Below are 288,358 nucleotides of genomic sequence, written 5' to 3' on the forward strand. Positions count from 1 at the left end.
TTTAGCTGCCGTCCTCAAGGGCCTGGGTTCGATAGGCCTAGGTGTTCGGTAACCATCTTATTTAAAAGCCCTTATGTTTTAAAGACAAAACATCACATTTGCGATGAAGGTGGATCACGTTAACATAAAACATTATTTTGGTAGTGGAGGCATATATCATTTTGCGTCAACACAACGAGATTATCATCTCCACCAACAAATTTTCGCGCTGTTCGGGCTACCCTGGGTTACTGGGGCTACCCCACTTCTTCAAATGCCGCGCTAATCTGCATTTCGCAGCTGCATTGTATCGGCCGCCAGAGTGCAGGAAATTAAATGGCGGTTAAATGCAACTTGATTGTCAAAAATGATTAGCCTATTGCGTAATGCAATTTATTCCGTAATGATACTCCGCCCATTTTAAAAGATAATTTACTCTGTTTCAAAAAACCGCAGATCATTATGAACCTAATTGACATTATGTTCATATTTTCCCTATTAAATTACGTCAACATTACTGTTCGACTAAAATCATAAAAACATCTTTCTTGCATCCTCTTTGATTTGATTTTTATGATAACGGGAGTTAGTATGCACTTCTCTGTTATTGTAAAATGTTACTTAGAAATCTATCCGTTAGATATGCTTAGATGGTGTTGCGCCTGTTATTTATGAGAGTAAATCTTGTTTTCGTACCTCTACTCCAGTCTGTGGCCAACATAGGGAACATAACGCTAAAGAAACCCGACAGAATGAGTCGCCCGAAAAGATATTTTATAAATACGCTAAAAGACTATCACAATGAGGATTTTGGTGTTCAAGCTGATCAGTGGAAAATGCGTGTATTTCAAACCGTTAATACAATTGCAGATCGTCAGCCTCCGACTGTTCGAGATTCAGAAGGTGGATTGTATGTGGGAATTGGAGGCATAGGTTATATGTTTTATTATATCAGTCAGTCGCCACTGTTTAAAGACGAAAAAGGTGAATTCTTAAAACAGAGTTTAAATTACATGAAATCTGCTCTTACGTATGCAGAGAATCTTAAAGGCGACCGTTCCCAGGCGTCTGCATTTCTTCTTGGAAATGCTGGCATATACGCAGTTGCTGCTGTTGCTTATCATGCCGCAGGTATGAAATCATTTCACATTTCTCTTGCGAGTCGTTTTTCGCGTTGAATAGTATATTAAACAAACCTCTTGGTTATGACTGCGATAGCAGGGTATATGCGCACAAAAACTTATCAGTATAACCTGAGATTAAATTTTATCTTTCCTCATTGTGCCGCTATTGTAGGCCCTACAAACAGTTCTCGTCCTTTTCTTTCTGATTCAGTCCATCGCTGTTCAAATTTACTCATATATTCTGTGAAAAGGCTGACGATGTCAGGGTAAACTGTTCATTTCCCTTGTAGGCCCTAAATATTTTGGAGAGTTCTGTTAATTATAGTAAATTGTAGATAATTCTTCCTCTGGAGCAAATGGCTCTTAATTGTAGGGAAATTAATAATAATAAGATTTTTATTGCAGCCAATGGCCATATAAGAAATAAATATCTTTCCACTTATTGTCACCAAGTTTGTTTGCACTTTAATTGTTATGTCTATTATTCATTGGCAAGCTGGGTGATCGTTTGTTGCCTACACTTGCACTGTAAGGCATGATATTTCTCGCAGTGTTGGTCACAGAGTCTGCACACGCAATCCGGGCCTGGTTCATGGTAATTCAAGGTCTGGCATACTTTATGATGAAACCCATGTATGGCAAACCTCGTAACTGTATGCTGTAAGTCATATCCTGTGCGTGTCCATTCAGGGTTGATCATGGGCGTCTGTCCCGTAGAAATCCATCCCAATATCTGTTCTCTTTCCTTTCATTTCTTGTAAGAGTTCCTGATAACTTGTGGATGGTAGCAGTAGGTGAAGTCTTACATCCTCCACTAAAAACGTTTCCCTCGCCAGTACATAGACTAGTCGAGACACTTAGACACTTAGAACTCGCTTGAGGAACCTCGCTTTCAGACTTTCCAATTCTAGTAATTGTTTCTTCGAGAGGAACTCCCATATTAACTCCAGATCATATGTAGCTATAGGCATAACCTTTATTACAAAAAGTCGCATGGCTGTCTCCAGGGACGGGCGTGGTAGCTGCTTGATGTCGTTGATGTTCCCAATTGCTGCGGCTATTCTTTCCCTCAGGTGTATCGAGAAAGACGTTCCAGTTACTTGGATTGTAATTCTGAGGTATTTGTAGGCGTTGCTATTCCTGAGCCTCTGTCCTTAGCACTGTATAAAGTCCTGTTTTGCTAATTTACCACCTTTCCTGAATACTACTAAGTTTTGTTTATATTTAGCGCCATTTCATTCTCATCTGCCCATTCTGTGATGAGATCCATTGCAGTCTGCAATTCATCTCTATTCTCTGAGGCCAACGCCATATCATCGGCATATATGAGGCGCCTAATATCAAACATGGACAAAAGCCATTTTGTTAATTTTTCAGTAGAGCCACATATTTGTTTCTCTATGTTAAACCCCCGTTACATGTGTGAAAATTTTTGTGTGTCATATTGCCAGCCCTATGAACAAGAAAATCATGGTCGACACTTGTCAGTCTAAGTCAATGTAAAACACTTTCAAATATGACGATGTCCATATCTGAAACCGAAATTGGCTTTTGTCCATTTTTGATACAAACATCCACGTAATTGTCCACTTTTGAAACTAACTATCCCAATATTTCGAAAAAAAAGTTGCAGGATGACACGATAGCAAACTTCCATTTTAAAAGAAATATAATTAAAATATGAAAGAAATAAGGTTATTCTTATACTTTGTTAACATTTTTAACAATCATTCCAGTTCTTGCTTCACTGTATTTCTGGGCAAATAACCTCTGGTTCATCACAAGGGTCTTCAAAACAATCACTTTCATAAATAATCATTAACAGCTTGTTCATTTTTACTACAAATGTTCTTATTGATGACTTCGACATACCACTTAAGAAAGGCATTAATTTCCGATCTTTTCCAAAGTAACTTGTCAACATCTTTAAGTTTCTGTGGACTTACATTCATGTCAATATCAGTAGGTAAAGGATTCGTTAACACTAGACTTACCTGTCATGCTTTCGTGATCTTACGCTCAATACGTGTTTCCAAATAGTAGCCTACCTCAGCTTCAAGTACAACATTGCCTCTTCTCGTGCTCCTGAGTACAATTCTTTTACACTGTGAAATCTTGAAATGAAGTTGACTAGCAGATTTCAGATAAATCTCTGCTTGTTCTTTCCAATTCAGTGGTTCCAATTTGTCCAATCACTTTCACTGTGCCGTACATTTTGAACACCTCAAGATATTCATCAAAACTTACTATGGTCGTCATCTTCTTGAGGTCTTTCTCAATGAGTCCAAAAGTCCTATCTGGAGGCAAATATGAGTGTCTAGTTACTGGAAATACCAGTTCTAATTTGTCAACAGAGGATGGAGCATACGTTGTAAGCCACTTTGCACACATCGCCAACATTAATGTTTTTATTTTGGCCGGCGCAGCCATCAGCAATCAACTTGACTGAAGTGAAGCCTTGTAACTCAGTGACAACCACTGATGCTATTTCATTTGATGATTTCTTTCCCTCATTCTCCAGCCACATATAAACAGACACATTGTCAGGGTGCAGTTTGCTTTGAGATGTGCCTATTACAACAGACAGCTTGTAACAGTAGAGTTGTCTGGAATAATAAGCCGACTGATTACTTAATTTTGGCAAAACGAGTTTCTTTTGGCAATCATTGGACATTAAAAAAACAGTCCTCCTCTTTTTTCCTTAGGATGTCTATACAAATTCTCTGGTCGCCATGACAGTTTGATGTTACCTGTAGCAATATGATTGGATGAAATGGTCATGTCCGTTTTTGATATAAATTACCTTTGGAGGTGTCCGATTATGAAAGAAACTGCATATTTCTTGTGTTAAAAATAACTTACAGATATTTGTTTATGAAAGACACGGACCACTAATTCAGAGAAAGCATTAAAAATACTATAAGGATCAATCCTTAACTCAATTTTGATATAGGTGGCGCATATCCATGTTTGATATTAGGCACCTCATATGTATGCTGTCTCATCTTGGCTGTCACATCATGCTTTAGGACATTGAATAGTAATGGACTCAGTGGGTTGCCCTAAAGCACTCCAATAGTTTGGCTGATCCATTTGGATGTGCAAAGGTTGTCATTTATTTGTATGAAATTTTCTGTTAATATATTTCCTGCTAATCTTGTCAGCCATGTTCTGCCAATTAAAGCTTCCAGCTTCTTCAGCATCTTTGTCCTGTTTACTCTGTCAAAGGCCTTGAAATAGTCAATAACAACTACATACATCTTCCCTCGTTGTTCGGCAATTGCTCGGTGGATGTCTTGAAGTAGATTTCCAGCTGCCATCAAAGTTGATCTGCCTGATCTAAAGCCATACTGTTCTTCCGGTAAAAGCGAATCTACTGTTGTGCCTATGTGTTGGGTCAGCAATCTTGTAAGCAGTTTGAAACCTACTTGTTCCAGTGCAATTCCTCTGTAGGACTCAGGTCTATTCACCTCTCCTTCTCCTTTATAGAGCATCTTTATGGTTGACATCCTCCAAGATGATGGAATCTTCCCTGTCTCTAGACATTTGTTCAGTAGCTCTATCCATACTAGCACTAGGTATGGTGCTGAGGCTTTCAGATGTTCATTAAAAATTCCATCCGTACCTGCAGCTCTATGGTTTTCGTGGTCTCAATAACCTTCTTTACTTCAGCTATTGAGAAGGGCATGCACTGTTCTCTTTCATCATCTGTAATAGGTGTTTTGTTATTGTAGCATAGTGTTTGTTCCCTATATACTGGTCTGTGTTTTGATGGATTTTTCTTTAAAATGCAGAATAAGTTTATAAGAAAAAGGCCTATTTCTCACAAGGTCCAATTGGTAATGGTGTAAAACTCTCGGAACAGTAAGTATAGTACGCGAACCTTTTCTTGAGTCCTAATTCCCATTCAGCACTATGGAGCTCAGGGCTCAAGAAAAGGCTTGCGTACTATAAAGTAGCATTGGTGTTCTGACTATTAGCTACCCATCTCAACCAACCTGAATGAAGTCTAATCTCTTTTGTTGAGTGACTGTTGACAAATTTATAGCCTACACACACCCAACTGAAGTCGAACTCTGAATGCTGCGAACAGATCAATGGTGGTAAATTATTCTCTCTTCTATAATATACTGAAAGGAGGCCAATAATTTCACATTAATGCACCATCACAGTTTTGAAGCACTCATCGTGACACTAAGTTGGCATCACTGTCTGGGAGTTTTATCGGTGCTGCCTCCTGTCATTTTACAACAACCGAAACAAGTTGAATAAGTTAATTTTGTCTATTCACATGGGTACCTTGACTTTGCTTGCAGAGGTATACACATGTAAACTCTTGGATTACATGCTGTAATTAGCGCAGTTGTTAAAATAAGTTTGAAATCAACTTTTTTTTTCCTGCAACATTCACTTCTCACATAAAGGCAGAAAAATCTGAAAAATTGTATGTACAGGGCATAGTTTCAACATAATTTACTTGTTTTCATATTTGCAGAAAAAATTCCCTTCATATTTTACCACTTTGAATCTTGCTTATTGGGTGATGGGTAGCCTATAGGCCTACTAAATGGATATCACCATAACGAAAGTTTGACTGTATTTACAATGATATTCAGAATGGATTTACAAAGGTTACTACATCAGAGTCGAGTGTTATTATTTACAACAGCGACAACAAATCATCAATGAACTGCATTTAGGGCTGTCGCCCAAGTGGCAGATTTCCTATCAGTTGTTTACCTAGACTTTTGTTAAACAGTATTAAAGAATTTGGAAATTAATCGAACATCTTCCATGGTAAAATATTCCAATCACTAATTCCTCTTCCTATAAACGAACATTTGCCCCAATGTCCTCACGAATTCCTACTTTATCTTCATATATCTTTCCTACATTTAAAAGTACCAAGCTCGATAGCTGCAGTCCCTTAAGTGCGGCCAGTATCCAATATTCGGGAGGTAGCGGGTTTGAACCCCACTGTCGGCAGCCCTGAAAATGGTTTTCTGTGGTTTCCCATTTTCACACCAGGCAAATGCTGGGGCTGTACCTTAATTAAGGCCATGGTCGCTTCCTTCCCACTCCTATCCCTTTCCTGTCCCATCGTCGCCGTAAGACCTATCTGAGTTGGTACGGTGTAAAGCAACTTGTAACCGGGCGAGTTGACCATGCGGTTAGGAGCGCGCAGCTGTGAGCTTGCATCCAGGAGATAGTGGGTTCGAACCCCACTATCGGCAGCCCTGAAGATGGTTTTCTGTTTTTTCCCATTTTCACACCAGGCAAATGCTGGGGCTGTACCTTAATTAAGGCCACGGCCACTTCCTTTCCATTCCCAAACCTTTCCTATCCCATCGTAGCCATAAGACCTATCTGTGTCGGTGCGACGTGAAACAAAAAAATTGCATAAACAGAGCCACTTGTAAAATAAAGAAGTTTCAAAGCTCCACTTAAGCTTATTTGACCGAGCGAGTACATCATGCTGTTAGGGTCGTGTATCTGTGAACTTGCATTCGGGAGATGGTTCGATTTAATCCCACCATTGGCAACTCTAAAGATGGTTTTGTGTGGTTTTCCTTTTTCACACCAGGCAAATGCTGGGGCTGTACCTCAGTTAAGGCCATGGCCTCCACCTTCCCAATTAGCCCTATCCCATCCTTCCGTTGTCAAAAACCTGTGATGTGTAAGTACGACGTTAAAAAAAAAAACTTATTCATCAATTAGTGTCATTGCATACCATCTCTCCAATGACAGCTTGGAACCATACCCCTTATTACATGTTATAAACTTCGTATTGGTCCATAATGGAATTTTAGTATGTAAAAATCTCAACTAACAAGTTAATAAATTCCACGATTTTTTTAAAAGTCCTTTTACATACATACCTCTTATTTGAGCAGCTTGTCTTCTTATTCCCAAGTCTTATTTACTGGTCTATACAGCATGACATCATCTGTAAAAAACATTTTCTGTGATTGCAGTTCTTTACTCAAGGACCGAGCTCGATAGCTGCAGTCGCTTAAATGCGCCCAGTATCTAGTATTGGGCAGCCCTAAAGGCAAATGCTGGGGATGTACCTTAATTGAGGCCACGGGCGCTTCCTTCCCACTCCTAGCCTCTTCCTGTCCCATTGTCACCTTAAGACCTATCTGTGTCTGTGTGATGTAAAGGAACTTGTTTAAAAAAAAAAGCATAAAGCTCCAATAATACTGCCTTAGATAATGCTTCACCTACTTCAAATTTTCAGAGTTCAGTTTTCTAGAAATTTAGCCACACATTGTCTAATCCAATTTTCATCAGCAGACTCCCATGATCTACCCTTTCAAAAGTCTTTGATATATCAGTGGCATGTCAGTCCCATTTGACATATTGAATGAATTATCTGGTATATCTTGCTGGAACCGGGCGAGTTGGCCGTGCGGTTAGGAGCGCGCAGCTGTGAGCTCGCATCCGGGAGATAGTGGGTTTGAATCCCACTGTCGGCAGCCCTGAAGATGGTTTTCCGTGGTTTCCCATTTTCACACCAGGCAAATGCTGGAGCTGTACCTTAATTAAGGCCACGGCCGCTTCCTTCCCATTCCTAGGCCTTTCCCGTCCCATCGTCGCCAGAAGACCTATCTGTGTCGGTGCGACGTAAAGCAAAAAAAATCTTGCTGGAGCTGTACAAGTTGAGGCTCACTGAAACAACCTTTCTGAAACCCAAACTGTTTTCTGGCATACTGGTACCACGTAGTAATTTTGCAAACACATCTTACATGAACAGAAAGTATGCTTTTCCAGAACTTACATGAAGCATGTGTCAAGCTGACTGGCTTAATTATCTGCTTTATTTTTTATCGCCCCTTCCTTTGTACACTGTGGCTACTCGATAGCATCTCTCTGTTCATTTCATATAGCTCCTTCATGCAGACAGTAATCATATAAACATTTCAGGTACAGCACTATATCCTAGCCTAGTGCCTTCAGTATATCCCCAGAAATCTTATCAATCCCAACTGCTTTTCTAGCTTTCAAATTTTGTATCATTTTACAATATTTTTATCATCATATGTAAATTTCAGTACTTTGCCAGTATAAGTCACCTCCTCAACCTGGACAATATCCTTATATCCAACTAGCTTTACATACTGCTGACTGAATACCGTACGCGCACCTTTTAGCGATACATGGACACCCTATTGCTGAATAGGTCGACCTCGGGTATCTTCGAGATTCGTATTGATAACCATTGAAACACAAACTATGAATCGCTTGTGCATCGCTGTGCGATATCTGGCATACACTTTACGCACTAGTACTGTTGTTTACACAGCAAAGCCAATGTATAGAATTTATACTGGGAACAAGATTCGCATCGAGAAATGTTATATAATGTGTATATGACACAGTTGTGGTTGTAAGATAATAAAGGTTTGGAAAATTCGTATCGATCGATCATATTATCAATTCAATTCAGATTTCATTTCCATTCAGTTGGCAGTATTACCGGAACCGGGAGTGCTCCCTCCTTACTCCTCACCCCGTACAAAGAAATATCGCTAAAAGGTGCGCAGACTGTACTTCTGCCTTCTGTAAGTCTTCACATATATTGTACACTATCATTGTTCATTAATGATCCCTGGAATTTCCTTCGTGGCTCATGTTTTCACCTTAAAGTACCTATACATACTATACATTTATATTACTGCCAATTATATTTGCCATCATGTTATCCTTACCTGACCTTTTTGCTAAATTCAATTTCCTAGTAAGTTTCTTCAATTTCTCCTCCTTGGCCATGATTCAACTCCTATTACAATATCTGGTAAATACCTATGTACAGGTATTCAAAATAAAATTAATTAAAGACAGCTTTGTTGAGTCTGTCTGCTGGACAATTTTGCTTCAATTTTTTTAAAGTTCTCTCCGGGTTTACCTGCGTGAGCCATCAAGCATTGATAGGTTTCCAAGTTCATTCAACTTCAAGTAATCCTAAAATCAAATATTGCCTATTTGTACTTCGTATGGAAGTAATGTAACCCTTAATTTAAGGTTGAAAGTCAATGGTAGGTTATGTACAGGATCTTTGTTTATGCTTGGCAAGGACTTTCTCGCTCGACCTTGGCCGCCGATGGCAGGCCGCTATTGGGCGCGCACGGTTTCCGGCACTTCTGCAGTTGCTGACAGCTGAGCTCAGAGATAGTAGGGTGTTCAATGAAGCTACTGTGTACTGTATGTCGTATTGTATAGTGTTTTATTGTGATTGTGTATAGTGCTGTAATGTATGTGAAATATTCGTTACGTGAACGTGTATATCTGCACAATACTTACATTAAGTGCAGAAAATCGTGCACTAGGACAAGACAACATTTCGAGCGAAATTTCCAGGGAGACCCGTTCCTATCAATCGGACAATAAAACAACTGGCCAAGAGATTCAAACATACAGGTTGAGTAAACAATAAAAATAGACGTAAAGGTCGTTATCTCCTTACTGAAGTATGTTTGGTACGAGGATCATAAGTAAAAATCTGTGGCCCCCTCGCAGCCCAGATTTACCAGCATGTGATTTTTATTTGTGAGGAATGTTAAAAAATGTAGTTTATGGGAACAACCCTCACACACTAGATGAACTAGATAATATAAGAGCTGCAATTGCATCTATCAGTGCAGAAGAACTTGGTAGAATAACCGAAAACTTCATTAGGAGATACCAATTATGTTTGGGAGCGTATGGGGAACATTTTCAGCATAAACTGTAAAAATGGAGAGTAAAATGCATGATAATGCATGATAATGATTTTGAGCATAAACTGTAAACTATCGGCAGCCCTGAAAATGGTTTTCCGTGGTTTCCCATTTTCACACCAGGCAAATGCTGGGGCTGTACCTTAATTAAGGCCACGGCCGCTTCCTTCCAACTCCTAGGCCTTTCCTATCCCATCGTCGCCATAAGACCTATCTGTGTCGGTGCGACGTAAAGCCCCTAGCAAAAAAAAAAAAAAAAAAAAAAAAACTGTAAACTTGGTGAATAAAATGCATGATAATGATTTTGAGCACTGTATTCTGCCGTACATACGCACGCGCGGTAGCCGGCAACTGAACCGTCACTGGCGGCCAAGGTCGAGCGAGAAAATCCTTCCCAAGCATAAATAAAGACCCTGTATATGTTGGTAAAAATTAATTTAATATTCAGGAAGAGGCTTGTAATTTTATTGTCTTTAACTACTTACTGCAAAGAAAAACAATAATTTGGCCCGCGCTCCACAGCTTCCTTGATCATTTCCGATAATATAAAGCAGTGATATGTATTGTTCCCTGAAAATGAAATCAGTCTTCTTCTTCTTCTTCTTCGGAAACTGTCTCCCTATGAAGTTTGGTGATCCAATTGATTATGATTACTTGTGAAACATCGGCTCGAAAGATTTCATTAGAAGTTCGTCCATACCAGCGACACAAGTTTGTAATCCCAATATAAATGGTCCATTATTGGACATTATAAATTTTCCAGCTAACTCATTCCTGTTTGTCAGCGTTTCGCCCCCGTGTGCTAGGCTGGGCTCATCAGTTGGTACCTAGCACACCTACCAAGACGCTGGCTAGTGCATACCGTGGAAGCCACTGCGTAGGCTAATTGTAGCCACCGGCAGTGCCAATGCACTATGAGAGACTTTGTCTCCTTATCAAAAATTGATACCTGCTTGGCCATCAGATGATATAGATGTTGATTCCCATAGGGAATCTGAAATATTTGTTCCGAATGAGTAAATTTATAATACCAATATAAATGGTCCGTTATTGGATATTATAAATTTTCCAGCTAACTCATTCCTGTTTGCCAGCGTTTCGCCCCCGTGTGCTAGGCTAGCACACCTACCAAGACACTGGCTAGTGCATACCGTGGTACCAACTGATGAGCCCAGCCTAGCATACGGGGGTGAAACGCTGGCAAACAGGAATGAGTTAGCTGGAAAATTTATAATGTCCAATAACGGACCATTTATATTGGTATTATAAATTTACTCATTCGGAACAAATATTTCAGATTCCCTATGGGAATCAACATCTATATCATCTGATGGCCAAGCAGGCATCAATTTTTGATAAGGAGACAAAGTTTCTCATAGTGCATTGCCACTGCCGGTGGCTACAATTAGCCTACGCAGTGGCCTCCACGGTATGCACTAGCCAGCGTCTTGGTAGGTGTGCTAGGTACCAACTGATGAGCCCAGCCTAGCACACGGGGGCGTAACGTTGGCAAACAGGAATGAGTTAGCTGGAAAATTTATAATGTCCAATAACGGACCATTTATATTGGTATTATAAATTTACTCATTCGGAACAAATATTTCAGATTCCCTATGGGAATCAACATCTATATCACAAGTTTGTAAGCCAGAAATTTCTCCGTCTCCCCACATATCGTTGTCCTTCAATTTTCCCCTCGATGATGACTTGGAGAAGTTCATATTTTTCACCTCTCATGATGTGCCCGATGTACCTGAACTTTCACTCCTTGATGGATGTTGATGCTCTATTTTCTTATTTAACAAGTTGATGCCTTTCTCATTGGTCTTCCTTTTTTGCCCAGTATAGGTAAAGCATTCTTTTACAAGTACTTTAAAGTTTCATCATAATTGGTTGTAAAATATTATAGTATTGACTAGGAAGATATCAACATAATTTTGTACAATTTTGTGAGAAGGTTCTTGGGTTCTCAGTGCTCATTCACTATAGTCCCAAGATTTTTGAAGGATGACACTTGCTGAACAATTTTGTGTATGTGAAGGGAGGCCTGCTTAGATGTTTTCGAAAATATAATCAGCTTGGTCTTTTCAGTATTCATGAACAGACCAAATACTGCATTGATCCTTACAATGTTATTAATAATAATAATTTGAAGATCAGTAAGGTTACTGGCTAACACAACCCTATCATCAGCAAAGTGGATGTTATTAATGACGTCGCCATGTATTCTGTTGCCTAAGTTATAATCCTCGAGAGCTTCTCTGAACACAGCCTCAGAGTAGGTGTTAAAAAGGAGAGGGGCAGGATACAGCCCTATTGCACACCTCTATGTATAGCTATGTCCTTAGTTTATCTCCCTCTATTTTGACATCTGCTGTTTGGTTCCAGTAGAGTTGAATGATGATACTTAGATCACCAGCATGAACAGTAGTAGTTTTAAAACTCTCAGCAAGTTTTGCTTGAGATACGCAATCAAAAGCTTTTCGATAGTCGATGCGCACATGTTGACATTTATATACAGGTATGTGTGAATCAAAACATTTAAGGAGAAAAGAGCTTCGCTAGTTCCTATTCCATTTCTAAAACCAATGGCATTCGCATTTCGCATAGATACAGGTGTGGATGATACATAAGAATACCTTCAAAACAAGGGACATTAGGTTAATCATCACAATCTATGGTATGGTATGGTAACAAAAGTTGATCTTAACCCCAAAACTGGCAACTGTTGAATATTCGACACTTCGGTCCGTGCTCTGACACATCCCACTCTGAAGAGTCTAGTGTCAGACCTAAGACGAAACGCTGGTTAATAGAGCAAACGCCGGAAAAGCCATCCATCTAATTTTTGATCTGATTCTGTAATGGCACTGTCGAATATTCAACATATTCATATTTATTCTCGTAATTTCCTCATTTCTTCAACAAATGTTATGGTGTTATGTCTACTTCTTGTCATTCCCGATGTCCACAGGAGCCCAAGTTCAGTTTCATTTATATTTACAACCTCTTTGGGTGCAATTTTACAGAAATAAATTAGTGCATTTTCCAATGATCTGTTTGAGCACCATTTCTGTAAACAAATCTTCACGGCCTCTGCTGTGCTATTCTATTTAATTTATTTTCATAGTTTTCTGTACCGGGCGAGTTGGCCGTGTGCGTAGAGGCGCGTGGCTGTGAGCTTGCATCCGGGAGATAGTAGGTTCGAATCCCACTATCGGCAGCCCCCTAAGATGGTTTTCCGTGGTTTCCCATTTTCACACCAGGCAAATGCTGGGGCTGTACCTTAATTAAGGCCACGGCCGCTTCCTTCCAACTCCTAGGCCTTTCCTATCCCGTCGTCGCCATAAGACCTATCTGTGTCGGTGCGAAGTAAAGCCCCTAGAAAAAAAAAAAAAAAAGGTAGTTTCTGTTTGGTACAAAGTATTTACCTCTGTATATATCTTGTTATATGATTGATTATATGCATTTTTAGTACAGTGTGTGTCTAAATATGGCATCTTCACTTCATAATGGAAAATTAATAATGAAGTAGTGCAAAATTTGTTGGAAAATGAAAGGTACGGATCTGACTTCGAGGTTATTGAGAATGAAGCGAGAGATTCAGAGTCAGATTTGGAATATTTATCAGCTATTTCTTCGCATCAAATATCAGAAAGTGATAACGAACCTCTCCTACGGCAAACTATCATGACAACGTGGTCTAAGGGCACGCTTCCAATATTTTCAAGAATATACTTCTCAGAGTGTAGTGCATTACAGATACATTATTGACTATCTATATATCTCAGTTTGTTTGTGATGTGTTCAAGTTTTGTGTACATGTGATTGAAAGTTTTATTAATATTTTGAATTTTGGAACTACACCTTCTGAACAGATTGCACATTTTTCTAGTCAAAACATTTATCCAATTTCGTGTCACCACAACCATCCTCAGTGTATTAGTTGTACGTAGATGTATAAAACTTTGTAGACTTATTTCATATCTTGTGGATATTTTGTATTTTATTTACACAAGTAAAAACTGCCAAATATGGCTGCCACCACAAGATTTAACATTGCTAGTTCTAGGGTTAACCAGTCATTTCAAATTCTTCCAGCCTTATATATTGCATTAAATAGGGCAGTTAGCAGGTTTAGGCCTGTACCCTCTCCTTGGGCAATGACCTTGTGAGTTTTGGTTTGAATCTTGTCCAAACCCACAGCTTTACGTTTCTTATGAAGCTTGATTGCATACTGTTACGGGGCCACCCGTGGACCAGCAGAGGTGAAAGAAGGTGCCAGGGTGAATGGGTCTAACTACTATGTCAAGAAAGAATTTAAACTGAAATGGAAGGTTATATTTAAAAAAACAAAAACAAAACAAAAAAACAAGTTAGCAAAATTCTCACTTAGTGAGATAAAAATGATATATCAGGTACCATGACAAAGTTTAGGCAAAGCAAGAAAAGCCAAACTTTAGTGACTGTTTAGTAACCAGGGCTTCCAGCTCCTCACTTTACATTTCCTGAGCTCTCAGCTCAACTTTACAAAAGATTACAATTTTACACAAGGGCAGAAATCCCCTAATACATGGAGCACTGGCTCCCAACTCACAATATCAAGCCTTTGAAAGGCATTCAGTAATCTTACTTTGAAAAGAGCTAATGGGCTCTCAGTTTTCAAGCCAATTCAAGACAACACCAAAAATATCTTACACCTTTTTGACCTTCCATGGCCCAGCTTATAAACTGAAACAGGGGTATCTCATACCCAACCTATAGGGCCTTCGTGAAAAAGAAATAACAGTTAAAGAAATGACCCGAACACAAAATGAAAGGAGGCGAATACTTGCACTCCTAGATGAGAATTCTAAAACCTAAAGGGCACTAGGCCGATGAAACAGGGGCTATTCCCAAACTATGGAGGTGACTCGTATAAGAAAGAATTTAAGACATTACCGAAAGGAAGAAAACCAGTTAGAAAACGTAATCACTTCAAAGCAATATGAAGGTGAGCTTGAGAGGGTACTTCACTCTCTATCCCCAATTTACAGTTAAAGGTTGATGAAATATTACATTAGCTGGCAGAACTTACATTTTAGAGAAGTTGGTTACATAGTGAAGTTTTCGGACCTTTTCCTCAGGTTAAACTGCGATGCTAGCAAAGAAATAAAGATGTTAACTGGCCATTACCTTGCTGAAGACGTGCTGCCTGATGAGAGGCGCCTCCCGCCCCCTGCTTGACACACACCAAGTTAGATGATGATCAAAAAGTGGCCAAGAGACGTGAAAATCCGCAGTTTATAAACCGTCGGGGAAGGTTCAAGACCTTTCGTGAATAATCAAGACACACCCACAGAATTTTATTGGTTACATTCAAAAGTTAAGCTACACTCAAAGTCGAAGAAGAAATACGGGATTGGTTGAAAATTACAGAAATTCTTGATTGGTTGGATTCAAAACAGATGAAAAGAAAAGGTAAATATTGCCAATCCAAAAATAAATGAGAATCATTTAGTAAAAAAAACTTATGAATACAAAACTCTTCAAAAAAGGTTCCTTCACTTCACACCAGAGTGCATGATCATAGATTTTTAGCGGTGACATCTATGAGAGAATGTCCAAACTTCTTGATGAATGGAAAACAAAACCAGTAGAAATTCACACAGTTCTGGAAACTTCACAATAACAAAATTACCCCAATTTTTAGTGGTGCCATCTTCAGAGAAAATTTATAAGTTAGTCCAGTTTCAAGTTCACTGTTTCTCCTGTAGAGGAGTTCTTTAAGGCGCAAGATTTAAATGTGCGGTGTAGAGGTGTACCTCCCGGTACAGACCTCCCTCCCCCCCCCAAATGTCCTTCCAAGTGGTTACACAGAAGAATTTGGAAAATATTATTATTTTACTTTGAATAAAGAAAAAAATTTCTAAGTTTCTTTTGAAGTAGACAGGTGGAAGGTAGATTAACTCCAGCTTTAGTGTGTCTTTGTTGCCTTAGAATGTGGAATACAAGTCGATACTTTTGACGGCAAGTACTGCCGCTGCTGCCAATATCCAGTTGAGGTCGCCCGGACCCCTCAAGTACCCTCAGATACACTTCTCCCACTACTATGAGAGGGGTAGTCGTGGTGAAGGACGCTGCAGATCAGAAGTGTATGTACAGTCCCCAGATGAATTGGTGGTGGGGGCGCCGCACTTCAGCCTTTGCCGGGAGATGGACACCTACGCGCCGTACACAGGTAGATATCACGGGAGTGGAGTGGGCCTGTACCCCACCTCAGTGGTACAGCGACGAACGGCTGCGGGGGGACTGAAACGGTAAGATCTCGGCGACAGACGTGTTGTTGGTGACTTGAGAAAATAGGGTACGGTCTTTATTGGTGATGCTGAGGACCGGGCGACGTGGAAGGCTTTTCATGCCACGGTGTGGATATGCAGGAGGCGGGGGCTTGGTAATGGCCACTCAGGAATTGACAGCAGAAAAACCAGAGGGGAAGATCGTCCATGCAATATACATAGCTAACAAAATACAGAAATTTGGGGCAGAAGGCCTCTCAAAAAATATAACCTTCAACCAGCTGCTAAACGTTGATGGCTGTTAACAATGACGTTACACAGGTTTTATTTGCGAGATGTGGACTCTAAAGATCCTCTCTGTGGCTGGATTGCTTACTAATAAGGTAACCGGAGTCAGGAAATCTAAAATTATGCACGGTCATGAAATCTGGGGGCAAGCTTGCCCGTGGGAACAAAGTTTTTAACCATGACTTGATATCCTACTTTTAAATTGGTGGGCCTCCGCCCACGATCATATCTTTCCCTAACCTTTTTATGAGAAACCTTAAGATTGGCCTTAGCCTTCTTCCATAGATATCTAATATTATCGTGATCTATTGTCTCTGGTAGAATATCATTGAGTGACCAAAGGTTAGAGAGCGGCGTGTTAGGCACAAATTTAACATCAAAGAAGCTGGAGTGAACTTGCGAGATTCATGAAACGCCGAATTCAAAGCGGAGGCCAACCAATGCAGGGATGTATCCCACCTGGAATGATCATCATGATGAAATGCAATGAGCGCCGATCTCAGATTACGATTGACCCACTTTGCCAGAGATGGTTGAGGATAATACGCCAAACTAATTACATGAGAGATGGACAGATCAAAACAGAATTTACGGAAGAGATTAGAAATAAAGGCTTTAGCATTATCAGAAACCAAATATTGACACGGACCAAAAGAAGCAAAGATGGAATTTAAACAAGAAATGGTGGACTGAGTGGTAGCCAGCTTAGTCTGAAATAACCAGGAAAATCTTTTGAAACCATCTACACACACAAGAATGAATTTGTTGGCGTTCCCCTTTGATTGGGAAAAGGGTCCTACGTAGTTGATGTAGAGGCATTCTATGGGGCGCGACGCTTAATGAAAATATAATAGACCTTGCTTAGTGGACAAGGTGGGCTTACTAAGCCAGCAGGATTTACAAGCTTTTACTAATTCTCAAATTTCACCGTCCACACCTTTCCAGATAAACATCTCTCGAATCTTTTCTAGAGTTTTGAAGATGCCTAAATGCCCCCCTAATGGGGTCTCATGGTAGTACTTGAAGATCATAGGTACAAGAACAGTTGGAACCATAACTTTCATCTTTTGATCATGCCTCGATGGGCAACATAAAACCCCATTCCTCAACACGTAAAGGACGACATGTTCCCCAGAAGAAAGGGTTTCCATAATAGGGGCCAGCACAGGCTCTTCACGTTGATATTTTTCAATATCTTTAAACAACATGGGGGCATCAGTTAGAATGGCATTTACACCAGGAGGTATGGGCTCGGGAAGAGAAGGACTATCTTCCAATTCGGAGGTCTCCACATCATGAGCGAACCTGCGGCTTAGTCCATTCGCAACAACATTTTCAGATCCTCTTATATGCGTAACGTCACACTGGAAGGCAGAAATCCTAATGGCCCATCGGGCTATATGACCCATACAGCACGGCTTAGCTAAGACCCAACTCAAGGCTTGGTTATCTGTTTCCAGGTCAAACTTGACGTGTTCCAGGTAGAGTCGGAACTTCTCTAATGCAAATAAGACTGCCAAACCCTCAAGTTTATAGATGGAATACTTGGCTTCTTGAGCCAATAGTGTCCTAGATGCATAGGCGATGGGTCGCCTTCCGAGTTCAGTCTCTTGAAGAAGCACAGCAGCCACCGACGCGTCGGTTTGAACGACGAATTTCTTCTAGAAATCAGGCATAGCAAGAACAGGGGCATTACAAAGAGCTAATTTCAGGTCTTCGAAAGCGGCTTGTTGAGAGGGCCCCCATTCAAATTTGACGCCTTTCCTACAAAGTAAGTTCAAGGGCGCCGCTCTGTTAGCGAAGTTAGGAATAAATTTCCTAAAGAAATTCACCATGCCTATGAATCTGGCGATACCTTTGATGTCCTTATGAGGTTTGAAATCATGGATGGCCTGTGTTCTAGAATGATCAATGGAAACACCATCGGGCAACACAATATGCCCTAGAAATGACATGGAAGGCTTAGCAAAGGCTACCTTAGATAACTTCACAGTTAACCCTGCCTTACGAAGGCGATTAAGGACCTCTTTTAGATGATCAAGGTGTTCTTCAAAATTCTCAGGAAATACGACGACATCATCAAGATAATGGTATAATTATTCAAACTTGATGTCGGAGAAGACTCTGTCTAGCAGTCTCGTTAACACAGCTGCCCCCGTGGGGAGCCCGAAAGGCACGCAGTTGTACTCATACAAGTTCCAATCCGTGGCAAAAGCTGTGAGATATTTGGATTCTTTGGCTAGAGGGATTTGATTATACGCCTGATTAAGGTCTAATATGGTGAAGAACTTAGCTTTCCGAAACCATGAGAAACAAGAATGAAGGTCGGGAAGAGGCTCTGATTGTAACACCACCTTCCGATTTAATGCCTTATAGTCAATCACAGGCCTAAAGCCACCCTGGGGTTTCGGAACCAGAAAAATGGGTGATGAATACGCTGACTTAGAAGGTCGAATAATACCATCTTTTAGCATGTAATCTATGATCTCCTTGAGAGCCTTCATTTTAGGAGGAGATAACCTACAAGGTGGAAACCTAACGGGGATCGAATCCGTAACCTCAATCTTGTATTCAATAAGGTCAGTAACTCCAGAAAAGACATCAGGAAACGACTGACATAACTTACGAATACTATCAGCCTGCTCCTCAGGTAGATGTCTAAGGTCTAACATCTCATCGTGGGTAGGCGAAACAGATGAACATGACGCAGAACTACACTTAAGCAAAGGAGTTGTACAATTACTAGCAATTTCGAAGGTGCACGACTGGCTCTGAATGTCGAGCACTAGACAGTGTTGAGCCACAAACAGTTTTACTTTCCAAGTGAATTTCGAAATATGAATTTTGGCATATAGGAAACCTATAATTTCTAATGGAGAAGAATTAGCCGAAACGCATTGAACAGAAGACAAACAATAATTAGCAAATTTACAAATAGACTTTAATTTGGAATACCGCTTAGCCAAAATAATGGAACAAACAATCCCTGAGTCTACTAGAGCAGTAATCGGTTCATTATTCAACTCAATTTTGAGAAAAGGTACAAGTGCGGGGGTCTCTGCATCAATCCTAAGACATTCTTTGGAGCATTCAAATACTGGGTTTGAAGAACTGCTATCCTGTTCTGAGCTTTCGGTGGTTTTAACCGGGGCTGAGCCATGTGAAGATGAATTGGTGGACTCAGCCGATGCCACTAGTCACTTTCGATCATTCGAGTTGGTGGATGTTGCACCAGAAGTTGAACAGGAGGGGGTGCTATTGGCATTAGGGCAGTTCTTGGCGAGGTGATTAAATGAGCCACACTTGAAACATCCTTGTGATGGCCCTGCTCCATTCTTTGTCCCATTGGATTTAATCAAAGGGCACTTATTACGCAGATGATCTGCCGATCCACAAGCATAACATTTGCGGGTGGTGGAAGCTCGGCGAGGTGAAGGCCGAAAACTAATGGAAGATGGAAGGGGTTCCTTAGCGACTCTTAAAGTGTCGGCATACCTAACTCCTTCGGCTGAGTCAGCCATCGCCTCCAATTCAGCAAAGGTTTGAGGACGCGACGCGAAACACAGATATGACCTGTAGAGTGGGGAAATGCCTTCCACAATGGCCTGCATGATTTGATCTTCTGGGAAATGAAGAGCGAATACCCTAGTGTAGAACTTAATGTCCTGGATGAAGTCGGCAAGATTTTCATCCAGTCGCTGTATTCTATAATAGTATCTTTGAATTAGTGATGACATAGCTCGAGCCAGAATGAAATTAGCTAGCAGATGGGGGTGGAAGTCTTCTATAGATGATTGTTCAGCTATGGCTCTGACTATTTTGTCTGATAGGACACCCTTGGAATAAGGGTAAATAATCTGAAGAATTTGAGAAGGGGAAAGAGAAAACACTAGAGCGTGATCTTGAAATTCAACTAAAAACCTTAAAAATGAAATAACCTCGTTAGTGGAATTAATAGAAAATTTAGAAATTCCCCTAAGCAACATAGCCAAAGGATGAGGCAAACTACTAAAGCCGGGTGACATACAGGTAACGGCCTAGGGGGTGAAGAAGAACATTATTTAAAAAGAAAGGTGGAATGGATGTACGACGCTCAGGTTCCTTTCCTAATGGGGCAGAAGTTTGTTGAGTTGCCACAGATTTTCTGCTTTCAACGTTCTTGGAGAAGTCCTCACATACGATGTTTACAACAGTGGCTTGGTCGGTTTTGGGAGTAGCAGACCCAGTTAACAATTGACTAACTTTACTGGACATTTTAGAAAGGTGTTCAACAAGTGTACTATCCTCCTTCCCCTGAACTTCGTTTAAGTTAAGAGACAATAGATTGCTAACTCTATTGTAAAAGTGAAACAGTCTAGCTTGTACTCATTTAAGTTGATTGGGAGATGGATCACTTACTTCAAAAAACTAACTACAGATGCTAGCTCAGTAGTGTTGTCCGTGATAGTGGAGAGATCCTCATCAATGTCCTTCTCTCCCAAAGTTGGGATACAAATGGGTAATTCTAATGACTCTCTAAGGTTGATGGTATCTGCCGCAACCGTGCCTCCAGATTGAACATTTCTAATAGCTAATTCATAAATCAATTCCTCCTTGCGCAAGCAGCCAGGATGGAGGACTTCGCGAGGGCTGGACATGATGACAAAAGTTTACAAATTTATAAAATAGGAAAAGAAAATACCAGCGACTGAGAAAATTGTTAGAGTACAAATCGAATCCAATGTTTAGCCGTCAAAAGGGGCTTAATTGAGACCCATTCAACCACGCTCTGCTACCACTTGTTACAGGGCTACCCGTGGACCAGCAGAGGTGAAAGAACGTGCCGGGGTGAATGGGTCTAACTACTATGTCAAGAAAGAATTTAAACTGAAATGGAAGGTTATATTTAAAAAAAAAAAAAAAAAAAAGTTAACAAAATTCTCACTTAGTGAGATAAAAATGATATATCAGGTACCATGACAAAGTTTAGACAAAGCAAGAAAACCCAAACTTTAGTGACTGTTTAGTAACCAGGGCTTCCAGCCCCTCGCTTTACATTTCCTGAGCTCTCAGCTCAACTTTACAAAAGATTACAATTTTACACAAGCGCAGAAATCCCCTAATACATGGAGCGCTGGCTCCCAACTCACAATATCAAGCCTTTGAAAGGCATTCAGTAATCTTACTTTGAAAAGAGCTAACGGGCTCTCAGTTTTCAAGCCAATTCAAGACAACACCAAAAATATCTTACACCTTTTTGGCCTTCCATGGCCTAGCTTACAAACTGAAACAAGGGTATCTCGTACCCAACCTATAGGGCCTTTGTGAAAAAGAAATAACAGTTAAATAAATGGCCCGAACACAAAATGAAAGGAGGCGAATACTTGCACTCCTAGATGAGAATTCTAAAACCTAAAGGGCACTAGGCCAATGAAACAGGGGCTATTCCCAAACTATGGAGGTGACTCGTATAAGAAAGAATTTAAGACATTACGGAAAGGAAGAAAACCAGTTAGAAAACGTAATCACTTCAAAGCAATATGAAGGGGAGCTTGAGAGGGTACTTCACTCTCTATCCCCAATTTACAGTTAAAGGTTGATGAAATATTACATTAGCTGGCAGAACTTACATTTTAGAGAAGTTGGTTACATAGTGAACGTTTCGCACCTTTCCCTCGGTTAAACTGCGGAGCTACAAAGAAATAAAGATGTTAACTGGCCATTACCTTGCTGAAGACCTGCTGCCTGATGAGAGGCGCCTCCCGCCCCCTGCTTGACACACACACACACACACACTAAGTTAGATGACGATCAAAAAGTGGCTAAGAGACGTGAAAATCCGCAGTTTATAAACCCTCGGGGAAGGTTCGAGACCTTTCATGAGTAATCAAGACACACCCACAGAATTTTATTGGTTACATTCAAAAGTTACACTCAAAGTCGAAGAAGAAATACGGGATTGGTTGAAAATTACAGAAATTCTTGATTGGTTGGATTCAAAACAGGTGGAAAGAAAAGGTAAATATTGCCAACCCATAAATAAATGAGAATCATTTAGTAAAAAAAACTTATGAATACAAAACTTCTTCAAAAAGGTTCCTTCACTTTGCACCAGGGTGCATGACCATAGTTTTTTAGTGGTGACATCTATGAGAGAATGTCCAAACTTCTTGATGAATGGAAAACAAAACAAGTAGAAATTCACACAGTTCTGGAAACTTCATAATAACAAAATTATGCCAATTTTTAGTGGTGCCATCTTCAGAGAAAATTTATAAGTTGGTCCAGTTTCAAGTTCACTGTTTCTCCTGTAGAGGAGTTCTTTAAGTCGCAAGATTTAAATGTGCGGGGTAGAGGTGTACCTCCCGGTGCACATACAATACTTCCTCTTTTGTTATGTCAGGACTTGCATTATTGCATTTTTCAATACAGGGTGGTTTGTCTGACCACACATTGTTAAATAGTTTCTCAACATACTGCTTCGAGCACTTCAGCTTTTCTACAGCCCGCACCAAGATAATGCTATTAGCTTCGTTCTGTATAGCTTAATACCGCTTGCGATATTTCACTGTAAATTCCTTGATTTTCATCTGAAGTTTGAAGAAGTATGTTTCTTCTGGAGATATTCCGTTTCTTTGCGGCTTTCCACCAGCCAAAGTTCTTTAGCCTCCCTGAATTTTCTCCACACTGCCTTGTCCAGCTTTTCATATTGATCTTTATCCCTGTGCTTCAGTTTCCATTTTGGAAAGATAGCGCAGTAGGACCTCCATTTCCTGTCTTCACCACAGTGTGGGAACCATACAGGGTGTTACAGAGGCACTTCCCATGTACACGTCATATTTATGATACCTGGTGGGAGGGTGTCCCAATATTATTAAGCCCCCAGGAATTGGACAGCCTGTTGGTATGCAGGTCCATTTCCAGGGTGTCTGTGGGCCCCCAATCTGCCACCAGGGGAAATGCCCTCTAGGGGTTAACGAGCTGCCCTGAGGGGAAATTAGTCTGCACAATATTTTGTATTCAGGAAGAGGCTTATAATTTTATTGTCTTTTACTGTTTACTGCAAACAACAACTCGGCCCATGCTCCACAGCCTCCTTAATCATTTCCAATAATATAAAGCAGTGATATGTATCATTAATATCAGTTGTTATCCAGATCTCTATGTGTCAACATCACTATGGGATACACAAATTTTAAAGTGATTAAAATTATTAGTGATGGCAACTATTTAATCGCAGTGTTATTATTTATATGAAATGAACATGAACGTTATGAAACTTCTTTAATTATGTTAGCATTGTGATCAAGAATTGGCATCTATATAAAGATTTTATTGTTGGTAATGAATCTTATGGATGACATTGGCCTATCAAGAGGACTGTTGAGTATAGATGTATAATGGCAGTCGATGGTGAATATGCTGAACTTAGTGGGATTAGTGATTTGTTTCCTCATTGTGTGTTCAGAGCATCACAAAAGTAATTATATGACTGTTGATTATGGCTTCAGCAGTGTTGTCCATAATTTATTATTCTCAGAGAATTTAGACATTGGGCATTACTCTGTCTTGAAGAATGGTGTACATATGCCTGTAGTTTCAAAGAAGGGCAAATAAAATGCGGCAATGACAGGTCATCGCAAAAAAAATATGAAAAATTTCATTGTGACGACTCATTCCCTGTATTGGATGAAGATGACGTAACTGATACTCTTGGTGAAAATTGTAGGCCTAAACAAAAGGATCCTTTGACGAGTCATCGCAAAAATAACAGTGAAAAGAGACAACTCTCCTCCTTCTGATGAAGATGATGTACCTATTCTATTTAATTTTATTTCATAGTTTTCCATTTGGTACGAGTTATTTACCTCTGTGTATGTCTTGTTATATGATTGATTATATGCATTTTTAGTACAGTGTGTGTTTAAATATGGCAACTTCGCTTCATCATGGAAAATTAGCGTATTCTGGCTCGGTGAGGAAAGCAACGGGAAACCACCTTGCTCCTCATTTCCCTAGAACGCCTCTTCAGTGATGCCTAGGCCATGTATGACAGTTGATAGTGGAGCTGTTGAGGATCCAACCAGCCTTGGGGCTGACAACTGAACATACATACAGTAATGAAGTAGTGCGAAATTTGTTAGAAAATGAAAGTGACGGATCTGACTTTCAGGTTATTGAGAATGAACCGAGAGATTCAGTGTCAGATTTGGAATATTTATCAACAATTTCTTCGCATCAAATGTCAGAAAGTGCAAAATTTGTTGGAAAATGAAAGTGACGGATCTTATTTCAATGTTATTGAGAATGAACCGAGAAATTGAGTCAGATTTGTAAATTTATCAGCTATTCGCTGTTTTCAAAGTTGAAAAAATAAACTTCCAAAGATGTACTGCCAACTACAAATCCTCACCAAATACTTTAATACACCAATACCGGACAGCTCTATCTCAACAGCATTGAGTGGAGTGCGAACAGCAACGGTGACAACATCTAGCATGTTGGTGTGAAGAATTGAGAGAAAGAAGAAGAGCTGCTCGACTAAGTGGTATGTTGCAGGTTATAAACTTCATTTTCCTTGTCCGTATTGAAGATCTACTTGTGATAAAATTCCTTTAGTTTTGCCAATTGCCACCTTTTCAATACAATAAAAATATAGTATAAACTTACATATTTATTATGATATTTATATGGTACATGTTTCGCTCCTTTTCGTGAGCATCATCAGCCAAACTATCATTAATCTAAGATTGTATAAGATCATAAAACAATTCTTTTGGTTCAAGATTGCTCCTATAAAACTAATTGATAATCTTATAATATTTTAAAAGTCACACAACAATAAAACTATGTCTTAAGCTAACACTTTTTGTCTAAAATCTTCTTCAGTCTAACATTTTATTGCCGAAACTCATCTGGTGAACATCTTTTAAAATTGTTTAAAAATGAGAATAAAATAAAAATAAAAAACCTTTGAGATCTGGCTAGTTGTGTTGATTCCTGTTGCTTAACTTGTATAATTGTCATTAAAACTTCATAACAGTATTGAATATTTTCTGCAGCTGATAATTGTCATTATGGTCGATAGACTTGTTCTCGTTGCTGGAGTAACATTTATAAAATGTATTGGTATTAATTTATATTATCAATGGGGTAAAATTGTTCTTGAACAAACTTGTTGATGAAATACTTTCTGATGTGATATTGGATTTAAAATGTTCTCGAATGTTCCATAATGGTTTGTTGGTATATCTGTAATGAAAGATAAAAATGATATGTTTATGGTTTTGATTGTATTTCTGTATAACATCTTATTGGAAGAATTGTCACTTACTTTCCTTTCTGCTGCGTAATTGTATGATGTTACTCCTAGCCTCTTGAGAACTACTTGTTGTCCTGTTTGCACTTCTTGTGTTGTATGAGTGAGTGTGGATGAGTTTACGTTTTGGTGGGGAGGGGGAAGGGGAAGTTAAGGTAGGCGGCGTATTGATAGCTGCAGTAGACTGTGGAGGGGATAGTCTAGGAGAAGTGAGGGGAGGAGTTGATTTTGTTTGTGTCAATAAGCCATTAACTTTTATCGGATTAAAATGTTTATAGAATTTATTTATATCTGATTTGAGTATTTGTATTAGTTCCGGTAATGGTAATAAGATGGGATTCTTTATTTCTATTTCGTCATTTAGGTTTTTATTTTTATTGTATTGTTGATCTAAATGAATGTATATGTTTTCCAATTCCGTCATTTCTTTTCCTTTTTCTACTCTTCTTAAGATTTTTAAATCCCTTTCAATAGTTGTAAAACTGTGTCCAGTTTCTTGCATGTGTGTACTCATTGCAGAATGTTTCCTATGTTTGGCTGCATTTACATGTTCGAGATATCTTATTATAAAGCTTCGGCCAGTCTGGCCAATTTTTCATACGTTGGGGATTTACCGGTTACCTCCATCGGGCGCGTCCCATTAGAATTGGGGAAGCTCGCTGGCTCTGCCGCCAGCAGAGTCAGAGGGTAGTAGGGAAATAAAATACCACCGTGAAAAAAAAAACCTGGTCCCTTGCCAGGGTTAGGCGAAGACTGGTAAATGACCAGAAGCCAGAAAACATCTTGAGGCAACCTCTAGGGCTAACAACCCTAGTTGTAAAAGGATGGGTACCCGTCCAAAGCAAAGTCAAGTCAAAACGCATGATGGCACAACATTTCAAGAAACATACCCCTAGGGGGTAAATCTTCGGATAAATCCCTCGTCGTGAACGCCACGGCGCACGAGTCTCGATCGGATTCTGGGGGAGACTCGACATCATGCAAGAGACGAGTCGGGGCGTCTCGGTATACCCCGAAGAGTCAAAAACTCAGGCCAAAATTTAAAACCTTTCTAGCAACTTTCAACATAAATTCACTTACACAAACTGGCAAGCTGAAAACCCTCACCAAAGCTCTTCACGAAAATCAGATATCCATAATGGCCCTACAGGAAACAAGGTACCCAGATGAAGAGATTTTTTAATCCGAAGGCTACCGATTTTTCAAGAGCAAAGCGCAAAGAGGAATTCTCAATGGAACTGTGATGCTTGGAACCGCGTTTGCTGTTAGAACCAAGATCCTTAAATCGGTTGCAAATTTCGAACCTGTGAATGACAGATTGTCTATACTCACAATTAGATGCGTGAACAAAACCTACGCCCTAGTTAACGCACATGCTCCTACAAACGATAAGAACAAGTCTGATCCAGACAAAGTTGATAATTTCTGGGACCTACTGGATGAAAAATTAAACAAAATCCCCAAACACCATGTCAAGCTTCTTTTGGGTGACTTCAATGCCCAACTAGGTCGTGAACAGAAGTACAAGAAAGTTATAGGAAATTACCCTGCTCACAAAAGAACCAATCCCAACGGCAAAAGACTGGTGTCCATTTGCGAAAATCACAACCTGCAGGTCATGTCGACCCACTTTCGCCATCTATCCAGAAAGCAAATGACTTGGCGTTCTCCCGTCCAAGCTCTCGGAGAGTTCCAAATTGATCATGTTGCAATCTCCAGGAGAAACAGCCCTGAGATTATGAATGTCAAGGTAAAGAAAGGCATCATTGTGGCCTCAGATCATTATATGTCTCTTATCGAATTCAAACCAATTCCCGCAAACATAAGGAAGACAACCAAACAGATCACACGCTTCGACAATGATAAACTTCGGCAAAGGGTCGAGGAGTTCCAGGAGAAGGCTAGACCAAATGACTGTGACTTTAACAAGGCCAAAAGTCTCCTTGTTGAGGCCGCCAAAGACGTTGCAGAAATCAAGAGAAGCAAAAAGCATGCCTGGTGGAATGGTACCTGCGAATCAGTCCTCCAAGAAAGACTCAATGCATGGAAACAGTACTACTCTACGAAATCAGAAAATGATTGGGAAACCTACAAAACCCAATGTGCCCAAGCAGCTAGGGTGTTCAGAACTGAGAAACGTAAATACGAAAAATCTCTCATTGAAAAGATAAAACAAAACTTTAGGAAGAATGAAAGCAGAGAGTACTACAGAGCCTTCAAATGCAAACTCACTGGCTATAAACCACCATCTCTATGCTTTGAGCGAAATGACGGCATACTGGCAACGTCAAATGAAGAAAATTGCAGCATTCTGGCAGATTACTCCAAGAATTTACTTAATTGCTCTAAACCGCAAAGCGCCATTGAGACCAAGGAACCCTTACTCAGGTACCCAGATTCCAGACCACCCGACAGAGATGAAATCAAGCGCCACATTGCCCGTCTCAAAAATAACAAAGCGCCGGGGGAAGACTCATTAGTAGCAGAACTATGGAAATATGCCCCAGAGGAATCACTTGATATCTTGCAAAAGCAAATAGAAGAAATTTGGAACAAGGAGACCCTACCCAAAGATTGGAAAATAGCTTTGATCTATCCATTACACAAAAAAGGCAGCATGAAGAACATCAACAACTACAGAGGAATATCTTTGCTACCCTTGACTTACAAAATTCTATCACTTGCCATCCTGGAGCGTTTGGAAGCACAAGTCGAACATCAAATAGGTGAATACCAAGGAGGGTTCAGAAAAGGTCGCTCAACAGCTGAACATATCCAAAATCTGAAAACGATCATCAGATATTGTACACTAAGGTCCAAGCAGTATGTGTCTGTCTTTGTGGACTTTAAGAAAGCGTGTGACTCCATTGACCGGGAAGTCCTGCTAAACATCTTAAATGAATTTGGAGTTGATTTGAAACTGCTGGCATTAATTAGAGCCACCCTGACCAATACAAAATCCAAGTGAAGTTCCACGGATGTCTCTCGCACTCCTTTGACATAAAAACAGGAGTCCGACAAGGTGATGGGCTATCCCCGATACTCTTCAACTGTGTTCTTGAAAAGATCATCAGAACCTTTTAAAATAATAAACTTCATGGTAGGGCTCCGTATTGAGTTAAGACTTAACTTAAAAATGGGTACAACTTTATTAATCCACCTTCTCAATACTTAAAATCATTTAACGTTTGTTAAAACATTATAGGTACTAGTTTCGGTCCGTTTTTTGGACCATTATCAGCCTAGCCAAGAATACAAGCAAAGACATAATCTAAAATAAAATGATGTGGATGAAAAGGGGGGATGGGATGGTAATGGAATGACATATAAAAGTAAAAACCTTATACAATGTTATAATAAATGTGGCCAGAACAAATTAAAATTAACAGATGTATAAAAGCATTGTGATGTCATTTAAAGTCACTTGATGACAAAGTCGTGGATAAACGGTTGAACATTGTGTTGCACACTTAAAATCAAGTGAAATCTTATGTGATTTCTTGTGTTTCTGGAAGGTTCTAGAAGCAAGTTCCACAGTGGCGCAGAGGGAATAATCCAAAATGACCAGTATAGAATTGGCGAATTGAGAAGGCTGGATGAGTTGGATTTTGCCATAGTGTGTTCGTGTTCCGCATACATATGCTGATTATGCGCATTGCCTGATTGAGTTGTACATCAATCTTCTTAGTGTGAACACTATTGATCCAGGAGGGGTAACAGAATATGATAATGCTGTTGATCTTGGAACATGAGTATTGTCTCCCCATGATGTACCAGCAAGTTTATGAAGAACATTATTTCTAGTTTTAACTTTAGCAGCTACATTTAAGCAGTGGCATGCAGTTAACTTATTCATTACCCCAGCTGCAAAGTTTTTAAATATAAACAATCGTAGCCCCAGTACACTCTCTAAAGTCAACAATACCATTTCATAAGGCTGTGTTTTTCGTAGAAAGGTCTACCTGAGAAAGTTCTTTCACGATGTATAACACACGTTCTATTCATGAAGAATGCCACAGAACTTGCAAAACCTTCACCTATAATCCAAGAGGAACACTACAAAAATTCACTATATACCATCATCACAGACAACCAAATACAAAATTCTTTTACTTAGCGCTTAACTCTGTGTTCATGCTGGACAACCTAAATATTTTTCTGTGGCTATCGAAACACATACTCTACACGTGCCATCAATGAATTGCTCGAAAAAACTGTATACATGCCGAAAGCAAAGACTAAAATATATTCTTCTATATTACAATGGATTTCATATACTGGCTCTATTTTTATTAGCTAGAGGATGTGCAAGTGGCTATACTGTTAAGATGTTGATATTTTTCTTGCAGTCTCTAGTGTGTAGCCCTGAAGACTTCGAGTGTCAAGCTAGCTGGCCTATCGCCGTAAATTGCTGTCGGGGGAGGGGCTACAGCTCTGACCAGCTCCCAGGTCAAGGAAGCTTCAAGTGCATGCATCATCCATGTGACCTTAAATTTTGCTGGGGTAGCTGTCTTGTGCGCCGCCAAAGAAACCCAGCTTGCTGGAGAAGCTGAACTGCGGTAGTGCGAGCAGATTTGACCTTTGATGAAGAAAACAAAAATAATAGCCATACTGAAACCAAATAAAGATCCATCTAAAGCGGAAAGCTACCGTCCAATAGCACTTCTAAGCGTCACATGTAAACTCCTTGAGCGAGTGATCTACAATAGAATTTATGAAAAAATCAACAGCTACATTCCCATAGAGCAAGCAGGATTTATACCTGGAAGAAGTTGTAATGATCATGTACTGTCTCTCACAACGTATATTGAAAATGGACATGAGAGAAAATTAGTAGACTTGGCTGCCTTTCTGGATCTATCAGCTGCCTATGATGCTGTCTGGCGAGAAGGACTCCTTCTAAAACTTTTGAGTGTTATCTCATGTCGTAAAATTATGGCCTTACTTAGCAATATGCTTAGTAATAGGTACTTCAGATCTACGCTGATAATGACAGAAGTAGACTGTTTAAATTAAATGATGGTTTACCTCAAGGATCAGTCCTGGCTCCCCTTCTTTTTCTGCCTGTACATATACGACTTCCCAGGCACATCAAAGGTGGGATGTTTCCAGTTTGCAGAGTATTAGTGAAGAAGTTGGTTAACCATTTTATTGTGGCTGGACTGCAGTGAGCCAAAAATTCAGGATAAATTCCATCAAATCCAGCAGCTTTTCTTTGCTTCCTACTTTTGATTGCAGCTTTAGTTTCCTCTTTTTTGAATGGAAAAGAGAATTCAGATGACTGCGGCGCTGCTCTTTTCTTGATGTTCAACTTTAATTTGATATCCTTTTTGGTTCGTACCTTTTGTGTTTTTGGAAACTGATATTAGATGTTTAGCAAAATCATTCAGATTGATGGTTGTTTTTGATCTTTTAGTTGCAGGGTTTGAAGAGTCCAATTTCTGAATTATAGATCAAGCCTTCCTGCTAGAATATGTGTAATCTAGGGATTCTACTGTTTCATGCCCGATACTTCTTCGACTCTCATCCAAGGATTGGAGGAGACCAGCTGCATTGTCGGAATTAGGACGTTCTTCATATTCTCTTAGTAATTCCTCACTCAGCCAGGGATATACTCCTTCCCTACTTCCTTCACCCTATCAGCATGAATTCTATCCTGGTAGGTCAACTATCACAAACCTATCAAATCTAGATCAAGATGTGGCTAATGCTTCAAACAGTCATAAATCCGTTGATGCGATTTATATGGACTTCGAGAAAGAGTTTGACAAGATTGATCACAGTGTGCTTAAAAAACTATTGGGATTTGGATTTAACAGTTTTATGCTAAAACTTATCTCCTGCTATTTACATAACAGATATCAGTTTGTCACCTATCATCAGACCAAATATTTTGTGTTCAATGTTAATAAAAGTGTATCTCAAGGTTCAAATTTAGGACCATTCTTGTTTATTATTTATAAATGATTTGCAGATGTTGTAAATTCCAAATGTCTCATGTTTGCTGATGATCTTAAGTTGTTCAAGGAGGTATCACATGGTAGTGACTGAATTTCTCTAAGCAGGGACATTGAGAATATCTACATGTGGAGCATCAAGAATAAAATCACATTTAATATCAGCAAATGCTTCGAGATGACTTATTCTACGGTGAATGATCCTTTTCAGTATGAATACTTCATGAATGGACAGAATCTAAAATGAGTCAAGTCCGTAAATGGCTTAGGAGTTACAATGAGTAGTTACTTATCATTCAGTGCACATATTGAAATAATAGTAAATACAGCACTCAGACAACTAGGTTTTATCGTACGAAACGGGAAGGACATAAATAACATTAAAACTTTGTGTTTTCTCTATAACTCATTCATGAGGTCAAAATCAGAATATGCATCTGTTATAAGGATGCCAAATTACAAATCGTATATACTGTAAAGAAATAAAATTGAAATGGTTCAAAAGTGATTCTTACAGTTTATTTATTACAAGAAACATAATAAGTCAGCATAAAGGTTGAGAATTTCATATAGTCACTTATTAGAAGAATTTAGCTACAATTGATTAAGCGCTCACTGAGAATTATATCAACAACTGTTTCTACACAAAATTCTAAGTGGTAGAGATAGTGGTGATCTACTAGCCAGAATACATTTTATCGTAAACAAATCAAACTTGCGTAACTGGACATACTTTTACAATATCTTATCCAGCATATTAATTCATAAAAATTCGCCATTAATAAGGATGTGTAGTACGTTTAATGATTTATTCAAAAACTACGACATAGATCTCTCAATGTCCCTAACAGACTTCAAAAAGTGTCTAGTGATTTTCTTTAGTGAATATACTTAAACAGTCTTCACAAATAGCATCTCATAAAAATAACATAGAATTCATTACACTACCTCTTTGTCAATAATCCAAATGTAATTCAATTGTCTATAAACTTCAAGATATTATTTTTACACTGTTAATCATGCACCTGACCTGTTCGCATATGTGTGTGCTTGCATATGAAGTTTTAGTTCCTCCTACTTATGTACTCAGGAGCCAGTAATTGCAGCACTATCTAATCCTGATCTGTATATAACCTGTTGTTGTTTTTGTCATTTTTCTTCTAAATTTGTTTATTATAATTTTTCAAAATCTGTAGTTAATTTTTCATGATCTTTTTCTGTTTTGCAATATAGGTATATCATTGTACTGTATTTTGTAATGTCTGTTGTAATTGGAGTGCAACTCTGTTATAGACATGTGTCATAAATAAATAAATCTGCAGTAGTTGTTGTATGTTGGTTTGATCCATCTTATATTGGAGTCTGTTTGCTTTGCAAATTCAGTTCAGTTGACTTTCTTGAAGTTCTACCTCGGTTTAGGATGTGATCGAACAAAAGGTATAGACATCCCAACCTCCAGTAGAACAGGCCTCTGTTGACTATGTGGGAAATCGTTAAGCTCTGTACGTCGAACTTGATTGTGTGAATTATGAATCCCATTTGTGAAACAAAGATCTGGGGTGTAGCCTCGAGACCAGCGAGCTGATTGAAAGGTAGGCAGGTCCTTAGCATCAAAAATCAGATTCAAATTTTCAGTTTCCATCCAGTCCACAAGAACTTAACCATTAGGGTCATCCTTGTTATATCCCCAAAGATGAGGATGAATGTTGAAACCACCAAGATATATATAGTAGGATACTGCAGAGAAGGTATAGGGAGATTAGGCCAAGTAATATCTGGTGGCTTGTACACATGAACTATTGTCAGTCCGGCCCCGCAGTGTAAGGGGCAACGCATCCGCCTGTCACCTGGCGGCCCCAGGTTTGATTCCCGGCCGGGTCAGGGGTTTTTAATAGTAAATTATTAATATCCCTAGCCTGGGGACTGGGTGTTTGTGTTGTCCTTAATGTTCCTTTCCTCACATTCAACACTCTACACTTCTGCAATTCCAGTTATATGCAGGTTCATGTCATATGGTGCAAGTAGTTGCAAAAGATCCACAGTGGTTGATGCCACAAACAAATATCGTTAAAAAAAAAACTATTGTCAAGTTTTCAATCTTAGCTGTATTAGTAAAAATGTCATTTTCAGAGTTTACTGATAGTAATTGGTAATTTGTTATATAATTCCTGACACAGTTGGAATTGAGGAAAAGTTCAACCTATTCAATACTAAGTATGTGTATAAGATGTTTACAACATGTTATTTATTAGTTTAAAGTACCGGTTTCGACGCATAGTAGCGTCATCTTCAGCTTGAAGTTACAAGATGGGCAAGATACATAACATATTACTGTGTACAATATACATGCAATGCAAAGTACAAGTGGTTACAATTTTATATTTAGGACTAAATAAACAATGGATAAAATATGATGGAGTGAAGTAATGCACTACAGGCATTATAGTCTAGTATGGTACATTGGTGTTGTTTATTAAAAGTTGGTGAGTGACAGTAAAAATCTTGATGTATGATGATGAAATAAAATTAATGTCCACACTTCTGTTAATATCAGTGGAGAGATAAGTCAAGGTCCAGTAAAATGTATGGTTGGTAAGGCTATCTTATATTTGTTTTTAGCTGGTACACCTTAAGTTGGGTGGTTGAATGAGGTTGAATTTAAATTAAGGTTGTCTCGGCTCAATATAGAAATAAAATACCTCTCGCGGACCAAACACACTACCCCCTGCGGGTGGGGGACGCTCATGCAGAATACACCCGCGGTATCCCCTGGCTGTCGTAAGAGGCGACTAACAGGGGCCCAAGGGGCTGTCAACTTGGGAGTGTGGATTGGCGACCACGGGGCCCTTAGCTGAGTTTTGGCATTGCTTCCACTTACTTGTGCCAGGCTCCTCACTTTCGTCTATCCTGTCCGATCTTCCTTAGTCAACTCTTGTTCTTTTCCGACCCCGACGGTATTAGAGCATTCGAGGCCTAGGGAGTCTTTCAATTCACGCCCTTCGTGGCTCTTGCCTTTCTTCGTCCGTTACTTCATCTTTCGAAGTGACGAATCCCTTCTTTCTTCTTTTCTCTCTCTCTCTCCTTACCCCCTGTGGGTGGGGGACGCAGGCGAATAATACACCCACGGTATCCCCTGCCTGTCGTGAGAGGCGACTAAAAGGGGCGACCAAGGGATGATTGAATTAGAACCATGAAACCACTTTTGACTCATACCATCACGCGGGGAACACCATGGGTTGCCTGTACTTTTTTTTTTTTTTTTTTTTTGCTAGGGGCTTTACGTCGCACCGACACAGATAGGTCTTATGGCGACGATGGGATAGGAAAGGCCTAGGAGTTGGAAGGAAGCGGCCGTGGCCTTAATTAAGGTACAGCCCCAGCATTTGCCTGGTGTGAAAATGGGAAACCACGGAAAACCATTTTCAGGGCTGCCGATAGTGGGATTCGAACCTACTATCTCCCGGATGCAAAGGTTGCCTGTACTTGCGAGTTGTACCACTATATTCGGTACGAAATGGGTTTGTGATTAGCAGCAGCCTGGCCGAGGGGTTTCCAGTACCTGCGCGTCGTACCCATGTGAGCAACACCACGGGTCTGGGCGTTGCCTGTGAGTTGTACCACTATATGAGCGACACCGTGAGTCTGCATTGCCTGTGATTAGTATCCACTATGTGAGGAAAACCACGGGGCCCGTAGGACTGGCACCCGTGACTAGTACACATAGGTGAGGAAACTCATCTGTTTGCGTTGGCTCTGTAAGTGGCGCCATTATGTGAGAAACACCATAGGTCTACGTTACCTGTACGAAGTACAATACTTGTGAGTAGTTCCATCTTGTGTGGAACACCGTGAGTTTTGCCACTTTTGATTAGTACCCCAACATGACAAATACCATGGTTCTACTTTACTCGTGACATGTACCATTCTGTGGGGCCTTAAACATGGATTTTGCACCCCTTTAGTCATCAAGCATCATTGTGCTTTATGAGTGCTTGGTCAGTAATTCTATTATTTACGATCTTTTTTTTGAGTCTGATCCACTGTTTTTTTTGTTTTTTGGTTTTTTTTTGTTGGGTTCATGTCCATCCATTATTTCTTCATGACATTTTTTATTTTATTTTGGTCAGTGGATGAATTTGACATTTTTGTTCTTTCATTTCGTACCATTAGGGGCCGATGACCTCGATGTTAGGCCCCTTTAAACAACAAGCATCATCACCGACAGTTCAGTCTCATCACTGTTGCTTCCTTAGCACCACCCGGAGGACACGTGTAGCGCAATGTGTTGTGGTTAAACTTACGGACAGGGCCAATGACCTAGATGTTAGGCCCCTTTAAACAACAAGCATCAAACGTACGGACATGAAGCAACGTAGACCCCCTTTGAATCGGTGCAGCTGGCAGAAGAGGTAACCCTTGCTTCGTGGGGGGTCATTTCAGGAGAAAATCAGTTTAATCATAGGTAAACCCATTAAGGCATGTCAGCAACACCTTATGTAGGCGATGCCTGGTGGAAGAACATGTCATTGGCTGGCTGTCCCAGTGCGGTGAGCGGAGTTTCCTGCTGGAACAATGGTCAGTGCACAAAGCCCCAAAAATGGGTTATTGCTAGTGAGGAAGGCAAGGGGAACCCACCTCACTATATTCCCAATGAGTAAGCAAATGAAGATAGTTCCTGGCATTTTCGGAGACCGAGAAAAATTTGTAGTCAGGTCCGGCAGGGAAAGATGTAAGGCTTTTCAGGTCGTCAACAAGCATAAACATTGCTACGTGAAATGTGCACACAATGCTAAGTCCCTTGAAGTTCAAAAATATCAAGTTAGAAGCAAAGAGATACAACTTTAGCATTCTTGGTCTGTGTGAGATAAGATGGCCAGAAAGGGTGAATTTTAGCATGAGAAATACAGAGTGGTGCATTTGGAAAACATAAGAGGTTAAGGAGGGCTAGCCATACTACTGGATAGGAAGGCTGCATCGACTCTTCAAGATGTGAGAGAAATTACATGATAATGGCCATTTGACTATGCTCAGCTCCTGTTAACATTGTTATCATCCAGATATACATCCCAACATCAAACAGGAATGACGGTGAGATTGAAGATATGTATGAAGTTCTGGAGAATTTCCTTGTTGACCACACTAGACAAAGATAATGTTATCATAATAGGTGACTGGAATGCTGTGGTGGGAGAAGGTGCCTCAAGTACCAGTAAGTTACTGGACAACATAGTCTTGGGGTAGGAAATGAGAGGATTTTTGTGGAGCAGCAAGGTTATATTGTAATTAACACCTTATTTCAATCTCCTAAATGATGGCCCTGTACATAGATCAGTCCTAGAGATCATCATCGATAGTGAATAGATTTCATTGTAATGAAACAAAGGTCCAGAAATCAGCCTGGTGCAGATGCCAATATGGATTACAATCTTTTGTAAATGAGAACATTGTCGAGATGGTCATTGCCAAAGAAGTCCACCAGAGGACCAAGATAGAATTTGTCTGCACTGAAAAATGAGACTAAACAAGAGAAGTTTGGTGTAGTCCACAGGAAGATAGCTGAACAGGAAGTGACAGTAACACTACACAATGTAGACATAGGGTGGTTAACAATCAAAACTACTCCAACTCAGGCTGCCAGCGAGGTGATCAGTTAACTATTACTATACAACCTTGAATTACATAGAACTTGCTATCTAAATTTAAGGAAAGAAGGAAATGGAAGAATGCCAGTACAGACGAAGGGTGTCAGAAGTCCAGACAACTTCAAAACTAAATTAATCATGAATGCAGGAAAGCTTAAGAACCATGGCTAACTGATAAATGTGAAGAAATAGAAAGTCTCTTAAGACAGAGAAAGACCTCTCTAGCTATCAACTGTGTTAAGAAAATCTGCTGCATCCCAAAAATGAGTTTAACAACTGCTCTCCGTGATAATGATAACTTTCTGATTGTTGAAGAAGACAAGATTGAAAAACATTAGGAAAATATTCTCACATCAACAATAAGAACAATCTGTTAGCTGTGATTAAAGAGGAATTCAATGAGGCACTGACATCATTACCCAATGGGAGAGCTCTGGATATTGACAATTTTTGCAATTGAATTTCTTAAAGCAGCAGGTGATGAGTTTAAAGATCTACTCTAAGATCTCATCCAAACAATTTACCAGGATGGTATCTGACCCTGTGAATTTCATAAATAGGTCATAATACCAATTCCGCAGAAAGTAAATGCAACTAAATGTGAAGTGTTCGGAACTGTCAGCCTGATCCTATTGAAAATCATAAAGAATAGATTGGATGGAAAAGTAAATGACTACCGTAATGAAACTCTGTTTGGTTTCCATCGGGGTGTGGGCACGAGAGATGCTATAGACTGTTTAGCAGTGATAGCAAAATGCGTGATTGACAGAAAAACAACCTTGTACATTTGTTTAGTTGATTATGAAAAGGCCTTCGATAGAGTATCCTTGAATAAACTGTTCCCTCTACTCCACAAGATAGATATGGAAGATCAGCTTATCTCTCTCAATTGGGATTTGCATTTTTTTTTTTTTGCTAGTTGCTTTACGTCGCACCGACACAGATAGGTCTTATGGCGACGATGGGACAGGGAAGGGCTAGGAGTGGGAAGGAAGCGGCCGTGGCCTTAATTAAGGTACAGCCCCAGCATTTGCCTGGTGTGAAAATGGGAAACCACGGAAAACCATTTTCAGGGCTGCCGACAGTGGGGTTCGAACCTACTATCTCCCGAATACTGGATACTGGCCGCACTTAAGCGACTGCAGCTATCGAGCTCGGTCAATTGGGATTTGTACCATGATCAAAAACTCTAGTATCCCTAAACTATGGCCATTCGAACCCAGTACCCATCAGGAAGGGTGTAAGGCAGGGATGTCCTCTCTCACCAGTATTGTTCGACGCTTTTGGAGAACTGATGATGAAGAAGCAGTAGAAGGATCAAATATGAGTGTAAATGTAACATTGGTCAGGATAATAAAATTTACATGTGACCAGGCCTTACTAGCAGGTAGTGGATCTTCATTACAATCAGTGATTTATAGAATTGCATCTACTGTGGAAAGGTATGGAATGAAAACACCTTGAAGAAAATGCATGGCCATATCACAATTGCCAAAACATCTCTACTTAATGATCCACAAAGACAAGATCAGTGTGGTGTCTGTATGATCATTTAAGTTTCGTTGATAGGAAAGGTGACAAATACCATTGTACTGCACAGAGTAAATCAGAAGAGATATCTGATAGAAGTGATTAGTAAGAGTCTTTATTGGTGGGGCCACAACTTAGCTGATGGCAATTATTGTGGAAGGATCCATCAATGGAAAGAGAGGGACCATGTGGAAGACCAAGATATACATATCTCAAGTAAATCCAGGAAGATACCAGAAAGGGAAACTATGTAGCAATGAAAAGGGCTGCAAATAACCGTCTGGCTTGGCATCATTTTGTGACAGCAGACCAGTCTGTGGACCGAATACTCAATTATCTATATTCATACGAAACAGTGCATCAAAAGGTTGCAGAAAATTGCCCACAAATAAATTTTGTTATAATGTTCTACCATGAAGTATCTGCAGATCAGCAGTGTTTCAACGAATGCAGATGGAACCCCCTCCTTCTCATAAAGTATTACAATTTATGAGAACGAAGGTGCCTTTCAAGACCTCGATTATGATAGTATGCTCTGTGACCCAGTGTGTTACGCCTTAATTTGGCCATGTGGTGTAACAGGTTGGCATATTGACATGTCAGTTCAAAGCGAATGTCAAATCAAAGCCCGACAGACTGTGATTAATACCAATATAGTTGGTCCGTTATTGGACATTATAAATTTTCCAGATAACTCATTCTGGTTGCCAGTGTTTCGCCCCAGTGTGCTAATTTGGACTCATCAGTAGGTAAATAGCACACCTACCAAGACGCATGGCTAGTGCATACCGTGGAGGCCACTGTGTGTATTGGTGTTATAAATTTACTCATTCAGGACAAATATTTCAGGTTCCGTATGGGAATCAACATCTGTATCAGACTGTGACTATGCGAGAGTATATTTTGTATGGATTCATCGGCAGTTACTCATTTCTGAGTTTACAGATTTCCTGGCTAATAGCTCACTTCAATTCATAGCAGTTTGTGTTTAAACTTCCAGTGACTGTACAGGCCAATTCTTGCGTAGAACATACATCCACACATCGCACAGATGACGGACAGGGGAGATCTTGGATGGGCTTGGCGAAGCTTGCGTTCTTGTCGCTTAATATCCTTATGTCTGTGGCGTTCTTGTTTGAAGTGTTGAACTGAGGCACAGACACTTTGCCGTCAAAGTAAACAGTCCTTGACAAGTGTTTCCCAGGTTTGTGGGTTTATTTCTGCCATCTTTAAGGTTTGTTTCAGTTGGTCTCAGGGGGCACCCCGTGGTCTTGAACCGGAGCCAATTTCACCGTAGAGGATCTGGCGCGGTAGTCTGGTGTCATTCATACAGCGCACATGTCCTGCCCATCTGAGGTGATGGCAACGATCAATGCTTCTACACTCTTAGCACATGCTTTCTCGAGAACTTCAACATTAAAGACGTCGTTTTCCCACTTGATGTTCATGATGGAGCGTAGTTTTTGCTGGTGAAAGCGCTCCAGCTTTTTGATGCCACGGCGGTGTAAGGTCCACATTTCACAGCCATAAAAAAGTGTAGAGATGACCACAGCCTGGTACACCATTAGTTTTGTGCTAATTGTAAGGTTTTTATTGCTGAAGACTGTGTGATAGTTGGCCAAAGGCCACATGGGCAACACGAAGCCTGTTTTCCACATCCTGTTCTGAAGTACAGCTCTTTGACAAGATACTCCCAAGGTAAGTGAAGTGGTCTGCTTGTTCTAGTTTGGTATTTAAGATGGTAATGTTAAATTCTAGGATGTTAGTCCCTGGTGCAGGCTGAGCAAGTACCTTGGTTATATTGGCGTTGATGGTGGGGCCAAAAAGGTCATATGTACACTGAAGAAAATGGAAATTGCAACACCCAGAAGGAGTGGTGTTACATTGCTGCAATTGAACATGCAGGACGAGTGTTCAGTTGTGATTCGATGATTACACTTTCAGGTCCCTCTGACCACAAGTTTGGACAACAATCAATACAGGATGTGCTCACCACGAGCTGCAGTACATTGATGAATTCGTCGAGACATGGAGTCAATAAGGCCCTGGATCGCTTCCTGAGGAATTGTGGCCCATGCTTGCTGCACTGCATGGGTCAGTTGTTCCAGAGTTGTGGGTGGCTGAGGACGGTTGGCCAGTTGTCGACCCATCATGTCCCACACATGCTCAATAGGACTGAGGTCCGGGGATTTGGCGGGCCATTCTAAGGTTGTGATGTCGTGGAGAGCTTCTCTGGAGATGCGTGTAGTGTGAACCTGGGCATTGTCCTGCTGAAACATCCCATTAGCAATGTTCGCCATCATAGGGACAACCACTGGATTGAGTACCCTATCAACGTACTATCCAGCAGTCATAGTGCCCTCAACAAGCATTAATTGTGATTTCACATTAAAGCCAATAGCTCCCCAGACCATAATGCTTGGTTTTGGCCCTGTGTGCCTCTCGACAATAAGTTCTGGACGGCCCCTCTCCCCGGTACGTCGGCGCACACGATTCCGGCAATCACTGCGGGCAAGACAGAAGCGCGATTCATCACTAAAGACGACCCTATGCCATTCGTTGACCCACGTCTATCTTTCTCGACACCAGGCCAGCCTTACACGTCGTTGTTGTGGGGTCAATGGAACACCTTCTGCAGGGACCCACGCTCATAAGCCAGCTGCACGCAGGCGATTACCAACTGTTTGTTGTGTAACGTGGGGTGCCACAGCTGCTCAAATTTGTGCTGCTGTTGCATGGGTTTCCATCCGGGCCATCCGAATGATGTGGCGATCCTCTCTCACAGTTGTCTGTCGCGCTGGGCCTGTGCCAGGTCTACGAGTGTGGGTACATTTGACCACTGCTGCCATACACGTTGTACCGTAGATGCCTGTCGGCCAACACGTGCAGCGACAGTCCTTAGCGATAATCCAGCCTCACACAGCCCAATTATCCGAGCCCTCTCAAATGGCGACAGTTGTTGATAGCGTGCTCTTCTCTGTCGTCGAGGCATGTTTGATGGGGAACACTTCACTGCACAGACTGCAAGTCAACTACGCTACACCAGAGTCCGTATACTGGAGTTAATTCCTCCGCGACCAATCACGTGGGGAGACCTGTAGCAACAATCCAATGGGTCTGAAACTTTGATCGTTTACATACCTACATGGCATCGTTCCATATCTTGAAAATCAACAAAAACGACCAATGCCTTCATGGTGTTGCAATTTTCATTTTCTTAAGTGTATCTGTTCCGACCTCATTCGGACAGGTCGTTGAGAACATGTGGTGCTAGGAACCACATGCTGGTTCATACACATAGAAAGATGAAATGTATTTAATTATACATATACTAGGTTTATTACACCATATACACATCGTGATACATTTGTTTATCCTGTCGCTTATACTATGGTTTAGATATTTACAGAACTTGTCCGCATAGCACATTTCGCCTTAGTCCAGCAGCCATGCTGCTTTCTAATCTACTCACTCACTCACCTGAATGCACGCGGATGTGTCCGACCACTCCCGATATAAACAACCCCAGGAAGTGACGCAGCGCCAATGCAGTGGCGCTCGGATCAATCACAAACAGCATCCTTGAAACTGTTGACTGAATGTTGCAGTTCTTCAGGTGTAAGAGCCGGTGATGAGATATCATCAGCTTACTGCATTTCAGTTACTTTTTTTTTTTTTTTGCTAGTGGCTTTACGTTGCACCGACACAGATAGGTTTTATGGCGACAATGGAATAGGAAAGGCCTAGGAGTTGGAAGGAAGCAGCTATGACCTTAATTAGGGTACAGCCCCAGCATTTGCCTGGTGTGAAAATGGAAAACCATGGAACACCATCTTCAGGGCTGCCGACAGTGGGATTCGAACCCACTATCTCCCGGATGCAAGCCAGTTACTCTAGTAGGCTAACACTGGTATGTCTTCGTGTGTTAATTCTGGCCAAGTTGAAGAGGCCACCATCAATCTAATTTCAGTGATTTACATTCAATGTAATGAAATTTGTAACAACAATCCAAATATGACAAACCTTGAGGCAATTGTATAGGCTGATGATGCTTGTGAATAAAAGCGAAACATGTCCCGGTAAATTAGTGTTGTAACATTACAACTTAGCAACACAAACTGTAATTTGTATTGAAAAAGTGGATCAAAACAACCAACAAATTGTTGGTATAGCATAGCATAGTTCAATACGGGTCTAATAATGAGATTAGTTACATGTAATCTAATCTTTGTACCAAGGTTGTCTGTTATTTCATAAAGCATGGCCACCAGATACAAGGCAAACAAGAGTTGAAGCAAGTACGCAACCCTGCTTCAATCCATGTGTGATTGGGAATTGTTTGGAGAAGTTGTTTTGATGGAGAATCTGTCCTGTCATACCATCATGAAGTACTTGCACCAAGCCCACAAAATGCTCAGGACAGCCAAAGCATTTCGGAACTGCCCATGTAGTGAGTGTTGGAACACTAGTGAAGGCCTTTTCCAGGTCATAAAACACAAAATAGAGAGGCTTGTGTTGTTCTCTGCATTTCTCTTGCAGTTGCCTTGCTCAAAAAAATCATGTCAACAGTACCTCTGGAGGCTCGGAAACCACCTTGACACTCTGGTAGAATCCTCTCGGAGATGACTTGCAGGCGGCTAAGCAGGATCCTTGCAAGAATTTTACCTACAATGGATAACAGAGAAATGCCATGATAGTTGTAATATATACTATGGTCACCTTTCCTGAAAATAATGATGATATTGGCATTTTTGAGATCGCCGGGTACTTTTTGGGTTTCCTAAATTGAGAGGATGAGGGTGAAAAGCCTCGTTTTTAGGGGTAAGCTTCCACCTTGAAACAGTTCCAGGGGGATGTTGTCTGGTCCAGGTGCTTACCTAGGTTTCAGCCTATCAAGTGCCACACAGAATTTCTGATAAGTTGGTGGCATCGCCATCCATGATTGAGGGGGGAAGTTGTGGCATGTCGCGTTAGAAAGTCGTCGGCAACAGTGGAGCTTCAGTTTAAAAGAGTGAAGAAGTGTTTCTTCCAGCACTCCAGGATGTCTCTACCGTTGGTAAGGATGGTTTCTGATGGACAGATATTCTGAGTCGACAGACCAGAAGTTTGTGATCTATCCAACAATCATCAATACTCCTTGCAGTCTTAGTGATGAGAACATCTTTCTTGTCACATTGTCGGGTGATGACGTAGTCGAGGATGTGCCAATGCTTAGACTGTGGGTGCATTCATGTGGTCTTGTAACGTTTAGGTAGGCAAAACTGAGTGTTAGTGATGAACAGCTCGTGTTCTGCACACAGGCCGAGAAATAGCAGACCATTGACATTGCAATTAGCGATACCATGTTTGCCCATTACACTTCCCAACAACCGATTATCCCTTTCCACTCTGGCATTGAAGTCTCCAAGCAGTAGCAGTTTGTCTGACAGTGCTATCTTGGTGATGATGGAGTTCAGGCAGTGGTAGAAATGATTCTTAGTTTGTTCATCAGCTTTCAGGGTGGGGGCATATTCAGAGACGAGTGTGATGAACCTATCTCCTGAGAATGGTATATTGAGTGACATGAGCCTTTCACGGAATGCAGTGGGTTGGGGCTGATGATCGTTTACCAGTTTAGTCTTAACTGCGAATCCAACCCCATGAATACGGTTCTCTCCATCCTCCTTCCCTTTCCAAAATATGGTATAGCCCGATCCAGACTCAACAATCTTCCCTTCATCTGATAGTCTAGTTTTGCTCAGTGCAGTGACATCTATGTTTAGTCTATCGAGCTCATGGGTGATGAGAGCTGTTCTTTCTGCTCTGTTACTGTTGTCATTATCAAGCAATGTTGTTACATTTCAGGATCCAATTATAATTTTTTGTTCATCTGCAATATTTTGACCGCATGTGGTGTTACCCACTGGGTGCGGCTGCCCAGCCAGGTGAAAGGGTGACTTCCAATGTTTAGCGCACATTTTCTAGGGCCTTCCCCATTTGGGGTGGTCAGTGGTGGTCCTAAATAGGCCTGCCCAGACACAGACACAGGACTGAATTCTTCAGTAGCCACCGGGTCTCATGAAGATGACCATCACACATCTGCCGCCAACGTTGAGGTCCGGACTAGAGGCTCCCAGTTTACCCAAAACCTGCCTCCACCATCCTTGTGCCATCGCTGTTGGACTTGATTGAAGTGAAGAAAGTAGCAGGAAAAGTGCCAATGGCGTGGATTTGTTTAAGGAGGATCCCGACTTGCCAGGAAGTGACCCTCACACTGTGGTCTCGAAGCCATATCTTGTGGCACATGCAAGATGAGACGTGCCTGGTTATGCACTGAGATTGCAACGGACTGCCACAGACTCCAGTTATGAATGAGTAGTGTCTGGCATGACCTCATCCGCCTCCACAACTGTTGGGAACCAAAGTGAGAGGTTCCTCCTTTGCTTATTTGCTGTTGGGTCATCAAGCGATGAATTCCAGTGTCATTTCCTCCAAGGGAGCTCATCCACCTGAAGCCGTTGGCCCATTTAGGGAGTCAGGTTATTTACTGCCGCCCAACTCTCAGCCATTGTCCGGTCCCAAGTCCGGAATGAGAAAGGAGGGTTGGCTGGCCTGGCACCTAGCTGTAAAAGTGTATGGATTACAGTACAAGGTAATGGTCCCTTAGGCATTTTTAATTCAGTCATCAATGCTGAGAAACTGATGCAGCAGATTTTTGTAGATTATTATTGTTGCACTGAAGGAGACATTGAAGTTTATCAGGAAGAAACAAATCAAATTACGTGTAGAAACATATGTAGATTTATCAAATGCATTACGTGTCAGGGCAGAACAAGTTGTGCTGGACATATTGTCATTCTACCCTCTTCCTTCATTAGCAGTCTCAACCAAGATGTCATGGCAGTAGTTAGGAAGTTGGAACACCTGACTTTTCCATTACTTTTACCTGTAATGCTGGATGCCCAGAAATTGTAGTATCATCCTTGGGAAATAGGTAATAATTGACCAGATATTGTTGTGCGAGTTTTCGTATACCATAGTTAAAGAACTACTATGACTAATTCATAAAGTACAAATCTTTGGTACGGTCAGGGCATTTTTGTATACAGTGAAATTCCAAAAACGTGGCCTACCCCATATTCATTTGCTAATGGTGTTGATTGTAAATTTCAAAATCCTGATGACAGTTATAAGGTTGTGCCAGTTTGTCACATCCTTTGAACAAAGAACTCTGTAAGCTGTTAACAACTCATATGGTTCCAAGGTCCATGTGGTCATCTAAATCCCTCTTGCATTTGTATGGAAGATGGCAAATGTAAGAAAGAATTTCCAAAGTCATTTATTGAGGAAATAAAAGAAAATGTAAATAGTTATCGATTATACCAGATGGTCCACCCACCACCTGCATTCTAGTTTTATGCAACCTGCTGCGTTTACTAAAATTCTGATCGGTCCGTCTTCCTAAACCGGGGTAATATAATGAGATGTCTTGTTATGGGCTAGAAGACAACAGGAATCGTGAGCACAACTATTAATTCATAAGGTACCTCAAATGAACCGATAAAACGAGCGCATATATGAAGAATACGTACTCTACAACAGGAGGTGCACATGCAGACCAGCAACAGGCATTTTATAGGCTGGGAACTGTTTGCAGCATGTCAAGCCTCGTTATTGCTCACTGGACAGGGACATGGTTGGAGATCTGATAGTGGACAGTGCATAAGGGTACGGAGGTTCGAACCCTGCAAAATGTTGCCCCACCCCCCATCAATTGCCGGGGATGTGGCAAGGTTGCGTACTTAATAGTTTCCACAAATTGATTTGTTTATTTGGCCCTGAAAAAGGCCGTTGGTATTGTGGCATATGGTACGGAGCTGGGTTGGACAAGGATGAGGGGATGATGGTTTGTGTCTAGGACAAAGGCAGCCAGTTAGCTACTTCGTATGTGTTCCAAGCCTGCTATTCAGTACACAATTCAAACTTCTGTGAGACGGTCAAATGTTCAAAAATCATACATGTTTCAGACCCTTATTTGGCGGACATCTTCATTGAATTTTTAGCTTAAAAGTACAAGTGTTTCACTTAATATTGTACTTAATTAAAGGTTTTGGAGACAGTATATCACTAGCTAAGGACTTTTAATACTTTCCAATCCTAGCCCTTTCCCATCCTTCTGTTGCCAAAAACCTTTATTGTGTTAGCGCGACAGTAAACAAGTATGTTTAACGTTGCACTGACACATTGAAGTAGTAGGCATGTAACTCGCAAACTTCCCACCTTCGAGGCAAGCCACAACACAAAGCTTTTTCACTGCCTTGTAATGTTTTCCAGCGATGAGTATGCGGATATGTTACTAATCTGGAGAACGTAAACAGAATACACACCAGGCACAATGCCTGTATCAAGAACACTATCTGGATAGATAACAACCAACAGGCATGACATTTCTGAGTGTGGAAAGATGTCTGCAGGCTACTGTGTCCTTGGGAGGGAATGGCCTGTTTGAGATCATCCCATGACATTTGTTCACAAAGAAGAGGTTGTGTTGGATGCTATCTAGCATAACCCTCTCACTACCACACGAGCCATTGCAAGGAGATGAACTTCAGTTGAACATCTTTTGTGCAGAAATTGCATATCCAATGGTTTCACCTGTACCATCTGCAGTTGCACCAGGAGCTCCATGGTTATGATTTCAAAATCTGTGATCCTAATGCATGTGGACATTGATCTTGTCTTTTTATTGACCATCTTATTTACGGATGAAGTGCGGTTCTACAGCACCATAATATGCACTACTGGAGTGTGGATAATCCCCATTGGGTATGACAGGCAGCTTTTCGGGTACAGTGTGGCGTGAACGTATGGTGTGGCATTGTGGCTGATCACCTCATTGGTCCCCATTTCTTTGAGGGACATCTGACGGGAGAATACTATCTGCGGTTTCTCCCAGATGTACTACCACCATTGTTGTGCCACTCCTTAACCACTACAGGATGTAGTTTCAACATGGCGGAGTTCCAATATCAAACACATCACTCAAAATGAAACCGGATCCTATACCCCCAAAATAACACTGAATTTAAACCCTAGGTTGCGGCCTAGACTGCACGGATGTGGTCTGAACCCCACAACCTTAACACAATGCAGACCGGTCCCAAGAAAACTCGTGTTTGCCTGGCCGAGCGTTGCGGACCGGTCCCGAGTTATCTCGTGTTAGCAGCAGACCCAGCAGACTGAAGTTTAGTGCTATCTTTTGAGATATACCGGAACTATTTGGAGGTCAAGGGTGATGGAATTCTGTTATGTATGGTTCTACACAATCGATAGTCGCATTTCTTTTTGATTATTCTTCATATCATAGATTTTCTTTGCATTTTCTTACAACATGTTTACAAAGTTCAAAGAGCCATGCAAGATGGCAGCGCCCAGGGATAACGTGTTTAGACAAGGATGATATTATTCGCGAATTATATGCTGATACGGGCTCTGAATATCCAAGTGATGCTGAATATTTAGTGTTCGATGATGAAATATCTTCTAACGGAAATGTTTTAAGTGATCAAGAATCTTTATTTGCCATTGATCATATACAATGAAATAGGCTTCATCAACTGATAATATAGTACTTAATATTACTAAGGCTAAATGAACATACACCTTTTATTAAAACTTAATACTAACATTATGCACTTCTAAGAATTCAGAGGTATTATAAAATGGATTTTCTATTAACCAATCATACATTTTTCTTTTAAAATTACTTAAAGGAGTGGACTGTGCAGAATGTGGTAATTCATTAAATAAACTTAAACAACTGATTTTATGTGAGTGAGCAGTTTTTGACAGCCTGTGAATTGGTATGTCAATGTCTGCTTTACCCCGAGTATCATGAAGGTGAATGTTTTCCCTAGTACTGAATTCATTTATGTTGTTTTTAACATATGTCAAAGATATATAAATATACAAATTTATAATTGTCAGTATTTTAACTCATTGCGGACCGTGGACGGCGTAAGACGTTTAAGCTTGCTCCTATGCTGCGGGCCATGGACGGCGTAAGACGTTTAATGTTCCGCGCGAAGCAATGCTGTTTATATTCGTCATCATGCATTCTTACACCTTAGTCAGCGTTACTGGTTGTAGCAGGAAGTTGGTTGACCTTTTTGAGATAACCCTCGCATTGAGTGGGCTCATGTTTATCTTAGCTGTTTTAGCAGGAATATCTCAGCACTTCCTCGCGCCTCAAGACGGTACTTGAGATATCAATGCCGTGCGTGTCGTTCTTACCGAGTGTAGTATAATGGCTTATAAAACAAAGTTTCTTACGGAAGATTAATTATTAGATATTGTTCACAATGATTATTCTAGTGATGAACTTATTCCTGAAATAGACTCAGATAGTGAAAGTGAGAGTGACGAAGAAATTCCGATTCCCGAATCCGATAGGCCTATAGATCATCCTAGTTATTGTCCACCCGTTCCACCATTTACAGAGAATTCAGGTATAAACGTTCAAATAGAAAATAAGCAGGATATTTTGAGTTATGTGAGTATTTTCATGAATGATGAATTTTATCAGTATGTGTGTGAGCAGACCAATCTATACGCGAGTCAAGTGATAAGTGCGGTGCCCCGGCCTATCACAGAGAATTCGATCATGCAATCGTGGAAACCAATTAGTATAAAATCCTGATATGAAAATGTACTGGACCAAAGACCCTGTTTTTCATACTCCGATATTTTCTAATACAATGTTCCGAATACGCTTCCTTCATATTCTTTCATGTCTTCACTTTGGTTACAGTAATCATTATGCCGAAAATACAGATAGGCGGTATAAAATTAGACGTATTTTGAAACCTTTGACACCAGATATCACACCCTAAATATTTACTAGAGGTAAGCACAAAGTATCATTTTTCTAACATTTATAGTTTAGGAGTAATTGTAAATTGTATTAAGTGATGCACGTCAAGAGGGCCGGGCATGAAAATGGCTGGTCCAGGCATTTAAGTGTCCCGCTCAGAAGCAGGTACTGAACGTGTTAAGCTTAATAAAGAGAGGTCGACAATGGTCAGTTGCACCAGCCCTACACATTGTTCGGACAACCTTTTTCTGTATTAGAAGAATATTATATACTTAAGATGAGGATATAGCCTTATCTTCATGCTGTGGATCTCACGTTGCACAGAACGAGTCTGATAATTGTATTACGGTTGTAAATATTCTAAATATTTTAAATAATGTAGTGTTTTCTGACAACTGGGTTATGGAAAACATGCAATCGTGGAAACCGATTAGTATAAAATCCTGATATGAAAATGTACTGGACTAGAGGCTAGAGGATTTTGAAGGTGCTCCTGGTATAAAGGTATGGCCTAATGAATCTGGAAACATAGGACAAGTAGCAGGACTTATGTTCGGTGATTAATTTTTTCAGTATGTAGCTGAGCAGATAAACTTATATTATGAGCAGAATTCACATTCTCATAACATATCCCCTAAAACACTAAAGTGGACTAACGTCACTAGCAGGGAAATTTTAAAAAAATATCGCTTTGTGTGTATTTATAGGGCAGGTGAAGCAATCATGTCTGAAAGATTACTGGGCAACCGATCCCCTAATAGAAAACCCTACATTTCCGAAAACCATGAGCCGAAATAGATTTTAACAAATACTTACCTACCTGCATTTCAACAACTATTCAGAAAGGCCCCCAGAAAGAAACACAGTAGTCCAAAACCTAGTGAAGTTCTGACAGTTTATTTGAATGCATGAACTCCAGCTTGGAGGTAGTTAGAAAGTGGCCGGGAACAGGGCTGTGCATGGGGTGAAGGGCACCCGGTCTGCAGTGTGTTAAATTAGCACATCGCACTATTAACCCTTTAGTGATTGACATAATCGCCACACAAAAGAGAAAACTGTCCCTGAAAACAAAACACATACATTAATCTTGATGTAACTAACTTGGGGCTTGAACTTCTGTGCATTCAGCTTCTCCAATGGTCGGCAGTTTATCTTATCCACACTGACATGCAGCATAAGCATCAATTGTTCCAAATAACGGGAACTACAATCAGCTGGCATGACACACCCCTTAATTATGCAGTACTACTGCTGGCTACTGGGCCGCTGCTACCATTCGAACACAGGCCTGAAGGGGTTACCCAGGCCTCAGTTCCTATCTGCCATGCATCTGGCGGCCGATTTCCCTTTCTATGTTCGCCAAGCCCCTTACTTGAGATCGCTTTCATTTCTCTACAAACAAGTCAACTCGGGCTAAATACCATCCACTCTCAAAGGCAGGCATAAAATTGTATTCCATATCCACGTCTGCGATTCATTCTGTCAAATGGAAATTCTAAATTCCCATGGAGGGAATTTGATATTTTTCCACCAATAGAGCATATAAAAAAATCAGATCAAAAATTAGATGTATGGCTTTTCAGGCATTTGCTCTATTCACCAGCATTTCGTCTTAGGTCTGACACTAGACTCGTCAGAGTGGGATGTCCACGTTGGAGAACAAGAAGAGAAAAATATACAGGAGGTTCTTACAATTCTGCTTCCTCCTAGTTTTCTCTTCTTCTTCTTCTTCTTCTTCTTCTTCTTCTTCTTCTTCTTCTTCTTCCTTTTCTTCTCCTGCTTATGATGATTATTATTCCTTAACGTCTTCTCAGGAAAGATTGGAAAAGAAGAAGAGAAAACATACAGGATGGTCTTTTAAATGGTCCTTCCTCTTCCTCTTCTTCTACTTTCCTTCTGCTCCTTCGTTATCTTCTTTTCTTTTCTCCTTAAGGAAGACTGAAGAACAAGAAGAGAATGCTATACAGGAGGGTCATTAATTCTCCTTCCTCCTCCTCTCTTACCCCTCTTCTTCTTATTTCTTATCTACACCTACTTCTTAAGGAAGATTAAAGAATAAGAAGGAATTAGCGGGTCTTAAAATTCCCTTCTCCTTGTTCTCTTCGTTTTTTCTTATAATTCCTCCTAGCATGTATCCCGCGAGCGTGCAGTTTCCGCATTGCAGAGATAGTATTTACAGTGTTGATGGCGATTCGTATGGTGATGACGATGATAATGGCAAAAATGCTCTATTTTTTGTTCGTTACCTTATTAAGTAAAGCGAGAATATAAAACATTCTCAAATTTTAATAAATTTACTTGATCCTAATAAGTCGGTTCGCCAGCCCCCCCCCACCTTCGACCCAATGCGCATCTCCCCAATCTGCTCCATGGAAATCACAGGACAACTAAAACAAAATAATAATCATAATAATAAAGATAATTCCGACGCACAATTCACGGCGAAGGATTCTCTTTTAAATTTGTATAAAACTAAGTTTTAAAAAATTTCTTCTCGAGTAAATACATTCAGATAAATTTTATAACCTGTAATTATGAAATAAACATTAAACATGAGAATGTCACATTAACTAAAGTATTTGTTGCCATGCACAACACTGAAAATATCTCCCCATGCAATAAATCTTGGCTACTAATAATGAATCATTCACTCACTCACCCTAGCTGGCAGCATTTCAGCCGATCACGTTGCCGACGACGGAAGCTATACTTGCTCGGCCAGCGCGGCTCTCCTCCCGGCCAGCAGCCTCGTGGAGCATGTCAGCCCAACCATTCCAGCCATCAGCTTATCCGCGATGGCAGCTGCCGTGACCGTCAGAGCTGCCCGACCGGCGCGGAAGCTTCTCGACGTCGTTCCATGTAATGACAGTCACCCAAGACTCGGTCTGCGACCACAAACACTATTATTAATAAATTATTCATGTCCACTCTGACGAGTCTAGTGTCAGACCTAAGATGAAATGCTGGTGAATAGAGCAAACGCCTGAAAAGCCATACATCTAATTTTTTATATGCTCTATTGGTAGAAAAATATCTGATTCCCTCCATGGGAATTTAGAATTTCCATTTGGAATTGCTAGGCGGGCATTAATTCCATTGTGGAGTTTTATCTCCCGTATGCAGTTATCAGACTGTGCCTCATAAAAGGCTTCTGATAAGTTCACCTGCATATACCCCAGCATCAGTGGGTAGGGTCTGACACATCTCACTCTGACGAGTCCAGTGTGACCTAAGACGAAATGCTGGTGAATAGAGCAAATGCCTGAAAAGCCATACATCATTCTGTCAGACGCTAATAATCTCATTAGTAAGGCCTTCTATCTTTTTTTTATTTCCCAGGCTCCATCCTTGAGATACATGCTCGATCCTAGAATAGATCCATGAGCTGTGTGCTTTCTTTGAAGATGCTACCTAGTTTCAACGCTGGGGAGTGTACAATCTGTCTGCTGCTTATCACCACTGCTGTAATACCATGCACTATAGAAAATAATAAGTCATGCATGTACTTACTCTACTTTAAATGAATGCCTCCTAGACTCTTCAGTCTCTGGTTCAACCTCTACATGGGTGCTACCATCCCTTCACATCAGATGAGTACATTTACGGATCAAAAATCTTAAATTACGGACAACTAAAACAGGGTGATCTAATATTTCTATGCGACCCTGATATAACTATACCCTACAAGGCATTCTACAAACAAATACAAAGCTATACATTCAAGAACATGCATTCCGGTCCATTCAAGTTGAATTATACTATAGAAAGATCTAGCCCTAAGTGGCATTGATGAATACACTATGCACAAATAGACTGTGAACACTACTTTCACTTATTACATTTAGTTTAACTTATCTGCCTTCCATCTCGTGCATCTGTTCAGTCCCTTGAGGCCTCCCATAGGGATTTAGCTCGCCATAGAGCAAACGATGACTATAGAGGTTCTCAGTTCCATCTAGGTGCTGCCAATCATCTTGTGATACCGTCTGCTTGAAGATTGGTGTTGATGTCCTCTGGAGATGCTCACATAAACACATTAATGGTCGTCTGTTGACACTTGATTTGTACACTTGCGCCATATGATATCGTGATCTAGAACTGGGAACCTTTTGACTGGTCCCATTCTAGGAACTCTAGTTAGTTTCCTGAAGCTTCTAACACGATCATCTCTGATATGTGTCTTGCGGCCTGCACTATTGGAATCATTGAAGCACCATAACTAACACGAGAAGTGTAGTTTGTTTCCCTAATAGCTGTTTAAATTACTGTTATCACTACTGGTACTTAGTCTCTTAACTTAATTTCTAGCTCACTCGAACACAATTTCTGACTGTCCCTTTGTTCACTCAGATCTGATTATGGCATAATCTGACGCGTACTCGGCAACTCGTAACATTCAAAAGCGGGGGTGAGGCCTCTGTCCCCTTCTATTTAAAGGGTCACCTCTTCCAGTGTGCTTGTGTGATTCCCTGGCAAACATCGAACCTTCTTTGTATCATGACCCACTTTCTTTTCAACAGACATTCAAATATTCCTTATTTCACTGATACAGCACAATTACTACACATTATGTGCCCTAGGTACTCGATAAATCTAATACAAATTTTTCTTTGTTTTATTAATTCCAAATGGCCCAATAATAGAAATTGGAGCATTTTCTGAGAAGATTCCAGTCCTGTCTTCCCTCATATTCTTCTCGCTCCGGTTGGTAGTTGGGGACTCCCCAGACAAAATCAGAAATCTCCGCCTCTTACAACGGTTATTGTAGACAATTGAGGTAATCCACCATATCAAAACAGTATAAAATTAGTACTTCAGTTTATTTTAATCATGGTACTAGTTTTGCGGTATTGATATTAGGCCATCATCAACATATTTTATTTTATTTTATTTTTTATTCTTTTTGCTGTTTGTTCAGGGTGTCAACCCATGTGGATCTTTTGCCCTTACTGGCACCATATTGTATGAACCTGTGTGTAATTGGAATGGCGGTAGTCTGGAATGTTGTGTGTGAGGAAAGGAAGATTAAGGACGTCACAAACACCCAGTCCCCAGGCCAGAGATATTAATCATTACAATCAAAAAACCCTGACTCGGCCGGGAATTGAACCTGGGGCCGCCGGGTGACAGGCAGATGTGTTGCCCTCTACACAGCGTTGCCGGACGCCATAAGATCTTAAAACACTTAAAAGAACTAATTGGTCACATATATAACAAAACTAGATAGCATAATATTTGAAAATAGTTCTGATCTAATATTCAGTATCCACTAAAATAAGTCGCTGTCTTGAGGATATAACAAAACACTTGAAAGTTCTTATGATAGCTGGTATACTTCAACATCACTGTCTTGAAGATCTAAAAATAATTTGTTGAACACTTGTATAAAATTAAAAGCAGTTGGTGAAAAATTGATAGAATAGATTGATGTTAAATTAGATTTGAGAACTATTTTCTTGTATTATGCTATCTATTTGAAATTAGAACACCTGGAAAGGCTATGTTGGTTTTGATCCGATGATGGCATATGCCACCTGAGGGACAGTAGATGTACTGATAATGGTTTGAACATCATCCACCAGCAGATAGCGTAGTGGTATAGCTATCAGGGAGCCATCTGTATCTACCCCTTAAAAGGGAATGCTCACGGTCATAAGACTCAGTGTGGTTGGTGGAAACATGTAAAGCAAGCAAGCACAATGCTACAGAGATGCACTCGTGCTGCCTACAGCGAACTGAGCAAGTTTGAAAGGGATCATAATTGTGGCATTCCAAGTGGCGGGAGGGTCCTTTTAGAAAATTGCTACGTCAATTTGCAGCAATTTACAGTGGACACGTGAACATTCTCACACTTGTACATGAGGTTCTGGACGTCCACGCATCAGAGACACCTGCCAAGATTATCGTATTGTAAGGGCAGCAGTGGCAGATCGTACAGCTACCACAGCACAGATAAGAGTAAATGTGAGCCCAGAAGTGTCAACATGAACTGTTGCAAACTGGTTACGAGCAGTGGAACTACGGATGTGCACAACTCTAAACCATTTTGCACTTATGCCACAGCAACGACGTGCACAGCTCAACTGGTGCCATCAGGGAATCACTTGGAGGATGGAATGGTGTGCCAAGGTCTTCAGCGATGAAAGCAGATTCTGCCTGCATGCAAGCGATGGTCGTTTGCGCATACGACATAGACCTCACAAGCACTGTCTCTTCAAGTACATTCGTACAAGACACACTGGCCCCAACCCAGGCTTCATGGTCTTGGTGCGATAAGCTACAACTCTCATTTACCTTTGGTGTTGATGGAGGAAACACTGACCAGCCCTTGGTACATGCAGAATGTTGTTAGACCCGTTCTTTTGCTGTTCTTGCAACAAGGTGATGTGCTGTTCCAACAGGATAATGCTCGCCCACACACTGACCGTGAAACTCAACGTGCTCTGCAAGACATGCAACAACTTCCTTGGCCAGCTTGATCTTTGGACTTGTCTCCAATTGAGCATATGTGGGACATAAATTCTAAACGGCTGAAAAGCCTTACATCTGATATGTTTTTGACATTTTGACAGGCTCTATTGGTGAAAAATATCTAATTCCCTCCATGGGAATTTAGAATTTTCCAATATCCACTGTGCCGATATGAACCGTGTGTGTGTTGTGCCTCACTGAGCCGTGATGCATACGATTCTTTCAGTGTGACATGGCTCTGTATGTCTCGCCCACAGTGGAAGTTTGGCTTCCCGCCAATGTCAAGTATGCCAGTAATGAACCGCGTGTTTGTTGTGTCTCACTGATCCTTGAGTGAGCCACTCAGCACTTTCTGCTGCGAGTCAACTGAATCTCGTGTGCCGTGAGCTCGCCGTTCCTGTGAATCGATTCACTCACACACTTGAATGAATCGATGCACTGCTTCGAATCATACACTCAGTAGTCAGCACTATTTTTTTAAGTATTGGAGAGGTAAGAATGTACCTCATCTAGCACTGGTGAAGTTACTGGTTCTGCTGAAGTAGAACTAGGGAAGTAACGTTCATCGTAACCTCATTTTTCCCATATGGATTACTAGAATGAAACATTTACAATTCTATTTCAACAAGTAAATTACGAGTAAAAATTACATTTGGTAGAAAATAACTATTACCTGTCAAAATGACTAAACAAATATTTGTTACAACTAAGTCAATTTCTTCTACTCAATTGCTTCCTAACTCTGCTTATATCCAACAATCTTTACATACTGCTGACTGAATAATTCTGCCTTCTGAAAATCCTCACTTTCCTTCTTCATTTATGATTTTTGGAATGTCCTTCTTGGAACCTGTTTCTGCATTAAAGTATCTATACATACCCTTCAATTTTTCACTAAAATTCATATGATTGCCAGTTATGCTTGCCATTTTGTTGACTTCTTAGCTAGATTTAATTTCCTAGTAAGTATCTTCATTTTCTCCTTACTTCCACAACAATCCCTAACTCTATTTCTTTCCAACCTCTACCTCCCTTTTAGTCTCTTTATTTCTCTGTTATAATAGAGTGGGTCTTTACCAACAATCTAGAATATAATACATAGAGTGGCTATCACGCTGCCATCTTTGAAGAAAATTGAACTGGCAGCCACCGTGTCTCAAATGTACCTCAGTAGGTGGAGCGCTGTGTAAACGAGTGTGGAACAAAGTGGGAAACATTTTCACACTTCTTTATTCATTAGGTATATCAGTTGGAGATTATTTGAATTGATGAAAATATCGGATAGAAAGCGTAACTATTTGATGCGTATAAGTTTTTGTTATACAGAGGTTCCTTACAGAATCGCAATGTACTTCAACATAAAATAGAAGAAACAAAATACGTAACAATTTATTTTTTCTTGAAACGATATATTGTTGAAAAGATTAAATCAATAATTGTTTTATCTCAAAGATGTGGAGTTATCCACACATCTCCAATTTATCAACATGCAGAAGAGTGTATGCCTACGGTACAAGATTATCGATTAGGAGGCGTATCTAAACAGCCAAGGTCTCCGAAATCCGTAAAAGTAGTGCAACACCCCCTAACAATGGTAATTAATGATGTGCATCATAGGGACGTGTGCACATAAGACAAATATTAAAAGAACAATAATTCATAATAAATCAGATAATAACACAACAAAACAAGTAAGAAAGGAAGCAAGGAAGAGTGCAAGGGCCTACCCACAAACTAATAAATTAGAGGAGGGGATCAAGGAACTACGAGGCAATACAGTCCAAAATGACACCAAAATTTTCATAAAATAAAATAAAAATATAATTAATAAATAATGGTTACAACTATACACCAAATTTAAAAAACAGTAACACTGAGGAATAATTAAAGTTGCAAAAAAACAAACACTACATTAAGGAGTAAAATGAATATTCATTAAATAAATGACAAATAAAATAATTTCCCTAATAAATAGTACCTTTCTATCCCCAAAAATATATATATACTGATGCATAATCTTAGCTTAACAATTACCCATGATAAACACATGTTTGAAGTATATTAATATTAAATGGATTTAAAATTTAACACAGAAAAAGGAAGTGTATGGATTGAAAATCGAGGGCTTTTGACAGCACCCCAATGGAAGCTAAAATCCCACCAAACCACATATTAATGAAGAAACCCAACATATCACCATTAACACAGAACATAGCAAATACCGACCATAATGTCCCCACAGCAGACACGCCCAGAAAATAAAAATACAATCCGGATAAAACCAAAATTTAAGACCACAAGGTCATGTTATGGACAGACAATAAATAAAACACCGAAGCATAATTTACAGGATAGATCCAGTTCACATAATATCACCGAGACCAAAAAACAAACACACAGATTCAGAAGGAAACAAGTCTTAATAGCATTCACGGAGCAATCCACAAGATGCTCTTATTGCGCCCACGACAATTCACAATATATCCCCAATAATAAAGTTACGTAACCGTCAGGCACGAAGAGATAAAACAACAATCAGGATCGATAAGATAAGTACAGGCTCCATATCTTTCGCCCTATGGATGTCTAAGCCCTCGATTAAATGAACACGTTACAATGGCGTTGACAAACGTTAACATAAATGCGGGTTTACAAAAAATTAGAACAAGGATCTCATTAAAAGCCCGGAATAGGGATGAAAATAAACTAACTAGATCTAAATAAATATTCCCAGAGAGAGAGAAAAAAGTTTTTAATTAATGAAAATAATAATAATAATAATAATGTAAATTTAAAAAAATTAGAGTCAAGTGTAAGTGTAGTGTTAGGTCAATTACGGGCACACGACAGCCAAAACACACGACAAGAAGCACGAATCACACCCAAGAGAGTAACCACAAAAATGAACATGAATATGAGCCCACAATGCATCAACGATAGAAGAGACAAATAATATAATAAATTTCAAAGGATAACGGCACACGCATAAAGACATAGCATAGAACATCACCAGCAAATACGCAATAAAGGACAGACTAAGAGAACGATAAATTTTTAAAACAAGGCAACGGAGAATTTTGAGGATTATCTAAGCACAATAATGGCCATCCGTTACATATGACATACACACTTGAAGCCAGAACTCCGTATCACCATACTGAGATATCCATCACGTACTAACACCAAATAGAATATAAATCAAACACCAGTAAAATAATTTTAACAGAAATAATTCATTAAACGTATTTACAAGAAGCCATATGCCTAGATAACTCACCTCGTATTTGACCCAACACTATCACTTCACAAGTACCAAAATAAAACAAAACTATACATCTACATATTTACACTAAAAGAACTATAGTACAAAATATACGTTCAAAAAAATAATTTCCCAGGTGGGAAGGTTTTAGGGCAATCGCCCTATACCAGTCTGCGAACGCATTGTATTTGCAGCGGTAACGTAAGCCGTGTTCGAGACAGCGTCTGCTTTCCAAACCTTCAACCGTAGAATGACCCCTAGGAGCGACACGGAATAGACCTGATACTCGCCCTGGTGGGCGCTGTCTAAACACACACTGTAGTAGCAATGTAGTCTCATAGATGGCGTAGAAGTTTGTAGTAGCAATGTAGTCTCATAGATGGCGTAGAAGTTTGTGTGGCCGTCCACCATACGATAATACCATTTAGAGGTAATAACACACAGTATAACTATGTGACGAAAGGTCCACTTCGCCACATATAAACAGAGTAGATGACCAGTAGGTAACAGTTCAAAGTGCTCCTGCACTAAATTATCAGAGTCCAGCAGATACAAGGTTTTCTTCATCCAATACTTCAAATATAGTAGAATTCCAGTCTCATATAATCGTGGAAATATAACAGTTCTGTACAGACACTAGGCTGCGAATACAAGGTCCATAGCAGAATGCAATTATTCACCAAAATTACAAGTGCCGATGAGAAACACAATTTAAATATATGTCGTGTAGACAGTTGATTGTCCAAAGTATATGACATAACTAGCGTATTTAGTTAAATAGCGCTTCAGTAGTTAGTGGGACGTAAAGCCAATAACATTATTACTAAACAGCCAAGAAAATTAAACACACTTTGAAGAATTGTCATACATTTCAAACACAACCTTTCTATGTAACATTTTTTAACATAGATTGGAAATAAAATTTACTCTAAAGATATTGAATTTTATATTCATCCATTAATGTTACATTTCTCAATTCAAAACAGCTCTCTCATTCATATGAACCGATATGTATTTTCTAGCTCTTGATTCACTGTCCCATGAAAAGTATTAATTTTGTGTACATCTGCCATATGGTTGGTTACTCCTTTCAATTCTTACATAGCTGTGTACCTGTGGTGCAGTCTAATTTAAAATGCTGCTTTAGAGAAATTTTGTAATGCTGCTGTAATGGGTTTCCTCACTGAACTCGATAAGAGTAAATAAATTATCGTTAATGTAACTGCCCTGCAACTGACAAGAGAACTTCAGTCACCTTTTAACATAAGGTTTATGTTACATCTTCGCGATGTGACTTTTTGCTGAACATTTTTTTAGCCACGTGACAATTTCACATCATGAGCTGAGTAAAGAGGCTATATATCTTTCTAGGCAATAAGTACTTTCTTCTCCGGAATGCTGAGGAAACATTACCTTCAGACAGTTGTGGCTTTTCATTTTCTTTGTCACTCCATGGATGACATTTCCTGCTATATACTCAACATCATTTTCAGAGTACTTGGTGAATGACTTGTAATTTGTAGCACAGCAGTCATGATTAGTAGAGGTGCTGTCATTAAAAAGAACCATAGTACATAGATAAGAGAAGCATCCCTTTCTGTCACTGGGTCAATCTGCATCAGTAAACACTTCCTGTATACTGACCTGAATTGCTCTGCATTGGGATTATTTCAGTTTCTCCTCTATTACGTATGGATAGGAAGAGCAATTCTAAATTGTCGGTAATGCCCTGGGTAGCTAAAGTTTCCTATCATTAACTAAACACCCATAGAGAAACGGGACGAGGGTTGGACACACATATATAATGCTCTTTAATGTTCTGAACAGAGGGTACTTTGCTGCTTGGGATACCACTTCTCTCTCTTCATGTTATTCACCCACTGCGTAGTCAGCTATTTGTCTTCTAGTGAGAACTTGTGACAAGAATTTGTGCTTTACAGTGGCAAAAATTAAGATGATCTTTAAATATACCTACGTAGCCTTCTTTAGAAAAGAACTTACCTGAAGTAAGATACACTGTTTTTCTCGAACAAAGCATGTGAAATAGAATGTAGGCATATTCACAGTACAATAAATAAAGCCAAACTACAAAATAATTTCTATTAACAATGAACTTGACACACATGTGAGATTACTCAGATAGCTCCAGACAGCTGTTGTTGTTACCTGGTACAGTTATATCATGGTGGCTGTAGTATTGCTTTCCTCCGCCCGGAGCGCTAATCGAGCTGTTATAGCCACTCTCTTGTATTATATTCTAGCTCGTTGGTCTTTATCATTCCTTACTACCTTTTCGTCAGAGGGTCCCGGGTTCGATTCCCGGCCGGGTCGGGGATTTTAACCTTCATTGGTTAATTCCAGTGGCTCGGGGGCTGGGTGTTAGTGCTGTCCCCAACATCCCTGCAACTCACACACCACACATAACACTATCCTCCACCACAATAACACGCAGTTACCTACACATGGCAGATGCCGCCCACCCTCATCGGAGGGTCTGCCTTACAAGGGCTGCACCCGGCTAGAAATAGCCACACGAATTGAACTACCTTTTCGCATTCCTCAATATTATGTATTTTTTGCTATTTGCTTTACGTCACGCTGATACAGATAGGGCTTAGGAATGGGAAGGAAACGGCCGTAGCCTTAATTAAGGTACGGCCACAGCATTTGCCTGGTGTGAAAATGGGAAAACCACGGAAAACCATCTTCAGGGCTGCCGACAGTGGGGTCAAAACCTACTATCTCCCGGATGCAAGCTCACAGCTGCGCGTCCCTAACCCCATGGCCAACTCGCCTCAATAATTGTTCTTTACATTTGCTGTTTACACTTTTATTTACCCTTTTCCTTTCATTCATTTCCGTGTCCGGTCAGCATTTCCAAAAAACTGCAGCTGCAGTGGCCTTGTTGTTTCCTCTAAAAACATCTTGTGATGTGCATTGGTTGTCCAGGAGGGGATAGGTAAGTAAGTGCTTGGGTCTTGCTCAGCACCACATTCACGTGAGGTGTCTGCATTTTCTGGAAGGATCCCCCACTTCCTCATGTTGGTCTTGCATCGAGGGATGCCCGTTCTTAAGTGGTTGAGGAACTTCCATACAGGGTAAGGTAGGTCAGCACGTGGAGCTAGTTCTTCCTTTGGTGACATGTCTGTGGGCAGTGAGCTTTTCCATCTGTTAAGACGAGTTGTCTCTGGTGTTCCCTCCAGCGGCAGAGTCTTAGCGAGGAAGCTCTTGCGGGGTATGATATGAGACCTTGCAGCTTGGTGACCATTGAGTGGATGCTGTTGGCTATTCTCCTGCTTTGTTCTCTCGGCGTCTGCAGCAGTGGCCCTCCGAATGTGTTTGATGGGGCTATTCCAACAATTGGGCACAGTTTCTGCACTGGCATTGGTTTTAGGCATCCCAAGATTGTCCTTGCAGTATCGTTGACTGCAGTATTAACCTGCTTAGCATGTACTGAAGCGTTCTATACATAGCAGCTGAACACACAGCGCAAGTGCAGAAGTCCTCAGGATGTGCGGGCTGGCTCCCCAGATACTGGCGATCAGCTTCTTAAGTATCCCATTGCGAGCACTAATCTTCAGCTTCGTGTTCAGACATTGCTGCCCGTACATTAGTTTCTAGTATGACACCTAGATAAACTGGTGTTGGGCAGTGTTTCAATCGTTCCGCTCGCCATGTGATGTTTAGCTGTCGCCGCGTTTCCTTGTTTTGTAAATGAAACGCACACCCTTGTGTTTTACTGGAGTTCGGCTTCAATTGGTTGGCATCATGGTACTTGGAGAGTCCATCCATCGCTGAAGTCAGATTTCCTTCTACTTCTTCAAAGGATGATCCCTGAACAGCTACCGCTGTGTCATCAGCATAGATGAAGAGCCTGGTGCATGCTGGAATTGGTTGATCATTTGTGTAGATGTTGTACAGTGCTGGAGCTAGCATGTTGCCTTGGGAGAGACTGTTCTTCTGGGTTTGCCATGTACTCCTCTTATCCTGTAGTGAGACTTGGAATCTTCTGTTCTGAAAGGGATGTTAGTTGGTGGTCCTTGGGAATATCATACACTTTCTTCAACAGCTTCCTATGATTCACAGTGTCTTATGGAGCTGTTAAGTCAACAAAGGTGACTCCAGTTATCTTACCACGCTCAAAACAATCCTCTATGTGCTGGATGAGATTCAAGATCTGGCTACACCATGATTTGCCAGCACAAAAGCCTGCTTGTTGTGCGATGAACTTCTCTTCGAGGATGATACTGATTTGGTTAAGTACCAGACGTTCCAGTATCTTGAAGGTATGGCGTTACAGGGAAATCGGTCAAAAATTTTTTGGGTCATTTGGTTCTTTTCCAGGCTTGAATAGTGCGGTGACTCGAGATTTCCATCACACTTTAGGGATGTGTAACTTAGCGACACATGTGTTCATTAGGCTTAGTAATCACTCTATAATATTTTACGGCTGAAGTTCTTTATCTGTTCAACTCGTAGGTCATCGGTACCAGCAGCCTTGTACATCTTCAAGCTAGAGATGGCAGCTTCATGTTCAACCATAGAGAAGGGATCTCGAAGGAAGTGATTCTCTGTTTCCAAATCACGCTGAAGAGTTTCTTTGGTCGCCCTCCCAATTGTTTTACCATTCATCAGGAGCTGGGTCGCCACCTGATTATGAGTCACTCTGGTAAATTTCTCCTATGGTTTTACAGGGTCGCCGCTTTTTTTAAGCAGTTTCCAGGCCTGTCAACTAATCAACTTCATGTTGAGAAGTTTCTTTTCCACTTAATTTGTTCAGAGGATGATTACCTAGTTGTACTTTCTCTTAAAACAAAAACCACCACCACCACCACCGCCGCTGCCGCAACCACATTGCTCCATTTGGCCTTACGAGTTGCTGTAATGGTTTGTGACAGTGCTAGTTTCTTCAGCAAATGATTCCTCTTCATAAAGGGTCTGATATCTTTCTAATAGCAGTCTATCATCACCAGACAAGCCTGGAATATATTGCGTTCTGCATCCTCCCAGAATAGTTTTCCTTGAAACTTGCTGGGTGCATACTATATAGGTGTCAAACATTTCTGGTTGTGGTGAAATATTTATTATCTCCACGTCAAGCTCTTTGTTAAACCTCGTCCAGTCAGCCTCCTTGAAGTTAAACCTCCTCTTGAATGGTACCTCTTCGGGCATCACCACGGAATTTATGGTGCAGATTACAGGCCTATGTTGAGTTCAAGGGATAGGCTCTCCCATAGTCTTCACACATTGCCCAGCTACTGTTGAAGACATGAAGATATTGTCTGGATTGTATCCTTTTTTCCACCTACCACCATTGAAGGAAGATTTTCTATCAATCATAATTACTTTTTGAAAACACCCTCATGTCTGTCTTATCAACAACATGGTACTGCCTAATATTCCCAGTTTTTTCAACATTCCCTTCTATCATATATATTTTTATCAATGACAAAAACAGCTTTATGATCATTTATACCCTCTGTCTCTTCAGTTTTTCAATTGAGCTCTCTTTTTTTTTTTTTTTTTACCAGCACCATGTCCAGAATTCTTCCCTCTAGTTGGTTCCATCACTTTCTGATTCAGCTGTCCTTCCCACAGGTGTAAATTGAGATCGCCCGTTACAATCACATTCCTTTCTGTGTCATTTCGCACACAGATGATCATCTTTATGCATAATTATTAGCACCACCCTTTCCAGGTCTGTACATCCTAAAAACATTGAGTTTAAAGATGAGCCTTACACTTAGAATTTCAGGTTTCTCATCCTTAACTTTTTTATAGCTTACAAATTCTTCTTTCACATGTATGAAAATTCCCCCCCCTCCTACCATACCTAATCTGTCCATATGATAAACACTCCAGATCCATGAGAAAATTTCCACATCCATAATATCACTTCTCAGCCATGATTCAACTCCTATTACAATATCTGGTGAATATCATCATCCTCATTCACCTTATCCAGCTCCTGGCAGGTCAGGGCATTTATGGCACTTCTCCACCTCATCTCTTCTTCCACCATTCCTCGTTCATCATTTTGTCCCAAGCCAGGTTTCTTTTTCGTGCACACCTCTTTATTAAATCGATCCACCTTGTTCTAGGTCTCCCTCTTGCTCTCTTTCCCTCAAACTTCATCTCCATCATTTGTTTTGATATTCTTTTCTCCTCCATCCTCTTAACATGTCGCCGGGCTGAGTGGCTCAGACGGTTAAGGCGCTGGCCTTCTAACCCCAACTTGGCAGGTTCGATCCTGGCTCAGTCCGGTGGTATTTGAAGGTGCTCAAATACGACAGCCCCGTGTCGGTAGATTTACTGGCACGTAAAAGAACTCCTGCGGGACTAAATTCCGGCACCTCGGCGTCTCCGAAGACCTTAAAAAGTACTTAGTGGGACGTAAAACAAATAACATTATTATTATTATTCTTAACATGTCCAGACCATTTTATTTTATTCCTGTCAGTTCTCATTTAGGTTTTCTATTCTGACTTCCTTTCTAACATCTTTGTTTATCACTCTGTCTTTCCTTGTCTTTCGTATCATACTTCTTAGGTATTTCATTTCACTGGCTTGAATTCTACTCTCCTCCCTACTTGTCATTGTCCAGGTCTCAGCCGCATAAGTCGATATGGGTGCATAATACATTTTGTACATTATCTCTTGACGCTTCCTTGGTACTTACTCCAGACAAGGTTTCTTACACTCTATAAAATGCATTGCCCCATTGCACCCTCTTGCTAATCTCCATGTCCAGTCTTATATTCTGCATTAATTCACTCTCTAGGCATTTGAAACTGTCCACAATTTCAAGGATTTGACCACCAATTTCCACAAGACCTTTCCCTTGTCTTTCTCCTCTTAATATCACTATGGTCTTGCTTTTCTCTGCAATTACAGTACTTTCATACCACACTTTTCAGTTTTCTCATTCAGTGCATCATGTTGTTCTTGTACTTCTTTGCTGTTCATTGCCCAGACCACAATATCATCTGCAGATAGTAATAACTTCAACTCCCTATTCCCATATGCTTCCTTTCTCTCCTTTACAGTTTCATCCGTAACCATTAGAAACAAAAGAGATGGCAGCATACTCCCCTGTCTTAGTTCAGTTTGATTTCTAAACCATTCCATCTTTCCTACCAAAGTTTGTATGCTGCTGACACAGTTGTTATGCATAGCTAACACCATTTTTCCAGTTTGTGTACCCAGTCTCTTTTAGACGATGGTTGCCCAAACCTTCTTGGTGGGAACACTATCATATGCCTTTGTTAGTACTATGAATGCCATATGGTAAATATATATCTATTACTTAATCCTGTTCCTTTCTTTACAGTACTGCTACAGTAGTTTAACACCAATGACTTTGTCATCCTTACTTGACTTCCAGCTCCCTGTACTCTTATCACTGCTCCCTAGTCCAGCCCATTTCACTGAATGTACCTCCCTGTAATCCTTCTAAGCAAACCTCCTGACTTATACTTTACGAGTCTTAATAAAGAAATCTTGTAAGCATAAGTGCACAAGCAGTGAGCTCAATGATGGATGATTCTTTTATGTATTTGAGAGTTAAGCATTAGAAGCATCAGTCTTCTAGATAATATTTCCAGAAGCCTCAAAAACATCACACTAACTGGAAATGTAGCTTTCATCACGGTGTAATTAATCATGTACTTTAATATAGGAGCATTGAATCGATTAAGGAAAAGCAGGTAAAGGTTGATGATACTGTTAAAGTTTTGAAGGTTAATATCAATGTTGTTGAGCAAAACTCACTCATGAAAGCATTTGGAAATTGTTGTCTCTCAAATTGGAATTGTAAATTGGTGACAACTGGACCCCTAGTTGAGCCAGGCAGGTTCCTTACATTTATCTTTCCTATCCGACTTCCCTTGGTAGGTTGTACTTCTCTTCCTCCTATCATTATTAGGTCTGCGATACCTAGGGAGTCTTTCCTTTGTCAATACTGTCATTCTTTGGAGGGTTGAACCCCTTACTGAATCACCACTGCTACCCACTTCGAATGATCATAAGTGATTAATGATTTTTTTACATGGATGAAGAAGGATGAAAAGTAGGGTTGCCTTATTTTGAAATGCTGAAATGAAGACACTTTTTTCAACAATAATTGGACCATTACGAAAAGATGTCAGTATTCATTGAATTATGTTTTTATTTAGTAATTAATCACAAGAAAGTGTGTGCTTTATTATTGTACCTAAGTATATAAACCAACCCAAACCCGATGACACAACAGCTCCAATGGCCCATAGCCTACCAAACGACCACTGCTCAGCCCGAAGACCTGTAGATTACAAGGTGTCATGAGGTCAGCACGACAAATCCTCTAAACTCTTATGCTTGGACGCTAACTCACCGTTAGATAGTGCCTCAATTGTAATTATGTAGGCTGAGTGGACCTCAAACCAGCCCTCAGATCCACGTAAAAATCCCTGACCTGGCTGGGCATCAAATCCGGGTAATAGGCAGGTCCACTACCCCTACACTGCTGGGCCAGCACCTAAGAAAAAACATGCTGCAAATTTCTTACGTGGTAGTATAAACATAATATAAACCAAATTATTACGGAAATAAAATTAAAATTACAGTTATAACTATAAATCCTCACAATCATATGTACAATTTTTTATGCCATGCATAATTTTCAGATGACCTTATTTTTTTAAAATATCATATATAAAATAGTATAATCTATGAACATTAGTTCTGAATATACATTGTATTTTTATGGTATAGCTTTAAATACTATTTTATAATGATGTACTGTATATTTACCTTTCAAGCAATTTGTAACATCTAAAAATTGATAACTTCAGTGATGTAATGTCTTGCATGTGATGATTTTTTATTATATTTTATATAAAACATACACAGTGCACAGATGCAACAGATATGTCAAATGCAGCTGGTGAAATTGGCCAGAAGATGATTCTGTACACAGTATTGCCATTTAGTGAAAACTGCAAGATCTCTGGCTCCTAGATTGTATTATCAATTTAACATAGAAAAAGCAGTATGACTGCATGAGCAAAGATTGTAAATTGACATTGTAAATTGACCTGTTGCCATTTAAGTGAAAGTTCCAAAAGCGATAATTTTGCTGTCAGCCAACAATTTGTGCACAAGTCAATGTATTTTCAAAATTGTTTGCATATGGTGTTTTTTCCTAAACTAAAATGAGGATGTATGGCAACCATATTGAAAAGAAATACTATAAAATTGATTTCTATATAAGCTGCTTGTAGGGAGAGCTGGTTATTCCATACATACAACTCTCTAGCTCTTACACTACTTTTCCAATGGCACAATGGAACCCATTAATGGTGGTTAGCTATAAAGATAACAAGTCAGCAAGTACCTCTATCATTAGGACAGTGTGCAAAATTAATTTTTAACCCTCCAGTTCTTCATAAAATGTTTGTATTTTTTTCTAGGAAATCTCATAAATACAAAACTTCTATTTGAGATTATAAGTATTCACACATTTTCAAACATCCTTGCCTTTATTTAGTTTTTATAATGCTAATGGTGTTGTTTTATTCATTAGGTGATACACAAAAATCTGATCGTTACTTGAGGACTTTTATTGATGCTGCTGCCATCTGCAAACCTGTCAATTTTCTACGCTGTGGAGGTGATGAATTCTTGGTTGGACGTGCTGGGTACTTGGCTGGTGCTCTATGGTTGAAGAAAATCTTTGGAAAAGGAGTTGTTCCCGAAAATGATATTCATGATATCTGTAACTCTATCATACAATCTGGACGAACATATTCACAACGCTACAGAAGTCCTTGTCCCCTTATGTTTGCTTACTATGAAGTAGAATACTTGGGTACGTAAGTAAGTTTCATCAATAACTTTTTATTTATTATCTGGTTGCTATATACATAATATTTACATCACATTATACACACGCAAAAAATAGATACACAAATAAAATGTGACTGAGTCCTTTAATTATTACAACTGAGAAAATAGAGAGAATCTTCTATGCCGATATTTAATATTTAATTTGAGTATATCACATCTGGGAAGTTATTGTCGGAAGTCATTGATGATACTTTAAATATGTTAGGGTGTGATCTTCAGTATCTTCTTTCTTTTCATCTACCACCTTTCCCACACCTTGTGGGGTCACGGGTGCGAACTGTGTTACACATGTGGATTTGGCCCTGGTTTACGGCCAGATGCCCTCCCTGACACCAATCCTATGTGGAGGATGTAATCACTATTGTGTTTTTCTGTGGTGGTTGGTAGTGTAGTGTGTTATCTGAATATAAAGAGGAGAGTGTTGGGATAAACACGAACAACTAATCCCCGTGCCAGAAGAATTAATCACACATGATTAAAATTCCCGTCCCATTGAGAATCCAACCTGGGATCTTCTGAACCAAAGGCCTCGGCGCTGACCATTTAGTCAAGGAATCGAGCAGTTTTGAGAATTTTTTTTGGCCTTTGATAATTAGATTATACAATATGTAGAGAGAATAGCAGCCTGTTGCTATTTCTTAATGATTAAAGCATTTCTTCATCTGTTTCTTGGCTCAGGCTAGAAGAAAATAAAGCTTCCATTGAAATCTCAGTCTCATTTATGGCGGTGACAGTATGGAATCTGCTAAGAAATGGATGGTCCTGAGTGTTGATGTTCAGAGTACAACTGTACATCTGGACATTACGATAGGCACTACTCATAGGGCCAGTCATGCTCCAATAGCAATTTGTGGCCCAGTGAGAAAAGCAATGACAAACTGTTGCACTCCTCATCCTGCCTACTGTGCCTCATTATGGTGCTGCAATTGGTTTTTGTGGTTTCCCCATAACTGCATAACCTTGAGTGCTGCTGGTTGAGAGTCCAATTAGCCTCAGGTCAGAAGACTGAACAGATATCTTAACATTTTTTTTTTTTCTTTTTTGCTTTATGTCGCACCGACACAGGTAGGTCTTGTGGCGACGATGGGACAGGAAAGGGTTAGGAGTGTGAAGGAAGCGGCTGTGGCCTTAATTAAGGTACAGCCCCAGCATTTGCCTGATGTGAAAATGGGAAACCACGGAAAACCACTTTCAGGGCTGCCGACAGTGGGGTTCGAACCTACTATCTCCCAAATACTGGATACTGACCGCACTTAAGTGACTGCAGCTATCGAGCTCGGCAAACATCTTTTTAATATACAGTATATTATATTCTGGTATGCCATCTGGGCCACTACATTTCTTTGGCTTTAGGGCCTGTTCTACCACCTGCTGATAAAGTAATAAGTAACTTATCCTCATATAAAAGGTTATTTCCATCTGACCACTGCTGGGTAGCACTACCAGCAGTGTAAACCTTAGTTACCTAACAGGTATGTTATCAGCCACTTCGAGCATCGGGTAAGACTTTGCCTGCCAGGTAAGTCTTGAGAGATGAACATTATTAGCTATATTATATGTAACATACAACTTAAATTAACTCAGAATGTTGATAAAAACATGCTACCATAACAGTGATCAGTATTGTATTGCAGGTTTGTAATCATGAATGCCTCCCTCAACATCATTGTATTTTTTATTTTTCATTTTTTTGTTAGGGCCATCTATGGACCACGGTGCTTGTGTTTTAGCTGTTTCTTGATGTCATCGTCGTTGTTTGCCACAATTGGTGTTCTTAGCAGTTGGCATTGTGTTATTATTATTATTATTATTATTATTATTATTATTATTATTATTATTATTATTATTATTATTATTATTATTATTATTATTATTATTATTATTATAATAGAATGCACTGTTTTGTATGCCACATCACACAGCGTGAAGTCGGGCAAGGACATATTGATGCGCAAGCAGGTTCTTGGCAGAATGGATACCAGGAATGTAAGCATATCGTACACATGTGATGGGTTTGCAAAGTGTGTATGACAGACAAACTCATGTCAGGACAGGGAGATGTGATGTTTTAAAAGGAACTAAATAATTACTCTGTGTTCAAAAACAGTATTAACAGTCCTGGAATGAAAATTCCACCGTGTCAGAACCAAACGTGGCAAGCGATTATGCACAACTTCATCAAGAATGGCAGTTCTTTGAGGATAATTTGAGAAAAACGTGCATAGTCCTTGAAGGTTTGCAAAAAATATCTGCACATTTCTGTTTATTGATGCTGCACTATCAAAGGGTAGGGTAGGAAGGGTCCACCTATTCAATACTATTAGTTTGTATATTATCTAATAAAACTGGGACTAGTTTCGATCCCATATCTATTGGGTCATCTTCAGCCACGCTCCAGTTGGAAGACATAAGCACACATATAACCAATAATGATATAAACACTGATTTGACACAATTTGTAGTCTTAATTTAAACCATTGATGAAGTCTGAAAAACAATATTATAATAATAATGTTATTTGCTTTACGTCCCACTTACTACTTTTTAAGGTCTTCAGAGATGCCGAGGTGACGGAATTTAGTCCCACAGGAGTTCTTTTACGTGCCAGTAAATCTACCGACACGGGGCTGTCGTATTTGAGCACCTTCAAATACCACCGGACTGAGCCAGGATCGAACCTGCCAAGTTGGGGTTAGAAGGCCAGAGCCTTAACCGTCTGAGCCACTCAGCCCGGCAGTCCGAATAACATATCCACACTTTAAACTAAATAACACATCAAGAATGTTGTGGTTGATGGCAAACTATTTCGTTGTTTCTGTAGCAGCCTTGTTTTTGAGTTGATCTAGGAGTTGGTATCCTTTTCTGTGTAGACGAGCAACTTGATTGATATTCATGTTTATTCAATAGTAATATGGGTCAGGACTTATGTAGCTTTAAGGGGAACATTCGTACTTTCAATAGGTTTTCCTTATTATCAGTGTAGTGATCTATTGTTTAATTTATTTGGAGGTGAATGTCCCTATGTTGTTCGTAAGTTACGATGAAATGAAATTCGCTACCAAAAAAAATGAACTTGAACATGGAACTATTTCCTACAATAAAGCGTAAAATCGAAATTAAACATGTCCGAATAGTTTAATCTATTCCTCAATACAATCTCAACACATGAAGTGAAGTTCGCTAAATGAAAATAAATTCAACTCTCGCTTGATATTACGTAATATCACTGAAAACAATAATCACTACCATCACGATATTCACGGCATAACCCGAGTGTGAGGCTCCAACCTGACCTTCCATGTTAACACTCGAAACAGATATCAGCGTGAACTGTCCAGTAAAGTAGCGTTTCATCAGTCTACTAGAGCTGAACTATCATTCTAATAAAATTCATTTTTCACACTCGCAATGTGTCTAGTCTGCGGTAATTTTGTCTCTTAAAGATACAGAATAGAATTTAATTTACAGTAATCAAGTCTTATCTTGACAGTGTGTCAGAATGTATTTCGTTCGTGAGGTCGGCTATCACAAAAAATGCACTTCGCTGGTATCAAATAGAACTGTCAATTAGACTTAATTGCCATTATCTATGGTCTTACATAAAATAGTAATCATAGGAGAACATCAACTTGTACTTAAAATAGGCGTCTACCTACACTTGTCCCATTAAACTAAACTACAAGTTGATTGGTAGATCAATGTCTCACATGAACAATGTGAATAACGAAAAATGAAAATACAATAAAATTAACAGCTGATGAATCGAAATGGCATTCATAATGGATTTGAAAACCTTTAAATACATCAACCATTCTGGATTGCTACAGGACATCATTCATCTTACACAGCCTGTCTCAGAAATATTACATCTCAACCTATGAACCATGTCACAAAAATTCCTTTCCGTTGAAATACAGGGCCTCTTGTCCTCAGCATCCTGCTTATTCTACATTACTCATAAAATACAGGCTTACATTGTCTTTAACATCTTCCTAACTATTCTCATAATGTTTCATTTCCATTACAATCCATTTTCTTCTTGCTTGAAACTTTTAAATACAAGCAATCCCAAGATGAAATAACTTTATAATGATCTCACAATTAGCTTCTCAACATTTTTCCTTACCTCAGGAGCAAAATAGCATACAGTGATTTTCTGTATCACAAATACACGGTGTCACTAAATTTAAGTTTTCCAAAGATGTCAACTTTATCATACTTCACTGGATTTCGATATTAGCTGCAAATCTCGCTTGACATTACTGCTGAACACATAATTTATCATCTCCATTTTTTCCTGGTGTGAATATTATTATTATTATTATTATTATTATTGACATATTTTGATATTTTACTTTAACACACTCATAACAGTTATTTTATTATTATCATAATTGTAACTTTTACTGGCCCGAACATTATTTCATTGATTTTCATTGCAATATTTAACTTAACTTCCAAATTTTTTAAAGAAATGTAAACACATTTTAAAGTCTCGCGCGCTGATATAAATAATAGACAATTCGCCTCCATACTAGAATAACGACAAGATACTTCCTCATCATCGTAATGTACTTAATGACACACACCACTTATACAATACGATGTTATGGTTTATTAATTAATTATTTTAATTAATGCAAATGCCAAAACATAATTTTTTTTAAATTTAGCTAATATATTTACAACCCGTGTTTCACCTACAGGTATATCACGGGATATTTACAGTTATGATAACATATGGATAAATTATTGAAGAGAATGGAAGATTTTCTTGAGGAATTCTGTTACTTGCACAGTGTTCCAGTAGTATTTCACAATCGTTGGCAGGGGAGTTGATCGTAGCACAGCTGGTCGTTCTCTCGAGTACATGGTGCATTCAGTAACAGGTGTCGAGCATTCTGTGGAGATTTTTCCGGGCAGCTGCAGAGTGGTGAATCCATTATGTTCATTTTGTGGAGATAGGATTTAAAGCGACCATGATTTGTAATAAACTGGGTGGTTATGAAGTTGGGCCAGATAGATGAGGACAGTCTGTGTGGTATATTAGGAATGAATAATTTTGTATGGAAGGAATCTTCGGAGCTGGTATATATGGAGTTCCAAATTGTTTTATAGTATTCAGTTAATACTTGTTTGGCATAATTTAGAGGTGGTGATTTGTAGTCTATTGTAGATTTATAGCTGGCAGCAAACCTAGCACGATAGTCAGCTCTCTCGTTCCCCCGAAGTCCTGCGTGTCCTTTAATCCAGTGAAGAGTAATCTTGTTCGTTTTGTTGAGGGTAATAAGTTTGTCTCTGATTTGAGTGGCGAGAGGATGGGTAGTTTTCTTATTAGCTACGGCAAAAATTGCAGCTTTTGAGTCAACATGAATAGCGTAAGTTGAAGTATAGTTTTTATGTAGTTCTATCCATTCCACAGCCATGATGGTGCCCAATAGTTTGGCTTGGAATACCGAGCAATTGATATCTAACCTTTTTATTTGAATGAAGATTTCCTTCGAGTTTTTCTTGACTACCATTCCTGCTCCGACATGGTTTTGCATTTTCGATCCGTCTGTGAAGAGGAGGACGTCTGCTTTATCTACAGCTCCTGAAGTATTTATGTTTATATGATTATCTCTAGGATGGTTTCTTCTTGATCTTGTTTGGATTTCAGTTCCTTTCAGTGAAGGAACTACTGCGTTTGTGGGTTGACCTCTGGAGATGGCTTTGATGTCGTTATGTAAAAGAATAGCTGCATCTATGGGCATTGTGCAGGCTATAGCTTGCAAAGCATTGTTTGAGACTGTTCTGTATGCCTTTGTTGCAAATATGAGAAAATATCTTTGTATTTGTTGCAATTTCAGTGTGGCTCTTTTTAATAAGGAGATGCTCCATACTTCTGCGGCAGACAATATAACGGGTAGAATAGCATGATTATATATCGTCATCTAATGATGATAAGACATGCCCCAAGTCGCTTTGGAACATCTGACTAAGTTGTTCCGGATTTGCATTATTTTAATGTCGAGGTATTGCATGTGCGGGTACCAGTCCATTTTGTTGTCCAGTATTATTCCCAAATACTTCATTTTTGACACAACGTTGAGATCCCAAGCTGTAACTGAAGGATGACTGGTATATTCTTCCTTCTTCCTGATATGCATTGGTATTAGTGCTGACTTTTCCTTAGATATGTCAAGTTTGTGTTTTTCGCACCAATCCCGCATGATTTCGAGGGCTGTCTGAAGTGTGGAAAGGATTTGAGAATGAGAAGGACCTCTGAACATGAGCATAACATCATCAGCATAAACAACTATATCCAGATCGGGCTCATTTGATAGCTGTACAATTAAGCCGCTAATGATGACGTTCCACAGAGTGGGACCAGCGACCGAACCTTGGGGGCATCCTTTTGTGATGGGTTTTGAGGTTGAAGTCTTTCCCAGGGTGAAGTGGGCTGTGCGATCTTGTAAGAAGTCCTTAATGATGTTAAAAATGTTTGAAGGGCAGTTTTATTCCCGTAAGCGAGCTAGAATACTAGGGTGCCATGCATTGTCGAAAGCACCTACAAAATCTAGAGCAAGAAGACAGCTTTTCAGTCCAAGTCTTTTACACTGGTGAACAAAATCTGACACTGCTTTTATTGCATCTGTAGTGAATTCTGGGGCATTCTTGGTTAAAGGCACTGTGGTTTATGTCAAACTTCTTGCTGTTGTTTTGTACGAATGAATTGGCTCTGATGCTGTTAGCACAGCGTTGAATTCGTGGGTTATCACAATCTTTCCAGTGATGGTCACTGGCACATTTTGAACACTTTTGCTGGTTGGAGCAGAATTTAGAATATTTAAATTAGAATATTTAAATTATATTATATTATATTATATTATATTATATTATATTATATTATATTATATTATATTATATTATATTATATTATATTATATTATATTATATTATATTATATTATATTATATTATATTATATTATATTATATTATATTATATATAATATTTAAATTAGGCAGACCTGTAATTGTAGTCGTTTGGTATGGCATTATCTCGTCTTCATCTTGTGCCAGCCACCTCCAATTTAGCCCTTCATAATTGTAGGACACATTCTTCTCTTAAACATTATCTTATAAATACACAGATTCTGCATTCGTTTTGAGGCAGTACACTTCAATAATAAATTTTATTCTATCCACATATAACAGTTAACCCGCCACGCTTCGTATCGAGAATTCAACTGACACAGTTTGTAGAAATCTCCAACTCTTTCCTCTCCAGATGTTTCACAGGTGTGATTGACCATGAGACACAAAGCTTATCTCTGGCAGACTATCGTCCTCCCTTACCGATTATAAAAATAACATTGTCCGCAGTAATTCACAAAAATTATCTATGAATCTACTGTCTCCCTATGAGAAGTTCAGGAATTCTATAGTTATTAAACTTATAATTTTCTTCCCCAACTGTGATAGATGTCGTCAATGTTTCACATAGATAATTTAGTCTTCGTTCACCATTTACCACTTGGTAAAATATTCATTCCTCAAGCCAACTGGCTTTAGAGATTCTACAAATCTATTTCACCCACTTTAACTCATCTTCTTATGCTGCCTGACGTAGGTTCACACTCTCGAAACATAAAATGACAACTGACGCTCCTGCCTGAGGAGGGGGTGTTTAAGCATTTTCTAGGGCTGCTCTTCGTGGCATTATCTACTGTGGTGCAGTCACTTCAATTGACGACTACTGGACCGATTTCTTCGAGACTAGCTCCAGACATTCCATCTATTTTTCCAGTCATGATGGTGTTGTTTGCTGATTTTTTCTGTTACTTTAACGGGCATAATTAATTAATTTCGCGCAGCAGAATTCCCACATATTTTTACTGTATGTCCTTGACACGTGTTTGTACTCTGCCAGTATGGATGCCAACTTCTCTCCAGGCCTAATTAAATACATTTCCACCCTGTGGACTTCTGCCGAAATGTTCCGACCTCGTTCGAATTGGTGGGCCGCTCCCCGCTGTGAGTTGTCATGCCACAGAACACAAGATAAGCTTGTAATAAAAAATATGGTTGCACTCCATTTTGTAGTTGCAATTTTTAGCAAGATAGAATTATGGATTCAGTTCGAACTGAGGACGTATTTTACAAGCTCAGCTGACTGGACCCTCCAAAATGTACTTTGAATAATCACTTTCATTTTAATGCCGTAGCAAAGCACGAGTATCTTGCTAGTATATTATAAAAGTGAAACTATGTTAATTTGATTGTTTGTCCCAAATAGACTAAAAAAACTACTGGACCGATTTTGTTGAAAATTTCACAGTTTGTTCTTATTACTCTTGAGAGTGTTTAGGAAGTGATTTGAATGAAATCCAATGGGTGGTTTCTTATGAAGAGTAATTTTACGTAATTAATTTAATTACAAAGCCGCGCCAAGATTGGAATGACCTTAATGGACAGCGACTTACTCTGTATCATGAGTCCGGTAAGAAATGATTTATATTGTAGGATGGGAACACGCTGCTATGTTTAATGAAGTACCTTTCTTGCTAGGAGGTTCACAACGTAGCTGTATATAGGAGAACGGAAACATGCTGCTATATTTTATGTGGTAGCTTTCTTACTAAGGGGTTCATGTAACTAGGCAATTCATTGCCTGTTATTTGGAAATAGCAATCCAACATGCCATGGAGATCTACTTCCCAAACAATTTGGGCTTCCATAAGGACAAAGTTCAACATGAAACTAAATTGGATTATTTAAACTAAATATATAAAATTAACTCTAAATCTTCCAAAGAGTTAATAAAATATTAATCAGCGCCACAATAAAGATATCTTCAAAAATTTGCTTCATACATCCAATACAAATCCTAAAATTACACATTTGGAAAAGTACCACAACAGAGCTAGGTGCTACAGCTAGTATTACCTAAGCTATCTATCTGTCTGTATATAAAAGTCATTGTACATGTGTATGTTCCAGTATAGCTCTCGACCGAATTTGGTGAGGAGGTGGGTAAGGGGAAACATGTAAAACTAATCGATATAGACATAAAAATCATCAAAAATAGTGTTGAATCCATAGTTTTTGGTTTTGCTGAGATGAATAGCGATATTCCAGATGTTCAAGTCCAAATTCAGCCCCACTCAGAATGGGGGTTAGAAGAGATGAAAAAGAATGTCCTAAATGACTGAGATTATGGATGTATATGTTCCAGCACAGCTCTCGACCGAACTTGGTACACATATGACTTACTATCTCCAAAAAGTACTGAGGCAGTAAGATACCCCTAGAACCCCTAGGGTTGGAAGATAAGGTGGGGGTGGCCTATAAAAATAATCAAAAACTACCAATATTAGTATTGAATCCATGAACAGTGCCAATCCGGATGCCATTTAAGTCAAAGTTCAGCCCCCTCTAGGGACACCATGATCTTGACGTCGGTGTGGGGGCTTGTGTGCTTGTTTATCCCGAGGGCTGTGCCAGCTCAGGGTTACCCATGCTGGATTGGCCTTAGTGTAGGGCCAGACTAACAGGGTGTCCCCCGAGTTGCCTGAGAGGTGTCTGTGCTCTTTATTCTTCATAACTATTTCTGCCCTTCTATTCTCACCTTCTTAAATTTCATTCCTCTTCCTGTCTAGCCACCCTCTCTGCCTCGGGTAGAAGAGGTTAGTACGGAGGTTTTATCCTCCCCCAATCACAAGTTTTGGGTCGTGGTGTGGCGATGTATGGCTACTGGGAGAGTAGTTCTTAGCGACCCTCTCCAGATACCGCGCGCCCTCTGGAGTATCTAGCCTTGTCTTTGGTACTAATCATGGGCTCTGACAAAGGTTGACTTAATATTTCCTGAGTACTCGTGGGACCAAAAACGGAACCTCCTCCTTCTTCTTCTTCTTCTTCTTCTTCTTCTTCTTCTTCTTCTTCTTCTTCTTCTTCTTCTTCTTCTCTAACTTCAAAGGGTGGCACCCTTCAAGAAACAGTGTCTTTAAAAATAATTTTTAAAAAAGTGATATACGGTATTCCAGTACTTGTAGATTATCTAAGTGACGAACGTTTACCTCGATACCTGGTTGCTTCCAGGGTCGATGGCAAAAGCTTTTTAGATGAATGTCCATTTTCTTATTAGTAATGGCTGAGAGTAAAAAATGTACTGAACCACTCATTGTCATGGATGGTGATGACGACGTAAAAAACGCCGACAAAGATGGCAGAACCTGGCGGGTAGTGGACCGAACGAAGGACAAGAAATTGCCCTAAATTCGAAGTGCAACCTATCCACAAAATGACCTCTGTGATGGTGACCACTTCCCGATAATTCTATCTCTCTTGAATGAAAGACAGTCTGAAGTACCCAAGCGCTGGCTACTTCAGCAGGCAAATTGGCCAGAATTTTCTAAACGCACAGTGATGGCCAATGATATGGTGGAGTCAGTTGACATCCACGTTTTTTCCATTATTACTGGAATTCTGGCTGCTGCGGAGGAAACAATCCCTTCCTCATCTGGTATTCCTCGCCGGAAACAGCTCCGATTGTTGACCGGCGAAATTGCAGCAGCTGTACGTGATCGCCGACGGGCTTTTATCGTCAGAATCCTACGATGGCCAATCATATCATATCTGCACGCGAAGGCCCATTTTTTATTCGAGAAAGTAGGAAAGCTACATGGGAAAAGTATGAGTCTTCTATGACTGCACATACTCCGTCATCACAAGTGTGGACAAAACTCCACCGTATTGTCAGAGTACAGAATGTGCCCTCAGTCCCCAGAATCTCTATTAATGGAGATATAGTAACGATTCCTTCAATCAATGCAGACCACATCGCATCACATTTCGCAGATACATCCAGCTCTGGGAGATACGTGGCATTTCTACCAATTAAGAGCAAAGCAGAGGCACACCATCTCTCTTTCGCCTGTAGTGCTTCGGATCCCTACAATGTGCCTTTCATGGAATGATAGTTGCAGAGTCCACTCGCACTATGCAGATACATGGCTCCTGGACTGGACAAAATCCACAATCAAATGCTTAAGCACTTGAGTGACAGATGTCTAAAGGATATCCTCAGCCTATTCAACAGAATATAGAGTGAGGGTGTGTTTCCATCTCAATGATATGAGAGAATTGTGATACCAATTTCAAGCCAGGTAAAGATCCAAAAGCCGGGCTGAGTGGCTCAGGCGGTTAAGGCGCTGGCCTTCTAACCCCAACTTGGCAGGTTCGATCCTGGCTCAGTCCGGTGGTATTTGAAGGTGCTCAAATACGACAGCCCCGTGTCAGTAGATTTACTGGCACGTAAAAGAACTCCTGCGGGACTAAATTCCGGCACCTCGGCGTCTCCGAAGACCTTAAAAGTAGTTAGTGGGACGTAAAACAAATAGCATTATTATTATTAAAGATCCAAAACTTCTGGATAGTTATAGGCCAATATGCCTTACAAATGGCCTTTGTAAGCTATTTGAAAGGATAGTTAACTGGCATCTTGTGTGGGCAATGGAAAAGGAAGGTCTCTTGTCTAACTACCAGTGTGGTTTTCGCTCTCATCGGTCTGCCACTGATCATTGGGTCAGACTGGAGAGCGCAGTTCAGGAGGCCTTTCTCCGAAAGGAACATGTATTCACTGTGTTTTTTGACCTGGAGAAAGCTTACCTGGCAATATGGGATTCTCTCCACACTACACCAGTGGAGATTTTGGAGAAATTTGCCAGCGTTCATTGAGAACTTCATGTCCCTCTCCTGCTTTCGAGCCCAAATAGGGAATGCATTTTCTCAATATTAGTTCAGGAAAATGGAGTACCTCAGGGATCGATACTGAGCGTTACGCTGTTCGCAATCGCCATCAACGGCATAGTTGCCGCTTCTGAGCCCGCAGTCGTTCCAACGCTCTACATAGACTATTTAGCTCTACATTACAGCTCTGGAAGGGTGGCATTTGCTGAGAGACAGCTACAGCAAGCTATTAACCGAGTCGACAGATGAGCCCTGCAGCGTGGTTTTTTATTTTCAGCGGCGAGAACCTCAGTTGTACACTTCTGTCGACGTCGGCTTGTGCATCATGAGCCAGAGCTCTACTTGCAGATTCCTGGGTCTCTATTTTGATAAGAGACTAACGTGGCAGCCCCACATCCGTCAGTTGAAGGTTGCCTGCATGAATAGACTTAACATACTTGAGTTTTTCAAGGGAACTTCGTGGGGGGCTGATCGTACGGTGCTGCTACATTTTTACACGGCAGTGGTCCTCTCCCGAATGAACTATGTTAGTGCGGCTTGTGGCTTAGCATCTAAATCTACGCTGAGCCTTTTAGATAGTATTCATCATAGTGGAGTTAGGCTGACAACGGGAGCTTTCTGTACTAGCCCCATTCCCAGCCTACTCGCTGAAGCGGGAGTTACATTTTTACGGATAAGGAGACAGCAGTTACTCCTTACGTATGCTGCCAAAATTCGTGAAATTCTGCTACATCCAAACTATTGTTGTATCTTTAGTACCTAATACCACCAGAGGCACCAGGACCGGCCGAATGCTACACGATCGGTCGGGTTTTGAATTGATAGCTTGTGTCGTGATCTAAATATAGATATCGGTGTTTGTCTTGAACAGACTTTTAGCGAGGTATCTACGTGGTTAGTTCCGCGACCGGAAATACATGTATGTAGCATGTATACTGCGGAGTTTTATGCCATCGTAGAATCTGTGCAGTTTGCACTGGGTGATGAAAGAAATCATTTTCTTATATGTACTGACTCATTAAGTTCTCTGCAGTCTATTTTCTCGCAACACCCACTGGTGCAGCAGATTCATGATCTTCTAGCTAGGTTAAGTGATGCTGGCACCAGAATCACTTCTGCGTTGTTTCCAAGCCACGTTGGGATTGCGGGAAATGAACTTGCAGATGAAGCTGCAAAGGAAGCAGTACTTTTACCCCCAAGACCTATCAATGTACCTGCTAAAGATATTTTTTCTCAGCTACTTCAAACCATCTTGGCATCCTGGGGATCGGAATGGCTAGTTATCTGAACTCCCAACAAGCTGAGAGCAATTAAGAAGACGACTACCGTGTGGGGGTCCTCTTTCTGGCCTTCACAGAGAGAGGCCATAGTATTGTGTAGGCTAAAGATAGGTCATGGACGATCTATGCACTCGTATCTCCTATAGAAGGAAGGCACCCCCCAGTGTGTTCTTGTGGTTCCGACTTCACCATGTCCCACATCCTCACAGAGTGCGCTGATCTCTCTGGCCTAAGACGGAGCCTCAGCCTGCAGGAAACACTCGAACGCATATTAGCCAATGACGCGACTACTGTTGATCTCATCATCCGCTTTATGTGCGACAGTGGATTAAGCAGGGGCATTTAAATTACAAGCGTAATGTTACTCAGGGAACGCATGTTCCCTTTTGATTTGTTAATCATTTTTCGACCTAATTCAATAATTTTTTGTTTTATTTTGTACTGACCAAGCTCAATAGCTGCAGTTGCTTAAGTGCGGCCAGTATCCAGTAATGGGGAGATAGTGGGTTCGAGCCCCAATGTCGGCAGCCCTGAAGATGGTTTTCCGTGGTTTTCCATTTTTACACCAGGCAAATGCCGGGGCTGTACCTTAATTAAGGCCACGGCCGCTTCCTTCCACTTCCTAGGCCTTTTCTATCCCATCGTCGCCGAAGACCTATCTGTGTCGGTGCGACGTAAAACAAAATTTTGTACTGCGTTTCCAAATTCCTTTGTAAATAATTTTGTTTTATTTTAAATTTATTTTCCACTAATTTGTTCAGAGAGGATGATTACCTAGTTGTACTTCCTCTTAAAACAAAAATCACCACCACCGCCACCTCAAAGTTCACCCCCATCGGCATGAGGGTGAGAAGAAGTGAAAAAGAAAATGTCCAAAATCACCAATATGATGGATGTATTTGTGTTATGTTCTAGGATAGCTCTCAACCAAGCTTGGTAATCATATGACTTGCTATCATTAAGAAATACTGTTAGAGGTAAAACAACCCTCTCGACTGAATTTGGTGAGGGGATGGGTAGGGGGTAACATGTACAACTAATCAAAAATGATCAATATTAACATCAAATCCATAGTTTTTGGAATCGCTGAGATTAATAGTGACACTGCGGTTGCTGTTTAAGTCTATGTTCTGCACCTACCAGCATGGAGGGTAAGAAGGGGTTAAAAGGAAAATGTACAAAATGAATGAGGTTATGGATGTATGTATGGATGTTTCAGTATAGCTCTCCACCAAACTTGGTACACATATCATTTATTATCTGGGAAAAAAAATACTGTGGTGGTAAGACACCTCTAGCACTTGTAGGGGAAGGGTTGATAAACTTAACCATAATAGTTTTATTTATTCCTGTATTGACTTGTCTAAACTTATTACAAATTATTTAAAATAGTATATGCTTGAATCCACCTTGTCAATACACTTTTATCATTGAAAACCACTTATTCATCGAACATGTCTCGGGAACATAATGCATTCCCTTCATCAGCAATTGTTAAAGTCCAACTTATTTACAAATATCAAAGAACAAAAACAATATAACACTTTCTTTTGTTTAGCACAAAATTTAAAGAACAATTATATCATAATTCACATATCAGTGAATAAACAAACGTTAGTGATATATTAGGAAAATTATTATGTAAAATTTTTAATATTTGGATGATGTTGAATGAGAATCACTTCTGAAATAAATTTAAGATCTTCATGTTTTATCTTTTACTTCCTTAAGTGATTAAATGCTAGTTTTTTAAATAATGTTATTTGCTTTATGTCCCACCAACTACTTCTACGGTTTTCAGAGAAATGCTAGTTTATACAATGGGTTCTCATCTGTAATTCTTTCGTTCAAACTTGATTCAAAGTTATTATTTTAGCAAGATAACTTTCTAAAACATTTATGAATTTTCCCTTTATAACCAAATGTATTAATTCCATGTCATTAGAAATTTCTGTAAATTTATGATTCTTTTTAATCATATGCTCAAGGTCAGGAATGAAGTTGTGATTAGTGAAGAACAGTTTGGCTTCACGCCTGGATGAGGAACGACAGATGGGATCTTTGTCCTGCGTCAGCTGGTGGAGCATTACCGTGAGAGACAGAAATATTTGCATTGTGTGTTCATCGACTGGGAGAAAGCATATAACAGAGTTCTATGACAGGATATGTGGAATTGCTGGTGGGATAAAAGGATGCCATAGAAGTACAACAGAGTAATCCAGGATATGTTCTCTAACAGCAGTACATATGTAAGGTGCAGGACTTGAGAAACAAAAAGTTTCACAGGTGACCTTCATCAGGGTTCAACACTTAGTCGACTACATTTCAATAAAGGACCATTTATATTGGTATTATAATGTCCAATAACGGACCATTTATATTGGTATTACTTTTTGCCATCCTTATGGGCTCAGTATCTGAAGGGATCTGAACCAAAGCCCCATGGACCATGATGTATGCCAACAAGGTTATCATGTGTGCTGAATCATCTGGAGAACTGGATATTTCATTAGGAAAATGGAGGTCTGTATTGGAGAGCAGAGGCATGAGATTGAGTGGGACGAAAACTGAATACATGCCGTGTGGAGGAACTGGACTGGTACATCTCCAAGTGAAACCTGTGCCATTGGCAAAAACCTTCAGATATCTGGGTTGAGTGGTGCAGAATGATGTTGAAATAGGCGTTGAGATCAGTAGAAGAGTCCAGTGTGGGTGGTAGAAATGGAGAACAGCTGCAGGAGTCCTGTGTGATAAGAGGATACCACCAAATCTCAAGGGTCTTACTTTTAAGAGTATGAATAATCCTGCCTTGAGATATGGTTTAGAAACAGTGCTAGTGAAAAAAAGTCTCTGAGGAAAGGCTGGAGGTGACAGAAGTGAAAATGTTGCGAAGGGCATGCAGTGGGTCAAGGAAAGATAAAATTAGAAATGAAACTATATGGGATGGGGTAAAGGTGACTAGCGTTAAAGACAAGGTTCAAGAGTCAAGACTAAAATGGTTTGGCCTCATCATGAGGAGAGGAAGTGATTATGTGGGCAAAAGCCTATTAGATGTGCTTCCTTCTGTTTATATCTACTCTTCCATTTTCTGTCAGTTCACTTCCCAGGTATATGAAGTGCTCTGCTATTTCCAGTTCCTCATCTCCAATTTTGGCAGCTCCTTCTTTACTTCCTCTGCTCATTACCATTTTCTTGCTCTTCTCCACATTGATCCTCAGTCGCCATTGTTCAATCCTTCTATTCAGTACATTCAGCAGTTGTTATACCTCCTCTTCTCCCCAGATTGCAACATCATCCGCAAACATCATTACATTCATTCCTTCCCCTCCATAATCTTCCCTTGCTGCCTGTACGATGTCCGTCACCGTTATGAACAGTAAAGGTGACAACACACTCCCATGTTTTAGCCCATTGTCAATTCCAAACCATTCTTTTCTATCCACTATTGTCTTCACACAGCTGCGACAGCTATCAGTGTTATATATTGCTTTTACATTGTTATTAGTTCCTTGCCAATGCCCCCGGTGCAAAATTTTCCCAAACTTTCATTCTGGGGATGTTGTCATATGCCTTTTCTAAATCTATAAAAGTCATTACTATATCCTTCCCATATTCCCAGCTCTTTTCCATGATCTGACTCAGAATGAAATTCACTGTTGACCTTCCACTTCTGAATCCAAATTCCAATGTACAGATATGCACACGATTTAAAGTGATTGAATAGAATCTGAAGACGTTCTTGTAGAATGAAACATGTCATTCTTTGTTTAATAGTGTAAATTTTTTTACAGGTATGTTATAATGTTTTCAACACATAGAAAAGCTTTAAAGTTACATTAACTGAGTCATCACTGAAAAGTGTGGCTACCTTGTAAACAAATTAAATGTTTATTGAAGGTCAAATTATGGTCAAAGGTGACACCAAGATATTTAGGGAACACGTTGAATCTCAATAGTTGTATTACAGAAGATTGAAAGAGGTTATATACTGTGTTAAACAGTTGTTTGTTATCTTCTCCCCAAAATAACGCCTATCGAATTTGTTCAAAAGATTTTGAATTGCTTGCTGGATAATTTTAGGACTATCAGACTGGGCTTGACCAAGACTGGAGAGTATGATGTGTGTGTTCTGGGAAATGTTGCAGTTCATCGTCACTTATTGTAGAAAGGAATCTTTCTGATTTTAACTGAAATGAAAATATAATTTCTTTCATTTCCCAAATTTTGATTTTGTTCACCCTGAATAAGGATCTCTGGATTCATGCTCACAAGCATACTTTTACTCATGTAATAAGAATACCAAAAGCCCTTTCAAGAGCACCAGATTGAGAACACCTGGATACCGAGCGAGTTGGCTATGCGTTTAGTGTCGCACAGTTGTGAACTTGCCTTCGAGCGATAGCGGGTTCGAACCCTGTCCGCAGCCTTGATGATAGTTTTTTGGTTTCCCAATTTTGAACCAGGCAAATGCTAGGGCTGTACCTTAATTAAGGCCATGGCAGCTTTCTTCCCACTCCTAGTCCTTCCTATTCCATTGTCGCCATAAGGCCTGTCTGTGTTGGTGTAACATAAAGCAAATTGTAAAAAGGAGAGAACACCTGGTATACATGTGTAGATGGAATCTCATTAAAGAAATCTGTTAAGAAGGAAACCATTCTTTTTTGGTGTCGACTTGGTTAATGTAGCTTATATTTTTTCAGTCTGTTGGAACATGAAATGCAACACTCTAACCCCCTAACCCCATGGCACTGCAGCCCTAAAGGGCCTTGGCCTACCAAGCGACCGCTGGTCAGCATGACGAATCCTCTCGCCCGTTATTCTTGGCTTTCTAGACCGGGGCCGCTATTTCTCCATCAGATAGCTCCTCAATTCTAATCACGTAAGCTGAGTGGACCTTGAACCAGCCCTCAGATCCAGGTAAAAGTCCCTGATCTGGCCGGTAATCAAACCCGGGGCCTCCAGGTAAGAAGCTGGCACACTACCCCTACGTACATCATGGTGCTAGCGTAACACACTAACATACTGTAAATAATTATAAATGTTCATTTTCTTATGGGTATGTAATAATGTTACATTATTAATAAACCTGACCATTCTATTTGATCCGTATTGACTGGTATGTCTAAAGGAATCCTGTAAAACAGGGCTATGATCATAGTTTATAAATTTTCATGATCCTTCAAATACAATTACATACACAAATATAGATATAACGTATTTATTACATATTACATTGAATATGTTTCGACCAATTCTCTTCCTCAGTGATCTTAAAAAGAAAACCATTAAATATTGCTGAAAAATAATTTTTCAGGTGAATATTAGAGATCTCGCCCCTCACAGGGATTCTAATTCAAGGTCGAAAGAAATGAGAAATCTGAGAAGTGGTGGTGGTGATTATTGTTTTAAGATGAAATACAACTGGGCAGTCATCCTCTATTAACACTAATCAGGAGAAAGAAACGGGGTCTGATACTTCGAAAAATGAAAGTATCGGTCAAAGGAAGAAAAGGGCTGGGCGTGAAAATGAAAGACTTGAAACCCTAATGCCATCAGGGTCAGAAAAGAACACAAGTTGACCAAAGGAGGTCGGGTAGGATAGATGAAAGTGAGAAGCCTGGCACAAGTAAGTGAAAGCAATACCAGGACTCAGCTAAAGTCCTCGTGGTCGCTAACCCATGCTCCCAAGTTAAGGGCCACTGGAGCCCCTTTTAGTCATCTCTTATGGCAAGAATGAATGTTATCTACCCCCTCCCCCCACCACCACAGGGGGATCTGAGAATGGAAAAATATCCTCTATTTACTCTGTAATCCACACTCACTTCAGTTCTCGATATCTTTGTCAACAAGACATTGAATTTACGCTTACAATGTAATATTTTGCTGTAGATGTTGATTTCCATAGGGAACTTGAAATATTTGTCGTGAATGAGTAAATTCATAATTCCAGTATTATTGGTCCATTATTGGAAATTATAAATTTTTCAGCTAACTCATTCTTGGTTGCCAGCATTTCACGCCAGGTATCAATTTTTGTAAAAGAGACCAAGTCTCTCATAGTGTATTGGCACTTCATGAGGCTCCAGGTAGCCTGTGCAGTGGCCTCCTCTACATGCACTAGCCGTACATTTTGGTAGGTGTGCTAGTTACCAACTGATGCGCCCAAATTGGCTCACTGGGGCAAAACACTGACAACCAAGAATGAGTTAGCTGAAAAATTTATAATTTCCAATAACAGACCAATTATGTTAGAATGATATAATATTTTCTTTCCAGGTGCTGCTCATGGACTGTGCAGTATTCTTCAGATGTTAATGTCTTTTCCAAATTTTATTCATTCTGATCCAAGTATTGAGAATGATGTGAAGGCTAGCGTTGACTTTTTACTAAAACTTCAGACTCGAAATGGAAACTTCCCCTGTGCCATGGATGAAGTCGGAAGCAGATCTCGTCCAGAAACTGATGAGTTGGTTCATTGGTGTCATGGAGCTCCAGGTACTTCTAAATCAGCATCAGACAGATGTTTAGTTTATGATGTTCTTTGAAGAACTGCAAATATATTTTTTGAATTAAAATTAATGTAGATACGAGGTATTGCCTCATTTTATTTTGCAGATATGAGGTAATTAGGAGGGTCTAATAGAGAAACTTTTACATTTTATTAAAGCAAACTGACGCATCCATTTCATACGTCCAAAGAAAACTTGGTTTGTTTTTCTTGTCACTCAACCTTTCCACCTTTATCTTTTTTTCCTTATATCCTCATTTCTTCTCCCTTCTTGTTGTTCATAATATGCCTAGTAAAAATCCTTGTTTGTATTTGAGTTTCACCCCTTGTTTAACACTGGCCTGGCCATAGCTAATTTTGAGATATTGAGGGTGTTTGAGAGATAAGTACAAACTAAGTACAAACAACCTTACAGAAAGTAGGGATGAATGTCCACAGTTCGTAACCCTTGATTTCTTAAAGAAAAATCTAGCGAATGTTTATCAGAGGGAGGAACTTGAAGTAAGTGCGATGTTTGTGAAGTAGGTAGTAGCTTTGTTTACCCCTCATCTTATACCACCCAGGCAGTATGCATGCATAATGTGTATAAAACATTTCATAGGTGCATCACTTCACTGCAGCTTCAAGTATTATGCATGCATGAGGTATATAAAATATTCTACATACAAGAAGCGAACAAGATCTGTGTTGAAAATGTATGTTATATACACAAAATCAGTTACTCAAATTTTGTTATTCAGGGATCCATGAACCAATTTGATGACAAAAATGTTCAAAAGAAACTTTCTTAAGCATTTCCACTATTCCATATGATTGTCAAACTATTTAGTTACAGTGAATAGTTTATTTAATGTTAGGACATGTTTTGATCCTCATGGAATCATCCTCTGCTAATAGTAAAAAATCATGAAGAATACAAGTTAAAATAAACTAGGTACAAAGACATTGTAAAATACATATCTCATATCTACAAAGTTCTCATTTTATAGGAGAAGTGAAAAACTATTTTATTCCTTATTGTTGGGTTGTATATCTTTCAAATTTGATTCAGAGACACTTAAATGTGTGTTCAAATTTACACCACTGTTAAAACGGCGAATATATTTTTTGAATAAAAATTAATGTAGGTATGAGGTATTGCCTCATTTTATTTTGCAGATATGAAGTAATTAGAAGGATCTAATAGAGAAACTTTTACATTTTATTAAAGCAAACTGACACATTTACAATGACACAGAAATGGAAAAATGGTTTAGCTATTTAAACAAGGAGAATACATACACAGTGGAGGAATTTCATTCCTTATGAGACTATACTTCTCTTCATTCCACTTTAAAAAGAATGTTTTCATAGAACTGACAGCACGAACTGGGAAGCACTGGCTTCATCCGTTGCAGATGATCGTACTTTTTCTTTGTAATCTTAAATCTTTCTTTATGCAACTGATGTACTTCATCATCCAGGGTGGGAAGATTCTTCAATTCGGAATCAAAATCTGTGGCATACTTGATAGTTACAAGTAACTAATCTCATATTTGTTCCGTATTGAAGATAACAATAAATAAGAATCTGTTAGTTTAGAATCTTACTTATACTTGATTGTGTTATCAGGATCATAATATAAAACTCATAAATCCATTACTACTGGATCACTTACATGATTTCCAGGACAAATAGAGGGAAAACACATTTGTCTGGCTTCAGAGTAATTCTCAAAGAACATGTATCTCACATCCTTAACCTCATGAGGAAATGGCTTTGTTCAAGCCTCCTTTGTGGCTTTCAACAAATTGGAAGGTAGATACAAGTTTTGTTGGCAAAGATTTGTTTCATTAACTGCATAGGCACTATCACACTCCATCTGCGAGTGCTCCTTTTCAAGAAATGTTTGTACAACTACCCTTTTAGGTCTGATTGCATAACTTAGAAGGGCACTGGACCATAATGCTGTTCCTATTTTGAAAGGTGCAACCATCACTATATATTATTACAGGACCACCATTCTCACTTAAATTGCATTCCATGTAGTTGATAATGAATCTAGCAAAGGTTGAAGCTGACAGGTCCCCTTGAGTTTTATCAAACCAATAACATAAAACATGTTTAGTGACTAGATTGTAAACAGTTAAGTTATGCATGGCGAGTTTATTTTTGTAGTACAGCGCACAAGCATTCAAACGTGAAACATTATTAACAGCTTGGAAGTCCGTAGTTAGAACTTGATATTTACTATCCAAAGCAAGGTTTTTATCATTAGAGTTTTCATCTCTTATACGGTCCTTTCTATCACAATGCTTTTTTTCCATATTACCTTCTCAATATTTCCTCCTCCTCATAAGAACAACACGTAACACATACATCATTCCAAAGACAAAACAATGCTATGTTCATTGAATTGAACCTGGAAAATGAAGTATTCCTTGACAAGTAATGCCCCACATGGAGGGCGAAACATGTCTCCATTTTAACGATGTTTAACTAAAAATGTTAACATCCTGTAATGTATTGAATAGGTTGGAGTCCAATAAATTCTCTTATATTATTATTCCTTGGCACCGGTGATTTATTCCCTTCTTTATATTTCTTGAGGTAGGCCTTGTACAGATCAGATAAAGAAGAAAATTGTTGTTCAAGGTATTGTTTCTATGTTTTCTTCCAGCAATAGGTTATTGAGAGATTGCAGATCAGAAAGAGAGAATCATCTCATTTGTGAGGCACTGACTTCTTGCAAATTTAAATTTTTCTTAACTCTTAGAATACCAGAGAGCACAAAAGCATTCCTCGGCAAGTGAGTGAAAATTGCCAAGCCCTCCTCAAGCAAGCAGTTTCATATATGCTTGTAGTTCTCAGTTTTCTGACAGATAGCAACACAAAGTAGATGATCTAAACAATATAAAATCGGCAAAGCCTGTTGTTTCTAAATCTACTACAACCGTCACGCTGATTGCTTTATTTACAGAGAAATTATTTTTTTTTCAAAGCTCCCCCTGTTGTGTACACCATGCAAGGCAGTGAGTAGGAAAATGGCCTCTGCCACGCAGAATGTGTTCCAGAATGATGACAATTTAGCCAAATATATTAATAGAGTTTGTGCCGATAATGACTACGTTGAATCTGATAAGTGGTTACGTGAACGATGGTGATCCACGAAAACAAAAGGTAATCATTGATTAACTCAAAGTCTCAAATCCCAGGTTGATTAAGAAATACCGTCGTTACTAGCAAGAAATATTTATACGTATTTACTGACTGTAAATAGGAGTCCATGGTGTTGCATTCCGCTGCTTGCGCCGTCTTTTGTTTCTTTCTTGAGGTCCAGGGCTGGCACCGATGAATGGGAGTGCTATGTCTGCGATTTTTGTTATCTTTGGCCATATGTCTTGCATTCCGCTACTCGCGCCGTCTTTTTTTTTTTTTTTTTTTTTTTTCTTGAGGTCCAGGGCTGGCACCAACGAGCTCTCTTTCTAGCGAATGGGAGTGCAGGTATTTTGTTGAAAAATAGCATGATCCATGGACCAATACATACATATATATGTATATTTTAAAAGGGAAATAGCATGATCCCTGGACCAATAAATCGTTTAATGAATCAGTTAATGCACATGAAGTGACAACCCACCAAATTACATCGAATGAGAAAAATCAATAAAACGACACCAAAGAACTTCAGTGAGCAAAGACATCACAGACGAGAGTGTTGGACAAACAAAACACTTACGGAAGCGCTGCGACATAGCAGAAATAGTTGTTGTAAGGCAGTAAAGTATGTATTCTCTAAAATAAAATATTTCGTATTGTTTCTTAATTAACCTGGGATTTGAGACTTTATTTGAGTAAAAGCAATTACTATCTTCCATTTGTGACAAATATTACAGTGATATTTCGTGGATCACCATCATTCACGTAACCCTGATAAGTAGCTATATCAGGGTCATGTAATAATGATGTTGGTGATGTTATTTCAGAGACAGGAAGTCAGAGTGGCGATGACATTCCACGGTACCATAAACCTCATAGTATTGTCATTAGTGAAAGTGACAGTTTTACTGATTTGGAGAGTGATGGAAATATATATAGTCTAGGCAGTGATGCAGGCAGTAGTGATAACAATCCCTATATGCATTACAGTGTTTAATGGAAGTTTCAGTTGGAATTGACACCCGTTTGAGCCCTCATGGCTGTATCTTGAAACACCAGGTCCTAATGTATAGTGAAATACAATATTTTTTTAAAATTAGAAACTATAGTGCTTAAGATATTTACATTTTCCAAATAGTAAACTAAGAGCGTGTAGCTGCAGGCAGTAATATTCATTAGTGTATGATTTGATTTAGGATTCTTTCTTTCAATTTTGACTCATCAATTTTTATTTTTATAATCATTAAACTAATATTTTGTATATGTTGCAGTGTTAATGTAACATAGTATATTCCTTAATAAACATGTAAAGCAACTCCCTTCCTATGATAAGTAAAAAGTTTGGAGACAAGTGTTCAATAATAAGAAAGTTATAATGATTTTAGTGAAACATTGCTATTTCTTTAATAAAGCCTGGTATTCTATAAATATGCCACCTATAACTGACTGGTACTAAAAGAGTTAATTGACTGTCATGCATTCCTTGTGAAGACGTTGTAACCCAGTTTAGTACCGATCATTCTCCTAGTGCAAGAGTGTTCCAAGAACATTTTCTTACAAACTGGTACATGCCCCCTGTCAGAATGATTTAGTTGGTAGTAAAGGCTGTTCTGGCGTTTTGTGGGAGAAGGTGAAATTTTAGTTTCTCTGTGTGTAGGGGTCAGAACAACTAAATTTTCAACATAGACTTTTCTCTGATCCCATGTCAAAGTGCTCCAGAATCTGTCAAATATATTCTTTCTTTCAGGCTCTAGAAACAAATCACACATTCTAACTTTTTTCCCCGCATGATTTAGAGTGACATGAATCCTTCATCCTATGTTGTTCTCTATTCACATCTCGGATAACAGTAACCTCACCTCTGGATCTGCAGAAACTGAGGTAACTCTTCCCTTCCACTCATCGTTGCTTATTACTAGCTCTTGTCGAGTCTTTACTTTCTTTTACGTTTTCTTCCGTGAACTAATATTTGATTATCCTTGTCTTCAGAACACTTTTGAAAGGAATTACTTTCACCTTCAGCTGAATCTTTGTCCAAGTCTTCTGCCTCTAGTTTACTCCAGTCTGGATTGTCATCATCTTGTTCCTGATCAGATAAGCTCAAGCTGCTGCACACTTCTAGTTCTCGGTTCAGGCAGGTAGCAGCTGATGAAGGTTCTGTATGAAGTTTCGAAGCTGTTTCTGGAAAAGGAATACAATTACATTGTAGCAACAGAACTATTCAGTGTTATTATTAAAGGGGCTTTGTAGTAAAATTAAAAGAAGAAGCATAAGAAGAAGAAAAAGGTCAGTTGTTATTTACAGAAGTGGAAAAATACTGTGAAGTATACTATCAGGATTTGGATCCACGCCCATTGTGTTTATAAGAATTCATTGAGACAAAGGGAAAACGTGATGAATTCTAGCAGCTCTGAAGAACAAACCCTCTCTGTTCCCAGCTCCTGACTAGGCTAAGAAGAAGAAGTGCATGTGATAACAGTTAATGATTAGGAAGAAAACTTAGTATGAGCAGTGCTACTCAGTGCAGTATCTCATTACAAAAATGCAAAAATAACTCACCTGTAGATGGCACTGTCTGCTGAGCTTGCTTTTGTTCTTGGCTTATTGTGTTCTTCAGACACTTCTGCTGTATTGGAGTCTCTAATAATGAATGAAAAAAGATAACTAAATTAAATGTTTTCATTACTCATTGTCGTACTTCATTTCTGCTTGTCTCACTGGTACTGCACTCGACCTTTTAAGTGACTGAAACCCATTTTAGGATATGATCTCTTCCACCGTAAATTACCAGTCTTACCTTCGGAAGTGGAATTCAGAGTCTAACTATCGTCAGATTTAGTTAAATATTCTTTAATCAGATCCATTATGGAACCTATTTTTAAAAATATTACAGCTTGAAGAGGATTTATCTTTCTTCCTTTCCAGGACAAGACTTAAAACTACTAGTTATTTCAAGGAACTACATTTTAAAACCACAGTATTGTTTCAGATTATTCCAGGATAAATATAAACTTACCCCCACAACCAAACTCAGCACAAACTACCATGACTCCGTATCTCCCTGCAGATGCAAGGTATTGCATTGACAGTTTCACGCCAACAAACAGTTGCAAGGTGGAGAAAACTTAGGAAAGGATCGTAAGTTTTCGGGGATAAGGAGAGAACAGAAAAGTGGGTTGTAAGGAACAGCAGTTACATGATTTATTTTAACAATATTAAGAATAAATAATCACATTAAAAGAAGTAAAAATTCTACAATAATGAAAGGGAGTTAAGTGTGTGACCTTGAGCTAAACAGGCAAGGGTACTGCACATTGATTGGTGAATGTAAATAAGACTGATGTCTTATTGAAACTAGAAAAATTCAGCATAAGCCGAAAGAAAACCATATAAACTACATTATAGGCTGACTAATGTCAAACCATAATTTAAGTTACAAAAGTTTTGATAACAAGAAAATATTAAAGTGAATTAAAGATTACAAGAAAATGTTAAATTTAAATAGAGAAAAGAAAATTGATTGACAGAAGTTCAAAAAGACTATTTAACTAGATAGCAGAATCTTGGAGAAAAAAGAGATTCTCTGTCATTTGTAGCGCTCCTCCAGAGAGAGAGAGAAAAAAGTCTAATAAAATTGGTTAAACAACCAAATAGCAGCATTTAGAGCCTTCAGCCATAAAATTTCGATGACTGGGCGAAGAAAAGAAACTGGGTAAACAGATCCTCACCGGTGGCTAGATGAACCAGTCGTCAGCAATATTTTAAAAGAAAGAGCCATGAGAACTGAATACTACTGGGGAATGCGAAGAAAGGCAGATGAATAAATTGTCATTAAATATAGAGTCCAAACTGCCATCTGTTGTGTTTCTGCATTGAACGTGAAAATCTCTGCCATGCAGATGTGACTGAAGTTCATGCTAGCTGCTATATTGACATGTCGGCATGGCTCAGAGCTGCAGTGAAAGTACATGTTGCGCTAGCAAGTGGTTGGCCTTCTGATGGCTGAATGAAAGCTAGCGAGTCTCCTGCTAGCATTATATGGCGAGATGAAATGTTCTAGAGGAGGAAGATGAAAAATAGTGCTGGAAAACTAAGAATTTCGTTACTGTGGAGAATAATAACATAATACAAGAAAATACAAAAAAATACAAAAAAAGGTCCTGAAGGAATATTAGTAATAACATTCAATAAATAATTTAGAAAAGATTAAATAATAAAAAGAATAAGCAATGAAAGGGAAGACAGCAGTGTAAGGTTACATCATCACTACCGTCAGAGTTAAAGTTGTCAATGACGTGAGCAACATGTCCAGGTGATACTAGCCAGTAAGAAAATTAGGAATTCATGACCACATGGTCAGCGTATCTGCCAAGAAATCACAAAAAATAGTTTTCATTAAACCTGTGACATGAACACATACCAAGGGTGAATGTATACTCTTCCAGATTGAAGAGATACTTGAATTAGGAGCAAGTTCAAGGTAAGATTAACATCAGTAAATAACAAAGTTGATCAAAAACGAGAGGTACCGAGATGTAAAAAGTGTGAACATAAATTTATCATCAAACTGCAAGTACATTCATGTGAAGCATGAACCATATTGGGGGGTGGGCAGAAAGAAGGGCGAAAAATAATTCTTCCAGGGCTCACAAAAAGTGATTAAAAATCAATCATGAAGGTTCGAGAGGAAGAGGACAAACAGAAGTATGTATGTTGGGTATTCAGCCCGAAGGCTGGTTTGATTCTCTGCAGCTCTGCCAACAGCTGTCATAAATAGCCTAGGCGTCACTGAAGAGGCGTATTAGGGAAATGAGGAGTGAGGTAGTTTCCCGTTGCTTTCCTCACCGAGCCAGCCGTTGCTATTACATATCAGTCTGCCAAGCCCACTGAAATGCATGCACCAATAGACCCTATGAGCGACATTTTCACACCATTCATAATAGGTCTAATAAAGACTCCATTACTTGTGCGGACCTTAACAACCCAGATCCTTTTGTCACGTCCTGCAAAATGTTGGACAACTCTCCCAAGTTCCCAAACTAGAGGAGGGCTTGTTTCTCGAAGGAGTACCATGTCACCTACTTGGATGTTAGGTTTCTCCACCTTCCACTTACTTATCACCTGAAGCTGCCCCAGATATTCCAGCCGCTAGCATTGCTAGAATGTGTCACGAGCAGCTTCCACCTTTCTCCATAAAATTGGTAAGGATTCATCAAGTCTCCAAAGCGACACTGGAGGAGAGGAAGTCAATGACTGTCCTATCAGAAAATGCATGGGAGTGAGTGGAAGCAGATCTTCAGGATCCTGAGATAAAGGAGTAAGTGGCCTAGAATTAACTATACCCTCAATTAGAATGAGAAAAGAATTAAATTCTTCGTAAGAAAAAGTAGATGAATTCAAAATTCTCTTCAGATGCTGTTAGGTAAGCTTAACACAAGATTCCCAAGGACCACCATGATGAGGTCCATAAGGGGGGATAAAATTACACTTAAATCCCTTTAAGTGAGCAAAATCTTGTATTTTCTCTTGGGCTTAAGGGGAGGAAAAGGTTCGCTTCAATTCTTCAGAACCTCCAGAAAATGTTCTCGAATTATCACGAAAAACTTCTGAAGGAATACCTCTACGAGAAGAAAATCGTGAAAAAAGCAGCTAAGAAGTAGAGGAATTAGTTGCAAGTTCAAGATGAATGGCTCCTGTTACATACAGACAAACAAGACAATGTAAGCCTTACCTAAGGTCTTTGAGGTAGACCTCATGGGATTAGCTCGATAGAAAAAAGGACCGGCGTAATCAAGGCCGGTGTATGCAAAACTACGACAAGATTGTGATCTAAAAGAAAGTAAATCACCCATAAGCTGAGATGCAGATAAAGGGTTGGCATGAAAACATGTAACACGTTTACTTATTAAAGACGTAACCTTATGAATTCCGTTAATAAGCCACTAATGATCCCGGATAATGTGTAGCAAAGTGCGACCACCAGCATGCAAATTTTTATAATCAAATTGCCTTATGATTAACTTAGTGAGATGATGCTCTAACCTCTTGGCGAAATTGAAAATACTAAATGGATAAATGGTCACTAGGATAATTCTCAACAACAAAATTGGGCAACACCTGTAAAAATTTACAGGAATAATTAACTATTTAGAGAAAAAAAGATCTCCCTCTCCTGAGGCGACGGTCATCAGGCTGACAAGGCTCCAGACTTGCTTTATAACCTTACCTGTTACTGTTCACCCCTGAAATTAAATTTGGGTAGCATGCCAGGTTCATCCTTACTCCACCGATAAAAGATTTACTGCAAGTTTCATTCCAATGACTTTACTCCCAAAATAAAATTAAAAATATGACAAACACCAACAATAATCATCACTTGATGAGACCAACACGTCTTTGCCATTTACAAAAGGCAAATATACAAACAACTACAAACCACCAACAAAAATGATGAGACCAACTCGTGTTCGCCGTTTACGAAAAGGCAAAAATACAAACATATACAAACCACCGTCAATAATCATCACTTGATGAGACCAACTTGTGTTTGCCATTTACAAAAGGCATATGTACAGACAACTATAAACCACCAACAAAAATCATCACTTGATGAGACCAACTCGTGTTTGCCATTTACGAAAAGGCAAAAATACAAATATCTACAAATCACCATCAATAATCATCACTTGATGAGACCAACTCGTGTTTGCTGTTTACAAAATGAAATGGCGTATGGCTTTTAGTGCCGGGAGTGTCCGAGGACAAGTTCGGCTCGCCAGATGCAGGTCTTTCGATTTGACACCCGTAGGTGACCTGCGCGTCATGATGAGGATGAAATGATGATGAAGACGACACAGACACCCAGCCCCCGTGCCAGCAAAATTAACCAATTAAGGTTAAAATTCCCAACCCTGCCGGGAATCGAACCCGGGACCCCTGTGACCAAAGGCCAGCATGCTAACCATTTAGCCATGGAGCCGGACTGCTGTTTACAAAAGGCCAAAAATACACACGTCTACAAATCACCATCAATAACCATCACTTGATGAGACCATCTCGTGTTTGCCGTTTACAAAAGGCAAAAATTCACACATCTGCAAACCACCAATAAAAATTATTTTCTCTATATATATTTTATGATATACCTCCAGGTAACAGTCCCACTGCACTGCCTACTGCCACAGAAGAAAAACCGTTTTCTAGTAAAGATAAGTACGACGACTTTCTCTACATACGGATACACCCTTGTTTACGAAGAGCTCACACTCCTCTTCATTGATGTCTTGATTCATTCCAGCTTCCAGCACAGGTTAATGTGACCCCTCACGTTTCTCCAACTAAAGTACTACATACTCGGCCAACGATTTCCTTTAGCAAAAATTAGCTCTGTGCACAACCATACATCCTCTCCAGAATGTGCATTCAGTATGCACCACCACACTCACTGTACATTATCTCATAGAAGAATAATACAGAGTTTGACTAACAGATAAACACTTAGTGGTGTCTTTTACAGAATGCCCACCTGAAACTTGTAAGCATCTGTAATTATAGAGTGCTCACTCTGTAACAGATACTGAAGGACAATAGAATAACGCATCGGAAACTGCGCGAAGTAGATCCCGCATACCGGTCCGAATGAGAATCAGAAACAGAATGACTTACCGCACACGCGTGCACACTTATATATAAGCTTTCTACATGTGGTTATAGCGTCCCGAAAAGTTTACAGGTAGCAACGCCCTCACAGGCACATCTTCACGCATCACTCAGTCAACCCAACCATGCTTGAAACAAAGCCCTCGTATTGGCTATCAACCGGCTGATAGAACGTCCACTCGTGTACATACACATTGATCAATTCCAATCTTCAGCCTATACTACCTGGCTGTACCCCGGTTTTCCAAGCCACATTGTTGCAACACTTTCAACTGATTTCAACCGTCTTTCCCAATATAGCCACTGTTTTCTGTGTTGCACAATACTTGAGCAACCTACACTGCCATGCCATGTGCAGACTCTTACACAAATTAAAGTTACACCAATATAAAGATACACAGATACAAAATTCCCTACTACAAATGCTTCTTATAATATTACGAATTATTTCATGAAAATTTCCTAACCTAAAAATTGGGATCATACACTTGTACTGTTACAGTGCTTGGAAGGCAAAATAATAGAATGCCTTTTATCTTCAGGCAGAGCAGAAGAAGAAAGTCTGCCCTCTACTCTTAAAATGTTTTCCTGATCAAGATAAGGGGACAAAGACAAAAGCTAGCTACTCTTGAGCAAGGGAAGATCCTTGCTAAGAGATCAAAATTCTTCAGGAAAAGCTTCCTGTTGTAATAGAAATAAAATCTTGGTAGTAGCTTCTCTTAATTCAACAGTAGTTAGAAATGGTTGAGTCTTCAAAGGCTGGTCCAACACAAAAACTTCCATCTTAGTATGTAGGCCATTACTCGCACAAGTTTGTGAAATGTAGAAAATTTTAGAAGCAGTGGATACGTTTCCATAGCGACATGTACAGCAATTACTGTTTTATGGACTTCTGTTAGTTTAACAACCTCCAGATTAGGATGAGTTGGCCTTAGGAGTACTGTAACATTCCCATCCTATAAAGTCTACCAGCGCCGTCGGAGAACTGCGTGTTCGGTTCATCAAATAAAATCAGAGAAAAAAAAAATCTCAGGATAAAATACCATAGGTATGTGAACGGGATACAGCAACATAATTCCATGAATAAAATGCAAAATAGGTGTAAGATGGATTTATTATCTAAGAACATTATAGATGATTCATATTATAAACAAATTAAATAAATCAAATGCTTGAAAAGGGCTCAAACAATTGCCTAAATCACAAGTATGTGCTGTGCACATTATTAACAGATTACTAACCCATTACATGAAAGAACGGGCAATATCCCGTATTAATAACAAAATATTTACAATAGAATCTGGGGAAAAATACACTTCACTTCGAGTCGACGCAGTTAAATTCATCACAATAAATCCCGGACGGATATCATTTCAATAAATGTTTTATAAGACATACCGCGACAGAAGAGAATTATACTAGTTCCGATCCATATTTATTACATGTTATATTTACAACAATTATAAACAAATCACGTTATTCCAGGGGTTCCTAACTTAAAGCTACACTGAATTTAAAAACAGACTGTTCTGTCATAAGTTGGACAGCTAAAATAGCTGACTTCCCATCAAAGTGAGCTATGGGCTCATATTTAAGAAAGAAGTATTTAATCAACGATGACAATGACACATAAATATCAGTAAAATAAATGACACCATTAAACATAAACAAATCACTCAAATAAATCCTGTAAATTACATGCAAAGAAATATAAACAAGGAGAACATCACTGTGTACCCGCATATCTGAAATACAATATATATGAGATGATAAATTTCTTCTTTTGGAAACCACAAGGAAATCCTGGCTCAGTTACATACACGCTGAGGGTAGATCACATCACCTTGCACATCGTAGCATAAATCTGCTAACACTTCAAATTGTCCAGCTGTAAGACGGCCTGCCTCGCAAGAGATGACATCCGCTAATTGGATTCTTACTTCTTGCCTGAGAGATTCTGACATATGGGGGACACATATAACGCTGCAAATCATTGCTCTGTTCATTGTACAATAACTAGGCCTTTACTCAACTCATTGCTCTTCAATACACATTAATACAGCCTTAATCACACATTTCACTTCAACACAGCTACATTATAAAACACACGGCACATCCGGCCTCAACACCTCGTGGTACAAGAGTTCAACTCTTGTAGTATCAAAGAACAGTCTAGGCAAATCAAGCCTTTCTCTAATTACGCAGCTGATACAATTACATTTCCCCATTATAATACTTTGCAGGCATCTCCATCCTGTCTTAACACCTATCTAGAATAAATCTCAGTTTATCAGACTAATCTTACCTTTCTCTCATATTATAACACATCATATTCCCAATTAGCTAGTCCTCTTTACCTGTCTGAAAGACACTAACTCAACGATGCACTTTCATGCTGGATATATCTGCCCTGCAATCATGCTTCGTGCACTAAAACAAACAATCTTTTTCCTACTGAAGTATGTTCCCATACAAAAGGCTGTGGAGCCTCCTCGATAAAAGAGTCTATTCTACATCTCATAACATAAATTGGAATATACAGTAGCATCATGACAAACACATACCCCTATCTACACCTAATAATTTCCCTGTTTTCCATCTAATAAAAAGGAAAAATAACAAGAAGAAAACTTCAGGGTTCGAACATGCAAATCCCCTGAAACCAAACATTATTTTACATTAATGAAAACACAGCTCAGCCATAAATAGACTGACATTTACAATTAAATTATATAAGGATCGAACTAGGCTAATTCTTCTATCTAAGCATGCTGATAATTTATGATGAACATAACTGGTGTCGTTCTCAGCTTCCATAACGGTCCCCAGACGCTACGTCTGCTTAGTTTATGCCATTATTGCAACACACTGCATGGCGTTACAAAATACACTGCAGGTCCTGGCTTCTTCGATTGCCGTCTTTGAAATATGGTGCTCCCGCACACACCGTTAATTTATACCGAGTTGTAAATAACAAAACGCACACAGTCTTCGTGATTGTGGAACGTGTACCGATTATAGTTTTTGCACTACGCAATTGCAAACTGAGTCCACGGGCTTTGTAATACTGATAACATATAACGTCTTACTCATTAACAGTCCTGTGCCAAAACCTCACTCTGGCATACTGCAACGTAACACATATAAGGCTTATATGACTTATACGAAATATCTAAACTGCACACTGTTACTATGCAAGATAATGACTGATTTCCAAAGCCACGCGCTCCCGAAAGCTTGCATTGCATAACTTCCTCTTACAGCAAGCCATCGTTCTTGCAATGAGTCCACAAGTATTACACAATATTACACATTGTACTCTTGGGGCATATATGATATAGCATAGTACATCCTCTCAAAATGATGTCACCAGGATTTTCACAAGTGGGAACATAATGCCACAGATCTACAGAAGTTTGTTCCTGAATTTTTGCAACTCTATGAGCCACAAAAGGTTGCCAGTGAGTAGAAGGCTTAGCTAAACAAGACAAAGCTATAGTAGAATCGATCCAATAAAAAGTCTTAAAGACATGAATTTTCAAGTTCGAAGTAATTTTTTGGCTAATATCACAGCAAGTAAGGCAGCACAAAGCTCTAATCTGGGTAGAGAGATAGTTTTTAAAGGAGTTACCTTGGATTTTGAGGACATGAGATTAGAAAAAGATGGTTCATTTCTCGAAACAATGTACAGTAAGCACAACATACCATATGCTTTTTCAGAACTATCGGCATATAAGTGAAGTTCTAAATTATCTACAGGAAATGCTTAATTAGAACTCTAGGGGTAGAAATAGCAGAAATTTCAAGACGACTACTTCTGTAGTTAAGCCATCTTTGACGAAAAGTTGGAAGTATAATTTCATCCCAATCTGCTATTGAAGACCACAATTCCTGCAAAAATCTATCACCGCAACAGGAAACAAATGAAAATTTAGAAGAATAGGAGATAAATCAGCTTGAATTGGAGGAACCATCAGAAGAGTATCATTTAAGAAAATGCCTTGAGAATCCAAAGCAAAACTATTGAAAACTACTCTATATTTTTCATGATGATTTTCATTTTACCAGACAGGCTGGTGATTAAGATAAACCGAATTTGAAAAGCTAGGCTCTTTAGTTCTTTTACCACCTCCATGAGCTTCATACTCTTACGTAAATTTGAAATATTGGTGTTTAAGCAAGAGGTCATTCTTAAATTTAGATTGGATGGCAAAAAGAGCCTTAAGAGCACGAGGTTTAGTTTTGATTAAAACAGGTGGATTTAAGATACAAGGAAGCTGAACCACAAATCTGCCCTCTGAAGTGCAAGAAGTAGTTTGCCGGAAAAGCTGTTCACATATTTCCTCCTGAACTGTATACTTTGGGATCTCTGAAGAACATTTTTCCAATTTCTAAAATCTTTCCAAGTTAGGCTGGTTGCTAGCAGTGATGTAATGGCATTGAGACTTGGATTGCACCAAGTTTTTTGGAAGATGTCCTGTGAGAATCCAACCTAATTTTGTTTAGTGTGCAAAGATGTTAGGTAAAATTATTTTTCAGGTAGTAGTATTTTCCAGAAAATGACAGCACTTGAGAGAAGTTCCACTGGAGCACTTTTGAAAAAGGTAGGGTCAGCCAGCTTAACATGAGATGGAATAATCCAATGAAATGAAATGGTGTATGGCTTTTAGTGCCGGGAGTGTCCGAGGACATGTTCGGCTCGCCAGATGCAGGTCTTTCGATTTGACGCCCGTAGGCGACCTACGCATCATGATGAGGATGAAATGATGATGAAGACGACACATACACCCAGTCCCTGTGCCAGAGAAATTAACCAACTATGGTTAAAATTCCCAACCCTGCCGGGAATCGAACCCGGGACCCCTGAGGCCAAAGGCTAGCACGCTAACCATTTAGCCATGGAGCCGGACAATAATCCAATTATGTATGTTAAAGGAAGAAAGAGACATATTATTGCCTATGAAGTCAATAGCTAAGCAAGTTAAATTAACTCATTGCCATACTTTGACGGAACCTTCCGTCCTGCGATCGTAAGGTGGTAACATACTTTGACGGACACTTCTGTCCTGGTTCACGGGACATTTATAAGTTCATTATCGCGGTTAGCTGGTCAGAGAGATTTATTCTGTTTGTTTTGCAGCCTACCCGATAGATGTCAGATGATACCTGAAGCTATTTTCTCGGTGTAAATAGTAACTCTGAGCTGAAATACGGAAAATGAAAAGCACCTCAGTTTGCCGCTAGTTATAAACTATTAGGCGGCATCCAAGTACGGCATGGATGAGGCTATTCATAACTGGCTTGAAAATAGTGACGTTGAAAGTGGAAATGATTCAGTGGAGAGTATAATAATTTAGTGTTGCTATTTCTAGCCTAGTGCAGCCCTTCTAAGGCAGACTCTCCGATGAAGGTGGGCGGCATCTGCCACGTGTAGGTAACTGCGTGTTATTGTGGTGGAGGATAGTGTTATGTGTGGTGTGTAAGTTGCAGGGATGTTGGGGACAGCACAAACATCCAGCCCCCGAGCCATTGGAATTAACCAATGAAGGTTAAAATATCCGACCTGGCCGGGAATTGAACCCGGGACCCTCTGAACCGAAGGCCAGTATGCTGACCATTCATCCAACGAGTCGGACAATGGAGAGTGAAAATACTTCTTTTTCAACTGACAGTGATGAAAGTGATTCCAATTTCAGTTCCGAGGTGATAGTGCAAATCAAAACTACGGGACAAACCAGAATGCAACAAGAGCGGGTGAGAACTCTAGTAATGATACTTGGAATTGGGATCTTGTTGACAATAAGCCTGTTTCTGTAACATGCAAACCAGTTTCTGAAATTCACTCTATAGAGAGGAGGAGGTTGGGGAATAATAAAAAAAATGGACATAGTGAATGAATTTCTGTCCCCACAGTTCTGGGATCACATTACAAAGGAAACTGATGCCTATGCCTCTACATTTCTTGCTAATTTATTTGCTTCCCTTGAAACCAGTAATACGAAAAAAACATTTGTTTCCTATTACTTTAGACAAACTAAAAGCTCACTTTGCTCTGTGTATTCTTATTCTTATGTATGTGATTTGTCAAATTTATGTTAAAATGACTGAAAAATAAATGCTATGTAAGGGAATATTTCCTTTCACAAGTAATGGTAGGCCAAAGGATTAAAGATGACATTATTTTCCATTGAATCTTTAACACAAATTCTTACAAAACTAGTTGAAGAAGTTTTGTTGTCATTATTAATGCCTGTAACTTCGACATCAGTAGGAATTTTTCCCAAACCCAATCGTCTTATTAGACTTTCACTTATGAAATCATGGGTAGCAGCATTGTCCAACAGATATCTGACCGATGTCCATTGACCACTAGAGTCTTGAACCTTAACAATGGCTGTGCATAGCAAAGCTTGAGTGAGAACCCCTAAGGGACGAAGCCCCTTGGGTTGGTGTCTGCGTATTGTTAGATGGAGCATTACCTTGACTAGATTCACAGGGGCCAGAATTAAAGCGACTATTATTATATCTATGTGCTTTGCACCACAATGTTTACAGGAATTTGTAGAATTACAATTATTTAATAGATGATTCCCAGATAAACAATTGAAACATCGCTTATTTGTTTGAAGCATTTTCCTCCTGTCATCTATGGATAGTGCCCTGCGTGGATATACTAAATATTATCTGCACCTGCACTACCTTCATCCACATCCGCATCTGCTCTTCCTTCATCCACATCTGCAAATGATTATCTGCGGATATTGTAACTATTTAACTATATTGCAGTCAAAGTATTGAAACAGATAGATCTGTTAACGTATTCCAACAGGCTAGGAATAAATAAAATAGTTTAAAACCTGAAAACTCCGCCCTATTGTAGGATAATATGAAACGTTTCAAAACTTAAGAACAACAATCTGAGGTATCTTTTATTAACATGGACAATTACAACGAAACTCTCCAAATATGTTTTAAAAATATTTGTGAAATTGAGTGGAAGGAAACAAACCTTTTAACATATTCTACTTTTATGTCTATATATATTTTCCAACACGACATCAGTTCACAAACTGTGAGTGACCACGAGGATTCTGAATTCTAACTGAAAACCAAAGGTACATACTATTCTATAGAATAAAATGACCCACAACAATACTGTAAATAGAACAGTCACAGTCTATGAAAAGTTGTGAACTATGTGTAATACGTAACTTCCACTGATGAGATTTTTGTTTTGTAGTTCATATTCAGTTTAGTACTGCAACCATCACCATCATTGTAAAAGATTAGATAACACAGTTATGCTACTTTACACAGTACTCTATTTACAAAATGTGTTCTAGAAAGAAAGAAAGAAAGAAAGAAAGAAAGAAAGAAAGAAAGAAAGGAATTATGCAGTTACCTGGCTAGCGTGTAAGATTGCTGTTCAGGAAATATGATGTTCGCTGATCTTGCATTATTCGCCCTGCAGTGGAGAAGAGCTCCTCTCTGAGGGAACGGTAGATGCTGGAATGGAGTGGATGAAATAGGCCAGTTTGGAAAGATGAGGATATTGGTTTTCATGTTCGCGCCACCAAGTAATCATCATGTAGGTCCGTGGACTTGATCTTTTTGTTATTTTACCTCAAAACTTCATCCAGTGTAGCACTAGTATCTATTGCACGTTCGTCAGACTAATTTTCAAATTCACTGAAAAATCCCTTATTTTTCTTCTTCGCTGGAGACTCAGAGTTGTACTTTTCTGCAACTTAGGGCTGGTTACTTTGTGACTTCCCCTCTCGGAGAACCATCATCAAATGAGAAATGCAACCAAGCAAGCAAAGGGCGCCAATCTTTAAGTTGAGGACTTAAAGATAAAATTTATAATCAAGCTTGGACAGACTCTTATCACAGGGGTGAGGTGATAGTACACTAATCATTAAGCAGGAGAATTAGAAATCAAAAGGCTAATTAAGGCAAATTGATTAAAGTAAACTAGAAAAATACTATTTATTATATTTAATATAAATGACGACGGTTTAACGAGAACTGAATTTAACATCGAAAATGAATTTAACAAAAAATTGAATGACTCTACTTCACGAAAACTTGCAATATCTTTAACTCGCTTGCTCACCATGTCGTCTTGTTCTGCTGGTCCTTGGAAAGCTTCCATCCTTGCAGCTGGAACATCACCGGTCGTCTTTGATATCTCTTCATCTGCAGCTCAGTACCATTCCTGCCTTGCCAATTGCACCCACCACTAATTGGAAGATGACTTCAAAACTAACACTCCCTATTATGCTTTATCCCATAGATTGGAGATAAGCCCTATGTCACAGTTAGAAGAACCACCTTGGGTTATATGGAGAGGATACTCAATTAAGAATCCTTCCAACTTTACTGATAATGTTCTCTGAAGTTTCATTTTTATCTAGATTAAAACTATCTATTGACTTAGACTGGTTCAAACCGGTCTTGTAGCCGTGCTGTACGTACTTCCTCATGAGAGTGGCTATACACCCCTCATTCAGAATTTCTAAGTATCGAGACGCAGAATCAAGTAGAAAATCAAGTAGAAGCCTCGTAGAAGATCGTAGAATAATGTAGAGAGACTCGCAGAAGCGAATAAGACGTTGTAGAGAGACCCTCCAGGAGCTCCAACACGCCCTCTTATAACTTTCTCTCGCGCTAATTACAGGCCGCTACACGTGGTCCAATCAGATGACACTTCTCTCCCCACTCTAGATTTTAGAGTAGATGGGTCCCACACAAGATATCAACTGTTCTTCTATTCGTCCTTTCAATCAGTATCCATGGCAACATGACGCTCCTTTGAAAATATAGGCGTTGATCAGTTCGAATAATTCTGGTCGAAATACGGTAGCTTACGTTAGGACGCGTGAACACGTGCTCGCTTTTCTCAGAACTTGATGTCTAAATTTGTCCTCCCTTCCTCCTCGGTGATGTGGCAAGATAACTGAAATCTACTGCAAGTTAATTTTAACCAACTGTCGCAAGAATCTAAGTGAATACTAGGATATTCAGCCCTCGTTTATAAGTCGTAGTTACAAAGTAATGAAATGATAGTGAGCAAATGATTAAACATGAATTATAATACAATTACATACCAAATAAATATCATGATGTTAAATTCCTGAATTAATTACACATAATAAAATTAACATAATTACACTGTAACGTCTGGAACGTTACAACTTCTTATTGCAATAAACTTCCTAGCGTCAGATCTCACTTCGTCTCTGTCCGCTTCACTGAGGAAATTTCAGTTCTTGTACTTAAGGTATAAGTAGCTTATGCACGGCTGTTATTTCCCATTTGCTACTCAAAAGAGGTCTTGCTCAGTCCTTTAAACTGCAAATTAACTCGGGATCATCCTCCTTTTCTTCCAGAAAGGATTGCAGTTTTAATTTCCACAATATAGTCAAATAGAGGGTTGGTACCTTTGAAGCTTCCAGTTCATCAGATGCGTTTTTAAAAGATGTTAGGAAGCCAATGACATCATCTAGCATCTTTTTGTCAATGCAGTCTATCAGTTTGACTTGATTCTTTAGGGTTAGAACTTCAAGAATTCTAATCCACTGCAAATTAATGGAATCTAACATGCAAAGTTTGCTGTTCCATCATGTGCCTACGACACCTTTCAAAGACTTACATAAACGATTTTGAAGGCCAGATCTTTTAAAGAAAGTTGTGAGCACTCGGCAAGAGCTTACTAATCCATGTACATCAATTGTTTCCACTTCCCCTTCACCACCACCGTGTGTTGTGTATTCCACTACAGTGTTGAGTGTGTGTGCTGAGCATGAAATTCAATTACACTGCCGAAGAGCGGCTATAATATTCGAGCCTCTATCTGTCACGAATCCAATATTGCCCATGCAAAGCAAAGCAAAGCAAAGCAAAGCAAAGCAAAGCAAAGTCATCTCTGTACAGGCCATTAAGGCCCTTGGAGGGGTGGAAGGCAAAGGCTTCCACTATCCGTAACCTTGGCACTTAATGGGGTGGAGTTGTTAGCTCTACGCCCGGCCGCCTTTGCCCCCAGGAATTAACCTGGTACTCATTTTTGGTGTAGGCTGAGTGAACCTCAGGGCCATGTGCACCTCCGGAAGTGGAAATCTCGTTTCTTAAATTTTACGACTTCTTGACGGGGATTCGAACCTCCGTCCTTCCGGGCAACCGAGCATGCCTTTACTTCCTCGGTCAGGCAGCCCCTACAGTATTGTCCATGGCACTATATGAATCGAATGATCGCAATAGTTTTATGAGCTCAAATTTCATTTCTCCAGTTTTCTTTGTATCACTGTCCAACTCTCTGGTACACAATACACAATCTTCAAGTTTCCCATCAGCAGTATAATGTATAGTCACGCCCAAGTAATTTATTTTATGATATGAATCGCTCCACAGATCCAATGTTATTCCTCCTCCAATATCACTAAATATACCGTGTACCTCCTTCGATATGCTTTCTCGAATCGTAATTTATGAGCTTCATATCCGTATTGATGATTCACACAAATGCAAAGAGGAGAAGAATTCTACCAAATCAGTACTTGTTTATTATTATTATTAAAAATACAGGACCGGTTTCGACCCTAGCAGATCATCCTCAGCTGAACATACATATACAGTACATATAACACATCGTGCAATTGCTTGCCGTATATAAAATCCAATTGTTTACATTAAAAGATGAATCATGATGTCCTGTGCCGTATGAAGTAAAGTTGTATGGCATTAAACCAGAGTGGTGGCTCCTTCCTTTTTGTAGTTGTGTGATAGTGTAAGGATTATCTGTGAAAGATAAGAGTAAGATGTGATATTAAATATTCAAGGAATGTCTTTAAGTCATGTGGGAGAATCTATATGTGTACCTACTGCTATTGTGGTCCTGAGGTTGTATATGGTTTGGGAGCACGTTGTGTACTGCTCCGTGTTTGTCTCGGGCTAGCGCTATTTGCTGTGAGGGGAGAGGGCGGAGGGGCGGGAGGGGAGTGGCTGTTGAGTGGGTAGGAGTGGAGCTGGGCGTGTCTTCTGGTGGTTCTCTTGTGCGTGTCATGTTTTATTTATTGATTCTCTTGAGATAAGAATTTTTTAGGGAAGGAATGACTGTATCAAAGATGATATTTGTTTGTTTTTTTTTTCTGTGATTTTGTTTATATTAAAATTAGGGTTGGCGTATTGATCTAGAGAGATATAAAATGCTTCTGTTATATTGAGCAAGGTGCCCTTGGGGTTTATATTCAGAACTTTTATGTCATTTTCGATATTTGTAAATTTGTGTTTATAATCTTTAATATGTTGGCCTATGGAGGAAAAATGGTTGTGTTTTATGGCATTTAGGTGTTCATTATAACGGATTTGAAAGTTCCTGCCAGTATGTCCGATGTAGCTGGTGTCACAGTTGTTGCATTTTATTTAATATACCCCTGAATGGTTGTATTTATTATTACTGTTGATTGTTCTGGTGTTGTGTATGACATTGGCACAATTGTGTGTAGTTTTATATGCAATTTTTAAGTTGTAATTTTTTAAAACATTGTTATGAGATATATATGCGTATTATTGAAAGTAAATAATACGTAATCTTTCATGGATTTTTCTGTTTGTTTTTTTTTAAATTTTGATTTGGGTTGAAATTTTATTATACGAATAATTTTGTTAATCATTTCTTTTTTATATCCATTGTGTTTGGCTATTTCATGAATTAGTTGTAATTCTTTATTTAGTTCTTCTACAGTAGTAGTGAAGATAAGGTATAATATATTAGATAGTATCTTGCCAGTTATATTCGTGTTTTTCTTCGTGTACGGCAATCCTTTTGATACTTAAGCATTTAACCAAACGCAGTATAGTGTAGTGTAGATACATTGTAGTATAGATACAGTACGGTACATTTAGATAGTGCCGTATCTTGCCTGCTATATTCGTGTGTTATCTTTCGTGTGTATCTATTAGACCCTAATACTAATAATAATTTGTCTAAGCATTTAGCTTCGTTGGTAATCTTTGAGTACAGTAGTTCTTGCAAATTTCATTTCTGTTGTGCTTAGTAGTGACATACGGTACGGTACCGGTATCGTAATTAGGATACGTCTGAAAGTAGTTTAAAAATTACTGTAGTGTACTGTACAGTAGTATACGAGTAATATCCTATTAGAATTTAGTGTGCTTATTTTATTATTATAAAATATTTGTGTAGTACTGGTGTAGTAGAGGTATCCGTAGTAACTCTTACTAAAATATTGTTGAAATTAGGATAGGCATAATTGCAGTTTGGAATTGTGTAGTTCTTGTGTATTACTTTCGATATTCAGTAATTAACAGCAGTTTTTATCCTGTTAGGGGTTGTAGGATAAAAAAAAAATAGAGCACGACTAAGTAGTATTGTAGTGTAGTCGTATATTAATTACCTTATTGTTGTGTACTATCCCAGACAATATATCCCTCCGTTCATTTATTTTTTTGCAAATAAGTTACTTCATTTTTTTAATTTATAATTTTTCCCCCGTAAAGAATGGCTAAGGAGCGCGAGTGTACTTATTGTGGGTGTGGTGAGGCATTGAGGGGTATGAGGGAGGAGTTGGAAAGTTTGAGGGAGATAATTAGGATTCTCACAGAAGACAGGAAGACAGGAAGGAAGATAGGACTCCCTCAAACAATGTATAGGTTACAGTAGGTGTACAAGAGGGAGGGGAAGGAAAGGGAGGAGTTGTAGAAGACAGGTGGTCTAATGTTCTAAGGGGAAGGAGATTGCAGGCCAAGGGCTCTATTCAGGATCAGAATTCAGGACAGGTGTCTGTGCGAAATCGGTACGAGTCACTCCAGGTAGAACAACAGAGGGAAGATGAGGGACAGGGAACTGTTGCTGAAATGCATGGAAGTAGGAAGAAGGGAAAAGGTAGGAAAGGGAAATGTAGAGTAGAGGATAGGAAAAGACAGGTGGAACAGGGTCATGGGAAGGAGAAAAGGGAGGAGGAAGTACCTTCTGCAGCTATCAGGAAAGATAGGGCTGACCAGGAGGGGAGGGGATCAAATGAGGTGGGTAGGGTTGAGGCTCTGGTCATGGGGGATTCCATCGTTAGACACGTGGGGAAAGTGTGTGGAGAAAAGGGAACCAGGGTAGAATGTTATCCAGGAATTAGGTTGAGGCAGATGTTGAGGAAAGTAGAAGAGAGGGAGGAGGGGAAGGAGAAGGTGGTAGTGTTTCACGTTGGTACCAACAACGTAAGGCAAGCTGATATAAGTACCAACATAGTTGGAGATGTGTGGGATCTGGTAAATGCAGCACGGGTGAAGTTTAAGAAAGCGGAGATTGTTATTAGTGGAATACTGTGTAGGAGGGATACTGACTGGAGGGTGATTGGGGATTTAAATGAGACTATGGAGTGGGTATGTGGGAAACTGGGAGTGAAATTTCTAGATCCTAATGGGTGGGTAGGAGATAGGGATCTGCGCTCGGATGGCCTTCATTTAAACCGCAGTGGTACGTATAAGTTAGGAAATTTGTTTGGAAAGGTAATAGGGAGGTACATTCAGGGAAACGGGATGGCCTAGGGAGCGGTGATAAGGGAACAGGGAACTGGAAATCAAGTAGGGATGACATAAAATTGTTAGTGCTGAACTGTAGAAGTATTGTAAAGAAAGGCATAGAATTAAATAATTTAATAGATATATATTTACCAGATATTGTAATAGGAGTTGAATCATGGCTGAGAAATGATATAATAGATGCAGAAATTTTCTCACGGCACTGGAGTGTGTATCGTAGAGATAGGATAGGAAAGGTGGGAGGGGGAGTTTTCATTCTGGTGAAAGAAGAATTTGTAAGCTATGAAAAAGTTAAAGATGAGACACATGAAATTCTAGGTGTAAGGCTCATTTCTAAAGATAATAGGCAACTTGATATATTTGGAGTGTACAGATCGGGAAAGGGTAGCACTGATGCGGATTCGGAATTATTTGATAGGATAGTCAGCTATGTGGGAAACGACATGGAAAGAAATGTGATTGTAGCGGGAGATCTGAATTTGCCAGATGTCAATTGGAAAGGAAATGCAAACGACAGGAAGCATGACCAACAAATGGCAAATAAGTTAATATGGGAAGGACAGCTGGTTCAGAAAGTGATGGAACCAACCAGAGGGAAAAATATCCTGGATGTGGTGCTGATAAAACCAGATGAGCTCTATAGGGAAACTGAAGTAATAGATGGTATTAGTGATCATGAAGCTGTTTTTGTGGTAGTTAAAAATAAATGCGATAGAAAGGAAGGTCTTAAAAGTAGGACTGTTAGGCAGTACCATATGGCTGATAAAGCAGGTATGAGGCAGTTTCTAAAAAGTAACTATGATCGGTGGAAAACGGTAAATAAAAATGTAAACAGACTCTGGGATGGGTTTAAAGAAATTGTTGAGGAATGCGAAAACAGGTTTGTACCTTTAAGGGTGGTAAGGAATGGTAAAGACCCACCTTATTATAATAGAGAAATAAAGAGACTAAGAAGGAGGTGCAGACTGGAAAGAAATAGAGTTAGAAATTGGTGCTGGAAGTAAGGAGAAATTGAAGGAACTTACTAGAAAATTGAATCTAGCAAAGAAGACAACTAAGGATAACATGATGGCAAGCATAATTGTTAGTCATACAAATTTTAGTGAAAAATGGAAGGGTATGTATAGGTATTTTAAGGCAGAAACAGGTTCCAAGAAGGACATTCCAGGAATAATTAATGAACAAGGGGAGTGTGTATGTGAGGATCTTCAAAAGGCAGCAGTATTCAGTCAGCAGTATGTAAAGATTGTTGGTTACAAGGATAATGTCGAGATAGAGGAAGAGACTAAGGCCAAAGAAGTAATAAAATTTACATATGATAACAATGACATTTACAATAAGATACAAAAGTTGAAAACTAGAAAAGCGGCTGGAATTGATCAGATTTCTGGGGATATACTAAAGACAATGGGTTGGAATGTAGTACCATATCTGAAGTACTTATTTGATTATTGTATGGTCGAAGGAGCTATACCAGATGAATGGAGAGTTGCTATAGTAGCCCCTGTGTATAAAGGAAAGGGTGATAGACATAAAGCTGAAAATTACAGGCCAGTAAGTTTGACATGCATTGTATGTAAGCTTTGGGAAGGCATTCTTTCTGATTATATTAGACATGTTTGTGAAATTAATAACTGGTTCGATAGAAGGCAATTCGGTTTTAGGAAAGGTTATTCCACTGAAGCTCAACTTGTAGGATTCCAGCAAGATATAGCAGATATCTTGGATTCTGGAGGTCAAATGGACTGTATCGCGATTGACATGTCTAAAGCATTTGATAGGGTGGATCATGGGAGACTACTGGCAAAAATGAGTGCAATTGGACTAGACAAAAGAGTGACTGAATGGGTTGCTATATTTCTAGAAAATAGATCTCAGAGAGTTAGAGTAGGTGAAGCTTTGTCTGACCCTGTAATAGTTGAGAGGGGAGTTCCTCAGGGCAGTGTTATCGGACCTTTATGTTTTCTTATATATATAAATGATACGAGTAAAGGAGTGGAATCGGAGGTAAGGCTTTTTGCGGATGATGTTATTCTCTATAGAGTGATAAATAAGTTACAAGATTGTGAGCAACTGCAACGTGACCTCGAAAATGTTGTGAGATGGACAGCAGGCAATGGTATGTTGATAGACGGGGCTAAAAGTCAGGTTGTGAGTTTCACAAATAGGAAATGTCCTCTCAGTTTTAATTACTGCGTTGATGGGGTGAAAGTTCCTTTTGGGGATCATTGTAAGTATCTAGGTGTTAATATAAGGAAAGATCTTCAATGGGGTAATCACATAAATGGGATTGTAAATAAAGGGTACCGATCTCTACACATGGTTATGAGGGTGTTTAGGGGTTGTAGTAAGGATGTAAAGGAGAGTGCATATAAGTCTCTGGTAAGACCCCAACTAGAGTATGGTTCCAGTGTATTGGACCCTCACCAGGATTACCTGATTCAAGAACTGGAAAAAATCCAAAGAAAAGCAGCTCGATTTGTTCTGGGTGATTTCGACAAAAGAGTAGCGTTACAAAAATGTTGCAATGTTTGGGTTGGGAAGAATTGAGAGAAAGAAGAAGAGCTGCTCGACTAAGTGGTATGTTCCGAGCTGTCAGCGGAGAGATGGCGTGGAATGACATTAGTAGACGAATAGGTTTGAATGGCGTTTATAAAAGTAGGAAAGATCACGATATGAAGATAAAGTTGGAATTCAAGAGGACAAACTGGGGCAAATTTTCATTTATAGGAAGGGGAGTTAGGGATTGGAATAACTTACCAAGGGAGATGTTCAATAAATTTCCAATTTCTTTGAAATCATTTCGGAAAAGGCTAGGAAAGCAACAGATAGGGAATCTGTCACCTGGGCGACTGCCCTAAATGCAGATCAGTATTGATTGATTGATTGATTGATTGATTGATTGATTGATTGATTGATTGATTGATTGATTGATTGATTGATTGATTGATTGATTGATTGATTGATTGATTGATTGATTGATTGATTGATTGATTGATTGATTGATTGATTGATTGATTGATTGATTGATTGATTGATTGATTGATTGATTGATTGATTGATTGATTGATTGATTGATTGATTGATTGATTGATTGATTGATTGATTGATTGATTGATTGATTGATTGATTGATTGATTGATTGATTGATTGATTGATTGATTGATTGATTGATTGATTGATTGATTGATTGATTGATTGATTGATTGATTGATTGATTGATTGATTGATTGATTGATTGATTGATTGATTGATTGATTGATTGATTGATTGATTGATTGATTGATTGATTGATTGATTGATTGATTGATTGATTGATTGATTGATTGATTGATTGATTGATTGATTGATTGATTGATTGATTGATTGATTGATTGATTGATTGATTGATTGATTGATTGATTGATTGATTGATTGATTGATTGATTGATTGATTGATTGATTGATTGATTGATTGATTGATTGATTGATTGATTGATTGATTGATTGATTGATTGATTGATTGATTGATTGATTGATTGATTGATTGATTGATTGATTGATTGATTGATTGATTGATTGATTGATTGATTGATTGATTGATTGATTGATTGATTGATTGATTGATTGATTGATTGATTGATTGATTGATTGATTGATTGATTGATTGATTGATTGATTGATTGTTAACAGTATGCTAAATGCTCTATGTATCATGCTATAGTATGCTGCTCTTTTGTGTTTATTGGGATGAGTAGATTCTGTTGTATTCAATTGGTTCAGTATGTTGGTTTCATTGGTAAATCCATTATCAATAATAACAAAAATGTCATCAACAAATTGGCACCAGAAAAATATGTTATCTATTTTACTGATTGATTGATGCTCTACATTATCTATGTAGATTTTGGCTAGTATCCCTGGGGCAGGAGATCCCATCGGTAGGCCTTGCTGTTGATAAATAGTATTGTGGAATTTAAAATAGTTGTTACTGATGGCAAATTGCATCCATGCAGGGCTCTGTCTATGGACAATGACTTAAACTGAGGACATTGATACAAATGGTGGTTTTCAGAGCAATATACACATTGAGAAGATTTAGTTTGTGCAGTTAAAACCTGAGTTTTAGGAAAATATTTAAACTTAGAAGCCTTATGAGTATGCTGAGATGAATTAACCAAACTAAAAGGTTGGTTGCTCCTCTGAAAAGCAACAGCTGAAAGAATCTGACACCTTTGTTTAAGAAACCGTACTATTGCATTATACACTGTAAGTAACTACTTGTATGTCAGAAATTTCAAGTTCCCAAATCTTTAGTGTATCTGGATCAAATTTGGAAGAAATTAAATACCCTGAGAAAGTGTCCCAGTGTTGAACTGGTTCATTTAGGTTTGCTAAGGCCTTAACATGCAATTCTACAGTGTCCAATAGTGCTCAAATTGTTTTACCTTCTCTGCCTTGGTGGAGGGCAAGTTAAACAGGGCTTGCGTGTGTCGCTGGATTCTTAAGTAAGGGTTTCCACATCGCTCTAAGTCCAGGGCAATAGAATAGTTATCACTAGTGAGAGTTAAAAACTCAGTAAGCTTTTAGGGAGAACCTTGAACAGAGGAACGAAGATAATGGAATTTTTGAATGTTTGGAAGTGTTTCATTTTTTGTTGACTGAAGAGTCAAATATTTCAAAAGAAGTATCCCATTCTTTTTCGCTTCCATCAAAATGTAGAAGTTGCAGGTAGAGAAACTTGGGCAGAAATATCAGGGTGTTTCATAAACCGAAATTAGGAGTGGTATTCGATAACTCTTCCTATTTTAGAGTTTGAGTAACTTGCCTAATAATTGCACAGCCTGGGCATGACCTTTAAAATATAAGTTACCCACCTCCTCTCTGTCCACTGCCAGATTGGGAGACTGAATTTCCAGATTAGTCTGAGTTTTATTATATCGACTATAAGCTGCCTGGGTATCGGCACCATGGAGAAAACTTACGAAAGGATCGTAAGTTTTCGGGGATAAAGAGAGAACAGAAAAGTGGGTTGTAAGGAACGGCAGTTACGCAGTTTATTTTAACAATATTTATTTATTATTTTAATTTTCTAGCCAACATAGGACTACATAGTCAGGTTTATGGAGGTTTTTCTTCTTTTTGTCAGCCCAATATTGTTTCATCGTTTCTGATCGTAATTTTCTTTCTGCTTCTGGAATCACTCTTCCTATTCTCTGCTTGTTCTTTTTTGTCTGTAGTCTCGTGTGTTTATCTTGCAATATTTTGAGTTTATTGGTTTTGTATTTTAAATCGCCTATTGTAATATGCAACTCTCTCGTGTCTTCTTTAAGTTCTGTGATCCATCTAATATTATTCTTGCCGGGCGAGTTGGCCGTGCGCGTAGAGGCGCGCGGCTGTGAGCTTGCATCCGGGAGATAGTAGGTTTGAATCCCACTATCGGCAGCCCTGAAAATGGTTTTTCGTGGTTTCCCATTTTCACACCAGGCAAATGCTGGGGCTGTACCTTAATTAAGGCCACGACCGCTTCCTTCCAACTCCTAGGCCTTTCCTATCCCATCGTCGCCATAAGACCTATCTGTGTCGGTGCGACGTAAAGCCCCTAGCAAAAAAAAATATTATTATTCTGATTTTTCTACTGATTCTATTTTCTGGTGACTGTATTAGATGGCCTAAGAATGATATTTGTTTCTTTTTCATTGTGCTAGTCACAGGTTCTATTTCTTTATAAACTGTCTCATTGAAAGCCAGTCTCCAGACTCTGTTTACTTGATAATTTTTATTTAAACAGGTCCTCACCATTCTCCTTTCTAACTTGAGTACTCTATCTATTGCAACTGTGTTTGTTGTTTTGAATAATGTTTCACTTGCATATATAATTTGTGGCTGGGCGACTGTTTTGTAGTGTTTCAGTTTGGTTGCTATTGAGAGACACTTTTTATTATACGTATTCTTGGTAACGTGCTGTGCTGTAACCAGTTTATTTATTCTATTTTGCCATGCTGGTTTCTCATTCAGGTTATATGTGATTATTTCACCTAAATATTTAAATTTTTCTTCAATTTTTATTTCTTGGTCTCCCAGCTTAATTTTGTTTGCAAGCGGAAGTTGAGTTAGCATAATTCCTGTTTTTTCAAATGAAATCTTCAAACCAATATTTTGAGCTATTTCCTGTCAAGATTTTATTTCTTGTTTTATTTCTTGAATATCATTGGCCAGAAGAGCTAGATCATCAGCAAATCCTAGACAGTTCAAATGTATGTTATCCTTCTGGGTTCCAATTTTTATATTTTTCAAGTTGTTCTTATACCATTCCCTCATAACTTACTCTAGTGCACAGTTAAAAAGAAGACGTGACAATCCGTCACCCTGTCTTAAACCAGTTGTTACCAAGAATGATTCAAAACGTTCTCCTCTGAACTTAATTTTAGAAATTGTATTGGTTAGAGTAAGTTCAGTCAATTTGATTAGCCTTGGGTGAAGTCCGAAATGTCTTAAAATTTTTAATAATGACGGTCTGTGGATGGAGTAGTAAACTTTCTTGAAATATATAAATGTTATTGAAAGGGGCTTGTTTGTTTTTGTTTTTTTTTGCAATATACCATGACTAGTTTCAAAGTTATTATTAGTTCAGAGTAGCTTCTCCAAGGTCTGAAGCCTCCCTGGTATTCACCTAACTCTTGATCAAGTTGTTCTTTAATCTGATTATATAGTATCTTAGAGAAAATCTTATATGTGCAGTCAAGGATGGAAATACCTCTGTAGTTGTCTGGATTACTTCTTTCACCTTTCTTATGAATTGGATTAATTATAGCTGCTGTCCATTGTTCTGGGAATTTGCCTGATATCCAAATCTTCTGTAATATCATATGGAGGGATGTCCGAGTTGCACTGCTGGCATATTTCTACATCTCTGCAAAAACCTGGTCTTCTCCACACGCTTTGTTGTTCTTCATTTCTTTATCACTGTTTCAACTTCTTTTGCTGTAGGTGGGTTTATATTTTCTGGCTTTGTTTTTATCGTGGTATGTGTCTCAATTAATAAGAGCTTTTCAGGTTCATCACTGTTCAAGAGCTTGTTAAATGCTTCCACCATGATTTCTGCTTTTTCCTTATTGTTATGCGCTATTTCTCCATCTTTATTTTTCAACAATAATGTGGGGGGAGGGGTTGTATTTTTGCAATAGTTTACCAAAGGCTTTGTAATAATCTGTAGAATTGGTTTTGTAATAATTTTCCTCAGTAGAGTTTATTAAATCTTTTTGATATTTTCTCTTAATTCTTCTAATAGTTTGGGTGAAATCTTTTCTGACATTCTTGAGGTTCATGGCATTTTCTTCTGTTTTGTGGGCTTGAAATTTCAACCAAGCTTGATGTCTTTTTTCATGCATTCTATCACAATCAGAGGTCCACCAGGTATGTCTTTTCCTTGGATTTAATGGAGGTAGATCTTCTGCATTCTGTTAAGAACTGGTATTAGGTCATGTTAGCATACAAAAAGGACTCCCTATGTGATCCCCCACTTTGCCACCTGCTCGGCCTGCAACACCACACAGCAACGACAGCAGAGGCAGCCATCAACGGACCAAGACAAGTGCCCAAGAACACTAAGGTGGTAGCCTTTGCTACAGTATGTATCATTCTTTTATGTATATTTATTTATTTGTTCGCAAAGGGTTTAACTTCACATTAATTTGTCTTTTACTGTATATTTCATTTCTTTTAGTGCATATTTTATTATATTTCTTTATATTGTGCATCCCATGCACTCAGACCCCAGAGCACTGTTTCGATATCGTGCCAATCCTCTTATGTTAATTTTAAGGACACTTCCTCTAAAACAATGATACTTTGTCAATATATGAATGTTTCATCTAAACAGTGTTATGCAACTGAAGATGTTGATAATATACGAAACATATACCACTTTTAACCAATAAGTTGCCTTAAGCAATTTAGTGTATCGACAAGGTGGAAAATAAATACTTAGTTATTAAGTGCGATAAGGACCATAAAGCTGATTTTATGTCATGTCTGGACCATAGCGATGTCTCCAGGTGGTATGCATTCTTCCAAGAGAGCCTTGTGGACCTTAGTGATTCGCCACGCTCCGGGCTGGTAACAACTTCAGTTCCGCAAAATGTATGCGCCATTGAGGCAGCAATTTTGAATGACAAGCATGTGCATCTGCAAACCTTATCGCTGACGTTAAACATTTCCTGTGGTGCAGTGTACGCCATTGTTCATGACACGTTGAAATTCCGTAAAGTTAGTACTCACTGGGTGCCTAAGAACCTGACAGACAACCAGTGAATGATGACAAGCAAGGATAACTTAAAATGTTATGCCACATTGTCACTGGTGATGAGTCATGGGCGTACCACTACATGCCCGAAACCAAGCAGGCCTGTATGGAGTGGAAACATGCTGATTCCCCAGTACGAAAAAAATTCAGAGTGACTCAATCCGCTAGGAAAGTGTGACAATGTTCATGGACATGTTTGGTGTGTTGTTGGTGGACTTTGCTGCTATGAATGCTGCAGCCTAAACTTTTGTTAAGTTACGTCGTGCCCTTTGTGACAAACGCCGCAACATTAATGCTGACAGTGTCAAACTTGTTCATGTCCATGCCCATCCCCATGTTGCTGCTCCTATTCATGAGAAACTCGCCATATTTGGGTGGGAGGCGCTCCAGCATCCACCATACAGTCCGGACCTGGCACCATCGGACTTTCATCTGTTTCGTCCCATGAAGAAATTCCTGGCCGGCCAACACTTTTGGACAGATGCGGAAGTGAAATTGGCTGATGGCTATACTTCAACTAAATGGACTTCTACAAACAGGGCATATTGAAACTGGTATCACTATGGGAGAAATATGTTGAGAAACTTGGTGACTATGTAGAAAATTAGGTCAAAGATGTAAGTTCATTTGTGATTTGCTTGGTTTTGATACATGTTAAACTTTTTTAAGAAAAAAATTATTGTGCGTTACTTTCCGATCTGCCCTCATAGTTTAAATCTCACACAAAATTTACCCTTGAATCTAATAACATTAAATCCATTAATTATTTATATTATTATATTTATTGAATTTATAGAAAACCCTCTCAGACAATAAATGTTATTGGTAAAGACTCCTCTCACGCCTATACCCATAAGAATGGATCCTTTTATAAAATGATTTACAGAGCCATCAACATCCCCCTCTCGAATAATGATTATAAAAAGGAAATCGACACTATTTACACTATAGCTGTTAATGTTTATAGCAAAAAATAATGTTGACAAGATCAACAAAATCAAACATAAACCTGTCGCTACACTGATTAAAGAACCTAAGATGAAAAAATACTTTGTCATCTTCACTTACAATAAGAAGTTACATCAGATCACCAAAATTAACATTGCTTTCAGCACTAGTAATACTAACTATAAATATTTTTACAATACATATACTGTTAACAACAATAATAATAAATACTCACAATCAGGCATCTATAAATTGAAATACACCCAATGTGATACAAGTTACTGTACATTAGACAAACAGGAAGAAATTTCGGAACCCATTATAAAGAACAGGTCAATGCCAATAAACATAAAGGATTTCCAGCAAATGGGTGAACACATGACAATTCAACCACACGTTTTCTTCTTTGAACAGAGACCTAGAAACCATTCACATAGCCAACAAGGAACCATTTTTAAATATACTAGAAAACTTGCACATTCACATCGATCAAGGTAAACTCCAAACTCGTATTTTATTGAGATTTCCGAAAAAACGAACCTTTTTTTGATGAGGCAATAGAAATCAACTCTCAATTAAATACAAATAAATCTTCATCAACACATTGTAAATGAAATGTCCCCCACCCATGTAAATCTCTCCCTTTCCCCCCGATTTGCCACTCTCCTCCGTTAATGCTGACTCAAGGCAATCACATGCTCGCACACAGTCAGTTATCAACAACACATGAATGAACCCACTCCGAGGCTGGAAGAGAATTGGTGAGCAGTATTTAAATTATTCACCTCTTTTTTCTTAATTAGCCATTTCATTTTTTCTCATGTTTCCATTCCTTTCTTTCCTTTTCTTATCGAGCGAGTTGACAGTGTGCAACTGTGAGCTTGCATTTAGGAGATCGTGGGTTCGATCCCCACTGCTGGTAGCCATGAACATGTAAGCTACTAGTTCACCTATACAAGAGCACACGATGTGCCCAGAATGATATAGAGATATAACCTAATAGCTCATCTGTATAAGAGCATACAAGGTGCCCAGAATGATATAGAGATATAAGCTACTAGCTCACCTAGCATACGAGATGGTTATCCGTGGTTTCCCATTTTCACACCAGGCAAATGCTGGGGCTGTACCTTAATTAAGGCCACGGCCGCTTACTTCCCACTCCTAGCCCTTTCCTATCCCATTGTCGCCATACGACCTATCTGTGTATAGATTCGCAAAGGGTTTAATTTTGTATTAATTTATCTTTTACTGTATATTTCATTTCTTTCAGCGCATATTTTATTTCTTTATATTGTGATATAGAATTTAATTCTATACCTATACTTTAAGAATTGTACTGTATGGTGTTGAATGTTAGCATTGTATGTATTTGATATTTGATATTTGATTAATATATAAATAAAGAAGCACTGGTGATGGAGCAGCCTTCAGCGGCCAACTCGCGGCTTCACCAGTGCTTTTCACCCTTTACACGTGGTCCGGCCTCGGCTATAAAAGGAGCAGGGGTGAGGGCCTCGGCGCAGTCGTGTGCTGGGCAAGGAGCAGCTAACTAATAAATAAATATACGTAAAGCAACTAGTTAAAAAAAAAAAATGTTTCTTTCCCACTTCTAGCACTTTCCTATTCCATCATTGCCATAAGACTGAATTGTGTTAGTGCAACGTAAAGAAAACTGTTGTTTCCTTTTCTTTTTCAGTTTGTTCTCAATATTCGTACAATTCAAATACAGTTTCTTATATTTAGTTCCATATTGACAACCTTTTTGAACTTCCAAATTGTATCAACTGCCTCATCAATTAGCACACTTATGGATCAGAATTTTATGAACATTTTTAGACGTAAAACACAGCAAGATTTTTTTACAAGATTTAATCTGTGTGCTTGTTATAATGTTAAAATGTCTTGTATCTACTTTTTTACTTGTGTTCATCATGATTTTTTTACTGTTCGCTGAGGATGATCCCATAAAGATTTTATTGTAACTAGGCCTAAAGAGTTTGACAAATGTACTAAATTGGTTGACCAGCTGAAGGAAGTTTCTTTCGAAAATTATCATAAAACTGTAAATGAATACAGAACAAAATCAGATTCATTTGTTGTAGAACCAATTTGAAGTGGGCGGTGAACTTTCATTCTGCACTTTTCTGAATGGACGGTCACCTTTTCATGCTTGAATTGACTTGCGTACTCTCTGGAGAGCAGATGTTAGTGTGTGAGGTTTCAGCATGAACAGATTTATGATTTACACGGATATGCATGTGATATATCGAGAAGCACAAAATGCAGCAAGGGAACTTTATTGCCTTTGGCTTCAGGAAGTATGCATGCATAATGTGTAAGAAGCAATTCTAAGTACATCACTGCCCTGCACCTGTAAACATCACTTCACTGCAGCTTCAGAATGTATTTTACATGTGTAATGTGTAAGAAACAATTCTACGACCATCACTGCACTGCAGCTGTACATATTACTTCTTAGCAGCTTTAGGGCGTTTTCTTCATTCATAATGTGTAAGAAGCAATTTTAAGTATATCACTGCACTAGCTGTAAGTAGTTCATCATTAAGTACTACCTGAGCTACAAACATCAAATTTTCAACTTCATTTTTTGTGACCAGCAGAAAAAATATTTGTACTAAACTCTTAAACATCCTCTATAAAACAAAATCCCATAACAAACAGAGTAACATTTTGTCTTTTGTTTTTAAATTGGATAACATGCACCTATGAAACCAATTATGAATTTTGATAAAGCCATCTGTACTTATCTTAGATGGGCTTGCCATTACTATAAACACAGACATTCCGTAGAATCATTCCTGATGTTACAAAATAAAATGTTAAATTAGATAGACCTAAATATAGAAGAGCAGTATCTATTCCAGTTAATGAAATTGAACTGATAGTTATTAGCATGTAACTGTCTTTCAACTTAACAGAGTTAACAGAGACCTTATAATGACTTAATCATTGAAGAAGGCTACATTACGTACATTTATGAAAAACAATCCAAGAGAAAACACAGTTTTTTTATTGACTGTTGGTGTATGTTGCTCTGTCATCTAGTACAAAACTGATGAGGTGTGAAAAAAGAAATTGTAAGAAATCAAATTTGATAAAAGAAGATTTTTTTTTTGTTTCCAGTCAGTTGATTTGGTTTAATTAAATTTTCAATTATTATTATTATTATTATTATTATTATTATTATTATTATTATCATCATCATCATCATCATCATCATCATCATCATCATCATCATTAAATCTAGAGGAGGTAGATGGAGAAAGGGCAAGCCCCACGTACATGGAAGTACCTCCATCCCCACATGTATTTTTACATAAACTCTATTGAATATTGCAGAATGTGTCTGTATTAAATTTTATTAATATAACAACTCCTTTCCACAGGTGTTGTCTATCTGATGGCCAAAGCATACTTACTATGGAATGACCAGAAATACTTGAAGTCATGTCTCAAATGTGGAGAACTTGTGTGGGAGAAAGGATTATTGAAGAAAGGGCCAGGTATGGACTCTTCTTAGCCTAACCGTAGTCTTAATTTTAGTGCTATATATACTACAAATATTATATTAATGCTGTTAATCAGGTCTCTGCTTTGTATGATTAAAATAAGATGTGCAGTTGTAAAGTTTTGCCACAGGAAATGAGAAGTTATCCTGTGATTAATGGTAAGTATATGAGAAGCTTATATTCTAGAGAGATGCAGATTGGATTTCACAGCTGTTCAAGAGACAAAATGGTGGGGGAAGTAAAACCAAAAACATTGGCTATAAATGTTTTTGCAAGGGAGAAATTAACCTGCTGAATGGCATTGGCATAATTCTCGCCCAATACCTTGTTATATGATAGGAATCAGTCGAGTGATGTTCAACACTTTATATCTATATATATAAAATAAGAGTTTTGTCTGTACATTGCTCAGAATTTGAAAAGAATGGTATTTCTATATCGGTCATGTCCACAGTAACAAGAAAATGCATTTTTTACTTTTCCATAATTTCTGTCTGTCTGTCTGTCTGTCTGTCTGTCTGTATGTATGTATGTATGTATGTATGTATGTATGTATGTATGTATGTATGTACACGCATCACGAGAAAACGACTGAAGAGAATTTAATGAAAATTGGAATGTAAAGTCGGGTGATGAACCGCTACAATCTAGGTTATAAATTATTTTAATCACGCTGAGTAAAATGGTAGTTTAAGGGAAGGCCTGAAATTTAATTCTCAAATATTTATGTTATTAGTGGTCGTGTCTTAATGAAAATTGCTAGACAGAGATGGGAAATAAGTCGCTACAATATAGGCTATACACGCTGAGAAAAATGGTAGTTTAGGGGAAGGCCTAAAATTTAGTTGTCAAATATTTATTTTATTAGTGGTCGTATCTTCACGAAAATTGGTATACAAAGTCGGGGAATAGGTCGCTATAATCTAGGCTATCAATAACGTTATTCGCACTGAGTGAAAAGGTAGTTTAGGGGAAGGCCTGAAATGTAATATATATATATAAAATAAAGAGTTTTTGTCTGTACATTGCTCAGAATTTGAAAAGAATGGTATTTCTGTATCGGTCATGTCCACAGTAACAAGAAAATGCATTTTTTACTTTTCCGTAATTTCTGTCTGTCTGTATGTATGTATGTATGTATGTATGTATGTATGTATGTATGTATGTATGTATGTATGTATGTACACGCATCACGAGAAAACGACTGAAGAGAATTTAATAAAAATCGGAATGTAAAGTCGCGTGATGAACCGCTACAATCTAGGCTATAAATTATTTTAATCACGCTGAGTGAAATGGTAGTTTAGGGGAAGGCCTGAAATTTAATTCTCAAATATTTATGTTATTAGTTTTCGTGTCTTAATGAAAATTGCTAGACAGAGATGGGAAATAAGTCGCTACAATATAGGCTATACACGCTGAGAAAAATGGTAGTTTAGGGGAAGGCCTAAAATTTAGTTGTCAAATATTTATTTTATTAGTGGTCGTATCTTCACAAAAATTGGTATGCAAAGTCGGGGAATAGGTCGCTATAATCTAGGCTATCAATAATGTTATTCGCACTGAGTGAAAAGGTAGTTTAGGGGAAGGCCTGAAATGTAATCTATATATATATAAAATAAAGAGTTTTTGTCTGTACATTGCTCAGAATTTGAAAAGAATGGTATTTCTATATCGGTCATGTCCACAGTAAGAAGAAAATGCATTTTTTACTTTTCCATAATTTCTGTCTGTCTGTCTGTCTGTCTGTCTGTCTGTCTGTCTGTCTGTCTGTCTGTCTGTCTGTCTGTCTGTCTGTCTGTCTGTCTGTCTGTCTGTCTGTCTGTCTGTCTGTCTGTCTGTCTGTCTGTCTGTCTGTCTGTACACTCATCAATAGAAAACGGCTGAAGAGAATTTAATGAAAATCGTTAGGTAATGTCGGGTGACGAACCACTGCAATCTAGGCTACAAATTATTTTATTCACGTTGAGTGAAATGGTAGTTTAGGGGAAGGCCTGAAATGTAATTCTCAAATAAGTTATTTATGTTATTAGTGGTCGTATCGATAAATACTACGTAACTAACATAATTTTAGTTATGTCGTAAGTTAGTAGTAGTTATGTAAGAAGTTATTAAATTTCCGATCACTTATGTCTTATACATTGTTACCGCACCGCATATAATCACAGAAATATTCATGAATTTGGATTTTTGTTACTAACTCCATATCAGCGCCGAGTCACGAGAAAATGGGTAAACAGAATTTAGTGAAAATCAGTATATAAAGTCTGAGAATAAGGAACTGCAGTCTACGATATAAATAATTTTGTAAGACACCCTAATATCACAGAGTCGAAAGAAAACTAATGTGAAGGCCTGCAATATATAAAGCTCATAAACTTTATCAACAATAACATTACGTTGACCATTGTTTGTTGTGATGTGCTTTTTGTCTTCTGTTTCCTCTCATCCCCGATAGATAGGATTACTGCAGCGTACCGAGGTTTTTTAAATTTGCTTGATGTCACACCGACACAGGTAGGTCTTATGGCGACGATGGGATAGGAAATGAATAGTGGTGGCTTTAAGGTACAGCCTGGTGTGACTGGTGTGAAAATGGGAAACCAGGGAATACCATCTTCAGGGTTGCCAGCAGTGGGGTTCGAATCCACTATCTCCCGGATGCAAGCTCACAGCTGCGCGCCCCTAACCACACGGGTAACTTGCCTGGTCGTATCGACTGTAACAGCCTGCCTGTATATTGGCGGGAAGTAGCTGGGGAGTAAGATAACTTTCTTCTTTAGCATGCCATTCCTCTGGTTCATACATTTTCTGATATATCTGGTACGTAACACACTGGTTCATCATAGTATTCGAGCTATTCAATCCCTACTCTGAGCCACTGATTTGAATGAGTAGTGTGCATATTTAACGGATTAATGACAGAGGAGTGTTCACGGCAGTCTGCGACCTGGTTATTCCAGCTCTGGAACTTTGGACTCTTAGATCGGCACCGTAGTACTGTTCGTTGAAAGTGAGAAAGTGTGCAGTTTTTCATTTGATCGAGTATTTTATATGATAACATTGCTTTCAATTGCTACATTCCTACTGACGTTTTTGTGATGACCTATTTTGAATTCAGTTAGGAAAACCACCAAGAAGTCGGTCTTTCTGAGAATCCCGTAGCGAAGCACGGGTACATCAGCTAGTAATATATATATATATATACATATATATGTGTCATTTATAAAGGGTGAACAAAAAATGCTGCACGTGGAGGTCGGCATGCGGTTCCTCATTATTTAAAGTTAAAAACTTCATAATTGTTCCATATTGAACTGAGAATCACAATGTTAAAAAGAGAGAGGTTTCACCTATTCAATACACTGATATTCAGTTGCACAAACTTATATTACAACATGTTTAATTCGGGACCGGTTTCGACACACATTAGGTGCCATCATCAGCTGATTGAAAAAACAGAGCAAGAAGTATACAATTATCAACACACAGAAAAACACATTAAAGGATAACTGTAACACATATTAAACTTTCATGAATAAGTGATCAATTGAAGTTCATATAGTTTTTACACTCTTGCCGTGAGTATTAAAAGAACTGAAGGATACAAGTAAAATGTAACACTTTTCCATGAAGACTCTTATTTTATTTTTTTATTTTTTGTGGAGATCGTAAACAATGTAACGGTCTTGGGCATTCCTGCTGCGAGCTGTGAAGTCAATACAGTTGAACCTGCTTTATACGTAACTCTGTTCTACGTAATTCGTATTTGTACGTAATTTCCTTTAGGTCCCGGCAAAATATAATTTAAAAGCGTGTTGATTAAACCTTATTTATACGTAATCCGTTTATACGTAATTCGCTGTTATACGTATTAAGTGTCAGTGAAATAAAACTGAGTTTTGCGTAATTGTAATGAGAATTGCTTTTTAAAAAGAGACTACTTTCTTTACGAAGTTTCCTCTTTGTCGGCAAAGGCGGAAGTGGAGAGATCGGGTTTCGGTGCTGAAACAGAACACAGAATTTCGCCGAGTGACATTGTTGACCCTTACTTACTAGCGGCTTAACAAAGGCGAGTCCCCTTCGCTCCTCCTCTGCCTTCGTCGTTTTTGACATGCCGCCAAAGATTAAGATACATTACAAGCATAGTGAGCGGTTTCCGTGGGGAAACAAAAGAAAATGCAGTAAATTTGTTTGAATATGAGAATGTCTTTCGTGGGAACAACGGAGAAGTAAAATGTCCACAATGCCGGTATCTGGTGTTTACTGTTGAAAAGTAGTTTTGTCATTCAGTTGCTTTTGATTAGCCACGGAGAACTGAAAAAGGAAACGTTATACGAGAAGTGGACGCTAATCCACACAAAACGAAAACTGAAATCGCTTCAGACTTAGCGATTGCTTATACCACGCTATGTAGAGTCATCAGTAAAAGAAATGCTATTTTGGATGAGTTCTTAAAACTGGGTTCAAAATCAGCAAACCATAGCCGTCAGCAAGAAGGGTGGTACGTAGATTTGGAGAAAGTACTTTTCACATTGTTCCAGCAAAAGCGGGCTGCAGCTCTACCAATTAGTGGAGATATGCTGAAGGCAAAGGCGATAGATTTAGCTAAAATGAAGAGTATCACTGCTGCTTTGAAGGCTTCATCAGGATGGTTGCAAGGATTTAAAGAAGAGATGGAAAGAAGAGGTTCTGCCGGATATCGTAAGCGATTATCAGCCTCCAAACATCTACAACTGTGATGAGACCGGCCTGTTCTACAATCTCCTTCCTAATAAAACATTAGCTGAAAAAGGTGACTCATGCCATGGAGGGAAGAAAAGTAAAATTCGTGTAACAGTACTTGTCGCCACCAATGCAGATGGATTTGACAAACTTCCTCCGCCTGTGATAGGAAAATCAAGGAATCCGAGGTGTTTTAAGGGTGCGAAAACAAAACCTAAGGAATATGAATCCAATGTGACAGTGGTTCAAAAACTGGACATTAAAATGAAAAAGAAACAGAAAAGATCCTTCTTCTTATGGATCGTTGTGCAGCACATCCACCTCAAATCGTTCTGGAGAATGTCCGAATGGAATTTTTCCCTCCTAACTGTACCAGTGTTCTACAACCGCTTGATTTGGGCATCATTGCAAATTTCAAAGTGCATTATAGAAAAATGCTGGTTCAGCATGTAATAACACTGAGTGATGCAGGAAATGAACCTCTCTCCATTAATTTGCTACAAGCCATGGACTTTATTTCGGCTGCCTGGAAGCAGGTGTCATCCTCCACAATCAGCAACTGTTTCCGCAAAGCTGGTGTCTTACTAGAAGAGGCTGCCTCTAGTGATGATTATGGGGACGAAGTTTTGCCTGGCAATGAGCTAATGCTACCGGAGGGTGTAGAATTCGATACTTTTGTGCATTTCGATGAAAATCTGGCTGTATGTGGAGAACTACCGGATGAAGAGATTAATGCTGATGTATGCCAACAACGCGGATGGACCAGCTACAAGCGATAGTAACAATGGAGATGGAGATAACAACTTGAATCTTGACACCTGAATTGAGTGAAGTGTTAAGTGCAATCGAAGTGCATAGGTGTTACATCAGTGCGAAAAGTTGTAGTGAAAATGCTTTGAATTCATTACAAAGTTTGCTAAAGGAGGTTCATACTCTTAATGCAAGAAGAGTGAAACAAGCCGAACCATCTGATTTCTTTAAGGCTGGGCCAAGTTCAGAATAATATTTTCTTTCTTAACGTTTTTATTATTTGCAAGGATTTACACATGTAGGTCTATTCCATTGGGTTTTCAGTAAATTTGTGATGTATTGCGTAAGTCTGACTTCTAAGTAATTCTGAGTTACAAGTAGTTCTTTCTTTTCCCTTTGATATACGTACAAGTCAGGTTCAACTGTATATTAGATCTTGAGGTTAAAAAGGATCTTGAAGGATGCAGCTTAATTAACAATTGTTGCTAGGCAAGGAATAACATGCTTTTGTTTTTGGTACTTCTAAAAGTGGATAGTGATATATATAAAAACTCTTAGAGTATATTGTAGGATATGAACTTATCAGTTATGATATGGATTTATGAGATCTATAGAAAAAGGAAAATAAGCTAGAAATAAAAACAGGGAAAAATGGTAAAAACAAGTAATACTATGAGGCTCACCTTGTTTACCTTGCCGTGAAGTATAAGAGGAAGTAAGAACAGAAATTGAGCAGAGGTAGGGGAAGGAAGGGGGTAAAAGAGTAAGGGGAGTTGGGTAAGGTGGATCAGAAAGGCGTTGTGGTAGGGTCAAGTAGCGCGAGAAGGTGTTGTATATAACATGAAAAATCAACCACCTACTTGTCAGCTTGAAGCTTTTGAAAACTAAGAAAGCAAGTCAAAAAGGATGTTCGGTTTTTCAAACAGGTCATTAAGGTTTTGGTTAGGATTAAAAAAATTGATCGAGGTGTATTAAACAATTTTCAGTGATATCAAGAAGAGGGCCTTTGTTTAGGATACTGATATATCCCTGGAAACGCTTCATTTAACCAGTTACGCACAGTCATTCCAAAGTGTGGCGGTACACCATCATGCTGAAACCATAGCTGTCGCCGAACACCAAGTGGAACGTTTTCTAAAGCGTCAGGCAAAGTATTGCCCAGAAACGTACGATAGCGGGGAGCATTCGACTTGTCTGGCAATAGGTAAGGGCCTAAAAGCACTCCTCCCACGATTCCAGCCCACAGGTTTATGCCAAAGTGTGCCTGAAAGCCATGTCCACGGGTGACGTGGGTTGTGGTCAGACCAATAATGGCTGTTGTGATGGTTGAAAATACCTTCCCGAGTGAAAGCTACATTCGTCACTCCATATCACATTCTTTATAAAATGTTTGTTATCTTCACCTTGTTGCAAAAGCCATTCACAGAACTGTACTCGTTGAATGTGGTCTTCTATCCGCTGGTGTTGAGTTAACGTGTAATGATATGGATGCAGTTTTTCGATGTGCAGCACGTCAGCAACCAATCTTTGAGATACCTGGAAATGCCTTGCAATATCACGGGTACTTCACCAAGGTGATTGGTGAACGGCTTCAAGAATGTTGTCCTCTGTTTGTGGAGTACGTCTAGTCCTCGGATGACCTCTGTCCACTACTTGTGGGCGAAGATTTCCAGTTTCCCGCTGGCGCAAGGCGACGAAAAACATTCTTATCAGGATGGTGCCTTTGAGGGTACCGTGCTGCATACTCACGAGCAGCAGCAAAAGCACTAAAAGCATATCGACGTATTCGCCGTTTGTGTACTCCATCAGTACGCTGCCCTACATGCACTTGACAGGACCAGTTATGGTTGTGCACTGCGTTGTTAGTCGACTCATGCATTCAGTTGAATGGATCACATGTCATGTGTTCGACTATTGTCATGTGACAACAGGATGTCATGCTTACAAACGCAGTTACAAGACAGGAACTAGGGACCTGACATCACACACACAAAAGAAAAAAAACCTGACGTAGATTCGAGCCTTAACTCCATGGTGCATGTGGGTTTGATAACCCAGCCGTCTACTCAGTGAGCTGCGACGGTGGGTACGGTAGAGCGGGATGTTGCATGTTTCTCTATTACATTCTGATGCGCTGCAGGATGTGACAGTGTTGCCAGCTTCTTGTTTTTTACTTGTTTTCCAACAGCACCAGATCCGATTTGGCTATAGAAACATTTGTCTTGCAATGGGATGTGCACGCATGCTGACCTCAAAGTGCGGCATTTTTTATTCACCCTGTATAAGTGTTGAAAGGTGGAACATCCCTCAACTGATTCCTATCATATAAGTCAAACGTCAACACGGAAATGAAAGTGATAAATTATGACAGTACCTTGTTAAATGAGCTATTTCATTCAAGTGAATAAGTGACCAACAGATGATGGTAGAACTTGCAGTGGATGACGATGTCTGTATGAATATGATCTCTCCATATGCTGCTCAAATTGGCTGTGTTAGGATCATCAAGGAGAAGTTCTGAGAGGACTCTGAACTTCTGTTGTACATCATCACAGTGGGCGAACTGAATGGGCACGTTGGACATACTGCCAAGGACTATCCTGAATGCCGTGAAGGCTTCAGTTTTGAAACAAGACATAACCAGGGAGAGGAAATCCTGCACTTCACATCAGCCTGCTGATTTGAACTGCAAGATCTCCATATCTGTTGATAGTGAACATTGCTGCATTTTTTGTTCACCCTGTATAAAGTGTTGAATGGTGGAACATCCGTCGACTGATTCCTATCATATAAGTCAAACGTCAGCATGGAAATGAAAGTGATAAATTATGACAGTACCTTGGTAAATGAGCTATTTCATTCAAGTGGATAAGTGACCAACAGATGATGGTAGATTCCTATCATATAAGTCAGAAGAAGGACGAACACCTTGTCATTTATAGAATCAAAAACTCTTCCCGGATTCAAGGCAGACTGAAAGAATGCACCGTATTTAGCCAGATTGATTACATTCTTCGAAGTCATGGCCTGTTCAAACAGTTTATCGATTGTAAAATCATTCCAGGTGAACCTCTCAAATCACAGCAGGGGCTTCTGATTGGCAAGTTAAAACTGTGACATCATCTGCTTACTGAAGCCACCCTACCAAAGAAGATGAAATGGTTTAAGCTAAAAGAGATGCGAACTGTCCAGTCATTCATCAATGACATCAGGGCCTATATTGTCCAGACCAGACCATACAATGCAATGTATGTTTCTGTACTGAGAAAGCAAGGCAGCATTTAGGGGGTCTCAAAAGGGAGACTGAAGATCACCAAGCAAAGACAAGGTGATGGAAAGTCAAAATCCAAGAGACACTCGGGGAGAAGGAAACTGTTTCCAAGGATTGGTGGAAGTTTAGGAACAGCCAGGACAAGCACAGGTAGCAAATGCCAAAACAGTCTGATCTTGTCAGCACTAGTAGTTGCGTGCGAGTTTATTCTTCTTCCTTAATTTGAAGTGTCAGGTCATGTTCTAAATGGCTCAATACCAACTTCATCAAACATTCTCTTATTTATAATACCATGCCTGCTGCAGAAACGAGAGCCAGCCATCGCTTGCTTGAAATTCATTGTTTCCACATTTAGCAAGTTTCTCAGCAGCAGCGGCTGCTCATTCAGGACAAATATTTCAAGTTCCCTATAAGAATTAAAATCTATATCATCTGATGGCTTAGCAGACATCAATGTTTGTAAACGAGACCAGATCTCTCAAAGTGCGTTGGCACTGCCTTAGGCTCCAAGTAGCCTATGCAGTGGCCTCGACTACATACACTAACCATGTGTCTTGGTAGCTGTGGTAGAATCCAACTGATGAGTCCAAAGTGGCACATTGGGGCAAAATGCCAGCAACCAAGAATGAGTAGCTAGAAAATGTATACTGTAATTTCGAATGATGGACCAATCATATTGGAATTATGCTATGGTGGTGAACGAGTGTTACCTGAACCAACCAGGAACATAAGGAGTACCTGCGAAGATCCTCCAGAATCATGGTATTGGTCAGAAACCGGAGGAGAAAGAACTCTACTGGTACAGGCACATCAAGATCATGAGATCTGGCTAAGTCAGAAATTTTTACTTGTATCTGAGGGCTAGTTCAAGATCTAGTCAGCATACATGAGAACAATTGAGGATCTATCTGACTGAGGAAATGGCCCCGGGCCGAAAAACCGAGTATAACAGCCTAGAGGATTTGTGGTGCTAACCATAAGTCATGTCGTAATCTGCAAGCTTTTGGGCTGAGCAGTGGTTGCTTAGTAGGCCAAAGTTCATTGGCTGTATGCCACGGGGTTTATAGTTCTGAAAAATTCTGTTAGGACCATTTTTGGACTACCAAGTATAAAAATAAATTTAGTAAGTTGAAAAGAAAATACTCTCTTCTTGTTTGTATGTTTAGATTTCTAAAAGAAAGAAACGAGTGACTCACATCAATAGCTAAGAAATTATGAATATTTATACAGCAGTGCATTTTTAGGAAAATGGTCTGGACACTGAGCATAGAACCATGCAATTTCAACAAGAACTCAAAGAGATAAGAACTAGTTCTTACAGGATATCTTTGAACAAGAAAACTGGATGTATTATTTATTGCCATTTCTTCAGAGAATAATTTATTTCAGGAAATACACTCACTTAAATGAAAAACTCAGATCCCTCTCGCTTTGCAATCTCTAAAACACTAAATGCACTAAGTAGACTTGGCAACTATCTCCAGTGAGCAGCCTTTAAGTTCCAGATCTTTCTCATCTGGTTACTTCTAAGTTATGTCACCACTATAAATGTGATTCTGGACTGTTCTGCATATCCCCACTCTCTCCTTGCTCCTTATAGGCCCAGTCTCAGGTGATTATTATGTCATCTGCCCTTTCTAAGGTCACCCCTCGATCGTTCAGGTGTCCATATGCAAAATCGTAGTACTGAAGAAGACAGACCGGTAGAGGCTGGGCAGGGCACCAACATGAGAGAGAGTCATTGATTAATTTCTTGAGTTATCTTCCTGGCCCATCTTGGACTTTCCAGTCCTTCAAAAAAAGCTAATTCTAGTTGCTATGTGTCGTGGTGATCATGATACATATGCGAATGTGGAATAATTTTTCTCATCTTTCTCATACCTTTAAGTGTGATTTGATGGGAAATTAGGCAGTGTGGTGATTATTGTAATTCAGTTCCACCAAGCCTACTTACCAGATCTCCATACCACCTACATATCATTTCTGTAGCCTTTAAAATATGGTCTGCTTGGCCTGTGTTTGCGATGCTTCGTCTTGGTCTCTCAATTGAATCATTTGTTGAATTTTGATTAATCTGGATTTTAAAGTTTAAATTTAAGATGTGTATTTCTATATATTTTGAGCATTTTCATGGACCCCTTTGTTACTTTAAAATTAGTCTTCTTGGGCTCACCCATCTTGATACTGGTCAAAGTCAACCTACGAGTTTAATGTCAAACGCATTTTGGAGTAGTGTGAATTTCTTCAAGTATGAATGGCTTTAATACAGTCTAGTCAAATTTCATTTAACAAGTTATTTTTTGTAAGGTTTCTTATTATTAACTTTGTTAAAAAATTTCCTTATTCTTATTTTCTCTTGTATGTTTACTGTGAATTGTATATTAACTGCAAATTATTCTTATTGATATTGGGGGAAAACTTTTCAAAATTGTTTAAGTCTTCTCCAATTTTTGAACAGATCTTGCAAAATATTCATATTGTTATGGTGGTTCATTGTAGTATAGACCAAGATTAATTAATTTCTAATTTAACCAAGCGAGTGTCTGCGCAGTTTGGGTCACACAGCTGTCAGCTTGGATTCGGGAGATAGTGGGTTTGAACCCCTGAAGATGTTTTTTTTCTCATTTTCACACCAGACAACTGCTGGGGCTGTACCTGTACCTCTCGATCGTTCAGGTGTCCACATGCAAAATCGTAGTACTGAAGAAGACAGACCGGCAGAGGCTAGGCATCTATCCTTACCGGATGGTCCACCAGCCCCTTGAGATCCAGTTTTATGCATCCCTTCACATTTACATGTTGATTCCCACAGGGAACTTGAAATATTTGTTCCGAATTAGTAAATTTATAATACCAGTATAGTTGGTCCATTATCGGACATTATAAATTTTCCTGCTAACTAATTCCTGGTTGCCAGCGTTTTGCCCCAGTGTGCTAAGTGGGCTCATCAGTTAGTAAATAGCACACCTACCAATACGCATGGCTAGTGCATACCGTGGAGGCCACTGCGTAGGCTACTTGGAGCCACCGATAGTGCCAATGCACTATGAGAGATTTTGTCTCATTACCAAACATTGATGCCTGCCTGGCCATCAGATGATATAAATGTTGATTCCCACACGGAACCTGAAATATTTGTCTGGAATGAGTAAATTTATAATACCAGTATAAATGGTCCGTTATTGGACATAATAAATTTTTCAGCTAATTCATTCCTGGTTGCCAGCGCGTCACCCCAGTGTGCTAAGTTGGGCTCATCAGTTGGTAAATAGCACACCCACCAAGACGCATGGCTAGTACATACCGTGGAGGCCACTGCGTAGGCTACTTGGAGCCACCAGCAGTGCCAATGCACTATGAGAGAATTTTGTCTCATTTTCAAAAATTGATGCCTGCCTCTCCCTAAACTGGGGTAATATACCTAATGAGATGTGTGTTTATGGTCTAGAAGACAGCAGGATGTATTTGTGTTGGTGTAATGTCTAGCAGAAATGTGGTGTTTTTAGTAAGTCAGTATTTTTAAGAAGGGGTTCTGTTTGCCTTTTCCTTCCCACTCCTAGATCCGTGGATTATCTCCTCATTAAGCCCAGTCCATGCACTTCTGCTATACGTTTGGTCACTGGCCCAGTGTTACCTTTGACCAGTTATAAATTTAAGGAAACTTGTGTTAGTAAATTCTTTCAATTTGGTTAGAAGATAAAATCTTAGAAATGTTGAAACCCTCTTGTCAGAAATTATACTGAAGTATGCAAAAGACATGCCATGCATTCTGCTAGGGAGGATGCTACACTGGTGCCAGTGTTAATACGAAATTCTACCTGTCCTATTTATCGTATTCTTATCCATCTATCCTTACCAGGTTGTCCACCAGCCCCTTGCGATCCAGTTTTATGCATCCCTTCACATTTACTATAATTCTGAATGACATAGGCCCCTCTCCCTAAACCGGGGTAATAGAATGATATATGTGTTTACGGGCTAGAAGACAGCAGGAATCGTGAGCGTCACTATTAATCCATCATGGGTACCTCGAATGAACCCGTAAAATGAGTACAGATACCCAGAACACGTACTTTAAAACAGGAGGTGGATGCACAGACTAGGAGCACGGTATTATATAGGCTAGGAAGTGGGCGCCGTAGGTCAAGTGTCGCAGTAGCTTACATGGCAAGCGGGCGGGGAGATATGTGATAGCGGATAGTGCTCAAGGTAGTAGGTTCGAATCCCACATAAGAATTTTCTGTAACAGCCAGTTGCCTGGTATTGGTAAGGTTGCATACTTGATAGATTCCAAGGACTGTTTTGTTTATTTGACCCTGTAAAAGACCGTATGTATCGCATTGGGTATGGTGCTGGGTTGGACAAGGATGAGGAGGTGATGGTCTGTGGCCAGTTAGCTGCATTGTACATGTTGTTTGACCGGGATGAAATTACTATATGTTCACGATGTAACCTTACCTCTGGTGGTCGCATATAATAACCACATAATAAAGTGCACTTTCAGAGGACCACTTAAATGTTATTAAGAAAATGAAGTTTTGTAAAAATAAAGAGCACACAAGTCATTGATTTATTCTGTTATACGTGAACGAAAACACAGCATTACTGTATGTACTACCTGTACATATACATTCACACACATGAGGTAAGCACTGAAACTAAAAACACTATAAATATTATTTACACTTGAAAAGACGTAACTAAAATTGTGCCAATGGCTCGGCTGAACTTAAAAAATGTTAGTACTGTTGTACATTACATAATTTCATGGGACTGTTGTCTCCACATGTTACTCGCAGCATGTCTCTCATGCTTCTCTCGAGCATCTCCCGCCATCCACTGGCGCTAGAAAAACCGACCCGCCAGCGAGGTGCTGCACTCTATACACACCTTCATCAACAAATACATTATATAAATGAAATACTACAATATTGTAAAGTTAAAACACAAATAAATGATATAATTACTTTAGTTATAATTGTTAATGCAATATGTGCAGTAACATACCAGCCCACTTAAAATGTGCTCACATTATACATTGACAAAATAAATGCAGTAACAGTGAAATTAAATACCCTGAAAGTAAAAGAAGTAATGCATTGTTCTGTCTCAAAAAAAAAAAAACTGTCAAGGCAAAGATAAATACATATGCACAAATACACAAGAAAATATTGACGAAGCACTACACTGAGGTCACTAGTCAATTGGGAGTGAGCACAATTTGCACACAGGTCTTCTATAAACTTCTGAGGGTGTAAAAACATCAACAACTCTCACCAACCCGTCGTTGGGAATGTTTGCTCAGTAATGCCTAATCTCCAGTCCTGAGGTGGAATGTTGTCATCCTTAATTAGGACAACAGTTCATGTAGATACACTGGGCTGTGCTGACCTCCATCTCATGCCTTGCTGCAAGCTGCACAGATAGTCGGATGACCACCTGTTCCAAAAACGTCCCTTCATCTTCTGAAGATGATTCCACCTGGAAAGCCTGGAAGTAGTTGATAAGGTTAGGTCTGGTTCAGGTATGGCCATAATGGGTTCTCCTATCAGGAAATGTCCTGGTGAAAGATAGGAGGACCGGGCGAGTTGGCCGTGCGCGTAGAGGCGCACGGCTGTGAGCTTGCATCCGGGAGATAGTAGGTTCGAATCCCACTATCGGCAGCCCTGAAGATGGTTTTCCGTGGTTTCCCATTTTCACACCAGGCAAATGCTGGGGCTGTACCTTAATTAAGGCCACGGCCGCTTCCTTCCAACTCCTAGGCCTTTCCTATCCCATCGTCGCCATAAGACCTATCTGTGTCGGTGCGACGTAAAGCCCATAGCAAAAAAAAAAAAAAAGATAGGAGGTGCCATGTGGGTCGTTGTTCAGGAGAGTGATTGGACGTGAATTTAAAATGGATTCTATCTGACAGAGGAGCGTACTCATTTCTTCAAATGTTAAGTGAGCATGCTTGTAGTAAGATGAAATTTCATAGATTTCACCCCAGCTTCCCAAAGTCCTCTAAAATTTGGTGCTCCGGGAGGAATGAATTTCCAGGTAAATGCTTCTTGAATTCCAACATTATCAGTCTGTCTTTGGTGTTGCTCTGATTGGAACACTTTTTCAAGTTCACAAAGTTGATTTCCGGCTTCAATAAATGATGAACCATTGTCACTGTGAAGTTGAAGTACCTTTCTTCTTCGGGCTATCATTCTCCTTAAAGCAGCAATGAAAGCTTCAGTGGTTAAATTGCTTACAAGTTCCAAATGAATGGTCTTGGTGGCTAAGTAGACAAAAAGTGCAATGTAACATATTTAAGTCTCATGTTGCTACATGGAGAAACTTGTTTAATTAAGAAGCGTCCCGCAAAGTCTACATCACTGTATAGGAAAAGACGAGTGGGGTTAACTCTTTCTGCAGGCAGCTGGCCCATTAATTACGATGAGCTATTGACCTTGAACCTGTAACATGTCACGCATTTGCCAATGACACCTTTGACAGTTGTCCTGGCGTGAGGAATCCAATACTTCATTCTAAGTGATACAGCTAGTAGCTGTGTGCTAGCATGTAGTAATCTTAAGTGTTCGACACAAATAAGTAATTTCGTGACATAGTGATGCGCTCGGTAATATAAATTGATGTTTCTTGTCATATGCTGCGTCGGCATTACGTAATCGCCTGCCCACTCTCAGACACTTGTCTTTATCGAGAAATGGAGTGAGAAATTTTAACTGACTTCTCTTGTCAACTTCTTTTTTCAGTTCGAGATACTGAATTTCCTTCTGAAATTCCTGGTATTGAATATATCATACACAGCAAAGTAGTGCATTGTTGCATTCTTCCGTGCTTAGATTTCCTGTAATCTTCGTATGAGAGTGCTGTAGATTGTAGATGAATCCTTTACAGTACGCAAAGACACGTTTCATTCTTGATAACGAGGAAAACCTTGTAGTGATGTCTTCATTATCACAGCTGTTGATTGCACATGTAGTGGGTTTGGCTTCAAGTACTTCTGAGGTACATTCTGCAGTAGTGATTGGCCATAATTCAAAGGGCACTAGGAAAGTTTTGCAATGTGAGTGAACGCTTAGTCTTTTTCAAAATAATTTCCACCACACTCAATACACTTCTCCATACGTCGAAACCAGTCACTGAACCAACTCTGCCACTTTTCTTCGGTTACATTTTCACACTCTTGATCCCATGCTGCCAGAAGTTCCTCATCGGATGCAAAAGGCCGCCCTTTCAGCTTCATCTTCACTTCTGGGAAGAATGTGAAATCACATGGGGCAAGATTAGGGCTGTATGGAGGGTGATCATGCACAGTCAACCCTGAATGGCAAGAAAATCCATTGTTACATTAGCACGATATGCTGGAGCATTGTCGTGATGCAAGAGCCAAGTGTTGAGCCGTGACCTTGGACGGAGTTGCTTGAGAGCCTGGATGACCTGAGTCAGACAAGTCTCACTGTATCACTTTGCAGTAACTGTCCTTTGTGTTTCTAGCACAACCCGGGTCAGGATGCCCCGTTTAGTGAAGAATACTGCAATCATCCTTTTCTTCCCTGACCTTGATTTTCGCAGTCACTGGAGTATCTTCAAACAGGTTTTGTTGGGACATCGTAATAATAAAGCCAAGTTTCGTCACCTGTAACGATGCTATTGACGTTATGCGAAGTCCCATTTTCAAACTGTTTTAGCATTTTTCGGCACCATTTCACTCGATGTGCCCTTTGTTCCTCTGAAAGTGAATGGGGCACCCAAAGGGAACAAACCTTTCTAACATGGAGATGGTCATGTAGAATTGAATGAATAACTGATGCAGGGATGTGGAGGGTCTCTTCTACCTGCCGATATGTCAACTGCCTCTCTTGACGCAACATTTTCCTCACAGCTTCAATGTTTTCCTCAGTCACTGATTCAGACAGTCGCCCAGAACGAGGATCCTCTTCAGCCCCGAAATTTCCCCTCTGGAACTCTTTGTACCAGCGGAAAATTGTTGTCTAATGTGGACAGTCTTTCCCCAGCACAGGAGTCATTTCCTCCAGGCATTGGTCAACAGTTAATCTACGAGCAAACTTGTAGCGGATAATTGCGCGATATTCACCTTTAGACCACACTGACATCTTAACTTGCTTTGAATCCCACTGCTTGGTAACAACTGGTGTGAAGGTTGCGCCTTGCTGTCTTCTAGACCGGTTTCCATCCCTCTTTTCATCCCTCACCATAACGGGTGTCCAGCCAACCGGTTTTGCGTATTGCAAAACTTTCCTAGTGCCCTTTGATTCTTCATGCTGGCACAACCAGGACGGTCCATGCCACCAGAGGTCGTGTAATTTTAATGCTTGAGGCTCGCTTCCTCGTGACAATATGTCAGCTGGATTCTGTTGTGTAGATACATGATGCCATATGCAGTTTTCAGACGTGTCCTGGATTTCAGAGACCCGGTTGGCGACGAATGTTTTCCACCTTGTCGTCGGTAATGAAATCCATTGTAAGACAATTGTTGAGTCTGTCCATGCATGAATAGAACTAATATCCATGTTGAGACTCATGAACGTTCACTTAATTAATCTTGCTAACAGGAGAGCGCCGCACAATTCTAAGTGTGGAATTGACAATTCTTTAAATGGAGCGACTCTTGATTTAGAACATATCAAATTGCATGAAATAAGCCCTTGTTCATCTGTGGTACGAATGTACACGCACGGCCCGTAAGCATGTTCTGAGGCATCACAGAAACCATGTAATTCACAATTTACAATTTTAGTCTTACTTAAAATCTACCTGTCAATTTTTATATCATTAAGTTCTGGTAATTGTGAGTAAATTGCATTCCAAGTGCTAAGAAGCTGACTCGGCAGGTCTTGGTCCCATTTTAATTGAAAAGTCCAGAGTTGTTGCATAAAGACCTTGAATGAGAGAATAACTGGACCCAATAAGCCTAGAGGGTCAAAAATTGCAGCAATAGTTGAGAGTACACTTCTCTTGGTTGCATGGGAAACCCTTTTAACAGTTACATTGAATTGAAATTGGTCCGTAGAAGGGTGCCAGAGTATTCCCAACGTTCTAACTATGTCTGCATTGTCGAGCTGAAGTGGTGATTTGGTTTCTCTATTTTCTTCTGGTATTTTTGACATGGCCTTACTGCTGTTAGAACACCATTTCATAAGTTCAAATCCTCCTCTTAACAGTAATGTCTCTAATTCTTGCTGGAAGCGAATGGCTTCTGATTCAGTATTGGCTCCGGTTAGGAGGTTATCAACATTAAAATCCTTTCTAAGGACAGCTGCTGCTTGTGGAAATTCCATTGACTCTTCATCGGCTAACTGTTTCAAACATCTCACAGCGAGAAAGGGAGCACTTGCCGTTCCGTAAGTAACTGTCGTGAGTTCGTAACACTGGAGAGGTTCGGTGCTAGTGTTTTTCCATAGTATTCGTTGTAGTTTCATGTCCTCATTGTCAAATTGAATTTGTCGATACATTTTTGTAATATCTGCAACAAGAGCAATCTTGTGTGATCTAAAACGTAGTACAGTAGAAAGCAAGTCGTCTTGTATGGTACGACCTACGAGTAACTTATCATTCAAAGATACGCCACTGTCAGTTTTAGCAGATGCATCAAAGACAACATGAGTTTAGTGCTGGTACTTGTCGGTTTAAATACGGCACGATGTGGCATGAAGTATCCTCCATCTTCGGTGCACGTGGGTACTCGTTCCATGTGGCCAAGTTTCAGATACTCATTCATGAATGCTGAATATTCTTCTCTTAATTTGGGATCACGATTTTCTTCTCAATACTGTAGAATCTCACTACTCCCTGTGGGTATGAATTCCCTAACTGCGATGAAGTCTGTTTACGTGGTAGTCGAACTTGGAACCTTCCTGTAGTATCTCGCGTTGTGTTCTTGGTGAAGTGTTCTTCGCAATCTCTTTCTTCTTTGGTGACTGGTGGCATATTCATTTCTTCTTTTTCCCAGAATCTTTTAAGTTGTGTGTCTACCTAGATGAATAGTGATGTTGCATTTCCCCTTTGGTGGTGTTGTATGGGTGCCTGGCCAGCTACTACCCAGCCCAGTTTCGTATTCTGCAATGTTGGATACCCATCACGAGTTTTCTTGCCCTCCATTATAACCTTAAAGAATATGTCTGCACAGAGTAGCAAATTGATCTTGCTTGGCATGTGGAAATTTCTGTTGACGTATTTTATATTGGTGGGTAGATTCCATCTTTGAAATGTTGATTTTTCTACTTGGCAAATTGTTTGTAATCTTTGGTCGCACTAAGCATGTGGCATCTATATTGAATGGGCTGACCGCAGATTGCAAATGAACTGTAATGCAGTGTGAGGTTTGAACTCCTGCACCGTTAATTCCAGTTATTGGTGCAGCAAGTTTTTGTTTTCTGAGACGTAATAATTGAGCTAATCCTTCACTCACGAAATTCGTTTGAGAACCTGAATCCAACAGACATCTAGCCTCATGCATATTACCGTGAATGTCCTTAACCCTGACTATCACTGTTGATATCAAGACTGTAGACAGATCGGATTCATTGACAGCACAGTGAATAACATCTGTTGAACGAGTTATGTGATCAGCTACTGCCTGGTGCGAGCTGTGTTCCCTCTCTGTTTCCCGTGATCTAAGCATTGGCCTGCTGCAGTCACGTCTGGTGTCATCATGCAATAGTGAATTCTGATATTTTCCACACATCTTGGACGAGCCTGATTGGCACTGATCTACATTATGACTATTGCCCAAACAGTTAAAGCATAATTTACAATCTCTCACAACATTATGTCTCTCATGGACATTGAGACTTTCGAAGGACTCACGCTTATATAGGTAATGTGAGCCCTTGCAGAGTACACATTGGTAATTAACACTAGCATGCACATTGCTTACTTAATGTTTGGGTGTAGTTCTAATTGACTGTTTAATCTGTTGAACTTGAGTACCTGGCTTGATTGCCTCAAGTGCTAAACATCTCTTTTCTAGAAATGTCCACAACACCTCCAGAGATTCTGACTCAGAACCTGAAGTGTGTATTTCCCATGCCTTCCTAGTCGCTGGGTCTAGTTTGCTGATTAACAATTGTGACAATAATAAATCTTCAGCCAATAATAGCACCACACGCACACACACACAACCCACTCTTCTAACAGCTGGTCAGCGCGAGTGGGTACAGAGTGAGTAAGTAATCCAAATATCATTTCAGTTCAACTCAAACACACACACACAACAGTTTCTCATTCTTTCTTTCCTCAGACACCTTCAATGCACATTTCCAAAAGCCAAGGCCATATTATCACCATTCTGCATCAACAATAGTCGACGACAGTTGCAACTGCATTAGCGAGTGTTCCGTGATGAGAAATGTTCCCCAGCTCTTCAACCAACTCAGAGATAGTAATAAGTTTATTCCATCTATCCTAAAGCGCTGCAGGATCATGTGAACTAAAACCAGCAAGTTCTAAATGTTTTCCTTGTCAAACATACTTTCGTTTCAACTATGCCATATATCAGGTTGTTTGAATCAGGGCCGACAATCAAGTTCCGTATTCCACTAACACGCGGTAATAATTCTAACTTAGGCCCAAAATCTTTCTTAAATACTAAGCATCTCAGGCCAATGTATAATTTCAGCTGATTACCAAATGTTTCATGTGATGTGTGGTTGTAATAGTCAACAAGTTTTTGTTTTTTTAAAAAGGTTTACTCATTCCGGTTGATTATGACAGATATCTTGATTTATAAATTTCATTTTTGTTCCGTATTGATAGCCACCAAACATCGTATGAAGAAAGAAAGGTTCCACCTAATCAATACTTATTTATTATCACATGTATGATGGAATATCACATGTATAATAGGACCGGTTTCGACCTCTTACAAGGTCATCCTCAGCTACATTAGAATCCTATGTTTGCATTTTGTATTATGCCTCATTCCTAAAAGCTTTATGACATATTCTGAAATTTAACAACATTATGTTGATTACACTTTTGTTAAGAGTTCCAGTGTTACAATATAGCCAAAATTATGACAAGTTAAATACTCTTATTACATAATATAATGACCCAATATTCACATGTAATTATAATAAAATGGATTCGTCTTTTCTTTCTAATGCATAATGTAAGAATAATTTACCATAGGCTTTTGCCTATTCAGTTAAAACAAGTTCCATTCTTATAAATGTTTAGTCATATATGAGGCGATCTTTGTTGATATTTGTGAATATTACAGTAGTAAATTAGCAGTAAAATATACCAGTCAAGTGTAAGTATGCTAATGGCTCAATAAAATATATTACTTATCTACATTAAAATATTAGCTAACATGGTTGAACGTGCTTAAATGCTCTTTTGAAAGTCTAAAACAGTTGATAACAATAAATCTTGCGTTGTTTTGCGTTACGTATTACATTGAAATAATGTGAAATTTGCCCATTATACAAACATATAAACACGTTAAAGTATTTAAAACATTGCAAGGTATGTTTAGACACAAATGTCTGTTTGTAGTTTAAATTAACAAGTGACAGCACATTCTTATGTTGTTTTAAAAAAGACTGATGAACATGCGAGTTAAAAGTCTGAATTTGCATAATCCTTAGCCGATACACTTTGTGTAAAACTCAACCACTTTATCTTCTAATTTTGTTTTCGTTTTGTTTTGACAATACGCGACAGACAGCCAAGCAGCATACATCTCAACCACTCCACAACAACATTTATTAACACCAACATCATAAGAAAGGAAAGAGCCACCAACAATTACGACCTTGTCATTCAAATTGAACAATTTCCAGAACATCAGCCAAGTCAAACAAGCCAGATTCAAGTCACGAAAACAAAATTAGAAGATAAAGTGGTTGAGTTTTACACAAAGTGTATCGGCTAAGGCTTATGCAAATTCAGACTTTTAACTCGCATGTTCAACAGTCTTTTTTTAAAACAACATAAGAATGTGCTGTCACTTGTTAATTTAAACTACAGACAGACATTTGCGCCTAAGCATACCTTGCAATGCTTTAAATACTTTAATGTGTTTATATGTTTGTATAATGGGCAAATTTCACATTATTTCAATGTAACACGTAACTCAAAAGAACGCAAGATTTATTGTTATCAACTGTTTTAGACTTTCAAAAGAGCATTTAAGCACGTTCAACCATATTAGCTAATATTTTAATGTAGATAAGTAATATATTTTATTGAGCCATTAGCATACTTACACTTGACTGGCATATTTTACTGCTAATTTACTACTGTAATATTCACAAATATCAACAAAGATCGCCTCATATATGACTAAACATTTATAAGAATGGAACTTGTTTTAACTGAATAGGCAAAAGCCTATGGTAAATTATTCTTACATTATGCATTAGAAAGAAAAGACGAATCCATTTTATTATAATTATATGTGAATATTGGGTCATTATATTATGTAATAAGAGTATTTAACTTGTCATAATTTTAGCTATATTGTAACATTGGAACTCTTAACAAAAGTCTAATCAACATAATGTTGTTAAATTTCAGAATATTTCATAAAGCTTTTAGGAATGAGGCATAATACAAAATGCAAACATAGGATTCTAATGTAGCTGAGGATGACCTTGTAAGAGGTCGAAACCGGTCCTATTATGCATGTGATATTCCATCATACATGTGATAATAAATAAGTATTGATTAGGTGGAACCTTTCTTTCTTTTTATGATTGTGACAGAACCGCTCGGCAAGTCTAAGCCGAGTTGTGCAAACATAGAACAGCAATTTTTTACTCATATCCAAGAACATTAAAGTGCCATGTGTTTCGTATCAGTGTATAAACTTTCAATCAGTATATTCTCAACTGCGTTAGTTCATTAGTTTCCAGTAGATCAAAGCAGGACCAGCAGTTCTATTCTGTGTTGCACGAACACATGACAATTTTTGAAACCAAAACCAGAACTTTTAAATGCCAAGTGGTTTATCTTTGTACATTCAATGTATATATGTTTCATCTAGTTTATTCAGATTGAGGCAGGACAGTCAAACCCAGGAACGTTCTTGTAACGCCACTGTTTCATATCGTTATAAGTGTTTCATACCGTATGTGTGTGTTTTCGAACAGTGCATGTGTTCCCAAATTCCATGTCCGTGAACGCGCAACAGTTTAGGCCAAAACTTGTCTTTGTACATTTTGCATCAATGCGTGTGTATTTCATCCTTTTTTCCAGATAGAAACAGGACTGTCAAGTCAAAAAACGCTCTTAGGGAGCCAAGGTTTCTTATCATTATAAATGTCCATGTCGAGTTCGTATATATTTTCAACCAGTACATGTATTTCCAGTGTTCTGTGTTCCATGAACACAAGACAAGTGTACATTGCATTTCAAGGTAATGTCCAGCAACCCATTGATGTGTTTCCATGCAATCACCTATAGGTAAATGGTGTTTCGTTATGATGATTGTTATCAGATTCCCATTGTTTTAATTTTTAACAAGAACTGATGATGACTCCAAGGGAGTAAAAACCAGTCTTTTTATAATTTAATATATTTTTACAATGTGTTGAATGGTGGAACATCCCTCAAACTCTATCTTATTAGTTAAATGTCAACACGGAAATGAAGATCATAACCTACGATGAGACAACTTTGGCGCCGTCTCATCTAAAACTCCCTTAAATTCATTTTGAAAGAGCCATGCATTTCAACATTGATTCAGATATTGGACTTCCCTTCTGCCTGTGTTAACTAAACCACAAAAACAATGCTACACTCGTTTTTATTTGTTGTTTCATATTCAGACTTCCTCATGCATTTTCTATCAGAAGAGTTTTCTGAGCACGTAGCAGAAGAATACTTATCCAGGTTATGTCTGTTGCATCGCCAATCACCAACAGTCACTTCTCCAACTCCGTATTGTCTCTGTATTATCAAGTTTTCTTTTAAAGCTTCTAATTTCACTTTTAATGGCACAAACTTCCATAATGAAGCAACGTACGACAACACTGCTCACAACCACTTTATACTGTACACTGTTCTATGCAGCAAGTCTGACACACAAGCACAAAGTGGGAGCAGGTGCATATATTGGCGAGGAGGAGAGAACATGCGACAAAAAACATGCGTGCGAATCCAGGAGATTAAGACACTGGATAAACTTTCTTATCCAGATGCCTAGAGGAAATTTAAATCGATGGCCTCTCCAGAATTCTCTGTCTCGTTTGTTGAGAAAGCAGTGAAAGTACGGATAACACCAGTAAGTTTCGTAGCTTCCGCTCCTGAGAAACCATCAACTAGCAAACAGACAGTTCCTCACACTACATTAACCAAGAAAAGAAAACGAATCACTCCACAATCATCGATAAGCATGTTATTGCCAAAAACGTCTGGAAAGGGTACTTCTCGGACACCTTTATCTGGGAAGTCATCCCCCACAAGGGCGGGGCCTTCTCCAACCCCATTAGGGATCACAGGTCCCATAAGAAGATGCCAGGCCATCTGCTGGCTCTCCTTCAAAGAATAAGGAATCTGCGGGCAAGAGCGAGAGGCCCCAATGACCTCATGTTCAATCCTTTTTTGGGGAACCCAGTTCTCCCAGGAAGAAGGCCCACCGTTCGAAATCAGAGTCTCCAAGTCACACCCTCTGCTGAGGAGACAATGTAGACTGAAGCAGTCATTGTTGTAGATGGTAATGATGACAAAATTGACACAGACAAAGATGGCGGAAATTGGCAGATAGTGAACCGAACGAAGGGCAAGCAATTGTCTTAATTTCGTAGCGCTTCCTATCCACACAACTGCAAAAGTTATCACTGTCACCTAGCTGAGTTATGTCAATTGATATCTGTCTCTGCGGCCTCCATAGTCTGTCTAAAGGAATCTCGTTTGAGACCTGGACACGACACGACTATGAGAGGATAACGTCTTTATTCTAAAGACAGAGTAACTGTAGATGGCGTGCCGACTGGAGGCGTCTGTACCCTACTCCACTCCAACATTTTCTGTAAAGAAATACCGCTCCGTACTCAGCTTCACTCAGTTGCAGTTCTTGCTCCATTGCCAGTAATGAGAATGGTGTGCAGTGTGTACTTTCCACCAGATTACAATCTTTAGATGACTGAAATCCAAGATTTGATCAGTCATTTACCTCCTCCTTTTCTGTTGCTGGGAGACGTGAATGCCCTTAACACCCCCTGGGGTTCTCTGCCTTCCTGCTGTAGGGAGAGGATTATTGAGCGATTGATCAACCAGTTCTTAATACACAGAAACCGGCACATTTCAGCCGGGCACATGGCACATTTTCACACCTAGCCCTGCTCTAGTTCCCCTGGTTCCCCTGTTACGATGGCAAGTACATGATGACGTCTGTGATAGTGACTACTACCTGATACTTCTCACGCTCTTGACTCGAAGACAGTCCGAAGTATCTAAGCGCTGGTTACTTCGACGGGCAAATTGGCCAGAATTTTCCAAATGCTCAGGGATCCTGATGACTGACGATATGCTGGAGTTTGTTGATGATCAAGTTTGTTCATTACAACTGTAATTCTGGCTGCTGCACAGGAAACAATTCCTTCCTTGTCCGGCATCCCTCACCGGAAATAGGTCCCATGGTGGACCAACGAAATTGCAGCAGCCATACGTGATCACCAATGGACTTTTAAGCATTATCGTTGGAATCCTACCATTGCCAATCATACCACATTTAAGTGCCAGCGTGCTAAGGCCTGGTTTTTTTATTCAAGAAAGTAAGAAAGCTAGTGGGAAAAGTGTGTGTCTTCCATGATGGCACATACTCCATCTTCACAAGTTTGAACAAAGCTCCGCCGTATTGTCGGAGTACATAACTTGCCCTCAAGTTCCCAGAATCTCCATTAAAGATGTAATTACGGTTCCTTCAGTCATTGCAGACCACATCGTGTCACATTTCGCAGATACATCCAGCTCTGGGAGATACGATACCTGCATTTCTACCAATTAAGCGCAAAGCAGAAGGATAACATCTCTCCTTCGCCTCTAGTGCTTCGCATTCCTATAACGTGCCTTGCACAGAGTGGGAATTGCGGAGTGCACTTGCGCTGTGCAGGAACATGGCTCCTGGAGCAGACATAATCCACAATTAAATGCTTAAGCATACGAGTGACTGATGTCCCAAGGATATCCTCACCATATTCAACAGAATATGGAGCGAGGGAGTATTTCCATCTCATACAGGCCAATATATCTTACAAATGGCCTTTGTAAGCTATTTGAAAAGATGGTTAACCAGAATCTTGTGTGGGCAAGGTCTCTTGACTAACTACCAATGTGGTTTTTGCTCTCATCGGTCTGCTACTGATCATCTGGTCAGACTGGAGAGCGCCATTCAGGAGGCCTTTCTTTGGAAGGAACACCTAGTCGCCATGTGTTTTGACCTGGAGAAAGCTTACGATACTACCTGGCGATACGGGACTCTCTCCACACTACATCAGTGGGGATTTGGGGGAAATTTACCAACATTTATTGAGAACATGTCACTCCGGCTCTTTCAACTCTGAGTTGGGAATGAATTTTCTCAATGTTATGTTCAAAAAAGTGGAGTACTGCAGGGATCTGTACCGAGTGTCATGCTGTTCGCAATCACCATCAACGGCATAGTTGCTGCTGCTGGGCCCATAGTCGTTCCATCACTGTACGTAGACGATTTAGCTCTACATTACAGCTCCGAAAGGATGGAGTTTGCTGAGAGACAGCTACAGTAAGCTATTAACCGAATTGACAGATGGGCCCTGCAACATGGTTTTCGATTTTCAGCGGCAAAAACCTTGCTTGTACGCTTCTATCAACATCAGCTAGTGCATCCTGAACCAGAGCTCCACTGGCAAACCAGTGTCTTACCAGTGGTAGACATCAGCAAATTCCTGGGTCTCCATTTCGATAAGAGAGTGACATCTGTCAGCTGAAGGTTGCCTGCTTAAAGAGACTTAACATGCTCAAGTTTCTCAATGGTACTTCGTTGAGGGCTGACCGTGTGGGGCTGTTTCGTTTCTACACAGCAATGGTCCTCTCCCAAATAGACTACGGTATTGCGGCATATGGTTCAGAATCAAGATCTACGCTGAAACTTTTAAACAGTGTTCACCATGGTGGAGTTAAGTTAGCAACTGGAGCTTTCCATACTAGCCCCATTCTCAGCCTACTCGCTGTAGTGGGGAGTGCCATATTTATGAATAAGGAGGCAGCAGTTACTCCTCACGTACTCTGCCAAAATTCGCGAAGTGCCGCTACATTCAAGCTATCAATGCATCTTTAGTACCCTATACCACCAGAGGTACCAAGACCAGCTGAATGTCACACAGACGGTTGGGACTCAAATTGATAGCTTGTGTCATGAGTTAGATGTGGCTATCGGTGCTTGTCTTGAGTGGACTCCTAGCGAGGTACCTCCGTGGTTAGTTCCAGGACCAGATATACGGCTAGATCTACTCCATGGACTCAAGGTGAACACGGATACCGCTCTTCATCGGAGATATTTTCAGGACTTCATTCACCAATATCTGGCCACGAGACAAGTCTTCACAGATGGTTCTAAGATTGGCGGTAATGTGGGTTGCTCTTTCATCACCAATAATATAAGCATAAAGATCTCGCTTCTTAGTGTCTGTAGCCTGTATACTGCAGAGCTTTCCGCCTGCAGTTTGCATTGAGTGATGACGAAAGGTACTTTCTCATGTATACCGACTCATTAAGTTCAATCCACTGACACCTGTTTCCCACAACACTCACTGGTGCAGTGAATTCGTGACCTTCTAGCCAGGTTGAGTGATGCTGGCACCAGAATCACTTTCGCATGGCTTTCAAGCCACATTGGGATTGCGGGAAATAAACTTGCGGATGAAGCTGAAAAGGAAGCGGTACTTTTACTTCCAAGGCCTGTGAATGAACCTGCTAAAGATATTTGTTCTCAGCTATGTCGAACTATCTTTGCGTCCTGGGAATCGGAGTGGCTAGCTGTCCAAACTCCCAACAAACTGAGAGCAATTAAGAAGACAGCTACGGGGCGGTCCTCTTTCCAGCCTTCACAGAGAGTGGTCGTGGTTTTGGGTAGGCTGAGAGTATGTCATGGAAGATCTACGCACTCTTACCTCCTAGAGAGGGAAGACCCCCCCCCCATGTAGTGTGGTCTTGTGGTGCTGACTTCACCCTGGCCCACATCCTCGCAGTGTGTGCTGATCTCTCTGGCATAAGATGGACCCTCGGCCTGCAGGAGACGCCTATACTCATACTAGCCAATGCCGCGACTACTGCTGATCTCGTCACTTGCTTTATGCGTGAAATTGGATTAATCAAGGGTGTGTAAATTTCAGGTGTTCTGTTACTTAGGGATCTTACGTTCCCTGTTGGAACTTACAATCCCTTTTGATTCGTTTGTGACTTTTATGGCTTAATAAAATACGTTTTGTTTTATTTTCTAATTAATTTCCAAATTCCTTCACTGAATAAATAATTGTATTTTTTTTATTTTTTCCACTTAATTTGATGATTACCTAGTTGTACTTCCTCTTAAAACAAAAAACACCACCACCACCACCACCACCATCACTCTCAGTAGAGGTGAGGCACACTACGATGACATGGCAGGAATAAGCAGGGAATGAAATGCTGTAGAAAACTCCTTTTAAATTTGTGAAAAGATAAATTCAAATAATGCTGTTGTACACTATGTTCAAGTTACAAAAAATCCAGATGCACCATCTACTCATCATGCCAGACCAGTGTTGTACATGTCTTTAATTTATTTGAATGATGTGTTTGTGCCTTGTGAAGTGTCATATGATAAGAAAAATTCCTTGTTATTTCCTTGTAGTCTACTTTCTTCACCTCTGCAAATGGAAGTCACTCAGTGTGATCTGTGCACATGTCATTGCGACAGATGACTGTTTCCTGTCACTGACCTAGGCTGTCCTTGGCACATATTGCCATATTACATACTAAACTCGCTCCATATCTAACGGGTGACTCAGAAGAGTTTTCATGTCATTCCAAATGCTTTCTTATTGCCATACTATGTGTAAATAAAAATACATTGTAAATAATTTGTAAATTGTTGCAGCATTTATAACACCTTCTAACAAATGTAAATCAGTGACCATTCTCGGAGTCCCCATTCCTTACAGAATAACCCAGTCTTTATTAAAAGTTGTTTATCCAGAATCTCTTATTTCTATGGGAATTGTAGTAAAAGGCGCAGGTTATTAACATATATATATAATTGTAATATATAATTGTAATATATAATTTATTTAGTGCAAAAACAAAATGAAGATTTAACTCTTAATGAAGTATCAACTGAAGAAAATTGTTATTTAAACTGGCAAGTTTATATATTAGGAAGAAGAGAAGAAAGAAAGTTAATTAATAAAGAACGAATAACCTTCCATTTCCACACCCTGTTTGAGGTAGGTACATTTAAGTCCCCACTCACCTTCCCCCTACAGTCTTCCACTTTCCTATGCCATACTAACCAATAGTTATTGCATACGGCCCTTTTTCCCTCCCTCCCTCCCCTTCTCTGCCAACACAGGTAGGCCAGACCACGTCTGTATGAGACTCGCAGTTAGCTATGTATATATTGAGTTTATAAATACTAACATAGTGTTTTCATTCACTCTTACAGAGCTAATTTGATTTTCTTGTCTTTTAGTACATACATGCATACGTACGTACATCATTGTTATAGACCATTATGCCTTTCATTGTTCAGTCTGCAAGCATCTGTGAATTTACTAAACGTCGCCACAATCCCCAATTTGCAGCTAGCGCTGTGGCCTCATTTAGGTCTGTACCTCTTACCTTTAAATCGTTAGAAACTGAGTCTAACCATTGTCATCTTGGTCTACCTCTACTTCTCTTACCCTCCATAACAGAGTCCATTTTTCTCCTAGGTAACCTATCGTCCTCCATTCGCCTCACATGACCCTACCACTGAAGCCGGTTTATGCGTTCAACTTCATCCATCGAGTTCATTTCTAAATTAGCCTTTATCTCATTCCGAGTACCCTCCTGCCATTGATCCCACCTCTTTGTACCAGCAATCATTCTTGCTACTTTCATGTCTGTTACTTCTAACATATGAATAAGATATCCTGAGTCCACCCAGCTTCCGCTCCCATAAAGCAAAGTTGGTCTGAAAACAGACCGATGTAAAGAAAGTTTCGTCTGGGAACTGACTTCCCTCTTACAGAATACTGTTGATTGCAACTGCGAGCTAACTGCATTAGCTTTACTACACCTTGATTCAATCTCACTTACTGTATTACCATCCTGGGAGAACACACAACCTAAATACTTGAAATTATCTATGTGTTCTAGCTTTGTATCACCAATCTGACATTCAGTTCTGTTGAATTTCTTACCTAATGACATCAGTTTAGTCTTCGAAAGGCTAATTTTCATACCATACTCAGTGTACCTATTTACAAGTTCCAAGATATTAGACTGCAGGCTTTTGCCACAATCTGCCATTAAGACTAAGTCGTCAGCATAGGCCAGACTGCTTACTATATTTCCACCACCTGAATTCCTCCCTGCCATTTTATACCTTTCAGAAGATGATCCATGTAAATTACAAAAAGCAAAGGTGAAAGATTACAGCCTTGTCTAACTCCTGTAAGTACCCTGAACCAAGAACTCATTCTACTATCAATTCTCACTGAAGCCCAATTGTCAATATAAATGCCTTTGATTGATTTTAATAGTCTACATTCAATTCCCTAGTCCCCCAGTATGGCGAACATCTTTTTCCCTCGGTACCCTGTCATATGCTTTCTCTAGATCTATGAAACATAAACACAACTGCCTATTCCTCTCGTAGCATTTTTCATTTAACTGGCACATACTGAAAATCTGATCCTGACAGCCCCTCTGTGGTCTGAAACCACACTGGTTTTCATCCAACTTCCTCTCAACTACTGATCGCACCCTCCCAAGATGCCAGTGAATACTTTGCCTGGTATACTAATCAATGAGATACCTCGATAGTTGTTGCAATCCTTCCTGTTCTTTTGCTTATAGATAGGTGCAATTACTGCTTTTGTCCAACCTGAAGGTACCTCACCAACACTCCATGCTAATTTTATTGCTCTATGAAGCCATTTCATCCCAGCCTTCCCACTATACTTCACCATTTCAGGTCTAATTTCATCTATTCCTGCTGCTTTATGACAGTGGAGTTTATTTGCCATCCTTTTCACTTCCTCAAGCGTCATTTCACCATCATCATTTTCCTCCTCCCCATGCTTGGCTGTTCGCAAGAACACCGGGAAGATTTCCTTTTACGTTGAGAAGATGTTCATCTCTCCAGTGATTCCCTGGGATCTATTATGAGTTTACCTGAATTACTCAAAACACTGTTCATTTCTTTTTCCCTCCCTTCCTAAGATTCTTTATTACTGTCCAGAAAGGTTTCCCTGCTGCTCGACCTAGCCTTTCCATATTGTTACCAAAATCTTCCCACGACTTATTTTTGGATTCAGCAACTGTTTGTTTCACTCTGTTTCTTTCATCTATGTATAATTCCCTGTCTGCCTCAGCCCTTGTTTGGAGCCATTTCTGATAAGCCTTCTTTTTATGTTTACAAGCTGCTCTCACTTCCATCATTCCACCAAGATGTTCGCCTTTTCCCATCTTTACGCACGCTTGTTCCTAGGCATTCCCTTGCTGTTTCTACTACAGCATCCCTGTATGCCACCCATTCTCTTTCTATATCCTGAACCTGCTTACTCTCTACTGTTTGAAACTTCTCACTAATCATATCCATGTACTTCTGTCTAATTTCCTCGACCTGGAGATTTTCTACCCTTCTTCGTTTGCAGACAGATTTCACTTTCTCTATCCTAGGCCTAGAGATACTTAGTTCACTACAGATCAGATAGTGGTCTGTATCATCAAAAAATCCCCAGAAAACTCGTACATTCCTAACAGGTTTCCTAAATTTGAAGTCGGTTAAGATATAGTCTATTATGGATCTGGTACCCCTAGCCTCCTATGTGTAGCGGTGAATAGCCTTATGCTTGAAGAATGTATTCGTAACTGCTAAACCCATACCAGCACAGAAGTCCAGCAAACGCTTTCCATTTGCATTAGCTTCCATATCTTCCCCACATTTACCAATTACCCTTTCGTATCCTTGAGTTCTGTTTCCAGCTCTCGCATTGAAATCACCTATTAGCACTATCCTATCCCTGCTGCTGACCCTGGCGACAATGTCACTCAATGCTTCATAAAACTTGTCAATTTCATCCTCATCTGCACCCTCACATGGTGAATACACGGACACATTTCTTGTCCTAATTCCTCCAACTGACAAATCTACCCACATCATTCGCTCATTTACGTGCCTAACAGAAACTATGTTGCGTGCAATGGTATTCCTGATAAACAGCCCTACCCCATACTCTGCCCTTCCATTTCTTACACCTATCAAGTACACTTTATAATCTCCTATCTCTCCCTCGTTATCTCCCCTTACCTGAATATCACTTACTCTTTGCTGACTCAGCCAGTTCTACTTTCTTTTTTCCATAAGCCCCATTAATATTGATAGCTTCCCATCGAATTCCATTTCATTCGCCAAGTTGTTTCCAAGGAGTCCCTCACCTGTCAAACGGGAGTGGGACTCCGTTACTCCCATAGGTCCGAGGCTTGCTTAAAATGTTCTGAGCTTGGTAAATTCATGAAGCAGGATGCCACCCTACTTACACATAGTCCAACTGAGGATCTCTCCTCTAACAGGTTATGGACCACTGATGGATTGTATAGTCCTAGCCACCTGAGCACAAGGATGGCCATGACTCAGAACATGTCCGAGATGCCCACTTCCATTCCATAGCAGCTGGTATCCCGACTCTCGGGACCACTTACTAGGCCGCTGAGCCGTTGCCCGTGGTTCACGAACTAGGACTAGCTCTCATGGTTAATAATTAAGAAGTTCACCCTACACAAGGAGAATAAGTCATTGATGGAACTGTGCTGTGAATTAAATTTTTTAACATGATATACACTTTTTTATTAGGAGGAATTCTGTAGAGTACACCAGATACTTTATTACTAATAAAGAAAAGTGGACAGCAGTTCTTATTTACATCTGGCAGCTTGAGTTTTATTTGTAATCCTATAATGGTGCAAAGTTTGTTGTAGAAGAAGAAGAAGAATTAGTCCTAACAACAGTCTTGATTATAAGTTTTTAATTATAATGTAATGTGTAATTTTAATCAAGTTACCAATCTTTTTAGGGAATCATTTATTCTGAAGAAGAGAATGGACACTTTATTATTTTTATGTCCGGGTATGGTTCACATTTCACTTTTGAAGGTGGTGACGTGTAACTAGAGTCTTGTTCCACCGTTTGCTAGCAGCACACACACAGGGGCCAACGAATGCACTCATCATAGCCATTTTATAACAACACTGTCAGCGTAGGAGCAGACAGCATGGAAAGCAACAGTCAGGTACAACACTGTACGACTTGGTTCCTATGGAAAGAAGGCGTAACCACTGCAGAAATTCATTGGCGGTTGGTGGCAGTCTGTGGAGAACATGCGCCATCACAGACAACAGTTTACGACTGGGTGGAAGGTTGGAAAACAGGTTACACATCGGTGGACAAGGGAGCCAGTTCTGGAAGGAATGTGACAGTGTCAACACCAGCCAACATTGCCCGGGTCTAACAGGCCAGCAAAGGAACTAAATGCATCACATTTACAGAAATGGAGGCAGCCATGGGAATTAGCTGAAAAACCCTGCAGCGGATCATGCAAAGCCACTTACAGTTGGGGAAGGTGTCATCCACGTGGGTGCCTAGACTCTTGTCTGCAGATGAAAAGCAGAGGCATGTGGAAGTGTGCAGAGAACTTTTGCAACGCCATGATCAAGATCCAGCCGACTTCATGGCTAGGCTTGTGACTGGTGATGAGACATGGCCACCGATGTGCACGCTGTTTTCCAACCTTCCACCCAGTTGTAAACTGTTGTCTGTGATGGTGCATGTTTCCCACAGACTGCCACCAAGTGCCGATGAATTTCTGCTGTGGTCACGCCTTCTTTCCACAGGAACCAAATCATATAGCGCTGTCCCTGACGGTTGCTTTCCATGTTGTCTGCTCCTACGCTGACAGTGTTGTTATGAAATGGCTATGACGAGTGCATTCGCTGGCCCCTGTGCGTGTGCTGCTACCAAACGGTGGAACAAGACACTAATTACATGTCACTGCCTTCAAATGTGAAATGTGAACCATACCCGGATGTACAAAAAATAAAGTGTAAAATAATATAGTACGCCCTTTGTATATACTAGTAAATAAATGTAATAAACAAAGTTATTTTTTAAAAGAGTGAATTGTATTGACGAGGTGGACTCCTATTAAACTCCTGCTTTTCAGTATAATGAGATTAATGGTAAGTGTCCGCCTCCGTAGAGTAACGGTTAGTGTTATTAGCTGCCGTCCTCGGGGGCCCGGGTTCGATTCCCGGTACTGCCAGAAATTTAAGAATGGCAGGAGGGCTGGTATGTGGTTGAAATGGTACATGCAGCTCACCTCCAATGGGGGTGTGCCTGAAAAGAGCTGCACCACCTCGGGATGAGGACACGAGTTTACTTTAATGGTAAAAGTCATTACGGACCAAAAGAGATCATAACAGTGGTTAAATTAATAAATTAAATTCTGCAGATTTTAATGTTACTAGGGATGGAAATTTCGTCCAAATGAGTGTACGGAGCGAGCGGATACTCTGTCAGGCAGCAGGGTGTGCTGTAACTATTTGTAAATACCAATAAATAATAATAATAATTAATTATAATCATTGCCCGATGCTTGGGTGCCATTTGTAACTTTGCTGTTAATATTAATAATCATAAATAAATAAATAAAATTTCTGAAAAAATAAAATGTTTGCAATAAATCAAATTAATAAAATTAATAACAATAATTAATCAAACTGTCCGTAGAGTTCACCAGAATGGATCCCTCGAATTTAGACAGAGCATGATAATTCTTTATCTCCCAGGGCGTGTACATAATGCTGCATACTGGTACATCTGCTTCAGGCCTTACCTAACCTCCTGAAAATGACTAAATAGGTAGGAACTATACCTAGGTTCATCAATAACTCCACTGATTCTAAAATAACTATATTCTCAATAAAATCCGTGCATGAGCACCTCTATCAAAGGGTAGGAAGGGTCCACCTATTCAATACTACTGTATTATACTAATAGTATTGAATAGGTGGACCCTTCCTACCCTTTGATAGTGATCAATTGTCAATACGAACCATAATGAAATTCATAACTTATGACATGAGCACCTCCTCAACACACAAAATATACAAATAATACACACACAAAATATTGCTGGAAGACTCCATATTTACAACAACAATGAAAACAGTGGGAAAACATAAGCGAGAACTAAGCCACCATTTGAACAATGCACATATATGTAGATAAGAACCCTTCACTGTCTTTTTATAAACACGACTTGCCGATTCTCGTAATCGGCACTTATTTTATCACACAGATACCGTACCTCATAATCAGTGGCGAAGCTATTAGTTAATTAATGGGTAGGCAGTAAATATTACCTTAAAGTTTCTTGTACAGTAGTTCCAAACGTCGAGTTGTCTTGGTTGCAAAATGGTCAATCACTCGGTCCTTCAATACTTGATCACTCACCAATTTCTTCACAAGCATTTTCTCGATAGAAATGGTACGAAGAATGCTGAGTCTTTCATTGTTCATTGAATTATGCAAGTATGTTTTTATCCTCTTCAGAGTGCTCATACTCCCTTCAGTGTTCACAGGAAATGTTAATATTAAAGGAATCAATTTTGACATTTCCACAACCGGGCGAGTTGGCCGTGCGGTTAGAAGCACGCACATGTGAGCTCGCGTCCGGGAGATAGTGGGTTCGAACCCCACTGTCGGCAGCCCTGACGATGGTTTTCCACTTTCACACCAGGCAAATCTACCTTAATTAAGGCCATGGCTGCTTTCTTCCCATTCCTTGGCCTTTCCTGTCCCATCGTCGCCATAAGACCTATCTGTGTCGGTGCGACGTAAAACAAAGAGCAATAATAATAATAAGACATTTCCACATATACTGGTTCGAGATCATTGAGGACAATGTAATGTAAACATTTTAGGGGACAAATGTTTTTCTATATCGAAATAAATCTTAATCAATTCACTTTCTAGTCTTTTCCTATTAAAACAGCGGTAAATGCTCATAAGACTGTTGAGTTTAATAGCAGGGAAGCTCTCTTTGTAAACTATGGACTGAGTTGGATCCAACAACTCAAACTGGATGCTTTCAAAATCGCCAAACCGTATTTCCATTTGCATAATTAAGGTGTCAAGAACTGCATATGTTAACATTTTGAGCTTTTGGAATGTCCTGTCATCTACATTTATCTCGTTATTTATTTTGCGACATTTTACAACACAAGATGATACTGTATATTCTGATTGCAGAACCTTGAGTATACAGTGGTTTTTCTAATTTCAGTATTGCACAGAATTACATCAGGTGTGCTTTTATGTTGCAGTAGAGCAACGATATGGTCTCTATAAACAAAAATTTATCTACAGAGACAGAGCAAATAAATGAATTGGGCCTTCTTGAGTATGTTAAGCAACCCTACAGCAGAATTTTACGACTCACTGTCCCAACCCTCATCATTCTCTGCAATGTCTTCAAAAACCTGTCTTAGATCATCATAGTGTGAAAATATTGTGTGGACTGCTCTCGAGTGAAAGCTCCAACGGGTAGCATATGCTTGTGGAAGTCTGAATCCTTTGGATTCCAGAGGATGAGCTCTTTTTGAGGGTCTACTAAAAATGAATGAAACGCTGTCAGATTATGAATGAAGAGCCTGCCTGATATTATTGTCTCGTTTTACAAAACTAACAGTCCATGTCTGAATTGTCACAAATACAGCCAATAATGCATGGATTGTCTACTGATTCAAAAGAAAAGCACACACTTAACAATAGGGTACTTCATTGTCACCTTCGCGTGGGGAGTTACTATGCTCTCAAATAGCAAGGAGGCTTGCCTCTCTGGGCTCTAGACCTTGAGGAGAGGGGAGTGCAGGCGGTAAACGTACCCTTCCTCCACCACCCCGCGCCATTCACAAGCTGACAGAAGGGAAATAAAACAAAAAGTGCTGGGTGAGACAAGTTAGAGACTGCCTCCCTGTCAGAACAAGTAGTCTGCTGTCGCCATCTAGCGGGGCGATCAGCGAAGCACATCATCTGCTGTCATCATTTAGCACATATCAAAAAGAGATTATTGTTGATTCAACACAATAACAACAGCAGATACATTTGTTACGATAGTTATGTTTAATCGTAATTCTTAGGGTAGGCATAGCCTCAAATGACTCCAAGTAGTTTCGCCACTGCTCATAATACTGTGTTCACTGACTCTTAACACTTGTTTTAAACATATATTCACTTGAGCAACACATGCTTGTCGTTCCTGAACATAAATTATGGAAAGTCTGAGATAACCTTCAACATATAATACCAGGCCACCACAAAGTGATACAATACCCAGTGCCTAAGCACTCCACGGTTTGTAGGTCAGCCACGTTCCACAAACATTTGAAGTCCAGTCCAGTATAGTGCAGCCATGTCACTCCAGTACCATATATCCAGTTGTAAGTGTACCAGCACTACTTCATTCCCGTATCGTTTGTCCAGTTTCTTTTCCGCTGTGATGTCAAAGTTTATATAGACCTCCACTTCCCCCTTCCTCTCAGATGATACATCGAGATTGATCCTGGCCAGCCAATCATGAGTATATCCTCTAGTCAAGACCACGCCCTGAACGTCTTCCTGTCCCCAAGACAATAACAGCATCTACTGACTCAGGTGTTTCACATGAGTCATAGAACTTCCCAACTACAACAAGAAGTCCACCAGACCTGGGCTATTCACACTAGTCATACAAAGTTCCCGAGTTATGACTAGCAATATTTTCCCAACTGTCATACAAAACAAATTACTCGTACCACATATGGAGACCTCCCAGCTTACAAATATCAATGACAAAATATACAACGGAAATACTGACGATGATAATAATAAATCAAATACTGACAATAATATCTCTCACTTCTAAATACATTGCGAGGGTGTGATATATGTGCTAGCACTCACAATTAAGTACGATAAAGGTTAAACAAGAACCTTTAATAGACACCATTATCAAGACATACCTCTTGTTTTTATGGACACCTAAGAAGACTGGAGAATGAAGCATGATCCACAGTGCTAAGTCATGTAAGAAAACATCATCTTTGGTACAAACAGATTAGACAATATCTTGAAACTTTCAACATCCCTGAAACACTCATGGCCAAAAAAAAAAAAAAAAAAGCCAAGAAGTGATACAAGAAAACTCACAAATCAAGTATAAGATCAGAAGCTAAGCAACATCAAAGCCAAGGAATGAAGAGATATGGGCAAGGAAGAACACATAAACAGCCTCAACAACGTAAGCTGCTAGAAGAAGGGTAACCTTTTAAAATTTTCCAGCATCTCCCCACCTTCCACCCTTCTAAAAGGATTTTTATTATAGTTTAAAATACTGTACAATTTTTTGAAATTGTACACTTCATACAACATCCTATTGCTGGTCACTATTTTGTGCACCTCCACTTGACATTATTCAAATAAAAGTAATCCTCCTGCTGTGGGATATGATGATTTGAACCTACACTGTTCAGATTTGAAGCTTAGCTCCTTAACCCTAATGACTCAAATTTCTAGATACTCATGCTTGTATGAACCACTCCCTTAAAGGCCTAAATGGATAATCTCTATTTGGTGTTATCCCATAAACTACAGTGTTGCCTAAGACTCAAACAACTGGGTCAATAGATACTCCTAGTATATTATTTGTAAAGATATTCATTTTAAGAAACAAAAAATATTGAGATTTTAGTGTCAATTCTGTGCATTTCCTGTTTCCTGTAAACTTGCCTAGAATCTAACATTGTATTTGATTTTTATAAATTGTTTGTTTAAACATTTTAAAACCTTGCTTATGTCAAAACCTGCTGCTGCTGCTGCTGACCCCCCCCCCCCCTTTCCTCACACATATTTCAGATCAAACAGAACTACTGGTAGTCGTATAATTACAAAAATATATATTTCTGTTTTAGGAATATGCCATGGAGTAGCAGGGAATGGCTATGTATTCCTCTTGCTGTATCGCCTGACCCAAGATCAAAAACATCTGTACCGTGCTCTTCAGTTTGCAGACTTCATGAATACCCCAGAGTTTAAGCAGGGAGCACGTACTCCAGATTCCCCATTCAGCTTGTATGAAGGACTTGCTGGCACTGTTTGCTATTTAGCAGATGTTTACAAGCCAGAGGAGGCAGCTTTTCCATTCTTGGATGTTTTCTAAATAAGCCTTCCTAGAATACTTATTCATTATCATAAGGTTTATGACTGTATTTTGAATTGTGAAATCCTTTTCTTTGCAATTTTATTGTTGTGAAATTTGATGTTTTGTGAGTTGACTGCTTTCTATAGAATTGTTAAGAGGCTGTTATTTTCTCTGTACTTCCTCGTTTACTCTCATTTTAAACGAATACTAAGCCACAGTGGTTTATGATAAAAATTACATTTATTTTCAGAAATTCTTATTAGTTCCTTTTAAAATATTAAGATACATTGGTATTCAGTAAATGTAATATTTAATTTTGTAATAATAAAATAAAGTGTTTGAAGTAAAATTAAATTAGTGTTCTTCCTAGCCAACAATTGGAACAGTATTCATAGCTTCTTTGATCAAGCATGAAAACGATCTCTGCAACACAGTTCGCACTTGGGACCCCTGTGGGTGGGGGCGGTAGAATAACACCCACGGTATCCCCTGCCTGTCGTAAGAGGCGACTAAAAGGGGCCTCAGGGGCTCTGAACTTTGGAGCGTGGGTTGGCAACCACGGGGCCCTCAGCCGAGTCCTGGCATTAGTGATGGGCAGTCTGAGACGAGGTCTCGAGATTTCTCGGCATTTCTCGAGACTAGCGCAGGCATTATTTCTCGCGAGAAATTTCGAGAACTCTCGAGAACGTTGTCCCCACAATGTGCGGCGAGCAGCGTGTCGTAGGCCTGCAGGTAGTTGGAGCTGAATGTTGTTTGTTCCGCATATGCGTATAGCCAACCACGGGCCTTCTCATTTTCGTAAATACGTGTCAACAAGCGACTAGGGCGTTAATTTATACCGAGGTCTATTTTGACGCAGTATAACATAATTATAAAGGATACGCATTCGGGCATTTTATGCACTTATAGGTACACGAATGAGTGGTTTAAGTACAGAACCTGACGGCTACTCAGGTACACGTAACTGGATAGTAGAGGCGTGCATTATTCGAACTCGAGACGAGGCAAGATGCGCCTTGCTGCATATGCAACCACCATTACGCATGAGTGGAATGTGCAATCTAAATTGCTATAGAGTATTCGCGTCATAATAATTCGCGTCGATATATGACGATGCAATATGAACTGTGTTGAACAACTTGAAGACGATGTCTTGTCTTGTCTTGTGGATATTTATTTGGGATTCAACAAATTCTTTCCCAGTCACGAGACAATTAATATATTACACTTATATCACAAAAGCACACGGTTACATCACTAATGCCCGATTTTAGCATGATCACACGTAGATAGATGCACTTAAAGAAGCAAAATTATATCGGGTATGAGTAGATTCATGGAAGTATTACATTCTATACTGAGCAGAGACACAAATAACTTAGTAAGCTGGAATAGGAGTAACGTGTTACACTGTACAAGATCGGAAAGTAATAAAAACCTTGATACAGTATCTACTCACCAGGAACATATAGAAGTGCCACCTCACAAACATGTCGGAACAAAACAACTGAAAAACTAGATCATAATTACAATTTTATGTGAGTGTTATCAAGGTATTTGTTTAAAATAGTAATGATCGTAGGCGAAGGTCGGTGCAACAAAACTGAAAGTCGTGTAGGGAAAGATACTTGAACTTTAAGCAATTTCTGCATTAAAATGGCCTGGTGATGTGCATATTGGGGGCAATGAAAAAACAAGTGGTCACTATCGCCCTCAGATTCTCCGCAGGAACAAGTTGGGTCGTTCGTAATGTGAAATCGAGTTAAATATACTGGGGTTAAGGCATGATTAAAACGTAGTCGGATGATATTGGTAATGTGACGTCGTGTATACGTACCATTTGCAAACCACGGCAGTGTGGGAATACTCGGTTGAATTTGATAGTAATGTTGGCCTTTCGTACGAGCAGATAATCGCCATTTTGTGCACCATGTGTGTTGAGCTGCAGTTTTGATATGTGGAAAAAAGTCGGGAATCGGAATTTTGATTTGTAATATATTCGCGGTATCTGCACTGGCGTCTTTCGCTGCTATATCGGCCATATCGTTGCCTACGTGCCGATTGTGCCCTTTAATCCATATTAGCGTTATAACAAAACCGGATGTTTCAGGTCGAAATAGAAGAGACTTAACTTCGTAGACATATGTATTTGTATGAGGGGCGAGTGATTGCAGAGCTTGTAAAACACTTTGAGAATCGCTGAATATATTTATTTTTTTGGAGTGCAACTGTTGAACATATACGAGGGCTTGGTATATGGCATATAATTCTGCTGTAAAGATAGTTAAATTATTAGGTAACGGATATTTAAAGCTAATGAGTAATTGTGGATCGTAAAATGCTGCTCCGACTCCAGTATTTGATTTTGACCCATCGGTAAATAGGTGGTAATCTGGTGAGGTTATGGGACTTTTAAATTTCTTATGAGCGTATAATGTGGGATAAGGTGCAGACATTGCTTGGTTTGATGCATCAGAAGGGGCAATGATAATAGAAGGACGGAATGTTTGAATGTCATAGTGGTATGAATACGTATTAACTCGTGGTGTACGAAGTATAGTCTCAGTAAGATGGTGGATTTCAGCATAAGCCATATATATGGCGGGATACCGATGATTGGGAGGAGGACGCTGTTGATAATATTCATATAATAATTGTAATTTAGGGACAATAAGGGAGTTCGTTCTACTAATATGTTTAAGTAGGAATTTTTTGGAAAGTTTTATCCTGCGAATATACAGTGGTTCTTCCGTAGTTTCTACTAATAAAGCGTTAGTTGGTGTTGTGCGGAGGGCACCCACACTGATACGTAGTGCGGAAAATTGGAGACGATCCAAAGCTAATAAACTATGTTTAGAGGTTAAATCAATAAATGGACCGAATGGTTGCATGATATAGCTGTAGTGCTGACAAGGGGTCAGCACCCCATGCACGTTTCGTTACCGTTCGTATGATGGTGATATAACGATCAGATTTCCTAATAAGATGTCATATATGAGTTTGCCATGTGAGTTTTTGATCGATATATATTCCTAAATATAAGTGTTGTGAAACCAAGGGAATGCTATAGGTGTCAAAGTTAATAGGGCTTTTATCAAAGGTTCGTTTATGTGTAAAGATCATCGCTGCACATTTAGGTATAGAAAGGGAAAGTCCATGGGCCGTTAGCCACTGAAAGACTAAACTTAAAACCCGAGATATTGTGGCTCTGCAAAGGTCAATGTGGGAGTCAGCACAGTAAATAACATAATCATCCGCTTAAGCTAGAATACGAGCGTGTGGTAGCACAAGAGATTCGAGCTCTTTCATGTAAAGGGCAAACAAAATTCCACAGAGTATCGAACCCTGTGGTAAACCTTGTGATGTATAACGGCTATCAATTGTGTGTTGGGGAGATTTAATAGTTAACCGGCGGTTAGTAAATAGTTGATTTAAGATAGAAAGGAATTGGATGGGGAATCCAGCACTAAATAATTTCTCCCAGAGGATATGCAATAACACAGCATCATAGGCCCCTTTAATATCCAAAAAAACTGCCACGATAGATTGTTTCCGCCATTTTGCTAACAAGATGTCGAGTAAGAAAATAATGATAGGGTCTTGTGTACTATTACCCCGTCGAAAGGCAAACTGATACTTGGGTAATAGCGAGTGATATTCCAATACCCACGCCATTCGTTTCATAAGGATTTTACAAAAGACTTTGCGTATACACGATCCCAGAACTATGCCTCGGAAATTTTCAGGTTCGGTAGGTCGTTTTGTTGGTTTCAGAATGGGTGTGATGAAAAACTCGTTCCATGATGCTGGTACATGTAATGTCTCGAAAATACTATTATAATATTTGAGTAAATAAATTTGGACATGGGGGGGGGGGATAAGGCCTTGAGCATTTGATATGTAATTGCATCAGGTCCTGGTGATGAGCTATTGACGGTACATAATACAGAGTGTAATTCGTTATATGTAATTGGATTCAAAAGGGAAATAAAGAACAAGAATTATTCTGTGAGGTGGGTAGAAAGAGTGGATTTACGGTAACAGGGGCAAGGGTGTATAAAAAATCTTCTAGAACTTGTCGCGGATAAGCAGAAGAAGTTTGGTATTGGAAAGTTCTCGTGATCATGCGGATCGCGTTCCAAAATTTCGTTGCTGGAAGTTGTGGAGTTAATTGAGAGATAAAAGATTGCCAAGCTTTTCGCTTTTTTGCATTAAAGACGAGCTTTGTTTTCGCAATTGAAAATAATGCTGCTGCGTCATTGATTGGCGATATTGTTTGAATAATTGTTTGCGCTTATGAATAAGATCGTGACATTCTTTGTCCCACCATTTTAGTTCTATTCCTGTGGGTGGGTCGTCACTTTTAATGGTCGACACGGATGAAACATGTTTAAATATTGGGTTAAATAAGGGAGTAAGAGGGAAAAGGAAATAGGGGACTTGTGTTTCTGCTGCAAGATATAATTGAGGTATGATTGATAGTTAGAAATATTGAAATTTTTATAAGATCGGACGTTACTTATACAGGAGGATGTTTGAAACTGGGAATGTGGTGGGTGAATACCATATGTGATGAGAATTGGGAAGTGGTCACTAGTGTGAGTATCAGATAATGTATGCCAGGTGGTGACAGGGGCCATGGTTGTGCGGCAGAAAGTAAGGTCTACTGCGCTGGGTGGAGATCCAGGCGGAGTTAAACGGGTCGGGGAGCCGTCATTTAAAAGAAACAAATTCTGATGAGTTGAAGTAGTAAGTAAATTGGAACCTTTGATTGTATCCACCATACATCCCCATTCAGTGTGGTGGCAATTAAAATCACCGAGAAGAAAAAGATGTGGAAATGTGTCAAATTGTTGAATAAAATGCATCCATTGATTCTGAGTAATGTAAATGTGGGGAGGGCAATAGATGTTTAAGAAGCAAGTGTTATGGTGTACTATTCCTACAGCATAAGTGTGCGGGATGATATATTGTAAAGAGAAATGTGTAACTGATAAGGAAGTATGAACACATGTGGCAACTCCATCAAAGCCGTTACCATCATGTCGGAAAACTTGATAACCTCGTAATCGAAAAATGAAATGCGGTTGAAACCACGTTTCTTGTAAGCAGATGAAATGAGCTCGTGTTTCATTCAGCAATATTTGTAACTCGTGTCTTTTAGAGGCGGCACTTCGACAATTCCATTGGAGTAAAGTAATCATGCTAGTATGTTCATGATAGAGTCTCGTAGTTTGTATAATACATGGTGAAGTTGAGGTTCGTGACCCATACTTTGGATTAACATTACCAGCAATTGCTGGATTTCTTGTTGAAGGCGTTCCTTGGAAGGAGGATAATGTATATCTTGAAGGGTTGTAGAGGGTTGCTGCCTAGCAGATGTGGGCGCACTTGAGGGATATGCTAGTTGCAGAGGTTGTTGCATGGCACTCGTTGACGGGATCGAATGTACTGGAACCGAAGGTTCGTTTCGCAGAATGGCCATGTATCCTTGTCGGTTGAAACCGGGTTCGGGTGTAGGAGGGGGAGATTGCATGATCACTCGGGTGAACTTACGCTTACGCGGGTTGGGAGTCGCAGGGGATGGGGGATTCGACGATAGAGGAGGGAACTGAAGTTCTTGTTGCTCGGAATGATAAATTGGAAGGGCGATTCGGGCTTTAGCTTCGGGAAAAGATATGTGTTCAGTACTCATTAATTTTTTAATGGTGACCTGATACTTATGTTCAGGACAAATTGAGGAACCTGTGACATGGTTTTTCTTACAGTACGCACATTGTGTAAATTGCTCCGTACACGCCTGGGTTTCATGTTGTTGCGCACATTTCCCACAACGAGCGTTTTTCGCTTGACGTTGCCGAATTGTATGCCCATAGCGCTGGCATTTGCGACAGCGAATGGGTGAAAAGATGTAAGGTTCAACTTCCATGTACACCTTGTATAAGGCGACATGGGAGGGTAATGTTTGTGATCTGAAAACAATTTTTACTGAACCCGTAGGAAGGTATTGGGTTTCGCCATCTTGAATTGCACGGCGATTAAGTCGTTGCACGCTTTTAACTGGTGCCTCGGATTCCAGGTACTGTAATATGTCATCATTCGATAAACCTTTTTCAACTCCACGAATAATGCCTACTCTTAACACTTGTGATGATGGAATGTAAGCTTTAATTTTGAGGGTTTCAAGCATAGGATTACTCAAAAATGCGTTTGCTTGAGAAGCCGTATGGAAGGTAACTTGTAGTCGATTACGCCCTTTACGTTGGATCGATTTGACATTGAGTTTAGTTTCGTAAAATCGGCGACCAAGAGCCATAGGGTGTAAATTGCCGATGTTTTGCTCGTTTATGGATTCAACAAATACAAAGAAAGGTCCATGATGAAAACCATTATAATATTCCGGGGTAGAAGCCACTTGGGACACCTCGGATTGATTGTTAGATTGTTCGGAATTAGAACGGTCTACCACTTCCGTATTACGCCTCTGTTCATCAGACTCAGTTGACTGAGAACCTTGCTGTCGTGTCGTATTACTGAATGAATTGGTTATGGGTTCCTCTTCTATAGGTACTACTATTTCACGCTCCACTCGTAAGGAATTCCCGGTTACCGCCGACGTTCCTCCACTGTCGGTCTCCATTGCTTGTCACTCCCGCACCACACTTAAACGAAAACACAAGTGGTTACCACTACCGCGCACCTCTGACTCGCACAAGTAGAGTAGTGTACCGTACCACTATCACTGCGTGACTGAAGACGATGTCCGAAACGCAACGTAAGTCGTGGATGTCAGTTATTTTTAAGAGATGTCACATAGCACAGCCCACTGTGTTGCTTATTCAAAAGAAGTAAAATGCATAGGCAGAAATACTTCTGGGACGATCCGGCACTTACAAACGCATAATATCAATATCAATGAAGAGGAATCGTCACAGAACACTTCCGGCCCGGTCTGAATAACAAGAAACTACCCTGCCGACAACGATTGTGAGGCATCCAGGTAGGATTACATCCTAATAACAATTATTCACAACTTATACGGGTTATTCAGCTAAGAAGTCCACCTGACATAACTCGTGAACAGTTTAAGATAGTGATGGGCAATGCTCTCGTTGAGACTCGAGACTAACGTCACATATCTCGAGACGGATTCTCCTGTGCTGTGATCTGTGTGACGTCCCAGTAACTACGAGTGTAAACTTGATAGTATATCATCACCAGTTCTCATATGGAAACGTGTGTGCTTATATATTTTGTTAAAAGCCTAGGAAAGCACTGCATGTTGAATTACGAGCTTTTCTTTGCTTTACATCGCACCGACACAGATAAATCTTATGGCGACAATGGGACAGGGAAGGCCTAGGAATAGGAAGGAAGCAGCTGTGGCCTTAATTAAGGTCCCATCGTCGCCATAAGACCTATCTGTGTCGGTGCGACGTAAAGCAACCAGCCAAAAAAAAAAAAAAAAAAAAAAATTATGGTACAGCCCCAGCATTTTCCTGATGTGAAAATGGGAAACCACGGAAAACCATTTTCAGGGCTGCCGACAGTGGGGTTTGAACCCATTATCTCCCAGATGCGAGCTCACAGCTGCGCTCCTAACCGCATGACCAACTCGCCCGGTTATGAGCTCCTTAACCCATATATGCCCGTAACTTTTTTTAAATACAATTTTATGATATTCAACTAAAGTAGTCCTTAGAGGTGCAGAACTCATACTACATACATTAAATACATTCATACATTGAATAATGTTGTTATTTGTATCGGTTGTTTTATTAACGATCCGGAGGGCAGATACTGTGTCTTTAGAAATTGACTTTTTCTATTTCTTCGGCTATTTTGTAGTTCATACATAGAATAATTGCTCATTTGACACTTTTTTAGTAATATATGATTATAGAATGTGATTGAGCCAAATCCTGCTCCAAATGCTCCATTATTACGTACCACATACCATACAAAATAACAAGTTGTGTTAGGAGATGTTCTCTTCCTCCTAAAACGTATCTTTACAATTGTTTTATTCTGTATCCAGGAAGTTAAAGAATTCAGTCTGAATCCTCTTAAGGCCTTAAGAATTACAAAAAACCCTTGTCATGGAGTGTCGTCGTGCACGACAATGAGATGCTCTGCAGTTTTCTTTCTTGCTGACGTAGTTATTATCCGAGTAATAGCTAGGGGGCGTTTTGGTCATGGAAAGCGATATTCGTGAGCCACATTTCATTAGAAGTGACCTTGCAAATTTTCTGCGGAACTTCAACATGTCTGATGAGTATCCCATTGATTTTGCCGGTTGAAAAGCATTGTTCTGTGCTACGTCAAAAATCAAGATGATTTCTTTCCTCTGATTGCAATCAGGTAGGTGAAAACATTGCCATCCATCTGATCAACACCCCCGGATAGGTGCTGTAGTTTTAGCTACATTTGTTGATCTACAAAGGGCACTAGGAAAGTTTTGCTATGTGAGTGAACGCTTTAGACTTTTTCAAAATAATTTCCACCACACTCAATATACTTCTCCATACGTCAAAACCAGTCACTGAACCAACTTTTCTTCGATTACATTTTCACACTCTTGATCCCATGCTTCCAGAAGCTCCTCGTCGGATGCAAAAGACCGCCCTTTCAGCTTCATCTTCACTTCTGGGAAGAGTGTGAAGTCACATGGGGCAAGATCAGGACTGTATGGAGGGTGATCAAGCACAGTCAACCCTGATCTGGCAAGAAAATCCATTGTTACATTAGCACGATATGCTGGAGCATTGTCGTGATGCAAGAGCCAAGTGTTGAGCCGTGACCTTGGACGGAGTTGCTTGAGAGCCTGGATGACCTGAGGCAGACAAGTCTCACTGTATTACTTTGCAGTAACTGTCCTTTGTGTTTCTAGCACAACCCGAGTCAGGATGCCCCGTTTAGTGAAGAATACTGCAATCATTCTTTTCTTCCCTGACCTTGATTTTCGCAGTCACTGTAGTATCTTCAAACAGCCACACCTTGTTCTGAGATTTTGTTGGGACATTGTAATAATAAAGCCAGTTTCGTCACCTGTAACGATTCTATTGATGTTACGCGAAGTCCCATTTTCAAACTGTTTTAGCATTTTTTGTCACCATTTCACTTGATGTGCCCTTTGTTCCTCTGAAAGTGAATGGGGCACCCAAAGGGAACAAACCTTTCTAACATGGAGATGGTCATGTAGAATTGAATGAATAGCTGATGCAGGGATGTGGAGGGTCTCTTCTACCTGCCGATATGTCAACTGCCTCTCTTGACGCAACATTTTCCTCACAGCTTCAATGTTTTCCTTAGTCACTGATTCAGACAGTCGCCCAGAACGAGGATCGTCTTCAGCCCCAAAATTTCCCCTCTGGAACTCTTTGTACCAGCGGAAAATTGTTGTCTAATGTGGACAGTCTTTCCCCAGCACAGGAGTCATTTCCTCCAGGCACTGGTCAACAGTTAATCCATGAGCAAAATTGTAGCGGATAATTGTGCGATATTCACCTTTAGACCACACTGACACCTTAACTTGGTTTCAGTCCCACTGCCTGGTAACAACAGGTGTGAAGGTCGCGCCTTGCTGTCTTCTAGACTGGTTTTTACCCCTCTTTTCATCCCTCACTATAACAGGGGTGTCCTGCCAACCATTTTTGCGTATTGCAAACTTTCCTAGTGCCCTTTGTACATCTATATTACTCTTGGTGACAACAGAATAGTGTTTCACAGTTCCTACGGGATGCACACCAAATTCACTGGAGAGGAGGGTAACAACACCATTGTCATACCAGCGTACAGCACAAATCTTGTTTGCTTCATCTACACAGCAGTCATAAAAATCTTGCTCCAATAGTTCATGTCTTTTTCATTCATTCGAGGACACTTAACCCGAGTATCGAGTTGCTCGAGTATTTAACTAGTAGTCAGACTTCACGAAGCCCTGATAAAACAACACAACATAAAACCATAAACCCATGAAAAAGTAAGCAGATAATATGATTTTAAGCTTCATTATACATGAAAATAACAAAAAACTGGAAACTTTGAAAAGAAACTAGGTGCTACGATATTTGCTCACCGTGTCATTAACGACCCAGACGAGTTTTACAGTCGATAAACCAATGTTTATGAGCCAACAGAGGACATTTTCTATATAGATACCTAATATGAATATACTCTTACCCAAACCAATAATTGAATTATATATATCATGCCATTTGTGAACGAAACTTACATTTATCCTCAGTACTGCATCTTCTGTGGAACATGAATGAGAGCATGCATTTATAAATAAGGAAACAACTCGCACATTGTCCTCGTGAAAGGCGCCAAGATTTCAAGATACAAACAACAATGCGTAAGGTAATACTGTGAAGCATTATTGTAATAATTCAGACGTACGAAACAGGAATGGGGGATATACACCCATGGGTCGTATCTTAAACGGGTCACGGGTTATTTCAGGTGGACATCTTAGCTCAATAACCCTTATAATTTGTTAATAACTGTAGATAGGATGTACACCTGCCTGGATACTTCACAACTGTTGTCAACAGGGTAGCTTCTTATGATGCAGATCCGCAATCTGGCCGGAGGGGTTCTGTGACGATTCGCCTTCATTGATATAGTGTGTTTTTAAGTGCCGGATCATCCCACAAGTATTTCTACTAACGTATTTTACTTCTTTTGAACAAACAACACAGCGGGCTGTGCTATGTAGCATCTCTTCAATATAACCGACATCCACAATTTAGGTTGCATTCTGGACATCGTCTGCATTGTCATATACCTAAGTACCTAATTATGATGCAAATACTCTGTAACATTGTAAGGAATTACTTCGTCACCAAAATATCAGTGAACAGAAGCAGTGGTCACAGGATATTGAATGTGGGGTCTGATAAGGACGGGCACCCACCTGTCAAAAGAAATGGAGCAAACTCAGGCATTTTAGATTACACGTTCCACTCCTGTGCAGTGGTGGTTGTTTATGCAGCAAGGCGCATCTTGCCCAGTCTCGAGTTTGAATAATGCATGCCTCTAATATCTAGGTAGGTGTACATACAGCAGCCATCAGTTTCTGTACTTAGCCTATTGTGTACTTACCGCTGCATACACTGCCAGAATGTGTATCCTTTATAATTATGTTATACTAGCAGTTACCTGCGGCTTTGCTCGCGTGGATTTCATAATTTGATAAAAATCATTCCTCGGTACTGTAGTAGGACATTATCTGAAAATACCTAAAGTATAAAAACTCACCAAAAAATTAGTTCCATTTACCCCAGAAACTCTTTGTAAACCATGCTTGTGGTATTGCCTTTTGGGGCTAAGATGACCATGTGATATAGAACTGTACGTGTGCGAAACAGTCTTCTCTCAAGTTGGAAAAGAGAGTACTTTTAACGGAGATTCCAAAAACCTATTTCCACGCCTGTAACATCTTCAATTTTTGTGATGTATGTATCCTCACAAAATTAATTCAACTCTTCCAAAAAGTTCAAAATTGCCAATGTCAAGCATCAGAAAGCTTACAGAAAGCGTCTCAAAATTCTGAAAGAAAAAAAAAACCTGTTTCTTTATTTTTTAAAGGAGATCCCAAACAACATTTTTCTCGCCAATTGGTATTTGGAACCTTCTTTAAAAATAAAGACACGTGCATTGGGGGGGGGGGAGGGCAGTGAAATAGGAGTTGAATTATTTTTATGGGGATACTTATATAACATAAACTGAAGATGTTACAGACATGAAAATTTGTAAATGGAATGTTCTTTCGAAGCAAAGAAAGATTTATTCTTTTGTTTTAGGAAAACCCCCTCAATGGGGGGTGAATGAATTGAAAAAATATTTGAATGCTTCGTATGAGGATACTTATATCTTAAAACTAAAGATGTTAACAGACGTGAAAACTGGTATTTGAAAACTCCTTTAAAAACTATGGAGAAACACATCTTCTTTTGTTATTGAAAAATCCACTTAATGGGGGTGGAAGAATTGAAAAATTAGTGGAATTATTTGTGTAAGGATACTTATTATTCAATAAAAATATATGAGGATGCATACATACCGGTATATCTCAAAAACTGAAGTTGTTACAGTCGTGATAACTGGTATTTGGAAGCTCCTTTATAAATAAAGAAGCACGTATATTTTTGTTTTTGTAAAATTCATTTAAGGGGGCATGGTGAAAGGAAGTGAAAAAATTGAATTCTTTTTATGGCATTACTTATATCTTAAAAACTGAGGGTAAGAGATGTAAAAATTGGTATGTATAAGATCTCTGGTGACACATCCAGTGTTTATCATACAAAGTTTTTTATTTTTAACTCAGCCACAGATTGCCCAACGGAGAAAGTGATTACTATTATGCCTCACGGTTAAGGAATGTCGGTTGGACTACTCCATCTCTCCGCAGTTTCATTTCACAACATTATTTTGGCAAATATCAACGAAAGTAACCTTTAGGATGTCCGGCTCCATGGCTAAATGGTTAGCTTGCAGGCCTTTGGTCCAGAGGTTCGATTCCTGTCCAGGTCGGGGATTTTAAACTTAATTGGCTAATTCTAATGGCTCGGGGACTGGGTGTGTGTGGCATTTTCAGCATTAGAAATCATCATTATTCAAAGAATATTTTAATTCATGATAAAAAAACACTCAAAATCTTTATATACTGTATGTTTCCATAACAATACAACAATTTATTAAATAAGCACATTCTATTTAATAGCTGGAGGAGGTCAAATAGACCGAAACATGTTCTACTGTATGTATTTATATCTTTGAAAGTAATGAATGGTGGAAAATACATAATATTCCATTTAAAGGAATTATTACTTTATTATTCAAAGTCAATAAGGACAAACATGGTATTCATCAATTGTAATCCCATTCTGACTCCGAGGTTTGCACAGAATATATCGACTGTTATGGCAGCTAAGAGACGAACCTCGTAGATGACCCGGATCCTGTAAAATCATTAGAAAGAGGGGCACAAAATATCCTGCAAAAGTTAGGAACTCCACCAAGGCTTGTACATTCATTGTGCTCTGCACGAATACAGATGGTGAACTCGCCCCTGTTTATATTCACTATAAGTCTAAGCATTTGTGCAGCATACAGACCAAAGATGGGCCCTGCAGGATGATTCGACTACAACAGACTTTTTATGAATGTAATCCTTCTTATTGTGAAAATGCAAGAAGAGCTAAAAGTATTACATGGTGATAACTCGAGTTCACATGTTTGAATCCCAGCCAATCCTGGGCTGAGATTGCATCTGAGGCGTCTAGTATCAAAACCGGCCAAGTCACAAAATTTACGAAAATGAGTTAAGGTTATAAATTTGAAGTAGAAGTATAGCACTATCAGGTGAAACAAGAATATGCTTTAAAATCGTCCATGTCTTCATGTTATAGAGCACTGAATTCTCGGTCGTGCAACAGAATCGGCCAAGTCATGCAGCCAGTGAATTCAAAACCGGCCAAGTCAAGGAACGAGTGACAATCTTTATGATGCAGCATTATTGTGTGGGATCTTGTGTTGTTACATTAAGCAACAATGTGATAATATCAGTAGGTAAAATCGTTCCTTGTAATGTATATTCTTTGAAGTCATAATATTTTGTTTTTTGTTCGTTTGCAACACTGATTTACGTATTCGTGGGCTTCTTGCCATAATTGGGGCTAAAACAATCCTATTTCCGGTGTGCTCGTATTGTGTCATTATTGTGTGCTGTAATGAGGATATTGTTCCGAGTGGTGAACTGAAAGTTTTACTTTCATACCTTGTGAAATTGTACAAAATTGCAACAAAAACGGCCAAGTCAAAATTTAAATTAACAAAAAAGATGGGTTAATTATGAGTTAGATTTCTCAAAACAGCGGAACTTAAATATTAAACCATTAAGGATATAACTGTGAAAAAAATCTTTTCTGACCATCATTGCTTTGTCTCTACAGGTTTTTCGTCCATACTGAAAAATATGCCTTGAGTGACTTGGCCGGTTTTGATACTAAGACGCCCCATCTCAAAAATCATGTGGCATCAGGAAGGGCATCCTGCCTTAAACCTCCTAGCCAAAACCAAAATGAACGAGGGTGGCTTCAGCTACCCAAAACATAACTGGGATAAACTGAAGAATTTTTAAATTTTTTTAAAATTATTGGCTTTACGTCGCACAGACACAGATAGGTCTTATGGCAACGATGGGACGGAAAAGGGCTAGGACTGGGAAGGAAGCAGCCATGGCCTTAATTAAGCCAGTATTTGCCTGGTGTGAAAATGGGAAACCACAGAAAACCATCTTCAGGGCTGTCGACAGTGGGGTTCGAACCCACTATCTCCCGAATACTGGATACTGGCCGCACTTAAGCGACTGCAGCTATCGAGCTCGGTAATATTGCTTTAACCTGAGCTCACATATCAACACTGAAGTTAATTCAACAGTGTTTCATAACTCTGCCACCATATGCAAGCCATTAGATGAGACATTTTGCCAGCTACTGAAGAGACACTGGAAGACAATCTTGACAGAGTGGAAGGAATCTACTGTTGGCATCAGGAGTATAACAATACCTTAAGTAGGAGGTTCCAGCATTGGTAAAGAAATTGGCAGATAAAGTTGAAAAAATTATGGCAAAGAATCTGCATGTTGAATTTAGGAAATGTGGAAGTTATCCTACAAACAGAGAAGAGGTCCAAAGAAGGTTATGCAATCACATTCATCAAGAAAAGTTTGATCTGGTACAAAAAAAAAATAAGTGAGAGAAAGCAGATCAGAAAGAGGCGAATCAATGTTATGCCTGGAAAAATAATTTCCATCCTAGGTTTGCAGATTTCATCAGCAATGTCCATAACAGGACCTTCCTCAAGTGATACAAAGATACTAAAAATGAAGTCCGCTCGTCCAATCACTCTGAAGAAAGTGGCGAAGACAGTGTTGTGCATGCTGAGTCAGATGATAACTGGCTTGCAGGTTCAGACTCTGAAGTCAGAGAGGCAATTAAGGTTTTTAAGGAAGAAGACAAGGTCGTGGGTATCTATGTAGTGGCAGCATATGAATGGAAATATTATCCAAGCATAATACAAAAATTAATAAGGAGGGTAGGCTTGTTAACATACGAGAGGTCGCACCTGCGGCAATTTGCTGCACTTTTAAATATTTGTTAATAATTTCGTTGCTAACCGCTGTCGGGCTTAGGGCTCTCATTTCATCCCTCCCCTCCCTCTCTCCTGACGTTGATTATCGTCAGTGTATTGCCTGCTGCGTTCCGGAGTAGTTTAAGTTTTCTTTCACTCTCGCATCTGCCGCGGCATATTGCCGTCATGCGACCCCTCGCGTAGTGCATTCTTACGTGACTGCATTTCCAAGAAAGTTTCTTAAGTAAAGTTCATGAGGTTTATGTTGGCTTTCAGTGAAGTGTGGTGCTGTAGTTTTATCTTGAATTGTGACCAAATCATTCTTTGAAATGTACAAATGGAAATGTTGCGGCAATTTGCTCACGCACGACCTCTCGCGCTCTTTAAAAACTTTCGTAACTTTGCCAGATTGTGCGACAAAATTCATTAATTTTTTTTTACATTGAGAAAATATTGTTACTGGGTAATTATGTTAGTACTAGTCGAAAGGCAGTTACACAGGGTACATATTTATATTTTTATCAGAGCATTCACCGCCAAAGGAAAACAGCAGTTCATTAAAATATGAAGCATGAACAATTTGTCTTCGCGCGACCTCTCATGTGTTAATGGATGAAAAATATAGACTGATTAAATATATTTAGTTCATTTCTATTTTTACAAGCTGAGTATATCAAGAAACAACAGTATCTTGGTGGTATTTTAATCATTCAACATAGGAATGTCTTTGGGGTGCTATGATTTTTACCCTTTCGTTTACTGATTTGGCATGTAGGGCCTATAATCTAGAACTTAGGCTAAGTTTGGACAATATTTTAGTATCTGTAGCAACATATTTTCACTGCAGCATGCACTATTTATGTTATTTCATTAATATTATTTTAATTATTATTAATGAGTATAGTTAACTTACAAGACTGAGACCACCCCAACCAACAAGCATTGGGTTTGTAGAGATAAACATTTGTTTCTTCTAAATTCACGTTGTTTTCCATGATGTACATGCTTACTTTTCTCTTATATTATAAGAGTATTGAGTAATAGACTACATTTTTTATTACAATGTAAGCTCTTATTTACAAATAAATAAATACTCTTTATTTTAGGCTGTTATAACTTTCAGCATTCAGCCTGCAAGTCTCTGTGAATTTACTAATTGCTACCACAATCCTCTATTTATAACTAGATCTGTGGCCTCCCTTAGTTCTCTTATCTTTAAATCGTTAGAAACTGAGTCTAACCATTGTCATCTTGGTCTCCCTCTACCGGGCAAGTTGGCCGTATGGTTAGGGGTACGCAGCTGAGAACTTGCATCCGGGAGATAGTGGGTTTGAACCCCTCTGTCGGCAGCCCTGAAGATGGTTTTCCATGGTTTCCCATTTTCATATCAGGCACATGCTGGGTCTGTACCTTAACGGCTGCCTCCTTTCCACTCCTAGGCCTTTCCTATCCCATCATCACTATAAGACAAATTGTAAAAAATTGGTCTCCCTCTACTCCTCTTACCCTCTATATAAATAAAAATAAATTAATAAATAAAATAAATAAATAACAGTCGTATGCCAAGATATATAAATTGGTATGATTAGAGCAATCAATTTGGTTCATAAACACTTTGATACACTGATCAACATATCTTCTACTAAGCAATGCTACATTTTGAAAATTAGCTCTAAATTAAAATGGACTTTTCTGTGATCATAACATAATAATAACTTGTGTAATGTCCCTTCAGTTGCTCGGGATTTTAAGAGACGCTGTCCGCAGCAGTTCTTTAACGTGCTGGAAGCCGCCAATGAGTCGCTGCATTTTTCACACTCAAAACCCACAAACCTGTCAGATCAAACCCATTATCACGAAATCACAAAGGCAATAAATGACTAGCTGTTTCATTGAGGTTGGTAATCATAACTCAAGAGGACCTACAGTTTTATCTCAAAGAACCACAGTAATGTCATTTCATTTTGAAATCACATGCATTAACTAGGTATTTTTATTGGTTTAACGTCACACTAACACATAATAGGTTTTCGGCAATGCAAGGATGGAAAAGGAGGAGGACTGGAAATGAAGCGGCTGTGGCTTTAATTAAGCAACGGCCTGGTGTGAAAATGGGAAATTGCAGAAAGCCATCATCAGGGCTGCCGACGGTGGGATTCAACCCCACTATCTCCTCAACGCAAGTTCACAGCTTCGCGATTCCAACCACATGGCCAACTTGCTCTCTTGAAACACATTAGGATGCCAGAATCTTGCCCCAGAGGAGTTTCATTTATGTGTCAAAAATTATTGACAAGGGACTCAAATGTAAACAGCCATAAATTAGAGGAAGGGAAATATTCAACCAACTGCTGCATAACCAAATACAAAGGGGGCATTCTCACAGTACTCAGGCAACATCTGTTGATAAAGCGAACTGTTATCTTCTTTCCAACATGTACTTTTATTTTTCTGAAACATCAAAGAAATGTTAAATGCTATATGTGTAATTGGGAATGTTGATCACCGTTGCTATTGTTTCCACTCCTCTTTAAACCTGGCTGTGACAAATACAAAACTTACCAACTGAAAAAGTACTATCACTGGTTCTAATCATTAATCTGTCTTATTTCTTTTAACAGTTCTCTTCTTTCTGTTACTCTGGCCTTTCTTGGGATTATAAGTACTATCTGAGTCATCACCAGATTTACTGCTGCTACTACCAAATTCTTCTAATTCTTGTTCATCATCACCCTCCCCATAATGATGAAATACAGCTGCAAACCTCTGTCTGAAATCAGGTGGTGTTGCTACAAGTCTCTCTGATAAATTAGCAGCTTTACTCTGGCTATTAATATTTAAAACTATGTCAACAGTACTCTCCTTACAGGAAAAGATTTCATTAGCAAGCTTTGTCAAGTCAGATCTTTCACAAACACTACCTGATCTACTCACCTCTGCTGTTTCTAAAGGTACTGAGAATGTCCCTTTCTTGTTAATTCTGGACAGTTCTGTATTTTTCGGTAACAAATTACCTGAACACTTTACACTATTAACATCTGAATTTTCATCAAGTTCACTATTTTCAAAAGTTTCGTTATTCCTTTTATAGAACTTACTTGTACTTAAACTATGTGGTTCGCCATCTTTTTTAACAGTACAAGTCAAATGGGAGATCGTTGATTTAATACTAGCAAGGATATGGGTTTCACTGTTGCCCAGAACACGTGGCCTTGAGATACGCTTTTTCATGACAAACCTTTTCACTGGTGGAGTTTTCTGAGAACTGTTTACTTCTATTTGTTCGGAGGCAGTTTTGTCTAACTCAGATGGTACTGTATTTTCAGAAGATACACATGGCACCCCAGAATCTTCACGAGTATCATTTGCAGAAACAGTTTCTTTCATACCGAGTTTCATATCTTGCCCACTATCATTTAACTGTATTTTGTTACTCAAAAGAATATTTTCACTCTTTGTTTCTAGCTTCCTAGTACTGTCCGAAGTATTTAATGGTACACTATTCTCCAAAACACCTGATTTGGAGAGACGCTTCTTCATAACAAATCTTTTAACAGATGATTGCTTTTTAGCACTGAAAGGAGAGTTTGATTCAGTTTTTGAAGTAGGAACATTTGAAACGGAACTATCATTTTGAGATTTTATTTCTGAAGGGATAAGGCCTTCACCTGTTGGATCCGATTTTGAAGCAGAATCTGAGGATTTTTCATGGCTGGCTTCAGAAGGGTTTAGAAACTCAGAATTAGATTCAACCTGATCAAAACCATAAGGTGCACTGCTCCATTCCTTGACATTTGTACTCGTATTTTGAGTAATAATACCTCTATCTGAGTTATATTCATTAACACCAAGGTCAGGGGTAAGGGATGTTGCACAACTTGGGATCTCTCCAGGAAGACGTTCAGAATTTTCTTGCTGTGATGATTTCACACTAGAAATATAATTTATTTTTCCTGAAGTTTCTTCCAATGTCTGTAATGGAAATTGATCCAAATGACACTGCTCTGCTCTATCCTTTAGTGCAGAATTCTGCAAGATATCATTGCTAGCACTGCTCACTTCACATATTCCAACTGCAGGAGTATCGGTGGTATCCAATTTCGAAGCAGAGTTTGGATACGGTTGAGTTTTACAGACATCTGAACTTGATAGATAACAACTATCCTTGATAGCACTGACAATATTTAACTCTTCTTCATTTTCCTTTGTATCCTCATTTTTCTTCAAAAGAAAATACTCTTTAAAATTCAGTGAATCTGCCTTCTCCTTACCATCCACATTTTTATTCAGTATTTCAGAGGACAGCTTTTCACTATTTTCATTAACATCCTTTTTACTTTTCTTTCTTTCTACATCACGCTTACTATGGCTCCCACTTACAGATGGCTTATTGTTCTCTCTCCTAATAGGCTTATTTATTTTTTCATATGCTAGTTTGTCTTCGAAAGGAGTGTTTTTTCCATGACTTTTCTCATCTACCTTCAGACAAACACTTCGCAATTTATTTTTAAGTTCACTTTCAGTATTCCGAAAAGAATGTGACCTTCCATTAGAAACGTAATGTTGAGAACTTGATTTTACTTCACGACGGTGAACTGTTCTACTTCTTTCAACTTCACATCTAGAATTCCCAACTTGCCTTATTCTTCCAACTTTTCTATCTCCTCTAAAAAGTTCAGAGGGACTCCTCCTTTCACAGCTACTAGATAATCTGCGTAAAACTGGAGTACAGCTTCTCCTGGATGAATCCTTCACTTGTCTGCTTCTGCTGCCTTGAGCTCGCCACTTAGGAATGGACCTTCTAACAGATTCCTTAATCTTATGCTTCCGCTCTTTGGATGATTCCAACGGATGTGCATTTCTCTGTCTCAGTGCAGAATTACCATGGTATGACATTTTAAGACTTAAAACATTATGTTTATGTCTTTCTTTAGTTACAGATCCAACATTCCAGGAATGGTCATTTTTTTCAGTCTCAGTCTCATCAGTGTCTGCAGTCACTGTATTATGATCTTCATTAACTACAATGTTACTCCTACTTTCAGAAAGACGAATACTCAAATTGTTCTTATAATCAGGAGTATTCTCTTCATACAAAATTTGACCTTCACTTGATGTATTTTTTAATGGTGGAGAAGAATCAACTACCTCTCCTTCTTCTAAATCTTTTGCAATTTCTTTACAGTTTTCAACTTCTAATAACTTGACAGAATGTTCACCACTGTTGTTGACATTCATGCATACAGAATTCACATTTGCATAGTGTACTGCCACTTCAGTTTCATTTTTGTGACTATTTCCAGTTCCTTTCACACAAAGTTCAACTGGACTGTTAATATTTGCATCGTTGATATTCATCTTAAATTTCTTTGATTCTGGTATTAATGATCTCTCCTGGTCACTATTTTCTAGGGTTCTCTTCAAGTTATTCTCCTCATTCATACCAATACATTTGCTCAATGATCCATCAGGCTCTTTTTTTAATGTTGGAGATATATTACTAGCCTTCAACTTTAATTTCACAGTAGTTTTTCTCTTAGGTATTTGAAATTCACATTGCTCACTAGAAAAACATAGAGAAACTTTACCTTCCTTGAAAACTGCTGCCTTCTTACTCTCCGATGAACAATTAACTAGTGTTTCATTTACAATTTCCTTTGAAGCGGGAAGTGCGTTGAGTGAATCATTATTAGTCAGCAGTCCTACGTTTCCAGGCTTACTGTTAAAAGATTGTACAAGTCCTGAATGCTGATGGGATTCTGAACGGCTATTAGCATTCACAAGGTTTGCGTTCTGTGTTGTATTTCTGGAATGATTCGATTCAAATTCACCTGACTTCATTTGTAAAATAGGACCAGCTCCTCCTCTGACTGTAAAACATTCACTTGAGATCATTTTAGAGTCAGGGATAATACTGCTGGATGATACATCAGTAGGCTTTAAACCAATCACTTCTGAATATCCACTAACGCACTGATGTCTACTTTTCAGTTTTGATGCAATGTTATATTTTTCTAAGGAAGCCTCCTTACCTGATATGCAATGGGAAAATCCTGAATTTGTTAATTCCTCATCCCTAGAATGAGAATTTTCAAATGTTTTTTCACCATCAAAATGTTTATGACTTGAAAGACACTCCTCCTTACTCTCTACAGAAACTGTTCTCAAAGGAGTCCGTGATTTACTTCTATCGTGTCTTGCTCTGGAATATTTCGTCTTGAGATTATTAGCACATTTAACATTTGATGAAGTTTGTCTGTATACAACAGAGTGAGTAGGACTTTGTAAAAATCTGCTTGGTCTATTTTTAGAGAAATTGCTTTCATTTTCAGTTTCTTCACTAGCCTTAGGAATAGACTTGTTTTCAGGAACTGCCTGTACACTGTTACTTATCAATAACAGTTTGGCCTGAATTGAGTCAGGTTTTAGTGGCTTTAATACAGCTTCTTCCTTATATTCTGAAACAAGGTCTTGTTTTAGATTAGACATGGGAGCTTCAGGAATGTTCTCATTTTTAATTGTAGAATGTTGTTCGGAATAACTCTCAGTTTGCTGACGACGAATTTTTTCTTCACGGCGGATACTAAAAATAGTTCGTGGTGCATTTGAAGGTTTACTAGAAACAGTTTCAACACTGTGTGTTTCACTTTGCCACTGCTGGTATGCTTCATCAATGTCCACTTGTTCATCACATAGAAACTCTTCTTCTTCTTCTTCCTTCTCCTCCGCTTCGTCTCCTTCGAAGTCTACGAAGTCCGGCTGTTGTAATTCAATAGTTACAGTCTCCGAGTGGTCATCTTTTGATGAGTTTTGTGGATTAGTTCGACGGAATAGAATTGAATCCCTCCTGAAAAAAAAAAAGGATAAATATCAGCCCCACAAATTAAAAATACATGAAAAATTTACTGGTAGCAATATCTTATAATAAGGAGAAGAGTGGGAATTTGAAACTTCAAGACAAGATTGACATAGCAAAGCTGAAATGATTTGGATACATGATGAGAATGTCAGGGGAGAGAATTCTGAAGAAAACACTCATGGATACAGTGAATGCGAAGAGGCCTAGGGGACGGCTTAAAATGAGATGGAGGAGGGCTACAAGAGGAGTGGTGGATAGACTGAGTGAGGGTTTGGTGCACTACCCTACTGAGAGAGAATCTGGAAAACGGAATGGATGAAGATCTAACAATTTAAACTACACAATATAGTAGAAATAGTTTAAATTTACTCAAAGTCCATAAAAAATCAAGCGAGTTCAATACCATGTGGAATTTTGAGTGATATGGACATCACCACATAATCTAAACTGCTTTTGAACAGTTTCTCAATGATATATTGCTCATAAATACCCTTTGATTCATCCCCACACAGATTTACCTACTCGCTAATATGACCAGATAAGATCTCACAGCCCTTACCACAGAGTGACAAATATTGCACAGGAATCCAGGACAAACCCGTATCAATTGTACAGTAGTGTTATGGGAAAACCTTGTTTGTGTCATTGAGTCTGTACATACACTCCCTTCAAACTGCAGAATGCTGAGTAACTTCACAACACCACAATACTTCTGTTTATTACCGACTGATTTTAGTAAGATTGTAATTGTGTCTTTAAACATCAGCACGGTTATCAATGGGCCTCGGATGTTCAGGAAAAGTCATATTTTTTCTTTGTCTCCATTTTCTTCGTCTGATTGGATTTTGGTGCAAATCAGGTGATTATCGTCACAATGAAGTGATTTTCATTTGTCATATCAATGCGAATTTTGGCTATTTTTTGCCATAATGTCATATTTTGAGCTATTTTAGTAGAAACGTCATATTTCGGCAGTATGACGACAACTGCAGGTGTGCGAAATCATCCTCAACTTACCAAATGCGAACTAGTGTTCACAAAACTGCTTCTCAATATCACACTGCTAATACAAGTGGAATACCCTTTGTATACAATGAAGGTCATAGACCTCACCCTAACCAACCCGCTGTACTCGGCAACCCAGTCTCCCAGGTAGAGACAGAAATAATCCGGAAAATCCTGTCCCAGCAGTGAGCTAATTACTTCTGGCAAATGCTCACTTGTCTTTATTCAGATATTAGAACCTCAACCTCCTTTCACTTACACAAGCGTCAGTTTACAGTAAATCGTATCCCAGCACACATTCCAGAATGCCTAAGGAAAAGTCTTCTACTAGTGTTAAGTTACAAAGCTTTGTTAAAGAATTTGGAGAAGAATATTTCTGTACAGACGGTTTAGTTCTATTTTGCAAGTTGTGTGAAGTGAAAGTCGTGGCTGAAAAATGTTTTAATGTGCAACAACATTGTAACATGGCAAAACACAGCAGCAATGTCAAACAACACCATGTCTATAAGAAGAGGCAGCAATTAATATTCGATAAGGCTGTTACATCTTCAGCAATGGACAGATGTTCGGATTTTTCAAAGGAACTTTGTGAGATGATGGTGTCTGCGAACATTCCTCTAAACAAGGTGAACAATCCCCATTTCAAGAATTTCCTGGAGAAATACACTAAAAAATCTGTTCCTGCAAAATCAACACTGCGAAAAAACTATTTATCGCGTTGCTATGAAGATACTCTAAATCGAATACGACACAGTGTAGCAGATAATAAGATTTGGATATCTATTGATGAGACGATGGACACTACAGGTGGATATATATAGGGAATGTAATTATTGGAATACTTCGTGCTGATCGCCCTGAGGATATTTTTCTACTAACCTCAGAAGTTTTAGACAGAGCAAAATATTCAACGATTGCAATTCTTTTTGATAATTCACTAAACATTTTGTGGAAGGATGAAATTAAGCGAGAAAACGTTCTTCTCTTTGTTACTGATGCTGCTCCGTATATGATGAAAACTGCTGCAGGCCTCAAGCTGTTTTATCCAAGAATGATTCACGTCACGTCTTGCGAATGCTCTGCATAGGGTGGAAGAAGAAATTCGTGGAAATTTTCCTGAAGTCGATAAATTGATATCTAATGTCAAAAATTTTTTTTTTTGAAAGCACCACTGCGGGTTGCGACTTTCAAGGAGTTAGCTCCTTCGATACCACTCCCTCCATAGCCAGTTCTTAGTAGGTGGGGAACGTGGCTCGATGCTGTCACGTATTATTGCGAAAACTACTCCACTATAAAAAATATTGTTAATGGCTTCAACAAAGATGATGCCTCTTGTATCAAGATGGCACAGGAATTGTTTTCCAACAGTTTGTCAGAAAGTCTGACATATATTAAGTCAAACTATGGAATTATATCGAGTGAAATTACTTGTTTAGAATCAGCTGGCTTAGAAATTCAAGCAAGTATTGACATTGTGAGAAGTATTGAACTTTCAGTACAACAATCACACGGAAAAGTTGGCGACAGTGTAAGACGGGAACTTCAAAATGTGCTTAATCGAAATGATGGTTTTCATGTAATTAATCTCATAACAGAACCGTATTGAGGATAATATATTAAAATGAAAATGAAAACCTACAACCTGTTTTCCAGTCACTGACCGGGTCAGGGATGTAATGAATAACGGATCCGTTATTTAAGCCATTATTTAAGACGCCTCATGATTATTTTATAATTCAATAAGTGTATTATATTGTATTGAGTAGGTGGTTGTTAATAAAATAATTTTATAATTTTAATGATGGTTTTCACCATGTGTGCAAAATAAATGATGTTCTTAGAGGAGAAGGTACCAGTACACTTCAAGATGAGTGATTTAAACAGCAGTGATTTAAAATTATTTAAATATGCACCAATAACGTCTTGTGACGTAGAAAGGAGCTTCTCTTCTTACAAGAATGTGTTAAGTGATAATCGGAGGTTTTTTTGCGCCTGATGCTTTGAAGATGAATCTTGTCATAAACTTAAATTCCACCCGCAGAGAAGAATGAAAAAGGTATGTGAGTTTGCACTATAGCTCTGAAGCCATACCGTAATGTACTCAAAGACATCTATAATTCATTTCTTGGTGCTCAAATTAAACTTTAATGCATTTGAATAACGTTAATGATATCTGGGCTTAAACGTTCCAAAATATATTTTTTTTAATAGATTGATTTCTAGTTTTCTCGTATTCTAAACCACTGATGTTTTCTTGTATTTCAAACCACCAATGCAGGGTGCAAACATGTTTTGACTTTTAAAATGTTGTTTGATCTGATAATCTTAACGAACTTAGTACTCTATAGGTATGTATTCACAAAAGTTTGATAAATGAATCAAGGATGATAGACTGTGAATAATTGCTGCATATGTATATTCAGAAAACTAATATTAAAGTAAGAATAAAGAATTTAATTAACAAATATGTTTCAGAGGAATTGCCGTTTCAATTTATAATTTATTTTAAAATGGTAATATTTTGATTAATCATTTTCGGGTCATACTTTGTAATTTTTACGTCATATTTCGTCACTTTTGAGGTCATATTTAATCATTTTTGGGGTTATATTTCCTTGCTTATTTGGGCTATTTTTAGGTCTTAAACATCTGGGCCCTAGTAATCACTTAGGGGGGGATTTTAATGACCAAGAAATCTTCAAAATATACAAGCAAATATGACCCAAAAATATTTAATAAATCACCGAAAAAGGAAAAAAATATGACCTCACATTATAATTGATTAATTTAGGCCTATAAATAAACATTTGTCAGTTTTGTTTGTTACATTCAATTTCTGTTCATCACAAAGTTTTGTTTTATCTTCAGATATGGCAGCACACATATCCTGAAAAATCAAGAAATAATTAGCAACAGATGATGATCTGATGAAGTGTTTAACTATCGGCAAATTTTTATAAAAATGACAAAAATATCTGTATCTGGTCTTAGTATTCCTTTCCGTCAGTGAAATTGCACTGGATGATCGTGTGCATTTTCAAATTGTCGAACCCGAATCCTCTTCGGTGGTCAGACAGAACGTTTCTGTACATGGAGAACAGTGGCGTGTGCTCGGATCAATACGTGGGCTACCATTAGATTTACGTTACCCCTTTTCAATGGTTGGTTCAGTGAACGTCAAGCCTTCAGCGTTTTGAGCTGCAGCCAATAGCCAAGGAGAAGTCTGCTGTGTTGTCAAGGCTGCCCTGGCCTCTGCTACTGCCAATGCTCAACCCCTGATCAGTGGAGATGGTAGTCTAAGGTTTAGCAAATTAATGTCCGTCTTTGTGGTTAAATAGATGGAATGCTTGCCTTTGTTCCGATGGCCGCAGTTCAATTTTCAGAATCAACCCCCTCCATACCGTTAATTCCCGTCTTGGGGAGTGGGTGTTTATGATGTCTTTGTCATTCATTTTATCCTCATTAGGTCACCACCAAGCCTATACAGAGGGCATGCACCATTACTTTCTTTTTACATTGTTATGTCCTACTTAGGAGCTTGATTGAACCAGCTTAGCTGATGTGTTGGCCTTCTTCTACTCCCAAAATATCTTCATCCTCTCACTGAGCTTCTTCCTTCGTTCTTCTGTCCAAGTTATAGTGGCTCTGGTGTTGGGTTTGTCGTCAAACTGGTGATTAATGATTTTGGTTCTGAATTTACAGCTGTCCTGTACAATGTCTTCCAAGATGTTAATTTCCTGGAGATCTGTTTCAATTTCACGAAGCCAGCTGTTCTTGGTTTTAGATGAAAGGGCAGGTTGAGAATTCTTTTAGTTAGTCTGTTACTGTTCATTCTGATAATGTGTTCATAACATTTCAATAAAAATGTTGATTTTTACAGCGGTCGTACCCATCGTTCACTGGTCAATTAGCTTCCTCGGAAGATCAGTGGTGGTGTCTGACCCATGATCACGGGTTCGATTCCAACCAACAAAGGAGAACACTAAACCTGAAAGACTGCATTTCATTTTAGCAGTTCTACCAATAAAACGAATACTATATTGCTCCTATAACAGCAGCCCTGCAGTGTCTTCCTACAACGATGTAGAAGTAAACGGGAGAGAAATAACAGCACTCTGTTATCTATATAATTGAGGTGTGGAAGTATATACGATGAGTAACGCATGGTTGATAGTTAGCAGAGGTGATCTGTCAGAACGAAGCCTAGCACAACAATCTCTCCCAGTCCCCACTATCTGATATACAGCAGCGAGACGTGTCGGGTGAGTCGAGGGGAGAGGTACGAGTCTGGGCTGCAATATCAGTCACCAATGCCTTGCTCTCTGAAATACGTGCGATTTTTTTTCTCACTGCTTTCAAGTTTTATAAATGGAATAATGTGTCAGATGCTTACATTATAATGTGCTTTAGACTTCCATCATTCTCAACTGAGGTTTGAGCTTCACTGACAGCCTTGGTAGCCCTCACTATATGCCACTGCTGGAGAAACTCTGCTCGACGTCACACAATGTTATGGGGAAAATTTGAACAAAGTTACGTCCTCCAGAGAAAACTGCTGCTGAAAACCCCCAAATGTTGTATGGTTTCCACAAGGAATGTCAAAGCATAGAATAACCTTCAATTAAAAACAGCACTCTTTGCAGTGTATCAGAAATTTTTTCAGCCACTTCACCCTTCCCTTTCTTTAAATCACACTCAATGTTCTTTGCAATATCCAAGTTGTCACTTAGTGGAAGCCCCACAGTTTCAAGACGAGTGATTGATTTTGGTATCACACCAAAATTCGATGATATGAACGCTAAATTTTCGACCAAGCTGGCAGAAGTAAACAAATTTTTAATAATTCTGACAGATGATGAATTGCAAGAATCAAATTTCTGAAACAACTGTCTTAAAGGAATCATAATTGCTGCAGTAATACTGAACAGCGTCAAGCCAAGTTCCCCAATGAGTAAGGACAGGCTGAGGTGGAAGAGGCAGAATAGGAGCAGTTTCTTTCAACTTTTGAACTTGAAAGGGAGCTTTCAAGAATATTTCTTGCCATATACAATTAACTTGTCTACTTCAGGGTAGTTGATCCGAACCTTTTCGCCCACTCTATGCAAAACATGGGCAAGGCAAGTTACGTGGATCATTTTCAAATTAAGTAGATTTAGTCCTTTGGCTGCCTTCTTCATGTACAGGGCAGCATCGGTTACAAGAAGTAGTATGTTCTTTTACCTCATCTGACCACAGTAACTTCATAGCATTATCAAACAGCACTACAATAGAGGAATGATTTACTTTCTCTAAAACCGCACACGACAGGAGAAACACATTACCGGGCTTGTCATCTTTCAGAATGCCAATAATTACATTAGCTACATACCTCCCATTTACGTCAGTTGTTTCGTCCAATGAAACCCGTATCTTGTGGTTGAGAACTTCAGATCTTATGTTACCGGACGAGTTGGCCATGCGGTTAGGGGCGCACAGCTGTGATCTTACATCCAGAAGATGTGGGTTTGAATCCCACTGTTGGCAGCCCTGAAGATGGTTTTCCGTGGTTTCCCATTTTCACACCAGGCAAATGCTGGGGCTGTACCTTAATTAAGACCATGGCCGCTTCCTTCCCATTCCTAGGTCTTTCCCATCCCATCGTCGCCATAAGACCTATCTGTGTCGGTGCGACGTAAAGCAAATAGCAAAAAAATATATTTCTTTAAAAAATCTTCATAGAGACTCGAGATACACAATTTTCTCAAACTTGATTCAGTGGGAATAGGTTGACTGATATAATTCCCTAAGAAGAACCTGAAGCTGGTACTATTCCGTTTTTTCAAGGTAATATTTGAAGTAACTATCATCCTGCAGAGATCCTTAAAGAATTCCAATCTGTTGTTTGATGGAGCAGTAGCTGCAAATGAGGCCCTTTCTAAAAGCAAACACTGCCTATTCTCTGTTGCGGAAGATTTTATTAAGCACTTCTGTTGTTTAGTAGTAGTGCAGTGTTGTTGCACATTAAAATGTTTCTGAGGACATAGCTTCACTTCACACAGTTTGCAATATAAAATAACACCATCACTACTAAAATTCTGCTCTCCAAATTCCTTAACAAACTGCCTTAATTTCACACTCTCTGAACACTTTGGTTTTGGCATGTTGAAACTACATTAAAGAAGTGGTCTCAAAACAACAAGCCAGACAGTCCTCTATTTTCTAGGAAACAGAAATACCAGTTCATTAGCTATGTATGCACCCCAGGATGCCTTTCTCCTGAGTATTGTCAATCACTTTGTGCTCCTCACTAGGAAATTCCAAGAAGATCCCTTGATCATAATTCCAGTTACCTGCTACCTACCCATTCCCACATACAGAGTAATATTTAGTCCACAAATAGACTCTCTAACTATTACAGCAAGATTCCCTCACTAAATAGCTTGCCACAAAAATTCACTCAATATGAAAATCCTCAGAATATGACAGGAAAAATGACTTTATTGCACATCAAGCAGAAATCTGACCAATATCTTAAATTTGTCCAAAATATGACTTTTCAAGCCAAGCTATGTTTAGCCTGTAGCCTACACCTTTTTTTTGGCTTTATGTCGCACCAATACAGATAGGTCTTATGGCGATGATGGGATAGGAAACACCTAGGAATTGGAAGGAAGCTGCCGTGGCCTTAATTAAGGTACAGCCCCAGTATTTGCCAGGTGTGAAAATGGGAAACCACGGAAAATCTTCAGGGCTGCCGACAGTGGGATTCGAACACACTATCTCCTGAGTGCATGCTCACAGCCACGTGCCCCTGACCACACAGCCAACTCGCCCGGTACACCTCATATTTAGACCGCCAGTCTTATTAGAAGTATGATAGATGATGTAGCTCATACAGTACGGTCAATGCTTGACAATTTGTACTAAAGATGGCTGAGATCTGTCCAAGTTATGAAAAGTCTGTCTTATCGAAGGGAAATAAAACTATGTAACATTGTACTTCATCTACAATATAATACAGTATATGGAACTTTAATGTGACAAGGTTATCAGTAGGAACCAGGTAAAGTAAAAATAACAAGTAACAAAGTTAGGTAACAGAATTATAAAACTGATACAGTATGCACTGTACTAACTTTCTGCATTAAGTATATTAATCAGATTCTGACTCAGTAGGCCTGAGAAGTGTGGAAGTAAGAGGAAGGGAAAAGTTAGGAAAGGGATATGTGGAATAGAGGATAGTAAAAGACAGGTGGACCAAGGTCGGGGAGGGTGGAGAAAAGGGAGGAGAAAGTAGCTAATGCAGCTGTCGGGAAAGATAGGGCTGACCAAGAGTGGAGGAGATCAAATAAGGCGGATAGGGTTGAGGCTCTGGTCATGGGGGATTCCACTGATAAACATGCTGGGAAATGTATATGGAGGAAAGGGAACCAGGGTAGAGTTTTATCCAGGAATTAGGTTGAAGTGGATGTTGAAAGTAGAAGAGAAGGAGGAGGAAAAGGAGAAGGCGGTAGTGTTTCATGTTGGTACCAACAGCGTAAGGCACGCAGATGTAAGTACCAACATAGTTGGGGATGTGTAGGATCTGGTAAATGCAGCACGGGTGAAGTTTAAGGAAGCGGAGATTGTAATCAGTGGAATACTCTGTAGGAGGGATACTGACTGGAAGGTGATTGGGGTTTAAATGAGACTACGGAGTGGGTATGTGGGAACTGGGAGTGAGATCTCTAGATCCTAATAGGTGGGTAGGAGATAGGAATCTGCGCTCAAGATGGCCTTTACTTAAACCGCAGTGGAACGTATAAGTTAGGAAATTTGTTTGAAAGGTTTATAGGGAGGTACATTTAGGGAAATGGGGTGGTCTAGGGAGTGGTGAGAAGGGTACTTTGTATTCAAGTAATGGAAAGGAACAAATAAGTGCAAGAAATGCGACTGAAGAGAGAGGCAGTCTATTTGAAGATGACGGTATATAAAGAAGTGTAGATTGCCCTTGCTCTTTTGCGCTTTCATTCTACTTCTCCCTCATCCTACACTGACCAGTCACTGTGTTTACCCTATTATGTGATCCTTTCGATTTCTATCTTTCTATATACGACTTGACTTTGTATTCAGGAAATCTATTAAAAACGCACGACTATTCTGGGAATATTTCAATGATATAGACCATAACCTGATCTTCAGTAAACTACTTCCATTTTGCCCTATTTTTCATCCCTTTTTCGTGAAGTCCTTCAGAACGCAGTCCTTTCACTGCCTCTTTGTTGTCTTCCTCCGTCTCTTTTCCCCTCTGCTGCAAGTTCTATGTTCTTTTTGCAGCACAGTCACTGTCTTAGCATGACATGGCTGTGCCAAAGAACCATCCTCATGCAATTTTTTTGACTCCTCTACTGTTCCAGCCATCCTCCCCCCCACAATTCCTTACTACGTCAACTACCTCAACAGTCTCATCTCTATCACATTTGATTTTCTTTGGACATTCTTCATGAAGTTTGAGTATAATTTTAAATTTAATAGTTTCTTCCATATCACAACACACCAATATGGACTGGAAATAGTAGGAAAGGGTAGGACAGGGTGGAAAGGGTGATCTGGAAAGAACTATTAAAGAAAACGTTTTAAAAACTACAATCAGACTTGTTCCATAAAATACGCCTAATAAGGGCACCATCATTAACCCTCTCATGCATGGTGTTCTCATATGAGGACATCCGAATTTTTAGGCGTTATTTATTCTCTAGAGTTTCCAAAGACGGAGTTTAAGTTATTAAAAGTTTATTTTAGGTTGGTAAGAGTGGAAAACATCAGTTTTTAAAAGAACCAGCAGGTGGCAGCATTTAATTGGCATTATTGAAAACATGATATTCATGGTTCGCCAAGTTGTGAGAAGTCATCATAGTTTCCAATTGTTTTTGAGCTGTTCCTATCTTGAAAATGCCCGAGGTAAGTGTGTGGTTCTTCATTTTGTACATTCTACTGTCATTACCACTATAATTCAGCTTATTCTGGTGAGTAGTCTTAACACAATATTGGTATAATACGGGCGTCCACATATGAGGACATCATGCATCAAACTACTGTGTGTTATTTTTGAGGTTAGCTTGTATTCTCAACTGCTTCATCCAATATTTATTTTCCAGGATTCTCCAAATGGTGTATAATGTTATCAGATGAACGAGTGATGTTTGTAGGACAAGAATATAGTAGTTTACAACATTCCCACCAGATAGCAGTATTTAACTTACCCCTTGGGCTGAAACTGATATCTGGTTTTTAGGGACCTGAAGAGAAAATAGGCTGAAGGATGCTACCCAAAAAGTTGAAAGATGTCAAGGACCTAAAGAAAGAGGGTCGAGGAAGCTCATCAGTTACAACATCAACAGATGGCATCACAGTAATCCGGTGGGTTGATAATTCGGCAGTTCATATCATTTCTTCCTATGCAGGCTTAGAACCAGTTGGTAAGGCCAGAATATGATGTAGAAAAGAGAAGAAATTCATTGAAATTGACAGACCGAAGGGTATAGAAATACATAACGGCCATATGGGTGGTGTTGATCTCATGAATTCCTTGGTGGCTCTTTACAGGAATGATATATGGAACTGCAGATTGTGCATGAGGATTTTTTTACCATATGCTAAATGTCACAGTTGTAAATGCTAGGTTACTATGGAAAATGGACTGTAAGGTCCGTATGGACCTGCTCGAGTTCAGGAGTTGAGTGGTAACAGGACTCATTTTCAGTGGTAAGGCAGAAGGAGCACCACAGAAGAGGGGCCGGCCAAGCAAGAATGGCCCATCACCACCACTCAAGAAACAGGCTACACATACTGTGCCTGCTGAAAAGAGGATAGATGGAGTAGAGTAGGTCACTATCCGCAGAAAACACAGGCTGGAAATGCTAACAGATGCCGTGACAAAAACTGCGCAAGTAAAACCCGGTATATTTGTGGAAAATGTAATGTATCACTAAGTCCAGAGTGTTTTCAGAGTTTTCATACCTTTGCCTGAAATATGAACACGAGAAGTACATCAGTTACATATAAATGCCCCCGTAGGACCAGTGTGATTTTGCTGTACTCATACAATTGCCTCAGGTGTAAAAAGTTCTTGTAAGTACTAGTATAATAAACCAAAGTAGTAAATGTATCATGTGTTGACATTATTCCACTAAATGCATGATGTCCTCATATGAGGGCATCAAGCCAAGTATGGTAACTTCATTTTGTGTTTTAAGTTTGTATCATCTGATAGGGTCATTTTAACCAGGAAAATCACATTAAACTATTTTTTATTTATTTTTAAATTCATGCATGAGAGGGTTAACTTCTTGCAGTTTCCCTATAACCACATAAACTGCGGTGGTAGTTTCAGATGATCTAACCACCTACTAGGCTGAAGACTTAACAGACAGACAAGATATCATCTGCAAAGGTCCTTGACTACAGGGCCAATTCTCTTACCTTCTCTGTCAGCATTTCCATTACAGGATTGAAGGACAATGGAAGCTGCTAAGATATTGAGGTATGGATGGTCCAGTGATGACATTTGGAGCAAGACTAGGGCATCTGCATGCTAGCTACTCATAGAGTTGGCTGTGCTGCAACAGCACTTTCTGGCTCAGTTAAGAAGGCAAACTACCTTACTCCTCATCATGCCTTGTACTCCTCATAATAGCACCACCATTGGTTTTTGAGATTTCCTTATAATCAGATGACCTTTAGTGATACTTTTTTTTTCCCCTCTTTAGAATTCAACCAGCCTCCAGATTGAAGAAAAAAGCAAACATAGGTAGTTCATAAACCCGTTTCTCCTCACAGCACTCCAGCCAGGATCCACCGTAGATCTCAAAACCCCTACATTAATGTAACATAAACAAGCTAAAAACTAACAGTTCTACCTGTTAAACTAAACAATACAAGGTGCAAACACAATTCTCTTGCAAAAACATCACAGCTAGAGTGGTCTGAACTGGACACTGTAACTACATACAGAGTTATAAGAATCCAACTTTGGTTGAACAACCAAGTTTTTATATAAATTCATGAAGTGTGTCCCCGCCCAAACATTGTCTTTGTCACCTCCATGGTTCTAGCTATACATGGAGGTGACAGACTTCCTGTTTACCTCCAATACAACCCAATCTATGCATGGCTGTCTTGAGGTTTCCATGTTTATAAATATTTGCTTAAAATACAATGTAATTTATAAAACAGAAAATAAAATTGAAACATACAAAAATTATTGAAAACACGGAGGTAACAGTCGGTAAAGGTACTCTGCAGTTTGTTTTCCCTATATATTTTTGTATAAAGCAACAGTACAAAGATTCTTATACAAACTGGCACATCACTATTTCACCTAATACATATCCAGACATGTGTCTGACCAAACTGTATGCTAACAATTAACCCAGCATCCAGATCTCAAGACCCTTAGGCTAGCATGCTGAAAACTAACAGTTCTACCTGTTAAATTGAATAACACAGGTTGCACACAACTCCTTTTTTTCTTTTTTTTTTTCTTTTTTTTACTTAAGTAGCAAAGCAGTGTGCCTTTGCTGGCAGAACCTAGTGTTTACAGTGCACTATGTCTTCTGGTATGGGCTAGAGCAATTTTGTTACTTTCATTGACCTGTCTCAGCTTTATCCTTAGCTTTGACAAAATGAAAGTGACTGAGGTATGAGTAATGCTAGTAACGCCATTCCTTCTGCAGCCAGTCCCTGCTATGAATGGTGTGAAAATATTGCTCATAGGGTCAGTTGGTGCATGCATTTCAGTGGGCTTGGCAGACTGATGTGTAATAGCAACTTGTGGCTCGGTGAGGAAAGCAACGGGAAACTACCTCACTCCTCATTTCCCTAGTATGCCTCTTCAGTGATGCCTAGGCCATCTATGACAGCTGATGGCGGAACTGTTGAGGATCCAACCAGCCTTCGGGCTGAGGACTAAACATACATACAGCAAAGCAGTTCCATGAAGGTAATCCAACCAACCTGGACACAGATTTGTGCGATTTGGACAAAAGAACTGATTTAATTACTGTTCTGATTTATTAAAACAAGAACAAATTATATATTTCTATGATCGTAAAAAAAAATACACCAGTAGTATTCTGCAGAGAAAGATGTTAAATAACTGTAGTTTGTTTGTGAAACGGGGGTGAGGACATTCCAGAGAGGTGACATACAGCTTATAAAGCATTTTTCTGAGAATGTCTACAAATTATTACTGTCTAGCTCTAGATAATGCTAATTTATTTATGAATTAACAGTAAATAACCAATTATGATAATATTAAAAACAGAAATGAAAGCATGGACACAAATTTCAAGCAAAATGCAATCTAAGATAGTGTGTTGACAAACAAAAATACTACAGGACAGCAAAACAAATTAACAATGTTTCAAAATGAAGTACGCTATTAAAACCAAAGAAAATCTCACAATATATACATACTCTCTTCTTAATTCGGCAATCATTCTTTCCTTCCTCTGGAGTTCATTTACTGCTGTTTTGTACAGGGATGAAATGTTGGTTCCTAAAATTTTGTTTTCCAATTCCAGTTTTTCATTACATTCATACAAATGTACTAATTCCTCCTTCAGCACTTTAACTTCATTTTCTAAGGCATTGTTGGCATGTTCAAGCTGAAAACAAAACCAAGAAGCAATTTAACACAACCATAAATGCAATCAATCAGTTAAAGCTAAGTTGAAATTTTTAAAATGGGACACCTACTCTTTCAAAATTAAATGACAGAATAATTTGAATTATTTTCTTACAACCCTGCCCTTAAAATTTTTATACTTAGGCACTGCCACAAGAACACATACATCAGTTGTAAAAATTAAAATATTGCCACCTCTGTCATGTTACCATTTTAAAGTTAAAGGTGTTTAACTGTGTTTATCTAGAATAAATGTACTCAAGTCATATTTCGAGAAGTAGGAACATGAAAAGGAACCCATAACGGGATAAACATGATGATAGGTCAGTGTGGAAAGATGGTACACCAGAAAGAGGAGACAAGGGCAAACATGAAAACTCAAAACAACAAGGACAATCTCCACAACTCCATACACTGCCATCTTCAAATAGATTGGCTCTTTCCCAATCTATCCCAATTCTCATACATTTTTTCTCAGATTGTTTCTGCTTCCCAACTTCATCAGGATGATGGCCTTCAACATGCATGACGGGACCATCCTGACAGATCTTCAGTCTTTATGTGAGAAGTGTAGGATAAGAGGAAAGATGGTTAAAAACAGGAAAATGTAAAAGACAAAAGATAAGGATGAATATGGATGGTAAAAGACTAGGATCACAGGATAAACATAAAAGGAGAAAAGGAACCCCAATGGGTCAATGTATGAGGGCGGATCAAATATAAACGGGAACGTTTTTAATATTTATTGCATCAAACAAAAAAATTACACATATACAGATCACTTTTCTACATAGTGTCCTGCCTTTGATACATATTTTCTCCATCAGATTAGTAAGTTTTTGATGCCGTCCTAACAGAAAGAAGGACATGTGCAGAGCCAGTAGTGCATGAACTCTTTTACACTTGCATCATCATCACACTGCTGTCCTCCTAGGTCTTGTTTGAGTGGTCCAAACAAATGGTAGTCGCAAGGTGATAAATCTGGACTGTACGGAGGGCATTCCAGAGGTCTCCAGTGAATTTCCTCCAGTTTGTCCCACGTTAAAGCCTTGCATTGTCATGGAGAAGAATAACGTTTCGGATGGGTTGCCGGCGTCGTTTGTTGTGATACACAGCTTTTGTTTCATCCAAAAGGTGGCAGTAATAAGCTGCATTAATTGTCCTTTGTTCATGAAGAAAGTCCACCAGTAAAATGCCCGCGGAGTTCCAGAAAACAGTTGCAAGCACCTTTCCAGCAGATGGGTGTTGCTTGCTTCGACTCTGGGGTGTAATGATGCACCCAAGTTTAATCACAAGTCACAGTACGACGCAAGAAATCCTCTCCTTCCTCCTTGCAGCAACGCAGAAGTCTCTGACAAATTTCCTGACGTAAAGTTTTTTATTCCTGGTTGAGGAGATGAGGAACCCACCTGGCAGACAATTTTCTGAAACGGAGTTAATCTCAGATGATGGTTTGAACACTTCCGTAACTTATTCCTACGGCTAAAACAATTTGCAAAATTTTTATTTGCCGATCTTCACCAATAATGTCACAAATGGCAATAATGTTGTCTGCAGTGATGCTTGTCTATGGTCTCCTTTCACGACGTTCATTTTCCACAGCTTCTCTTCATGCCACAAATTTTTTTGCTCATTCATACATTCATGGTTCATGTTTGTGGGTTACTGTAGTCACGTCCTAGTTCGTGAACCATGGGCAACGGCTGAGTGGCCTAGTAAGTGGTATTGAGAGTCGGGATACCAGTTGCTATGGAATGGGAGTGGGCATCTCGGACATATTCTGAGTCGTGGCCCTCCTTGTGCTCAGGCGGCCAGGACTACACAATTCACCGGTGGTCCATAACCCGTTGGAGGAGAGATCCTCACTTGGACTATGTGCAAGTAGGGCAGCATCCTGCTTCATGAATTTACCGAGCTCAGAACACTTTAAGCAAGCCTCGGACCTATGGGACTAATGGAGTCCCACTCCCATTTGACAGGCGAGGGACTCCTTGGAAACAACTTGGCGAACGGAATGGAATTCGATGGGGAGCTATCAATATTAATGGGGCTTATGGAAGAAAGAAGGTAGAACTTGCTGAGTCAGCAAAGAGGATGCATCTGGATGTGCTAGGAGTAAGTGATATTCGGGTAAGGGGAGATAAGGAGGAAGAGATAGGAGATTATAAAGTGTACTTGACGGGTGTTAGAAAGGGAAGGGCAGAGTCTGGGGTAGGGCTCTTTATCAGGAATACCATTGCACGCAACATAGTTTCTGTTAGGCACGTAAGTGAGCGAATGATGTGGGTAGATTTGTCAGTGGGAGGAATTAGGACAAGAATTGTGTCCGTGTATTCACCATGTGAGGGTGCAGATGAGGATGAAGTTGACAAGTTTTATGAAGCATTGAGTGACATCGTGGTCAGGGTCAACAGCAAGGATAGAATAGTGCTAATGGGCGATTTCAATGCGAGAGTTGGGAATAGAACTGAAGGATACGAAAGGGTGATTGGTAAATGTGGGGAAGATATGGAAGCTAATGGGAATGGGAAGCGTTTGCTGGACTTCTGTGCTAGTATGGGATTAGCTCTTACAAATACATTCTTCAAGCATAAGGCTATTCACCGCTACACATGGGAGGCTAGGGGTACCAGATCCATAATAGACTATATCTTAACAGACTTTGAATTCAGGAAATCTTTTAGGAATGTACGAGTTTTTCGGGGATTTTTCGATGATACAGACCATTATCTGATCTGTAGTGAACTAAGTATCTCTAGGCCTAGGGTAGAGAAAGTGAAATCTGTCTGCAAACGAATAAGGGTAGAAAATTTCCAGGATGAGGAAATTAGACAGAAGTACATGGATATGATTAGTGAGAAGTTTTGAACAGTAGACAGTAAGCAGGTTCAGGATATAGAAAGTGAATGGGTGGCATACAGGGATGCTGTAGTAGAAACAGTAAGGGAATGCCTAGGAACAACTGTGTGTAAAGATGGGAAAAGGCGAACATCTTGGTGGAATGAAGAAGTGAGAGCAGCCTGTAAACGTAAAAAGAAGGCTTATCAGAAATGGCTCCAAACAAGGGCCGAGGCAGACAGGGATTTGTACGTAGATGAAAGAAACAGAGCGAAACAAATAGTTGTTGAATCCAAAAAGAAGTCATGGGAAGATTTTGGTAATAACCTGGAAAGGCTAGGTCAAGCAGCAGGGAAACCATTCTGGACAGTAATAAAGAATCTTAGGAAGGGAGGGAAAAAGGAAATGAACAGTGTTTTGAGTAATTCAGGTGAACTCATAACAGATCCCTGGGAATCACTGGAGAGGTGGAGGGAATATTTTGAACATCTTCTCAATGTAAAAGGAAATCATCATGGTGGTGTTGCAAACAGTCAAGGTCATGGGGAGGAGGAAAATGATGTTGGCGAAATTATGCTTGAGGAAGTGGAAAGGATAGTAAATAAACTCCATTGTCATAAGGCAGCAGGAATAGATGAAATTAGACCTGAAATGGTGAAGTATAGTGGGAAGGCAGGGATGAAATGGCTTCATAGAGTAGTAAAATTAGCGTGGAGTGTTGGTAAGGTACCTTCAGATTGGACAAAAGCAGTAATTGCACCTATCTATAAGCAAGGGAACAGGAAGGATTGCAACAACTATCGAGGTATTTCATTGATTAGTATACCAGGCAAAGTATTCACAGGCATCTTGGAAGGGAGGGTGCGATCAGTCGTTGAGAGGAAGTTGGATGAAAACCAGTGTGGTTTCAGACCACAGAGAGGCTGTCAGGATCAGATTTTCAGTATGCGCCAGGTAATTGAAAAATGCTACGAGAGGAATAGGCAGTTGTGTTTATGTTTCGTAGATCTAGAGAAAGCATATGACAGGGTACCGAGGGAAAAGATGTTCGCTACACTGAGTGACTACGGAATTAAAGGTAGATTATTAAAATCAATCAAAGGCATTTATGTTGACAATTGGGCTTCAGTGAGAATTGATGGTAGAATGAGTTCTTGGTTCAGGGTACTTACAGGAGTTAGACAAGGCTGTAATCTTTCACCTTTGCTGTTCGTAGTTTACATGGATCATATGCTGAAAGGTATAAAATTGCAGGGAGGGATTCAGTTAGGTGGAAATGTAGTAAGCTGCCTGGCCTATGCTGACGACTTGGTCTTAATGGCAGACTGTGCCGAAAGCCTGCAGTCTAACATCTTAGAACTTGAAAATAGGTGCAATGAGTATGGTATGAAAATTAGCCTCTCGAAGACTAAATTGATGTCAGTAGGTAAGAAATCCAACAGAACTGAATGTCAGATTGGTGATACAAAGCTAGAACAGGTCGATAATTTCAAGTATTTAGGTTGTGTGTTTTCCCAGGATGGTAATATAGTAAGCGAGTTTGAATCAAGGTGTAGTAAAGCTAATGCAGTGAGCTCGCAGTTGCGATCAGCAGTATTCTGTAAGAAGGAAGTCAGCTCCCAGACGAAACTATCTTTACATCGGTCTGTTTTCAGACCAACTTTGCTTTATGGGAGCGAAAGCTGGGTGGACTCAGGATATCTTATTCATAAGTTAGAAGTAACAGACATGAAAGTAGCAAGAATGATTGCTGGTACAAACAGGTGGGAACAATGGAAGGAGGGAACTCGGAATGAGGAGATAAAGGCTAATTTAGGAATGAACTCGATGGATGAAGCTGTACGCATAAACCGGCTTCGGTGGTGGGGTCATGTGAGGCGAATGGAGGAGGATAGGTTACCTAGGAGAATAATGGACTCTGTTATGGAGGGTAAGAGAAGTAGAGGGAGACCAAGACTACGATGGTTAGACTCTGTTTCTAACGATTTAAAGATAAGAGGTATAGAACTAAATGAGGCCACAACACTAGTTGCAAATCGAGGATTGTGGCGACGTTTAGTAAATTCTCAGAGGCTTGCAGACTGAACGCTGAAAGGCATAACAGTCTATAATGATAATGTATGTATGTATGTATTCATACACTCGAGTCTGTGAAAGTGCTTCTTCCCCAAACTATGCACGAAGCCATCTAAAAATTTCGGAAGGTTTGGTGCCCTCTTTTGCGAGAAATTTTATAATGATGCATTGCGCTACAGACATGTGCACCCCTTGCTCACTCATGGTGTACTGAAGCAGCCCAGCTCTCCACCATCATTCACGTGCGCAAACCAATTCTCCAGACAACCCCCTGAACATCCTGGCAAAGGCCCGCCTCAGAATTATTACTAACAGCAGCGGTACATTCAAATTCCCGTTTATATTTGTTCCACCTTTGTAAGTAACAGAAAGAAACAAACAAGTGACAAATTAACTTATACTCAACATTAAAACAAACACACAATAGAATAAACACAATGGCATGCTAGTGCGGGAAGAAGGTTCATAATAATAATAATGTTATTTGTTTTAAGTCACACTAACTACACTTTTACGGTTTTCGGAGACGCCGAGGTGCCAGAATTTAGTCCCGCAGGAGTTCTTTTACGTGCCAGTAAATCTACCGACACAAGGCTGACGTATTTGAGCACCTTCAAATACCACCCGACTGAGCCAGAATCGAACCTGCCAAGTTGGGGTCAGAAGGCCAGCGCCTTAACCATCTGAGCCACTCAGGCCGGCAGGAAGAAGGTTCAACAGAAAGAGGACAAACATAAAAACACAACCATGTGTAGTTTAGTTTCATACTTGTATTATTATACATTACACTTGAGTAAGTAGACAAACACCTGTGGATAGGGGCAGTAAAATATATATCCACAGTATCCCCTGCCTGTTGTAAGAGGCGACAGAAAGGGGACCAACAGCCCTGGACTTTGGAGCTTGGGCTGGCTCCCACGGTTCCCCTAACTGAGTGTGGCATTGCTTCCACTTACTTGTGTCAGGCTCCTCGTTTACATCCTTCCTATCCGACCTCCCTTGGTCAACCCTTGTTCTTTTCTAACTCTGGCGGTATTACGTTTTGCGAGACCTACAGTGTCTTTTGTTTTCATGGCCCCTCCATTCCTTTAGCCAGTACCTTCGTTCTTTGAAGAATCAAACCTCTTCCATTTTTCCAACGAAACCCGGCCTTTGGGTGTGGCAAGCCCATCGTAATAATGTTCTACACCAAGCGACAAAGTGGATCAGAACCAAGATTTAAGGAGTACCGCAGAAGCGACGCACATCTCCTGCCTCTTCAAGGAGGTGTGAGAAATAGGTGCAGGTCAATGATCCACAGCCCGACCCAGGAGCTCCCTGGATTAGGGCAAGAGTGGAAGAAGAAGTTACCAAATACAATTTTTACTCCTACAAACTTAGTGTGGAAACTAAAAGAGAATCACAGCTGTAGTATGTAACTATGATACTTATATAGTGCAACACCCTAATTATTTTAATTTCGATCACCATAACAGAGCCTGTAGGAAATGGATCAACTAACATAAAACACGTGGTTTCCCATTTTCACACCAGGCAAATGCTGAGGTTGTACCCTAATTAAGGCCCGACCACTTCCTATCCTATCGTCACCATAAGATCTATCTGTATTGGTGGAAAGTAGAGCAAATTGAAAAGAAAAAAGAAAAGAAAACATGAAACAGAAGCAAAACAAGTGCATACAAAGTCTAACTCTACTTCTGTTATTTGTAGGAGTAACACTGCAAACTTCTCTGATATACATGTTATTGGATATATATATAAATAATATAATACAATAATAATATAATTATATAATACAAGGTCTTTTTTATGGCTTGCTCCGTGTGTCAGGGGAACACGCACGGAAGGCGATAAATTTGCCGAGAGAGATATATTGCTCTGAGTGGTGCTGCGGAGCCAGCTAAAAAAAAAAAAACCTGTACATATAATGGTTCTACAAAATCCAGTGTCAGGTTTCGGTAGAACTGGGAGAGTCAAATGGTGCCAACTCTTTTAGTTGAAATATTTAATGTTTGCATATTACTATGGATTTAATAACCACCCATATATTTTGTAAAGAGGTTTATGTGTTTCTTAAAATATTAAGAAAATAAGGGAAAGGGACCCTTGCAAAACAAAATAAAACATGAAGAAAGGATTATCAAAAAAATTCCTTGAGGTGGAAGAGCAAGACAATAAGATATACATAAATCCTTCAATATAGATGGTTATGCCTTACAACATTCAGTCTAATAATGTTATTTGCTTTACGTCCCGCTAAATTCTTTGATGGTTTTCAGAGACGCCGAGATGCTGGAATTTAGTCCCACAGTTCTTTTACGTGGCAGTAAATCTACAGACACAAGGCTGGCGTATTTGAGCACCTTCAGATACCACCGAACTGAGCCAGGATCGAACCTGCCAAGTTGAGGCCGGAAGGCCAGCGCGTCAACCGTTGAGCCATTCAGCCCCGCAACATTCAGTCCGCAAGCCTTTGTAAATTAACTACACACACCTCCACAATCCTCTAACTTATTTGCAAGTATCTCTGTGGCTTCAGTGGCTCTAGTGCAGGTTTAAAATGAACTTAAAAATTCATAAGCTCCCATTTACTTGCAATAGCATTAATTTATCCAAATAAACATGTACACTCTTCTCCTCATCTGCGCCAAGTATGATGGTGACACAAATAACATCAATAACTTTTGTCAACACCAGCAATGTAACATTCAACTGATAGTCCAAAAAAGTAAAGAAACATCACTGCACAGTCCCTGGAGAAGCAGGTCAATACTTTTACTACAGGTTCATAACACTAAGTGTGATAAGGAGATTGCCTAGCTGTATTTGCCTCCAGGATTAATTTAGTATTCATTCCTACCACAGCCTGAGTGAATCCCATGGCCATGTGCCATTTCAGAAGTGAAAGTCTTGCTTTTTACCTTCTTGACTTCCCGAATCACGTTCACATCTTTACGAGTGAATCAAGTGTAGTTTTATTGCCTTCGGTAAGCAGCCTCTAGAAGATTTATGAGTTGATCAGGTCTCTGAAAACTTATTCCTCACTGGAAGATGAACATTTCTTTGTACCATTCCAGACAGATGGAAAATTACAAAATTAAGTCCAATATACAAATCTGGAGACCGGTCAGTTTTAAGTAATTAAAGGCTGTTGCAATTGCCACTGTCGTTACAAAGGTATCTAAGCAAACTTTACATCAGCACACCTTTCAACACGTTCAATTGTCCATAAATAGCTCTCAGCAGGGTTTTGTCCAGACAATCTACCGTAATGAATTTAATAGAATTTACTCATAGAATATTAACTGCAATGGACAATGGAGCTCAATGGATGTGATTTATACATCTGTGGATCATCATGCCATACTTTCACGGAAACTAGCACATTGCGAGTTTTCTGAGAGAATGTCAAAATTGTTTGCATCGTACCTTCATAATTACCAGCAATATGTTTCCTGCATAAGATATAACAGTCCACCTTCTACACTCGATGTGGTGTTCCCCAAGGTTCAAACCTCTGCCCTTTGTTATTTTTGGTGCTGATCTATGACCTCCTAATCTAATATTCTACTTTATGCTGAACTAGCTCATGAACTCGTGCTTTGCTACAGAATTCTACATTATATACAGAATTGTAGGTTAGGTAGAGTGCACGTTGTGAGCAAGACTGTATCAAATTGCATAGCTCTTAACGTTATCCTAGAAATGCGACGGAGAAATAACCAAATGTCTTCTCTCATATGAAGACTGTGTTAGGGAATTTCCATTGTAATGGTAGGCACGCCTGCCTACCATCAGTCACAATCAGGTTGGGGAATTGCATAATAATGGCAGACACTCACTCTCCACTTGCCTTTTTACATCCTCAGAAAGACTGCCTTAGTGGTTTTCCCAACTGAAATGAACATAGGTCATTGCAATGACGTCAGTAAAAATGGCGCGAGTAAAATAGATGATTTGACATGAAATACTCGATCAAATGATAAACCACAGATTTTCTCACTTCTAACGAACAGTACTACGCTGCCGATCTAACAGTCCAAACGTCCAGAGCTGGAATGACCAGGCCGCAGACAGCCGTGATACGTGAACACTCTTAGTCTTTTTTCAGGGGGGAGGGGGGAGGTTCGAATAGTGGAGAGTCCCAGGGTAAAAACTATGCCCTTTTACTAATCTGTTTCGTAGGAGTACCCAATGAATCAGATATTCTCAATTCATTACACTGGTGGCAGAAAAATCTATCTGACTTGGAGGCAATTTTTTCCTGCTAATTTTCAATAAAATGAATGTAGAATTTAATGAAAGTGAAGAGGAAGAAGCTCTTTTTTAAGAAACGACTCTTTTCAGGGTTAAATTTTGAGTTATTTAGTGAATTGTGGTGCTAAATTTGGAATATGCCTAAATTGTAATTCTAGACCAGGTCATACTACTACTACTACTACTACTACTACTACTACTACTAAATGAGCCTCTAGCTTAAGAGTACACACTGCTCATTCAAAACAGCACGTCAGAGGTGGATCGAATGGTTGGAATACTATGATGAACCAGTGAGTTATGTACCAGCAGTACGGTATCAGAAAATATATGAACCAGAGGAATGACATGCTAAAGAAGAAAGTTTTCTAACTCCCCAGCTATTTCCCGCCAATATTCAGTCAGGCTGTTATACTCTGTACGCAGCAGTAATCCCACCTATCGGAGTTGAACGGCAGCATAAGAGACAAAGAATATCTCACCCCAAACAATGGTCAATGTAATGTTATTGTTGATCAATGTTATGCGCTTTCAATATGTTTTCAAATCTATATTATGTAGGCAGTTTCTTTTCGTTTCTTCTTCTTTGCGTGTATATATTCATATTTTCGTCTTAAAAATTAGTGTTATTTGTAGTTCTTAGTATTTTAAGTTAATCAGGGTCATTGTATTAACAAATAATAATATGTGTGTGGTTAAGTGTAAGAAAGGGCCAAGAGCACTAATTTCACCACAGAAAATAAAGGCTTTTATCTATCATCTACCTATCTATCTATTTATCTATCTATCTATCTATCTATCTATTGAAGGTCTTCACATTTAGTTTTCTTCTGACTCTGAAATACCACTCTTATCATAGCCAGTATGGTAAAATTGAATAAATCACAAATGGCCGGAAATTGTGTTCTCTACAACTTTTGTTATGTACTACTTTTCGATAGGACCAAGGTATTTAAAAATTAAATTTTAGGCGCCTTCCCCTAAACTACAGTTTCATACAGAGTGAATAAAATTGTTTACAGCTTAGACTGTAGTCCTATTCCCCGACGTTATATACTGACTTTCATTAAATTCTGTTAACCCATTTTCTCGTGGCTCAGCGTTGATATGGACTTGGCAACAAAAATACGAATTCATGAATATCTGTGTTATCAAAGCCGGTACGGGAAAAATATATGAGATAAATGATAGTAAATTTAATTCTGTATAACTTTAGTTAAGTAGTATTTATCGATTGAACCACTAATAATATACATATTTGAGAATTCAATTTAAGGCCTTCCCCTAAACTACTATTTCACTCAGCATGAGCGAAACGATTTATAGCCTAATTTTTCTTTTTGCTACGGGCTTTACGTCACACCAACACAGATAGGTTTTATGGTGACGATGGGATAGGAAAGGCCTAGGAGTTGGAAGGAAGCGGCAGTGGCCTTAATTAACGTACAGCCCCAGCATTTGCCTGGTGTGAAAATGGGAAACCACGGAAAATCATCTTCAGGGCTGCCGACAGTGGGATTCGAACCCACGATCTCCTGGATGCAAGCTCACAGCATAGCTTAAATTGTTGTGGCTCATCTCCCGACTTTACATACCGGTTTTCATGAAATTCTCTTCAGCCATTTTCTCGTGATGCGTGTACATACATACATACATACATACATACATACATACAGACAGACAGACAGACAGACAGACAGACAGAAATTGCGGAAAAGTAAAAAGTGCATTTCCTTGTTACTATGAACATAACCGATACAGAAATACAATTATTTTCAAATTCTGAGCAATGTACAGACAAAACTCTTTATTTTATATACATAGATATATAAAGAGTTTTAAAATAATTCAATCAGTACAGGATTATAGAAATTAACAAGAAGATATTGATACTGTTTTACAATGGAGTGGAGTAAATCACTTCATTTCAATGTTAATAAATTATTTGCTATTACGTATACTAGAAAGCAAGATAATGTCAGCTTTGAATATCAGATTTCAAACTCATATCTACTTGTACTGAATTCTATCAAAGACTTCAAATATTTGGTTGCTGTTGCAAATAAAATGTTAGGTTTTATCAGATGATGTTCCCGGGACTTCACTAACCCGAATAGTATTATGTTACTGTTTGACACACTTATAAGAAGAAGGCTACTGTCATTTGGAATCACCGGTGCTCAAAATACAATGTAGGTATTGAAATAGTGCAGTGTGTTTGTAAGATTTTTTCAGTACAAAATCACAGGAATTTACCTGAAGTATGACAACTACCTCGATATGGTAGTGTCATTTGGTTGTAAGATTCTAGCCAATACACACAAGGTAACAGCTCTTTTGATTACCTATAATTTGTTTAATAACCTTCTTGATAGTCCATATTTAATTTCAGAATGTAACTAACAAGTTCCTCTCTCTTCTCTGTATCCTAAATTCACATCATTCCACTTACTACAATGTAGAAATGATCATCATAAACGTTCACCTTTGCTCAATTCCTAAAAAATAAAACAATGACTGACACATGTTCATGTACATTCATTTTTTAAATCTTGCTAGTTTGTAAATTAAATTATATATATAAAATTAGAGTCCTGTCTGTATATAGCTCAGAAGTAAAAAATAAAGGAATTTTGGTATCAGTCATGTCCACAGTAACCAGGAAATGCATTATTTAATTTTCTGTCATTTCTGTCTGTTCTGCATGCATGTACACGCATCACAAGAAAATGGCTGAAGAGAATTTAATGAAAATTGGTAGGTAACATCAGGGAATAAGAAACTACAATACAGGCTATAAATAATTTTATTCATGCTGAGTGAAATGGTAATTTAGGGGAAGGACAAATTGAATTCTCAAAAATCTATGTTATTAGTGGTCCTATCGAAAAATACTACATACAGGTAACTAAAGTTATATAAAATTAAATGTCCACTCATTTATGTCTTATACATTTTTACCGTACCAGCAATGATAACAAAGATATTTATAAATTTGGATTTTTGTTGCTAAGTCTATATAAATGCCGAGCATTGCTGATGTGGAAACATTATTCAATTGTGTTAACTGGCGATTGTTTTGTCATGATTGTCTTAAGATGTAGAACCGCATGGTCATTGGTCCATACTGACAGGGAAAATTGTGAAGATTATTATAAAAATTACAATAAATCGTAAAGGAACAATCACTTCAAGAATAAGACAAGAGAGTCATGAAAGAAAGGAAGACTCCCTTTACATTAGATGCCCTAATATCACAGATTCAGAAGACAATTAATGTAAAGGCCTACCTACAATATCGAAAATTCATAAAATGATGAACAATAACATTACATTGACCATTGTTTGTTGTGATGTGCTTTTGTCTCTTCTGCTGCCACTTATCTCCTATTTGTAGGATTACTGCTGTCCCAAGTAAAGCAGTCTGCCTGAATAATGGCAGGAAGTAGCTGGGGAGTTACATAACTTTCTTCTTTAGCATGCCATTCCTCTGGTTCATAAATTGTCCGTTACTACTGGTACGTACCACACTGGTTCATCAGAGTTTTCCAGCTATTCGATCCTTACTCTGAGGTGCTGACTGGAATGAGCAGTGTGCACACTTATCAGAATATGGCCGAAGAGTGTTCACGGCTCTCTGCGGCCTAGTCTGCTTTACGTCACACCGACACAGATAGTCTTATGACGATGATGATGGGCTAGGAAGGGGCTAAGAATGGGAAGGAAGCAGCCGTGGCCTTAATTAAGGTACAGTCCCAGCATTTACCTGGTGTGAAAATGGGAAACCATGGAAAACCATCTTCAGGGCTGCTGACTGTGGGGTTTGAACCCACCATCTGCACGCCCCTAACCGTACGGCCAACTCGCTCGGTGTGTGTACTTGTTATTGTTTTAGTGTACGGTAACTAAGTTACTTAAGGCCAATATGCAACAGTGGAGAGAAACTGTATCAAATCACAAATAATTTATTAATGTCCAAATACACTGCTGTGCAAGACTTAAGGACAAAAGTAATGCTACCATACCAGTATCTGCCAAAAAAAAACCACACACACACACATGTAGGCCTACATCAGTTACCACACATTTGAGACTTTAGTTCTTGCCCTCTGCAAGTTTTATTTTAGAGATAATCATTATTATATTCCAGTACATACATCTAAATTGCTTCAACTAAATAGAAATGAAAATATATTAAGTGAATTACTTCACACAATTTATACTGTATGTCACACTGACTGGTTACTGACGTTCCCCAGATATAGGCTAGGCCCTACACCCATTAGGACTCCCCCTTTAGCCATTTCTTCACTATGTCATTCATTTCTAACTCATGCCATATTTCAAAAAGTAATTGTCCAATGTATGAAAAGCTAGTGTCTGAATTTGTCAGCATTCAAAAATGATTATATAACTTTAAAAAACAAAGTTTTTTTTTTGCTAGTGGCTTCACGTCGCACCGACACAGATAGGTCTTATGGCGACAATGGGATAGGAATGGCCTAGGAGTTGGAAGGAAGCGGCCTTAATTAAGGTACAGCCCCAGCATTTGCCTGGTGTGAAAATGGGAAACCATGGAAAACCATCTTCAGGGCTGCCAACAGTGGGATTCGAACCCAATATCTCCCGGATGCAAGCTCACAGCCGCGCGCCCCTAACCACAAAGCCAACTCGCCCGGTAAGAAGGAAAAAAGTTGGTATTGATGTCTCCATTATTAGATCCTTCCAAAAAGCATAGCATAATGTTCAACAAGCTTCTTAATACCACTTAGGAATATTATTATTGAACAGAATAGCGCACAAATGTGCAAAGTTTATTCCTTGCTGAAGCCTATCAGTGACTTTACTCTTTTTGCACAATTGCTGAAATGATATCGTTCACACTGTTTACCGCAAAGGACACACATACAGCCTATGGAGGGCTCATGGAAACTTTTCTGCGTGCATCATTTATGATGAAAGCCGTGAACTGCCAGTCTGTTTGTTGGGCTCCTTATCTCGTCGTTCGTTCTGGTCAAACTCATGTTGATTATGGCTTCAGTGGAGTAGAAACTTAGGACTATTTCTTCTCTTTTCCTTCTTCTCAATTGTAGGAATTCTGCTTCCTGTTTGTTAGAAGGTAGCTGCAGTCTAAGTTCTTCTATAAGAAAAGGCTCCTGTGTCAGTACATATGCCATTATAGATGGTGCCATTTTTGAAATGCCTAACGTTCGTTTGAGATATCTGGTTCTATGCAATTTAAATCATTTAACGTGAGATAATCCCAGATTAGTTCCAAACCATAAGTGATTACTGGAACAACCCCTGCTTGGAAGAGGAATACTGTCGTGGTTAAAGACAGTTTTGTAGGGTCATATATGTCATAAATACTCCTAATGGCTGCCGATGCCCTTTCCCTTGTATGGATCTTAAATGATGTTTACATTGGTTGAAGTGTGATGCCGGCGTATTTAAAGGAGCTCACTATCTTCGACCTCTCTCTTTTTTGTATGTTATGCCGACACCCGCTGGTAATAATCCTCCCTTTCTGAAAACCATTTGCACTGTTTTGTCCAGTTTAATTTCAAGTTTCTTGTCTTCAGCATATTTTCCAAGGTTGTCCACAGTTGCTTTAAGATCATCTTTGCTGTTAGAACCTATTACAAAGTCATCACCATATAGGTACAATTTGGTTCAGTTATGAATTATTTTTGTACTGTCTGCTATGGCGATATTGAGCAGAAGTGGACTAATAAGATCACCCTGTAATACTCCACTGCACTGTTTAACAGGATCTGAAGTTGTTTTGCCATCATGAATTCTTACTTTGTTTTGTGCCAAAAGGTTGTTTATTATTACCTTCAATGGATTATCATAACCGATCATGTATGGACCTGTTCAAGGAGTCGAAAGCTCTCGTGAAACAAATATGGCAAAGAACTTTCCTTTGGGTAGTGAACCTGCTGTTTGTCTCATCACTAGGGCCTGGATTTTTAAAAAATGCATATGCATGATGCAAATGCATATTTTGAACGTCAGTGCATATTTTGAGCGTTAGTGCATGTACAGATATTACAGACATATTTTTCTCTTATGTGTGATCGATTATCTAATATTTCTGAACGAAATGAAAATCTAATGAACTCTGAATGTTGTACATCCCTTGGCAACATAAGAAGCCTTCCCTGATCAAGGAAAAAGCTTTCAGTGTCGCAATAAAAGCAGGTAGATGGATAATGACTCTTTTCACAATAGCTATTTCCTTCTTTCTGACATTCCTTTTTCCTTCACCTTAGAGTAGCCTCCCGAGGTTTGCTTAAACAAGTGTGTTCATTTGTTAACTTGCTCTTCGTCTACTGCATTGTTTCACCAGATTAAACTGAAAAAATGCCTAAAGATTTTGCCGAGGAATGTTCCAAGCAGTCAGTCCCAGTGTTCAAGTATTACCCACTTGAATCCGTCGATGCAGAACGATCATTTTCAGTGTATAAATTCATTCTGGTCAACAACAGAAAGTTATCGACTCCTGAAAATTTTGAAAAACTGTTGAAACCTACTGACATGCACCAATTTGCAAGGAATTAAACATGTTTATCAGTTTAACACCGCGTTAAAATTAAGTAATTTGTCTTGTATTTTGTTTTATTTTTAGTGCATATTTTCATGCATATTTACAACATTTTTAGTGCATATATGAGCACGCATATTTTCGGAGTTTTTAATGCATATGAATCCAGACCCTACTTACCACTTATGAATATGGAACGAGAATATTGATATCTTCAATACATTAAAGGTTATCTAAGCGTAAAATTTTTCATGAATAATTCTGTACAGTCTCTAAAATAACAATATTTTACCAAAGTTCATTAAAAAATATAAGCAAACGTTTTTCATAATGCTATTTTTTAAGTGTATTTTAATTTGTGCTAGCGATATATTGTTAATTTAGGCCTATATATTTTGTACATAACACATCACTACCAAGTGGTTACACACTTTTCTCTCCAGCTAAAGATGAGCACAGAAAGGCGAAATCATGTACTAGATTAATACAACTATTTAAAATGAATAATATAATTACTTCACAATAAACACATTTTTTAAATTGTTCATTATTGTTGTTGAATCCAAAAAGAAGTCATGGGAAGATTTTGGTAATAACCTGGAAAGGCTAGGTCAAGCAGCAGGGAAACCTTTCTGGACAGTAATAAAGAATCTTAGGAAGGGAGGGAAAAAGGAAATGAACAGTGTTTTGAGTAATTCAGGTGAACTCATAATAGATCCCAGGGAATCACTGGAGAGGTGGAGGGAATATTTTGAACATCTTCTCAATGTAAAAGGAAATCATCATGGTGGTGTTGCAAACAGCCAAGCTCATGGGGAGGAGGAAAATGATGTTGGTGAAATTATGCTTGAGGAAGTGGAAAGGATAGTAAATAAACTCCATTGTCATAAAGCAGCAGGAATAGATGAAATTAGACCTGAAATGGTGAAGTACAGTGGGAAGGCAGGGATGAAATGGCTTCATAGAGTAGTAAAATTAGCGTGGAGTGTTGGTAAGGTACCTTCAGATTGGACAAAAGCAGTAATTGCACCTATCTACAAGCAAGGAAACAGGAAGGATTGCAACAACTATCGAGGTATCTCACTGATTAGTATACCAGGCAAAGTATTCACTGGCATCTTGGAAGGGAGGGTGCGATCAGTCGTTGAGAGGAAGTTGGATGAAAACCAGTGCGGATTCAGACCACAGAGAGGCTGTCAGGATCAGATTTTCAGTATGCGCCAGGTAACTGAAAAATGCTACGAGAGGAATAGGCAGTTGTGTTTATGTTTCGTAGATCTAGAGAAAGCATATGACAGGGTACCGAGGGAAAAGATGTTTGCCATACTGCGGGACTATGGAATTAAAGGTAGATTATTAAAATCAATCAAAGGCATTTATGTTGACAATTGGGCTTCAGTGAGAATTGATAGTAGAATGAGTTCTTGGTTCAGGGTACTTACAGGAGTTAGACAAGGCTGTAATCTTTCACCTTTGCTATTCGTAGTTTCCATTGATCATCTGCTGAAAGGTATAAAATGGCAGGGAGGAATTCAGTTAGGTGGAAATGTAGTAAGCAGTTTGGCCTATGCTGACGACTTGGTCTTAATGGCAGACTGTGCCAAAAGCCTGCAGTGTTATATCTTGGAACTTGAAAATAGGTGCAATGAGTATGGTATGAAAATTAGCCTCTCGAAGACTAAATTGATGTCAGTAGGTAAGAAATTCAACAGAACTGAATGTCAGATTGGTGATACAAAGCTAGAACAGGTCGATAATTTCAAGTATTTAGGTTGTGTGTTCTGCCGGGATGGTAATATAGTAAGTGAGATTGAATCAAGCTGTAGTAAAGCTAATGCAGTGAGCTCGCAGTTGCGATCAGCAGTATTCTGTAAGAAGGAAGTCAGCTCCCAGACGAAACTATCATTACATCGGTCTGTTTTCAGACCAACTTTGCTTTACGGGAGCGAAAGCTGTGTGGACTCGGGATATCTTATTCATAAGTTAGAAGTAACAGACATGAAAGTAACAAGAATGATTGTTGGTACAAACAGGTGGGAACAATGGCAGGAGGGTACTTGGAATGAGGAGATAAAGGCTAATTTAGGAATGAACTCAATGGATGAAGCTGTACGCATAAACCAGCTTCGGTGGTGGGGTCATGTTAGGCGAATGGAGGAGGATAGGTTACCTAGGAGAATAAAGGACTCTGTTATGGAGGGTAAGAGAAGTACAGGGAGACCAAGACCAAGTATGTATGTATGTATGTATGTATGTATGTTCATTAATGTTAAATATCAATATGGAACTCAAAATGAAATGTATGAATTGTAATACTTCAATGGCACAAAATGTCATTCTTTCCTACAGAGAAAATACACAAAGGCTTCTCCGTGATGCAAGACAGAAGTAAAATTTTCAAGCTCTTGAGTACATTTTCCTACCTTCCAAAATATCACCGGGGGCGTGACAACGGAGTACCACACGGCTTCTCACCAAGGTACAGCGGTTCGAAACTTGGCCAATGCATGCAGGAACTTGAAAGTGTCATATTCCTGTGGTTCGGATTCCACGTAAAACTGCAGGTTGAACAGGTCCATACTTTTTTCAAAAATACCAAGAAGGAAAAAGTAACGATATGAACTACTACAGACTGCCTTAATTTGCACTACAATTCAGTAAATACTTTTTATAAAGAAGGCAAGTATTTCAGCATTTCTCATGGTGGTCTTTCAAAACCAGGCCTTGGGTGAAATTATGACGACGTTGTTGTTTAAAGGAGCCTAGCATTTCATTACTGCTACATACATTACCCGTGTCGTCATACTTGATGTTTGGTATATCCGAATATAAATACAGTGGCTCAAAAAAGTATTGGTCTGCCCATAGCCGTGGTATGAACGGAACAGTATGGTACAGTATGGTGCATATAATGGTATTATACATATGCAGATATGTAAGACAGTCAAGTACATCAGAAGGTTGAATACAGAGCCAAGAAGATTCACGCCGTTTGCAAACGGACCAGTAATACAACGGCATGCGTCATTACACGCCAAACAAATATTGGTCTAGTACACAATATCACTGTGACATCGTACTGTCTGCCGCATCTGGTTCATTGTGTCTGTGCTGACACGTCGGAAGGTAATATTCAGCACTGTTTCCGTGTTCACATAGCAATGGGAAGGACAATGATAGAAACAACCGTGGAAGAAAGGAGAACTGTAGTGCGACTATTATTTCGGGACGGTAAACCTTTCAAGGGCACAAGTGAAATTATTGGAAGAACTGTCATAACTGTTAAAAATATTGTGTACAGGTACAAACGAACAAAGACAATAGAAAATGGACAAAGAAGTGGCCGTCCCTCAAAGTTATCAGTACCAGACAAATGGTAAATTGTGTGTAAAGTGGCCCAAAATCCTCAGCTAAGTGCGCCGAAGAGCAGCTGCGTGACAACAAGATGTAGGAGTGCAAGTGTCATCTGAAACCATCCGAAATGTGCTACGTGAAAGAGGATATACGGGCAAAACAGTCCTTAGAAAGCCGCACATCAGTAAAGCTAATAGGAAGAAGAGACTTGCGTATGCTAAAAAGCACAGAAATTACAACTATGAGGATTGGAAGACAGTCGTTTTTACTGATGAGAGTAAATTTACCCTCTTCAGGTCAGACAGACGAGTGACTGTGTGGAGGAAGACAAATTCTGAACTTGAAGAGAAGAACCTGGCAGCTACTGTGAAACATGGAGGCGGTTCCGTGATGGTGTGGGGTTGTATGAGTGCGAATAGTGTAGGTGAATTAGCCTTTATTGAAGGGACTATGGATCAAAAAGCATACATTAACATCCTCAAGACACATCTTCCATCAAGTGTACAAAAAATGGGACTCTCAGCAAAGTATACGTTTATGCAAGATAACGACCCCAAACACACATCCCTGAATACGAAGCTATGGCTGATCTATATTACACCGCATTGAATGGAAACTCCACCACAATCTCCCAACATCAACCCCATCGAGAATTTGTGGCACTATTTGGAGCAAAACGTGAGAAAGCATGCAATATCACACAAAGCTGGCCTGAAAGAAGCCTTCACCAAATGGAATAACATACCAAAGGAAACTACGGAAACCTTGTACGATCGATGCCAAATAGGTTAACTGAGATTATAAAGAGGAAAGGAGGACCTACCAAGTAACTTACTGAAACATTCAAGAAGGATCAAGAAATTGTGTTATGTTAATTCAGACCAATACTTTTTTGGTGGCAAGTGAATATGATTGTTTTAAGTTATGGCTTTTTAGTTACAAGGACATGGGAGAATTGTTTTTCTTACAATGTACATGTTACACAAGATGATAAATAATCAGGGATTCTAGTATATGTCAATTTTTATCATTATTCCCTTAGACTTCTCGTCCTCATATGTAGCATACCTCGGCAGACCAATACTTTTTTGAGCCACTGTAGATATAAATTTCCACATCCTCATTTCCTGCAATGTCATCACAACCACAAACTTATTTTTCGCATCTCATCAGTGAGATGATTGACCAGACAAGCAAGACAACGAAAGCACTAACTCTGTGTAAAGGACAAAGTCCGGTAAAATGCATTCATTGTAAAATTACAGCTGGCATGTCAGTTCTAAATGTTACTCTATAACATACTTAATCCACAGCAATTCATCACTGATACGTACATTAGCGATTGTCTCGTCATACTTGATATTTGGTATATCCGAATATAAATCAATATCAATTTCCACATCCTCATTTCCTGCCATTATCAGGAAATAAGTTGGGGAAATAAATTGGAACAATGCAGTGTCATCACAACCACAAACTTATTTTCCGTATAACCTCAAACTGCCCTACATTGAAAACAACTGTCCGCCATTTGTTTTGCCTGCTGTCCAAATCCAGCGACACCTCAGCTTATCCAACTGTGTTTCAACAAACAACTTTCCTAATTATATTTCTACTGTAATAAAACATCAAAAAACCCTGTAAACAGTAAACAAAGAAATAATATATAGGAAAAAATATTAATTCTTCAACGAGAATAGCAATATTTTCTGCTGGTCATAAGCGCCCCAATTATATTTTAAAATAAATTCTATTGGTAGTGCTGTATATTTCATGAGACTTTCAAATTCGCCTAACAGATGACACCACCTGTTAATCTTTTTGACATACCTTCACTTTCTGCGAGTTAAATTATGATCATTTCCTATGTTGGGGTCGTATCTCATAGACGTAAGGTTGATGGATGTGGGGTTTTGTCATCTAGTTCTATTTCTCTACATTTTGTCACTAAATCTTGTTCATCTCTTTACTCATCAACTTGTAGTTTCAGCAGAGATTATGTATGTTGGAATAACAGTGCAGGGATGTTTGGGGATAGTTTAAATTGTGGACTTGTGTAGGGCCTATCCGCTTTCTATGAGAAGGGGAAAAGTAACATATTTTTGTGAATCCCTTCGCATTGTTTCCTCACAAGTTTTTTAGTGTGCCTTTTTAAAGAAAATTGTTTGACTGTTCCGCTCGTTTCGTCACTATCACTATTTTATGAATGTTGATCCGAACATTCACTAGTACAACACTGCCTATTTTATTCCAATTTAATTCATATCATATTTAACGTCCGCTCTGTTAAAATTCCTAATGGACTGTCAGGATTTAGAATCGCAGGGATTTTACGCCCTGCAAACCAACGATACGGAGTTGACGCATTTAAACACCCTGAACTGCCACCGACCTCAGCTGGGACCCAATACACTATCTTGGGAACAGATCAACTGCCCGGTATCGCCACTGATATTGGCAATATGTTTCTACTAAACAGTTCTAGGCTTCAGTACCGTAAGAAGTCTTCGTATATTTATCAAACATGTACCGGTAGTTCAAATCATGCATTTTCGATTAGAAGGAAAAATGTAGTTCACGTATTGTTTCGCTAATATGCCATTTGTTTTTAACTTCCGTCGTATTATTTTCTGGGCCACTTTGATTAGGCGAACGTCGCGGTCCCTACAAACATTATTGCAAGTGGAGATTCTTTCCGCGCAACATCCTATTCTTTGCTTCGGCGTGTGTCCGACGCATGCGCAGTAGAGTCGCTTGAACAAGGTTTTGTGAGGCAGTGGTTGTTTAGAGTAGTGCGGTGCGCGGTCGTTCCACACCCAGCGATCGAGAGGAATTTTGAAAACACTTGAACGAAGAATTTACGTCATCAGTCATGGATCTGTCATTGGATATTGGAGGATGTACGACAACAATAGTGCTTCATAGATTGTTATTTATTAGTGTTTAAAGTCAGTGTTAGTGATGAAGTTTAACACAAAGTGACGCGAAAAGTTTCTTCCAAGTGCTGCGCAGTCATTATATACCTGGAGGCGATTTTTTTTTTCTTGTGCTACCTGTGTGACGGAGAGAGCAGCGGGCAAAGGTATGTACAGGTAGAAATATCTTTCATCCTGGAGTTGTGATTTAGACATGTAGCCTCCGGATTTAAGTCTTGGTTCCAGACTTGGAAAACAGTGGGCAATAATTTGCCAGATCTTGAGGAAAATGGATAAAACATCGCACTTGAATTCCGTAACACTTTCTAAAGCGAAAGAGCTATAACAATCTAAGAAAACTTTTTTAAGACTTCTGCGCTGAGTAAAATGGCTGCCAAGAAAGCACTATAACGACAGGTACAACCATGTGATTTTTACCTGTGGAATGTTGTATCTCTTTCTATGATTTCTGTCTGTATATTTTAAATTTTGATTTTGCGTACTGGCAGTTGGCGGTCACTATGAGCGTAGTTGAAAGCGACATGTTACGTTAAGGAAACTTACCGTACGAATGTAATGTTTCTGTTAAACATGTGTTAACCTTGAAAATCCTTGCTATTGTAAACAAGACCCGTTAATACGCGGTTACCTTTTGTATGGTGTTCGGTAAAAGCGTTGAATTTCCTTTGTCAGGGATTTTATTTTGTCACCTGGAACGAGACGAAACCATTGTTTTTGTTCCGTTGCCATGGTAATGCTGTATAATCTACCATTTTGCTTTGTTATTCTTTACCGAAGTGAGAGCCCGTCTGGTGGCCATGATCGTTAAGGCGTCAAGTCTATATTGTCTGACACCGTGGTTAGCCGGTTCGAATCCCGTTGGTCGAAAACATTTTACCATTAGAATGTTGGCAGAGTAAGAGATCACTAGATTGCGTCCCAAAAGACTGGATTCACTTCCAATCCTCTTCGCAATGTTCATATAGAGTGAGGGCATGCGAAGCTGTTGAGTGATTCGCCCGTCGGATGGAGACGTTAAGCTTTTACCAGACCCCTTGGTGCTATTCGACAGGAGTAGGCTATGTGCCGGCGCCGTGTTTCACCCTTTCCCTTCCTACTATCATTTATCACGTAATTCTTGTAATCTCATTTTATCTGATGAGGTTGACATCAGGAAGGGCATCCAGTCGTAAAAACCCGCTAGAAAGATTCATTTCCCTTGATACCTGACACCGCATGTGTGTTTTCGGGATTTTTTACGACCGGGTGGCCTCCTTCCTTGACTTCAGTCTTATCAGAGAAGTTGGTGAAATGTCACCATAGGAAGGGAGAGGATGAAACCCGGTGCCGGCACATAGCCTACTCTTGTAGAATAGGATTAATGGGTCTGTCCAAGGCTCAACAACGTCCCCAGGTGTATTTTTTTTTTTTTAACTTGCTATACCTCGCACAGTCTTATGGCGACGATGGGATAGGAAAGGGCTAGAAGTGGGAAGCCCCGGCATTTGCCTGTTGTGAAAATGGGAAACCACGGAAAACCATCTTCAGGGCTGCCGACTGTGGGGTTCGAACCCACTATCTCCCGAATGCAAGCTCACAGCTGCCCACCCCCAACCGCACGGCCAACTTGCTCGGTGTATTTAGTTTATTATAATATAATGGTGTAGGATCTTAAGGAAACTTGTAATTGTTACATTTCACTCATTGTTGCATTCAGATTTTTTTCCTACTTCATTCGTAGGTTTGACGATTTATACTTTGTGAGATGATGTTATTCTACGTTACTTAATTTACTCATTTCAGTAAACAGACCTAGTGTTAAGATATTTTGACGCGTGGAGCGAGATCATACTGTGTCAACGTATCATGTCAAGTATGACTTTCGAGAAGTAAGATAAATAATTTTTTTTAAAGGAGGATCTACTTTTTCCGAAGGTTCAGGTCAGTAATGACCGGCGGGGATATCCCTTTATAGAAAGCGAACATTTTGCTTTACGCTCATCAAGCTGCTCTTTTCAGTCTCATATTGAGAACATAATTTCCATTTCAGCTTCTTACTTTATTTAGAACCCGTATCAGGTTAAGATAACCTGTCGGAACGTTCAATAGCGCCCTTGTGCTTCAGCCTAGAGCGAAAATCAAAAACACTCAATTTTACACTGGATCTTCTCAACTCCTCCCTTACGCGACGTCGTTCATAAGCAGACAGACCTATTGAATTCCGGCTCTTAATCATATAACATTGTTAGCATGACTCGGGAGTCTATGTTTTGTGGGGTTTTTGGGGGGGTGGGGGGCGCTTTGTCTCTGCCTAACTTATATAGGAAACGATACAGCTATAAGGGAGGTGGAAGAATTAATTGTGATGATAATATCGATATCCTGGGCCGTGATAGAGGGGTACAAGTAGTGTTTATGGGTTCCCAACTCATCCAAGGACTTGAATCGTGGCTGACGGCTGGAACAGCGTTCTCTCATCCTGTGAGGAGTGTATAGGCTGCAGACTCAGTCGTGAATGGTAATGCGACTGAGGGTATCGTAACTCTCCAGAATCCGCATGCCGTATTACCAACAAGGATTCGTAATTGAACATACTTTGCATACCACTGGTTGCTAAGACTACTTTTAGGTCACGTGGTCAGCGTTAACATACACAGGCGAATTTGTTGGCGTTCATGACCGGGGCCAAATCCGCATGATGTACGGTATTCGTCTTTTGTCTTTATGTACCTATTCTTACATGACCGAGTGAGTTAGCTGGGCGGTTCGAACCGTCTAGCTGTTGACTTGTATTCAGGATATGGTGGGTTCGATCTCCACTGCCAGCTGACCTGAAGATGGTGTTCTGTGGTGTCCCATTTCGGGTGTCCCATATCGGCCACAGGCCACAGACGATTCCCTCCACCGCATTACCCAATTCCATTCACTATCATTCTTTTCATCTCCATTAGCTCCTCAGCTGAGGTTGGCTTCAGGAAGGGCCTCCGGTCGTAAAAGCATGACATATACATTTATCTCACCTCATGCCCGAACCCTTGTCATGAAATAGTCCTGAGGGGTAAACAAACAGAATACAACACCGGCAAGAAAGTGTGTAGATTGTGAAACGGACTAGGTGAGACAAACTGCTGAAGAATCTTGTTTTGCAAAGAATTTTACATCCTTTTCTCAGAGGAGACATTGCTGTTAATTTGAGTCTTACCGAGCGAGTTGGCCGTGCGGTTAGGGTTGCGCAGCTGTGAGCTTGCATTCGGGAGATAGTGGGTTCGAACCCCACAGTCGGCAGCCCTGAAGATGGTTTTCCGTGGTTTCCCATTTTCACACCAGGCAAATTCTGGGGTTTACGTTAATTAAGGCCACGGCCGCTTCCTTCCCACGACTAGGCTTTCCTGTCCCATCGTCGCCGTAAGACCTATCTGTATCGGTGCAACGTAAAACAAATAGCAAAATTTGAGTCTTTTGTTTCTTGATATCACTCCAAAGGACTATCATGCAAATAGTATTTTGAATTGCAAAAATGTTGATAAAATCGTAGTTTAATTCTGTCTTGTTTATACCGGTACAGTTATGATGTAGGGTATTCATGTCTGGAATATGAAATACCCACTTGTTCTCCTTACCTACCTGACCGAGCGAGTTGGCTCCGCGGTTCCAGTCGTGTACTTGTTGGCTTGTATTCAGGAAATGGTGGGTTTGATCCCCACTGTCGGCAGCCCTGAATATGGTTTTCCGTTGTTTCTCATTTCCACCTCAGGCAAATTCTGGGCCTGTACATTAAGGCCACAGTCGCTTCCTACCCAGCCCTAGCCCTGTTCTATCCCAACGTCGTCATAAGACCTGTCAGTCGGTGCAGTGTACAATCCAGTAGCATAGTTGTCTTATATGCACGTTAAGAAAGACATGATACAGTACTGCTAATTTGATCAGGATTTCAATAAACTTTTGAGAAACAGCATAATTCATTGGTGTTTGTTATCACATTGAAAATGAGACAATTTGCTGAGGAAATAGGTAGAGTAATCCGTAAACTCCTAAACATTAACTACAGTAAAATGAATGGTAAATTTAAAAAAAATGAGATACACCTTTTAGGCTAAGGGCGACAATATAATACCTTAATAATAGTCGGGATTACACTGTCCGTTGTGCAGTTCACCTTTTTTTTCAGTAGTGTAACGGAACGGTTAGCTGCCGCCTCGGTGGCCGGGGTTCGATTTTCAGAACTACTGCAGATAGAGCTGGTATTTGTTTGAAATGGTACATGCAGCTCTTCACCGTTGGGGATGTGTCTGAACGGAGCCCAGGATGAGGACATGTATTTTTTGTCGTCTCACGATTTAGGTAAATTTCTTACTGGGGTTATTGGGCATTTTTCGATTTGAAGCGTTGGGTATCTCATAAAGTATTCCGACTCCTGAATAATTTGCTATGGTTTGCCACGAACGGTTATAAAAATATACGATCAAGTCTCTTAAGTTTGCTAAATGTCTCTTTCTTTTATACGCTAACATTTGTGATTATTTAGAAGGAAAGCGTTGACATCCCCCCTGGAAGTTAAGATTCCCACTATCGTATGTGGAGTATGGGAAGGCGTGTTTCCAGGGCTGCTTTTTGGTGGTAGAAACAGGGACGATGTCATGTAACTTGTACTTCATGCAAGAAATCATTCTCATTTATTATTAATATTATTACAACTCCCCCCATGTGGAGGCTTGCCACAAGGACAAAGTATGTCGACTACACGGTATTTTGTCTTCTAAGTTACTGTTGACTTCTACTATTGCTCCGCTCGGAGGATAAAGAGACAACCTCTTTTAGAGCTCTCGATAACTGAATTTGATATCTACCAAGGCCTTTCAAGATTCCCTGGTAATCGTATACGGAGGTCCTTATTATAGGCTGTGGAAGTGCTAAGTTATAAATAAATTGCGAAACTGAACGTCTATATCACGGGTATCACACTTTGCCGCCGTTTTTTCTTCTTTTTTTTCTTTCTTTTCGGAAGGTCCCCGAAATTGCTCCCTCCGCGTGGCAATCGACTCAATCTGCATTGCCTCCGACGCTATGAATTTCTAAGAAGAAAAGAGATAGCAGGGAAGAGTGGGGAAGGTACTACAGGAGTACCTGCCTGTGAATGTGACAATAAGTTATTTCAATTCTTCCCCCAAAATAGGGAAAGCGGGGCTTCAACTAAACGAGGTAGCTAGGCCATAGAAAGAGATTTAATACACGTGAAGAAATAAGAAGGGGGAGGGCATGTATTGTACATGCCAGGAAAGGGAAAGAGAGTCTAAACACAAGGTATACGAATACCATAACGAATATACTTGCATAATAATGTTAGCTGAGAATATCAGCGAAACGAAGAAAGAATTACGTGAATGACGAATTAGTAGGAACTATACTAATAAACCGAGGTCGAGATATACCTGCCTGTTTGCACGTCAGACGCGTTACCAGGCAAGGTTTGTGTTGGTAAGGTAAGTGTTAAGGCGTGGTATTAAGGGTCAGGACAAAACCACATAGACGGAAAAAGAAAGAGCCTACATGTAAAACCTGACGTATTTTGATTGCACATTCCAAGGATGTGGTTTCCGGATAGGTCCAGGTGTTTGTGTTAGTTGAGAAAAAGGTATCATGCTCCAGCCATGAACCATAATTCCGCCATTCCAGCTATCAGGGGATCAGTCCGTCTGGGCACTGCCGTGACTAGCGCGGGCCTTGCCGGTTCGGAGCCATGCGTCAAGTACCATTAGGGCCCACCGCACAGTGCCATCTCCTTGGGGTCCCTCGTACCCAGTCTCCGATCCCGGAGAATGAGGCCAAGCCCACCGGATCGGGGACCTCCTGGATGGGGGTGGGTCATGGCGCCGAGCCTCCTTCCTTTCTGCCCGCGCCATGGCCCGAAACACAGGGCAAATGCGATGAGAGGCCGGGTGGTCCCCCGCGTAGTTGGCGTACACCGGCGCCTCTTTAAGTGCTGCGCAGGCCATGTTGTGGTGACCACCCCCACAATGGTTGCACCTCACTAAGAGCCCACATCTCTTCTGCCGGTGGCCCCGCCTCAGGCAGCGGAAACACTGCAAGAGCTGCCGAGGGAGGCGTCCTCCTCTACTGCCGTCCGTCGTGTGGAGCGCCTTCCTGAATTGCGCCCTGGTGGTAGGCCTTGGTCTGCGTCCACCTCGCAGAGGTGGTCCTTGGAGTAGCGGTCTGCGTCCACTTCGCAGTGCCGAGCCGCTCGGCCTGGGTCGCACAGTCGCGGCGCCAGGGGGCGGCATGCTCTACCTCCGTGGTGGCGTCGCTGGTCTCCGGCGAGGACTAAGTCTGTACTAACCGCCTCATTCCTCGTCCATCGGTCCTTCTTGGCCGTCTGGGTGGCAGCTGAGCTGGTCTCCGTCTGGGGCCTCCTCCTGAGGGCGCCGGTGTTCGTCCCTGGCACTCCGTCTCTCCCTGGTAGTCAGGCCACCTGAAACAGACTGGAGAGCTCGTTCTCCATGTCGCGCATCCGCTCCTGGTCGTGATGCCTGATGATGAGGCCTCCTGGTAGAAAGCTCTCCACGGATATGGTCGTCGGGATCTTCTTGCCTCCGTGGTGAGGGTGCCGCATTCTGTCCAGGACTAGGCCCCGTTCAGAAGGTACAGGGTGCCCCGGCCTGTAGTAGACGAGCGGCGCCTCGTACTCCGGCTCCGTGTTGCCCTCGGAGAAGAAGAAGAAGCCGGAAGGGGGAGGTCACACCCGTCCCTGTACGGCTCCATCTCCACCTCGATCAAGAGCGCCTCCTGCTCCGGCACTGGTAGCGGTGTCTCCAGTTCCGTGCCGTCTTCCGTCGCTGGTGTGGGTCGCATGAAGAGGTCTCGGAGTAAGCGCCCGCACTCCAACGCAGCTTCTTGGGGCGTCATCGTCTCCATCTGGCTTTCCTGGCCGTTGTCCGTCGTAGTCATCCTGAAATAAATCTCTTGAAAGAGAAAACGAGCCCTGAGAAGTGCTGCAGCTCAGACAAAACGCTCTTTCGAAAGTGTACCAACAAGTACAGCTGCCTGACTAGTACTTGGAAAGTACATATCGCCTGGCAAGGAGAGATGAGTCAGCGGGAAGCACGTATGTCCGCTCGCTGTTACTGCCAAACTCGTCCTCTTAACCCGCCGTAAGCGCAGCGCCCATGCTAGAAATAACTTACCTGTGCTTGGGGGCGCAAGTCTCTTCCCCTCAGTCGGCGTGTACTTCCCCACGTTGCTGACTCACGGCCGTGCACCCCTATGGATGACAGGCTCCAGTTACCTGTTTTGGTTTACATGCAATGCTTGAAAAATACAGCTAAATATGCTGTGACAGATTTTTTTTTTTTTTTTTTTTTTTACAAGTTGTGTTACGTCGCACCGTCACAGATAGGTCTTATGGCGACGATGGGAGAGGAAAGGGATAGGAGCGGGAAGGAAGCGGCCGTGGCGTTAATTAAGGTATAACCCCAGCATTCGCCTGGTGTAAAAAGGCGAAACCACGGAAAACAATCTTCAGGGCTGCCCACTATCTCCCGAATACTGGATAGTGGCCGCACTTAAACGACTGCAACTATCGAGCTCGATTGACATATAATTGACTCAGTAATGTATTAGTGAGTGTTTGTACTTGTGTACTTTTGTATCAAGAATGTTACTTGGGAGATGCTGCTTTTATCGAGCCTATTTTCCTTTGTGTAAGTTTTTAAATACACTAGTGTCCAAAAGTTAAGCATAATCACTAAACGAGGCCATGCGACCTGGTATGAATGTCAGACGGATTGCTGAACAAATGGAAGCTGAATCACACACCATATGTCACACAACTTGTTCACAAAAACAGTGTCAGAAAGGTTCTGATAGCTAAGGTACACCTTTGACAACAACTAACAAAACTTGGCAATGTCTTCCACAATAAAATATGCTGTTAATAGGGTGTATAGTTACCCCTAACGGCCACACATGCTTCGCAGCGACGTGGCATTCTCTCTGTCAGATGGTCCAAGAGCTCTTGTTTGAGTCGATCCCATTCCTCCGAAAAGGCAATGCGAAGGTCTTGGAGGGTCCTTGTTGGAGGCTGACGGGATGCAATTCGCCTCCCCAATGCATCCCAGGCATGTTCTATAGGATTCAGAACCGCAGACCTCGCTGGCCAGTCCATGCAATGAACGTCTTCCCCAGCGAGAAATTCATCCACCAGAGCAGCGCGGTGCAATCGGGCATTATCGTCCATTAAGAGGTAGTCTGGACCAACCGCACCTCTGAATAGTCGAACATGTGGTCTCAGTACCCCATCCCTGTATCTCAGAGCGTTAAGTGTTCCTCGGTCCACCCATGAAGATGTGCAGATCCGTACGGCCATTTAACATGATGCCGACCCACACCATATCGCCACCACCATTATTCATTTTCCCAGTACACGGTGATTACCAAGGCATGTTGTTTTACGCATTTTATGCAAACGCCGTGTTGAACAATTTAATTATGTATGTCTTTACATGAAAGAACATACATGTATTGCACAGAATATCGCAGTTATGAAGGTGCAATGTGCACCCCTCCAGGCTTGCGCTATTTTGAAGCGTCCTGGGATAGCGCTCGTAGCAGCTATTTCTCATTCACGCAGAGTTTTCAGTCAGCTCGTGCCCTTGACATGCCTGCTGTGGTGGATCGTACTGCACCTTCTCCAGCAGCCATTCGAGCTTCAGTTGGCATCAGAGTGACACGGCGAACTATAAGAAATCGATTACTTGAGGGACAGCTCCGACCCAGACGTCCTGTGGCGTCCATGCCATTAACTGCGAATCGCTGCCATCTACGACTTCAGTGGTGTTAAGCTAGAGCTGATTGCAGGGTGGAGTGGAGACCTGTCTTGTTCTAAGATGAGAGACGTTTCTGCCTTGGTGTCGGTGATGGCCGTAGGTTGGTAAGGAGTAGGCTTCTGCCGTGGCGTCAGTGATGGCCGTAAGTTGGTAAGGAGGAGGCCAGGCGAGCGCTTGGAAACAATCTGTACGCGGCATCGACACACTAGTCCTTCCCCATGAGTTATGATCCGAGGAGCATTCTCCTTCTACAGCAGGAACACTCTCGTTGTTATCCCAAGAACCTTGGCGACGGATCTGTACGTCAAACTGGTGATTGAACCGGTCATGCTGTCGTTCATTCGCACTAATTCAAGAGAGAGTTTTCCAACAGGATATCGCTCGTTTTCATACCGCTGCTGTTACCCGACGTGCTCTACAGAGTGTCGACAAGTTGCATTGGCCAGCGAAATCACCCGACCTTTCCCCCTTTGAGCCTCCATAGGACATTATGGGACGACAAACACAGCGCCATTCAATACAAACGTTAACAGTTGCTGATTTGAATAACCCAGTGCAACAGGCGTGGAACTCAACCCCATAAAATGACATTTGTAACCTTTACTACACAATGCATGCACGCTTGCATGCTTGCATTTAAAATCGTGGCGACTACAGTGGTTATTAATGTACAACCATGCCAGATGTCTTCTGGCGCATACATAAACCAGTGACCTGGACACTTAAATCAAATAAATGTTACCTAGACAGTTGCTTCACCTAAATTGCATTCCTCTAAACTAATGTCTTCTTGGCGTTGGGATTTCATTTTCCGCCAGTGTAGGTGCTCTTTTATGGGTTGGATCTGAATGCTCGCCGGCCTTTGCATTTCATTTGGTTTGTTGCCCCAGTTAGCTTTGTATCTGTATTGCACTGAAAATAATAATAATGTAATTTGTCTTACGTCCGTCCTAAATGTTCGATCTTCACAGACGCCGAGGTGTCGGAATTTTGTCCCGCGGGAGTTCTTTAACGTGCCGTAAGGCAACGAAACGGAGTTGTTACCTTGAAAGCACCCTTTAAAGGCATATTACAGTCTTATTCACTGTTGTGAAGGTATTTTCACAGAAACAAGGATGATCGGGGTAAAGAACCGAATAAATCATAATTACATTATTACTCTGTAACGAACCATCCGAGACCACGGCCCCTTATACCAATGTACTCGGCAGGAATCACTGAACAACCTTCGAAAGTCTGTCGGTGGAGTTCGGGTTCACCCTGTATAACAAAAGTTATCGAGAATACAGTTTCCGGTCATTTATGTCGGATACAGTTTTACCGTACCGAACCGACTATGATTACAGATATTTTCTTGAATTTAGACTTTAGTTGCTTAGTGAATATCAACGCCAAGCATTGCTAAATACTTTTTACTACGGTTTTCGAAGAGGCCGAGGTGCTGGAATTTAGTCCCACAAGAGTCTTTTACGTGCAAGTAAATCTACCGATACGAAACTGACGTATTTGAGCACCTTCAAATACCACCGGATTGGGCCAGGATCGAACCTGCCAAGTTGGGGTCAGAAGGCCAGCACCTCAACCGTCTGAGCAGCTCATCCCGGCAGGAGCGATCGCTTGAAGAATAAGACAAAATTGGAGTCTTGAAAGGAGGAAGAACGACCCCCTTTACGTTGGATCATATAATATCACAAAGTCGGAAGAAAACTAAATGTGAAGACCTGCTCTATCAAAAGTCCATAAAATTGCTCAACTTTACATTGACTATTGTTTCTTGAGATGTGTTCTATCTCTTCTGCTGCCACTCATCTCCGACAGATGGGATTACTGCTGCGTCCGCGAGTAGTATGCCTGGGTATTGGCTGGAAGTAGCTGGGTAGTTAGATAACTTTCCGTTTTTTAGCATGCCATTCTTCTGGTTCCTACATGTTCTGGTAACTACTGGTACGTGACTCACGGGTTCATCATTGTAGGTATTCCGGCTATTCGATCCCTGCTCTGAGGCGCTGATAGGAATTTAGTGTGTGCACACTTCACGGAAAGCGGCAGAGCAGTGTTCCCCGCTGTTTGTGGCCGGGTCACTCGTCACTCCAGCTATGGAGCTTGGGACAGTTATAATGCCAGCGTAGGATTGTTCATGATAAGTGAAAAACTTGGCCGTTTTTCGTTTGATCAGTCATTTGTTATGATAGTATCGTTTTTATGCGACCTTCTAGTTGGTTAATACTGTATTCTTACAAGAATACTGACGTCATTATAATGATACATGCCGAGTTTTTAATATTTCTCTATATCTGTTACAGTCTTACGGGAAAATGGTTGGTTGTATTTTAATGGAACTTACTGTTTCAGTTTAGGGGATGCTTCAGAAGTGGCCTAATGCATACGGTTGGGTTTACGTAAAAACAGCTCTTGCGATATTTTGTTCTATAGGCCCTACCTTTTTCCAATACGGTGAAAAATAAGGGGAAATGCCAGTGGCAGTCATGTGAAAGTTGAAGTCCTAGAGCCGATAACTATATTATAGAGCATCCAGAGTTAAGAAAAGTCTACAGGCCTTACGGGCTTATTGCGTTCCGCTGTTGCCATATTCCCTCACTCACTACGGCTCGGACACCCCTTGTGAAATTTAGTGACGACGTAAATTTGTACATCTCCTTGTGCAGCTTTTGCAACAGGATGTGTAGATATGATGATGATGGCGATGATACACTCATGTTCATAAAAACCAGAACACCTTGAAGGACTAGAGATAGGAAGTTCATATTCACAGGACGTGTGCATTTGTATGTTCTGAAGTAATTATTAGCATTTGAACTATGGCGGTCTTCAGGTCGATATATCGGCGCACCACCGCCGACTGGTAAAATGTGCCTGCGGCCCTCATTTTCGCTATAAACCGAAGGTAATGGATCAGTGTGACTTGAGCAGACGTACAGGATGCCTCGCAAACGAGAACCGTACCGTCATATGAGTGAGTTTGAAACAGGGCGCATTATTGGCTTGAGAGAACGTGATGCACCCATCCAGGAAATTGCTGCTCGTGTGGGAAGAAGTGTGTCGGCAGTGCAACGGGTGTGTACAGAATGGTTTACAGAAGGCCGTAGAACACGACGAGATGGGTCTGGTCGCACCACTCAGACCACCCCCTGAGAAGATCGACACCTCATCCGAATGGCATTGCAGGACGTATCTGCGTCCTCGGCTCTGGCGCAACAATGGACCAGTGTAACACGTACACCATCAGGAGTGATAGTCCATCGTCATTTATTATGGATTGGGTTACTGGCGCGTCGTCCACTTCTCTGCCTACTTTTGACTAATGTGTTTTCGGACGAATCCAGGTTCTATTTGTTTGAAAATGATGGCCGCATTTTACTTCGGCGCAGACAGGGGCAGAGGCATCGCATTGACCGCATTCGCACAAAGCACACACCGCCAACTGAAGGCTTTATGGTGTGGGGTGGTATCGGGTACAACCACAAATCACAGTTGTGCGTGTCCAGGGCACTGTGGCTGCTTTGACCTACGTGAATGACACCCTGCGACCCGCAGTCATACCCTTTCTGCACGACACCCCAGACGCCATATTTCTACAGGACAGTGCGCGACCACGTGTTGCTGCACGAAGGCGTGCCCTCTTATTATCACAGGATATCAGACTGTTGCCCTCGCCCGCCCGATCACCGGACTTGTCGCCAATCGAAAATGTGTGGGATATGGTGAAACGACGGGTGCGGTGCTGTGATTCAGTGCCAACCACCAAAGATGAACTGTGGAACCAGGTGAATGCACCATTGATGGCTATACCCCAGGACGCCATTTGCGCCTTATACGCATCGATGTCATCACGCATGGAACTAGTTATCAGTGCCCACGGAGGACCCAGTGCCTACTAGGCAATAGGACACATGCTGAACCTAGGTGACTGAAATGCTAATCGTTTCTGCAGAACACTCTAATGAATATGTCCTGTGAATATGAACTTCCTATCTCTAGTCTGTTACGGTGTTCTGTTTTTTATGAACATGAGTGTATGAATAGCCGATTTTCTTCAGTCATAAATGGAATTACAATTATGAAATTTCATTTAGCCAGAACATTTCTCAGGTTATCACTCACTGGCATTATTATTTGAAATAGAGTAAGAGTTTGAATATGTAGAGATGCAAACTAAATAATAACATGTGTGTCCAGAAACTGAAATTAACGTGTCTTGTCTTGTTTCTCATATTTGAGAGTTTCATGATCGTTGTTGGTTTTTAAGGGACTGGCGTGCTGAGTTATTAGCCTCCGAAACATTTCACTATTGAGGCAAATACTATGTGCTTACAACATAGGAAGCTCCGTTAACAGATTTGTGACAGCGAGACATCTCAATCTCCGTGATGTATCCTACGGTGACGTGCCAGATGCGACCGTGCCGCATGCGACCCGTGCCACTAGCGACCGCATAATCTGTAATCGTGCCGGATGCGACCGGCGTTGACAAGCAAATTGTCATTTGATAAGTTGTGTCATCACCCAAGGTAAGGTAAGCTAAAGGAAGTGCAATGTCATTTCAGTAAGTCCTATAAGCAGCTACTGCCCCTACTTTACATAACACTTCTGGGGGACACTCGTTTTACAATACGAAACATGGTGATGCGTTTACGTCTTTCCCCACCGGGCGAGTTGGCCATGCGGTTAGAGGCGCGCTGCCCTGAGCTTGCATCCGGAGATAGTGGGTTCGAATCCCACTGTCGGCAGCTTTGAAGATGGTTTTCCGTGGTTTCCCATTTTCACGCCAGGCAAATGCTGGGGCTGTTCTTTAATTAAGACCAGGGCCGCTTTCTTCCCTTTCCTATCCCATCGTTGCCTTACGACCTGTCTGTGTCGCTGCGACGTAATGCCACTAGCAGAAAAAAAGATCCTAATTCTCTGAAATTATTTACGACTTAGGCCTACTGGTGCAGGTCTTTCTACCTGACACCCGTGGGCGGCCTGCGCGTCTGGATATGGGATTATGATAATGAAGTAGGGAGAGGAGAAAACCCGGTTTCGGCACGTAGCCTGCTCCTCTCCAATAATACCAAGGGGTCTGCTCAATGCTTTACGTCGCCATCCGACGGCCGAATCACCATCAACAGCATCATATCCCCTCACTCCATTTGAACACTGCGAAAAGATTTGGATTTGAATCCAGGCTTTTGGCATGCAATCTAGTGATTAGAAACTGTCTATCACCAATTTTCCTACCCTTCCGGCCAACATTCTGATGGTGATTTTTTTTTTTTTTTTCATCCAGGTAAGTGTCTCAGACGGTTGAGATGCTGGTCTTCCGACTCCAACTTGGCAGGTTCGATCCTGGCTCAGTCCGGAGGTATTTGAACGTGCTCAAATGCGTGAGCTTAGTGTCGATGGATTTACTGGCACGTAAATTATGTCCTGGAGGACTAAATTCCGTCACCACGGCGTCTCCTTAAGCCATAAAAGTAGTTACTGGGACGTAAAGCCAGCAATATTATTATTATTATTATTATTATTATTATTATTATTATTATTATTATTATTATTATTATTATTATTATTATTATTATTATTATTATTATTATTATTATTATTATTATTATTATTATTATTATTATTATTATTATTATTATTATTATTATTATTATTATAGAAAAGACCAAGTTAGCTACTTAGAAGCAATCTGCCACTTGGCTGATTGATGGGTCGAATGCGGCACGATGCTTATCTACTCGGTCGCTATTGGCACGATAATGGCCTGGTCGCATCCGGCACGGTCGCATCTGGCACGTAACCGTATCCTACACCTCAGTTCCGATAATTTTATTCTTAACTAACAACATACGCAAGGGCTTCATGTTCATCACAAAATACGATACATTAATATTCTTCAGCGACATACAATGCAAAATGCCACATGTCCTCTTCCTATTGTAACGCGGAAACACGCAGACAGATACCGTAAAATTTGAATATCATTTAAGAACAAATCCATCTACTGTACTTACATTATCAGCTACTTAGAGATATCAAGGCACAGGTGGAATGTTCATTATCTTCCATTTACACACTGCTGTAGGAACGGCACATGTTGCTTAATACATGTTCATATTTGAATACAAAGCATGCACGACAAAGCGTAAGCTGGGCACTAGTTTTGCCATTAAATCGAAACATACTAACAAATTTTACCGGGCGAGTTGGCCGTGCGGTTAAGGGCGCGCAGCTGTTGAGCTTGTATCCGGGAGATAGTGGGTTCGAATCCCACTGTCGGCAGCCCTGAAGATGTTTTTTCGTGGTTTCCCATTTTTACACCAGGCAAATGCTAGGGTTGTACCTTAATTAAGGCCACGGCCGCTTCCTTCCAACCCCTAGGCCTTTCCTATCCCATCGTCGCCATAAGACCTATCTGTGTCTGTGCGACGTAAAACAAATAGCAAAAAAAAGGGGGGGGGGGATAGTGAGAAGCAGTCCGAGACGGGGTCTCGAGATTTCTCGAGACCATATGTCTTTTCGCGAGAGTTTAATCCTGATGTAAACGGTATGTCCACGCTTCCGCCGAAGAAAGAGTTGTGATTCGCTGAGCGTGAAGTACCGATCTCCACCACCCCGTCAACGTCTCGTGTTCGGACCTACAGGGCTGCGCATCGCATACAACAGCACGAAGACTGATTAAACGACTAAACCTGGATTCTGTTCACTTATTGCCTATGGTCACTTCTGAACGGTTTTCCTCTTTTTTGCTTCATTACACGCGATGGTCCTACCTCTTGCTCCATTTCTCTCACTATGAATACTGACACTGACTGCTGCTACAAGATGCAACACCTATCTCCACACTGTACAGCTTGGGACTTTCCCTCACTACGAAAAGACTTCCTATATTACACCACGCCTTGTGCTTTCATTTCTCATTATTTAATCACTATTTTGTCCAACTCGCTGGCTGAATAGTTACCGTACTGGCCTTCGGTTCAGAGGGTCCCGGGGTCGATTCCCGGCCGGGTCGGGGATTTTAACCTTCATTGGTTAATTCCATTAGCCCGGGGGCTGGGTGTATGTGCTGTCTCCAACATCCCTGCAACTCACACACCAAACATAACACTATCGTCCACCACAATAACACGCAGTTACTTACACATGGCAGATGCCGCCCACCCTCACGCAGGGTCTGCCTTACAGGGGCTGCACTCGGCTATAAATAGCCACACGAAATTAAAAATCACTATTTTATGAAAGAAACATATATACCGGTATATATTTTAATATATTTTAATTTGATTACGTACTCTTCCAACCTATCTAAATGTAATAAACTAAAATAAAATAGAATTAATTCTTGGAGCTCGCACACAGTCGAGTGAGTGCGACGGTTGCTTCTCCAATCAACTACGTCTATGTCCACGTGCAAAGCCAAGGTGCTCCGCCTATTTGTTTACATCAGGATTAAACTCTCGTGAAAAGCGGTTTTTTTTGTTGTTGTTGTTTTTTTTTAATAGCGCAAGCTCTGTTTCTCGCGAGAAATGTCGAAAGATCTCGAGAGCGTTATCCCCACATTGTGCGGCAAGCAGCGTGTCGTAGTCCTACAGGTAGACGGAGCTGAATGTTGTTTGTGCTGAGTATGCAAATAGCCAACCACGGGCCTTCTCTATTCCGTAAATACTTGCCAACAAGCGACTAGGGTGTTCATTTCTACCGAGGTCTATTTTGACTCATTATAACATAATCTTAAAGAATGCACATTCTTGCACTGTATGCATCCCCGTAGATACATGAATGAGTAGTCTAAGTACAGAAACTGACGGCTGCTGTAGGTGTATACGCACGCACATTAATGGTGTCCCGACATAAACAATCAACACTGCCCCACTCCAGTACTGAAAAGGAGGGGAGAGAGTGAAGGGATAGTGTTGAAGGCCACTCCAGTACCGAAGAAGAGGGGAAGGACGTGAACAGGTAGTGCCTACATTTCGTTATACTGTAACATTGTAAGATGGCTCCTATCTTATCACAGGTGAATCGAGGCCGTATTATTGGCATGTGGAAGGCTCACATGGTCCTCCAAGAAATAGCTCAAGCTATACCATGCAGGTTTAAGACAGTTTGAAGATGGGTAGAAATATGGCAAGAACGAAGTGAAGAAGGATTGGTAGATCATAGGACACATAAAAAGGCCTAGAATAACTACTCCGGAACAGGATGCTGGAATCGTTCAAACTATGGACTATTCTCCGTTTGCAACTATCGGTAATATGATTGCCGCATTGGAATTGCCAGTAAGCGGGACTACCGTGAGTCCCCACTCCACGCGACAGGTATTTACAATTGCCGAGCTGCGAAAAATGGGCGACTTCTTCCTATCCACAGAGAACTTCGCGTAGGCTTTGCACAACAAGAAAATGTTACTCCACGACAGGAATAGGAAATTACAATTTGGTTGGATGAAAAGGTATTTTACTCCGATCCAGGTAAACAGCTGAAGTGCTGGCGTCCATTTGGAAAGCGTTATGAAGAGCCCTTTGTTCAGGTAATTAATCAGACGGGTCGCGTCATATGTGGCGTATTGGGGTGGATAAGTGGTGCCGGTCCAGCAGAGTTGATAAAGGTCACTCCACATATGGCTGCTTGTGAATATGTGGACATTTTAGAAGGTGCCGTTCTTCCTAGTGTTCGAGCTATTTAACTCACAGAAGTAGTTCCCGTTATCAGGTTTGTGCAAAATAACTGCTCTGTTCACACTGCACATGTAACGGAAGCTTTCTTCAAACAGCATTCTGGCCTTCACGTGCTTGACTGGCCTCCCAAGTCGGCTGACTTAAATATAATAGAACATGTTTGGGCACGAATGGTAAACATGTGGGTTCCAGGTCAGGAGAGGACAAGAGCGGCTCTGTTAATGCACTGCCATCGAGTTTGAGCGAATCTAAGGAATGAACCAATTTTTTCCCAATATGTAATAGATTCCATTCCCAAGCGGCCAGAGCAAGTGATAAACAGGGTCGGGTTTAGACTGATTATTAATTCTGGGAGGGAGGAGGAACCCGTCACTTACACTTGTTGTGAAGTCAGTATTTGACACAACTCTTTAGTTATTTAATACGCATTTCAGGATTAGTTTTGAGTTAATTTCCATTTTTCTTTTCTTGAAATTATGTATCTATAAACAGTGCATTATGTTTATTATTTTACCGTACGTTTATTTTATTTATATATTTCCGAGGAAGATGCGATACGTTCATATTTTTGATAAGATATTTCTGTAAAAATGTGTTGATTTTATAATTAGTTATATTGAGATGTTGGAATATTAGCATTTTTGTTGTATATTTTAAGATACGACTTTGTATTTCATGGAAATTGAATTTGAATTATATTAAATTATTTTCAGATGTATTTTCTTATTGCTCAAGAAGTAAAATGTATCTTCAGTTATTTTTATAAAGAAATGCTTACACAATTATACATCAATATCTTATTTTAGCATATTAATTTTCTGTGTATAGAATTTATCGTAATTCTATATCCGGAGTGGTAAATTATGATGATATAACTTCAGTCAAGTCCAGAACAAAGTTACGAACCAGTGAAAGGTATTTTCAAATTACGACCCGATATAACGCAGCTACAAAATATTCCTAATTAGTATAAAATACTTTTCGGTTGAAAACCTCCTTTACCTAATACTGTACTTCAATACATCCGCCACTGTGCCCATTTCAATCAGAACAAAGTCTTGTAGCGGGTTGTCTACATGCAACAATGCGTTAAGCGAGGAGGTGGGCCATTGTGCCTTCAACTCTATCCCTTCACACTCTCCCCTCCTTTTCAGTACACTGAGTGGGGCAGTGTTGATTGTTTATGTCGGGACACCATTAATGTACACGTCTGTTCATCGTTATCACTAGAGCTGGGATTTCTATGTAATTACATATTTTGTTCCTTGCTATTTAGGTGCCGGGAAAAGTCATATGTTCACAAAACACTATGTTAGGGTTATTATTACCGAATTTCATTTTACATATTTTTTTATATTTGTGGGTATTCTACATATTCTTAGTGATATTACATAAAATTACATATTTTAGCGTTTTCCTGTTTTCATATATAATAAATTGCTGAATTGAAGTTTCACATTTAATGTGGGGCTGTTGTCTGTTCTATCAACAGGGGGATTAAGGTAATTATGAGTGGTAGGTATTTGATAGGATGATAGGTGCAGGTCGAGACCCTTGCGAAATAGGTTATTCTAAAGGTTCCAATTAGCTGCAGGAAAACTGTTACTTTACTTGTGCCAGTCTTAAATCTTTCATCCCTTTTAGAGTTGATTGCTTTACAACTAGCCACTTTCATGTTGGAGTTTCCAGGAATATTTTTCTAATCGCATTTCTGTGACCTCCTTGTTATGTACTTAGGAATTTCCAAATCTGTTGTTAGAGCTGTCTTCCTTTGAAATGTCTCAATTAGGTTTTAGTTTCTTTTGAACAGCTGAAGAACATAGTTCATGAACATCAGTTTCCTCTAGAGTCAATATGGCACCAGTAGCGTCCTCGCTGGCTTCAAAGTTAAAATCATGGATTGCAGTTGACGAGTCCTTTGCAACTGATGGCAAAGTAGTGATTTGCCAAGCAAGCAACAAACATATCGCATGCTCCATGAAATCCCAGCTTGAGCAACATGCACGGAGTGCTCTGCATAGAAAAAACCAACAAAAGAAACAAATCTTTTTAACACAAATGCAGCCTTCACCTTCAAGTAACCCTTTTTATAAAGACTTATGCAGTGCAATGATTGCGGCCAATATTCCATGGTATAAACTTGAAGTGCCTGATTTCACATCCTTTCTGGAAAAATACTGAAAGCAACATGTTCCTAACCAATCAACACTACGCAAGAATTATCTTCAAGCCTGCTACGACGAGGCAATGCACAACATAAGACAGCATATAGGAATTTTTTAAATATGGGTTGCTATTGATGAAACAAAATGCTAAGGGTAGATTTATTGCAAATCTTGTGGTGGGGAAGGTACAACCTGACAGCGCCTCAAAACCATGTTTGATCTACTGTAAAGAGCTAGACTATACAAATCACTCAACTATTGCGAGATTTGTGAATGATGGATTAAGAGCTCTGTGGCTGACTGAGATGAAAGAGGAAAATGTATTAGTGATGTATTCTGATGCTGCAGCATATATGCTTAAGGCTGCAACTGCTTTGAAGGTGTTTTATCCCAATATGCTCCATTTTACATGCTTGGCTCATGGATTGCAACGTGTTGCCGAAGATATTAGAGCTAAGTTTCCACAAGTGAATAGATTAATTTCAGCAACAAAAAGTTTTTTCTAAAAGCTCCACAACGAGTGCTATCTTACAAACAGCAATTGCCAGAGATACCACTGTCGCCGGAACCAGTGTTAACGAGGTGGGGGACATGGATAGAAGCAGTTAAATTCTATAGTGAGCAACTAGTTGCTATAAAGACTGTGGTAGATTCTTTTGATCCTGAAAATGCTGTATCTATTAGTGAATTACAAACTGCCTTTAGTGACTCCAAAGTGGTCTCCTCAATCATCTACATCAGGGGCAACTTCTGCTGGCTTCCAGAAACCATCAAACGTCTAAAAACATCATGACTGCCACTGCAAGATTCTATTGCCATCATAGATGATGCTACTGAAAAACTTAGTGATGTGCATGGGGAAACTGGTGCAAGTGTATTGAGTAAATTGCAAAAAGTGTTGAAGAGAAATCCTGGTTATTCAACATTTCAGAGTGTGTGCCGAATTCTAAATGGAGATGACCTTGATGTTCCCGAGGACATTTCTCCAGCGAAAATTCCTCTCCTAAAATTTGCCCCAGTTACATCATATGATGTTGAAAGATTTTTCTCTGCATATAAGAACATCCTAAGTGACAAACGCCTTTCCGTGACCCCAGGGAACATCGAAAAATACTTAATAGTTCACTGTGCTACAAAATATAAGGAATAAACGTGCCTTGAGTGTTGAATATAATAAGTTTCTATTGAATATGTGTGTGATATATTCATATAATATGACTCTAAAGAACATTGAAAAATACTTAATTGTTCACTGTGTTGCAAAATGTAATATAAAGCGTGTTTAGTGTGTTGTAGCTGACAAAATGGTAAGTTTATATTAATTATATGATATTACATATTTTGCCCATTCTACATAGGCCTATTTTGCTAAATATTTTGGTGCTCTTTGTTACATATTTATGTAGGCTACATATTATGCCACTTGATACTACATAAAAATCCCAGCTCTAGTTATCACTCATAATTTGTCAACCCCCACGTTCAGTATTAATTTGACCAGCCCTATGTTTACCGATATTATGGTGACGAAGAAAAAGTCCCTTAATATATTTTTGAGTATTCACGTCATATTTAGGTACTTCGGTATATGGCGGCGCAATGTGTAATTGTGTCTAACTGTACGCAACAACTTGAAGACTATGTCCGAAATCGTCGTGGACATGGGATTGTTTTGAAGAGATGCCACATAGCACAGCCCGCTGTGTTGTTTGACTGCGACAGCAAGTTGCAAACTGCCTCATTCAAATTGAGACACGTTTCAGTTTATATTAGAAATTGAAGAAATTGTTTGTTATATTGCAGTCACAAAGCAAGTCTTTTGACCTAAAAAAAGTTTTTTGTATCTAAAATGAAGACCTAAATTTCTGCAGTTTCGGCACCTGTTATGACCTCGTGAGCATATTCATAACGAGGTACATTGTATTCAGGCTAAAAATTGAAAGAAAAGTTAAACTGTCTTTAGCAGCGAATCTGTGGCAGAATATGCATCTGTAATTTAAATTGTGTTTGTTATACTAAGGTGGCCAGAATTGTTTTGACGAACTACATACATAGTTCAAAAAAAATATGGGAACATGTTTTTGAACGTATGCCATGCTCCACAAAACAATACCTCACACCCGAGTATATTACCAACTAAACCTTTATTCTTTACCGTTGAAGTATACAAAATGACATCGATGGATTCGCGTTCATTTTCAGAACAAACGGAAATGCCCAAATAGGGGCGAAAACAAAGTGAAAAGTCCTCCAGGGTGGATTTTTATCACAGCTAGAGAGAGCTTCAGTATGTGTAGAATCTATCACACTCAAATCAGCAAGGCATGTTACAAATGTCCAAATATCCATGTCTTCAGTCAGCACAAGTACACTAATTAACAACTATTCATACAACATAACACTACCGCAGTAATCAACATTACAATCGAACTAATAAAATCGATTCAGAATTCACCAATGACATGACATTTCAAATTAGTAATGATTTGTAATCGTTGGACAAAAGAATGTCAATTACATAAGAGAGCAGCATCTTATAATGATTAGTGAATATACTGAATCATTCAATACTAATTTACTGATATATGAGTAAACGAGTTATACATACACAGACATTTTAATAAGATAATGTTTAACTGTCTTCTTAACATAAGTTAGCTATCGTGCATCATAATTTACGAGTATGTAATCCTTGAATATGCTTTAGCCATTACATTATAATTATTACTGTTAGCATGGCATGAAGAATGGAAATGCCATTGTTCTTGTCGACCAATTCCCTTTTGGCAATGAGACATGCTGTTGCGAGTTTTGATAGTCTGATCAGCTGAAAAGTCTTAATTTCTAGAACCATGCAGTGCGGCTGAAGACTGCAATCCTACGATAAAAACTTTCAAGGGACCTTGTAATCATTCTTTGTTAAAAGTACACAGTGTTTACTTTACAAAGGTGAAAAATGAGAGTATCCTCCTAATTCAATAATAAATAATAAATCTATATATTTGTTTACTTCGAGAAACTGATACCCCATACACTGCTACGGTGGCATGTCAACGACGTATCAGTCGTAGGTAACATGCTAGTGTCACTGTGATTTCGTATCATTCCTTGTATCCTATATCTGAATGTGTGAAGCTTCCGTTTACAAGAAATTGAGACAATAACAATAATAATAATAATGGATTTATGAGTCTCTACCGGGCGAGTTGGCCGTGCGGTTAGGGGCGCGTAGCTGTGAGCTCGCATCCAGGAGATAGTGGGTTCGAATCCTACTGTTGGCAGCGCTGAAAATGGTTTTCCGTGGTTTCCCATTTTCAGACTAGGCAAATGCTGGGGCTGTACCTTAATTAAGGCCACAGCCGCTTCCTTCCCATTCCTAGGCCTTTCCTGTCCCATCGTCGACCTATCTGTGTCGGTGACGTAAAACAAATAGAAAAAAGTCACTAACTACCGTACTTTCACAATTTTCGGATACGCCGAGGTGCACGAATTTTGTCTCGCAGGAGTTCTTTTTGCTGGTAAATCTGTCGAAATGCGCTTGATGTATTTGAGCACCTTCGAATACCAACGGACTGAGCCAGGATCAAACCCCCACTTACTTGAGCTCAGAAGGGCAGCCCTTTACCTTCTGATCTCAGCCCATGGCAGTATGCAGATTATAGTGTTGTGTGTTTTCTAACCACTTACTGTAAATTGGGTATTTCTGCTGTTTAGAGTCTTAAATGATTCGCTGTGGGAGGGGCATAAATGATCCTATTTTTCGGAACGCTCGGAATGTTTCTGTAAAACATTAGATCATATGAAAGCAAGGTCTCTTGAAAATACTGCTCCACCAGCAAAATGATAATATTTACAAGATACTCGTAATAATTTCATGTCGCACATCCTGGCTGCTGCCTTTCTACCTGTGGGTGGGTGTGGTAAATTACAACAACGGTATCTCGTGCCTATCGTAACAGGTAACTCTGGAGCGTGGATTGGTGACCACGGAGCCTCATGCTAATCCGGGTATTGTTTCCACTTCCTTGTGCCAGGCCCTCACTCTTATTTTCCCTCTCCGACCTTCCTAAGTCAACGCTTGTTTTCTTCCGCCCGCGGCGATACGAGGGCAATGCAGTCCGTATGTTCACGCACTCCGTGGCCCTTCCGTACCTTTTGCTGATATCTCATTCTTTGAAATGTCAGAGTTATTTTTTTTTTTTATCGATTAGATGAAGATAATGGTTGCGCGGTTGTACTTCATCTTAAAACAATAATCACAACGATATATCTTTCACCATATTTTGAATCTTCAGAAATGATTAAAAACTATACCGTACTGAGCGACAGTTAGAACATAATGTTTGTCTTCATATCCATTACATACATTTCCCCACAAACCATCACAGAAACACATCCGTCCGTGCGCATTTAAAAATATTTATTCCTCAGCAGGACGACTTATTGGTTGTTACTCAAAAGGAGTATCCGTTTTTAAACACTCCGGGTTAAAGGAATCGTGAATTTCCAGGGATGTTCACAACCTGTTCGAAGCCGATTACATGATGCCAGCCAACATTGATCGCTTCAGCGTTTTATAAAAAAGGTTCTCTTCGGTGAGCATAAGCTTCACCGGTTTGCACTTGCTAAGTTGAATGAAGAAATCTTGGAGGCACGCAACCATTTTAGACGATTTTATATTTATTTAGGCAAATATAACAGTGAAATCCTCAATTCTACTCTTATTTTTCCACGTTTGGATATGAACTGTAATATAACTCCAATACGTACCAATAATGATAATTATCCGAGAATCCGGGAACGTGGGCGTCAGAGTTCACCAGAGGATCCCTCAAGTTTAAATAATACCGTAATAATTGTTCATGAACTGCAAGTCTGGTATTTTGTTGGGTCTTACCTAATACCCCTTGAAAACGATAGAATTGAGGAATAACACGCCACAAGGATTTCTCCACGAACAATCTACAAACAAATAAACAATCTTGGAAAAATAATGTAATTCAAATAAGCCTTTCAAAACAACATATTATAAAGAATAATCAACAGAATCCGATCAGAACGGCAGTTATACACTTATTTATACACTTCTCCCTTATACTCCCATTGTAAATACCTTGGTATCTTTTAATTCGGCATTTTACAAGGCCCACATTTCTGATTACATAATTTGATTTGAATCGTTTAGTAGTGTTGTATCGTGCGGATCCGTAGTAGTTGGTATCATGTTCCACCTCCGTGACTCGAACTGCTTCCCCCTTATGTATACGCTAGCACGCATTCGAGAGCTGACTTTTCCTTTCGATGAAATTGTGGATTATCTCGACTAGAGCTCACTCAACAACATACTGTTGTCCCTAAACGAGCTATTAGCATTGAAGATTACTGCCATAATATACTGACCGCTGTTGCGCTGTACATTTCTCTGAATGAGAACTGTTAGTAGCAAACTAATCTCCACACTGTGGAATTATATTATGCGTACAGATTCTTAAAAACATCATCAGTTCACGCGACATGATCACCGTCCCACATTTCCTGCATTGTTTCACTAAGAAAAATCTACTGTATGAGCAACGTTACAACCTCACTAATTCACTGCTAATTGCATCTTCTTCCCTCAAGTTTAAATAATACCGTAATAATTGTTCATGAACTGCAAGTCTGGTATTTTGTTGGGTCTTACCTAATACCCCTTGAAAACGATAGAATTGAGTAATATCATGCCACAAGGATTTCTCCACAGTTACTACAAAACATACAGTTACTACAATAATAATTTTACAGTGGTGCCTAACACAGAGTAACACATTCAATTATACAGTTAAATTATACAGTCTTACAAAGGGACATTCCCTACTCATCACCACCGATTTCGTTCAAATTTATACGTAGAACATGCGGGGCTTGGCTAGAAATGAAAGTACCCAAAGTGGGAACTCCAGATGGCCAAGCGTATAGAAAATAAAAATAAAAATGTCGACGCGGCTCTCGCATCGTATAAGCCATTTACGTTAGTGCGCACGCCGAGCAGTAGATGCCGAAGCGGTAAGAGCTTGGACTAGTAATTCGATGGTCGAGAGTTCCATTCCCCATGTGGAGAACATTTTTCTCAATTTTTATATTATTCGTTTATTTTAATTTATTTATTTATATGCAAAAGGCATATAGGACATCATTTTTTTAATGAGCGCACGATTGTAGAAAATTTGGAGTTGCGAACTTTCCCGACGTGTTCAAACAGAAATTCTTTTTTCTCTCCTTTATTGGCTATCTCCCCTCCTTGGGGAATGTGCCGTAAACGTGAATAGTCGTTTCGCTGTAGGATTCGTTTCCACCTGACAAGTAAAGGTTTCACCTGGCGGCTGTATACAAACAATAGATTCTTGGCGCAGGTAGAAAAAAGTCTGACAATGAAATCCCAATTTTTTAGCTTTTCAATGCCTTTTGCGTATAAATAAAATTAATTATTCGCCTTTTTGCTTAATTGGAAAATGAATAATATAAAAGTTGATAGAAAAAACCATTATCCACACGGGGAGTCGATCCCACGACCATCGAATTACCACTCCGAGCTCTTACCGCTACGCCAACTACTGCCCGGCGTGCGTGTTAACGTAAGTGGCTTATCCGGTGCGAGAGCCGCGTCAACATTTTTATTTTTATTTTTTATTTTCTATACGCTTGCCATCTGGAGTTCCCACTTTGGGTACTTTCATTTCTAGGCAAGCCCTGCTTGTTCTATAAATTTGAGCGAAATCGGTGGTGACGAGTAGGGAATGCCCCTTGTTAGTCTTAAAACATGACACATTAGGTCATTTCAAACTGTGGATTCCAATAGAAGAGAAATAAAAGAACAACTGTAGTAATGAAATCAGACATGTACAGAAAACGGGGATAATATTCAACAGTGTGTGTATTATAGGAAAGTATCACATGCCAATTCAAAGTTGATTTAATTCATGAAAAAGATATCCAAATTATACGTATTTAATTTATTATAAAGTTTCGGAATTTTATTAAGAGGAGAATTCTTATGGGCTTCTGTGTGTCATTTCTTAATGTAAAATAAATTCTTGAACCTGCCAGACTTCCGAGGAACGTAAAATGGTATACTTCCAAATAACTCTCAATCATTAATTTTACTATCCAATAAGTATTTTGTACAAGAATAACATGTACTTTTTACGTCTTTGTTCGAAAGTTTTAACACCAAAGTGTAATAACATTGTGAAGTAGGACAGAAATGTCCGGTACTCGTGTGACTGTTTCCAGTACACATACTTTAAGAACTGCTTTTGTACTGTATCAATTAATTGTATGTTCTTAGTGTCTGAAGGACTCCAGATAATAGAACCATATTCTAGTTTCGCATCCGGGAGATAGTGGGATCGAATCCCACTGTCGGCAGCCCTGAAGATGGTTTTCTGTGGTTTCCCATTTTCACACCAGGCAAATGCTGGGGCTGTACCTTAATTAAGGCCACGGCCGTTTCCTTCCAACTCCTAGGCCTTTCCTATCCCATCGTCGCCATAAGAACTGTCTGTGTCGGTGCGACGTAAAGCCACTAGCAAAAAAAATTCTAGTTTCGGTTTTACTAATGAGTTGTATAAAATAAATAACGTTTTAAGTTGAAAATTTAAAGAATAAATAACATTGTACGTTGAAAATTTAACGAATTTCGAAATATGAAACCCGAATTCCTATAGGCCTTATTAGCTATATATTCAATATGACTTCTAAATTTCAAACCAATACTGAACTGAATACCTAAATCCATCTTTGGTTTGACTTCTTTCAAGACGGAACCGTTGATGTAATACGTATACCCGATGTGCTGGCGACATCTTGTAAAAGACATTTTAACATATTTATTTACATTGAATAGTAATTTATTTTGTGTACTCCACAATGGTATAGCATTTAGATCATTTTAAACATCTTACGGTCACCAGTGGTTTTAAGTGAAGAATGTACTTTCAGACCATCGGCAAAGAGTAATAATTCAGACTTAGACACGACATTTACAACATCATTAACATAAATTAGAACCAGTAAAGGGCCTAGATTTGAGCCCTGAGGTAAACCTCAGTTGGCTATAAAATTGTGAGATGAATATCCTTTATAACACACATATTGTTTTCTGTTAACTAGGTAAGATCTTACCACGGAGTAAAAGCCCGGAGAGAAATTCAAGGAATTGATTTTGATCAAAAGTATATATGATCTACTTTGGCAAAAGCTTTTTGAAAGTCAGTAAATACGACATCAACTTGGCCTCTCTCATCCAAATGCTCTGAAAATTGGATTAAACGTGTGGTGGTAGAACGTATTGGCATGAAAACATGTTGAAGAATAGAAATAATAGGTTTCACATGATTCATTATACATTCAAAAAGAATACTTTCAAATAGCTTTGCAGGAGTTGACAATATAGTTGCTGATCTATAGTTACTGATTAAGATAAGGTCACCAGTTTTGGGAATAGAAGTAATTTTCGAATATTTCCTAGCATCAAGAAAAATCGAAGACCTAACAATCATATTGAACAGTATTACCAATGGATGCAGTAACTGATCTTTGCATTCCTTGAAAATAAACAGAGGAATACCATCTGGTCCTGACAATTTCGTCGGCTTGAGTTTCGTTATTGCTTTCTTGATCTCATAGATAGTTATTCTACTCAAGAGAAGCAAATCCAACTGTGCGTTTGAGTTACCATTTGAACGGAACGGATTGTATGATGCAGTATTTTCTGAGTACACTTTAGAAACATATTCTGCATAACAGTCCCCAATAGCGGGCGAGTTGGCCGTGCGGTTAGGGGCGCGCAGCTGTGAGCTTGCATCCGGGAGATAGTGGGTTCGAATCGCACTGTCGGCAGCCCTGAAGATGGTTTTCCGTGTTTTCCCATTTTCACACCAGGCAAATACTGAGCTGTACCTTAATTAAGGCCACGGACGCTTCCTTCCAACTCTAGGCCTTTCCTATCCCATCCTCGCCATAAGGCCTATCTGTGTCGGTGCGACGTAAAGCCACTAGCGAAAACAATTTCCAATACTTTCATTACTACTGATTACTTCATCATCTAATTTCATCACTATACTTTTATTCCGTTTTTTCTTTTGTTTTTTATAAAATTCCAGAATAAATGTATGTTCGTTGGAATTTCTAAGTCAGTACTTTCAGTGTATTGTTTGAACGTAATATTCATTTCATTCTTAATATTTGTTCTTAATTATTTATACATAAACAAATTAGAATTATTTTTTCCTTTTATTTTCCTAATTTTTTTCTTTAAGCTTCCCTAGTGAACTAGACTGGATACCGCTGAATTCCGTGATTTCCTTGAATTAGGCCTATTTGTTTGAGCTTGGGTTTCTTAATTATTGTATATATGTATATTTTTTGGAAATGGTATCTCTTGCCCTCATTCATTTCGGTTTTTATCTTTTCTTCCTTCCCGTTTCGGTTTTGTTGCCTACTTAGTCTTTGGAACGTATTTACTGAAAACTGAAGAAACTTATCGTAAAATACATCTTCAGCTAGACTTACATCATCACAATTCAGAATATAATTCCAGTTTTCTTCCTAGCAGAACATAAAGGTGTGAAAAATATGCTCGTTTAAAATTAAATCTACACTGACGTCACTGAGGTATGCTCATGATGTGAAATGCGCCGCTGTGCTGCGCACGTAGCGAACGATAAATGGGACACGGCGTTGGCGAATGGCCCACTTCGTACCGTGATTTCTCAGCCGACAGTCATTGTAGAACGTGTTGTCGTGTGCCACAGGACACGTGTATAGCTAAGAATGCCAGGCCGCCGTCAACGGAGGCATTTCCAGCAGACAGACGACTTTACGAGGGGTATGGTGATCGGGCTGAGAAGGGCAGGTTGGTCGCTTCGTCAAATCGCAGCCGATACCCATAGGGATATGTCCACGGTGCAGCGCCTGTGGCGAAGATGGTTGGCGCAGGGACATGTGGCACGTGCGAGGGGTCCAGGCGCAGCCCGAGTGACGTCAGCACGCGAGGATCGGCGCATCCGCCGCCAAGCCGTGGCAGCCCCGCACGCCACGTCAACCGCCATTCTTCAGCATGTGCAAGACACCCTGGCGGTTCCAATATCGACCAGAACAATTTCCCGTCGATTGGTTGAAGGAGGCCTGCACTCCCGGCGTCCGCTCAGAAGACTACCATTGACTCCACAACATAGACGTGCACGCTTGGCATGGTGCCAGGCTAGAGCGACTTGGATGAGGGAATGGCGGAACGTCGTGTTCTCCGATGAGTCACGCTTCTGTTCTGTCAGTGATAGTCACCGCAGACGAGTGTGGCGTCGGCGTGGAGAAAGGTCAAATCCGGCAGTAACTGTGGAGCGCCCTACCGCTAGACAACGCGGCATCATGGTTTGGGGCGCTATTGCGTATGATTCCACGTCACCTCTAGTGCGTATTCAAGGCACGTTAAATGCCCACCGCTACGTGCAGCATGTGCTGCGGCCGGTGGCACTCCCGTACCTTCAGGGGCTGCCCAATGCTCTGTTTCAGCAGGATAATGCCCGCCCACACACTGCTCGCATCTCCCAACAGGCTCTACGAGGTGTACAGATGCTTCCGTGGCCAGCGTACTCTCCGGATCTCTCACCAATCGAACACGTGTGGGATCTCATTGGACGCCGTTTGCAAACTCTGCCCCAGCCTCGTACGGACGACCAACTGTGGCAAATGGTTGACAGAGAATTGAGAACCATCCCTCAGGACACCATCCGCACTCTTATTGACTCTGTACCTCGACGTGTTTCTGCGTGCATCGCCGCTCGCGGTGGTCCTACATCCTACTGAGTCGATGCCGTGCGCATTGTGTAACCTGCATATCGGTTTGAAATAAACATCAATTATTCGTCCGTGCAGTCTCTGTTTTTTCCCCAACTTTCATCCCTTTCGAACCACTCCTTCTTGGTGTTGCATTTGCTCTGTCAGTCAGTGTATTTTCACATCCGTGAATTTTACTTGTTTTATCTTCTGCATATTTGATAGAGGCTAACAAAAGAGGATGGTGTTGATCAATGGGAATAAGTATCTCTGATTTTCGCTTAGATCAGTTATTGTATCTAATTTTGAAAGCACAAGGTCAAGGGTTCTTCCACTTTTATTACGTACATAATTAATTGATTTTAAATTAAGCAAGTGTAGATACTTCAGGACTTCTTGTTGCTACCTTGACTCATATCATAATTGCTGCCTGTTATTTCAGGTAAATTAAAATCACCCATTATAATAATGTTCGGTGTAAATATACCTTTGATTTGAATTAGCCTTGCAAAGAAGAAACTATAGTCTGTCATGTCTGAATTTGGTTGAAAATAAGCTACACAAATAATGTACCTTAGATTTACTAAGGAATGAAATGCATAGTGAATCAGTATTTCCTTCAACTAGATTTATTCTTTCAGTGATGATACTATTCTTTACACCAATCAACACCCCTTCACCTATGCTCTTATTAGTGAGTTGTATATTTCCGTCCTGGCGATAAGCATGATACCTATCATCAAATACTTCTGAATCATAAATAGAATTACGGAGCCGTGTTTCAGTTAATACAGTAAGATTGTAAGAATTACACCGCACATTGTTATATAATAAGTTTGTCTTTTACCTGAGACCTCTGACATTCTGATAATAAATATCATAGAGTGAAGTTAACCTTTAGGATTATTTAAATAACTTTTGCTTTGAATTTTAATTATTTGTGAGTAATCTTCTTTCCTCATGAACATTTTTCCGTTTCTGATCCAGAGGTATTTCACATTTTTGGAAATCTTGACTTACCTAGCTTTTGAAAACAGTTTCCTAAGAGTAGGACAAAGACTCTCGTTTTACTGAATGTGTGGCCAATAACCAGTGTAGAAAAGTTCCTTTTAATTCTCGTTTGACGGAGAAGTTCTTCCTTGAAATACCTACGGCAAAATCGAACAATTTTGGTGGGGGAGTTCGAACTGTTTCTGTTAGGGAGCTTATGGCATGCATCACCTGTCAGTTTCTTCAGTACTGGCACTGTGTGTTCTGCCAACAGCCACCACTGTTTCACTCACATTTTCGTTCTGTTGATGCGGAACTCCATGGATTTCTAAGGTGTTCACCCTGGATCCTCTCGCTTAAGTTTTCAATCCTTTTTTCAACTCATTATTTTCATGTTTCAGGGACTCGATCGTGAATAGGAACGAGTCAAATTTTATCCCATGCTCAGTAATCATAGCTGAGTTACTGTCTAGCTTTTCATGACATAGTTCTAAAGGTCTGCCCATTTCCCTTTCCTGAATTTTCTGCGTGTCCTTCATTTGTTGAATTTCTTTCCTTAAATCCACCATTTCTTTTCTTACATCCTTCAGAATTGTTAAAGGCTCTAAAACATTGCCGAAACGATCTCCATAGCGACTCTCTTTACAGTATGTAGCGCTAGTTGTCAGCATTTCGACTTAAACTTTCACAAGACTGCCACTGATATTTCCGTCATCTTTCACTGTGTCGGAAAAAGGTATAGAACGAAAATTCGCCATGTGCTATTTTCGTGTAAAATCAGCCGTAAGAGAGATACACCAAGTTTTATTCTTTAGGTCCCTTTTAAAGCACCCCCTCCTGGTGAGATTTTTGGACAACTTACAGGTAAGACCCTGCTCGATCTTTTTTGAAACTGTAAGACCAAGTTTCATTAAAATCCACGCATCAATTTTCCCTTATGTTGTAACAGACACTCGAATCTCGTAGCTACGAGCTTGCATTCTGGAGGTTGGTTCGAACCTCATTGCTGGCAGTCCTGGAAATGGTTTTCCATGGTTCCCCAGTTTTTAAAGATGGTTTTCCTTGGTTTGCTCTTTTTCACAGTAGACAAGTTTTGGAACTATATCTTAATTAAGCCCATGGCCGTTTCCTTCCCAGTTCCCATCGTTGCGTCGCCCAACACCTTAGATGCGCGACGTTAAAACCACTGCCAAAAAATGTTGGATAGGATGGTTAGCTCTATACCTACCCTCCTCTGCGTCTGAGAATTAACGTGATACTCACTTCTGGTGTAAGCTAACTGAACCCAAGAACTATGTGCCTCTCCAGAAATAGGTCTTGTTTCTAAATTTTTCCACTTCCCGACGGGAAACTGAACTCTTGACTAGTGAGCTCCGCTCGTGTTAACCTTCAAAAGCATACTGATTCTAGAATTATGTTATATTCATACAGCGTAACACATACCTTCATTCTGATCGATAGATCTAATTAACCAAAAGGAAGGTAATTCGTTTTTCCTGCACATGTACCATCGCATTTACATAGAACCAGGAGTTCACTTCTGAATGTCCTTCTGTTCTCATTAACTGTGGGTTATGGAAAAGATAGTCCCTGGTTTTTATTTTTAGCTCTGTCTTGAGTATAAAGTAATGGTATTGGTTTCATGTCCCATTAACTACTTTTACAGTTTTCGGAGACGCCGAGGCGCCGGAATTTTGTTCCGCAGGAGTTATTGTACGGGCCAGTAATTCTACAAACACGAGGCTGGCCTTCAAATACCTCCGGATTGAGGTATGATCGAACACGCTAACTCTATCGTCTGAATACTCAGCTCGGTTGTATCCATCATTTATAGGAAGGGGAATTAGGGATTGGAATAACTTACTAAGGGAGATGTTCAATAAATTTCCATTTTCTTTGAAATCATTTAGGAAAGGCTAGGAAAACAACAGATAGGGAATCTGCCACCTGCGCGACTGCCCTAAATGCAGATCAGTATTGATTGATTGATTGATTGATTGATTGATTGATTGATTGAATATTTATAGACAAGTTGATCATCTAATACTCAGAAGCCGAGGGGAAAATCATAGTCTGGTATCGAATCTATGATGTGCGAAAGGTGTCGCGTCTTAATCGTGTCGTGTCGCTAAAATTAACGTTCTCGGCTCTAAAAATATTTGTACTTTCCGAGTGGAGATTTCAGAATGCCACTAATCTCTTAAACCAAACTTGTTATTACGTGTTCATTTCGAGGGATCGCAATGCTGGTCATATCCGTGTATTCATCCAGATATTTCGAAGGAGAAACTGTGTGGTCTAATTTAACACATCACCTGGGGCTTTAATTCTGCCTTCTACAGCTTATCAGACCTGGAAAGATACAGTATGAATGAAATTTCCCTTTGCCCATTGAAGGGAGTGACAGGCAAGTGACTTCATTGCAAGCTTCTCTCCAAATTGGCTGCGATTCGAATCCTGGCTAAAGCGTGTAGGATTTTAGAAATGAAAAGTCACGACCCTGTGGTTTGGATTCCATTTAAACCTGGATGTCCCGCGGCTTTGATCATTATCTCAACAGTCATGTAAGATTACAGCTTACTTCTGCCCATATCATAGTGCATAGGAATGAGGCTGGAAAACTTAATTGAGTTTGCAATAACATCGGCGTATCATCCCTTTTCCACGAGAGTTTACGTTCTATTATTCTGTCTGAGGGCTTGTCAACGCTAGCTAAGTGTGATTGTAATACATTCAAAACTTTCTCCCAGATATATAGATAGATATATAGATAGACAGATAGATATAGAACGTAAATTCTCGTGGGAAAGGGATGGTACGCCGATGTTATTGCAAACTCAATTAAGTTTTCCAGCCTCATTCCTATGCACTATGATATGGGCAGAAGTAAGCTGTAATCTTACATGACTGTTGAGATAATGATCAAAGCCGCGGGATATCCAGGTTTAAAGGAATCCAAACCACAGGGACGTGACTTTTCATATATATATATTTACAGTCTTCTTTACGTCGCACCGACACAGATAGGTCTTATGGCAACAATGGGATAAGAAAGGGCTAAGAGTGAGGAGGAAGCGGCCGTGGCCTTAATTACGTACAGCTCCAGCATTTGCCTAGAGTGAAAATGGGAAATCACGGAAAACCATCTTCAAGGCTGCCAACAGTGGGGTTCGAACTCACTATCTCCTGGGTGCAAGCTCACAGCCGCGCGCCTCTAACCGCACGGCCAACTCCACCGGTCCCCCTAGAAAAGTTATTCTCTTCAGTATGGGGGTGATCTTTATACAGGGTTATCAGTCCTTCGTAGCTCTCATGGAAGTTGCCCGACCCCCTGAAGAATAATGATATCGGCTAAGGAGAGGAGGAGGAAAATGAAACAAGGAAGTCAGGTGGGGAAGCTGGAGAGAAAAAGCTTTCTCAGGTGAGTGATAGCAATTTAACCAGATTCAGGTTCGGTGTCACAGTCGTTACTTCAGCGTATCGCGAGTTGTGAGACGAGCTGGCAACTCCGTCAGTTAACGAACCATGCATAACTACACATTTGTCATATGTATTTTCTGGGTATTATTGTTCTGATATAAATTGGATCTAATTACAAACCCGTTTTAAAGGAAAAAGTACTAGGAAAAATAGATTCAGTTGTGTCCAAAAATCAACATCATTCCTGCGTCTTTAGTTTTAATGATGGCACGTCTCTAGTTGTATATTTTAAGCATGATAAAGAGTGCGGTTGCCAAATTTGTTTTGTGAAAATAAATCGCTGCATGTAAAGAAAATATACCCGAACTCCAGAGGCATGTAGTTAGTTATCATATTATTATTTTACTTAATTTTTCAGCGATAGAATCGATGCAACTAGTCATTTTGCAAAAAACTCTGTTAGTAACACTGTAGTGTTTGGTCACACACGTTATGCACTCCATTGCTTTTATTTTTTTACGTACAGCACTAAATCACTGCTGCTAACTTCAGAGATGTCCGACTCGTTGGCTGAATGGTCAGCGTACTGGCCTTAGGTTCAGAGGGTCCCGGGTTCGATTCCCGGCCGGGTCGGGGATTTTAACCTTCATTGGTTAATTCCAATGGTCCGGGGGCTGGGTGTTTGTGCTGTCCCCAACAGCCCTGCAACTCACACACCACACAACACTATCATCCACCACAATAACACGCAGTTACCTTCGCATGGCAGATGCCGCCCACCCTGATCGGAGGGTCTGCCTTACAAGGGCTGCACTCGGCTAGATATAGCCACAGGAAATTAAAAAGATAACTTCAGAGATGAGCCACTGGGTTTAGTTGTTACAGTTCTTTTTTTTTTTGCGCTAGGGGCTTTACGTCGCACCGACACAGATAGGTCTTATAGCGACGATGGGATAGGAAAGACCTAGGAGTTGGAAGGAAGCGGCCGTGGCCTTAATTAAGGTACAGCTCCAGCATTTGCCTGGTGTGAAAATGGGAAACCACGGAAAACCATCTTCAGGGCTGCCGATAGTGGGATTCGAACCTACTATCTCCCGGATGCAAGCTCACAGCCGCGCGCCTATACGCGCACGGCCAACTCGCCCGGTTTTCCAAAAATTACGAGATCTGCCTAATACTGTAGGAGGAACGTTGTAGGCCTAATAGATAAAATATTTATTAAACGTTACGGTTCCTTGGTGGTTTTGGCGTTACGTTTACTGAACTTACTATTGGAATGAGTTATACTCCGGATGGCGTTTTAGATAGATTAGAGAGACCTGAACAAGTTAACTTATCAATTTGGTGAACTATCTAAATTCAAAAACTGATGGGAGCTCTTATCCTCTATGATCTTCCTTTCGTAATTGAACTTAGTGTGACGCTGTTGCAGCGGTTTCTCATATCATCATTGTTTTTATAGCTCATGAAGACTGTGTGAAAAGAGAAGTCGACTGTCGTCCTGCTTGGAAGGAAGTAATCATGTGAAAGTCGGTATACTTTCTTGCTTTGTATTATGCTCCGCTGGGGAATTATTTGAAGATATTTTTCCAGGACTATGTCAGCTTGTTCCCCCACCATATCCGCTATAGGGCCTACTGCAGTTTACTGTTTTGTAAATGAATGACATTGGTGTTCCAACGGCAGTCATATTACCGTTCTTTGTTTGGTTTATCAGTAGACTATGCCGAAGTTATTATGCGGTGTCGTTGCTCAATTTTTCATGTACTATTTCGGCTACATATTGTCCCTGGAAGTGCGTGATTTAGTCTGGTTAAGTGGTTGTATTGTGCCTGTAGTACCGTAAAGGAAAATAGGCCAGGACTGCGAATTAGGCGTCGTCTATGCTTCCGCCATGATGATATGAGTGAATCTTGAAAGATAATCCATTCTGAGTGACCATCGGCAAAACCGGGATTCAAACCTTCGATCTCGGGTCCGTGTTTTGAAAGTGTATTCAGGTCTTGTATTATTATTATTATTATTATTATTATTATTATTATTATTATTATTATTATTATTATTATTACTATTATTATTATTATTATTATTATTATTTTAAACTCGCACTAACTCCCATAGATTTTCGGCGACGATGGATTAGGAAAGGGCTTGGACTGGGAAGGAAGCGGCCGTAGCCTTCATTAGCCTACTATGAATGAGCTTGCAGATATTGGAGTGTCACGTGGTCAGTGTGAAGACATCCTCAGCCATATCTGACAGCTCAGTTGGCCTAACGAGGATACCGGAACCCCGTTCTAGTCCTCAGTCTAGAATTAAAATCCCAGGCATGACCGGGAGTCGAACCCGAGACCTCCAGGTAAGATAGGCTACTCCTACGTCATGCGATTAGGCCAATAAAACACAGCCAATTACATTTCTGTATAGATTAAGGAAGGTTACACTTAGTTTATATATAAGGAAGGTCTCGTGTTAAATAGAAAAAGAGACTTTTTTTTTTTTTTACATTATCTGCCTGGTCTTATTATTTGAAAAGTAATGAGGGAGGGGGTTGAGTGCTCCAAGTAATCCGGGCACGTTAGTGAACACTTTCAGTTTAAGCCTACATTTGTAGGCTGCTGCAGCGATAAAATGTACTATGATGCAACATTCACAGATGATGTAAAAATTAAAAGGGATCGTCAGTATGTAAAATGTCTATAAAGTTATTTTAGAAATACGCGCAGAGCAGTATTTAGTGAAACTGATAGCTACGAGTCGGTTGATGATTCCGTGTTGCGGCTTACTACTAAATGTACATAGGCCTAGTTGTCACATTGCCTTTGATTTTCTTATTTACATACTTTTTTTAATAAATCATCAAGAAGTGAGGCTGATAAAGAGGATTACTCTCGTTTGTTAATTGGACTTTGTCGTCTTATTGTCGATTTTCAAGCATATGAACATAAACAATTTCAGTAGATGTAATGAACCTTATTGTCTGCATCTCTGAACGGAGAGAGGACCCCTGAATATTTGTGTAACAAGTCTTTCCTTTCCTTGCACAGTACTCCTAGTCCTTTGTGACAGCTTCTGTATTTTTTTAAAACTTTTATTACTTATGAACAAAATTTGCGGATTTCACGTCGCGACTAGTCAGCTTAGACATTTCTTTCGCTCCGAAATCATGCAGAAGATACTCAACTTGAAAGTGTTCAATCAATCAATCAATCAATCAATCAATCAATCAATCAATCACTACTGATCTGCATTTAGGGCAGTCGCCCAGGTGGCAGATTCCCTATCTGTTGTTTTCCTAGCCTTTTCTTAAATGATCGCAAAGAAATTGGAAAATTACTGAACATTTCCCTTGGTAAGTTATTCCAATCCCTAACTCCCCTTCCTATAAACGAATATTTGCCCCAATTTGTCCTCTTGAATTCCAACTTTATCTTCATATTGTGATCTTTCCTACTTTTAAAGACACCACTCAAACTTATTCGTCTACTGATGTCCTCCCACGCCATCTCTCCTCTGACAGCTCGAGCAGCTCGTCTCCTTTCTCCCAAATCTTCCCAGCCCAAACTTTGCAACATTTTTGTAACGCCACTCTTTTGTCGGAAATCACCCAGAACAAATCGAGCTGCTTTTCTTTGGATTTTTTTCCAGTTCCTGAATCAAGTAATCCTGGTGAGGGTCCCATACACTGGAACCATACTCTAATTGGGGTCTTACCAGAGACTTATATGCCCTCTCCTTTACATCCTTACTACAACCCCTAAATACCCTCATAACCATGTGCAGAGATCTGTACCCTTTATTAACAATCATATTTATGTGATTACCCCAATGAAGGTATTTTCTTATATTAACACCTAGGCACTTACACTAATCCCCAAAAGGAACTTTCACCCCATCAACGCAGTAATTAAAAGTGAGAGGACTTTTCCTATTTGTGAAACTCACAACCTGACTTTTAACCCCGTTTATCATCATACCATTGTCCACCGTCCATCTCACAACACTATCGAGGTCACCCTGCAACCGCTCACAATCTTGTAACTTATTTGTTACTCTGTACAGAATAACATCATCTGCAAACAGCCTTATCTCTGATTCCACTTCTTTACACATATCATTGATATATATATAAGAAAACATAAAGGTCCAATAATACTGGCTTGAGGAATTACCTTCTTACTTATTTTTTTTTTTTTTTTGCTAGGGGCTTTACGTCGCACCGACACAGATAGGTCTTATGGCGACGATGGGATAGGAAAGGCCTAGGAGTTGGAAGGAAGTGGCCGTGGCCTTAATTAAGGTACAGCCCCAGCATTTGCCTGGTGTGAAAATGGGAAACCACGGAAAACCATCTTCAGGGCTGCCGATAGTGGGATTCGAACCTACTATCTCCCGGATGCAAGCTCACAGCCGCGCGCCTCTACGCGCACGGCCAACTCGCCCGGTCTCTTACTTATTACAGGGTCAGATAAAGCATCGCCTACTCTAATTCTATGAGTTCTATTTTCTAGAAATAGCCTATAGCCACCCATTCAGTCACTCTTTTTTCTAGTCCAATTGCACTCATTTTTGTCAGTAGTCTTCCATGATCTACCCTATCAAATGCCTTAGATAGGTCAATCGCAATACAGTCCATTTGGCCTCTTGAATCCAAGATATCTGCTATATCTTGCTGAAATCCTACAAGCTGAGCTTCAGTCGAATAACCTTTCCTAAACCCAAACTGCCTTCTGTCAAACCAGTTATTAATTTCGCAAACATGTCTAATATAATCAGAAAGAATGCTTTCCCAAAGCTTACATACAATGCATGTCAAACTGACTGGCCTGTAATTTTCAGCTTTATGTCTTATCACCCTTTCCTTTATAGACAGGGGCTACTATAGCAACTCTCCATTCATTTGGTATAACTTCTTCAACCAAACAATAATCAAATAAGTATTTCAGATATGGCACTATATCCCAACCCATTGCCTTTAGTATATCCCCAGAAATCTTATCAATTCCAGCTGCTTTTCTAGTTTTCAACTTTTGTGTCTTACTGTAAATGTCATTGTTATCATAGGTAAATTTTAATACTTCTTCAGTGTTACTCACGTCCTCTATCTGGACATTATCCTTGTAACCAACAAAAGAGAAAACATTAAGAATGTCTGAAAAACATAATTTTAGCATCGTCGCACCGTAGTTACATAAAATATTATACCGCTTCTTTATATCTTTAGACAAATGCTCAATATTAAGTTTTACTGGCAAATGAAAGGTTAGATCACAAATTATGGTATTATATTTTGAGAACTTCAGGCACCTGTGTACGGATTTCATGGAGAAATGTTGCTTCATTATTACAATGTTAATAAACTAAATATAGTATAATATAAAATAACCGAGCTCGATAGCTGCAGTCGCTTAAATGCGGCCAGTATCCAGTATTCGGGAGATCGTGGGTTCGAGCCCCACTGTCGGCAGCCCTGAAGATGGTTTTCCGTGGTTTCCCATTTTCACACCAGGCAAATGCTGGGGCTGTACCTTAATTAAGGCCACGGCCGCTTCCTTCCCACTCCTAGCCCCTTCCTGCCTCATCGTCGCCATAAGACCTATCTGTGTCGGCGCGACGGAAAGCAAATAACAAAAAAAAAATATATATATATATATAAAATAATTACTTTGTTTACTGTGTAACGGATGTCACTGCTCTGATTTTTTTAGTCCTATATATCAATAATTATCTGTGGATAAATAATCAACAGCATACAACCACGATTTAGACATAAAAGTACTCACCATATGGGTAGGTAGACAGGTAGGTAAGCTGAATATCAGATCACGTTGCCCAAATGACGATCACGCTGCAGCTGGAAATAGCCTCACAGTACCTCACAGCTTGTTTCGTTGCGCTAGTGATGCTCACGTGTGAGGAACGAAGTTCTCTTTATAATAAACTAATGAAGATATAGCCTTTTTATTATTGTGGAGGTAAATGTTGGAGCATTGTCGAGTCCCATTATTCGCAAATATCTGAACACTGCAGAACAGTGTTGCCAGTTTAAGGGGGAAAATGGGTGTGGTTGTGGAATCGTGGGAAAAAGAGAAAACATTAAGAATGTCTGAAAAACATAATTTTAGCATCATCGCACCGTAGTTACATAAAATATTATACCGCTTCTTTATATCTTTAGACAAATGCACAATGCAAATTAAAATGAGAGCAATACTTTCCTTTCGCGTGGTACTGTATATTTTTGAGACACACTGTTTTTGCTCAAACCCTGTAGACAGTTTGGCCTGTCGCTGAACAGTCGGTTGTTATAATTAATTCTTTAACATTCTGAATGGATGTGTATTGTGGTAGTGGTTGTTTTAAGAGGAAGTCATAGGGGTGAAAAATGGGAAGAGTCCCACACTTCGAAAAATGAAGGTATCGGCCAAAGAAAGGCAAGGGCCACGAAGGGCATGAAAATGACAGACTCCCGCAGTCGTACGTATACTTCCTGGTCTCTACTGAACGGTTTATATATTTTGTAAAAGTAATTCTTTTATATTATTTTATATTTAGTTTATTAACATTGTAATAATGAAGCAACATTTCTCCATGAAATCCGTACACAGGTGCCTGAAGTTCTCAAAAATATAATACCATAATTTGTGATCTAACCTTTCATTTGCCAGTAAAACTTAATATTGAGCAAAGGTATAGGCCCTAAGTTGTTATTTACTTCTCCTTGAGTTCAGAATGAGCGTATGAAACCTGGTTTAACAAAATCAAATGCTTAAACCAATATATCTATTTGGGTTTCCAAAAATCTGGTTTTTTTGTAACCCTGTATAAAAGCAACTCTAAAATACAACTTTACGAAGTGACTGTAATATATTACACTGTTTTCTGCCAGTTTAATCATCAATCACCATATTTCCTGTATAACATATTTCTAAAAAAAAAACTAAAAAAACAGCCGTCAGGCCGGGAAAATCTCTACATTGCTAAGCCTGCCGAGTAACTTGTCGATAAAACGATCACTCGTGATAGAGGGATGGGCAGTGTTTTTAGATAAGGCACTTCAAGGGCACGAGCTGACGGACAGTTCTGAGTGCATGAGAAAAAGCTCTTGTGAGTGCTAGCACAGGACGTTATCAGTTATCACATAGCACAAGCCTGTAGGGGGTGTACACGCATGCACAGAAATTGTCTCGACATGAACAATCAACACTGCCCAACTCCAGTACTGAAAAGGTGGGAAGGGAGTAAAGTGGTAGTGTAGAAGGCCATTCCAGTACCGGAAAGTAGGGGAAGGGAGTGAACGGGTATTGCTGAAGACGCGCTGTGTGTATTGCTATCCCGGAACTCCCAAATAAACTAAGACCTAACTCACGGTGTTTGCACTCTGCGTTACTGCAGTTGCTTCAGGCGAACTTGTGTTGCGCGCAGCCGCCCTGCTTTAAGCGTGTATACAGTCTTATATGAAATCTTACCTTATTAAATGTGCTGGAAGTATTGTCATTCCTGGGTTATAGGCCTACAGGCACTGTGTCTGGTAACCACATTCTGGCTGACGCGAGTGAGTTCTGCTACTGTAATGTTTCTGATTTCATTCGTAATTTTTTCTTTCAGTTCCTCCAATGTGTGAGAATTTGTTCGATACACTTTTTTTTATTTTTAGTTTAACCCACAAGTAAACTCACACATTGTTAAATCTGGAGAACGAGGGGGTAATAGACCAGCACTGATCATTCTGTCTTCAAACACTTTCAAGATTGTCCTACTCGTTGGCTGAATGTTCAACGTACTGGCCTTCGGTTCGGGGATTTTAACCTTCATTGGTTAATTCCAGTGGCTCGGGAGCTAGGTATTTGTGCTGTCCCCAACATCCCTGCAATTCACACACCACATACAACACTGTCCTCCACCACAATAACACGCAGTTACCTACACATGGCCGATGCAGCCCACCCTCATCGGAGGGTCTGCCTTACAAGGGCTGCACCCGGCTAGAAATAGTCACACGAAATTAACTTTCGAGATTGTAAGAAGGGAATCTTCTGCTGTACGAGCAGGGGTTGAATCTTGTTAAAACCACCCAGGCAGTTTTTCATCTTACGTTAACTGATGCAAGAACGGCATTAAAATCTCATTTTGGTACCACTCTGCATTTACTGTCGTCTTGCCCTGACAGCACAAAACACCAATCATCCTACCATAATGAGGGGCTTTATAAACACCATTAGAAATTTCTGCACACCAATAGCGAGAGTTATGACTGTTCATACGACTGTTAAGATGAAACCAGGTCTCATCCGAAAAGAACACCGGCGGTGGGTCGAATAAACGATCTTTCATTCATGCAAGATACCATTCACAATATTTCACTCTTGTGGCTGTTATCAGGAGGTTTTAAACAATGGGCCCGTGTAAACCTGTACGGTTTGATGTGTAACAGCTTTGTAGCTCTGTGTGCAGAAGAAACCGAAACCTCAACTTGTGTTAATTTTGTGAGTGGTTTATTTCGTGACCGTTCAAGATTCTCACCATTGCCATCTAGCTTTTTCTCTGTTAAAACTGTTCATGCGCGCGCATGTTTTTTATTGAGCACTGAGCCAGTAGTTTCAAATTTATTTACAATTACGTGAATCTGTGCTCGTGAAAGTGGCACTTCACTAGGAATTTGATGAACAAATGTATCCCGTACTCGTCGAGCCCGACCCGTACTTAAAATAACTTTTACATACGAAAATTTGATGGTGCAATGATGATTGTCTCACCAAGTTAACAGCTAAGATTCACACTGGCGACTGATGTTTGCGAGGTCGAAATTGTGCACGCTGCTTGCAAGGTCAAGAACTATGCGCGCGCCTCCAATACTGCAGCTTACGTATCGGAGAGTAAAAACGCGGCTTGGACGGCCTTAGTTTATATGGGAGACCCTGTACATCCACTACTGTGTGCATTTCAGTCACAGTAGACTTGTAGCGGGCTGGCTATCTGCAGCAATGCGTTAAACCAGGAGGTGGAAGAGACGCCATGCTTCGTTTATATCCGGACACTACCGGGTGTATCCCGAATGAATATGACACATACGTCAGTTTGTTCGTTCGACATTAACCTACCAGCACACAAAAGTTGAGCCCGCCAAACACTAGCATCTGTGTTGTATCGTTCAGTGATTATGCCGACGTTTGTGCCTGAAAAAGTACATTTGCGGCACGCATTGCTTTTGTTATTTAATTAAAAGAAAATGGTTGTGGAAAATCATCGTTTGCTGGTAGAAACATTCGGTGAACACACTCCATCGATTAGAACATTTGAGACATGTTTTCTTCAATTTAAACGTAGTGATTTCAATGTGAAAGACAGTGCGCGCTGTGGATGATGACCCAACTCAAACTCAACAGCAATTGGCACAAGCATTAAATGTGTCACAAGAAACAATCAGCAGTCATTTACGAGCAATAGGGAATATCAGTAAACTCGGTAAATGGGTCCCACACGATTTGAATGAACGGCAAATGGAAAATCGCAAAGTCACTTGTGAAATGCTGCTTCAACACCACGAAAAAAAAAAAAAATTTCCGTACCGAATTGTCACGGGTGACGAAAAATGGATTTATTTTGAAAACCTGAAGCGGAGAAAATCGTGCCTGTCACCTGGCGAAGGAGGTCCTTCAACACCAAGGCCAAATCGCTTCGGCAAAATCATGCTTTGTGTCTGGCGGGACCAGAGCGGTATTGTATTTTATGAACTCTTGAACCCCGGCGAAACCGTTAATGCACAACGCTATCGCCAACAAATGATTTTTTTTTTAATCACGCATTGATCGAAAGACGACCGGAATGGACCAGAAGACATGGCAAAGTGATTTTGTTACACGACAGTGCGCCGTCTCACATAGCAAAACCAGTGAAAGACACCTTGAAATCGCTTGGGTGGGACATCCTTCCGCACCCGCCGTTCTACCCCGACCTGGCGCCATCCATCACCTCTTCGCATTAATGGGACACTTGCTCGCAGAGCAGCACTTCAGAAATTTTGAGGAAGTTGGAAAGTGGCTGGACGAATGGTTTGCCGCAAAAGACAAGCAGTTTTTCTAGCATGGTATTAATAATTTACCTGAAAGATGGGGAAGGTGTGTAGAAGTCGATGGCCAATATTTTGAATCAACAAAAAATGAATTTCCCTTGGTAATTACGTGTTTTCTTTACCACAAAGTCGGTCAGAACTTATGCATACACCTGGTAATTCTGTGCACTCGTGTATATTACAATTCATGACTACGGCACTTCATACAACACAAGTATATAGCCTGTTCTTTCATATAAGGATTTACATAGTTAAATACGTTCTACACGGCGTTTGCATTAAATGTGCGAATCACTGTGTACTAGGAAAATAAATAATAACACTTAAGAAATTATTACTTTAAAGGTTGCCATAAGTAATGAAATAGAAAATAAAAGACATGTATTTTTGGGGGCGTAACATGCTCAACTCTCATGAAGCAGAATAATGCCGAATACTATGGCGCTACTATATCATTTCTGTAGCAAAACATCATGTTTTTATCAAAGGAAATAGGCTACGACAGTCATGGCAAACCTTTACCGACTAGCATGTCAATTAAGGTCTGATTTACTACTTTACACTGTCTAGTGTACCATAGGTTATTTTCCTTTAAAATCATTATGAAACCACTCATTTTACTTCATTTAGGTACTACATTGCATTATATATTGTTACGTGCCAACCCCGTGGAGCCCCTTTCGGTACTTCCAGGAAGGGGCTGGTGACTCAGACGACCTGGGATCTCCCAGCCGGCTTGTGGGGATGGGGCTGACCTTTCCGTGTATTGTTTTCGTCGGCCGACTTACCTGCGAGTTTCTTGGAGATTCAACGGGAATGTCCTGTCTCTAGTGACATCGCGAAATTTCTGGGTCAAATCATTCGAGCTATAAAAAGGGAGACTAGCTGCGGACAGTCAGTCAGTGTTGGACTCGGGGTCAGTGTTGGATTCCGTGGTGAAGTCAGTGAGAGACTGTGCGATGGGTTCGTTGGATGGGCTGAGGGCGACAGAGGTGTCGGCTGTCGCTAGTGTCCTACCGAGGACTGAACCAAGAGCCGTTGTTGTAGTGTCGGAGAGTCTTGTGAGTGGGGTGGAGACGACAGAACGGAAGACTGTACTGTGTGTTCGTGTAATTCTGTGGACTGAGGATCGCGTGAGCCAGCGAGTAAACCCGCTATCGTGAGTGCGAGGATAAATGGACCTGTCTTAATGTTCGCTGTTGTGAGTATCGTCCTGCGGTTGAATACTGTTGAGCTGTTTAGCTGTTCGCTGCATGTCACTGTGTGAATTACTGGACTATCTGTGGAGTCGAAGCAACGAACGGTCGTCGTGTGTCGAGCGACCCGTGGCCCTGTATTCAGATTCAGCTCTCTACGTACAGCTACTGCGTAAGGTGGCTGGACTTAGGAAAAGTGGAAGTAAGTGTTAAGCGTCCGCAGGTATAACAACGGGCTGGATCCCTGCTGCGCCATAAGGAAGAGGGACTTATGAATAGACTTGTAATTAGTAAGTGTGGCCATTCATAACAAGTTAGAATTGTGTGTGCTTAAATATGTGTGCATTGATTAGGTCATCCTGAAATACATTAGAGTAATGAAACAGATGGAGTTTTATTCGTAACAGTATAAATCCATTCGACTGAATATTTCAAGATTATATTTTGCGAAGTCCACTGAAAATTACATTTTGGAATCAGGTGAATTTTAAGAATAGGTATATTTTTTCTTTAACTTAATAAAATTTGTAAAAAATATCTGTGGACATAGAATTAATTAAGATATACTTCTTTATAAGCATAAAATTAAAATATGCTATGTAGCTACATTTTCGACCTATTTATTACACGTTAAACACATTCAAATTTGTTAGTATGTTGCCTGACGTGCCGCAGAAGTCGTGTTCGCGTGTCACCCAGTGGCACGCGTCATAGGTTCTCCATACCTGTGCTATGATAACAGTACCATCTCCTCAAGCGAGCGTACTGATACAAAAGTACACAAATACACACACACTCCGAAAAAATACTGTGTCGATCGTCGTGCCACAGCCTACATAGCTGTATGTTTCAGGGTATCTGGAGCTTGTCGTCGGTAGGCGTTCACAACCCTGAGTCCGTAACGTACAAGGCGACTGCGGGGAAGATACTAGCTCTCGCGTGCACGGGTATTTCTGGCAAGGGCAATTACGCTTGCGGCGGGCAAGTTTTGACTCCCCTGCGCTACATTTTTTCTTTAGCCCGAGAGGCTCTTTGTAATTTCATCGTATTTTCACATACCTTCATTGATAAAATACTTCCTTTGTCAGGTTTTATTCATCCATTGTAAATATTTATTTGTTTGTTTTAAGATTTATTCGCTCTGGGCCGTAGTGCAGTTTTCTTCTACCCCACACCTCCCCCACCACCACCCTTAGAGCCGGCTCTGACCACGTACATTTACATTTATCTATCTACACCAATGAGGAGGCCGATTACTCTCATACATCCTAGTTTGCTGTTCTCGTTGAAGTATAGGATTGTCTGATTCTGTATTGCCATGCCGTCGGCGTTGCAGAGTAGGTTACGGTCTACAAGTGGCCACGGCTGGTCCGTGGTCCGACATCTCTGCACCCCGACCGACCAACCGAGCAGAGGGCGGGTAGCCACGGCTCTACCTTGCCTCTATACCAGTGCATTCGTGAGACGGAGAGGCGCTCGTCCCCACCGTCAGCTGTCCCGGGAATAGTTTCCCGTGGTTTTCCATTCCCTTGCACTAAGATGTATGGCGCGGCAGTTCCTAGTATAGGCCACGTTCGCCAACTCCTCCTCCATCTGAAACGATGAAAGTCTTCATCTGGCAGCCGTTGTCCGAGTTGGAACTTCCTTCTCCTCACAAGGACTCTCATTTTTAGGTGTATGTGTCATACACATTCACATACATACCATACCCCAACTGTGTTGTCTGCTCTTATTTGCACCATACTCCTTGTTCCGGGTATTTCCGTAGTCCAGGGAGTGAAAGAAGCGTGAGGGGTGACAGGCTGGACAAAGCAAAAACCAAACCAGTGTTGCAAACTCTGCGGATCTTCCGCTAAATTTGGCGGAATTTTAAATGGAACAGCGGATAAAATTTCCTTTTAGCGGACAGCGGAATTTTTGACGGATTTTCAAACTTCTGTTAACGGTTTTCAGCGGCAACATTATCATATTTTATCGTAAGGATAACAGTAATGTAGAACTTACTATAACATTTGCTATATTTGCTGAATAGAACTTACCATCATTGTTTGCTGCTCCAATCGTCACTGAAATCATGGTGAGCTGGGCGTGTTGTGTTTGATACCGTGTTTCTATGCCGAAAGGAAAGGTGCAGCTCATAGTAACACAAGATAGCTGTCTATTCAAGTCGCAAGAAATCGTGTCCTTTCCAAATGGCTTGAGGTAATGACCCGTTTTCAAGTAACAAAAGTCAGATGAACAGTGTTTCACTGCCAGACAATGATATTAATAATAAACTTTGTGTTGTTTTTCTGAAACCCTTCTTGTCAAAAAGTTGGAAAATCAATAAATCATTCCAGTCGAACTCTGCAGACCATAGCACCAGAAGAATTGTTCCGAGATACTGCGGTGAAATTTTGACAGTAGATATTAGTAAATATAAATTTTCTTAAATATATCTCGGCTATGAAAACAATGAAATCTATTATGAAAGTGAAAAACCTTTCGAAATAGATCTGAAAATGTAAAATCTGCCTTGCTGGTGAGCTGCAAAGTCGACGGAAAGTTTCTTTGGCTGATCTGAAAGTGTGATATAAAAGGAGTTGAATATGCCAGTCCCGTCTGGGGGATCGCAGCCAAAACGCACCTCAATAAAGTTCAGCGTCTACAAAATCGTGCATTACGCATGATCACAGGTGCGCAATGTTTCGAACGGAATCACGACATACACAACGATCTCCACATTGACTACATCTACTCCAGAATTCTGACATCAGCCAAAAAATTATATTCAAATCTGCAATCCAATCCAAACCGTCTTATCTCAAGTCTGGGTAATTATGAAACTGACGGCCTTCGCCACAAAAGGCCCAAGTCCATCTTAATCTAAACCACATATCCTACGAGACGCGTGGTCTATCTAATGCTTTTGTTAAAAAAGCTCTCAGCCAACTACATTAGGTAAAAAATCTTGAATGTCTACCGCTATTGTTTACCATTTGAGCAGGATTCAAACGAGTGAACAAGTGTTGCAGTGATCATGAATTGGCATCAGATATTTTGAAAAGGAGCTTCATATTATGAAACCAAAGGAGAGGAGAAGATGATGAAACCCTGTTCTAAAACTAGCGAGTGTCAAGTTAATATCCTCTATACAAAAAGCTGGTATATGCTATTTTGATTTAATTCGAAATTAGCGGAATTTAGCGGGTTTTAAACTAAAATTTAGCGGATAAAATATTTCTCGGTTGGCAACACTGAACCAAACTTTAAGTATTGCTAACAAAATCAACGAAAAACTGTATTTCTTTCTTTTCCTGTGAATTGATATTTTCAACAACAGCAACAACCGTATAACAAAGGGAAGTTTCACCTTAAGAGCTTAGAAGCTCTGATATTTACACCCGAGGAGCTCGTAAGTTCAGAAAATTTGGAGAGGAAAACTCCCATCTGGAAAGAATCAGTCAAGAATTCTGACCCGTAGGTCTCCTAAATTTACATTTAGAAATGATAGGCTAGCCTTTATATATCGGGGGAAGTACACTTCAGAGAGAGAAATCGTAGCTCCTAGAAGAATTTACATAACACGGGTCTCGAACCCTGAAGCTCAGTTTAGAAGTAGTTTTACAAAGCGCTCATTATTGAGCCATTAGACTACATTAATTACAGTTGCCTGACACCACAGACACTTGAAGCGGAAAATGCACTCTGCTGTAATAAGTTACTAATTTACTACCTTTTCTACCCTCGAGAAAGGATCGAAAGATCCATAAGTAATCAGAGGCATAAGGCCCACACTACACGGCCACGAAAAGAGAGAAGAGAAAACAAAAGGAAGGTTATACTTGAAAGGCCGAGCACAAAACGAGAATGGAGGCTGAAACACCAAGCACTCCAAAGTTTAAGTTCAGCAGTGAACACCTACGTGGGCATAAGGTCCGATAACACAGAGGTCAAGCTATGCTACAAGGTGACTAAGTGAGAAAAATTTTAAAGGCCGAAAAGATTATACATTTTGAAAATTAGTCACCCAATAATGAAATTAGAAGAAGGCTAGTTGCTTTACGTCGTACCGACACAGATAGGTCTTATATTAGAAGAAGGGAAAACCGAGCTCGATAGCTGCAGTCGCTTAAGGTGCGGCCAGTGTCCAGTAATCGGGAGATAGTGGGTTCGAGCCCCACTGTCGGCAGCCCTGAAGATGGTTTTCCGTGGTTTCCCATTTTCACACCAGGCAAATGCCGGGGCTGTACCTTAATTAAGGCCACGGCCGCTTCCTTCCACTTCCTAGGCCTTTCCTCTCCCCATCGTCGCCATAAGACCTATCTGTGTCGGTGCAACGTAAAGCAAAATAGCAAAAAAAAAAGAAGGGAAACGAGTGTAAACACTCATGCGTCCTTAAATTTTACCTAATTCCCATCAGGGGATAAATATGAAGTCCGAAGACTGCCTACGTAAACGTATATTTAAGTTAAAAGATAAATCCTACATTAAAATTGAAGAAAGACCAGATGACCTAACAGTTTCATGCTAAAGGGGAACGCTGGAATCTTCCCTCACTTCACACGCAGCAAGGATCACATAATTTAAGTTTATTGCCGCCTATTAATTCCAGTCCCCGCTTCAACAATCTCCCGACGGAGATCTCGTTCACGTAGAACACTCATTAACGCACTGCTCACCTCACACTAGTTTATAGGGGCTGGTAATGTCAATTTTGATTGGCTGATAGGATTTTGATATCAAACCATATCATTGGCGGATCATTTTTATCATAGTGATGATAACTCCAAATAATACATAAACAATTGAAAGTTGATTAAGTTACCCGGCCTTCAAATGCAAACATTCTCGATAATAGTTCTAGTTTCTAAACACAAAGGAGCACTAGAAAGTCGATGCTAGGTACATCTAGTCCCAAAAGATAAAACTTCTGCAATATAAGACAGTTCAGACAGTTGAAAATAGGTAACACTACTGTTGAAGATAGGCGTCAGTTTTTAAAAAAAAGACAGGGGTGCCTAACTAATGTCACACTCCTCTTGTCTTTTTTTTCTTTTCTTTTTTTTTGTCTTAACACTCCTCCTCGGGATGGCGGCGGTAAAATATGTCCACGGTATCTGCTGCTTGTCGTAAGAAGCGGCTGAAAGGGGACCCCCAGGGCCTCTCATCTTGGGGACGTGGGTTGGCCCCTAGCTGACTCTAGCTTTGCCTTTTTTTTGTGCCAGGCTCCTCACTTTCATCTTTCCTATCTGACCTCCATTGGTCAAGCCTTGTTCTTATAAACTTCCGAAGGTATTAAGTTTGCGAAACGTAAGTTGTCTTTTAACTTCACGCCCTTCTTGGCCTTTACCCTGTTTTGCCGATACCTCCATTCTTCGAAGGGTCGAACATCTTCCATTCTTCTTTTCTTGGTAGGACAGGATAGCTGCCCAGTTCTTCTTCTTCTTCTTCTTCTTCTTCTTCTTCTTCTTCTTCTTCTTCTTCTTCTTAGATAGTAAAAGCCACCACCATCAACCCCTTGAGCAACTTACGTACTCTTCCGAGTACGAAGATTTCTATGTCCAAAGGAGACTTAATTTTAATGCTTTTAGTGGTTCCTCCCTTTACTCCTCATGCTTCGCGGAACTGTGACTCTTCCTCCAATTCATTTCTGCAATTTCTTACAATTCAATTGTTTAATCCTTTGTAACAACAAACACTACCATCATTATAATCGGAATTCAAATTCCTTGTGCAAGGAAACGCTTTAAAGTACAACTTCCCAGTATTAACGGCGAATATAACTCTTTCACTCGGCTGGCAGGGAAGAATGATTAGTGATGTTCATAATAAAAGAATTATCCAGAAAGAACGTACTGTTCCCGCTACTCGTGAAGAACATCATCGTTTCCCACACAGGACCTTGTCACTGTGGTGCCCAGTTAAGATAATTCGCTTCATATCTCGTTTTAATGCACTCACAGCATTCCTTTTACCCTTCCGACATACCGAGAATAACAGCTTGTAACAACATTACATCATACTGTGGAACTGCATCGTCAGGAGAGAAGAGAATTATGACGACCCTGGTCGAATGTTATTTTCTTCCCGTTATAATTCTTTTCCTGTTCACGTTTGTACCGGTACATTTATGTTAAAGATGTGTAATCTAATCTGTACATTTTGGTAACGGCTACCTGATGTACATAAATATGTTGTTTCAGTATCTGGTATTACACTTAATTGGATAATCGTAACACTTCATGAGCAACTACTTCTTTTTTTTCCCCCGAAGTTTGAATTCTGAAATAATTATTTTATGTACATTATTATTATTACGATATTATTAAGTACGATTCTCGAAACATTGAAGTTTTACAACACTTTCTCTAGATAACACGACAATAAATCCCAGGACATGAAAATATTAATCTCAGCCAGTGGCGTAGGCAATTTGGTGGGAACGGGGAGGGTTCCCGGGTGTTACTCTCTCCCCTTTTGCAACATTTGAACGTATCCTATTTTTCATTGTAACATGAAAATATACTAATTACTAGCTGATGTACCCGTGCTTCGCTACGGGATTCTCAGAAAGACTGTGTTTGTGGTTTTCCTAACTGAAGTCAACATAGGTCATTATAAAAACGCCAGTCAGAATGTAGCGATTAAAAGCAACGTTATCATATAAAATACTCGATCAAATGAAAACCCGCACATTTTCTCACTTTTAACGAACATACTACGGTGCCGATCCAACAGTTAAAAGTTCCAGAGCAGGAGTGAGCAGGCCGCAGACAGCAGTAAACACTCATCTGCCATTATTCCGTTAAATATGCACACTGCCTATTCCAAACAGTACCTTAGAGTAGGGATTGAATAGCTCGAATGTTCTGATGAACCAGTGTGTTGCGTTCCAATAGTATCAAAAGATGTATGAAGCAGAGGAATGGCAGGCTAAAGAAGAAAGTTATCTAAATCCTCATGTACTTCCCGCCAATATTCAGGCAGGCTGTTACACTCGGTACGACCGGGTGAGTTGACCGCGTGGTTAGGGGCGCGCAGCTGTGAGCTTGCATCTGGGAGATAGGGGATAACCCCACTGTCAGCATTCCTGAAGATGTTATTCCGTGGTTTCCCATTTTTACACCAGGCAAATGCTGGGGCTGTACCTTAAATAAGGCCACGGCCGCTTCCTTCCCATTCCAACCCCTTTCCTATCCCATCGTCGCCATAAGACCTATCTGTGTCGGTGCGACGTAAAGCAAATTCAAAAAACCTCGGTACGCAGCAGTAATCCTATCTATCGGAGGTGAGTGGCAACAGAAGAAACAAAACACATCACAACAAACAGTGGTGGATGTAATGTTATTGTTGATCAATTTTATGAGCTTTCTATATTGCAGGCCTTCACATTTAGTTTTCTTTCGACTCTGATATTAGGGCGTCTTATATTGTTATTTATAGCGTAGACTGTACTTCCTTATTCTCCGACTTTATTTACCGGTTTCCATTACCCATTTGCTCGTGGCTCGGCGCTGATATGGACTTAGTAACAAAAATCCAAATTCATGAATATCTCTGAGATGATAGCCGGTACGGTAAAATGTATAAGACATAAATGATCGGAAATTTTTATACTATATAACTGTAGTTATGTAGTATTTATCGATAAGACCGCTAATAACATAAATATTTGAGAATTAAATATTAGGCCTTCCCTTGAAGTACCATTTTACTCAGCATGAATAAAATTATTTATGGCCTGTATTGTAGCGACTTATTACCTGACTTTGCATACCGATTTTCCTTAAGATATGACCACTAATAACATAAATATTTGAGAATTAAATTTTAGGCCTTCCCCTAAACTACAATTTCTTGCAGCGTGAATAAAATCATTTACGGCCTAGATTGTATCGACTTATGCCTTGACTTTTCATACGGATTTTCATTAGGATAGGACCACAAATAACATAAATATTTGAGAATTAATTTTCTGGCCTTCCCCTAAACTACCATTTCTCCAGCGTGAATAAAATAATTTATGGCCTAGATTGTAGCGGCTTATTCCCCGACTTTTCATACCGATTTTTATTAAATTATCTTCAGTCGTTTTCTCATGATGCGTGTACATACATACAGACAGACAGAAATTACGGAAAAGTAAAAAGTGCATTTCCAGAAATACCATCCTTTTTAAATTCTGAGCAATATACAGACAAAACTCTTATTTTATATAGATAGATAGATAGATAGATAGATAGATTTCTGTAAAAGAGTGTAAAAATCAAACGGGAAATAGAGGATGCTCTGGTAAATATGTCGAGATAGGAAACCTAGGGTCTGTGAAACCAGGTTAAAGAGAAATTCGATTCAAAGCACATCAGGGATATTTGAAAGGGTGTGGCAGAATCTCGTGCGCCGATGTCATTCTTGGAGTACGGTTGGTGCCTGCCATTTTGAGCAACTGTTGTCATGTACAAAATTATTAGTTAGCTCAGGTTTGTCAAAGCTCTATTGTACACTGTGTATGTCTACCCCTTAGTCCCGATTCTTGATACGGGATCGGGGATGAAGTTAGTTGTATTTATAGGGCATGTTTTTATGGCCGGATGATGGGTAAGGAGGTGGAGAATGAATCAATCGTCTGTGGCCTGTGAATGGGAACTGTCCCGGTATTTGCTTACAAGTGAACATGGGAAACCACAGGAAACCATTCTCAGGACAGTCGACGATGGGGTTCGAACCCATTTTGTCTCCCGAATGCAGAGCTTGGCTCCATAGCTGTAGCGCGTGTACACGTGCGACCACTCCGCTTGGTATGATACTGTGTAGCATAGGTGGGTAGGTCAGAGAACCCCACTCTTTGAGCTAAACGACAAAACGCTGTAAGAGCAGAGAGCAGCTGACCTCTTAATAGTTTTTGCTGCAAAGGCTAGATGGCGATATGCGTCAGTACAATTTTACAGGATCTTCGCCGTTCATTATGAGAGTATTCGGGATCAGCATTGATGAACTCGTGGACTGGAGGCTGACAGCTCTCAAGGAGTCCGCATGTTGTGGCATCATCTATACTCATCGGAATAAGATCAACTGACCTCAAGTTCGAATCCTACTTATATCTCAAGTTTTGTAGGAATAATTTCTCAAGTTGTTCTTATAACTTTTAAAATGTTTTTGCAGCTTTTAACTTGACTATTTTTAGAATTGTTCTAAATTGTAGATCCATTTTCACACTCATTTTTATTTTTTCGAGTTATTTACAAACTATTTCTTTTTTAAATGTACTGTGCGTTTATTTTAAAATGCTGTGTTTTTAAATAAGCTTTTATGTTGGCCTAGAGTACGTCCATACTATTCAGCAATTTCTCCAGATCTTTTGCAGACTCAAATAAAATAACAGTATGATCGACAAATCTCAGTGTTTTGATTTCCTCTCCTTGGATTGTGATTCTCCTTCCAAATACCTCTTTGATTTCCTTTACTGCCTGTTCTGTATAAACATTGAAAAGGAGGTGGGAGGACAAACTGCAGCCTTGCCTCACTCCTTTCTGGATTGCTGCTTCTTTTTTTAAACCCTCGATTTTTATCACTGCAAACTGATTTTTGTACAGATTGTAGATAATTCTTCTTTCTCGGTATCCTGATCACCTTCAGAATCTCATATAGCTTAGTCCAATCAACATTATCGAATGCCTTTTCTAGACCTACGAACGCCATGTACGTGGGCTTGTCCTTCTTAATTCGGTCCTCTAAAACCAGACGTAAAGTCAGGATTGCTTCACTTGTTCCTACATTTCTTCTGAAGCCAACTTGATCTCCCAACTCAGTTTCCACTTGTCTTTCAATTCTTTTGTAAATAATACGTGTTAAAATTTTGCAGGCGTGAGATACTAAACTATGGTACGGTAGTTTTCACACTTGACAACACCGGCTTTTTGGGAATAGGTATAACAAAATTCTGCGAAAAATCGGATGGCACTTCTCCCGTATAATACTGTACATATTACACACTAAAAGGTATAACCTCACCATGCTGGTTTCTCCTAAGGCAGTCAGTAATTCTGACGGCATGTTGTCAGTTCTCGATGCCGTGTTCCTATATAGGTCTCTCAAAGCTCTGTCGAATTCTGACGTCAAAATTGGGTCTCTCATTTCATCAGCATCAACAGCCTTTTCTAGTTCCAGAACCATATAATCTACTTCTTTACCTTGATACAACTGCCGGATGTGTTTCTGCCATCCTTCTGCCTTGTCTTCTTTCCCTAGAAGTGGTTTCCCATCTGAACTCGTAATATTCATACACCTGGTTTTCTTTTCTTCAAATGATTTCTTGATTTTTCTGTATGCAGCATCTACCTCTCCTAGGACCATACAACCTTCAACATCCTTGCATTTCTCTTTCAGCCATTTTTCTTCAGCTGCTCTGCAATTCCTGTCTACTTCATTCTTTAATCGCCTGTATGTTTTCTGCCCTCCTTATGTTTTGCATTCTTGTATTTTCGTAGTTCGTCAATCAGGCCTAGTGTCGTGAGTTATCCATTGATTCTTAATTGATCTTTCCTTTCTTCCTAACATTTCTTCAGCAGCCTTGTTGCTGTTCTCATTCTTCACGACTATCCATTCTTCCTCGATTGTGTTTCTTCAGCCTTTCTATTTTGTCCGTGTTCAACATATTCCTTGAAACAGTTCCACAGTCTTTTCTTTTACAGTAACTTGTCTAGATCCTATCCCCTTGCATTCCTTCATTTTCTTCGGCTTCAGATAGTATTTAATCAATCATTCAATCAATCAGTCAATCAATCACTTTTCCAACAAGTCCACGTCTGCCCCTAAGAAAGTTTTGCAATCCAACACCTGGTTTCTGAATCTCTGCCTAATCATAATGAAGTCTATTTGATACCTTCCAGTGTCTCCAAGTCTCGTCCATGTATACAGCCGTCGTTTGTGGTGTTTGAACCCAGTGTGTTCAAGGACTATATTATGATCGGTGCAGAATTCAATCAGCCAACTTCCTCTTTCATTCCTTTCCCAATCCGTATTCTCCCCCTGTATTACCTGCTCTTCCTTGCCTACCACTACATCTGACTTTAGTCTATCTATTTTCCTTTTCATATTTTCTAACTTACCACAAAGATGCAAAGTTCTAACATTCTACGCTCCGACTCGCAGAATGTCAATATCCATCTTCCTGATTATTGCCCCCTCCCGTGTAGTCCCCACCCGGAGGTTCGAATGGAGTACTATTTTGCCTCTGAAATATTTTACGCAGGAGGAAGCCATCATCAGTACATCATTAATATAGAAAGCTCCATGTCCTCGGGAGTTAGTTACGGCTGTAGTTTCCCGTTGCGTTCATCTGTGCAGCAGTATCAACACAGTGTAGCCATGTTAAATATTATTACCAGACCATATTAGTCAGTCATCTATACTGCCACCCTTGCTATCCCTCTTTCGATGAACCATTCGTTACACTGGTCTGTCTACAGATACTAATCCGATATGGTTGCACCTACGACTCTGCTACATGCTTCATTAGGACAGGCAAGCCCCCCCCCCCCCCCACCGCGGCAAGGTCACATGGTTCACAGGGGAGGTCTTACATTGTACTTACAAGTAAGAGGACTTAGTTTCCAACATATGTGAAAATCCTTTCCTTTCCTTTCCTTTCCTTTCCTTTCCTTTCCTTTCCTTTCCTTTCCTTTCCTTTCCTTTCCTTTCCTTCCTTCGCCTAGTTGTGCAGACACTGTAGTGTTGTAATATGTGATAATTGTGTGAACGAAATGATTGGTCAAATGGAATATTGACTGCTACGTGTGCGGTATTAACGGCTTGTTGGCTTCCTCACTCTTCGTGAGCGGAATTTAGGTCGCATGTGAAGCCTGACCTAAACGCGCGGCGGGCTGCACTTGTCCTCACGAAACTACGAGTATTATTTGCTGTGGTTGCCGAGTTACAGTGTGACTTAAACGATGGACGATGGAATGTGGAAGTCTTTTCGAAGGCTCCTTGGGAGCTACATCACTTCCCCTTCTAGTTTGTCTATTTATTCAGTAATCCTCTACAGTCTGAAAGCCAACACCGAGACCCTCCATAGTTTGACCCGGAGAGAAGGAAACTAAGATATACATTGTTTCGGTGTCCTTACATCGAATCCCAGTGCCAACATCGAACATCGTGGGTTGATATTTCTCACATTTACATTCATATGTAGGACTAGCTGATGTACCCGTGCTTCGCTACGGAATTCTACATTGTATACGAAATTCTAGTGTACACGTTGTGAGCAAGATTGTATTAAATTGCATAGCTCTTAACGTTACCCTAGAAACGCGACGGGAGGTCACCAAACATCTTTTCTCATATGAAGACTGTGTTAGGGAATTTTCATTGTAATGATAGGCCCGCTTGCCTACCATCAGTCACAACCAGGTTGGGGAGTTTTCATTATAATGGCAGACACTCACTCTCCACCAGGCATTTTACATCCTCAGAAAGAGTGTCTTAGTGGTTTTCCCAACTGGAATGAACATAGGTCATTGCAATGACGTCAGTAGGAATGGCGCGATGCTTTCATATGAAATACTCCATGAAATGAAAGACCTTACACTTTCTCACTTTTAACGAACAGTACTATGCTGGAATTCCAAAGCTGAAATGACCAAGCCGCAGTCAGCCTCTGCCGGAAGTGTGCATACAGCTCATTCAAAACAACGCGCCAGAGTAGGGATCGAATAGACGGAATACTATGATGAACCAGTGTGTTACGTACCTGCAGTATCAGAAAATGTATGAACCAGAGGAATGGCATGCTAAAGAAGAAAGTTTTCCAACTCCCCAGCTATTTCCCGCCAATGTTCAGTCAGGCTGTTATACTCGGTACGCAGTAGTAATCTCATCTATCGGAGTTGAGCGGCACCATAAGAAACGAAGAACATCTCAACAAACAATGGTCAATGTAAAGTTATTGTTGATCAGTGTTACGCGCTTTCGATATTGTAGGCCTTCTAATATACCACTCTTATCATAGTCGATACAGTAAAACTGAATGAAACAAATGATCGGAAATTGTATTGTCTATAACTTTTGTTATGTAGTACTTTTCGATGGCACCAATAACATAGGTACCGGTATTTAAAAATTAAATTTTAGGCGCCTTCCCCTAAACTACCATTTCATCTCGGGCGAATATTTACAGCCTAGACTGTAGTTTCTTATTCCCCGACTCTACTGTATATAGCGGTTTTCATTAAATTCTGTTAACCCATTTTCTCGTGGCTTGGCGTTGATATGGACTTAGCAACAAAAAAAATCAAATTCATTAATATCTGTGCTATCAGAGCCGGTACGGTAAAATGTATAAGACATAATTGATTAGAAATTTAATTCTATATAACTTTAGTTATATAGTATTTATCGATAGGACCGCTAATAATATAAATATTCGATAATTAAATTTAAGGCCTTCCCCTAAACTACCATTTCACTCAGCGTCAATAAAATGATTTATAGCCTAGATTGTAGGGGCTCATCCCCCGACTTTACATACCGATTTTCATTAAATTTTAAATTGTCTTCAGCCGTTTTCTCGTGATGCGTGTACATACATACATACATACATACAGACAGACATCTGCGTATCGAGTATAACAGCCTAACTGAATATTGGCGGGAAATAGCTTAGGAGTTAGATAACTTTCTTCTTTAGCATGCCAATCCTCTGGTTCATACATTTTCTTATACTGCTGGTACATAACACACTGGTTCATCATAGTATGCTAGCTATTCGATACCTACTCTGACGCGCTGTTTTGAATGAGCAGTGTGCGCACTGAAGTCAGAGGCTCAGTTAGTAGTAGTAGTAGTAGTAGTAGTAGTATGAACTGGTCTGGAATTACAATTTAGCCCTATTCCAAATTATAGTACCACAATTCACTAAATAACTCAAAATTCAACCCTGAAAAGAGTGATTTCTTAGGAAAAGCTTCTTCCTCTTCACTTTAATTAAATCTACATTAATTTTATTCAAATTGGCAGCGACGATGTGGTTTCTTCTCTGTCTTGGAGGAAAAATTGCCTCCACGTCAGATGGTTCTTTCCCCGCCAGTGTAGTGAATTGAGATTTTCCGACTCATCGGGTACTCCCAGGAAACAGATAAGTAAACGGGCATAGTTTTTGCCCTGGGACTGTCCACTATTTGCAACCCCGCTCCTCCCCGCCGAAAAAAGGACGAAGATTGTTCACGGATCACGGATGTCTGCGTCTTGGTCATTCCAACTCTGTAGCTTTGGACTGTTAGTTCGGCAGCATAGTACTGTTCGTTAAAAGTGAGAAAATGTGTGGTATTTCATTTGATCGAGTATTTCATATGAAGGCATTGCTTTTAATCGTGCCATTCCTACTGACGTCATTGTAATGACCCATGTTCATTTCATTGGGAAAACCGCTAAGAGAGTCTTTCTGAAAATCTATAAAGGCAGGCAGAGCGTATGCCATTATAATGAAAACTCCCCAACCTGATTGTGACTGACGGTAGGCAAGCTGGCCTACCATTACAATGAAAATTCCCTAACCCAGTCTTCATATGAGAAAAGACGTTGGTGACTTGCCCGTCGTGCTTCTAGGGCAACTTTAAGAGCTATGCAACTTAATACAATCTTGCTCACAACGTTTACATTACCTAACCTAGAATTCTGTATAAAATTTTGGAATTCCGTAGCGAAGCACGGGTACATCAGCTGGTCAGAATATAAAAAGAGCCTGTTTTTCCGGCCTTCTGCGGAAAACGCCCGACTTACGAACTCCGCAAAATAAAAATGCGTCATACCATCATGATGCATCTGTCCTAGCATTAATCGCACTTAACAAATTTCTAAAATTACATATTTCCATCATCATTGGTTAAATTATCAGTTTAATGTAGATGGGTTTATCAGTAATACGAAATCGTGCTACCATTATGATCGTCGTAATTACTGTTCTCATAACCAATATTTGCAGAAAATTGATTATTGATTTTGTATTGACTTTGATTTTCGCGGGGGCAATTTGTAGTCTCAAAATGTTGGATAGTTGACATTGATATAATAAACTAACTGATATACCCGTGCTTCGCTACGGAATTCTACATTGTATACAGAATTCTAAGTTAGGTAGTGCACACGTTGTGAGCAAGATTGAATTAAATTGCATAGCTCTTAACTTTACCCTAGAAACGCAACGGGGAAGTCACCAAACGCCTTTCCTCATATGAAGACTGGGTTAGGGAATTTTCATTGTAATAGTAGGCCCGCTTGACTACCATCAGTCACCATCAGGTTGGGGAGTTTTCATTATAATAACAGACACTCTCCACCTGTCTTTTTTACATCCTCAGAAAGACTCTCTTAATGATTTTCCCAACTGAAATGAACACAGGTCATTACAATTACGTCAGTAGGAATGGTGCGATTAAAAGTAATGCTTTCATATAAAATACTCGATCAAATGAAAAACCACACATTTTCTCGCTTCTAGCGAACAGTACTACGCTGCCGATGTAACAGTCCAAATTTCCAGAGCTGGAATGACCAAGCCGCAGGCAGCCGTGATCCGTGAACACTCTACGTCTTTTTACGCCTGGAGGGTGGAGTGTCGAATAGTGGAGAGTCCCAGGGCAAAAACTATGCCCTTTTACTAATCTGTTACCTAGGAGTACCCGATGAGTCAGAAAATCTCAGTTCACTACACTGGCGGTGGAAGAATCTATCTGACTTCGAGCTAAATTTTTCCTCCAAGTCAGAGGAGAAACTCCCTCTTCACTGTTAATTTGGAATAAAATGAATGTAGAATTTAATGAAAGTGAAGAGGAAGAAGCTTTTCTTTTAGAAACGGCTCTTTTCAGGATTGAATTTTGAGTTATTTTCTGAATTGTGGTTCTATAATTACTACTACTACTACTACTACTACTACTACTACTACTACTACTACTAAGTGAGCCTCTGCCTTAAGTGTGCTTACTGCTCATTCAAAACAGCGCGTCAGAGTAGGGATCGAATACCTGGAATACTATGATGAACCAGTGTGTTACGTGCCAGCAGTATCAGAAAATGTATGAACGAGAGGAATGGCATGCTAAAGAAGATGGTTTTCTAACTCCCCAGCTATTTCCCGCCAATATTCAGTCATGTTGTTATACTCGGTACGCAGCAGTAATCCCGTCAGTCGGAGTTGAGTGGCAGCATAAGAGACAAATAACATTACAACAAACAATGGTCAATGTAATGTTATTGTTGATCAATTTTATGAGATTTCGATATTGTAGGCCTTCACGTTTCCTTTTTTTCCGACTCAGAAATACCCCTCTTATCATAGTCGGTACGGTAAAACGAAATAAAACATAAATGATCGGAAATTGTATTTTCTATAACTTTTGTTATGTAGTACTTTTCGATAGGACCAATAACATAGATATTTAAAAATTAAATTTTATGCGCCTTCCCCTAAACTCAGCGTGAATAGAATGATTTATAGCCTAGATTGTATTGGCTCGTCCCCCGACTTTACCTACCGATTTTCATTAAATTATCTTCAGCCGTTTTCAATCAATCAATCAATCAATCAATCAATCACTACTGATCTGCATTTAGGGCAGTCGCCCAGGTGGCAGATTCCCTATCTGTTGTTTTCCTAGCCTTTTATTAAATGATCGCAAAGAAATTGGAAAATTATTGAACATTTCCCTTGGTAAGTTATTCCAATCCTTAACTCCCCTTCCTATAAACGAATATTTGCCCCATTTGTCCTCTTGAATTCGAACTTTATCTTCATATTGTGATCTTTCCTACTTTTAAGGACACCACTCAAACTTATTCGTCTACTGATGTCCTCCCATGCCATCTCTCCACTGACAGATCGGAACATACCACTTATGTAGGTGCTAAAGGGTTTATTGTGTCACCTATTCAATACATTATAATTTTTTTTTAAATTTAGGAATTTATTACCATTTCCATTTGAGACATGTTTCGCCCTTCTTTGAGGGCATCATCAGTCATCATCACTTGCAACATACCACTTAGTCGAGCAGCTCGTCTCCTTTCTCCCAAGTCTTCCCAGCCCAAACCTTGCTCTTTTGTCGGAAATCACCCAGAACAAATCGAGCTGCTTTTCTTTGAATATTTTCCAATTCTTGAACCAAGTAATCCTGGTGAGGGTCGCATACACTGGAACCATACTCTAGTTGGGGTCTTACCAGAGACTTATATGCCCTCTCCTTTACATCCTTACTACAACCCCTAAATACCCTCATAACCATGTGCAGAGATCTGTACCTTTTATTAACAATCATAATTATGTGATTACCCCAATGTTCTTATATTAACACCTAGGCACTTACAATGATCCCCAAAAGGAACTTTCACCCCATCAACACAGTAATTAAAACCGAGAGGACTTTTCCTATTTGTGAAACTCACAACCTGACTTCTGCAATAACCTCTTGCTTTGTATAGTCACTGTCGAATCACTACCTAAAATATTGCTTCCCGATCCATCACTTCCACTACTGTCATCTATCAAAGGAATAATCTCTGCGTCTGTAAGAGAGTATCACGGCCCGGTCATTCTTCTGTGAATGAGTAGCCTCTAGCCTGCGTAGCAAAAAATACCTGTGAAGTATTTGCTTTTTGGTACTTCCCCTTTATAAGTGGCAAGAATTTTCAAACTTCATTTAGTACATAAAGCATTCTCGAGATGGCAGGAAAGGACATTATACCTTCCAAAGCAACTTATTCAAAACTCAACAGTTTCTCGTGATGCGTGTACATTTATACAGACAGACAGACAGACATTACGGAAAAGTTAAAAGTGCATTTCCTTGTTACTGTGGATATGACCGATACAGAAATACCATTATTTTCAAATTCTGAGCAGCGTACAGACAAAACTCTTTATTTTGTATATCCCCATGGCACTACAGCCCTTGAAGAGCCTTGGCGTACAAAGCGACCGCTGTTCAGCTTGAGGGCCTGCAGATTACGAGGTGTCGTGTGGTCAGCACAACGAATCCACTCGGCCGTTATTCTTGGCTTTCTGGACCAGGGCCGCTATCTCACCGTGAGATAGCTCCTCAATTCTAATCACGTACGCTGAGTGGGACCTCGAACCAGCCCTCAGGTCCAGATAAAAATCCCTGACCTGGCCGGGAATCGAACCCGGGGTGTCCGGGTAAGAGGCAGGCACGCTACCCCTACACCACGATGTAATAAATGCCACAAAAGAAATTCGAGTCGATCTGGAGCCTCCTTTAAGGTAATGGTAAACTAGTTTAACAGTGCCTAGGAGTTGAAGGGTTGTTGAACACATAACACTGGTATCGATTGCGCTTGCTGAAAAATACCACGTTTAACCTCAAGGACGTAAGCACTTTTAGAGATGAAATTAAATGGCGTATGGCTTTTAGTGCCGGGAGTGCCCAAGGACAAGTTCGGCTCGCCAGATGCAGGTCTTTTGATTTGACACCCGTAGGTGACCCGCGCGTCATGATGAGGATGAAATGATGATGAAGACAACACATACACCCAGTGTCAGCGGAATTAACCTATTATGGTTAAAATTCCCGACCCTGCCGGGAATCGAACCCGGGACCCTTGCGACCAAAGGCCAGCACGCTAACCATTTAGCCATGGAGCCGGTCACGTTTAGAGATAATAATGCCTTGACCCCCTGAGAATGGTTTTTCTGCGGTTTCCCACTTTTAATTCGATGCAAATGCAGTGATGGTTCCTATTCAGAGGACACAGCCAATTCCTTCCATCTCCTTACCCAGTTTTCATTCACCATCTTTCATTTAATCGTCATTAGCTCCTCAACTGAGGTTGGTGTCAGGAAGGGCGTCCGGCCGTAAAAGTATGTTTTATACATTCATCTCACCTCATCCCCGACCCCGTATCAAGAAACGGGACTAAGGTATACATACATACATACATACGTACATACATACATACGTACATACATACATACATACAGTGCATAACAGTCTTGTTTGTACACCAGCTTATTGCAACGAAATAACGGTTAAACTTTTGTATACAATTATTGTGATGTATTTTATTACCCATATCGTAATAGATACATTAATAAACAATTTAAATAATAAAGAAACAGATACGTGACCTTACAATTTAACACAAATACAAGCAATGTACCATAACCGGGCGTTTCATCGTGCAACAATCTTGTTTGTACACTTGCAGAAGAAAATGAAAATTTCACTCAAAATACTTGTTTCCTTGGATTTAATACCCCGATGAGTATCCTCTGGCCTTGAGAATTGCCATGCACCTTCGCTGTATGGAATGAACCAGTTTGTTACATCTTTCTGGATCGGTTTTACCCCTTCTTCGTCAACTGCACTTCTTAACTGCTCAAATGATTGAAGTTTCCTTGCATGAACCCTTATTTTTAGGTCGACCAACAAAATTTCTGTGGGTTTCAAGTCAGGGTATTAGGCAGGAGTTCGCAGTTGC

At 39.8% G+C, this 288,358-nt stretch overlaps 3 protein-coding genes across 5 annotated transcripts in view; 2 read left to right on the top strand and 1 right to left on the bottom strand.

The window, feature by feature from the left end:
• The first annotated feature begins 594 nt into the window (after nt 1-594).
• On the top strand, nt 595-165,438 carry LOC136865838 (lanC-like protein 3). The gene is made up of 5 exons (XM_067142433.2): nt 595-1,110; nt 68,964-69,248; nt 88,574-88,792; nt 125,799-125,915; nt 164,863-165,438. The coding sequence occupies exons 1-5, from the start codon at nt 630-632 to the stop codon at nt 165,108-165,110; spliced, it is 1,350 nt and encodes a 449-aa protein (XP_066998534.2). The 5' UTR covers nt 595-629; the 3' UTR covers nt 165,111-165,438.
• A 17,211-nt stretch (nt 165,439-182,649) lies between these two features.
• On the bottom strand, nt 182,650-221,325 carry LOC136856756 (uncharacterized). 3 transcript variants are annotated; one of them, XM_067134850.2, is made up of 4 exons: nt 221,147-221,272; nt 218,882-219,016; nt 200,530-200,720; nt 182,650-187,077 (listed from the first exon to the last, which is right to left on the bottom strand). In XM_067134850.2, exons 3-4 carry the CDS (start codon nt 200,550-200,552, stop codon nt 182,826-182,828), a joined length of 4,275 nt encoding a protein of 1,424 aa, XP_066990951.2. In that variant the 5' UTR covers nt 200,553-200,720; nt 218,882-219,016; nt 221,147-221,272; the 3' UTR covers nt 182,650-182,825. The 3 variants fall into 3 exon arrangements, with proteins under 3 accessions (XP_066990951.2, XP_066990950.2, XP_066990949.2); XM_067134849.2 differs by having other exon boundaries at nt 218,882-219,038; nt 221,147-221,258; XM_067134848.2 differs by lacking the exon at nt 218,882-219,016 and having other exon boundaries at nt 221,147-221,325.
• Nucleotides 221,326-222,627: 1,302 nt separating this feature from the next.
• The window catches only part of cno (adherens junction formation factor afadin), a 1,322,290-nt gene continuing 1,256,559 nt past the window's right edge, over nt 222,628-288,358 (top strand). The window contains exon 1 of the mRNA XM_067134851.2: nt 222,628-222,894. The gene's annotated coding sequence lies outside the window, so the exon portion shown is untranslated. The remainder of the gene's footprint in view (nt 222,895-288,358) is intronic.

This window comes from Anabrus simplex, chromosome 1, assembly GCF_040414725.1.
Source record: "Anabrus simplex isolate iqAnaSimp1 chromosome 1, ASM4041472v1, whole genome shotgun sequence".
NCBI classification, from domain to species: Eukaryota; Metazoa; Arthropoda; class Insecta; order Orthoptera; family Tettigoniidae; genus Anabrus; species Anabrus simplex.

Excerpts from the sequence above, each read along its gene's own strand:
- LOC136865838 (XM_067142433.2), top strand. The coding sequence starts at position 630 with ATGGTGTTGCGCCTGTTATTTATGAGAGTAAATCTTGTTTTCGTACCT. Across the intron at positions 1,111-68,963 it reads TGTTGCTTATCATGCCGCAG|GTGATACACAAAAATCTGAT; the intron begins GTATGAAATCAT and ends TTTATTCATTAG. Across the intron at positions 125,916-164,862 it reads ATTATTGAAGAAAGGGCCAG|GAATATGCCATGGAGTAGCA; the intron begins GTATGGACTCTT and ends TTTCTGTTTTAG.
- LOC136856756 (XM_067134848.2), bottom strand. The coding sequence starts at position 221,230 with ATGGCAGGAAATGAGGATGTGGAAATTGATATTGATTTATATTCGGAT. Across the intron at positions 200,721-221,146 it reads ATGACGAGACAATCGCTAAT|CTTGAACATGCCAACAATGC; the intron begins GTACGTATCAGT and ends TTTTGTTTTCAG. Across the intron at positions 187,078-200,529 it reads ATTGCCGAATTAAGAAGAGA|GAGGGATTCAATTCTATTCC; the intron begins GTATGTATATAT and ends TTTTTTTTTCAG.